We start from the raw sequence: 288,358 nt of genomic DNA on the forward strand, positions 1-288,358 counted from the left end.
TAACTATTGAAGTAATAAATTTTACAATTCTTCATCCAGAAGAATTGTAATGTGTTAATGTGTGTAGATATTAACAAAATCTGAATATGGTCGCATGTTTGTAGGACATTTAATGTTTCTGTGAGCAGTATCTCGCTGCTGCACTGCTACACCATCTCTTACCTCCCAAATCTCTCTTTCAGCCCTGGATAAATCTCTGAATACCACTGAAAAAAAAAAGTGGCCAAAACAGTTTCTGAAAGTTGAACCCTGCACGGCTCATGACTTCAGCACTCACACCAATCATCAGCCTTTTCATCATGCACGCAGTGCCTAGATAAGAAATCCAATTAAGTCGATGCTGCACAGTCTTTTTTCCCATTTCTGCAATTATCTCATACATGTCTATAAACAATAAGCCATTGAGAGTGTAATACATTGTTGTCATAGATATGCAAATGCTCTGTTATTAGGGAATGAACCAGTAACAAGACGAGTGAGTTTTGATCAGCGTTAATCACAGTTGAGGTTCAAGCAGGAAGAAACCCTGGAACCTTTACTCATGCAAACATCACATCTCTTTGGTTTGGTGAGGAAACAAAAGGCCTGTGATGACTCCTGTGTGAATGGTGTGTGCTGTGGCAGATAACCATCAAAAGTAACTTCAGCACAGTGGGGACTGGATACAAACTGTTCAGTTTGAATCAGGGTTGTTGTGAAGCTTCCTGCCTGAGAGTGTGTAGGTTTGGGCTCTGACCGAGTGATTCTCCAGGTGAATGTCTCTGATTACTTCTTCCTGTCTGGTTAAACTTGCAAATCAGTGAAAGCAGCTGCTTCAACATTTGATGGAAAGAATACCTGCAGTGTCTTGACCCTCCGTGGCAGTCGATTTCAAGCCGTGCTCAATCACCGCACCCAGCGGTTACTTAGGGATCTGTAACGTAACAGCTTCTGCAAGCAAAGATTTAAAAATTTTTTTGCTTAACCTTATCAAACATACAGAGTGCATACAGTGTGACACACCTTAAAGACCATGGGAGTGACCGTGCATGTTTAATTCCAAGAATTACCAATCCTGTGAGTGTGTGCTACTTTCCGCTGCTCCCTTGTCACAAGGGGTTGCTGCAGCAGGTAGCTCCACATGTTTTGATTTGGCAGAGAATTTTATGCCACATGCCATTCCTGATGCAACCCCTAAGGGATTCGTGTCTCCAGCTGGAAGTGAACCGGCAAGTTTTTGTTTGTTAGGCACCATGTAACCATACCAAGAACTTCAAGTCAACATGCAGTGAAAAGTTGCAATCCTAAATATGTTTGTCCACCCTCGGAAAGTATTGCAGTAGAACATTGGTCCAATTAGCCATGCAATTATTGATCAGTCCATTTTAACTAAGGTTCCTTCAAGTAGCAACCTGTGCAGCTAAAAAAATGAAGCAAGTGTTAAAGCACAAAAAACTGCAGTTCCTCTGGTGTCCACTTGAGGCTCCAGCGGTGCATCAGTCCCCATAGACTCCCATGTTAAAATGTCCAACTTTACAGCAGAAATAAACGTGTTTACAGCCTGAAACAAAAACCGTTTTGGTCTCTACAAATTTTTTTCATATGTCATCTGTTGCAGTAATGCTGGAGCCTGTTTCTGTCTGTAAAGCTTCTCTTGGTTCTGCTGCTCGTCGTTTTTAGAGCTTTTTTAGTGTTATTTATCCAAAGTGTTTGTGGCTGCAGCTCGTTCACCAAGCTTTCTGGCTTTATCTGATGACTTGTCACACCACTTCACTTCTGGCTCCAACATAGTAATAGGCAAAATGGCAGCACTGAGGTTCCAAGTCCAGATACTAAAGGGTGACACAGTAAGCAACCAAAAACCTGTACTACAAAGCAGGATTTGGGCTTATCCAGGTTAACCCTGAATTAGCATTCAGCATCACTCAGAGAAAGGATGGTTCTAATTTTAGAAATATTGCACAAATGCAAAAAAGCAGTCCTACATATTTGTTTAATATGTGCATTGAAGGACATATCCTGGTCAAAAATGACTCCAAGGTTTCTCACAGTGTAACTGGAGGCCAAAGTAATGCCATCCAGAGTAAGTATCTGGTCTGACACCATGTTTCTAAGATTTGTGGGGCCGAGTACAAACTTCAGTTTGATCTGAATTTAGAAGCAGGAAATTAGAGGTCATCCAGGCCTTAATGTCTTTAAGACATTCCTGCAGTTTAACTAATTGATGTTCGTCATCTGGCTTCATGGATAGAATTCTGTACTGTGATGAATTCTGAAACCTGACTGAAATTTGGCCAGATTTCTAGAAATGAGAGCTGCTCCAACCAAAGTGGGATGGATGCCATCTCTCCTAACAAGACCAGGGGTTACCAGGGAGGGTCACTGACTGGTCTCAGTCAGGCTTGTGCGATTGTGGCCTAAGGGAGTGAGTTTGGAAAAATTCAAAACCCTTTTGCCACATGACCAGTGCCATACCTGTATGCATAGTGTGTGTTTATTTCCTACATTAGAAGAAGAGCCTACATTCAGATGCTCCCCTGTCACAGTGGGTCACCACAGTGGGCAGCTCTGCATATTTGATTTGGCACAGTTTTATCTGGATGCCTTTTCTGACACAACCCCAAAGAGGATTTGTGTCTCGAGCTGGAATTGAACCAGCAACCTTTCACTTGCCAAGCAAATGTGTCATATCAACAATGTCACCCTGCTTCTCTGCTAATGTGTTTAGTTTGTTGGGATCTAGTCATACTACAGCGAATGGCTACATCCATTGTTTCTTTTCAGTCTTTGGTTTTATTCAGTAGTCTTTGATTTTTACAGATGAGGATGGACGACTATCACAGGCACCCAAACAAAACTGCCGTGCATTCTGTCATTTCACTAATCCACTAATTATTTTAGCAAACAGGGACGAACACCCGTCTCTTCAGGGCAATAATCAACAGAACTAAAAGTGTTATTCAGCCTCATTAAAATATGTTTTGAAATGAGGCTGCTGCACACCAGCAATTTGCTGTTTTCAAAGCATTTTGGAGTGAAATTTGCTTTGTCGATAATATTGAATGCCTTTCTCACAGCAAATTGCAAGATGCTACCCTCCCACCACAACACAAAGATGCACACAGCATGAGATTATTTTCATAGTAATCATTTTGTTTGCTTATTCAAAAAAAAAAAGTTAAAATGCAAAACATATCCATATTTTATATGGATATATTTCCATTGTAAAACTGGATAAATTATTCAATTTTGGATGTGAAATAAAAACAGAGTTAAAGTGCCAGTTAATGCACACTTCAAAGCTCCTTGTAGTTTCTCCTTCCACTTAAACACATACAAGATTTAATCAGCATGTCTCACTGTTATCTAATTATTACTTAATTGCATAACTTCACCAAGGTTTGTGTGTCTCGGTTTTTAGGTCCACAGTTGTCTCTCTGTCTTGCTAACGGTTGGAAGTTTATTAATGTTACTTGATTTGTAAACGAGAGTATCGCAGCTTTGTCGGGTGATTTCAGTGGCGTGTCTAAGATTGCCCCAAGCACCTAAAACTCAGGTAAAGCAGATGAATGATGTAACTCATGTAGGTGAGTTAGGGAACATTAAATGCACCTTACTGTACTGTGGTCTCTTTAAGAACAGTATCCAAACAGCCATGAAGATGCAGATCATATAGTTGCACTTACAAGCATTCTACATATACACTGAACTGCAGACCTACAAAGGGCATTAAAAGCACATGCTGTACTATTTACAACTACAGTCCTTACAGCAGCATCATAAATCACTTCAGAACAGCACGATGCATTATTGAAAGCTAAGAATAGCTTTAAGTACACTGTTATCCGTGCACTGCAAAGTGTAGTCATTTGTTCTATCAGTTGTTTTTTTTTAAATCATGTTTTCACACAAGAAAGTCTTCTTCCACATATTAACTCATGCCACGCTGTGTAATTTTACTTCCCATATTAATTAAAAGGAAAGCCCTTCTATGAGGTCAGTCCAGGATGGTGGGTGATCAAAGAGGGAAGTATTTAATTTGGTCTATATCGCATTACTTTGTCTTGTAACAGGGGGATCAGGGTTTTTTAAAATAGCCTTTAACGTGAATCCTGTTAAGCTCCCTCACTCCACTCTTAATTACGCAGGGCAGAACACATTTAATCCCTTCTTGATGAGGAGGAGCATTAGCTGTGGATAGAGGAGACTTCTTAGAGGAAATCAAATGAATTTTCCCATTGAACCAGTTTAATTAATTAGTTCATACTTGCAGAGAAACAGTGGTATCACAAGTAACCCAAATACAACACAATCAGCAGTAAACATACACCTCAGTCTGGCCTGATTACCTACAGGACAGGTTCATTTCTACACTGTTATTATAATATTTGGAAATAACCAGTGCCAAATCTCATGTCCTGAATAACTAGCAGCAAATGAGATACGAGCAAATGTTATATTCATGAAGAGCTTCACACCAAAATAATTCTCCTGTTTATCGTGTTTTTTAACACAACACTGTTTTTTTTCTTATGAAAGATTTGCAAATATTTTTGCCACACAAAAGCAGATTTAATGTGATAAATGTAGCCACACAAACTTTTAAAGAATGCAGTCTGAATTGCAGTACAAAGACAACAGTGTACCAGTGTTAACGCAGTGACAGAAGCTTTCTTTAGTTCAGTTTAACACCAGTGAGCCAATGAAGAGAAGCTAATTTGGGAGAAATTATTTCTCTTTCGAGTCCCTAACAGTACTCTTGCATCATCATTTTTGGATTAGCTGAAGGCTTTTCAGGGAGCTTTTAACAGCCTGATAATAATGAATTACAAGAGTGTAGAAGACTGGAAGGAATAATTGCATTAACTAGTTTTTCAGCATCACTCTGAGACAGGATGTTTCTAATTTTAGATACTGATCGGAAATGACAGCAGTCCTTCATTTGTTCCATTTGTTTAATATGTGCATTGAAGGACGTATCCTGGTCAAAAATAATTCCAAGAAGACGGGCCTGAAAGCTGAAGGCTCTGCCTCCCATTCTCCTCTTAAGTATCCTAGGAACCACAAGTAAGCCAGCAGTCTGAGAGCGAAGTGCTCTATTGGGGTGATATGGGACTATGAGGTCTCTGAGATAAGATGGGGCCTGATTATTCAAGACCTTGTATGTGAGGAGAAGAATTTTAAATTCTATTCTAGATTTAACAGGGAGCCAATGAAGAGAAGCCAATATGGGAGAAATCTGCTCTCTCTTTCTAGTCCCTGTCAGTACTCTAGCTGCAGCATTTTGGATCAGCTGAAGGCTTTTCAGGGAGCTTTTAGGACAGCCTGATAATGATGAATTAGAATAGTCAAGCCTAGAAGTAATAAATGCATTAATTTTAGAAATATTGCGCAAATGCAAAAAAGCAGTTTGACACCATGTTAGATTTGTGGGGCCGAGTACAAGAACTTCAGTTTTATCTGAATTTAGAAGCAGGAAATTAGAGGTCATCCAGGCCTTAATGTCTTTAAGACATTCCTGCAGTTTAACTAATTGATGTGCGTCATCTGGCTTCATGGATAGAAAGCTGGGTATCATCTGCATAACAATGAAAATATATGCAATGCTTTCTAATAATACTGTGTTGGGTCAAAAATTTAGGCCTTTATAGGGCGATAAGCTAGCTTCCCAGGTTTTTTGTTCCAATTAGAATCAACGCTTTGAGGAAAAGATTAACAAAAAACAGAGCAGAATCATTGCCAGTTGTTTTATTGAACGAAGAGTTCAACAAAGCACAAAAAGATAAAGAGGAAAAAGCGAAGCTCTCCCGGGGGTTTCTGCCTTAAGCAGGTCAGCAAGTGATAGTAGCAGGCAGAGGAACAAGCTCTCAGGGCTTCTGAGACAAACAGTATAATCAAAACCAAATTAAATCAATAGTCGATGCAATGCTTTTTAATAATACTGCCTAAGGGAAGCATGTATAATGTAAATAAAATTGGTCCTAGCACAGAACCCTGTGAAACTCCATAATTAACCTTAATGTGCAACAAAAACTCCCCATTTACATGAACAAATTGGAGTCTATGAGATAAATATGATTCAAACCACTGCAGTGCAGTACCTTTAATACCTATAGTATGCTCTGATCTCTGTAATAAAATGTTATGATCAACAGTATCAAAAGCTGCACTGAGGTCCAACAGGACAAGCACAGAGATGAGTCCACTGTCAGAGGCTGTAAGAAGATCATTGGTAACCTTCACTAATGCTGTTTCTGTACTGTGATGAATTCTGAAACCTGACTGAAACTCTTCAAATAAACCGTTCCTCTGCAGATGATCAGTTAGCTGTTTTACAACTACTCTTAATACTGTTAAATGTTCAGTTCATGTGAGAGCAAGATCCAGAGTGTGATTAAAGTCATGGGCAGGTTCATATACTGTCCATGCTTTTACCAAAAATGGTAAAAACACAGACAGTATTCAATTAAATTTTATTTACATAATGCTGAATGACAACAAACAAGCTCCTCAGGGTTCTTTATATTGTAAGGTAAAGACCCTACAATAATTACTGAGAAAACCCAATGAGCAAGCACTTGGTGACAGTGGGAAGGAAAAACTCCAGAAATCTCCAGCACAGCCAGGCTCAGAGAGGGGCAGTCATCATGGGAGGCAGAGCCTTCAGCTTTCAGGCCCCTCTTCTGTGGAACCAGCTCCCAGCTTGGATTCAGGAGACAGACACCCTCTCTATTTTTAAGATTAGGGTTAAACTTTCCTTTTTGATCAAGCTTATAGTTAGGGCTGGATCAGGTGACCCTGAACCATCCCTTAGTTATGCTGCAATAGGCCTAGTCTGCTGGGGGGGTTCCCATGATGCACTGTTTCTTTTTAGTCACCTTTTTTACTCTGTTTATACTTCACTCTGCATTTAATCATTAATTATTATTAATCTCTGGCTCTCTTCCAAAGTGTGTCTTTTGTCCTGTCTCTCTCTCCCCTCAGCCCCCTCACAGCAGATGACCCCCCCCTCCCTGAGCCTGGTTCTGCTGGAGGTTTCTTCCTGTTAAAAGGGGGTTTTTCCTTCCCACTGTCACCTGTTTGTTGTGATTTGGCGATATATAAATAGAATCGAATAGAATCGAATCGAATCGAATCTGCTGAAAAGCAGCCTTTATTTTAGGTGGAGTATCCAGAACAGAAAATAAAAGGCAGAATTCAAAAGTCCACATGGGAGCCTCAGAGCCCATGAGGATGACAACGTGGAAAACAAACAGGTCTGAAAGTCAGGCTTGAGACACAGACAAAGGGGAGATCATAACTACATATGAACAGAAAGTAGTGAGGGGAACAAGGCACAGCTGAACCAAATCGGATGAGACATGTGAAGTAAAATGACTATCAAAATAAGACAGGAAGTAAATCTATAACACCTAACTTAGAGACAAAGACAACATGTCAGGGTCCCTGGGTCTCTGACCCAGGACTGTCGCCTTGTGAGTTATTTGGGAGGGTGCCACCTCTTTTGAGGGATTGAATTAGTTTCCTTGTTCCCTCAGTCTCATTTGTGTGTGTCAGCTCACCTGTTCTCCCCGGCTGTGTCCACTTTCCCCTTATTACCTCTTTTGTATTTAGTGTCTGCATCCTCCTCCCATTCTTTGTTGTGTTCTCCCTCATGCTGTGTCATACCTGTGCAGAGTATCATTTGTCTTTAGCTTATTATGTTTTGAATACACTCCAGCAATAAAGCTGTTGATTGTCCTTGATCTGTTTCTGAGTCCTGCATTGGAGTCCAAACGCTGCCTGCCACACAGCGGAGCCTTGACACAACAAGATACAAGAGGATAATGGGGAATAAACAAAAGACTCAAATATAACTCTTGTTGTGTCTTGTTAGCAATGCCATGTAGATGTATTGAAGAAATCCTTCGCTGACAGTCTTTTTGAATAACATAGATTTATTACAAGAAAGAGCAGTGCCATTGCGAACACTCCGGACGTGCTCGGGAGAGACCGCCAATTGTCTTTTCACTCTCTCTGAAGGTGTCAGCTTATATACCATTCACAACATTTGTTACCAGTTACATATGACATTACTTATAGGAATGTAAGAGCCCTGATATCTTGTGCATTGTTCTTGTCTATATCCAACTGATGTAATAAGAAATGAGGAGACCTCTGACCCTTGATTGGATCATCTCCTTACATATAGATTTTCAATCAACCAGAACATCTGACACCTCACTCTAAACAGAAACTAGAATACAGAACAATTAAGGACTAACCAGAGGTGTTACTAGAGCAACAAAAATTTAGAAAAGAAATTTAACATCAAATCTCAGATGCAAAGTTCGCAGAACTCAAAACTTCAGGTTTCAAAAGCAGGACCATGATGTGACAGGCTGATGCCTGCCTGAGTGCATTTCTGTTAGACGATAATAAAGCTAGCTAATATTAGCTTTCCAGTATTTAGGCTGTAATGACTTATTTTATCAGTTTGCTGTATCCTGCTGTGTGAACATACATTACTGATGTGACCACTGATAGAATTAGCTGCTTATCTAATCCCATCATCTCTAGATTCATGTATTCTAAATGTCATGGTTAGCTAATGTGCATCCTTTCCTTTTTTAATGTTTGCCGTATTTGCCAATAACAGCTTGCGTCTCTTTTGTGTGTTTTTCCACATCTGCAAATGTCCCCAGTACATAATCGAACAACTACATATGTGAGTTTTGCATTTAATATTTGATACAGTAATTTTGCTTTTAAATAGATTTTTCTCACGATTTGTCATAGAAAGAAATCCTTTCTGCAGAGACCGGGAAAACTGTTCCAGCAGTGCTCCACTAATAATATTCATATTACAGCAGTGGGTGGGAAAATGAATTTATTTGCATTTTCTTTTGCCAGCTAAATGAAAACATGTCTAAGATCTGTGCTATAAATGACTGATCTCCAAGTGAGACATCCCAGTGAGCACAGTAGGACTGTGGAAGTGACAAATAGACTGTACACACAATGCAGCAATTTTTATGCTATGCCTTTGCTTCATGAGTTAAAATGTCGAGTGCAAAAATACCGTCCGGATTTTAGTGAGCCTGCCTCTTTGTTCCTTGGACTTTGAATGAATAAAGTGTGACAGGAAGTAAATCCGACTCTGCTAATGATGCGATCAACAGTAAATAATGTGCATGAAGCTGTGGGAGAAAATATTACATTTAACGTGTTCGTCGCTGGCATCCATCTATCATTCAGGACAAAGATGAAAATAATCTCTGGATAGATGGAAATGTTGGCAGAGTCAGAGCAGTATAATGTGTGTGCACTAGTCTCCATTATTTGCTGTCACTGGTACAGCCTGCTCTGTTGTCTTCAGGCACAAGATGTTTATTCAGGCCAGCGTGGCACAAGCAGCACACGCCATGCTGAAGACCTGTCTAACCAGCAAGCTGGCATTGTTGTGCTGTAGATCTGTGGTGCATCTATTAATATATGTTGCTTAGTTAATTGAAATTCAGGTCCTTGCTCACCCACATAGGGGTTTTGAGATACTCAGGCTTATCAGTCTTCTCCTTAGGTTGATGCTGGGTGAAGCAATTATGGGGATTAAGCAAGGTCACAAACTTTATGCAAGGTTGATTAAGGCTGTTCTGCCTTTATAGGTGCATCAAAACTGAGAATATTGAAAGAAATGTCATCGGGCCCACCCTCCTGTCAGAAAGTCAGGGTAATGAGACAAAATAAGTGAAAACACTTTTTTGGGTGGACTTTGGGAATTTGGAGCAACTGTGTGGCTTAAAACAAATGAAAACAGGTTTGTACTGCAAGTCACTGCAATGCATATTAGGGTCACTAAGGTAAATAAATAAATACGGGGCTGTGGTAAAATGCACTGGGCAAGGATAGTAGGATGGTCTGAAGTTTTTTAATAATGTCTGATGGTTTTGTGTCTCCCTGATGAGCATAAAATGACTCATTTTATTGTTCTATTACCATTAATATATGATCATAATAGAGCATCTATTTGTAATTGTGAGTTTTTAAATCAAATTTATCATGCAGTCTAAACCTGTGTTTGAAATCTGTTTTTATTCTTTAATGTGAGTGTTAAACTCCATCGAGGCTGCAGCTGAAAACTAAAACTGTCTGAAACATTAAACATGATGGATTATAATCCATCAGATCCTCCCATGTCTTAATGATAGAGTTGTGATATTGATTAGTCTGCTAACTCACACAGTCGGCTTTTTTGCTGGCTTTCTTTCCATTATTAATATAGCAGCTTTTTTTCCAAAATGTTTAAAGTGCAAACTTTTAATAGTATATTATTCTGCTGTGCTTTTCCTCTCTGACACACACACTCACACTCTGCTGCTTTGTCTGTAGCTTCCATGGTGCTTTTAGCTCGTATCATGAGTTTAATCTCTTTATATTTTTTCCTCATATTAGATATACACTGCTCAAAAACAATTAAAGAAACACTTTGAAAACACATCAGATCTCAGTGGAGAAAAATCATGTTGGATATCTATGATATGGACTGGGTAATGTGTTATGAATGAAAGGATGCCACATTGTTTGATGGAAATGAAAATTATCAGCCTACAGAGGCTGGATTCAGATTCAGATGGTGTCCAGATCTGGACCAGGGCTTCATTGAGCTCCTGGACAGTCTGAGGTGCAAACTTGGGGCGTGAGATGGAACATAATGTCCCAGAGGTGTTCTGTTGAATTCAGGTCAGGTGAGCGTGGGACCCAGTCATTGGTATCAATTCCTTCATCCTCCAGGAACTGCCTGCATACTCTCACCACATGAGGCCGGGCATTGTTGTGAACCAGGAGGAGCCCAGGACCCACTGCACCAGTGTAGGGTCTGACAGTGGGTCCAAGGAGTTCATCCTGATACCTGATGGGGGTCAGGGTGCTGTTGCCTAGCCTGTAGAGGTCTGTGTGTCCCTCCATAGATATGCCTCCCAGACCATCACTGACCCACCATCAAACCGGTCATGCTGAACGACGTTACAGGCAGCATGACGTTCTCCACGGCTTCTACAGACCCTTTCACGTCTGTCACAGGTGCTCAGGGTGAACCTGCTCTCATCTGTGAAAAGCACAGGGCTCCAGTGGTGAACTTGCCAGTTCTGGTATTCTATGGCAAATGGCAATCGGGCTCCACGGTTCCAGGCAGTGAGCACAGCACCCACTAGAGGCCATCGGGCCCTCAGGCCACCCTCATGAAGTCTGTTTTGATTGTTTGGTCAGAGACATTCACAGCAGTGGCTGCTGGAGGTCATTTTGTAGCTCTGCAGTGCTCATCCTGTTCCTCCTTGCACAAAGGAGCAGATGGGGGTCCTGCTGATGGGTTAAGGACCTTCTACGGGCCTGTCCAGCTCTCCTAGAGTAACTGCCTGTCTCCTGGAATCTCCTCCATGCTCTGAGACTGTGCTGGGAGACTCAGAAAACCTTCTGACAATGGCACGTATTGATGCCATCGTGGAGGAGTTGGACTACCTGTGCAGCCTCTGTAGGGTCCAGGTATGACCTCATGCTACCAGCAGTGACAGTGAAAAAAGAGAACTAGAAGGGCACCCAGTAAAGCGCATCTCTCGCCCACCCAAAATTTTCTATGTTCCAAACTGCAGTAGATACCACCTGGTGTGGTCATACATAAATTACTAGATCAGAAAGACTTATTTTAGAAACTTATTTTATTGGTGTTTAAAAATTGTAAGATATGATTTTATATTTTTATTTAAAAATGAGACCCACATGAAAAGACAATTGCATATACAGTCTGGATACATATTCAGTTTATGTTCCCTAATATCATTCTCTGAAAACCAAACTAAATAAAAAAGGTATGAATTGCATATGTTTATATTTTTTTGTGTAGGGTTTGGAGTTCACTTTACATTATTGTGAGTATTTTAATAGAAAAATGAATTATCAACAGTAATTGTTTATACCTGAGAACCAAATTTCATTGCAATAGAAGAAAAATACACAGAACTGAATTTTGACATTTTCCGAATGATGAGATATGGATGTTTTACATTTTTGAAAACTGTTGGTGACCTTGACTTTGAAAATGAAATCCCTAAATTTCATCGATTTTGGTTCAAAACTTTGAGTTAAATTGCAGACACACAGGAGTGAAAAATAACCTCCCTCCACCTGTCAGTGGGTGAGGTGGGGGGGATTCTCATTGTTGCCCCTCTAGTGCACCTGTTGTTAATTTCATTAAAGCCAAAGCAGCTGAAACTGATAAACAACCCTCTCTGCTGCTTACCTGATGACATCACTATCCCAGAGGTTTCAGTGACTTGATGCTAAACTCTGATTAAATCGTGCTCCATTCATTTTTTGGGCAGTGTAGTTTAATCCTCCTCTGTAAAATCAGCCGCTCTGTCTCCAATACATTTATCAATAACTGATTGGTCGGATGCTGCCAGCTCCACTGTTTTCATGTGAATGCGCTAGGGAAACCCTGTGTTAGCGTTGTGCGCTGATAACCAGCTTTGTGTGTCTGCTTATCCTGATTGCTGACGTTAGGGTCAGCGAGTGTGGATAACAGAAAGATACCCCGGGTATGCTGAACACACTTCATACTGTAGGGCTTGTTTTAAATGAGTAAGCCTATAGTTTGTCTTAATTATAGAACTGGAAAAAGCGTGGTTGGTCTAATAACATTTCCTACGGGTGAATTTCTTTTAAATGTAACATTGAGAAATAAGTGATGTAGCTCCTTGGCACTGCCACCTTTTTTTTTTTATGTAAAGTTGCCTTTTTTTCTCTCATATTTTCAGCATTATTCTAAGTGGCCTTAACAGGTACATTTGTTTGTCCATGCAAACCAAGAGAGCCCAGCTGTAGCTCTGTTTTTATAACATGACATAAGATCACTGGCAGGTTAACCGTTTCCTTGCTGACACTCATCATTGCTGGTTAGCAAACGTTAGCAGCACAGCTTCCACTCTATTAACTCCTCCATTAGCTTGTCAGCTTAAAAAAAAAAAAAATGTTCTTCCATGTAAATGGAAGAACATTTTTTTGACACATTTTTGACACATTTTTTTCAGTGTCACTCTAACAAAGTACAGCTGATTAAAACTGAACAGTGCACATCTTCAAAGTGAGGCACACTGGCTCAGGAAGCACTTTTTCCACAATCACAGAAAAAAAAGCAGGTGTAAAACAGTGAACAGGGCTGATATTTTTCTGAGTGCTACAAGCTGCTAAATGTTTCTGTTTATTATCAGAATGTTGTCCATTCAGTCTAGTAACATATAGAAATCCCAGAAGCACCCGATGAATATTTCGTTTTATCTGGTTCGCACAGTCAGGCAGCCCGACTCAGCTGGAGAAGGGCCCAAAAACGCAGGACTGAGGAAACCTCCTGAAACGTTCTCAGTGCAGGCATCAGTGAGCAGCTCTGATAGGAAATGGTCACAATCTTTAAAAGCCATCTCCAACTCTCCTAAACTCAGTCGTGATCCGTCTAATCAAAGGAGCTTTGACATCTGAATGTTGTTCAGGCTAAACTGGAAGTCTCATGGTTACGTGTCACTTCTGAGCATTTTAAACTGAGTACATCATTCCCACTGAGGAAAACTAGGAAAACTGTCCTGAATTCTCTCAGTAGTAATGGTTTTTTTAAAAAATGCCTGCTCATTGTAAAAATCTGTGGATTTCTTGGGGGCTATTGGGTTCAGTGACCACAGTAAATATGCTCCAACTGTCACTGAGAATGACCAAATTGAACAGCAGATAAGTGGCTCACAGAAGAGCTGGATTAGCTCCAGCTATCAGCAGTTATGCAAAACAGCAAAGCAAACAAGACAAAATGTCTCCATGTCTGTCAGGATGCAAGCCACTGCAGCTCTCAGAGTCTAATTGGAAAAATGTCAGACCTCAGTCATTAAATGAAACATTAAATGTTCGTCAGCCCATCAGTGCTGAAGGAAAAGTTGTTTTACATATGGCCTACAAAACTAAATGCTGAAATACAAAGAAACCATGATAGAAGAGATTAAATCTAATCTAAAACCTGAAAGAAAAAAAAAATCAATCTTGCAAAGTCTTTGATATTCTCCATGTTAAGAAAAAAAAATGAGGCTGGTGTTCAGCCTTGTTCTTTGTCTCTGAACTTGACTTTTCTAAACTGCAAAACTTCCTATTAAGTTCCTATTAAGACGGTAAAGTGACAAGAAGGAACCGAAGCTGGAGGTGAGGGAAGTGGCCATTCCTGGGCCTGTATCTGCTCCCTGATAGTATTTAAGAAGCTACACAGAGTGGAGGTAGTGGAGAACTGGAGTAGTGGATTTTTATTGATGAGTGTCCAACAGAAACCACCTTTAGATCTGTGGTATTGAGGATGCAGGTGGAAATAGCAATTAGTCTTTCCAGTTCATTACTAAACTCCATCAGTTTAGAGTCCACTGGGTCCATGTTTTGTTCATGTCCTTCTATCAGGGTTCAGCTTTGTGGCAGACAGAAAAGGACCCAAACGCAGGACTCAGGAAACTCAGGACTTGATTTAACACTCAGCTTTTATTTGCTGGCAAACTTTAAAAAAAAAGCAATTAGTTCAGGAGCTAAACAAACTGGGAACTAAGACTTAACAGGAACAGACAGGCAGAGAGTCACTGCCAAAGACACAACAGGAGCTGAGGAGCACATAAACAATATATACACAAGAGGTAACAAGGGGAGAGTGCAGACAGCTGAGGAGAACAGGTGAACACTAACGAGACAAGGGGAAGCAAAGCTGAACACAATGCAATTAGAACAAGGAACTGGCAAAATAAATCAGGAAGTTAGTAAACAGAGAAAGCGGAACACATGGAGAACTGAGGGGAACGAGGGATCAAATCTGAATAAACAAAAACCAAGAACATAACTCAGGTAACTAAACTAAGAAGGCCTGAAGATACAAATAAAAAAAACAAACAGGAATTACTGCAAAAAGGTACAAAACTAAGAATATAAAATAACAGAATTTGAAAGTCCAAAACAGAAACCGCTGGGTCATACACCCAGGACCGTGATGCTGGGAGCCCAAACTCTTGGAGGGAGTGGTTACACAGTTTCTTTCTCATCATGGGGAATCCCAGCCTGCACAAAGCAAGAAAGGAAAAAGTTATTTGTAATGATCAGCATTTCAGTCAGGATCACTGTAATCCAAAGATTTTTTCTGTCTGCAGTCATCTACATGTGGTGCCCTCTCTCTGTTCTGAGGCTTCCTCATCCGTTCATGTGCTTATGCAGAAAGTTGGAGACACAGAGCAGCAGCAGCAGCAGCAGCAGCAGCAGCAAGCCACGGCAGAAGTGTGTGAAGTCTGATGGGTCTAGCCTGAACAGTATTAATCTGTGGTGTGAATTTGAACATCCTGGGTTGAGATTGTTCTGGACTTTTGGCCAACGTTAAAGTTTTTGTGGAACAGATGATTCCAAGGCTACGACAATACCTCGACTTTTTCTTCCAAACAGCCAAGCTAACACATGAGGAAACTAAGTTTCAGAGTAAAACAGGAAGTAATCATGAAACAGCACTTGGCAGAACTGAGATATGAAGACTAACACTAAATACAAGACAGAAACGGAGGTACACAGAAGGCATGGAAAGAAAACACTACAAATTAAGTAGATATTCAATTCAATTCAATTTTATTTATATAGCACCAAATCACAACAAACAGTCAGCTCAAGGCATATTATACTGTAAAGCAGGAGTCATATTTTTTTTCTCGGCAGACAGTGTGAGGGCCAGATGCTCTCTTAAAGTAAATATATATTATCATTAGATATATCAATTTTCCTTTCAAATTTATACTATTTGTAATTATGTGATGTGCAAGTCTTGCACTTACATGTTCTTTTGATGTGCTCATTATAGATATGATGAGCACGGAAACAATAAAATGTTACATGAGAGCAACGAGGTTTCAGATACTCACACAGTACAACCACACTGGCACAACAATAACAGAACAGCAGATACTAACCCACGGTCTTGCATTCTGATTGGTTCTATGGACATGAAGGCATTTATGGGCAATGGGAAGTGGCGTTTAGAGGCTTTTGATAATTCAGACTAGTCAGAGACAGGTTTTTATGAAATGACATGATTGATTGGCATATGGTACCTGTGGCAGTACTATTCGGGGGGCCGGATGGCAAGCTCTGGTGGGTCAGATGTGGCTCATGGGCCACCAGTTGATGCTCCCTGTTGTAAGGTAAAGACCCTACAATAATTAGAGAGAAAATCCAACAGTCAAAACGACCCCCTATGAGCAGCATTTGGCAACAGTGGGAAGGAAAAACTCCCTTTTAACAGGAAGAAACCTTCTGCAGAACCAGGCTCAGGGAGGGGCAGTCATCTGCTGTGACCGGTTGGGGTGAGGGGAGAGAGACAGGACAAAAGACACACTGTGGAAGAGAGCCAGAGATGATTAAATGCAGAGTGGGTTATAAACAGACTGAAAATAACTCAATGAAAAGAAACACTCAATGCATCATGGGAATCCCCCCAGCAGCCTAGACCTATTGAAGCAAGTATAGGAGGGTTCAAGGTCACCTGATCCAGCCCTAACTATAAGCTTGATCAAAAAGGAAAGTTTTAAGCCTAATCTTAAAAATAGAGAGGGTGTCTGTCTCCTGAATCCAAGCTGGGAGCTCGTCCAAAGAAGAGGGGCCTGAAAGCTGAAGGCTCTGCCTCCAGGTCTACTCTTAAGTATCCTAGGAACCACAAGTAAGCCAGCAGTCTAAAAGCGAAGTGCTCTATTGGGGTGATACAGTACTATGAGGTCTCTAAGATAAGATGGGGTCTGATTTCTGGATTTAACAGGGAGCCAATGAAGAGAAGCCAATATGGGAGAAATATGTCTCTCTTTCTAGTCCCCTGCAGTTAAACTAATTTTGTGTCATCTGGCTTCATAGATAGATAAAGCTGCGTATCATCTTAATAACAATAAAAATGTATGCAATGCTTTCTAATAATACTGCCTAAGGGAAGCATGTATAATGTAAATAAAATTGGTCCTAGCACAGAACCCTGTGGAACTCCATAATTAACCTTAGTGTGTGAAGAAGACTCCCCATTTACATGAACAAATTGGAGTCTATTAGATAAATATGATTCAAACCACTGCAGTGCAGTACCTTTAATACCTATAGTATGCTCTAATCTCTGTAATAAAATGTTATGGTCAACAGTATCAAAGCTGCACTGAGGTCCAACAGGACAAGAACAGAGATGAGTCCACCGTCAGAGGCTGTGAGAAGATCATTGGTAACCTTCACTAATGCTGTTTCTGTACTGTGATGAATTCTGAAACCTGACTGAAACTCTTCAAATAAACCGTTCCTCTGCAGATGATCAGTTAGCTGTTTTACAACTACTCTTTCAAGGATCTTTGAGAGAAAAGAAAGGTTGGAGATTGGCCTATAATTAGCTAAGACAGCTGGGTCAGTGATGGCTTTGTAAGTAATGGTTTAATTACAGCCATCTTAAAAACCTGTGGTACATAGCCAACTAATAAAGACAGATTGATCATATTTAAGATTGAAGTATCAATTATTGGAAGGGCTTCTTTGAGCAGTCGTGTAGGAAATTCTGATCATATTCCCTTCCTCAGTGTTCAATGAGGAAGCAAAGCACAGCCATCAATAATAGAGAAAGTATGAAAATAATCTTTATTTCCTATCACCTTCATGCTCAGAAGGAAATATCACGATTCATCACTGTGGTTAACAAGACCATACACTTTAGAAACACATTTCTCAAGTCAACTATAGAAATTATTCCTGAAAGTATAGTGACAGGGAACAAAACAGGGCCATGACACTAATGAGCTTGCAGGCTCAGAGCCCTCCCTTTGCAATTTTGGGATGTCGTGCAGTGTCAAGCTGCAGAATTTTATAGGGCAGGCAGCAATTTCACAGACTCACTCTGTTTCCAGTGGTACTACAATTAAAGATAGAAAATCACTTTTACAAGATCTATTCACCTACTGGCAACCACAACTTTCTGTAAAGAAAACGAGAGACGTGTTGGGCTTCAGCGCCGCTGTCAAATGTTTTAGTTGTACCATGTGTGATATATTGGAAAGGAAACCAATTTGTCTGTAGGTCAGCCATCATTACTTACTTTTTGACTGTTTACAAATTTTGAAAATGTGTAAAAAAAAAAAAATTCAGTAAGTCAAAATCATCTGTAGCATTTCGTACAGATTTGTACATTAAATACTCATACCTAGTTTCAAAAGAGTCAACCTAGAAATAAGGTCAAGATAAAAAATAAACACCACTGTACAGGATTTCAGGAAAATTCATAAAAATGAAAAAAGTCAAAAATCTGTCTCCCCTGTTTTGGAGAGCCTTACCCAAAGAGTATTTCTGCCAAGTTTAAGAAGAATTCAAACATAAATGACCAAGAACTAGCAAATTTAGCAAAAAGTGGACAGAAGACGGACAGCTCAGTATCAGAGTAGCTCCGCTGACTGTCGTCTGCTGACATGGCCGACGGCAGCTGGACTCATAAGCAGGACGCCAGGTTTAATAAAGCTTATTTACAGAGTTTGGATCAATAGATAATGCAATATCATCGGGAGATCATCAGGAACAGGTGAGTCACCTAGCCTCCAGGTGACTGAGTGCCCAGAGGGCGAAAACCAGAACTGGTCCCAACCCCTGATCCACGAGCAGGAGACAAAAAGAAGAGAGAGAACAAGAACTGTCAGGGCACACACAGGGAGACCAAGGACCATGACAATGGCTGAAAAAGAAAACCAAAAAACATCAAGGTGATCCACCAAGTAAGTCGACACTGAAATAGATCAGGCCGACAATGTCATCCCATGCTGCTACCACAACTAAAACATGTGTGTGTGTGTGTGCGTATGTTTATAATACCTTGTGGGGACAATTTTCCTGACATATACTACGTTGTGGGGACCAATTGCTCCTTGTGGGGACTGGAACCTTGTCCCCACAAGGGGAAACCCTGTTTTTGGGTCAGGGGTCAGAGTTAGGGCTAAGGTATGAATTGAGTTTAGGTTAGGGTTAGGGTTAGGTATGTGATGGTTAGGGTTAGGAAAAGGGTAAAGGTAAGGTTTAGGCTGTAGAAATGAATGGAAGTCAATGGAAATTCCCCACAAAGATAGCAAAACACACTTGTGTGTGTGTGTGTGTGTGTGTGTGTGTGTGTGTGTGTGTGTGTGTGTGTGTGTGTGTGTGTGTGTGTGTGTGTGTGTGTGTGTGTCATGTCTGAAAGTTTAGTGGAGAAGAAAAAAGTAGGTTGAGCCTCCAGCTGTAAACGGCTCTAAATCCTGAAACACATTAAATGCATGCATGTATAATGCTATAGAGCTCTCTGAGAGTGGAAGTGTCTGTAATTAATTAGCTGTGATCCCGAGCACAGTTCTATAAGGGCAACAAAGTGGACAGCACATATTTCCAGTGACTCTAACCAGCTGAGTTGTCCCTCCTCATGTTCCCCTGGAAGTAGAGAGTTTTAATATTGAGCAGCAGTCCTAGAGGAGCTGCATGCTGTACATCGATCTGTGTAGCTAGAGTTTTGCTGGCCTGGAGCCTGACTCATTAAAGGAAAAACAAGAGTCAGTTTTACTCACTCACTGCTGGTAAACAGTGAAAGTAGAGCTGTGAATGTAGCTCGAGAGAATCGGTACAACTAAAGAGGAAACACTGAAGAGCCAGAAACTGTTTCCCACACAGAAACAAGAAGTGCACTCTGTTACCTACTGTACATACCCTTCTCATTATTATTGTTTTGGCTGGTCTCTTTAGGGGTCACCTCAGCATCTTCTTCTATCACACCAACCCTCTGCATGTCCTCCTTCACTACATCCATGACTCTTTCTCCTAACATGCCTCTCCTCTTCAGCCAACACCAGCACAGTGTCCACCAAGACCCTGTTGGACAGCAGCACTGGAGCCCTGGCATGGAAATCTCATTCTTGATCATTCACATGAAGTACAATGTTTTGCGCAGGATTTGGGCTCATACAGGTACCTTCAGGGTCAACCCTGGGTTTACTGTACTAAGAAGGTGGTTCATGTCTTACCACAGTAAATAACCATAGTATGTAAACATAATGCTGTGAATTATCTGTGTGTCAGATTATTAATCAATAGATATGAATTCACCACCTACAGAGCAATCAGTTCTATGGAAAATAGCATTCCCATTCCTGGAAGACTGTGTGCAGAGAGTAGGAGGGTGTAAAGCTTTGCTGCCGTATCTGAAGTCTGATGAGAGTCAGTAATGAATATAGATTCTTAAAAGCAACTTTATTCCTTATTAATATGTTTTTGGCTGCATTTCATTCATTGAACACTGAAGTTCAGGTTGTTGGGCTGTATAATACATACAGATAAAGGGACAAAGTAAGAAGACACTGTTCAGTGCATGTAAGAACATTTACATGATGAATGATTGCAGAAAAAAAAAACAGTTTACATGAGATCACCATTTACACAATCCACTACACAGTATACAATGCTTTGATCACAGTCTGTAGTTTTCTTGTCTCATTGGTTCTTTGCAGTTAAATCGATGCTGCCTGTGTTTTTCTGCTTTTGAGATTTGGAAGCTCAAAAAATAATTAGACACAAACTGTTAAAAATCCCTTTCACTGGATCTTGTGGTTCCTTTAAATATCAACACAGGTTTGGTAAACCACAGGTGAAATATTCGTGATCACTCTTCTAAATGTTTAAACAGGTCACGTGTTTAGTTTTGTTTTTCCGGTCTGACATCAGAGAGCACAGTGTTAAATGCTTACACCAATTATTTTACCCAGTGAAGCCATAGCACCACGTGCACCATAATAGACTGGTGACATTTTTGTTTCAGAAATTTCTTGGACTCAAAGTTTGGTAAAAGCTCACGTAAATCTGGTCCCTGATAGTCTGCACGTTACTCAAAGACACCTTTCCATGCTTTGAAAAATATGGCTGCAATGCTTCATATAATGCCGGTAAACTGATCAGTCAGTCAGGTTACACATCATGTTTCAGTGAGCTCAAACTCTTGGAGGGAGTGGTCACACAGTTTCTTTGGATCTCTGTGCAGCAGTTCCGGGTCACATGTTCCATCCCAGTCCGATGTGGGTGGCCAGCAGGTAGCACATGGCAATCATGCATGTCATTATCATCATGGGGAATCCCAGCCTGTGCAAAGCAAGAAAAGAGCAAGTTAGTTGCATTTCAGTCAGTATCACAGTAATCAAAAGATTTTTTCGGTCTGCAGTCATCTACATGTGGTGGCCTGTCTCTGTTCTGAGGTGTCCTCACTCTGTCATGTGCATGTGCAGAAAGCCAGAGACACAGAGCAGCAGCAGCAGCAGCAAGACCCAGCATCAGTGACAACAGACATGACATTTATTAAGTCAACATTAATGGTGGAGCTGGGATGGAGCTGGGGTGGAGGTGGGTTGTAAAGTGGCTTACAGATGTGCCCTAGATTAAGCCAGTCAGATGAACAGAAGCCTGACTTCATGTCCCACCTGAACTAACTCTCTGCTTGAGTTATTTTCTTCAATTTTCTAAAATTAATGTAAATGTTAAACATTAATGTTAACAAATTTATGTTCTTCCAGCTTAAAAGGTTAGCCACTGAGACCAATCACAGAGCTCAACCTCCACCAGTGTCATTATTTTAAGAAAACTGATCTAGTATGACACCAAAGGCTCCACCTCTCCACCAACTCTCATGTAATTTGGATCTTGCCTTGGAGGAGGAGCTATAGTAAATATTAGCTGAAAGCAGTTGGGAAGATGATTGACAGTGTTTTTGTGTTTTTGTCATTGTTCTCATCATTTTAAAATGTATTCAGTATTTCCCATCAATATGTCTTCTTTCATTATTTAGCCATTGTTGCATAATTTAATAGAAGCTGTTACCATAGCAGAAACGTAAGCTCCAGGATACACAGCATAACAAATCAAGAAAAGTGTTCACTGCTTTTATTATTTTCTACTATAACTCAAGCATGTTTCACATGTCTGACAGAAAAACCATCAAACCTCTCAGCTGTGTCAGAAAAAAGAATTACAGACACGTATCTGCATTTCTCTGGATCCAAGAGTTAAAGCGCCCGCCTGAAGCAACATGCTTAAAAAAGTGTTTAAGGCAGTCACAGCTAAACTTACCCTGCTTCATTCTGTCAAATTTCCTCTTTTTAAAAAATAAAATAAAAAGTATGACCAAAAATGACCAAAAAAAAGTTCTAAGTCCAGGCAATAAAGGTAGGTTTGAAACAATAATAAGACTTTTATCTTATAGGACTTTTTCTTCTCTTTGTTATTGTCTTTGTGGAAGACCTATTTTGACCTTTGGAAGCCACAGACAGTCAAACTCCTCTTACAGAGAAAATCAAATTATTGCAGAACCCAGCCTTATTGATGTGTGACACTTTCCTGAGCTCCACAGGCTAACTCTGTTTTCACTCAGCCTGCAGCACAGGGAGGTCAGAGCTGCAGCCGTTCAGAGATGGTAAAAATTCAGCGTCTTGATCAAGGACACATCCGCCTGCAGGTGAAGGCTTGCCTTCCTGCTCACTAACACTAGCACCTGCTCCAAGACACGCACACTGTTTACAGCAAAACAATCTTCAGCTTGATGCAATTGATGCACATCTCATTAGTCCAAAGTTTTCAACTGCAACAGAAACAGCCTCACATGGTGACATTTTTTAAAGGCCAGCCTTCTTCTGAATGTGATTGAAATGTAGTCATCCACATGTTGCATCAGCAGTGATCGCTGACATGTAAATAGCTGCTTCTCATCACTGAAGTAGTGTCCTTAATTGAAAATGTGTCCTTAGATGACTCTTGAACTGCAGATGGCTTGTGTTTGGATGTCTACCATGTCCTATATGGACACATGGCTGCTCTGAGGGCCAGAGATCTGTTCATCCTCACTCTGTGCCACAGATCACTTTGGAGGACAAAAACAGAAACTGCATGTATATTCAGCGTGCCAGCCATCAGTCTTCAAAGTAGAAGAGGACTAATTAAGACTAAAAAATAAGAACATATCGTTAAAATATCATTAAGAGCAGATGTTGCACTGAGTCTACGACAGAGTGAAGAGAAAAGGCCAAATCAGCCTGGAAATAATCATAAACCTACAGCTGCTATGTTAGCCGTGCTAATCTTTCTATTAGGATTAAAGACAAAATGATGATAATTATTTCAAATGCAATTATGTTGATAAACATTATATTTGGCCTGCGTGTGGTTTTACCAGCAGATGTACTCTGGTGGGAAATGAGCTTTATACTCACGAAGATTTCACACACTCAGGTCAGAAAAGCCTCACAGCTGCTTATATGAAATGGCAAGGTTAACTGTGGAAGTCAGATTTTTAGAGAGACAAAAGGTTACACGTCTCTTTGTGTGTATTTTCTGTTAACCAGAACATGACCTCTTCTTAGAGGATCTCAAGGTCTGAGATGACCATTTGGGTTCAGAATGCGTATCTGATGATTATTTTTCATTTTCTAATGTTTCACTGCCTTTATGTGTCATTACAGAAGTCAGGACTATGGTGTAGGCCAAGACTAAGGTTTATAAAGTTCTCATCAGAGAACTGTTATCTCTATCAGCATCAAGAAAATCAACAAAACAGGCCAAGATGTCCCTGGGATGGCCCCTTCCTGTTCCAACATGACTGTGCAACAGGGCAAAAAGCAGCTCCATAAAGACATGGATGAGCCAGTTTGAAGAACTTGACTGGCCTGCACAGAATCCTGACCCCAACCCGATGGAACACCTTTGGGATGGATTAGAGTGGAGACTGTGAGCCAGGCCTTCTCTCCAACATCAGTGTCTGACCTCACAGATGTGCTTCTGGAAGAATGGTCAGAAATTCCCATAAACACTCCTAAACCTGTGGAAAGCCTTCCCAGAAGAGTTGAAGCTGTTATAGCTGTAAAGGGTGGGCCCACATCATATTAGACACTCTGGATTAAGAATGGGATGACACTCAAGTTCATATGTGTGTGAAGGCAGATGAACAAATGTATGCATGTACAGTATGCATGCATGCATGCATGCATGTGGTATAAAAACAAGCGTCTTGGAGAGGCAGAGGTTTTAAGAAGTAAAGATGAGCAGACCTGTAAAAACTGTGTCTATAAACTGTGGAACAATTTCAGATTAATGTCCCTCAGTGTAAAATTGTGAGAACTTTGAATATTTTATTGTCTACATAATATCATCAGAAGAAAATCTGAAGAAATCTCTGTGTGCAGGTAGGAGGCTGCAAACCTGTGATCTTCAGGCCCTCGGGCAACACTGCAGTAAAAACAGGCCTGATCCTGTCCTGGAAATCACTGCTTAGATTGAGGAAAACTTCCAGAAATCACTGTCTGTGAGCACAGCTCACCACACCATCCACAGATGAAGGTTAAAGTTCCACCATGCAAAGAAAAAGCAATATGTGACCATGATCCAGAAACACTGCCATCTTCTCTGAGCCAAGTTCATTTAAAATGGACTGAAACAAAGTGGAAAGTGTTCTGAGAACAGATGAATATAAATTTGAAATTATTTTTGGAAAACATGGACGCTGCATCCTCCGGACTAAAGAGCAGAGGGACCATCTGACTTTATCTGTCATCAGCACTCAGTTCAAAGCCTGCATCTCTGATGGTATGGGGGTGCATCAGCGGGACTGGCAGCTGGCACATCTGGAAAGGCTCCATCAGCGCTGAAAGGTATATACCGGTGTTAGAACATGTGCTCCCATCCAGATGATGCCTTCTTCAGGGAAGACCTTCATATTTCGGTAGGACGATTCTAAACAGCATACTGCATCTATTCCAGCAGCACGGCTACATAGTAGAAGAGTCCGTGTGCTGAACGGCCTTCCGGCAGTCCAGATCTTTGACCAGCTGAGAACTTTCAGAGCCTTTTATATTTTATCTGTTCTACTGTGAATAAAATCTGGGTCAACAGGATTTACAGATCATTGCATTCTGGTTTTATTTACATTTTACACAGAGAACCAACTTCTTTGGAATTGGGTTTGTATGCGAGTACCTTTGTTATTGTGAATTCTAGTCGGTGTATTAATCTCTGTTGCCAGAACTATTTCAAATGTCAAATGAGTACTTGAACTGAAGAATAGTCATAATAGGTAAGCACTTCAGCACATTTAAATTGGAACACCACCAAAGTTTCTGAGTATTCAGCTGAACTGAGTTACAATGGTCAGAGTGACTATCATCTTTATTTACAGTAGCTGAATTTGGGGAATCGTGAGGAAAACATCCAACAAAAAGTTCAACAAAATAAAAATTTCTACTTATCTGCCTTCTAATATCTACTGTTGAGAACCATTTTCTACTGATAACAAAACCTTCTCTATAAAATGGCTCAGTGAAAATGGATCTACTTTACACTGATTTAGCAATTCCTTATTTAATAGCTGCTCAGTTTCAAAATTAAGTCTGATGTTTGATCATAAAGGCCAAATCAACTAACTTAATTGGGTTCTGCAGAAGCAAAACATCAACCATTAGAATCAGAAAATGGTTGGTTATTATCACCTGACTCACTGATCTTCTATCCAATGGTGTCTCTTACGGTGCCCCCACATGTTCACGTTATCACAGCAAAGAAAGTTCCTCCTTCAAATTCCCACTGCTACACTCCTCAGCATCTCCTGCAGTAGTGATATTGGTATTGCTTCATTAAACATGCAATATGCCTTTACTCTAGCAGGGGTCAATATTTTTGCAACATCAACTAAAAAACAAGTGTGATCAGCAGGTGTTTATATTTAGTTTATCTGAACTTTATTCAATTTCATGGACCTGAGAGGAACTGGTGTTCAGGTCTACCACAGCCTGACACTGCACAGAAGTCATCAACAACCAACCTGCACGAGGATCTGCTTTATAAGCTGCACGATCTCCACAGCAGTGGACTACAAAACAAAGCTTCAGGGCTTCCTTCTGTGGTGTTAGGGAAATACTCCCCATGCATAAAATTCATTTCTTCTTCAGAGAATCTATATTGCTATCAGAAAATGGCTTCAGGAGATGAATCAGTAAAAAGGTGGAACTTCCAGCTGATTCTAAACTGAAACTCTTAACATAACCCACACTGGACCAGGTTATGAGGTCAGTATAGGTTCCGATTGTTTCCTAACCAGGTGAAAAAAACTCAAAACATCTTTAAGCTCAACATCTCTCGCCAACCTGTTAGTCTGGCTTCCTATACACCCAAAGTGGTTTAAAGTGGTTTCTTGCCAAGATCTTCAGCCACTGATGCCGTCACTGTTTAAGTCACTGTCTGCCATACAATTACTGATAGGACATCTGAAAAACAATACAATATATAGCTCAAACTCAATCCCCATAGACACTGTCTGCTCCCTGACTATTAAATAACAAAACAAAAATCAGCAAAAAAGTTCCAAAAGAAAGAACAATAAATGATTTGATAATTGATCAGCATATTGATTGACTGGTTACAGCAGGATGAATATGTTAGTTTAAATGAATCAACACCCTCGACACACACACTAACTGTCAGTATCCTCAAAGCACAGGTTGAGGAGGAGGAGTAGCAGCAATCTTCCACTCCAGCTTATTAATCAACTAACAAACCCAGTTTTAAATGGAGTTTTAATTCATTTGAAAGTCCGACTCTTAGCCTTGTCTGCCCTAATTGGAAAATTCAAAAACTCAGAGTTTCTACCTGATTTCTCAGACTTTTTATCTGATTTAGTGCTCAGTTCAGATAAAATAATTATAGTGGGTGGTTTTAACATCCATTTAGATGCTCCACTGAGTATTTCTTCTTCATTCATCTCTTTTCACTCTGTGTGTACACCACTCTGCAGTTAATCATTAGTTATTATTAATCTCTGTCTCTCTTCCACAGTCTGTCTTTTGTCCTGTCTCTCTCCCCTCACCCCCAACCGGTCACAGCAGATGACTGCCCCTCCCTGAGCCTGGTTCTGCTGGAGGTTAAAAGGGAGTTTTTCTTTCTCACTGTCACCGAGTGCTTGATCACAGTGAGTCATTTTGAATGTTGGGTTTTCTCTGTATTATTGTAGGGTCTTTACCCACAGTATAAAGCACCTTGCAGCAACTGTTGTGATTTGGCTCTATATAAATAAAACAATTGATTAAACTTTGGAATTGAACTGCAGCTGCAGTGAAATCTTTTTAGATGTTTCTATTGAGCAATAGCTAGGGTTAATTTACAAAGTTCTAAAGAATTCCTTTTTTATTATTTTTCATATATTAATTAAGAGTTCCCTAAGTCGTGCCTTCCTTAATGATGGTATGCATGTAAAGGTTTACATTTTTGCACAGGGACACATAGTTTGCAGTTTGCAGTCAAGCTGTGGTAGACCTGCTGCATGAAATACTGGCCTGATTAAACAAAGACAAAAACAGCTCCTTGTTTCCAGCTGCCGACATCGGTGTTAAATTTGTCTAACAAAAAGGCAGCTGTCACAGTTTTTGTGGGTTTTTTTGCAGAACAAACACACAAAGCTTTTAATGTAGCTAAGTGGCTAATGCTACCTATTTTGGGTCAAGTTCAGCACCCTCACATGTTGATGAACCACAGAGAAGGCATGGAACAAAACAGGCTGCAAAGAGGCTGTAAAACATTTCCAGGGTGGACGCCAATGCAGCATTTAGCAGCGTAGATGGAGGATCACTACAGCTCTTTAGTGTTTAGATTGATTTGAAATTTGAGACTATACAGCACTGTTTCTGTTAATCTCATATGCGTTTTAAATTTAAGCTGCACTGTAATCACATATTGTTTATGGGAAATATGAGCCTGTCTTACTGTGATCACTGCCAGACAGCCTGAGGTCACCTCTAAATGATCCCTTTCTGCTGAGCAATACCTATTTCCCCATCACAGGCACAGCATGAGGGGACAAGGGGCAGATGAGAAGTTGCCACAAAACAGCTCAGAGAGGAACAGGGTTCACCTTGTCTAAAAATCCCCATTGACCTCGCAATCTCACACAATGATTTAATTGCATATGATGGGAGCTCTTTGAAAGTCCTGATGCAATCTCAGAGACTCTCTTTAGATAAACCAAAGGGATGCACTTCTCTGACTGTGGAGGGTGTAGGACAGAGGAGAGCAGCACTGCTTCTTGTGATAATGGTTGACCTGTTCCATTCAGCGAACACCATGACTTACAAAAAGCACGTTCGTGCAGTATTTAGGCTGTAAAGAGGTACACAAAAAAATTGTAATAACTCCAAAAATATGTATGTGTGATTTTAGTGAGTGTTTCTTAAAATTAAAGCAGTCTGTCGTGCAGAAGCTTATTGTTTCCTGCAGACAGCTGCATGAAGGCAAGTATTAAATCTGCACTGAAGCAGCTCACATTGTGTAATGTCATTTGTTTTTGTCTTTCTAAACTGTAACAGTTTACTACGTTTATGGGCATCTACAAGTAAAATTTAGCAGTGGGTCTTGTCTACAGTGCAATTCATTACAAGCACAAGCAGCAGGTTCTACTCAGCCGAGCTGGACTACTCACTACATACAGAGCTGTTGCTTTAGTGATGCATCTTGGGTTAATGGTTTGTGGAGAGGAGGATGATAAAGGCCTTGAGGCACGAAGGAAGCAACAGGGACCATGACAACTAACTGCTCAGCTATCGAGGGCCACTCATTTCCCTTTGTGATGGCTTATCAAAAAAGCATTTGTGCCCCTGTGGGCTCATCTGGCCCCTGAATTCATCCGCCTGATACTGCAACAGTCAATCCCAGCTGCCTGGAGTTGCAGACAGACTTCACTCCCTTACCTGTCTCTCTGAACAGCTGTGGCCCTCGCCATAGACAGCCAATTATAGGCAATGCTTCACCCGAGAGCAATGCTTCTGTCCAATAACTGTAAACACAGCTCAGTGGGAGCGAAGCAGAGCTGACAGACTGCAACTGTTTCCATCCATTTCAATGAAACCCTTTGCAGACGGACGTCCCCGAGTCTTTTTAGTGCAGTAACAAGTTTGTCAACATGCTATAACCAAGTGTGACACATTTTCCACCAATTACTTAACTGCCTTTAGTGGCACGTCAGAACCGATTGAGAAGGTAATGAAGACTGAAAGTGTATTGGTGGAATTTTTTCTTAATGCCAAAGGTCACCTGCAGTTATTCTTTTTTCTTCACATCCACAGTCTCATTAACTGTAAATAGCAATATCAGTGAAGCAACCTGCCACCGATATTTTTTATACCTCAGATTGCAGTATTAATATCGTGACAGTAACATATATTGTAGAGAAGACATATAGGAGGAACAATCTTTCTGCAAGTCCCTAAAATTGAGGGTATATTACATCTCAGTCAAAACAACAAATTGATCAGGACGTTAGTTCAGACAGGCCACAAAGTCAAGTTCAGCCACAATCCTGACAGATCAACTGATGGCTCAGCTGATCAGGGTCACAGTGATGCTGTGTGGTGTGTAGAGCTGAAGATGCAAAATGCAGAATGCAGGGTGATTCCAGCATTAATCTTATGTAAAGACTGTAAAGACCAGACAAAGGTCCAAAAACAAGAGAAAATAGATCATATCCAGGAAGGCAAATACAAGGTTCCACAGACTCTAGCAAAAAGGTGAACAGGGTAGCACAAGGAAAAATCCCACTGGAATATACGAGGACAAAGAGGAGGACAGGATTATCTAAAGGCTGAGGGCTGATTGGGAGTGAAGGAAAACAGGTGAAAGGAATTACAAGCAGGATACAAAAAATTACATGCAGGACAATCACACAGCAGAAAGAAAAACCAAGTGAATGAAAGAAACCCAACTTTCACAGTAAAACAGGAAATAACAAGAGAATTAATACAGACAAGCAAGGGCGTAGGAATGAGTTTACGATTGGGGGGGACACGCCCCCCCCCCCCCCCCCCGTCCCCCCTGTTTCCTGCGCCTATGCAGATAAGACATAGAAACTGCTTGTCAGAATAGAGAACATGGAGGAACTAACACATTAACACAGAAATGAGACAGATGGAGGAAGAGACAGGAGACTTGTAGTAGAAAATGCTTTGAGTGCTCAACTGAGCAGAAAGGCATTAGATCCAATCATTTAACATTTTCATAAAAGACCAAAACACAAATTGCATCTGCAAACCTCTCAGCAACCCACCTCTACTTCAGCTGCCCTTTTTAAATCACAGAATTTAATCAGTGACACATCAGTTGGCACTGAAGCCCGCTTTACTCTGTACAGGTTGCTTACTCCTGCTTTCCTCATCTCCAGATATGCACATGGAAGAACTGGGAATGGGAACAGCAACTACAGTTGTCATGGTCCTGGGCCTTTTGCCCAGCCTCTTGTGTTTTTGTTCCCTGAGGTCCTGTTATTGTTACATTTCTTTGCTTTTGGTTTTGATCCTTAGTTTGTTATGGTTATCTGTAATGAGTTCCTGTTTCCCTTTGTCCTTGCAGTTGTCCCTGTGTTCCCATGTTTGTGTGTGTGTGTGTGTGTGTGTGTGTGTGTGTGTGTGTGTGTGTGTGTGTGTGTGTGTGTGTGTGTGTGTGTGTGTGTGTGTGTGTGTGTGTGTGTGTGTGTGTTTGTGTGTGTGTGTGTGTGTTTATCATTTATTCCCTGCCCTTGTGTCAAGTTCATGTGTCCCAGTCTTTGTGTTTGGTTGCTTCCTGTTTTATTTTAGTGTGTCTTGGTCCTTGTGCTTTGGGTTTAGTTTTGCACTTTCGGCTCTTTGATGAAAATCTACAGCCAGCACAGACTCTGCATTGAGACAGTGTCACAAGGTTAATGTTAATCAAGTCTCTGATTCAAATCTGTTACACAAGTCCTCAAAGAAATGCTCTAACTTTGTCTCTTTTCATCATTGCATGCATTGCATTTAGCTGTTCCCTAAATAAAATGGCTAAACTGTTTCAAAGCGATGGCATATCAAGCCTAATCAGACTCACATTCATCCCTCTTTGAACATGACTGACCACTTCCACTGCTCCGACAAGCAAATTGTAAAGTACGTCTGGCTGTTATGTCACCAGGGTGCAAATTATCAGTGAGCAGGTGGCAACTTGATAGGAAGCCTGCTGACCATCCAGCCTGACATATAACCACATTGTTCCACCATTCATTTCATTTTTTTCTTGTAGCCACCACAGAGTTCTGAAATCAGGCTCCGTGAGGCAGTTTCACTCAGTATCAATTCAATCAGTCGCACATATGTTACCCTGTTTATGCCCCATTTATGGCTAGGCGTGACTCAGGGACTTTTATTTCTGCAGACATGAGGGAGTTTGACTTCCTCCACACTCACTGTAGTAAACATTTCTCTGCAGGGTCACTGAAGAGGACACAGACTCGAATCACTGCTTGCACTACATAAACTCGTGTGCTGTGTTGTTTCCTGGAGTTATTTTACTCACAGAATGCTGCACCTGCTGCACAGAGAGAAACTAAATGTGTCCTGTCGTATGATACTCAGTGTGAGACATTTGTTTTTTCTCGACATGTTCTGAGGCTATGCATACACACTGTTGGCAATTTCTAACGCAACATGTGATGAACATAAATGTGTAAGTAGCCCCACAGGCTGAATAGCCTATGGTACAGCACCACCACAAGAGCCAAACTAAGAACAGAGGGACTTCTCAAACGTGCTGTTTATGACCTCTTTGTTCTGTTACGGGAGACACAACTTACTTGAAGAACTCCATGAAGGAAAAGCCATATCCATGTTGCTCAGCAATTCCTGCACATACGACATTGGCTGATGCTCCTATCAATGTGCCATTTCCTAAATAGACAAGAAATCAAAGTCAAAGAAAAGTGTTAAAGTTCTCTTTATTATTTCCCAACAAACATATACTGGTACAGAGGTGGGCTCTCATATTAAATATGGCTAATGTTTCAAATGTGAACTGTTTTGTCTTCTGCTCTTGGATCTGATGGAGGGTCTTTACGGCTACAGAAAAAGTTCTGCTCTGAACACAGCTCGCCCACCTGCTCAGTCTGACTCAGAAATATCACTTTGCTAAAGAGTACTCTGCACAATTTTGGAGGTTGACCAAAAAAGAAAATGCCACCCCCACCCCCGAAAAACTGAATGGGAAATTATGTTCTTTAGTAAGTGTACAGTTTGCTTTCAGAACCTCCACCACTGCAAGAGGAGGAAGCTCTGTGTGTGTGTGTGTGTGTGTGTGTGTGTGTGTGTGTGTGTGTGTGTGTGTGTGTGTGTGTGAGTGTGAGTGAGAGAGAGAGAGAGTATCATATTATGAGCACAAGTTCTTTAAAGTCTTCCACATTTCTGTCCTGTCATAATACTATTTAGCATCATTTTCCAGTGTTGTCTTGGTAATTTCAGACTTCATGTAAAGCATTACTTTAGCAGTCAGTGTGCGTATCCATCCTGCAGTTCAATACTGCCCACATCTCAAAAGGTGTCAGTGTGAGGATGGAGCTGGGCGGGGGCAACATCACACTGCCAGTCGATAAAGGCCTGTCACAGTGCAGTTGATTAAATTGAAACAGTATGACAGCTCTCCCTCTCCATTTGTGTCCTTCCCACCCAAACAGAGCCTCACTCAGTTGAAGGGCTGGCTGCTGGGGTATAGAACGAGCCTGAATGAGGCAATCTGTGAGAGTCCCGAGGCTGCTTCCACAAAGAGCACAGCCTGACCTCCCCAGGGAGCGACACAGCTGTACAAAGTGTGGTTGTCACCTGGAGCATATGTTGTCTTCTTCTGGCAGCCGCCATCAATAAAGATCCACACCTTTCAAACAGGGATAAACTATAAAGTCCCTGATGTCTTTGAGATAGTCTGGAAGGCTGTTGCTGTTCTGTATTTTGCCCAAAACTGACATATAATGGACTGTTTTATAATACAGTGTATGAGGCCAAGAAGCAGTACTTACCACCCAGACAGGCTCCCATGGCCAATGCAAAGATGAGAGGTTTAACTGGCAGGTTCACATCTGCATCCTGACTCAGGTTGATGAGAACTGGAATCTGTACATACAGAGATAGATTTGAAATTGTGAAAATATACACTGTTTTAAATTTGGTGAAATGTTTATTATTATTTTTAGTATAGTTTGATTTGAGTTGGGGGGGGGGGGGGGGGGGGGTGCTATACATTACCAGTCAAAACCTTGGACACACTCACCCGTTCACAAAAATGGGTGTGTGTGTGTCCAAAGTTTTGACTGGTATTGTACATTAATACACACTGCTCAAAAAATTAAAGGGACACTTTGAAACCACATCAGATCTCAGGGGGATGTCTGTGTTGGATATCTATTTTGATATGGACTGTGCAATGTGTTAGGAATGAAACGGTGCCACATTGTTTGATGGAAATGAAAGTTATCAACATACAGAGGCTGAATTCAAAGACACCCTGAAAATCAAAGTGAAAAAATGATGCAGCGGGCTGGAACATTCAGTCCCTGTACAACCACAGCGAGAGCTTGGTCCGTATTGCCGGCAATAAGTCTGACTCGTTTCCTGTGGGTGTTGGACTTCACCAGGGCTGCCCTTTGTCACCGATGGACAGAATTTCTAGGCGTAGCCAAGTGGTGGAAGGCTTCCGCCTTGGTGGCCTCAGGTGGTGGCCTCCAGCTCGCAGTGGAATGGTTCACAGCCAAGTGTGAAGCGGCTGGCATGAGAATCAGCACTTCTAAGTCTGAGGACCACGGCAAAAGGGTGAGGACCAAGAAAAGGGTAGGGTGCTGAAGTGCAGAAGAAGATGGATGGATGGATGGATGAGATTAGATTAGATTAGATTTATTGTTGTTGCATATGTCACAAGTACAGTGCAATGAAATGCAGATTGCATCTAACCAGAAGTGCTCCAATGGGCTCCACGGTGCCGGACAGTGACCACAGGGCCCACTAGAGGACGTTTCTGATTGTTTGGTCAGAGACATTCACAGCAGTGGCTGCTGGAGGTCATTTTTAGCTCTGCAGTGCTCATCCTGTTCCTTCTTGTACAAAGGAGAAGATCCCGGTCCTGCTGATAGGTTAAGGACCTTCTACGGCCCTGTCCAGCTCTCCTAGAGTAACTGTCTGCCTCCTGGATTCTCCTCCATGCTCTGAGACTGTGCTGGGAGACACAGCAAACCTTCTGGCAATGGCATGTATTGATGTGCCATCCTGGAGGAGTTGGACTACCTGTGCAGCCTCTGTAGGGTCCAGGTATGGCCTCATGCTACCTGTAGTGACACTGACCCTAGCCAAATGCAGAACTAGTGAAAAACAGTCAGAAAAGATGAGGAGGGAAGAATATCTGTGTCCTCCACCTGTAAAATCATTCCTGTTTTGGGGGGTTATCTCGTTGTTGCCCCTCTAGTCTAGTGCACTTGTTACCAAAGCCGCTGAAACTGATTAACAACCCTCTCTGATCTCTGGAGCTTGAAAAAGGCGACTGGACTTCTTTTTGTTTCTTGAAGACGTTTCACCTCTCATCCGAAAGGCTTCTTCAGTTCTCAACCAAATGGTGGAGAGACCCAGGTATTTAAACCCCTGTGGGCATAGTCCCCTGGAGGTGGTTATGACCCTCTATTGATCATGTGCGTGAACACATGTGCCCAGGTGTGAAGGGGGCGTGGGTCATATTTAATCAGTGGTTTCAGTTGAAACCAATTTAGGACTCCGCTCCATTGTTTCCTGTGGCCTATTGAGGTCACTGGAACAAAGGTGTGAATGGGGGTTGAGACGTCTGGGAAGGGAGCTCAGGACAGCACTGTAAGCGGGGGAAAGTTGGTGACGTAATCCACCTCCTCTGTTCAATGATGGTTGTTCACAGTGGACATAGATGGCTTCTTTCACTCCTCTTTCAAACCATCTGTTTTCCCTGTCCAAAATGTGAACATTGGCATCCTCAAAAGAGTGCCCTTTTTCCTTCAGATGCAGATGTACTGCTGAATCTTGTCCTGTCGAGGTGGCTCTTCTATGTTGTGCCATTCGTTTGTGAAGAGGCTGTTTGGTTTCACCAATGTAGAGGTCCGAGCACTCTTCACTGCACTGAACAGCATACACTACATCGCTGATCTTGTGTTTGGCGGGTTTGTCCTTGGGATGAACCAGTTTTTGTCTTAGGGTGTGACTTGGTTTGAAGTATACTGGGGTGTCATGCTTGGAGAAAATTCTTCTGAGTTTCTCTGACAAGCCTGACACATATGGGATGACAATGTTGTTCCTCTTGTCCTTCCTATTCTCTGTAGTTTGTGTTTGGCCTTCATTCCTGTGCATCTTAGCTGATTTGAGGAAGGCCCAGTTGGGGTAACCGCATGTTTTGAGGGCTTTCTTAATATGTGTGTGTTCCTTATGCTTCCCTTCTGCCTTAGAGGGAACACTTTCCGCACGGTGTTGTAGGGTCCTGATCACCCCAAGTTTGTGTTCCAGAGGGTGGTGGGAGTCAAAGAGGAGATACTGGTCTGTGTGTGTGGGCTTCCGGTAAACTTCAATGTTGAGGCTTCCATCTTCCTCGATAAGCACCGCACAGTCCAGGAATGGTACCTTGTTATCTCTGGTGTCCTCCCTGGTAAAACGTATGTATTTATCCACTGAGTTAATGTGACGAGTGAAGGCTTCTACTTCTTGGGTTTTGATTTTGACCCAGGTGTCATCTACATATCTGTACCAGTGGCTAGGTGCCATCCCTTTGAAAGAACCAAGAGCTTTACTTTCCACTTCCTCCATGTAAAGGTTGGCTACAATGGGAGACACTGGGGAGCCCATGGCACATCCATGCTTCTGTCTGTAGAATCCATCATTGTATTTAAAATATGTTGTGGTAAGGCAGAGATCTAAAAGTGCACAAATCTGATCTGGGGTGAAGCGGGTTCTGTTCAGTAAGGAATCGTCTTCCTGTAGTCGTCTTCTGACGGTCTCCACTGCCTCAGTTGTGGGTATGCAAGTGAAAAGTGAAACCACATCAAAGGACACCATGGTTTCATCTGGATCCAGTACAAGATTCTGGACCTTGTTAGTAAAATCTGTAGAGTTTTCAATGTGGTGGGGTGTGATGCCAACAAGCGGTGATAAGATGGTGGCGAGGTGTTTGGAAATGTTGTAGGTGACCGAGTTTATACTGCTGATAATGGGTCGAAGTGGGACTCCTTCTTTGTGGATCTTTGGGAGTCCATAAATGCATGGAGTGGCTTCTCCAGGGTACAGGCGGTAGTAAGTGGGGCGGTCAATGGCTTTTTCCTTTTCAAGTTGTTGCAGGCAGCAAACAACTTTTTTCTTGTAGTTGCTTGTGGGATCACGTCTCAAGACCTCATAAGTATTGTTGTCACTGAGGAGTGTAGTAATTTTGTTGTGGTAATCCGATGAATTCAGCACAACCGTGCACCTCCCCTTGTCGGCTGGCAGTATGGTGATGTTTTGATCCTTGCTTAGGGCTGTGATGGCCTTCTTCTCCTGAATGGTGAGGTTGGATGGAGGAAGTCTTGCACTGGAGAGAGTGGCTGAAACTTTCATCCTGATCTGTTCTGCTTCAGGATGAGAAAGTTTGTTATTTCTTATAGCGGTTTCTGTTGCTGTGATGAGGTCTACTATAGGAAGCTGTTGTGGGGCTATGGCAAAGTTGAGTCCTTTGGCTAGCACATTTTCATCTGGTTTGGTGAGGATCCTGTCTGATAGGTTCTTCACCCACTTTCCTTGGTTTCCATTGCTTATCGTGTCGTCCTGTTTGTTAACAGATGAATGGTATGCCTTGGTTTGCAGAGTTTGAAATTTACGTAGTTGTCTTTCCTTGCCTTTGATGTGTTGTGCGAGCTGGGCTTTGTCCACAAATGTAAAAACTTCTTCTGCGATGGTGTGAGGTAAGAGTGATGAGAGTTTCTGCTGAGTCTGGTGGATTTTGTTCTGGAGTGCATCTATGGTGAAATGGACCTGTCTTATCCTTTCACTCAAAAGGTGGTTCTGTGCTCTCCATAGAATTTGGTCAGCTCTATGTCCTTTTACTGTGGACCCAAGGTGCAAACTCTTGGGAACCAGTCTGGACTGTCTGCATCTCAAGTTGAAACGAAGGTGGTTCCTGTAGTCCGCTAGCTTTCTTGAGTCCCTTTCATACTCCCGCACCAATTGAAGGGTGTTCCTCCCAAAGTGCAAGGCAATATGTCTGTGTAGATTCTCAGTCATCCAGGTCATGGTAGTCTCTGGAGCTTGAAAAAGGCGACTGGACTTCTTTTTGTTTCTTGAAGACGTTTCACCTCTCATCCGAAAGGCTTCTTCAGTTCTCAACCATTTGGTTACACAGACAACCCTACACAGACAACCCTCTCTGATACTTACTGACCACATCACTATCCCAGAGATTTAACTGACTTGATGCTAAACTCTGATTAAAAAGTGTTCCTTTCATTTGTTTGAGCAGTATATATGCAGGGGCTCCATAATGAACACAACCACACTGTTTCCCACTATAATAACAGAACAGCATGGATCTAATCACATCCTGACTATTTTCTTTTCTGAACATTGTTGAATTATTTTCTCGGGATATCGGAATTCTTTCTAATAACCAGCAGAGGCAACTCCTCTGGTTAAAAAAATAAATATTTTTATGGAAGCATATGAGAAAACAAACCCATTTCTGTCTTGAATTAGGACCTCAGGAAACATATTCCTGATAGGTTTATGGTCTTAATCGATAGCTACAGTATGATGTTCATTTTTTAATTACGGTTCACTTATATCAACCCAAATGTCTTCTCCTTGTTAGGAAAGTAAACCCTAAATAAGTATTTCCTGGAATGGATATAATAGTAAAAGAAAACAGCATTTGAAATGATTATGACCAAACAGCTGGATATTGAGGTGTACACTGGTTTGACCTTTGTCTCCAGTCTTTTAGCTATCCTAAGCTTATCACTGCTGGCTCAATATTTATTTTTATGTACAGACATAAGAGTATCAATAGTCTCATGTAACTGGCACAGAAAACAAATAAGTATAAATGTAGAACTGCTGCTTTGAAAATGATTCTAAATTGATTCATTCATACATAAATTTCCTAAACACAATCACTGTGGTCTGAAAATGGAAAACAAATCTGCTCTCAGCTTCAGTCTGTTGTGGAAATCAGTACATGCTTTCTTCTTATCAGCAGTGAACTGAATTGAAAAGTGACGCACTTTGAAGTGCTCTTCTTTTCAGGTAGAGCAATTCTTGCATGGGCCTGAAAATAGGGAAAAACTATCAGAGAAAAGGACATTTTCAAAAACCCCATGGACACACTGACGAGTCAAATGTGATGGTTTAATTCTCCGAGGCAGCATCTCATTCTGTCAGTGGGATAACATCTTTCTCTTTTCTCAGTGTCATTTTAATTGAGCACAGAGGCACTCCTCTGAAACACTGATCTCTGCTGAATCTATTAATTTTGGGGAAAACAGACAGCTGAAAACAGAAGTGGTGAGGCAGTAGCTGGCCAGACAGTTTTAACGGAAATAACTGAGATATATCTGCATCTGCATAATCTGATGAAAGCACGTCTACTTTGTACAGAAAGACACAATTTTGTAGACAATACAGTTTTCAGTCACATCCTAACTTTATTTTTATGTTCTGCTCTCATCATTCACTTTGTGAGTTTGTTTTTCTCCTGCATCAGACTAAATAACACATAACAGCTTCAAAAAATAGTCAAAGTTTAAAACTGTATTCAATACCTTACTAATAATTACTGACCTTAACTCTGTTTTAAAAATCAACATTTTAACCTTTAAATTGCTTTAAAAAGCACAGAGAAGGCACTCACATGATAGGAAAAATGTATTTTACCTATTATCATCATAGGAGGTCACTGAGGTCTGGACCTCAATCTTTTTTTTCTCCAAAAGAAAAGAATTGGCACAAATCAACACTCTAGATGGCTTTTACTTTGTAGAATTCCCCTAGAGTCTTTTCAAAGTTATGGCCCACCCTACAGTGCCTCTGATTGGGTTGTGTTTAGGGGGTTAGGTTGACTCATGAGGAACTGCAATTGGTTGGTTCAGGAGTCAGAGGTACAGTAAGGCCAGAGTCAACTTTTTCCCTCGTGCCATTTTACTCTTAAGTAAAACAATAATTCTGTATTTTGTGATTTTGTTTTATGCACACAGCAGTCATCTTCCATATTTCTACATTCGCAGTTGCTGGGATTTGATTGTATTGCTGTTATGGTTCGTTATGGGTTTTTTTTGTTATATTTCTGGTTGGGTTTAGTAGTTTTTCATATAGTTTAGCTTCTGTGTTTGTTGCAGTTTTGTATTCTGTTTTTGGTCTCAGTTACTTGTATTTTGTTCTGTTTCCCTTTGTTCTGGTCTTCCCCGTGTTTGTGTTCCTGTGTCTGTTTTGTGCTCATGTCTTGACCCTTTTCTGTGTTTAGTTTCCCTTCCCAACCTAAACACCACACACACATTGTTTCCTTGTGTGTATGTGGTGTTTAAGCTTCCATTCCCTTAGCTTCAGAGTTTAGTTTTCCCTGTGTCTTTCTTTAGTGTCCCTCCCTTGTAGTGTGGATTCTCTTGTGTCTGTTTTTCTCAGTGTGTGTGTGATTCCTTTTGTGGTGCCCTTCGTGGGTCTAACGCCACTGGTGTCTGAAGGGGTCCATCATCACCTTCTTCGTTCACCTCCACCGCAGATGGCTCCCCGAGTGTCTTCGTCGCCGCAGCTGGTCCCGCGGCCGGCCTCCTGCGTGTGTTTGTCACTGCCTCTGGCATCGTGGACGGCCCCCAGAACTGCTTAGCTTTGGCTGTGGATTTCCTGGCAGACCCCCTGAACTATTCTGGCCTCCTGTGCTGCCTATTCCCTGCAGCTGGCACTGCGTCCGGCCTCCTGAACTGTTTGGCCTCTGTTTTGCTCCATTCCAGCACCCAGTTTCGAACTGTTTTTCCAGCTTTGTGCTGCTGCTTTTTGTTCTGTTCCCTTCGGCTGGGCGACCCCTGGACTACTTTTTTTTTTGGACTCTCTCACTTTTTTGTCCGCGTTTGTATCTTGTTTGGTCACTTCCTGTTTTATTTTGACAGTCTCGTGTTCCCTGTGCTTTGTGTTCGGTTTTGCTTCCTTTGTTATTAGTTTCATTTGGTTTTTGTGCCTCCACCTCATGCTGTGTTTTCCCATCTAGTGCTTTAGTCTTGTTTCCAAGGTTCAGTTTAATAGACTCACGTCCTACCTTGGTTTTGGGTTTTGTTTTGTACTACATAAGAGCCTCCAGGAATAAAGTGGTTTCAGTTAAGCTCCAGTTCCACGCGTCCTGTATTTGGGTCCAACCCTGCTTGCCACACAGCCATACATGACAACTGCAACTGTAGGACCTGGTCTCTTCAGAAGTGGAGCTGCTGATTGGAGCACAGGTGCTACACCTTAAACACTAAGAGAAAAATAACTGGATCTCTAATTTCTAAACCCTGATTACATCTCTGCATTATGTATTCATATTGCACTTGTATTACAATGTGTTGTAGTATCTCAGCTGTTCCTGGGATTTCATTTAATTGTTGCAGCTCTCTCTTCCATGTCACAGAATCTGCATGTGACTTGCTTGTACAAGAGTGAGCCTGTGCTTGTGAGGTATACTGCAGCATGAAATCAGGCTGACACCTCTTACCATCGTGGCAGTGAAGGGAATGTTGTCAATGAGAGAAGAAGCCAAAGCCGAGACCCACATCACCAAGATAATGGCTATAGCCAAGCGCTGGTCTTCTGGCACCGCCTGAGGGGGGAGATAATCAGAATGACAGATAACTGCTACTTTTATTGCCGCTCACACGCACACACCCTCCCTCTTCTGTCACTGATTTTAATCAAACACAACAATTATGTTCAGTCTCTGACACCAAACCTCTCCTCGGGGAGCGACAGCTGAGAGGATGAAGCTGTTTGAATGTGTGACACAACCATAGGTGGTGGCTTTGAGTGTTATCTCAAGAGCTCTGCTGTACACACACACCGAGGCCGGTCCCCTACATGTGGTGTCATTTGAACCCTCTTCATGGCCACAGTAAAGAAAACAGAGTCTCCTCCTTTCATTCATACTGCCCTGCAGCCCTATGAAGAGAGAAAAGCCATGCAGCTCTCACAGCGTGTTGTCCATCGTTCAGGGACTCTGAGTGGGTCACAGACCATGAATAGCACACTACCTGTCATGTGTGATTATTGGGCTTATAGAGGCGCACAGTCTAAACACAAGCTGACGTACCTATTACTGGTGCAATTCTCTAAGAGACACCTCGCTTGCATGATGCACAGAGGCAAGAATACGGGCGAAAATTACTTTAGAACCCTTCAGCCGCCGGCAGGAATCAGATGCAAAGAAAATAATTGAATTCAGAGCCGTGCAGAACAAAAGGATCGATATGCATGAAATGCAATATCGCATCACCTGTGCCCAATTATCAATGATGCCAGTGGCATGGAGACCTGAGAGATGACTGTAAAGGTTCACATTTAAAGGGAAACTTACTTTTATAAGCAGTGCTGTCTGTTCTCCAATATAGTCAATAAGTTGCAGCTGGGCTAAGGCCTGAAAAAAGAAGAAAAAAAGATTAATATGAAAAAAGACATTAGGAGAGAATTACTTAAAGGTGAGACTAAACCAAGAGAAGAAAAGCAATTTGATTTCTATTTAGTAGCTATTAAATAGATAGAGACAAATATATCCGTGTTATCATTCCTGATATTGAATAGTATTCATATGCTGGTGAGTACTTCTTCACTGCCTCGATACTGTGTTGTAGTTTTGCCCACAAAGACTCACAGGACAGAAACAACAAAGCCCTCGCTGTGCTGACAGTACACTTCTCTTTTCATCCTTTCATTGAGGCTCATGGGTGAAAATACAGATAATTACTTTGCACATTGTGAGCTGACTGCCAGCTGTACTGTCAATTGAATCTATGCACTGGTTCTGTTTTTCTTTAGTCTTGTGAAGATGGTTGTCAGAGCAGAGCCAAGCCAAACCTACATTTATCTTAGATCTGGATGCTTCAAGTGGCTCTAATTAAAAGTTGTTGTTTGGCATCAGTTTTTAGTTTTCACTGTTCGGTTTGTAGTCCAAAATCCCTTGGGAAAAAATAGAAATGAGCTTTCTGTTAGATGCCAGAAACACGGCCTGTATGTTAAATACCTCCATCAAAACGAAGAGACCGGCAAAAAACAGCAGCGTGGCCCACTCCACTCTGTGCAAGATGATCTCGAAATCCTGAATGTCAGCCAGAACCAAAAGCCAGAGCGCACCCAAGATAGCGATCCAACCTGAGAGAGAACAAGAAAAATCATCTGACATCTCCCTTTAGAGCAAGAAAACATGTTCATAGACATAAAAACTCTGAGCTTCAAGTCACAGATTTTCACAAATTTATATCAGAAGACTGCTCAAAAATGTTTATTAAAGGTTAAACACTGAGTCTTTACATACAGGTTATTAGTCATCCAAAAACATCTGAAACAAATGTTTTTGTAAAGAAAACTGGCCTGTGAGTTTTTCACAGGACTGCATACAGTCTACGGAAACCTCAGTAGCTTCTAGAACCTCCTTTAGCAGCAATAACTTTAAGTGAATATTTTCTGTGTGACTTTATCAGTCTCTCACATGGTTATGGAGGAATTTTTGGCCCACTCCTCTTTTACAGTGTTGCTTCAGTTTATTGAGGTTTGCAGCATACATTCATGCACAGCTCTCTGAAGGTCCCACCACAGCATTCAGTCGGGTTGACTTTTACTGGGCCGTTGCAGCACCTTCATTCTTTTCTTTTCCAGTCATTATGTTGTAAATTTGCTGCTGTGCTTGAGATCATTATTCTGCTGTAGGATCCAATTTTGGCCAAGCTATTGCACAGCAGACTCATTGACTCCAAGGTAACTCCAAACTGCCTGTGGCTACAAAACAAGCACAGATCCTCAGCCTTCCACCACCGTGCTGACAGCTGGTCTGAGGTGTTTGTGCTGATATGCTGAGTTTGGTTTCCTCCAAATGTGCTGCGGTGCATTATGGACAAACATCTCCACTTTGGTCTTGTTTGTTCCAGAAGTCTTGTGGTTTGATTAGATGCAGCTGTGCTGCCATGTTTGTTTGTTTGTTTTTTATAAAGCCTGTCCAGCAGCTTTTGCAATCAGAATTATGATCTGAATGCACTGTTGTGCCAAACACAGTTGTTTTTCCAAGATGAGCTCTATAAATTCTCCATAGGCTCCTCTTGTTAGTGTTATTCTTTTATTTTACTTATTTATTCATTTGTGTTATTGTTCACAAAAGTGTATATGTATTATGGCAATGGCAGAGCTGACAGGCAGGACAAAAAGCAAGAAAGAAAAAAGAAAAGGGGAGAAAAAAGATATGAATAAGAGGAAAAAGTACAAGTAGTAAAATGCCCCCCCAGAATCCAGAGGCAGAGACCCGGACCGTCCACCTCTAAGGCCACACATTCTGCTGGCAATCGCATGCCCAGCCCAGTAGAAGGAAGAGGGAGGCCCCACAGCCAAAGAGCAAGAACTCAGAGAACCAGGCACCCCCACCCCCCCACACACTCCAAGAACCACTCGCCACCCAGGAGAAGCTCTCCCACGCCAAAGAGGTCCATACCGCCCCAAACCACAACCCCCAAGGGAGCAGGCAGTAGTGACTAGTGGGGAGAAGTAGGGAGGGCCAACCCTTCACACCTTCCTCAATCCTGTCCCACATGGGCCAAAGGCACAACAAGCCCCATTCCCAGGCATACTGTTCAGAGATAAGGATAAAGGCACAAAGATGCACACTCATCCACATCAGCCCATCCTCTGAAGCAGGGGGCTTCAGAGGATGGGCTGGCTGCATCCGTCCCCAGGATGCAGCCAGCCCATCCCAGTTTTCAGCACATGCCCTCAGTATGAACTAACAAAGAGATCATAGAAATGAAGTGGTACCTGCTGAAAACAATGGCTAAAGCATTTGGTCCGTGTGTGTGGGTTTGATGAAGTGTTCATTATCACAGACATTTCATCACATTCCAGTGTGGAGGACGGGAGTTGGCACCAGCCCGCTGATATTTACAATCAGTGTTTCTGAATGAGGGAAGAGAGTGCATCCACTTGGAGAAAATTTGATTAAACAGGTGAGTACCAGTAATTGCCTTGGCCGAGGCCTTTGGGGAAATAATTTCACAACTGAAGGGAATTAGTGAAAAAGGCAGTGCAATGGAAGACAGAAAACAGAGCGCAACAGAGGGAAGATTACATTCAGAAAGTCTGATGAGAAGACCGAAAAACAAACCTAACATAATATTGCACCGTAACAGCATGTTTACATGTTAAGAACCTGCTGAACTGGTGTTTTTAGCAGCCATTTTAGATCTCCAAAATGACTTTACTCCAAAGGCAATAATAAAGAGCAAAAATTCTGTGATGAAAATCATAATAAAGTTAAAAATAGAAAGTGATTGTCAACAGCTGGGCAATGGGAAATGAGGTGGAGAGAGAAACATAAAGAGCAACATTATCCTCTTCACATTTTGTTCAGACTGCACCCGGCTTGCTTGTATAAACTTTACACTGCCTGATTAGCTTGTTTCTTTCACACAGCTCTAACGAGAACTTTTAATTCAAACTTAGGTGCAGAGACAGGATCACCAAAGCCCATTAAGCAAATAGCTCCAAACAGGATAAACACAACAGATCAACAATGAGGAAAAGGCACATCGGGCACTTTGGGAGATACTGATTCAACAAAGATGAGGGGGGGGGGGGGGCAGAGGAGAGAAGAGCAGGAAATTTTCCTTTTTTTATTATAGTGTCTTTACCTTACAATATAAAGCACCTTTAGGTGACTGTTTGTTGTGATTTGGAGCTATTAAAACTGAACTGAAAATGAACACAGGAAGGAAGGACAAACAGCCTCCTGAGGATTTAACCTTCAAAATAAAATAAGAAGTAAACTGAAAGGGGCACCCAAGAATGAACTCTCAGACAAAAACAGTGATAAAGAAAGAAGGAACACAAAATCAAAGGGACAAAACTGAGGACTTTATAATAGAGAAACCAAACATCACAAAGTAAAAAAGATATTTTAGTAAAAATTAGCCAGAAAGGCAGAGAAACGAGCCCTGTGAGTGAGTGACTGCTGTCTTGAGTTGAGGGATTTTTTTCAAGTTGGTCCGAGATGTTTTATGATATTGAAAGATGATACGACCATCAGCCAGAGCTATGCTAGTCTGTAAAGTCACATCCACATGAATGCCAGAACCCACAGTCTCCCATCAGAACACCGGAGATAATCAGTGCTCATCACTTGGTGTTTTAGTGTGACAGCTCATCGGTGTAGTTGCTGTTTGCACGTCCAGCATTCACACAGAAACCTTAAGAATCCTTATTTGTCTTACACTGGATTGTGGTGCAGTTTATCCTGTGTCATTAACTGTGTCATTCTGGGAAATAGTGGGGGAATAATTCAATAACTGAAGAATAAGAAATAGATCAAACACTGCAAAGTACTATGAAAATTTCAAGCAACATAAAAATTTTAAGATATGATTTCATCTCTGCACTAATTTACCTGAAGCTGCTTCCTGTATGGGAGTAAGCAGCAGACAGGCCTAAAGGGCTCTCCAGTCAAGGAGAGCTTTAAGTCAGAGCAGCTGATAGACTGTCAAACATCAGACAGCAGCATCTGAGATGAAGAATATGCTGTAAAAATCTCTCATCGTTGTCTTTAAGGTACACAGACCAAAGTAAATGATCACAAGGCTAAAGCCAAATGATAAAGAGATCTGTGCTCATGCTTCAGGCTTATTTTTCAATCCAATGATTGAAAGCAAATCTTGGAATTTAACCAACATAAACATTTTCAAAAAATGAAAAATAATAATTCTGATTAAAAAAAAAAGAAATCACATATGGACCTTATTACTGACTTCACTGGTGCACTCTCCTGATTTTGGCCCAGGGATCATCCTTACCACAGATGTAACCCACAACACCACAGGCACATTAGAGGGATCAAACGAGCAGGCAATAATCAGACTGAAATTAAATCTTAGCATGTAAAGTTAATGAAGTTTTAATGAGGCTCAATTTTTAAAAGCCATGTAAATGAAAAGCCTGGGACTGCCGCAGAAGATGAATCTGACTCTCACCTGTGTGCATTAATGAGAGCTGTGTTTGGACCTGCTCCTGTCCCTCCGTGGGGACAGAACATGCAGCTGTGGGGTCATTCCCATTTAACAAATGTCACAGCAAGGCAACCTGAGCAGCACCTGTAATTAACCAAGCATGTTTGGTGGCTGAGCGGCCTCAGCAGCGAGACGGGGGGGTGACAGAGAGCGTATGATGACAGCCATCTTCATTTAGGGATAGTGTTAGCATTAATAAGATCATTAAGATTATTTGCTCAGTGCACATTTGAGACATCACAGTCAGAAGTGTCACGCAGAAACAACCACCTCACCTGAACCACTGTGTTTAAGAGACATGGCAGCATTTCATGAAAAACACTGAAGGTGTTTTTGCATCAGATGATTGGCAACATCCATGAGATTCACGCCTGCACGCAGAGTCAACCTTACAGCATAATTTGACATAGGCACAAAAAAGAAATCAGTTTCTTTGCGTTCATGGACACACACTGTCACATTTTTTTCAGTTTTAATTCAGATTAATTTACATAACACCGACAGCAATGCCCTCTCTCGGTGCTTTATATTGCAAGGTAAAGGAAGTGGGACAAGAAGAGACCTCCAACAGAACCAGGACCGGGGAGGTGCAGCTGTCTGCCACGACCAGTTGGCGGATTTGGGGAAAGAGAAGAGAGAAAAAGAGCAGAGAGATGAAGACAAAACTCAAGACAGCAGTTAATGACATACAGCAGCAGCACATAAGAACACGGGGAGTAAAAAGATGTGAGTGGAGATGAAATGCCCAGTGCATCATGGGAAGCCCTCCAGCAGCCTGAGCCTATAGCAGCATAAATAAGGGATGTTTCCACAGGAGAGGGGCCTGAAAGCTGAAGGCTCTGCCTCCCACTCTACTCTTGGAAACTCTGTGAACCAAAAGTAAGCCTGCAGTCTGACAGAAGTGCTCTGTTAGGATAATATGGTACAATGAGGCCTTAAAGATATGACAGGCCCTGATTATTCAGGACTTTGTAAGTGAGGAGAAGAAAGTTTGATTCTGGATCTAACAGGAAGTCAATATGGGAGAAATATGCTCTCTCTTTTCAGGACGTGTTAAAACAGCCTGATAATGATGAATTACCTGGAATAAATACATGAGGTAGTTTATCAGCATCACTCTGAGACAGGGTGTCTCTGATTTCAACAATATTGCACAGTTTGAAATGTATTTTTGAGGAAGCATATTTCATGTCTGCAGCTCTTCCAAGTGGCGGTAAGGGTGTGAAATTTGTGTCCAGGAACAGGAATCAGTAGATTAGAGGAGACCATTTCCCAAACTGCAATAAGATTGTGTTGAACTTGATAACCTGGTGGTGATAATCTCATCTTAACGCTGCATGCTGCAGCAGTTCAGATACTGAGGAACAATTTAGATTTGCCACAAATATCAAAGTTGTGATTTTTTGCAAATAAATTAAAAATGACTTCCTGTGATGTTTTCTTCCCATTTTCTTCTGTGTTCCCCTCCATCTGTCTTCATGTTTAGTGTTAGAGTTCTTTGTCTTTTGCTTTCTTTCTGTTTTACTCTGCAGACGTGTTTCGCGTGTGTCTTGCTGGGACCTTACTTCCTGCCTTTGTTCCTTCCCCTCCTTTGTATAATCAATGACCTGATCGCATTCATTTTACCTGTGTGTGTGTGTGTGTGTGTGTGTGTGTGTGTGTGTGTGTGTGTGTGTGTGTGTGTGTGTGTGTGTGTGTGTGTGTAGATTAGAACTCAACCAACAGCCAGTTTTAAGACTGATACTGAGATTTGGTGATTTAAAAATCTGATGTTTTTTCTCAGGCAGCACTGCAGTAAAAAAAAGGCCCGATTCTGTCCTGGAAATCAGTGCGTGGGCTCAGGAGCACTTCCAGAAATCACTGTCTGTGAACATGATCCAGAAACACCTTCTCTGAGCCAAAGCTCATTAAAAATGGACTGAGACAAAGTGGAAACGGAAGTCAGACGAATCCAAATGTGAAATTCTTTTTGGGAAACACAGATGGCGTGTCCTCCGGACTAAAGAGCAGAGGGACCATCTGACTTGTTATCAGCTCAGTTCAGAGCCTGCATCTCTGATGGGGTATGGGGGTGCATCAGTGGAACTGGCAGCTGGTACATCTGGAAAGGCTCCATCAGTGCTGAAAGGTCTTCTTCAGTGAAGGCCTTCGTATTTCAGCAGGACGATGCTAGACAACAGAATGGGACAACATTCCTCTCCCAAAGTCCAGCAGCTGCCCTCCTCAGTATCCAGATGTTTCTGGACTGTTGTTAAAGCAGACGGGATGCTGCACAGCGGGAAGCACGGCCCTGTAACAGCTTTTAGAGACGCGTTGCTGCCATCACATTCACAATGAGCTCAGATTCTCATTAAAATGTTCTCACTTTAAACATTTGGCATTTTCTGTGTTCGATCGTGAATAAAATCTGGGTTTATGAGATTTACAAATCATTGCATTCTGTTTTTATTTGAAGTTTACACAGAGACCCGACCTTTTTGGAACTGGGTTTGTAATCCTGTCTTCTCCTTTTCTTCTTGTCGGACGGTCCGTTTCCCTCCCGTGCGTTTCCTGTGCTCATTTCCCAGTTTGTGTTTTTAACCTTTTGCAGCTGTTTTCTTGGGCTCTGGTTCATCATTTTGTTTTAGCCTGAAACTGGGCTAATTATTGTTTGACCGTGATCCAAGCATATAATGGGCACGTCAGTTAGTCAAACACAAAGACCGATTATCAGCTTTGAATGAGCTGGTCTGTTTAGAAGCTTTGGAAAAGTGAAAAATCCAACAGGGCAATGAGATGTTCTCCTGTGGCCGTGATTACACAACTGAGATCATTTTAAAAATGCAGAGAATACAAAGGGATCGAGAAAGCCCTAAAAGAAGAGGGGATTTGATTTTCTGCAGCATGCATGAGCATGCGGATCCACTGAGACCCCGGGTTATCCGGCACTGCTCAGGAGGCACGGTGGGAGCTGCAGAGACAGATTTCCACTTGAATGAGGGAGAGAGCACTTCGGCAAGCTGTAGGGGAGGCGGTGTGAGAGCAGGGATGAAAGGCCAAGCCAGAGGGGCTTGCTGGGCAAACAGGATCTACTGGGTGGACTGTGACTGCACCAGTATGAATCTCAGATTTGAAGAAAAAAAACCTCTAAAGTCTTAAACTAATCATGTGAATAGAATAGTAAAATAGTAATTAATAGTGCAATCCGTGCACCATTACTATTACTGTCACACACACTCCAAAGGATGTACAGGTAATTAGGGGGTCAGTATATCACCCCAGACTGTCAGGAGCCAGGACTCAAACCGCTGACCTTTGGATTAACAGATAACCTGCTCTCTTGCTCTCCCCTGAGGCTCATTAGCCACTGACTCATTAGCCCTCTGAAACAGTGGGCTCTCTCCCAGGAAAGGGAGAGGGCCCCCAGCAAGCTCCTCCTGTGTGGGTCTGTGTTTTATTGTGTTGGATTTAAAGGCAACTTACTCAGAATCAGAGAGAGTCAGAGACACTATACTGCCAAAAGTATTCGCTCGTCTGCCTTCACACACATATGAACTTGAGTGACATCCTATTCTTAATCCACAGGGTTTAATATAATGTTGGCCCACCCTTTGCCCAAAACGTAACACAACAGCAACACTTTGGAAATGGGAATGCAAACATTTTTAATTTTTGGTAAAATAAAAGGCTGATCAGGCGTGGGTACACAGGTCTGAATGGAGCATGTTTCTAAATGATGGTTTACAAAATGTAATGGAAGAAATGCATTTTCTGTAAAATTGAACATGGGAATTTGAACAAAATATCAAAATTTAGATCTACATCTAACATACTGAGTAATTCCACTGAATAAAATTTCCAGAGTTAAATTTTGCACTGCCTATTTTTGCACAAAATTTTGGTCCAGTATTTTAAGAGCCTTTTGCAGCTTTCCTGAAATTTTGTTCTTCAATCTGGGCTCAAAAGCACATGGATGGATTGAACATGGTGGGTTTAATTGCAGCTCTGTAGCCGTGTAATTTGTTGGTTTCATTCGCTAGTCAGCCCATTATTTACGCTCTTTTAAATTGCAAGGATACAGGAAGCTGTATCATAATTACATGACAGTGAGGCCAGCAGCAACAGTGCAATAATGAGAGCGTGCCGGGCTTACCGAGATCGAGATGAATTCTGGGAACGAAGGAGTTGAGAAAGAACATGAAGATCACAACGCCAAGGACGGACACGCACTTCACCAGCAGGACCTTGTCAGTTATTCTGTGCTGTGGGGGAGGAAAATGTTTTGGTTTTTATTGTGAAAGGTGGGAAAGGTGATTTTATCACATGAATGACAGGATTTGTCTTAAGTGAACGTTCAAAGACTAGACTTACTTCATTACTGAGATTACATCAGTCACAGTGACCGAGGTGAGGAATCAAAGCCTACCTTCTTCTGCAGTTCTTGGATGTTTTGCTCCCAGTTCTTATCCTCCTGAGAAATTTGTCTGTCATAAACAGCAACATTGAAATCTCGCATTAACTGAATGCACTGGGAATTAATAAACAGAAAGAAAATGGAAAAATATCATCTCGTAGAAACATGGTGCCTCTTTATAACCACATACTGAGTGCTGTGCGGTGTTAAGGATCTATTTCTGCATATCCTGCTCTTCAAAATTTGTATTTATGGGTTTGCTGTAATTGCTATGACGGTCCGGAAAGCAGGCACAGAAAAATAGGAACAGGGAAAAAACAAACTATTTCTGGACTTCAGATGAAACTGAACATGTCATGCTCAGTGCCATGCTGTGTTTTAAATAATTAGAGGGGACCTATCATGCTCTGCTCCTGCTCCATATTTCTAATGTTGGACTGTTGGTCCAATGCTTCGCGTGATTTTCTTCTGATATCCGCTCTCACTGAGATCGTGCTGATCCTGGAGTAGAAACAAACAGTCTGAAGCTGAGTGCTCAGAGAAGCCTGAGGTCTGACGGGGATAACATGCATGCACTGACCTCAGGGAGAGTACTTCTACTTTACGTCTAATTTCAGAAGTAAAAAAACAAACACCTCGGTGCAGTCACAGTGTGACTGTTGCTTGTGGTTCTTGTATCTGACAGCAGCCAGCTAAACACACAGCTGTACTACTGACTGTTTTTGACAAACCGGTATGACCCCATGACCCCACATTTTAAAAGTAGAACCGTGTTTCTAGCCTTTTGTGAGAAATTTCCTCTTTCCTGCCTACCATAGTGACCCCTTGTGGTGAAAGGATGTCTTGTTCGTCCGTTTTCTTCGCAGTCTCAGTGTGTACACTGGCCAGTCGGTGGTGTGTGTCATCATCCCAGGTTTTTTGTTTAGTATTTACTGAGTTTGATTTTTGTGGTATTCGTTTGTGTGTTCTGTGTTTTTCTGTGCTGCCTGTGTGTTAGCGGTTCCCCCGTCTGTTATTATATTAGTGTTAGTCTTCATGTCTTGGTCATTTGCCTTGATAGTTGGTTTTCTTAACTACCTTATGTCTACTTTTACTTCCTGACTTCCGTGACTGTCTTCACCTGGGTCTGATTATTTTCACCTGATCTCATTTCACCTGTTTCTTATCCTCAGTCAACCGCACTGTGTGCACATATATACCATCTTTGTCAGATTGTTGAGCTCCCTGTTTGTTCTCCTGACATTCTGCATCAGACAAATAAAGTTTGGGGGGAGTTTAGCCTCCTCTGTGTTTTGCATTTGGGTCCTCTCTGCACTGCTTTTCCTGTGTGTACCAAGACTAGTGAAGACTGGATAAAATACAGTACCGGTCAAAAGTTTGGACTGAGTTTGTGTCGAAACACTGAGTCAAGATCCAAAATGGCGGGAACATATTTATGACTTTACAGTTATCATTAATAATCAATAATGCATGTTTTAATGAGCCAATTCATGACAAGTGTAATTACAAAAGCAGACACTGCTAATATTTTGTTAAGATCTACATAAGGTAACATGAACAGTACAGACAAGATGTTTCTGAATGTTCTGTGCTTTTTTAACCTTTGGAAGGTTTTCATCATTTTGCGCAGGAGACTTTCCAGGTTGAGGACTTTTTGCATTAAAAGACATTTCACAGCTGTCTCCTCTCGGCTGGCGGGGTTTATGCGCTGAGCCGTTTGCCTCCAGACCAGGATCTCATGCTTGAGTTCTGCAGGGCAAACAGAGCAGGAGAGAACACTACCTGTTAAGTTCATGTTAAACTTACAGACTGCACAGTCACAGTGAGAAAGCTCAGTAGCAGGATGTAGCACATTTATAGTGGAGATTTGTTTGGTAATGTCTTCTACAGCTGAGAGAACATCATGACATTTTCAGTCCATATGCTGTGTGAGTCCCCGCAGAGGGCCTAATGCAGCCAGGCGACGGGGGCGCTGACCAACCGAGGAACCGCCAATGCTCAAACACAGATACAGCCTGAGGGAGGAGGACCCATATGTAGATATCAGTAGTTGCCGTTCTTTTTCAGGAAGGTTGCTAGGTGATCTTAATAAGATCTAAGCAGCACAGAGGGGAAAAACATTTCCTGTAAGCAAATCTGCACAATTACCAGCTGTGGTGGGGGGGAGCTTATCCAGCCACATGCACTCCTAGCAAGGCCAGGCTGGCAGGAGAAGCAGGAACTCCACGGGGCAGGATTTACAGATGGACCAGCAGGCCTGGACTGAACGGTCACCGTGGTGATTGGTAACAGCTTCCTTCAGTTTGCCTGCGGCTCAGTGTGACAGCGCAGCTCCCAACTGTCAGTGTTGTTCACATCTCAAATGTGAGCATTGTGGTGACCCCTGAGCAGTCTCGTGGTCTCTGCTTCAATCATCCCATGCTGGGGTGGGGTCATCTCAGGGGGGCAGTGTGATAGTGTGGGTAAACAATGATAGGAGGTGACTGTGTTTCTGGAAGATTTCAAACAAATATTCCTGGTATTTTGTTTTGTGTACTTATTATCTAAGTCCCCGGGGTCTCACGTGCACAGATCTACAGTAACACAATATGATGGAGGACAGTCATCCTCCCAACACTCTGTGGTGTCTGTGATCTCTTTCTCTGGACAGTGTTCAGTCTTCGGGGATGGCCAAATCATTTTCTTTCCTGTTGCTGGATAATTAAGAAGATACACAAAAAGAACTTTGGTACAGCAGATTAGCTGAATAGCTTTTATAATAGAAAAGAAAGGAGTCTCGTGCTGCTATCAGACTGCTCTCTGGATGAGTGAGTCTGTTCACTGCCAACTAGTCAGAGCCAACAGCTGAACATCAGCGTAAAGGGGTTTTCTCACATGAGCGGTGTGGTGTCTGGGACACTGTGAGTCACCAGACTCTTGAAAGAGGTGAGCTGGTGAAAGAAGGAGATAAAGGCGTTCCACGCCGCTAAACGATGTCCGAGTTAGGTCATCATCATGAATACTTTAACATTTTTAAAGGGCAAAAAGTTTGTTTTATCAAAGTAGTTGTAAACTTAGTCCACTCAGAACTAAGAGGCCTCAAGTTTGGCATCTAGGCTCCAAGCTCATCACTTTGTTCATGTATGTCACAAACCAAACGCAGCATCAGCTCAGACATGCCATGTCAGCTGATGTTTCCACTGATACCCCTCTGAGCCAGGGGTGTCAAACTCCAGGCCTCGAGGGCCGGTGCCCTGCAGGTTTTAGATGTGTCTTTGCTTCAACACACCTGAGTCAAATACAGAAGTCATTAGCAGGACTCTGGAGAACTCGCCTGCAGACTGAGGAGGTAATTCAGCCATTTGATTCAGGTGTGTTGGATCAGGGACACATCTAAAACCTGCAGGACACCGGCCCTCGAGGCCTGGAGTTTGACACCCGTGCTCTAAGCATTCAACTGCCAAACCTCACACAGGTGTGTTATTTGAGTTGTTTTAGCCTGCCTACGTTTGATGCGCATCTCCAAGCCAATTTGCAACCCATCTCAAGGCCGGCCCAATCAATGTCATACCTGTTGGCTGATGCACTCCCCACCTTTATGCTTTCCACATGCACTGTATATATGGAAGGGTGGGAAGGCCCCAAAACAGAGCCTTACCACAAACTTACAAACAAAGTTACCAAAAACTAACTTCACAGTAGCTTATAGAACCTCATTTAGCAGCAATAACTTGAAGTTATTGTTTTCTGTGTGACTTTGTCAGTGTCTCACATTGTTGGGGAGGAAAGTTTGGCCCACTCTTTATAGTGTCGCTTCAGTTCGTTAAAATTTGCAGGCAATGTTTTATTCACAGCTCTCTGAAGGTCCCACCAGAGTATTTCAATCAGATTCAATAGGAGCCAAGATCTGCTGAGCTTCAGCTGTGGGACACATGGCTTCACATTTGGTTTCCTCCAAACGTGCTGCTGTGCATCATGGACAAACATCTCCACTTTGGTCCTGTCTGCCCAAAGGACATCATTCCAGAAGTCTTTCCAAACCTAAGCTGCGCTGCCATGTTCCCTGCAGCCCTTCCAAACAAGCCATACCTGTTCAGTCTGTTTCTTATTGTGCCTTCATGAACTTTAACCTTAACATGCTAGGCCTGTAGAGTTTGAGATGGAGCTCTTTGGTTCTTTGCAGGTTCTCTGAGCATTGCACGGTCTGACCTCTGGGTGAATTTGCTGGGACGTCCTCTCCTGGGAAGATTGTGGCTTTGTGTTAACACACCTGAATGCTTCAGACCAGCAAACTGCAAAAATTTGGCTTTTACAGAGGTGCTCACACCTGCTGCTGATCAGGTAATCAAATGCATTTGATCAGCAGCTCCTGCCTTACCCTCCTAATTCCTACATAAACAGTAAGGGAGTACTTAGTTTTTCACAGCTGTAGTTTGACTGTAGTGGTGCCGACTAAACTAAACGTGGGGAAGACCGAGGTGGTGGAGGGGTTGAAACAGCAGGCAGAGATGGGGGCGCAGCAGCACTGACACTGAGGTGATGGGAAATCAAGATGGCTTATTTTGTATGTGATGTGAAGAGATTGTGGTACATTACACCTGCATGATGGAGGGCAGCTCAATTTAACTTTTGAAGTAGATCACCGTCTTTGTTCCATTTATAAACAGTGATTGTTGTGGAAATCTCTATCACCCCATTCTGAAGACTGTCCTTCAGCAGGATGTATTAATATATTATTATACTGTGTGCGTGTGTGCATATGTGTGTCGGGGGGGGGGGGGGGGGGGGGGGGGGGGGGGTTATAGTCTAAAGAGGAACACTGAGCTTGGTCCTCTGTTCCTAAATTATCGAGCTCCAGCTCTACTGAGCATAACCTTTTCAGACATCTCCAAATAAAGTATTTAAACAAACTATAAATTAAAACACATACACATGCATGCATGCATGCACACACACACACACACACACACACACACACACACAAATGACTGCATCATGCACACAGAGAATCTCTCAGCAGCAATACATAATTCAGAAATGTGATATCTGTGACGACAGACATCTGAAAACTGAAGGCAGCATACATCCCAAGGTGAAATTAGAGGGATGAGGTCATAATGCCAAGTTAATAATGTTATGCATCACCTGAGAAGGTTTACTGGGGAGGTAGTATGTGCACAGATGTTATTGGGGTTAAAGTTCTTAATACTAATCAAATGCATCACAAATAATTGTGATACATTTGTGACAAAACCAGAGACTACACATAAAGGATCACCCACTGTGGGCATCATCGCCCAATGTGAGATCTCTGAGTATTTGTCATCACCAGTTTGATGTTCTGTAACTGTAATGATGCTCAGTCAGAGGATCTGACTGAGGAACACTTCGTACTGTCAGAGTAGCAGCTTGTCAATCCGTGTAGCCCAAAAGTATCCCCAGTTTTATCATCCTTTTTGACTCTAATTATAAAATTAGCATTCAATAAAAACTTAAATTTTATTCAATTTTATTCGGGGTGGCTGTAGCTCAGGAGGTAGAGCAGGTCAGCTACTGATTGGAAAGTTGGCGGTTTGATTCCTGGCTGCTCCTGGCTGCATGCCAAAGTATCCTCGGGCAAGATACTGAACCCCAAGTTGCTCTCCGATGCAAGTGTTGGAGTGTGAATTTGTGTGAATGTTAGACAATAAAAGTACTTAGTTAATCATGGAAGTGCTTGTGTGAATGGGGTAAATGTAAACGTGTTGTATAAGCGCTTTGAGTGCTCAGAGTAGAAAAGCTTTATATAAGAACTCGTCCATTTACCATTCATTAAGACTTCAAACCAGAGACTAAATTCATCAGGAGCGTGCTTACTGAGGCCAGACTTCTAAGCAACCACAGGTGTCACCCTCGGCTGTTTAGGGTTTTAAATCATCACTGCATTGGTTCACGTTTCAGACTACATCCATCTTTTTTATACAGTCTATGGACAAAGCACTGCTACTTACCAACAATTTCAATGGACTCTTTGTTGTAAAGTTTTTTGTTCCAGTAGAGCATCCGCAGGAAAGGAAATGAGGTAAAAAGGACCAGGCATATTCCAAGGAACATGTAGCCTGTGAAACTGGCAAAATCAATCCCCTGTAGGACACATAATGAAAATGTGTTAGACATTCACCGTCTGGCCAAATTTCATTCAGAGGTGACAAACCGAGCCTTCAGTTATTATGAGAAAAAAAAACAATGACTGCATCCAGTGATAGATGTTTATGCAGAGACACAATGTGAAAAAAGTCAGGTGGTTTTCTGAGGAAAGGAAGCTCACGGTTCAGGAAGGCAGCGGCCTGACCTGTCTGCCCACACGAGTGCATTACGATGATGTGAGACTGTTTTCCTTTAGATAGAAAAGGGCCTTAAGAAGGCTGAACTCTTGATAAGGATGAAAGGAGATGCATTCACCCTCCAAACTGTAATCATCAAGCACACATTTGGAAAATAAGTGTATGTGCTACTGTTATGTTGCATTATCTGTGTTAAAGGGCTCCCTGCAGGAATGATTTTGACTATTGCACACAAATGCTCTGTCTTTATTCCTCTCTGTGATTCTTGCTGCTCTATTTTCCTCGTCACTTGACTTTCCCACGCTGTCAAATTCACTTCATTCATCAGCCCCTGTTCCTGGATCTGTCTCCAACCCTCCTCATCCCCATCTCCACTTCACTCAGGGCATTTTATTCAATATCTCCATCAGCCATCTGTTTACGCTGCTCCTCCACCACTGCTCACTATCTTCTGCCATCATTTGGGATTCTGCTCACTGCACTGTTCTGCTTCTCACCGGACTCCAGAAATACTTTCATTTTGATCACATTTTTTGAATTAATTTTCCTCTTTTCTTACAGATGATTTCTCCTAGTTGAAGTGTGCCATGGAGCACATGAGTAAGAAAACTGACAAAAAAAACCCTTCAGAAACAACAAAATGTATAAATCCTTTGGCATTTCTCTTTGTACAACATCTTTATAACATAAAGCTCAGATTTAAAGATGCTGTAGGTAGTTCATGTTGCCTTTATTTCTTATGCTTGCCCAGTATGAAGAATAAAGTTTCAGATATTCAGTGATAAAACTGGTTAACAGTGACCTCTACAGGGAAAAAATATTTTAAAATGAAGAGAAAAGAAGGGGGTGATCCAAGGAAACATGAGTGGAAGTGTCTAAATTATTAGACAATAGATTTAGTCCACATGTTCCTTTTGGATCACAAAGTTAATCTCATCACTTGCACAGCACATCTCTGCCCGCTCTTTTATGCACACCCCCGCGGAGACCTGCTCTCTGTCTGCTGTGACCTGCAGCCTGGTGGATTTGAGAACAGCTGCCTGCACAAACCTGCTGTTAATGAAAAATGTCACAGTTCCTGTCAAAATCTTGTGTTCAGCTATGAAACTAAAAGCAAAAAAAGAGAGAAAGACTTCAAGAATCAAAGTGTGTGTGTTTGTTGATGTGTTTGTATTTCTGTTTGCAGCCATCAGCTGTGACCCTGACGAGTCCATATTTCAGAGCCAATGTCAATGACTCTGATTGGAGCAGATCCACTTGGCAGTTAAATTATAGCAGAGAGTTTATGTGCACAATGGTACTTTGCTGTGTAACAAATCAAAGATAAAGATTGTGATGAGGAGCAGGACCTAAACGCATAGACACTTCACAGATGTGCCTTTCTGTCCACCTCCAGATCACAAAAATCCCCTCGACACAAACGAGCCAGCATGCAAACAAACAAACAGGTAAGCAGACCATGCATGCACACACAAGCTGTGTTTAGCCAGACATGACTGAATGAGTGTGTTGCGTCTGTATCCCTGCAGTTCTGTCACCTGGGAAATGAAGCCAAGACAAACTGGACGGTGGGCTGTGGAAGCCTGGCGCTATAGGAGCTACAGTAACCCGCAGACAACATACTGCTTGCATCAGCAAAGGCCAAAATGTCACACACACTGAACAGATGTCACATCAAGCAGTTGGGAAAATGTCATCTCTTGTATAGATTTAGCATCATGCTCCTCTGAGTATACAAACGGTGAAGGTTATGAGAGGAACCAACAAGTCATTGCCCTTTTCGGCCAGCGACAGCCTGCTCTGATTACCTCGGTAAAATGTTGTCACTGCTGACTCGCATCACTTTGGTCCAAATTTGTGCGACAGCTGACAATTTGTGTCTAAATGGGTTTCCAAAAGGCTGAATGATAAATAATGTTCAATTTTGTGGTAATCTCAGAATTTATCCAAAAGATAGATCATAAAACACAGATGTTTGTTTGGTGTTTGTTTGTTACCTGCAGCGCACAAGAAAGAAGAGAGTGCAGGCAGAGTGGAGTGGGTGGAGATGAGTGTCAGGGGTGATTTGTGACAGAAGGAGAGCAGTAAGAGTGAAGGGGAAGGTTTACTAGATGGTAGTGAGACCTGCTATGGTGGATGGTTTGGAGATGTTGGAACTGACACAAAGACAGGAGGCCGAGCTGGCAGAGCTGAAGATGCTCAGATCTTCATTGGGAGTGACCAGGATGGACAGGCTTACAACTGAGTCCATCCGAGGGACAGCTCAAAGTCAGAGAGGCAAGGCTGAGATGGTTTGGACATGTACAGAGGAGGGATGGTGGAAATACTGGATGCTGAAGATGGAGCTGCCAGGCAGGAAGAAAAGAGGAAGACCACAGAGGACGATTATGGATGTGAAGGAGGGCATTCAGAGGGTTGGTGTGACAGAGGAGGATGCTGGGATAGGGTGAGATGAAGGCAGATGATTTGCTGTGGCGCCCCCTAAAGGGAGCAGCTGAAGAAGCAGAAGAAGAAGGATGCTAGCATTTTGGTAGCAAACTCAGCTTCCTTGTAAGAAAATCTTCAGTTCAGTTTTATTTATATAGCACCAAATCACAACAAAAAGTCACCTCAAAGTGCTTTCCATTGTAAGGTAAAGACCCTACAGTAATACAGAGAAAACCCAACAATCAGACAACCCCCTGTGAGCAAGCACCTGGTGACAGTGAGAAGGAAAAACAAAACAAATTCTCACTGATGCTGATTTGCTGCCATTTTTGTGAAAACTAAAATGCGGGTTTCTTTCTAGAAGCAGGTCTAAATCATTATTTTATCTGTTTTAGTTACATTCACTCTGATTCATCTCATTGCAGATTGTTTTTGGTTCGTTTTGATTAATAGGGACTATTAGACACCCTGTTTAGCCTCTGAGGGTAACAGCCACCTCTGAGGGGTTTCTGGTGCAGCCAGCAGATATCCTGGGGTTCATTCTGAATTTTGACAAATCTACCTGCATGTAACCAAATCCTGCTCAAACAGGATTTAGTTGAGCTCAAACTGCAAAAGAGCCACACACCAGAAAGCTTCTCTGTATTTGCAGAGATTGGTTCATTACAAACACTGTTCTACCATCCACCACTGGAAAAGAACTGGATGTTACATGGTTTCACACATTATTGCATCAGTGGTGGCAGTGTCTATTTCACAAGTTTAACCAGAGACTAATCCCAAAGACGAGGTCACGTCACGTGTAGACGCCTCACCAGCATACTGTAAGCTGCTGCTGCTCTATGTCAGAGGAAGGTGAAGGAATAGAAGGTGTTAGTCTTCACAGCTGTTGCAAATGATTACATGTGAGAATGGGAGAAATAGTCATATTTGTATGTATAAAAAGGTAGGTCCACATGTAAATGCAAACCTCTGACCAAGAACACAAGGAAAAACAGCCCATTACACTGGTCAGCTGCACTGAAATAAGGGCAGGTTACAGCTTCTTTTCTTTTTCTTGACATTTTTAATTCCTGTGATTTATGACACCTGCAGCAAAAATATAAACCGGATTCATTGTCACTACATCTCCATTCATCACCTGCACATCAACGTAAATAAGGGTCACCACTCATGGCTGTATAAATACACAGACAGATTGCGCTGAACAAAGATTGCAGATGTACAACCCAGCAAACACAGATGATTAAATTTGTTCACAGGACAGGAAAAAAGTCTATATGTACAGCATAAATGTGCATGTGCTGTAAATGCAACATCAGGCTGTGAATTCCTCAGTTTATAAGAGGAAATATGAAGGCTTAAAAAAAGCACAGTGCAGTGGACTTTAACCTTAAAGGAAACACCAACTGCACAAAATGTTATTTCATTATGGTCTCTGTAGATGTGCTACATTATTTCACATCTACACTGTTTCAATAAAAGGGAAAATGCATTCAATCTGTCTCTTCATGAACAGAGAATTATTGGATGGGCCAAATTAAGTGTCATGACTGAGTTTAGGAAACATTCTCAAAACCAGCTGTAAAAAAGTTCAATATGCTGTGAAGCACAGCTGTGTTTCTTTGTCCTTGCACAGATTTTACCTGCCGACTGAAATGCTTGCAAGGTCCAGTTTGAAAAACAGATTTACATAAAGCAGCAAAAATATTTGTTCATTAAAGGGAATATTTTTTAAATGTTTTTAAAAGAAAAGTCAACATTATTGTATTATTATTTTTAAAAATCTAACATTTGGGTTTGTACATGTATTACAGCTGTGTTAGTTATGTATTACTTTTGTTCTTGAAACTAGCATGGACACCAAAGTAGCAGCACACACAAACATGAACCTCTAGTTGGAGCCCACCTGCTGAGCACAACCACAGAGAGTCAGTCCCCACAGACTCCCATGTTAAAACTTTCCAGCAGAAATAAACATGTTTACAGCTGATACAGAAACTGCTTTGGTCTCTGTAGATAATTTCCTCCTTCATAACAGCTGTACTGGGGGAAGGATGTTTTTATAACTCACCTCTTAAAATTGGATTGAGGTTAAAAGTTTAAAGTGCATTGTTGGGGGCGTGGCCTATTTGATTGACAGGTGGATGGCAACACAGGTGGCTGTAGCTGCTAACTGTCTGCTAGGCCTCTGGACCATGTTGGTGCTGTTGGAGCCTTTTGGAGCATTTTTTTTATGCAATTATCTGACCAATAATATGGCTGCTGTGCGCTTCATTGGCCTAACAGACCATCCAACGTGGTGGAGCTCCAACACAGAAGTGTGAAATTTAAGTATGTTATTAGCCTGTTACACAGGTTAATTGGCAGGTATACACTATGAGTTTGTATAATGCCTTCATACAGTTCGTGGTTGCAGCTTGCTAACCAAACTAACCAGCTGAGAACACTCTGGTCTCAGTATGGTCCCTTCTGGCTCTATGAAACCAAAAAAAAAAATGCAACATCTGAGAGTTCAGAGTGGGAGTTCACAAGCCAGTGGGTGATGTCAAGTTGGCCATGTTCATTTTTTTATGCAACATGCAAACTTTTACCAAACACCTGCAGGATGTTTAGCCTGAATCCCTTTTCAGCCAGTGAATCTATCATTCAGTACTGTACTGTCAGTAATGTGTTTCCTTTACTAGAAGGTTCATGTGTCAGATTACTGTATATTAGAGCTGTGAAAGTGCCTACTTCTCTGCGCAGGTCCTGATTTGATACTATAATCACGTTGGGTGGATCTCCGACAGCTGTGGCGGCCCCTCCAATGTTGGTGAAGATTACTTCTGCAATCAGGACATGTCTGGGGTCTAGATTAAGCACCTCACACAACCTGCAAAATCAGACAGAGGCAGAAAAGCCCTTTAGTCCTGATTAGATTGCAAAGGGTGGCATAAACAGAAAAATATGCAAAGGATATTGGAAGATAAAGGTATTGATCATTTAACAATGTGTGCAGGACAGTCACACTGCTGTGGGCAGCAGTGTGTGTGTGTGTGTGTGTGTGTGTGTTTGTGTGTGCTCCTGTACTGTACCTAATGGTGACGGGAGTGAAAAGCATCATAGTGGTCACATTGTCCAGAAAAGCAGATAAAATGGCAGCGATGAGACAGAGGATGATGATCATGGGCCACACTCTTCCTCTGGATAAATGGTAAGCCTGCAGAGTGAAGACAGATCATGGAGAGATCAGGTTAGTATGTTAATTACAAGCATTTGTTTGTTTCACAGAAAGGAATTACCATCTAGTACAACTGAGTCAAAAAGAAATAGTTCACCCTGCTGAAGACCAGTTCTGACTCTTCTGAGATGTGTTAAAAGCATTAAGAATGACATAAAAATATCCACAATAAGTAGCACAAGATCTGATATCATCCAGCTGCACATGGATTCCCACTTTAAAGCCCTGCTCTTACCGCAGTGGGTCAGGATGGCCACCTTTCCTAGATAATGTGTGAGAGCTGCTGAGCTCTTCTATAAGAAGGTATTTTAATTTGGAGCGCCAGCTTTTTCACACTTAAAATTCATGAGCTCGCATGATCTCCCTGTTTTCGAGGACTCGTTGTACCTGACGCACAAAGGCGTTCGACCTCATTCAGCAGCCACGGCGCACATTCAGTATTGGAGCGGAGCGCCCTGGAGCTGTTTTCCTGATGGGAGACTCTGACCTTCTTTGAAAAGAGAAGATGGACGTCTTATCTTCGATGGCGGAGTAACAGACTAATTTGAGAATGTGTGTTCCTCTATCATTTGGAGGATAGACAGGACTGTGAAACTTGTAGCACCACAAAAATGTGCTTCATTTTCTGAAAAGGCAGTTAAAAAACATTTCTTTCTAAATTAAAACCCATAAAATCTGCTTGTTTTGAAGACCCAGTTTTCTGAACTTTCCCTCGAAACACAACAAATGTCACTCTTGTCAGCCTGTTATTGCTGTTACTATTTTTTGGGGTCAGGATGTAAAGATAGACATCAAAACTTGATAGGCTGTCTTACATTGCAAAGGTCCTCCTTAAACTTGGTCACATTGGATGAGTCAAAATCAAAACTCCAGGCGTGTCATGTATTGTTGCTAATTTCAGAAATAGCTCAAAGCCTGTCAACTTCGAAGCATCTCACCAGCAGGCAGCTGTTTTCATACACCATCACTCAGTATCCTACAGAGCGCCGTAAATATCATAAGGTGAAACTTTACACACAAGATATTCATCATATGCAAACAAGTTATCATAATTATCTTACATGAACAACCAAAAATAAATAATAACGTTCCCACAAAAGAAAAATGTAAGAGGCTCAGTGGGATCAAAAGAACACTGCATGTGCTGGTAAACGTACCTACACTCAGGGTAAAAAGTTTTCTCAGGACTTTCTGCAGTCCGGTGAAGACCAAAGTCCAGCCCCTGATTCAGCAGCTTGTAGCACCTCCAAGAAGCTGAAGTAATCACTGTGTGTGTGACTTCATCAGTCTGTCACATCACTGTGGAGGAGTTTTGGTCCACTCTTCTTCACAGCGGAGCTTCAGCTCATCGAGGTCTGCAGCATTCATTCATGCACAGCTCTCTGATGGTCCCACCACAGCATTCAGTCAGGCTGAGGTCTGGACTCTGACTGAGCCGCTGCAGCACCGTCATTCTTTTCTTTTTCAGCTGTTCTGCTTGCTGCTGTGCTTGGGATCATCGTCCTGTTGGTGACCCAGTTTAGTCCAAGCTTCAGCTGTGGACCAGACGGCCTCACATGTGACTCTGAATAGTTTGGTATTCACTCAGTGACTGCAAGCAGCCCAAATCCTCAGCCCTCCTCCACCGTGCTGACAGCTGCTCTGAGGTGTTTGTGCTGATGTGCTGAGTTTGGTTTCCTCCAAACGTGCTGCTGTGCATCATGACAAACATCTGCACTCTTTGTGGTTTCTTCAGCTGCAGCTTTGCAAACTTAAGCTGATTAACCTTTCTCCTGCAGCCCTTCCAAACAAGCCATACTTCACTATTTTTCTAATTGTCAGGAACTTTAACTCACTAAAAATGCTCTAAAAATGTAATAAAGTAAAGTAAAGCAAAGTTTAACCTTTAGCATGCCGACTGAGATGGAGCTCTTTGGGGTTTTTTGATGGTTCTCTGAGCGTTGCTCGTTCTAAGCTTGGGATGAATTTGCTGGGAGTCGAGCAAACAGGACTGCAGAGAGTCCTGTGAAAAAGAAAGTTTTCACAGGACTCTCTGCACTGTATTTGTTACTGTATATTATTAATAATAATAAGTCATTCAACTCACCTTCACTGCACAGTAATCAAAGAAGCCAGTCTCTGAGAAAATGGCCACCAGCATCATCTGTGATGTTGAAGAAAAAGAAACATTTTCCATTATGTAAGATTACGTGTTTATTTTTGATATTTCAGGATATGCTTCAATATGTTTCAGGATTCTTTAATATTCTGTTTACAAATGGTATAAAATCACATGGAAACAGTTTAACTTCACTTCTCTGCTAGAATTACACATTTTCTTAGTCATGCAGCAGAGTCACATGCAGGTGAAATTATCATAACGGTTTCTCACTGAAAAAAATCGAAATCATCCCTTTGTTACTGTTCCTGAAAGCTTCTCAAACACGCGCTTCAGTTTCACACCAAACCCGACATATTCAGGACATGTTTGTTTCCATGGAGACAGGATTTTTTATTGTCAGTTTTGTAACATTTGATTGTCAGACATTTGGAAGACTGACAGAAAGGCCACAGAGTGAAGCTGAGAGTCCAGGACTATCAGAGACCTCCATCTGTGCCCTGAGATTTGTTGGGTCAATAACATGTGAGAAGTTACTCGCCATGCCGAACAGAAGAGCCAGAGTCTCATAGTCGATCCACTCCACCACTGTCACCAGACTGGGTCTCTGTGGAGACACAAAGAATGTGAGCACACGGATTTATCAGAGCTGATTTTTCTGGGTCTGAAGGGGAAAACCAAAAGGACGGGGTTAATAAATCTTCATCAGACTCATTAATAGTGTTAAAGTTGTGGGTACAGCTGTGTCTGAGCACTGTAATAACTCCTCGCTGGCCCAGTTCCTGCTGCGTTTGCGGCAGCAGACAAAAGCGCAGGTGGAAGGTGGAACAAGTACCACAAACCACTGCTGCGTCCCGCTGAGGCACAAAGAGCCACTAATCTCAACCTCGGACCAGTGATTTAATTTGGAAATGCAAGGATGCTGATGAATGACAAACTCATGACATTTTAATCAAAGAACCTCAGGAATGAATCCCACTGTTAAAAAAAAAAACCTTCCTGCTCTAATTAACACAGTCATGTTATCAGATGAACTATAATTTGATCATTTACCCAATTTTTTTAATGCATTCACATAAAACTGGCATAAAGACCTGCCATTAAGGGCACAATCATAACCTGCTCACAAATATTGATAAACACTCATTTCCACATGTTTGGTTTTTATTTTATGGTGATTTTTTTTTTTTTTTTTTTTGCTTGTATGACTGAATCATCAGCAGAAAACCTGCTAGGTTTGGGAGGGTTGAACACAAACAGGTGACTCACATGTCAAAACTTTGGTAATGTATTTAGAATGTACCCTTGCATCCATAAAAACAATAATAATAATTAATAAATATGGTTTTAGTATCAGTAAAGGAGAAGAGTCAGAGACTTACGTCACCAATGATAGCCAGAGCAGCCAAGGCTGCCAGGGATCCCAGCATGGCTGCCAGGGTGCGGTGCACAATCTGAAAGGACAAAACATTTTCATCTCTGAATCAAACACATTTCTGTCACTAAACACAATAACTCTGTCCATAAGCTCTTCAGCAGCTCTCACGTCCCTCTTCCTTCCATGCAGTCTCAGTCGTACGTTTATAGAAAACAGATATGGGAGATATTAACAGTAACGTTAAGATAAGATCCTAATTTATTTCTTTTTCTTTATGTTTTGATTGCTCTGTGAAATTTGTATGAAATATTAATCTAGCCATGTGTAATGAACCCTTTAGAAGAGGTTCTTCGAGTAGAACTGTGTTGAAAGGACTCTTCTGGCTAACGTTTGCAGTGCAGTATCCTGATCGTTCTGAGGCACCATTCCTGCAGGAGGTTCTTTAAAGAACTTTTTTATGTAATCGATCTAAAAATGGTTGTTTTATGGTGGGAGCCACATGTGGCCCTTCTGTCTGTTTGCATCCCCCCGTGGCTTTGACAAAAAAAATGAATTTGCCTCCACTTCAGAATTATTCTGCTTTTTGGTATTAAAATGATTTACATGTATAATTTCAGAAAAAATGACAAAGTGGTTTTAGAGTAGCAGCGAGGTCACGATGAGCCGCTAACATCTGAGCCGCTGCAGTAAACGCTGCTCCTCTTTCATACAATCTGCCCGTAGTGGTTTTACTGACAATCTTCACAACTAACCGAGCAGGTGAATCAGCACCATTTAATTTATGTTCAAAGGAGAGACGCTTCTTACTTTGGGAATTAACTGTAAAATTTCTACATATTTATGTAATATGTAGAACTCAGAGCACTTTCACTTGTTGAGAAACTACTGACATATGAATGATTTTCACTGGAGTCTCAAGTCCTCACTTATTTTTTTAAGCTTTATTTTATTTATTTATTTTTTTAACCTTTATTAACCAGGAAAAAAAAAACACATTGAGATTAAAATCTCTTTTTTCAAGTGTGTCCTGGGCATGACAGCAGCTACTTTGCACAGGTTTCATCACAGAGAGGATCACAGAAAGGAGCTCCAGAAATTCCTGAAGCCTTTGCAGGAGAAACTGGGAGTGTCTGAACAAGTTAAAGAAAACTTAAAAGATATTCTGAGCAAATGCACGCCACAGGAACAACAGCGCTGGTGAGGAGTTTAAGCTTTATTTGCAGAAATTACTGTAAACGGAGGACAAAAGTTAACATGCATTTAATTATGCTTGACACATAACATTAAATCAGTTTTATTTGACCAATAAAAACAGGATTCAAATCTTATTTTATTGATAAAAACAAGATTTGCTGTGTGTTGATTCTGCTGTCAGCTGAAACGGTGTGACAGTCACATCGTCTTTAATGCATACTGACCTTTGTGAACCACTCAGCATTAAACTGGGTCTCATCACTCAGGGTGAATAATAGCTCAGAAGCTCTGTAGACATTTATAATCTATTTATCTGAATACATTTGCTGAAATAATGACTAAAGCAGAACAAAAGCATCAGCTTTTATTCAGCCTCAGCCTGTGTCATGAATGACAAAATAAAAATTACACCACAGTTCTTTACTTCAGACCTTTTGGAACATTTCACTGAAGTGCCCATTAAAAAATAAGAAACTGCTGTCCAATTATCAGCAGTGTCAGATTCCTTTGTCTGAGCTCAGCATTCAGAACACTAAATGTGAGAGACCACATATCATTAGGAGGCTTGTGCCAAGTTATCAGACTAAAGACTAAAAGCATAACTGTGGTGGAGTGAAACATGAGCAAATGGAGAGCTGACAGCGCTGAAGTCAGACAGCATCCTGATGTCTGAGCGCTCATGCACTGCATGCTCTTCTGTTTCAGAGACGATCCCTCTGCCTTTGCATCGCAGCTTCTGTCAGTAACACAGACGACACGCTCAAACTGCCCCGTCACCTCTCACGGCCTGTGCTTCACTGTCATGTCACAGCGACCCTGTCAGCACAGTTCAGGGAGCTCACAGACGCTCAGAGTTGAGTCTGTCCGATTTAAGTAAACAATGAAAAAAAAAATCATCTGATAATAAAAGTCAAGTCTTAATTATACATTAATAATGCATATCAGAAAATTATCTGATTGCTGCCTGAAACCTGCATTCTTTTTAGTGTCCAGCAGAGGGCGACTGCTCTGGCTGCAGAAATATTTTTGGTTGTATAGAAGCCTGTAGCTCAGAAGGTAGCGCAGGTCACCTATTGATCGGAAGGTCAGCGGTTCAATTCCTGGCTGCTCCTGGCTGCATGCCAATGTATCCTTGGGCAAGATACTTAACCCCAAGTTGCTCTCTGATGCAAGCGTTGGTGTGTGAATGTTAGATATAAAGTACTTAGTTAATCATGGAAGTGCTTGTGTGAATGGGGTAAATGTAAACATGTTGTATAAGTGCTTTTAGTGCTTGAACAGAGTAGAAAAGCACTATATAAGAACCAGTCCATTTACCATTTTACCAAAATACAAGTCACCCCGCCCCCTGCTGGGCACACTGCAACATCGAGCCATCAGACTTAGCAGTGCAGAGCCCTGGAAACAAATGACCTTTGACCTTGAAGGATTTTGCAGTTCTCCTGGACAGCAGCTCCTGATCATCTTTCAGTGAATTAAGTGAATTCTTATTGTAGAAGACAGCATACAATATGAAGGGAACTCTTTGTCATTTTTGTGGTCATATTGTGTTATTTTGAGGAATTTAATCAGCATTTAATGGACACAGAAGGAACTTTTCAAACTAATAACATGAACACAATAACATAGCTGCCCATTTCTGCCGCTGTCAGGAGGAGTATTAATCTTTAAACGGTTGGGTTTGATTGTGTTTGTAGCCATCATCGTTCACCTCCAGTACTATGTGCCATCACAGAAACACTTCAGCAGCATCAGCTGAGGAAGATGAGGCTGAGCAAAGGTTCAACTGTTCATTGAAACTAATTAACTTAACACAAGTGGGACGGAGCTGTCACTGAGGCACCCACATGCCCACTGGTGGATGGAAAAACCATCCATCCATTTTCTTCTGCTTATCCAATTCACCAGTTAACCTAACCCCACTAACTGCATGTCTGTGGACTGTGGGAGGAAGCCCGAGTACCCCGAGAAAACCCACACAGACAGGGAGAACACGCAAACTCCACACAGAAGGGCCAGATGGTAGATTCAAACCCAGGAGGCAACAGTGCTAACCGCGGCGCCACTGTCCTGCCCAGAACGAGAAGTCTAATCAGGCAAAATAAAAACACCTGTGGCAATGAGCGATCGGCTTGACTTGGCAGCGTAGGAAAAGCACAGGTGCTGCTTATGCTGTTAACGATTGCTCTGCTCTATTTCAAGTGTCCCTGCAGGCCGTAAGAGTGTGACGGTGAGCCAGCGTGAACAATATCAGGAGCCTGGAAGTGGAGCAGCTGAATGGAATTCAGCCATAATCAATTTTATAAATCTCTGTGTGCTTTTTCTTCACTCACATTAAAATGTTTTGAAATCTTGGATTAAAAGAAATGATGTCTGAACTAAACACGAAGCTCAACATTTATCATGTCCCAGTGGTCATTCTGACACAATGAGCGTAACTCTGTTTACTATGTGGTCAGAGGGTAAGAAGTATCACATGTACAGTCCAGTTTTTTATGTGCATCCATTCTTCACAGGCCGCACTGAAACTAGGCCACAGACACTGAAAACAAGCCCGTTCATCATCCATAGAAGAGCATCAGCACCACAGGCTATTTACCTCAAAGATGATGAGAACATAGACCCCAGTCAGGATGATTCCAGCGATGGCCACCTGTGTCTCCACGCTGACGTAAAGCGACTGGTGGGTCATGGATAGCGGCACCACCTCATTATCCTGCAGGAAGGCCTGAATCGTGATAGCGATGGGGTCACTGTGCAGGAAAAGAAACAGATGGGTGGGAATGTTCATCTTTGATTGCTTTTTTTGGACTCACTACAGTCTGTCAGAAATCTATCAGCAAAGACAAAACACCAGAAACAGCTTACATTATATACTGTAAAGTTTCAAAAAAGGGTCATACTCAGCAATGATGTAAAGTTATGTTTTTAAGAAAAACCCTGATATTAAAGACTTTAAGTGAAAGAAAAACTACAACAGGAAAAAAAAAGTTTACAGTCCTGCTTCTGGCTTCAGGATGTTTAATTGATCAGGTGAGAATTACTCGTTTCTATGCTCTCAGTGTGTCGGCTCTTTCGTGGCTGTGGCACTGATCCAACTAGTTTTATTCAACAAAGTGTATGTTTTTCATTTAAATTTTATTTCTATGGCACTTTATAAGTAAGGCAAAGACCCTACAATATTAGAGAGAAAACCTCAACGATTACATGACCACCAAAGAGCAGCACTTAGAGACGGCGGGGAAGAAGAAATCCCTTTTAACAGGAAGAGAGGGGCAGCTAGCTCATCTCAGTGCATCATGGGAAACCCCCAGCAGCCTAGGCCTAATGCAGCATAAAAAAAGGGGGGTTCAGGGTCACCTGATCCAGCCCTAACTATAAGCTTGATCATAAAGGAAAGTTTTAAGCCTAATCTTAAAAATAGAGAGAGTGTCTGTCTCCTGAATCCAAGCTGGAAGCTGGTTCCACAGAAGAGGCGCCTGAAAGCTGAAGGCTCTGCCTCCCATTCTACTCTTAAGTATCCTAGGAACCACAAGTAAGCCAGCAGTCTGAGAGAGAAGTGCTCTGTTGGGGTGATATGGGACTATGACGTCTTTGAGATAAGATGGGGCCTGATTATTCAAGACCTTGTATGTGAGGAGAAGGATTTTAAATTCTATTCTAGATTTAATGTATGTGACAAATAAAGCTTCTTCTTCTTCTTCTTCTTCTTCTTCTTCTTAACAGGGAGCCAATGAAGAGAAGCCAATATGGGAGAAATCTGCTCTCTCTTTCTAGTCCCTGTCAGTACTCTAGCTGCAGCATTTTGGATCAGCTGACGGCTTTTCAGAAGCTGATAGTAATGAATTACAGTAGTTCAGCTTAGAGATACCAAATGCATGCTTATTGTTTCAGCATCACTCTGAGACAGGATGATTCTCATCTTAGTGATATTGATGAGATGAAAGAAGGCCAGTCCACACAGATTTGTTTAATGTGCGAGCCCAGAAAACCTCAGAGGTGAGACACCCAGATAATCAGATGCCCATGCTGGCTCCTTTTAATGTGAAGGAGCAGCAGGTCTACTGCAGACTCTGTTCATCTGATCTTTAAGGCTCAGCCCAGAAACTCTTCTCAGCCATTTGTATCTGCAGAGCTCCTGACCGCAGGCGGGGGCAGGAACGTAGATCGACTCATAAATCATGTCCGATTATTGATTTGAAAACAAAACTGAGCAAAAAGTAAAACACATGAAATGTGATGCAGAACACAAAACTCCCAAATGGGACTCAATCCCAGATTTCCTCATTATTGAACTTCACACCACTGCTGCCCCACCCACCCACCACCACTCCAAAGTATAGCTTTAAAATAACTTTAAAATAAGTTTTTTCTTCCTACTTTTTTGTACACAACCCCAGTGACAACCACATGAGCACTAAAACCAAGCTGTTTGTATCAACATGGCGTCACACAGTATTCTGAGTACCTGCTGAGCATCTCAAACGTCTTTGTTTGCACTATCTGGTCCTTTCGTTCTGCGTGTAGAGGGATGGTCCAATTATGAATCACCTGTTCACAAACAGCAGAATATAAATGAGGCAGCATCTCATTAGCAAAATTATACAGCAAAGAAGATGGAGCTCATGGCTGCTCTTACCTGCTGAGTCCTCCTCCTCCGCTGCCCTGCCTGCTCGGTCTGCTCTACCTGGATGAGGATGAACTCCTGATTTGTCGGGTCCATCATCCCTCCTGCAAAAGGCCCGGCCACCTGGAGCTTCAGTAAAGCGTTGTCCCGAAAATCAGTCACATTCATTGCTGCAAGATGGAGGCAGTCAAGAAAAAAATGTGGCTATGTTGAACGTTTTGTATATTTGAAATGAGACGGGCACTAAATCTTTTACAGTCGAGAATAAAATGAAGGAGAGAGGATCCACACCCAGAGTGTCTGTGCCTGCCCTGATACTCACGCTGAAACAGCACTGCTTCATTTTACAGCCCTCTCCTCTTTGCTGTGATTTGATGAAACCTATCCTGGGCCCTTTGTGATTTCAGAACTAGTAAGACATGCCTACAATAACTCACGGGAAAGGATACAGAAACTCTCTGTGGGAGAGACTGCCAGCATCCTCCAGGGGTTGTCTCGATCTGGATACATGCTGAAGGACAGCTGAAACAGAACAACATCACCAATATATTTTAGAAAGAACAAATTTGAAATATGATGTACTTCACAGATTCAGAGGATACATTTTGTATGGAAGTTGACTTGCTTAATATCAGATGACAGTGGTCTAAAATATGATGTTTTATTTAACTTCATCCCATGACGAGCACACCCACCCACAGCTGAGGTTAGCATTAAGAAAGCAGAGGAAAACAGCTAGCCTGACTTTCACTAAGATTCAGTAACACCCAACAGCTCTTCATTTTTTGTTTGTTTGTTTGTTTAAAAAATGTCAAACTGTTGATTGTTGTGTTGATTATGTTCACAGTCAAGCTTCCAGCAAACCGGCCTACTGGAGGAAATTGTGTCAATGAAAAGGTTATAGCACACAAATCCCTCTGAAAGCACTTTTATTTATTTATCTATTATTTATTTAGTTTGAAGTGGTGAGATTGAGAATCATCACCTCCAACTCTGAGGCCAAGGTTCTCACAGAAAAAGGTGGAGTGCCGAGGACTTGCTGCCCCACGTGGAGGAGTTTAAGCATCCCCGGGTCTTATTCATGAGTGAGGGGAGAATGGAGCGGGAGATTGACAGACGGATTGGTGCAACGTCGGTGTCACCTATGACCACAAGCTGTGGGTACTGACAAAGAATTGGGTGGTAGAAATGAGCTTTCTTTGAATGGTTGGCTCAGCTTTGGAGATAAGGTGAGGAGCTCAGAGTAGAGCTGCTGCTCCTCCACATTAACAGAAACCAGCTGGCATGAGGTGTTTCAGGCCAACTGGGAGGAGGCACCAGGGCAGACCCAGGACATGCTGGAGATGTTGTCTCTCTCAGCCTCGCTGCCCCCCCCCCGCCGACAGAAGAGCTGGAGGAGGCAGCTGAGGAGAGGGAGGGCTGACAGAGCAAAACTGCCAACCTCTGGGAATAAAAACACCAGCACAGAAGTACCTAAAAATGCAGTTTCTCTAACGTCCCTATAGACTTCAATGTTAAATTCCCAACTTTACTATAAGGCAGTGGTTCTCAAATCCAGGCCTCGTGGCCCAGTGTCCTGCAGGTTTTAGATGTGTCTCTGCTTCAACACACCTAAGTCAGATATAGAAGTCATTAGCAGGACTCTGGAGAACTTGAGTGCATACTGAGGAGGCAATTCAGCCATTTGATTCAGGACACTGGGCCACGAGGCCTGGATTTGAGAACCGCTGCTATAGGGGAAAAAAAAACATTTTTACAGGCTGGTACAAAAAATGTTCTAATCCCTGTGGCTCCTTTCCTCCTTTGACAAAGCTGTACAGGGTGTGATGTGTGATTTTCTTCTTACTTACAATTTAAACTGTATTAAAACTTAAAAGTTGTGCATTATTACAGTAGGACCACTGTGGTTGTTGCCACTAGCTGCCTGCGGGTGTCACTGAACTGGACCTCTCCACCATGATGTGATGCTAATTAGCCCTTGCCAGCGAGCCCATGAGAGAAAAAAAAAAAAAAAAAAAGGTGGTTGGTGTGAGCTGACTCCACCTTCTCATCTAAATCTGGTCAATTCTGGCTCCCAAACACCAGGGTGGCAAGAAAAAGACCAAACTCCTGGTTTCACAGGGTAGTCCAGTGTAACCACTGTGGTTAGGACCATCTTTTACATACAGTCTGTGATTTCTCTCTGCTTCAAGTCTTCATGCTAAGCTAAGCTAATCACCTCCCAAATCCAACTTTAAAGCATGGACAGAATATTATCAATCTTATTATTATTTTGCTTTCCCAAAACGCTGAGCAAAAGACAATGTAAATAGGGAAATAAATACATTTTTAGTCTAAATGTAATCATTTGTAAATATTCTACGCAGACGCATCGACTTACACTGCAGAGAACGACAAAAGCAAAGATGGTGGCAGTTTTGGAGACTCTGAAGCAGCATCTGGAAAGACACAAAGTGGATAGTAAATAAAATGGAATGAGCTTAGTGTGATTGGGTACTAACTACCAGTGGGTTTAAACATGTTGGCTCCACCAACACGTTCCAAGTTTAATCTGCAACATTACAATAATGATATTTTTTCACTAACCTTATTTTTTCTTAGGCAGTTTTACCTGTTTTCACCTGAAGGATTAAATAGAGAAAAGAAGTTGGGACTCACTTCACGCTCCTTGTGAGTTTGAAGCTGAGGTTGAGATTGTCCAGAGGGTCGTACTTCTCCGAGGAGCTGGAGCGCGATAGCGACAGGCTGGTGACCTCACTGCCCAGTCGATACCGCCTCTCCACGTCCAGGGAACCGTTGTTCCAGGGCTCTTCCCCGCCAACAAAGCTGGGGTCATGTAGGGTCAAGTAGGTTATACTGGAAAACAAATAATCAGAGTCAGCTGCATCCAGACATCGATCGCTACACCCTCAGTGCAGAAATAAACTCAGCACACAAAGGCAGCAGCTGCAGATCAGAGAAAGCTCAGAAAAACCAAAGTGAACTGAACCATTGTGAGACAGGCTGAACAACAGACTTATGGGATGAGCCATTTCATTGAGTCAAACATGATCTTCCATCATGTCTGTGCCTAACATGAAACATTAACATACATAATCTCTGTTTTTTAAGTGAAAATATTCAGGATTATAAAGCTGCTTCTGTAAAAACCTTGGAGTTTAACAATGACAAGTTCTACATAACATGCCCTCAAAATGCTCCTTATAAATGAGAAATTTGGAAATAAAAGAAAGTATTCATAAATCAAAAGTGAAAGTCATTTAAATGTGTTCTTTATTACTACTACACTGCTCAAAAAAATAAAGGGAACATTTAAATAACATCCTAGATCTGAATGAATGAAATATTCTCATTGAATACAACAAAATCACACAAAAAAAAAAAAAAAAAAAAATCAATGGAAATCAAATTTATTAACCAATGGAGGCCTGGATTTGGAGTCACACACAAAATTAAAGTGTAAAAACACACTACAGGCTGATCCAACTTTGATGTAATGTCCTTAAAACAAGTCAAAATGAGGCTCAGTATTGTGTGTGGCCTCCACGTGCCTGTATGACCTCCCTACAATGCCTGGGCATGCTCCTGATTAGGTGGCAGATGGTCTCCTGAGGGATCTCCTCCCAGACCTGGACTAAAGCATCCGCCAACTCCTGAACAGTCTGTGGATGGAGCGAGACATGATGTCCCAGATGTGCTCAATTGGATTCAGGTCTGGGGAACGGGCGGGCCAGTCCATAGCTTCAATGCCTTCATCTTGCAGGAACTGCTGACACACTCCAGCCACATGAGGTCTAGCATTGTCCTGCATTAGGAGGAACCCAGGGCCAACCGCACCAGCATATGGTCTCACAAGGGGTCTGAGGATCTCATCTCGGTACCTAATGGCAGTCATGCTACCTCTGGCGAGCACATGGAGGGCTGTGCGGGCCTCCAAAGAAATGCCACCCCACACCATTACTGACCCACTGCCAAACCAGTCATGCTGAAGGATGTTGCAGGCAGCAGATCGCTCTCCACGGCGTCTCCAGACTCTGTCACGTCTGTCACATGTGCTCAGTGTGAACCTGCTTTCATCTGTGAAGAGCACAGGGCGCCAGTGGCGAATTTGCCAATCCTGGTGTTCTCTGGCAAATGCCAAGCGTCCTGCACGGTGTTGGGCTGTGAGCACAACCCCCATCTGTGGACGTCATACCATCCTCATGGAGTCAGTTTGTAACGGTTTGTGCAGACACATGCACATTTGTGGCCTGCTGGAGGTCATTCTGCAGGGCTCTGGCAGTGCTCCTCCTGTTCCTCCTTGCACAAAGGCGGAGGTAGCGGTCCTGTTGCTGGGTTGTTGCCCTCCTACGGCCTCCTCCACGTCTCCTGGTGTACTGGCCTGTCTCCTGGTAGCGCTTCCAGCCTCTGGACACTACGCTAACAGACACAGCAAACCTTCTTGCCACAGCTCACATCGATGTGCCATCCTGGATGAGCTGCACTACTTGAGCCACTTGTGTGGGTTGTAGAGTCTGTCTCATGCTACCACGAGTGTGAAAGCACCACCAACATTCAAAAGTGACCAAAACATCAGCCAGAAAGCATAGGTACTGAGAAGTGGTCTGTGGTCCCCACCTGCAGAACCACTCCTTTATTGAGTGTGTCTTGCTAATTGCCAATAATTTCCACCTGTTGTCTATTCCATTTGCACAACAGCATGTGAAATTGATTGTCAATCAGTGTTGCTTCCTTAGTGGACAGTTTGATTTCACAGAAGTTTGATTTACTTAGAGTTATATTGTGTTGTTTAAGCGTTCCCTTTATTTTTTTGAGCAGTGTACATTCCTATTCTTTCAGCTACTCTCTTGAGGGGGCGCCACAGCAGATCACCTGCTTCCATCTCTTCCTATCCCAGCATCCTCCTCTGTCACACCGACCCTCTGTGTGTTCTCCTTCACCACATCCAAGAATCTTCTCTGAGGTCTTCTTCTTTTCCTCCTGCCTGTTAACACCTATCACTATTACACCTGCCTCCCCCTCATTCACACACATCTCATCTGTCAGCCTGTCCATCACCACTGCAAACCAGAAGGGGCTCAGAGCAGAGCCCTGGTGTAATCCCACCCCCACCTTGAACCCATCTGTAACTTCTTTTCTCCAAGACTGTGTTAAACAATCTGTTTAAAAAGTCCACTGCCCTCGATCCTAGACATCTCTATAGACATACACAGGTGTATGTCCACATGTATGTCATATGGAACAGCTGCCTTTCCACTCTTCATCCTCTTCATAGCTGCCCTCATTTCCTCCTTACTAATCCTCTGCACTTCCTGATTCCCTACCTGTCCTCCAGCCGTCCTCTTCTCTTCATTCATCAGCTCCTCGAAGTACTCTTTCCATCTTCTCAATACAGCCTCTTCACTCACTAGTACATTTCCATCTTATTCCTTAATCACCCTAAGCTGCTGCACATCCTTTCCAGTTCAATCTCTGTGCCTAACCAATCAATACAAGTCCTTTACTCCTTCCTTCGTGTCCAGACACACATACAACTCACTATAAGCCTTTTCCTTTGCCTTTTAAAGTTCGTCTTAAAACCCATCTTTTTTCCTTGGCTTTTAACTCCAGCGGGATCTAGTTTTAAACTGTTTTTTTTTTTTTTTTTTTTTTTTAACCTGAAAGAGTTATTAAATTGTTATTTATTTGTGTTTTAATGTACAGCACTTTGTGTCAGCTGTGGTTGTTTTAAAGTGCTTTATAAATAAAGATGGTATGGTATGGTATGGTATTGCCACCTCCCTCTTTGCTGTATGCCTGGCCTCCCAGCACTCCTGTCTACTTTTTCCTTCTTCCTTTCCTGTACTTCCTCATTCCACCACCAAGTCTCCTTGTCCTCTTTCCTCTGTCCAGAGGATGCACCAAACACCCTTTTTGCTAGTTTCCCGCAGCACTACAGCTGTACTTTCCCTCTTATCTGGTAACTCTTCCCTACTACCCAGAGCCTGTCTCAACTCCTCCCCAAACTCTGAGCAACATTCTTGCTTCTTCAACTTCCATCATTTAATCCTCACCTCTGCCTTCACTCACTTCCTTTTCTTCATTTCCAAAGTCAGCCTACACCTTGCAGTCGCCTCTCTCTTTTCAGATTCCACCTTCTGCAAAAGATGCAGTCCACCTGTGTGCACCTAATAATCACCACAGCCATTTCCATCCTTTTAGCAAAATCTCAACCATCTGTCCTTCTGCATTTCTCTCATTCCTTCCTTCTCTTCCTTCCTTCCTTGTCTTTGGGCAACAGTAACACAGTTTCCATCTGCACCTTGCTGGCCATCGGCGTCGGAGGCAGATGTTGTTAACCCAGGTCCCAACCAATCCTGTGTGGAAATCTCATTCTTGAGTACACTGGCTTGTGGGCTCTCTGTGGCTGGGTTATTAAATGGACTGGTTCTTATAAAGCACTTTTCTATTCTACTTGAGTGCTCAAAGTGCTTTACACAATATGCCTCATTCACCCATTCACACGCATTCATACACATCCATACACATCATACAAGCACTTTTTTCTACACCTAAGCACTGTCCGATGAACACAGGTTCAGTGTCCAGCAGGAATCGAACTTCTGACAATCCAAAAACAAAGCAGCATTATCATCAGGAGTCCCAAAACAAACAACTGTAATGAGTGTGTATGATTAACTCAGCTCTGATGAGCTTCGTCACTGACGGACGCAGCCGTGCACCTCAGACAGCTGGCAGGATGTAGGCCCATTTAAATGATGACATAGCATTTAGGAGGATTTTCCTTTTCTTAGTAATATTTGCACTGAAACCTGTAAACCTGTGTTGATTCAGTGACTTTATCTAAGCTGCTTCTTCAAGACAGCTGAGCAGAACATAGCTGATCACTTAGGGCTCCACCCTTTTGTCCAAATGTGGTCACTTCTGGCTCCAAAACGCCAACATGGCAGCAGCTGAAACGCCAAAACGTGGAGTCCAAAACCAGTGGGTGACATCACATGTCAGTTGCTATGTCCATCTTTTATATACAGTTTATGGATTATACTGCAGCAGCTAAAGAACTGGTTGCTAATAGATGCTATGCTGCTAAATTTGGCTAAATTTTATTTAGCTTTTTCATGCAATAATTATCTTTTATTTAATTTTGAGCAGGTTGGGGCTCCATTAAAGAGCAACATGCTAATCAGCTGAGCCTGAGGGAAGACTCACCTGTCGTCCTGAGAGAACCTCAGCAGAGGCGACCTCTCTGTAAGGTTGGCTGAGTTTGTTTTTCCTCTGAGGATGTTAACAGCACTCAGAGTATTCCTGAAACTACAAATGCAACAAAATACAATGAGTTCAAAAACAAACAAACAAACAAACAAACAAACAAACAAAGCATTTCAGAAACATAAAAAATATCAACCAACATTCTATGATAATAACTGTTTAGGTGTATCTGTATTCTGACAGCAGTGTAATCAGATTTATTAATTTTACAAAGAATCTTGAAGATTCAGCATTAAAAAAGTTTGAAAAATGGATTAAAATCTATTTTTCTGTTAACACCTTGTAAATTTATTTTAGAAAAATAGTCTGTATTGGGGCGGTGTTGAAGCAAAAAATGCAAAGGTAAACCAATGGATTTTTTCTGAAATCAATTCCATGTTTTGACAGAAATTTTGGGAAAGTTATTATAAGATAGTTTGGAAATACAAAATGAACACTGAGTGAATGTTCTGATAAAAGAGAACAAATTTTAATCAAATTCCAACTTTGAATTTGAACCAATTTGGTAAAATCACACACATACACACACTCAGCTAATCATATGATCTTCAGGTATTTTAACCTCTTTAGGTGCTTAAATCCAGTCTGTGAGAGAATCAAGCTTTTTCTTTTAAACAACAGCATTTTTTTCCAATATAATTGGGGTTAATTGGTGTATTATTATGAGGATTAATAGGCTAGGCATCAGTTTTGTGACATTTTTATTAAATTTCTGTAGTACTGAGAGATAATCTCCAGTTGTAAAATCTGCCGCCTGTTGTTGTCTGAGCAGGCTTTACTGAACACGTCACAGACACTTTTCGAGAAATGAATGTGGCAAGTTTACTGGATAAAGGAGTAGATTACATGTGGGAAGTCTGCCCCATTAATCCCGTTGATACTTTTATACAACCATAAAGAGATTTACTGCATGTCTACAAATGTTTCCTCCCCTCGTCCTTCCCTGAGCCCCCCTGAGTCTCGTGGATGGCCGGGAGCTTTCACTTCACCGAGGAGTCTTTAAGCAAAAGGAGCTGTACTTGGAAGGAGTTTAGATCCACTCTTTTTGGAATAAATATAATGGACAACTCAATCATATGTTACTGGACTTATTTTTTCCACATCAACTTATTATTTAATTTCCTGCAAAAGCCGTGTCTGGTTATTTCAACTTTAAAAACATTGGCTTAACCACAGATTTACCTTCTGTTTTTTATCAGTTTGAACAGGCATCGTTCTGGTATTCTGGTCAGAGCTGTTTCTGCACACAGCCGGCACCTTTTAGCTAAATCCTAATAGAAACCCACAGGATACTGCCTGCTCACCATTAAACAACACAAAGACAAAGCTACCAGTTAACTAAAGCAAGCAAAAAGAGGAAATATACAGCAGAAACAATGAGACACCAAAAACTGCGGCTGACACAGAAACTGCTTGGGCCTCTGGAGCTAATTTCCTCCTTCATAACAGCTGTACGGGGAGGATGTTTCTATAACTCACCTGTTTACATTGTAATGAGGCCTAAAATGAAGCATTATCGAGATACATTTGATCATTTCAGTTATGCTCAAATCATTTTCCAGAGCAGCAGTCCATCAATCAGATGGGTTATAGCATCATGGTGGCTACAAAGGTAGACTGATATATCCTGCGTGTTAACTACTGCCCATAAGACTGGATTTTCAGTAAGTTTGGCTCTTTATCAAGTATTCAGACACATATCTGACACTTGTTCTCTGAATGAGCATCCCACTAATATTGTGCCAAAGCAGGTCACGGTTTTGGTCAGTTTTGGTCCCTGTTCTGATCTAATTGTGTTCTTTTCTTGTGTTTTTCTTTGATGGTCATATTTTCAGTGTCTGTTCCAGTAGTTCTCTTATCTCTGCACAACTGTTAATATTAAAACTGCAGCTGACCATAGGTGGCTCTGTAACCTTTTCTGCTGAGCGTTTCAGAAACCCCACACAGAGAAAATGATAAAGACCGCCTGTCACTTTTGTCATTTTTCACATTTTTCTCTTGTGTTGCTTATTGAATCCCAAAGTGTGGGCCACGAAGGTGCCACAGGTGGGCTGAGAGAGGCCAACTAAATAAAAAACATTTTTGTTTGTATTATTACTACTGAAAAAAGAAACAGAAGGAATGAAACAAGGCCGTGCGACATAAAAATAAGCAGCTATTCTTCATTTTCTGACCTAACTTTGATCCTGAACTTGTCTCATATCACAAGCGAGAGGGAAAAATAATGCCGGGTGTCAGAAGTAAAGCTGTAAATGAAGAATCTGTTTCAGCACATAAATTATTAGAAAATGGATCAACAAAAACACATTTGGCTCGTGTGATGATCAGAGGTATGACAAAAAGTTTTGTAATTATTAGACAAAACTTTCCCAAAACTTTATTCAAGGTTGAACCTGAGCTGTAGTCCACTTTTTATCATTCACAACTTGAATTTGGCAAATAAAGCAGAAGAATCCCTCAGTTTAATCCCAGTAATGCCACAGCCACAGGTCTGAGATTAACCCCCCCACCACCACCACCACCTCCACCCCCCACGACTATCTGAAATACCCACGACAGAAACACACACATTTATGTCTCTGTCTGTGAGGCTTATGGGAAAATCAGGCCTTTTCCATATATGTTCACATATCCCTGAGTGGTTTTGACCAGCAGAACATGTGTAATATGTTTCTGCTTGTGTGGATTAAATTCTTGTTATGGCTTTACTGCAGAAAATCCAGTAAGAAGAGAGAATGAGTTCTAATCTGACACTCCTAACCTGAGAAGCACAGCCAATGAAAGCGATGAGAGTGGACCACAGCTGGCAAACGTGTGCATCACAACCAAAACAAGGAGCTGAAGGACACTGAAACGCTCAGCTGAGCTGAGGGGAGTCTGCTTGTAGCAGCTATGAACAGGAGGTGGATGGGGCTGCTGTGCTCACAGCTGGAGCTGTGTGTCTGAGATGACCACAACATGGTAAACTTTAGCCATCTTTGACATGAGCATCCAGCATTGTAAGACTGAGAGAACACAAGCTGACAATAAACTGATTCTGCAAACAACTTTTTTCCTGAAAGTGCAGCCAGGCAGGACCACACCTCATTATTCTCCGAGGTCCAAGTACCCCTGACCCTAAAGCCTTATCCTGACGCTAACCGTTTTATTGAATGCCTTCCACTAATCGCCCCTGATTGAACTACACGTATTGTTTTTAATGGACTTATCTCGACCTTCATGTCTGTGTAGGTTCTCACTCATCCGGGTCGTGGTACTCTCTGGAGCCTGAAAAAAGGCGACTGGACTTCTTGAAGTTCTTGACGAGGTTTCAGCTCTCATCCATGAGGCTTGGAGAGGTATTTAAACCCTAGTGGGGGTTGTCCCCTTGGAGGTGGCCATTGACCCACTTTTAATCATGTACATCATCACATGAGCCAAGGTGTTAAAAACAAATAGTGCAGAGACATCAGGGGGTTTTGGATGAAACCACTGTGAGACCTCGGCACACACTGTTGAGGTCTCTTGATATTAGTAAAGTATGAGTGGGGGTTGAGACGCCCGTGAAGGGAGCTCAAGACTGTAGGTGTCATCCCTTATGTAGCAGGTTTGTCAGAGACACTCAGGAAGAAGTCCAGTTGCCTCTTTCAGAGACTACCTCAGCCTTCAATCAGAGAGCCTTGAGCAGCTTTCTTTCACCTCTTCTACCTCACCTGGAACTTGACATCCTGATCCACTCTCCTTCCCCACTGTGGGAGGCCCTGAGTGATGTGCTGCCTGTGGCTCTCCAGCTGTTTTAGTGGCTGGACTGAAGTGGAAGAGTTTTCCAGCTCTAACCCTGTGCTAACAGACTAAACTGTTATTTAGGGTTAATTTTTTTTAAACTGTTCGCACTGAAAATTATTTAATCTATTTTACAAAATCATCTTTTTCTTTTTCTCCAAAGCTTAAGGTTGCTGTTCGTTCTCATCATCAACGATGATTTAAACTTCACCTAAAGAAACTGCAGTGAGATGGTTAGAGCCCCTACTGCATCCTTCCCCTCCACTGATGCTTTTGTGTTGTGAATGATGCCAGCGTGAGAGAGCGGTGGAGTTACCTGTCCTCTTGTCGAATGGGGACGAAGCCCTCACTGTGGATGACGCACTGTCCCGCAGACTGCTGGAGCTTCTGTGTCTCTCTCCTCTCCGAGATGCCCTCCAGCAGGCGCAGTTCCCCGAAGTTCCCTGCGACCCCCTCTGGTGACCTCAGGCTGCCCCTGCCCTGATGGCCTTGGGCCGATGTCTGAGACATCTCAATCTCCAGGTTGCTTTTGTTCTCCAGATACATGTTGAGTGCTGCAGAGGAGAAAGGGGCTGGCTTTAACCTCCTTTAAGACACCTCTTAAGATGCTGAGGCTAACGTGGTTAGCGCACTGATCGCTGTTCACTCACAGACTGTATTTGAAGGGCAACTCCTCTTGTTGTCTCACATCCATTTTTTATTAAAGTATAATGTCACAGTGTTGTGTTTTGAAGCAGAGAACTTACTGTAAGAGCGTGCAGTGTCAGTATCAGGGTGGGGCATCCAATAGTATCTCCTGCTTTATTGGTGTTTTTAGCTCTCATAGGGCCACAATCATACAGAATAAACACCATGTTTTAGTCAGTAAGACTTGGAACCAGTGACTGAGACCATAAACTCAGCAGGAAAGAGTTTACTGAGCTCAGAGGAGCTGAGGGGGGGTATTCCCCCAGAGTCTTTTTCTCCTTCTTGGCCCCAGAGGAGTCGCCCCCTGCTGGACAGTAGAAACAGCACAGCGATGAGCTGTGACGCTTCTGTGATCCAGGCCCTGTTCCTCAGTTTTACAGTAATATGCTACATTTGCAAATAACTCATTCTGAGCAGCCACCCCATCCCACATGCTGATATGACCCTGAGTGTTTACCCAGAATGCACTTTTTCGAAGTTTTCTCCACTGAGTCATCAGATCCAGAGTACCGAGGCTTGTTTGTGTTCCTGCACATCACAGACGTTAGACTGGTGTCATTTACTGAAACCAGGAACTATCCCATCATACTGATGCTCACAGCTGGTTAGACAAAAACAGACTGGAGTGGGTGTGAAACTGATCTGATTCAACAGAGTTTAAAAGTGTTCCTCAGCCCTGAAATTTTCATGTGGATATTTATGAAACTATGAGGGCTCAAAAACACTGTAAAAATATTGTGAATTAAGAAGTGCAAAATTTGGACCCACCTCGATGAACTTTGAGGGCCTGTAATTCTGAAAATGTTCATAGTATGAAGGTAAAGGTTAGCATGGCTTCATTAAATATGCTAAATTTAATGTACATAAAAAAATCAGCTGAATTGATGGGGAGTGGGGGGGGGGGGGGGGGGGGGGGTCATGATCTGCAGCCATGTTTAGAGCCAAGCAAAGCAGCCTGTGCTCTGGGGCTTTGGGGCATGGCTGCCTTGTGATTGACACTCCTGTATGAGTGTGAGGTGGAAGCTCTCAGTCAGGCTGACACTGAGGTCCACTTCCATTTCATTGTATTTACATGATGGCACCAAATCAGCTCAGACCACTTTATTCTGGTTTGGTTCTTAGAAACCAAAACAATGAGTCAAAAATGCTTAAAGGTTTTACAGAGTTAAGAGAGAGAACACAACGGTGTCATCACGACCCAGTTTAATAGGAGTGGTCATGTGATTTTTATTGCCAAAGAGCAGCTTTAAAATCACAGCAGTGACTTCAGTCAAACCTCTAAATTGCTCTTTGTTCAGATGGATCTTCTCCCACTCCTGCTTCACACAGAAAGGAAACTGATTGCACTCAGGTGATGAAGTATTACATCACAGCTTTAACGCAGACCCAGACGCTGGCTGAGCTACATTTCCTCTCCGAGCAGAGATCCTCCTCCCCTCACTGTGTGACTGAAGCTCTTTATGGTGGTTTTCATGCAGCACAGATACTGAGTGAGCCAGCAGACATGGTCCTCATCAGGCTGCATGAACTCAGGGAGATTATTTCTCACATGTGACTGAAGGAGAGACTGCGGTCCTGATGGCGCAACGCTGGAGGAACGAAAAACTGCTCTTTGGTTTCTATTATCTGTGTCATACTGTGTGTTTCCGCTCGGTCAGCCACCCCAAACATTTTATATTTCATACTGAGCCGCAGTGACTGATCGGATCGTGGCATCAACAGGATTTCTAGAACAGAACTTAATATTTTGGATTATGGCCGTTTTTCTGAATGTTAATTTTTAACTTATCATGATGGAAATTAGTTTCAGGCTTAATATAAATATGCTAATTAGAAAAAGTTTATTGTTTAGATACATGTCTCACTCACAGGAGCAGAAATCAACTCTTCAGGTGTCTCAGTCTGAATACAATTAATATGCAAATTCATGATTACGACATTTGAAGGTGATTGTTGTCACGCCTCACATTACGTGTGTTCTGCTTGTCCCATGCTTGTGATGCGCCTCAGAGAGGAGAAAGAGCCTGTCTGTGTGACATCCTGCCTGCAGGCTGTGTGTAAAAGCAAAGACAAACTGCTTTCGTAAATTCTCCACCCTCATTCACAGCAGTTAGAAGTTCAGAGGGAAAAGAAAAGCTGTAGCAGCACGATTATCTGAGTCAGACATTTCTAACCTGTATTTTCCTTTAATTTTTGTTATCAGGTGGAGTCTAAGCAGTGAAATATAAAATAGTATTTTTCATTCATTCAGCAGACATCCATCTAGAACTCAGTGGAATGACTGAGGGGATTTTTCTAAAGCTAAAGCGCTGCTTATAGAGCAGAATTAGGACATAAGGCTTAGAAACAAAGGCCAACACTGTGGTGGAACTGAGGCGCTTTCAGGCATTAAATCACAGCTTTTATTTTGGTGGGAACAGATGAAACATGTCAAACTCACCGCGGTGAATAAAGACAGAAAACTCCTTTTAGATAACGATGAGACTGAACACAGGATGATGATGATGATGATGATGATGATGATGATGGAAGTTGTGATGTTGAGCATAAAAAAGCAGAAGTAATTCAATCTGATAATCCAATAAAGGCTGATGATGAAGATCGATGATGTTTGCAGCTGGTGAAACTTTCTTTTTGCTGTAATTTGATGAGACGAGAGAGGCCGAGATGTTTCCTGCGCTCTGCGGTGCTCTCCCCAGAAAGGAGGGAGATGTTCCTGAGCTGCTGGCTCTGGAGGAGCGGAGGAGGGTGGAGGAGGGTGGAGGGTGAAAACATTCCCATTCAGTCGCTCCTACTCCAGTTTTTTTTTTTTTTTTTTTCTTACAACCAAACTTGTCATGTCTGCCCCCCCCCCCGTTCTCCAAATTCATCCTGGAAGCAACTTTTCATGATTTTATTGAAGTAAATAAAAATATTTACTCTAAACAGAGTTTTTCTGCCACGTTTTGTGTACGTTTAAGTTTTGTAGGATGGGCCAAAAATGTTCATGTGGACATTTTAATGCAGTCACTGTTATTTTGTAGCTGTGTGGTAGATTATTAGAACAGTTGTAGTTTTTTTCTCTGTGGGGGTGCTGTCATGTGGAAACCACTGAGTCTAACTCACCACAACAGGGAGACTCAGACCCCCAGATTTAAGGTGGGGAGGGGTCAGACAGGTCAGAGACAGACAGGATCCAGACAAAAACCAAAAATGCAGATTTTGTTACCATGATTTACGTCTCTGAATGGTTGGTATTTATCGCTGTATAATATATAAAATAAACTTCCTGCTCAGAAATCATGGAGATGCAGCTTCTTTGAGAGACGTTTGTTCCATAAAATAAAAGAAAAAAGCTTTAAAAAGTTTTTGTTTGTTTTTTAAAGGAGGAAATTTTTGTAACTTTTTCTGAAAATTTGTGAAAGTGCAGGAAGGAAAACTGTTTAATTAAATACCATCGAAAATGCACAGTCAGGTTTGTTTGTTTGTTTGTTTGTTTGTTTGTTTGTTTTGAAAACATAAGTGAACTTTAATTATCTTACAAAATGAAAAAAAATCACAAGGTCAAAAACGAAGAGAAAAAAGGAGCCACAGTAAAAGTGTCGATGCATCAGAAGCAGGATTTTCAGCAGCTGAGGTCAGAAACGTGCAGAAGGATTTGATTTAAAAACTATTTTTTATTTCATTGTTTTGTTCCCTTCTTTTTCTTCGAGCTTGACTAGTGTTTGTTTCTCTTTTTCAAATGCAGACAACACATTTTTAAAAACAGAGGACACATTAAAATTCAGGGATTTGTAGGATGCTGCAACAAAAGCAGGGAATGTATTTTTAATTTAATCTCTTAATACATTTGCCTTTGACCCAACACAGCCGAGCAGATTAGGATTTTAACATCCCGCCATCCATGAGCAAAAGCTAGTGAACCAGACTAAGTAATTAGAAAGTCCCACCACTAAAACCTCCAGCCTATGAAAACTATCTGTTCAGTGAACTGAACATAGGCAGTGATAAAAATATATATATTTCTAATAACGCTCCTCTCCAGAGTTCATTCTCAGAAGTCTCTGAAGACAACGTCTCCCATTGAGCAGCCTGAGTCACCTGGTCTGGACTCGGGGCTGCCTGTGAGGATAAAGCTCCACAAAGAAGACGTCCTGGGGGAGGGGGGGCCGCACTCTGGTCTTGTGGGCTGATGTGAGACGTCGTAGCGAGAGCAGAGAAATCACATGAACAGCAGAGGAGAGCAAACCGGGGCTCTGATGGAGGTTTAAGCACCGTGACTGCCGATCAGAGCGAAGGAGGGTTTCACTGCTCGGTGTTGGTCTCAGACAGGACTGAGCGACAGGTCGTACCAACAGTCATGTGACGCAGAAACGAATGTGAACGACCCCCACGGGCGACCCCCAGCTTTAGTTACACACTCGTGTCGTGTCAGTGAGCCCAAGCCACCAAATACCACAGTGATGTTCAGCTGGGACCAATCCAAGTGTCTGAGCGGAGTCATGTATGAACCCTGCTGTATACTTCTATCTAATCCATGAATCCCACAGTTTTTCATAGTGTTTAAAAGTGCTTTTTAAAATTACAAACCATGGCCTAGAGTCGCAAGATTTTCTGCTGTACAAACTTTAAAGCAAATGCTAACCCTGTGACCTTTTCACATATAATGATTGAAAACCATAATTAATGGCACTAAAACATTTTAGAACATCTCACAGGAAAAGGAAATGGTTCTGGGTGTCATGAGGTTTGGAGGATGTGCTGCAACATTCAAATAAGCAAATAATGAACCTACACGTGGCTGAAACACAAAGTTCAAAACATAAAAGTCCAGATATCACAAACAGGAAACCAACAGCGGCATCTGACAAAGGAAGAGACACAAAATCAGAAACAGGAGGGGAGCGAGACAGGTGAATCAGCACAGGTGAGGATGACCACGCAAACGGAAAGATGAGACGGAGGAAGAGAAAAAAACAGGCCCAGAGGTCGTTCCACAAGAAAACCTCAGAAACCCTAAAGGGACAAAACAAGATTCAAAAACACACAAAAACATGACTGGAACGACAATTAAATCAAAACTCAAAAACCCCACAAACCCCGGGACCAGGAATCTGTGCAAAATGAAACATAATAAGACATCTTTTTGAGACTGTCCACTGAACCAGATCTCCACACGTCAGCGGTCGTCTGGGTGGGAATCTGTTCTGTTCTCACAGCAGCTTCATTTTCACATGAAGCTCGTATGAAGCGCTCTCATCCATTCGTACACTTCTCACTACACCCGCTGCCCTCCCATCCACAGTGGGGTACGGAGCGCTCACAGCCTCTCGTCTCTGGAGCTCACTGCCAACACCCGTAAAAGGACACCGACGGTCCATCACTGCAAATCCTGCTGAAAAACTCATTTGTATCCAACTTTACAGGGATTTCACCACACTCTGTTTTACTTTGATTATTTATTCATCGATCAAATGAGCCAATTGCTTTTATTGCTCCCGTGCTGCTGCTTTCTCATTTCACTTATTTCATTGTTCCTACGTTACTGTTTCCTTGCTTCTGTTTATTCTATGATTATTATTGCTTTTACTTTGTAAGGTGACCTTCAGTGTCTTGAAAGGTGCCCACCAATAAAATGTATTATTATTATTATTAAAAAATTGGGGGGATAGTGGTTAATAATAACTGTCTCAGTTTGAGATTTCTTTCTTCTCGAGCTGGCTGTGAGCCAGTCGCGGTTGGCCGCGCCCTTTGTTGCTCTCAGAGTGGTTGGTTAGCTGTCTGCTGAGCCAGAGAAGGTCCTGAGTTGGTGGCACATGATCCTCTTGATCTACAGAGTATGAGGAGAGTAAACACAGCACAGGCTTCCAAACCGGATGTGAAGGCAACATCTGATTGTCCGCACTCTGCTGAGGAGCGTGGTGATGCTGAAGTGAAATATCTGAGGGTCAAAGTTCATTCTTAGCCTGCTGAGAGCATTTAGAAGTTGCTCTGGACTTTTCTGTTGATCTTCAACAGGAACTGTTTTGCAGTTCCTTTTTGTCCCTAAATTGATCTGAACGGCTCTTCTCTTTATTTCCCGTCATGTAGCTGCTGTTCCAGAGGTGGAGCTTCAGATTAAACACCGCCATGTTTCTAATAATGAGGTCAGTGTATATACAGTAATCCCTGTGAGCTGCAGACTGCTCTGAACACTCACTTTATCACAGCTCTTTCCACTCTTGGCTGTGGATGGGTCAGGGAATGATCCTGGAGTTCATTCTCAGAAATCTCTGTGACGGCCAGCCTCACAATCAGAAGCTCATTTCAAACTCCGGATGAACTGAGGGGCTGAACGAGGCCCAGACAAACACCTGAGGGTCAAAATGTTACTCTTGTATAAATATCTTGAGATTTAAAGTATTAGTTGGAGTCAGTTTCTGGATCTGACCCTTTTGTTTGCAACTCCATGTCTTTTTGGTGTGAGGTGTAAAGTTTGGACTGATGTACGCACACAATCCAGCAGCACAGCTCCACACTGAATCAGGATGCTGAACTGGTTTGCAGTCCTTTCTGTCCTCCACTGAAAATATTTGGAGTTTTATGAAGCCAAAAATATGACAAAGGGTGGTCCAAACTGTTTAGAAGCTGAAAACCAGCAACAAGGAAGAGCAAAGTGTTGGAAAGCAGAGGAGAGCAGTGAGTGTCAGAAGAAGAGCTGATGCAGCACGGTGTAAACATCACACTCAAAGACGAGCATTTATTCTTCAGAAAATTATTGACTTATTCTTCAAATTCCTCAGTTTGAGCTTTGATTCCTTGCTGTTTTCAGAGGAACTTGCGTGTTTTGATTTCATCGACACTGACGCGGTTGTATGATTAGTGTTTCGTTTTTCACGTCACTCCCCATCCCACCGCTCTTTCATGTGTTGCCTTTCCAGGAATTTTTGCTGGTTCACTGATCCACATGACTTCAGCCACTGTGAACACGTACGTTACACTGCACTGATCCGCTCTGTTCAGCTCAACAGACTAATTCACATGTTTATATTCTGCCCATGAGACGGCTGTGCTGTTCCTATCTGATCTAAGTGCTCACTGGGAACAGATTTATCTGACTTTACAGATTCCTCATTTATTCACTTACTTGGCTGCTTAAATTCTTTCACCCGTTTGTCGCTGACGTGTTCCTCGCTGCAACACTACGGCACAGAAATGGCCCTCACAGCGTCTTACAATGCGGATTTACAGTGATGAACATGAATGATAGAAACAGAATGAAAGGATTGTTGGAAGTTGGAGACAGCCCATCGTGCTCCTTTGTCTTCCCCCCACATGCAGTCACATGCTGCTGCTATCAGATCCTCCTCCTGTGGAACCAGCTCCCAGTTCAGGAGACAGACACCTTTCTCTACTTTGCATAAAGTTTTTAGCTCCATCTTTTCACCCCCTATGCATTTACATCACCCTATTGCATCCAATAATTTCGTTTCATCTCTCTCCCCGTACCTTTCTGCGGGTAGCTGAGGTTTCCTCCTGTTAAAAGGGAGTTCTCCTTCCCTACAGAGGCTCACTGGGTCTCCCATAATATCATGAGGTCTTGACCTTTCTGTGTAAAGTGCCACGAGATAACATATGTTATGATTTGGTATTAACATTAAACTGCTTAGCATGGTGTTTTGTGGAATGCAGCACACTCTCACATGAACATGGGAACCTTTTTGCTTCATGCTGAAGCCGAATCAGCTCCTCTTAGCTGTAATAATCAGTTCCCTGTAATAAACGGTAAAAAAAAAAAAAAGACTGGATTTTAAGTTGCACGTAACCACTGTGTAAACCTGCAGGTTTACAGCAGATGAGCACTGGCTTCATGGACACTATGTTGACTTATATATAACTGTTAAAGATACAATTTCATGTCTGTCTAAAAACTGCTTCACCTGCTCACGGACCAAAGTAAGTCCAGCTAGGACCATGTTAGTGCACTGATCCCACCAGGGGTGCTCCTATGATTTTAAAGTAGGCGGGCACAGGAGGAACCAAAAAAGAAATGAATACCAAACAAAATCAGTGTAAAACTGTTTTTTAAAAAACAAAAAGCTGATATATGATTTTATTTCTGCCTCTGTACACAAAATAGCAGCTGCAGTGAAGCTTCAGGATCCAGAGGGGGCTGGTGTCACCCCAGGTGCCCCCTTCAGCTGCTCCTCTGGACCATGCCTCTAATTCTAATCCTAATAATCCCTCAGAAAGACTGAAAATTTGATTTATTCTTGTATAACACTAAACAAGTAGTGTTAAAAAGACATTCAGCACAAGGACGCCACTTTTTCCTGACAAGACTCACGTGCACGTGCTGTATTTATATCGAGACACTTTATTCACAACTGAGGCAGAACTCTAAGATGGAATAACCGAAACCAAAGAGGAAACTATAAAAATAACTAAAGATATTACGACTAAACTGCTTTAGCAGAAATATGGCATTTATAAAAAAATTTTAAAAAAGTAATCTACATGAATAAAGGTCATTTAGGAGGAAATATTAACCTCTAATTATGTTGCAGACTATAGGACACAGCTGGAGATGAAGGGTTCGGCCCTACTCCCTCTCCTCTTTAAGCCTGGACTGCAGTGAAAAGCACCTGACTCCCAGCAGCCTACTGTACTCGGTGAAAAAAAGCACTAAGTCTACAAAGAATGCTAATGATTTCTAAGCCAAGCCTTCAAGGCTTCATAAAACAGAGGCCTTTTTTTTTTTTTTTTTTTTTTACCTCTCGTGACTCCACTTAACTGTGCATGATTATACAAGGTGGAAGTCGATGCAGAAGACGTTTAAGAGCGGTTACAGCAGCTAAAGACGCCACGAGGAATGTGTCCTCGCGTCTGCGTGAGTGAGTCGGATCGCCTTTTTCCCAGGACATGAGGGAGGCGCCGCCCCTCTTGATGCTTAAGCACCACAAAATAATCATGGGAGATTTCTGCACCACTCCGCCGCCGTCCGATTCTTCGAGAAGTCAAAGAGAAAATCGGATTCTGGCTAAAGCACCGCTTCACAAAGGAAAAGAGGACAAAACCACCAGAACGACGGTGGTTTCAAGAGGCCGGCCTTTCACTCTTTCCAAACAACATTTATGCAATAACCTTAATCCACAAAACAGTGTTTGACAGAAATAAAACTCTGGGAACTGAATGTCATTTTGATGTGAGCTTGTAGTGATTCGTGTCGCACACGGAAAACATGAGATTAAAAAAGCTAAAGATGTCACTGCTGCAGCAAAACACTGGTTTATAATGCATTTATTAATAGAAATGTAATAACATTTAATATGCAGGAATGAGACCTTCCATGAATACATGGCACAATTGCATTATGCACATTCGTTAAGGAGACGGTGCACAGACACGGGGGGCGTGGGGGGGGTACGGGAGTCTTAAAATAACCCTTCAGCGGGCTCGGACCGAGCCGAGTGAGAAACACTGACTTTAAGTTAAAAACTTTTTTTTCTTTTTAAATTATAAAGAAACATTACCAAGAAACAAAAACACTACTGTTTGTCGCACATCAACTTCTATATACAACCTACAGAGAGGAAACTCACAAATCGGGATTGGGGGGGGGACCTACCACAGTGTTGGCTGGAGCCAGTTTTCTAGTTCAGCTGGAATAATATACGTACATAATTCTGATGTAACACAACAATCAGAAACTAACCCAGAGTGAGCCTGTGTTTGTTCCTCTCTTTAGCTTATAATGCTTTAAAGCTCATTGCACACCCCCACCCCACACACATACACACCCCACACACACACACTCACACACACTTGTGTCTTTGCAGTGTTTCTATGTACGTGTGCATCGACAGGTGAGACTAATGCAGACTCCCTGCCACTCGTCAGTGTCCCGTTAAGTAGTCCTGGGTTGAGTCGGAAGCGAAGGATTCGGCATCCTCGTTGTCGGAGTCTTCGCTGCTGTCGTCGGCTGCGGGCTCGCCGGACAGGGCGATGCGGGCGTAGTCATCCGTGTCGATGGACTTGCAGAAATGAATGGCGTACTTCAGCTTCTCTTCCAGCACCTGTTTGCACGAGTATCTGGGCAGCTTGAGCAGGAAGAAACACGTGTAGGACTCCGGCAGGAAGTGGTCAGGGGGGTTGTACTTATCCAGCACCTGCAGACAAACGCAGCACATCAGGGCGAGATGTTCCTGACTGATTCTGGTATCACTTTATAATAAAGAATACAGAATGTCAGTGTATTTTATTTGAAATTACAGTGCAATTATATTCACCTATAAATACTTAAAGCTAGGTAACCGAGAATAAGGGAGTAAACAAGTCAGGTTTTTACAGTTGTTGGTTTTTGCAACAACAACATTTCTTTCACCAACCCTGTTCAAACACAACTTTCAGGAGTGCATCTCAAAGATGGGCGTGATGAGAATGAACACAGACTCCAACATGTATATATTTACTTTTATTTATCATGATCAAAACCAAAACCGAACACAACAGAAGTAACAAACTGATCTAAATCCCTGCTAAATGCCAACTATGAAGTGCGGGAAACTGAATAACTGAACATCCATCGTGCACATCAACATAATGAATATTAAATAAAGATGTAAAGATTAATCCGGGCCAGGCCTCAAAAAAGTATAGCATACATACGATGTAAGGGGGGGGAATATTGTTTGCTTTTTGCAAAATTACCAAGAAAATATGCAGTACTTAAAATTACTTAAATACCTCAAGTTATGCAATACATAAAATTACTCGGTAATAATGTATTTTTAAAATTGCTTACAACCTTTTAATTCGAGTATAATTATTTCTTTGTTTCCTGTAAAAACCTGGCTTGTTCCTCCCTTATTCTAGTGGACCTGCCTTCAAATATTTGATACTTTGTAATTTCAAATAAAATACATTGAAATTATGTTTAATAGGCCTGTTTTATAAAGTGCTACCAAAACGATCCAAATGTGAAACGATTTCATGGATGAGCTTGAACACAATTCTTCACATGTTCATCTCTCTGTTCTACACCTGACGTCAGCAGTTCACGGTACAACATGAGTTCAGGTACTTGGTGACGCAGAGTGAATCATTTCATGCATGCAGGGCGTGAAAGAATCAGTGGACAGTTTTCAACGTAAGCGGTCAGATTTCTCACCTGCACTACAAAGTCCCGTCCCCGGAAGTCGGCGATGGTGCGGGGCAGACGTGTGCGGCCCCAGACGAACCTCAAGAAGAGCGACCGCTCTGTGTTGGAGAAGGACTCCATCACTTCCCAGAACCACTGGATGAGCGGCGACGTCGGCTCCACGCCTTTATAAGTGGCCACTGACTTCAGCAAGTGCAGCGGGATGTCTGGGCTTCCACACACCTGTGAAGAAAGAAACACTTCCTGTAAAATCTGCACACAGCCAGAGGACAGAGGCGACATCACAGCCTGAAGCTGCTCTCCTCACCATCGTTTCCAGCTCATAGCCGGTGAAAAGCGACAGCAGGGGGACGGGAACCACTCGAGCCATTCCCTCACGTACTGCAGACACCTGCTCATCAAACTCGTGGAGCCTGCAGACAGAGAGGGGGAAACAGTCACAAAGGTAAAGTTGTTTTCACACACTTCTGAACTTCTGTAGAACTTGATGGAATGATGAAACATCAGATGACCTTTAACCTGCCAGCTGCCCAGGTCAAAGTCTGTGTGGTGTCAGATGAGAGATCATATTTTGGTGTGTTAACACCCAGCAAGTGCGCGTCATGTTTCCTGCCTGGTGTGCGCTCTATCCAGAAACCTCCATCACCTAAACCCCACTGTCTATTTCATGTAGAGTGAACACATCTGGAGCAGACTACTTCCTGCTGTGGGCTCAATGTGAGGACAGACAGCTGTGGAAGATTTCCTGAGCTGATTTTCCTGAAGATGGCCAAAGCTCATGTGTCAAAGTGGCTCATTTGTATGCAGTGAGTGTTCTCTCACCTGTAGTTGATGGCCAGGCGGACGTATTCTGCACGGTTCTCCAGGGTGATGTGGGAGTACTTGGAGCTGAGCTGGATGTCCTGGCCACTGGCGTTGGGCACTGTGAAGGGCAGGGTCATGCTCTCGAACTCCACAGCCGTAGCTTCATTGTCCCGAATGTACATCAAGCCGGGAATAAAATCCTTATCAACCTGGAAGGAGCAGAGAAAATGACTGCTGGCCATTTACACTCAACTAGGAGTTGTAATAAACTTACAATTGAGCTGAGCTTCACCCAACGTTTATCAATCTTTATGTATGTGCGCTTGTGCACACGCACACACATTCTCACAACACAGTTCCCGTGAGCACTGCAGTGATCCATTCTTTGGAGTCTTGTGCTCAATTCATTTCCCAGCTAACCTTTCTAATGTCTCAGGGGCAAAACCACAAAACAAGAGCAGCTTTGTGAGGCAGAAGGGCCTTTTTTCCCACTCCACTGTTCTCCCAAAGACGGCTCGGGAGCTCATGATCAGAGTGTGAGGGCAGGAGTCGACTCACACCATCTCTGAGACAAAAGCTGAGGTTATGCCTCAAAACTTCCTTCACTTCAGCAATTAGAGATTTTAACCTTTCTGCAGAACAGCACAGTATGAGCTTCTAGAAGCGTCTGGAGAACTGCTGGAAGGCTTAGGTTTTAATCTGAGGAGGAATGTCTAAGAGTGGGTTTGTCCTCAGGTTATAATAATGCACATCGTGTGGTTTGGAAATGTTGTATGATATCTGACATAACAGTCTTTCACCTTTCCAGCTGCAGGGAGGATGATGGTAACATTTTGAGCCTCTGTTGGAGTGTTATGGGGGTGCAGAGCTTTAAAAGAATCAACATGTTGCTTCAGCGCGCTCTGAACAGGCTTCGTGTGAGAACAGATGTGGCTTTGACTCAGCAACGATTTTTATGTCACAAATTTCCTGCCTCAGACTCATTTATTCCTTTTACAATCATCTGTAAATCAGAAAGACACAAAAGCAAAGAGACGTCTGGAGCACGCAGATGATGTATAACACGCATCAGAGCTGGCATCCTGCAACAAGTAAAAATCTGACTGTTTACCATTTTAAACACCCACTAATGGGTGGCACTAGTTTAGTGCCAAAACGCCAACTGAAAGATTGTTTTTGAATGTTCTGAGTGAACGACCATCTGAGGTTCGCTCTGGTTTTACCTTTGATTTGCCTTTTTTGCTTCCTTCGACACAGAGACTCCTTCCACTCTTCTTCCACTTGTTGCAGCGTTCACCAAACACCACCCCAAAAAGGCTAGCTATCTATGCTGTTTATGTGAGGGTCATTTAATCTGTAATAATGTCACATAACTTACTTTCAACCGTACTTTCCATGTATCTGAAAAATTAGTGACTTAGCATTCAAAATTGTTAGTGCTGCGTTTAAACCTTTTTGTTGAGGGTGAAGAAGCTGTTTGGGACGAATCCCATTTTACATGCTCTTAAATGCATTTTACAGCTCGCATGTGTGAAATACTCATTTTGTCCAGCTCTGAACCTCCAACATCAGCTTCTCGCTGAGAATGGGCTCTTTAATACATTAACCTCATAGACAGGCCAGCAGTCTGTCAATGAGCTTGCCCTGCATAAATTTTACTGACCACCGGATACGTGGAAGCCTGCTGCACTCGCCCTCTGCTTTTTGACTCTTCCAACAACGAGACTCTTTGCACGGTTCTTCCACTTATTGGGCACTCACCATTCCAGCTTATGATCAGGCAAAACAAACGCACCGTCCTCTTCCTGTTGTGGTTTCCACAAATGGAAAGAAAGCAAAAAGAAGAACCACAAACACACCACTGGGGCCGTGCACGTACCTCACTGAGGTCAGCGATGGTCAGGTTCATGCCTGCCAGCTGTTTCCAAACGGGCTCCGCCAGATTGAGGCTAAGAGGGCTTCCAGTCCGGATTGCAATCCCTAGAAGCACTCCTGCAGACGCAGCAAGGCAGAGCACATTACCCACAGATCAAACACGAACACTGAGCTGTGCAAGGATGCGTGAAACAACAAGAATTATGCACTAAAAAAAAATAAAAGAAAAAAATAAAAGAAGAACAGGCCAGGTGTTTTATCAGTGAAAATGCAGATGAAATATTTGCACTTTTTAAAACTAAAAGCATATTTTCAAAGTTTGTTTATCTGGGATTAACACCCCAGACCTGACTGGGAGATTAACTGGATTATACCTAGGAAGCGGAACATGCTCATGTGAAGAGGGGACTTGGCTGCAGGGTTAAGCAGGAAGCAGTCCCTGTTGGCGCCCGACTCGTCGCGGCCGTTTGGGGTGACAATGAGCAGAGGAGTCAGTGCGTTCTGCAGCTCCTCACACATTTCAGCGATGGACTCGCTGTAGCCGCCGCCACAGTCATCAACAGACTCCCCTAAGAGAAAACGAAAAAAGTAGAGTATTTAAAACATAAAGAGTTTGGACAGTTTTCTGACAGTCCAGTGTTTAAAGCAGGGGTGGGCATCACAGGGTGAAGACATACCTACAAACTTGACCTTCCATACGCGATGAGGAAGCAGCAGGCTGTCAGGGCTAAAAGAACTCATTTTGGCACACATCTGACCAAACACAGACTTTGTTCCATCAGGGCCTGCCAGACCTCCTTTGCTACGGGAACGCTTCACCTGCAGGGTGAAGAAGAATGGAAAAAAGAGAGATTACAGTTTGATCTGGTTCTGTTGTGGGCTTAACAGCTTCCTGCTAGATAGAGAGGAAGTCCTGATGTGCATGACCCGCTGGATATGACAGCTCTTCTCACCACAGATACAACTTGAGTTAGATGAAGGGGAAAGGGGTGGAGGAGGAGGAGGAGGAGGAGGAAAGACTCCCTACAGACAAGCTGGAGAGCAGATCTCACACCATGAAACAATCCCCTTATGAAAGACATCACATGTAACGGTCAGGAGCCAGTCTGGAACACAGCCTCATGGGAGGGAGTGGGGGTTACAGTAATCAGGGCCGGGGACTTGGAAAAAGAAGTGAGTGAGTTGTTTGCATGCATTTCTAACAGTACCTGTATCCTGTTCAGCTCCACCACAGGTCCATGCTGTCTGTCCCTCACCATCGTGGCTTGAACAACCTTCCTGAAAGCCGCTTCCTGTTTAAATGAAAAGAAAAAAATAAAAAGATGTTTTAGTGCCGATCACATGATTCCACATCATGGTATGCTTGTCTGTCTGAGTTGCACGCTGTCCCACCTTCCCCTGGGAGATGAGGATTCCCCTGAGTGTGTCAAATCCCACTGAGGGGCCGTGGCCTGTCTGACCGAGCCGGCCCTCCAGGTCAAACATCGGGATGCAAGGGCAAAAAAGCTCGGAGATGTGATGCAGCAGCACCAGCCTGTTCCTCAAGGACATGATGGGGATCTCCTGCAGGTGGTTGTACTCCATGGGAACCTGAAACACACCACACAGCCTCGTCTGGTCTGATCTGGCTTTGATTTTTATTTTTTATATATATAAATTTATACACACTTTTATCTGCAAAACTTTATTGCCATCTACTGGAAGCTGAAAGCTAATTTTCTACTTCAGTTGGATTCAGTCAGTGCAGTACCTGTGCAGGTAGCTTTCCTGCATTAGTGGGCTTGCTGGTGGACCAGGCCAGAGTGTGAGCCGATCCACAGGCCACCCTGTTGATTTTTTTGCCCTGCAGTGCAGCCACCAGCCGCGGCCTCTGGATGGCATTCGTAGTCCCGTCTCCAAGTTGGCCTTCATCGTTGTCGCCCCATGTGTACACTTCTCCTGAACCAAACGCAGCAAAACCCTTTGTGAAGCTACAATCCAACCCGACTAAGCTGATCTGCTCGGACTTAACGGAAAACGGTAAAGAACTTGTACAAAAAGCATGATCACACATAAATATGTCATTCCTACCGTCCTCTGTGCAGCACACACAGTGCAGGGACCCCGTGGCAATGGCGATGACTTTCTTTCCTTGTAGCCCTTGGACCTGCCTGGGCCGTCGAACATGGTCATCAGAGCCGTGCCCCAGCCGATGGTAGTCCCCTTTCCCCCTTTAAAGGACACAGTAGACACACCGCAATGAGCCGTCTCATCACCAACGGCTCCGACAGCTAAAGTTGACAGCTTATCTCTGTACGTACCACGTGTACACTGCTCCAGATTTAGTAAGAGCTACAGAAAACTGTGAACCACACTCCACTTTGATCACTCCAAGGCCAGTGAGAGAGTCAATCTGAAAAACAGAAGGATGGGTTATGTTCAAATTTTCTCAAACAGCAACAAAACACAGCTCATGGTTGTGGCTTCTAAAGCTTCAATTAAGGACCTGCACGTAATCCCTGTAGAGTTTACACTACGGGAAGAAAATGCAGAACGACTTCTTTGTTCTGCCATCACGAGTGAACGAGCTGATCACGCTGAGCAGGTGCCAACACTCAGCTGTTTGGGTTTGTAAAAGAGCACATCAGGCTACAGCGCAGGCCAGGGCCTGAATCTGGTGCTTTGTAAATTTTGAACAAAACTGCAAACTTATTTCGTGATTTTTAAATGGCTTTATTATGTGCATCAGTTTTCTCATGAGAGGGACATAAAAATCATCACATTCCACCTTGCATCCACGTGGGTCTTGTTACAGCACGTTGGTAAGACTTCCTATAACAAGACCCATCACCAGTTGGGATATCATCCAACCATTAATGAAAATATAAAATGTAGAAGTCAGGATAACATTACAGCCCCATTTCATAACAGAAAACCCTTCAGCAGAGGTCTTATTGCCTTCTGCAAAACTATTTTTGCCCTAATTTGGAGGCCTTGCCCTAAACCTTTATGGAAATACCTTTTGGTAACCACATCCTAGAACACTAGAACTTCCATTTACGTACGTGCTGCACTCCTGTATAAGGGTCTAATGTCTTTCTATAACATTAAAGCCAGACATAATGCATTCTTACAAGGTATTCACATCACACTATTAGGGCTGTAACTAAAGAGTATTTTGGTAGTCGAATAATCTGTCAATTATTTTTTTGATTAGTCAACGAGTCAATCTTACCTCACCTGTTCAATCCTGCCCACCTGTTAACATCACCTTGTTGTCTCATCTCACAATTAAAATACTGACCCATAAAAATACGAGTTTCAAACTAATCAAATGTATTTTAACATTGATGTGACCATCACAATAAATATCAAATAAAAACTTCATATTAAAGTAAATGCAGTTTTTATTTTGAAATGAAAATCCATCCATCCATCCATCCATCCATCCATCCATCCATTTTCTTCCGCTTATCCGGGGCCGGGTCGCGGGGGCAGAAGCCTAAGCAGAGAAGCCCAGGCTTCCCTCTCCCCAGCCACCTCCTCCAGCTCATCCAGAAATATAATGTGCAAATAAATAAAAATGGCCTCTGTCCATAAGTTCAAATAAGACTTCAAATTAAATCAAAAATATTTTTCTGCCCAAAACAGCTGAACAGTTTACAGATGATTCAGTTCATGCAGAGGTTTATTATTCAGAATGGACTCTAATATTAAAATAATAGGAGCTAGCATAGCTGCTCCTGTTGTCCTTCACTCGTTAGCTAACATAATTGAAATGGCGACTCTTAGCAACCATCATCCATGAGCTTGTCTCTGACAGGTAAACTAACAGAAACATTACTGTACAAACATTAACAGGTATCTACGACGCACTAACGTACCCATCCAGAGCTGACGTCACAGCTCCAGGGTGCCGGCGTTTTAAACGCTCAGCACTGCAGCGATGCTGCCGTGGAAGGAAAGCTCTGCTCTGCACAGTCTGCATTCAGCTTTGTTTTGTTTTCATGCTCCCACACCTCTGACAGTCTGTCTCGGGCTTCCTTCATTTTCTCTGCCCTCCTCTCTGTTCCACCATCGTTATGTTGTTCACGTTACTTAAGTTATTCTTTGTTAGTATTCTTGTTATTGGCAGACAATGGAGGCAGTACTGCCCCAAATATCTTCCTGTAGTGTATTGCAGCTACAAAATCACAAATGTGGTTTTAGAATATGATACATTGACATTAAAATTACACGTCGACTAATTTTTGTAGTCGACATCAATAGTCGATATCAGTGAATCATTGCTGCCCTACATACGATACTCGTGTGTGTGTGTGCAGGAATATTACTATATAATCTGCTGATATCAAGGTATTATGTATAACATCACTACAATCATAAGGCAACCATGTTGCTTCCATTTGAGCAATATTGCTGAGCAGTAGGTATGGCTTTAATATTGCTCAATGATGAGTCATAGTCTGTACTATTTATAGCCATGAGTCATCCTTGACCAACACGTTAAACAATGCTCAGCCAATCAGAAGTCGGCATCACAGGCTAACCAATCAGACTGCAGCCTTGAACTGATGTTCCTATAAACAGACTGACTCTTTACCTGGAAGTTTCTCACTATCAGCTACAGCCAGCTGTTCAGGGACCGAGGTCAGCTGATAGATATGGGGAATCCACACTTTCTCCATTTCACTCAATAATGCTCAAGTAGGTATAGCCAATCACACAACACAATATGATCACATGATTAGCCTAAGCCAATCAGGCATGAGAAAGAGGCTGCATATCATTAGCATATATTATCATAGCATTAGCAACCGGTAATCCTCCATGTTGTTTACACAGATAAATACAGCCAAAGTGTACAAAGGATACTAAACAGCCAGGAATATGAACATCATGCTGCACATTGTTGAACAGTAAAGAACACATATGCCAGATTTCATGGCTCAACACCTTTTGGAGTCTATAGACCAGAAAGGTAAAAGCTCACAGATGCCCAGGTCGACCAACGGTATGAAGACAACATCCTCCCACTTTATCGGGCAGGAAGATAGAAAGTACTGCTTCAAGTGCAACACTCCTTCCTGGAAGTCTCTTCATGGTCGTGCCCCTCAGCACTTCATCTCTACATGGTTGACTGAAATCTGTGCTCCTCTAACAGGTTCTCAGTTTTTCTCTGATTCCACTGAAGACATCACTCAAAAAACTTTTTTTTTTCCAGACTGGCAAATAATCTCACTCAAAACCCAACGTCTTGTCCTCTTCATTTATCTGTACTGTAAGTACAAAACAATAATTTGATATATCATAATGTGATATTCACCTCACAAACAATATATCATGCCCCAAGCTTAGTAAATGAGCTTAAAAAAACAGAAAGTTCTCCTGTGGAACAGATGGAGTAAAATCTGAAAGGGGAATGCTCCGATGCAATCAAGTATTCCTGTTAAATGATGTCTTAACTCTCTCTGGACCTTGAGGTGGGAACCAGGTGGTGCCAGCATAAACTGTGGTGCACCATGACAGGTGACACCATTCTCTTGCCCTGGCCTTTAAGCCACCTTCAAATGCTACTCTTACCCCAGCAAAGAGCAAATGTTTGGCAGCACAATGCAGCCTTCTGCCTATGCATTTAGAAACATTGCTATTTAACAAAATTGGGCCTGCCTGCCCCCATTTTCACTTCAGTCTACATCTCTCCTCACATGCAATAAATGCAGTTTTACATTATGAAGTCATAATGAACATTTCTTCAAATTCTGTTGGGCACTTTATAAATTTTGCAAGATTTAAAGTCTTTTTAGTCACAAGAATTTACATTAAGTACCTTTCAGTAAAAGTTGTGGGAAATAAGCTTAAAAAGAAACAGAAAGCTCATTAGACGATTCAGACTCTGGTCTCCAATATGAAATAACAGGAGACCTCCTCCAGTACACAGTGCTCTGTAATCCTTCTCACCTTCATCGGGATTTTGCAGCCATCACTGCCTCCCCGGCCCAGTTTGCCATAGTCTCCATCTCCCCAGGACCAGACCATGTCATCATCAGTTAGACAGAGCGTCTGGGCATCCCCGCTGCCACAGGCGACATCAATGACCCTGTGACCCTGCAGCGCGTCCACCTGGATAAAGCACACAGACAGTTACTCTTTTCAAATTGAGCACAATTTATTATTTATTTATTTGAGTTTAGCGACCACAGACCAGCTTGGGTTTAAGCTGGTCCTCGCTGTCTCCGTGGCCCAGTCGCCCATAGCGACCCTTGCCCCACGTGAAGAGCTCTCCGCTGGCAGTGATGCAGGCACTGTGAGCCCCTCCAGCTGCGATATCCACCACTTCCACTCCCCTCAGGGACTCAATTACACGAGGACGGTCACAGGGGCTAAAGTCCAGAGGAGATCCAGTTAGCACAAAAATTTACTGCACTGTCCAAATTTTTTGTGACTTTACTTTTATGGAAATGTGTGCATGTTACGAGCTGTAAACTGAAGGTCAAAGAGTTTTTTTAGTGGATGTAGTCTTAACCTTCTGTTCCCATGGCCGAGTTTTCCATCTTCAGCCTCGCCCCATGAGTACACTTCTCCCTCAGAGGACAGTGCCAAGCAGTGCTTTCCTCCAGAGTTCACAGCCACCTTCCTGATGAACACGTGCTGAATGGACTCCAGCAAAGTTGGGGTTGACACAGACTCAGTGCCACCGATTCCCAGCCTGCCCCCTGCTCCATATCCTGTGGCATAGAGCTGAGGAGCGACAGAAAAAACTAGTGTTAGATTACCAAAAAAAGCTCACAACCCACTTCTGTAAAATTTGGGGACCTGTAACTCTAAAAGGTTAGAGGCACACAGTTTTACGACAGTTAAAAGCAAACACACCTTTCCATCAGCAGTGACAGCAAACAGAGTCTGCTCCCCTCCAATAAGCTGCACTGGCCGCAATGTAGCGAGGGCTTCTGTGGGTGTGGGTACTTTGACCTTTGCCCCCTCTATGCCCCCCAGCTGCCCTCTGTGGTTGTGCCCCCAGCCATAAATGGTGCCGCTCCCCCCAGCAGAAAGCGTCCAGTCATCTGGGCGCCGGTTCATCCACTGCACGAGCTGCTCGTCGTGCTCACGTTTGAACAAGTCGTGACTCTCGTGCAGTGCGTTCATGTTCTCGTGATCTGCCATAAGCTCACAAATTTTTTTTGTAACCTTTAAAAGATGAAGGAAAATCGATTAGAGGGACTTTTAAGGCAAAATGAAAGCTTGCACAGACAACATAGCCGTGCAGACCTACCTCATCCAGGAAGGGTCTTGGTAAAGATGTTCTCTTATCTAGAGCCACTGCCACTCTGGAGGCAGTGCAGTAGCGGCGGAACCAGGCCCACTTATGGGTCTCAGCACAGCAAGGTAAGGTGTCGAGTTCAAGGTCACAGGCAAGAGCAACCAGTACCTGGACAAAGTGTTAAAATTATGCTCTGAAAGGAAAATTATGGTGCCACTGTGTTGACAAGAAAACAACTGTACTGCATTTATACCTTGAAAAACGGACTGTGGAGCAGCTGCTTCCCTCCGCGGACGATCGGGTCTTCGTACTCGTACTGCCTCTGCAGAGCCTCTGGCAGCCCCTTCACCAGAGCAGCCAGAGCGCTGCCAGTGAAGCTCTGAAAGAAAAAAGCATCAGTCAGTAACAGTCACATAATCAGTGATCACATATTAAATTAACACTGAAAAATCTTGTGTGTCTAATATCAAAGTCTACCTAGAAGAGAGCACTTGAACTCTGCTGCAGTGGTAACGATGGACCCTGTCTAAATAAGAGAACTGCCCGGATGGCTCGCTGCACCATCTTGTGGTACAAACTGATATAACAATGAGGTACAGCCAGCCCCCATTTTTAACCTCAGCTGATTTATTCAAGACAGTCCGCAGATCTTTTGAACATGAAGTCATTGCAACTGTTTCTTCTCATTTTGTTGATTGCTTTAATTGATTTCAAATTATTTTTAAAAACCATTTTTAAAACACATTTTTTTAATTAAATAAATGTAATGGGTCAATTACTATGTGAAAACTAATATGCAACAGGAAAAGAGAAGTGCCAGAAATACAGAGTGCCATTAAACATTAAAGCTTCCAGACATCTTACTGGCTGCTTGCCAAATCAAGCAGTAATACAAAAAGTAAAAACTGACTCAACAAAACTATAATCATCATCATCATCTCAGCAGGAACAGTTTGTTTTCCTCATTATAGATAAAAAGGTCCAGCAAAGACATTTCTTCATATTCAGATATTTGCAGCTCTCCTATACAGTCCAATAAATGACCATTAGGCATAATAAATAATCCAACAAAGCTTGGATTATAACAGTGTACTCACCATAGAGCGAGCCTCGCCATCGCTGTCCCCCAGCAGCCTGTTTATGTTGATGGACTGACCGTACTCTGTGGTCAGAAGCTTTCGTAGCCTCTGCAGAGCCCACATCCTGTGACCAGCAGCTACACAAAACAAATTTCCTTCAGTGAAAATTTAGTTTGGACAACGTTAACGATTAATCTGGTGAATTAGAAGCAGAATACTGCACCTAGTGCACTGAGCTGGGCACAAGCAGCAAGAGAAGCGGCTAGACGAGGCACGATGCTCCTGTTGGATGCAAAGTTGAGCCTAAAGTCCAGGAGACACGTAACCAAGTCCATGGAGGGGCAGGACAAGATACATCGATCAGACAGCAAGTCTTTGGGACCTGAGGAAGAAAAATGAAAACGTTTGAGCCAATGCTGAAGGACCAAAAGCTGCAGGTCCTCTAACGTCCACGTGAGGGTGGCCTCAAAAGTGGGTTTACAGCAGTGTTAATTTTGACAGCAAATTTTGATTTACCGTATTTTTCGGACTATAAGCCGCTACTTTTTTCCCACGTTTTGAACCATGCGGCTTATAGCCCGGTGCGGCGTTTCTGTGGATTTTTCTTTAACCACCAGGGGGCTCTTTAGCAGGATATGAATCATGGGACGTCAAAGTTGGAAATCAAAGAAGAAAGCGCCAACAAGTGCTAGCAGCAGGCACAAAAGAGATTTTTTTCAAACTCCCTCATCATGGAAACCACAAAAAGAACTTCCTATGATGCCGCTTTTAAGTTGAGGGCTATCGACCTGGCACTACAGGAGGGAAATAGAGCCGCTGCACGTAAGCTCGGCGTGAACGAATCAATGGTGAATTGACTTGTTATAACTCAAATTTGGGGTTGTCTGTCCCCCTCTGCTGAGTGCCGAGTAATTGTGGAAAACCGAGAGCGGCGGAGATACCAGCGGCTTATAGCCCGGTGCGGCTTATATATGTACGTTTCCAGTTTTTTCCAAAAAATTTGTAGGTGCGGCTTATAGTATGGTGCGCTCTATAGTCCGGAAAATACGGTAGTTTTAGTCATAATTTAGTATCTGAATAGTTTTAGTCTAGTTTTAGTCGAAATTATCGTAAGAATATAGTCGACTAAATCTACAGTCGATTTAGTCGACTAAAATATAAAGGGTGTAAAATGTAAATGCTTTTTCTTCAGTTCCCTTGAATTAGTCATTATACACATTTACACAAAATTAAACATTTATTAAAAGTTATGGAATATTATTAATAATATTAACATTAGCGTTTCACCTGCTTCCCACACACCTGATCATTAACACCACCTTACTGAGATAATACAGCGTTTTACAGCAGGACGCTCTGAAAGGTACAGGGCAGTGTTCAGGACAGATTATAAAGGCTAATCCACCGCGGTGTGGAGATTTTCTCTAAACGCTAAACTGGGAAAAACACTTTACCCTGCATGACATTAAAATGCTGACCTTTGCATGGAGATCTGGGTGACTGGTTTGCAGATGTTTAAGATTTGTCGTGTTTTTACCCGAGATAGTCGCCCCACATGGTTTACACATCGTTTTATTTGTCACGACGTCAAAGGACAAATGTGTCCATACATCGGCTCTTCTTTTTCTCCTGCTGACATTGGTTACATCACTTAGTTCTATCGGAAGGAACGACCAGTCACAGGCTAGTTTGGTCTTCCCGGGTTTAGAGCAAATTTGTGCAACTGTGCGTTTGATTGGATGTTTTCCTAACTTGCCCTGCCCGGTCACAAAATTAAATCAGTTCTGATTGGATGTCGTCCCCGCCAAGCATTTTCTCATTTTCATTCACTGACAAAAGTGTCAATTAATTTCATCATCGTTTTTAATCATTTTAGGTGGTTTTTATTTAGTTATCGTCTCGTTTTCGTCATGAAAAAAAGTCGCTGACGAAAACTATGACGAAAATATTTCGTCAACGAAATTAAGACTGGTTTACAGCCTGCTACAAAAAACACTTTTCGTCTCTACAGCTAATTTCCTCCTTCGTAACAACTGTACGGGGTGGAGGTTGCTTCTCAGTCACAAGCCACGGCGATGTATGTGTGAGGTAGAGCATCAGTACATTAATAACATTAACAATAAACAATTATCAGAAAGATGTGCTATCCATCATGTCTTACCCGCTGCAGGCATGATGGGGTAGACAGTGAAGCGCCAGCCCCACCCATTAACTGACCCATCACTGGTGAACTTCCATTTGAGTTCATCTCCTGGGATCCTTAATTCACTGGACCAGTCAGACCACTCCCGCCCTGAAGCACACGGCTACATTAATTTTTCACTTCTTATATGTTGTTAGAGTAATGTTTCAGCTCTTCCTCTCATCACCTGATCTGACAGAGACAATCCTGTTGGCTCCATCCATGATGGTCAGCGGGTCGTGGCGCCTCTCGGTCGAACACTGTCGGTCAAACTCGATCCTCAGACCCTCGGCACCTGCAGAGCAAAGTAGGACTTGTTGATGTGCAAGAGATTGATTTTACTGGGACCCAGTAAGATTCTGATAATGATCGTGCCTTTTCACGTGCTGGTTTGTTTTGGGGTTTTTTTTTTACCTGGGATCTTTACAGTGCCGCTGGTCGATGTGTCGTCTGTGTAGGGGTGGCTGCTTTCCACGACAACTGGCTGAGAGGACAAACGGCCACTCTGAGAGTCTGTGGCAACGTCCTCCAATTCAGTGACACACAACTCCAGAAGCATGTCAGCAACCTGCACGGACACGCATACAGATGCTGAATGTTAACAACTTTCAGGCCTACACACACACACACACACCTGTCAAAGAGTATAACACGTTACCTGTGGATAAGCTGTGCCCATGCCAGACAGCACCGCAGACAGCACCTCCTTGCCTTTCTCCCCAGAGCGACAGGACACCGCTAGCTTCAGCAGGTCCACCATTACTCGTGTGTCATCAGGCACGAGCAGACTGGTGAACTCATCCAGGTACTGAGGTTCTGGGCCGACCACTTTACTCTGACTCTCAGAGTCCTGAGGAGAAGCAGAAAACAGAGAAACAATGAGAAAACATATGGCTGGGGTTAACGTCTCTGCCTGCTGTCAGACAGACTCACTTCTTTTGTCTTCGTCATGGTCTCAGCTATGATACTGGCTGCGCCGGGGTCATCGGTAACGGGGATGAAAGGACGCGAAGAGGCTCCACAGGCTGAGGGAGTCACTGCTGATGACGGGGTGATGGCATCTTCGGATGAGGGAACCTGTCCATACACACCAAATACAAGTATAAACTTTATTCTTCAGTTTAAATCACATTTAATTTTCAAACTGACAGACTAAAGCATTTAACATCTTTGTTTTACAGTCTTTTGTTAGTTTAAACTACAGTTATTTCAGCCATCAGTGCTAACCTGAATGCATTACAGCCAGTATTTATTCTCAATAGCAGGATATCAAATTATTCAATAAGTCAACATAATTAAACTTCTGCCCACAATAACAATTTTATCAATGTGCTTTTACAGCTGAACAATCAGAACTTTGTAGGTGGGATTTAAGGCACCCCCGTTTACCTGGAGATTCATACATAAGGACCAACGTTAGAAAAAGTACTTCAAGCATTGATGAAATTGATGTGAAGAAACTACAACAATAAAATCATATTTCTTGTCTTACTGATCGCAGCTTCTGTCTCTTGTAGTTATTCCTACCAAATGAGCAGGTACATAAACTGATGCTCACCACATCGAGGTCCTGTCAAATTTAATGGCTGTGCTCAAAAAAACCACACAAACTCCTTCTCCGCAGACACGGCCCCCTGTGGGTTCAAACCCAGTTGTGCTATGCTAACTGTTTCAGCCTGTTTTTATGTGTGTAAATAATTAACAGTGAGGTCATTACATGTCTGAGCTAGCTTAGCGGTTGTGGCTTGTGTGGGATAAAAAAAAAAAAAAAAAGCTAAACTCCCCCTGGTGAGACCCAAGGGGGAAGCGAGGTGGACACAATGCTGTGTGGGTGCCAAAACTGACCAAAAATGTGATTTTTGGTCAGTTTTGGCAGCATAGTGACTGCACCAGTAACCAAAGTGGCTAAACCAAGATGGAGCATTCATGGAGATAACCGTAACAGTCATCTTCAAGAAGACGACCAAGAACGAAAACAGAGAAACTGTTTGCAGAAACTTGAAGCTCTACAAGAACACCAAGACTGGACCCAAATGCAGTTTGCTGATGGCTGCATCCCCACACCTGGTCATCATGGATAAAAATGCACACTGAGTGTTTTTACTGTTTTACAGGAAATCAGCACAAAATACAGCTGACGCAGCCCTTCAAAAAGCCAAACAGCACAAGAACACCGTCACTGACATTTATTAAACCATAAAGTTCTCCAGTGGTAGAATCTATTGTGTTCCTGACCTCTCCTTTTTTGTCTTGCCAGGGATTTGGGCTGACTCGTTCTTCAGCTTCTGACGGGACAGGAGGGCCTTCTTCGTCGCTCACGCTGGACGAGGATGAAGAGTCTGATGGGGGAACAGGTGAAGTGGAAGGACACTCTGCTGGCAGGATCATACTGGCTGGCATGAGCGCACCAACCACTGCATCCCTGAGGGAACACACAACACAGCCTGTCAACGGTAACGCCGACTAATGAAAACTCCCCCTGCCAGCCAGCGATTTAATTTATTCTGGACATATATACCATCACCTCCTCCTGTTTAGAAATGAGTCACCCAGTGTGATCGTGCAACAATTAAACAAACAAGACAGAAGTTGAAGCACTCAGGCCACGAATAGATGCAAAATCTAATCATGTATCTTTTACTGTTCCACATGTAAAATTGAAAGAAAGTAAACTTTTTTTATGTGCATCTTCTAGCACAGCACCTACCTTGCATACATGATTTGGAGGGCTGACAGTACATGAGACAGAGCCTGCTGTTTGGCCAGGTTTCCATCCAGACTGAGGAGAATTTTTGCCAGCGAGGGTCGATTAGGCTTCACGCTGCTCTGCCCACTCAGCTTGTTGCTCACTGATGATGAGTCACTGTCTGACTGGACACCTACAGAGTACAACACCAAAACAATGAGACACGCTGTCATTGATGGGAAGCAGTGTAAACCGGCTCCAGCTTCCACTTCCAGGCCTGTGTTTTCTACCACCTGCAGCTAAGAAAAGTAACCGCTGCAGCAGAAATAACGCAGATGTTGATTTGGCCCCGTCTGGGACCGACACACAGTGGAAAAATATCGACCATATAAACAATGGCCATAGAGAAGCTTCCAGGCCTTAAAAGTAAAGCCAATACAGAAGCAACCTTAACCATGTACTGCTGTGATGACCCCTGTTGCCTGAACGTCACTGGTGGTCCCATTTTTTTTTTCTGTTGTGCAGTTCTTTGTCATGCAGGTGCTGATCTGAGGGTAATTAGCTGAATGAGCCACACCTGGGCCCACTGACAGACTGCAGTTAGCTGAGCACAGACTCTCAGATGGGAGCCCCCCCCCCCCCCCCCATGCAGTTTCTTTCTTTTGATATCCACATACACTGCTGCCCCGCTGATTAGTGCACGGTCATTTAAGTTAATCATGTTTTTGTAAATACATTTCTGCTGAGTTACTATCTTGTGTTGTCTACCATTTCCCGTAACAGCCTTTGAGGTCCGCGTTAGGGCTGCAACGATTCATTGACATAATCGATGACGTCGACTCCAAAAATGAGTCCACGTGGAATTTACTCGGTAACATCCAAATAAAGTCAGAATTTCACTCACCAAAACTGGAGTTCAGACTTCTTTGTTTAACATGTTAAATGTTCACTAATGTCTACTTAAGGCTCACTTTAGTAGCGCTGATTATGGGATGTGCAGAGCTGGGCCCATATTTACAAAACTTAGAAGTGCGCTCAAGAGCACATCTCAGCAGTGAGTTTTGTTAGATTTGTTTTTGAGTAACAGTTTAGTAATATTTATCTTACATGCTGACAAAAGTCTAAAACAACCCCCATGCTATTCATCAGATTTTTTTTTTGTTTTTAATTTTTCTTTAACTCAAGTTAAAAATGTCACTTTGACACAGCAACTGTGAATGAATGACTGCACAGCTCCACCTTGTGGACAACTTGCATGCAAACAGGGAAGCTTACCCAGGTACGACGCTCCGAGGGAGTCCCTGGCTGTCTGGAAAAGAACTGGCTCGTGAACAGAGGGGGTGGTCACATCTACCGTGGTCCAAGCCACGCTGTGGGAGGAGCCACATGCCACTCGAGTGATTTTCTGTCCATCCAGACCCTGAACCAAAGTGGGCTTCCTGTTAACTGTGGTAGTGCCGTTTCCCTGCTGCCCATGGTCATTGTCACCCCAGGCATACACCTGACAGAAGACAAACATTTAATGGATTCCATTTAATTAGATGGGGTTTTTATTATACACCTGTTATCATGCATTTCAAACAAAAGGTTATGAGACACCATCCAAAATTCCTCACCATCTTTATTTTCTGAGGATTTATGAGAGGTGAAGACTCGGTACCAAGTTTTTAATCTCAACAGCCTCTTAAAAAGATCATTGGCTGCCTCTTATCATAGGAAATGTGCTAACATGATTAAATCTGCTCTAAGGAAAAGTATTAAACAAGGGGATGGGAATGGGGGGGGGTGGGGGGGGGCTGTTTAGCAGCAAAAGGTCAGACTGCAGTCTGCAAGTCTCACTGCAGGATGACAAACACATCTGGAGCAGAGCCACAGAAGTAAATGATCAGCCTCTGAAGGATGCACTCTGGTTTCTCACACTGTGTGGAGGTCAGTACAAACCTGTCCTGTGTCTGTGACAGCCAGACAGTGCAGCGCTCCGACAGCGACGTGGACGATCTTTTTGCCTCTCAGTCCCTCCACCATCTGCGGCTTCCGCACATGGACATCAGTGCCGTGGCCCAACCGGAAATAGTCGCCTTTGCCCCTGTTTGGAAGCAGTTAACGGTCAAAAGAAAGCCTGCAGACAGATAAAGAATGATAACCTGAGTGTGTAACTCATCCATCTCACCAGGTCCACACCACTCCAGATTTAGTGAGAGCCAAGGAGAACTGTGCTCCACACTCAATCTGGCAGACGCCCTGCCCATTGAGCCTTTCGATGTTCTGCGGTATGTTGCAGCCTTCGCTGCCTCCACGACCCAGCTTCCCAAAGTCCCCATCGCCCCAGGAGAACACCAACCCTGACAAAAATAAAAACTCATTACTGACTAGAAACTGTAACTGAATCATGTCAAAACAAAGCATCTTTCCTGGAAGTCATTTAAAAAGGTTAAAACTTCACTGTTTATATTCGAGGCTCCTCTCTAAAGTTACACGTATACATAAAGTAATGCTCCTCACTGTGCTGTGCTGATAGACAGTGACGTCTGGTACTGACGATGGTCAGAGTGATTACCAAAAGTTTGCCAATCGAGGCATATTTATCTAATTTTTTAAAATAAAATGAAAATACTGAAAAAAAAAAAAAAAAAAAAAAAAAAAAAAAACACAGCAAATATTTTGTGACAGCCTTTCAATGAAACAATGATTTAAGATGACATTTAAAAGGGCAATAAAGAGCCAGGCAGTTTGGGCGCTGTGACTGCAAAGGCTCAGTAACCTTTGCTACCTGAGAGGTCGGCCAAACCAGACTACACTGATCCATCACAAAACCAGAGAACTGCAGGGGGAAATTTGCCTGTCAGATAGATAAGCTACTTTCTGAACTGAACTTTTTGTTTCAGTCTGTGTTTTTGTCAAGCTAGGGGGCTGCTTTGGTTTTTTCAGGATCACATCAAACCAGAGAAGAGAGAAGACCTGAGTGCTGCAAGTTTTTAGGGGCAACTTTAAGTGCAACAACAGAAATACCTTCATCGGTGAGCGCTAGAGTCTGTGCATCCCTGCTCCCACAAGCCACTTGGATAACACGGTGTCCCAGAAGCACTTTCACCTAGTCGACGAACAGATGAGTAAGACAATCAAATCACGTGTTGCAGTTAGTTAATCCTACGGCTTTAAGCCTGTAATTTCACCATAAACTGAGTTTATCAGCTTTCTTCGGATCAGATGATGACACACAATGGGCAGCCATTTGTGGACCGTAAACAAAAGCTGACGCTTACCAGTTTGGGTCTCAGCTGCGTGGTGTTGTCCCCGTGTCCAAGTCGGCCGTATTCACCCAAACCCCAGCTGTACAGCTCCCCACTGGATGTGATGGCAGCGCTGTGAGAGCTGCCACAGGCAATGTCACGGATACGCTTGGTCTTCAGCGCCTCAATCAGCCGCGGCTTGTCACAGTTCCTAAAGGAAAGTAAATAAATAAAATCAGCCTCTTTTTAAGGATCCTTAATTTCATTAGAAACAGCTGTCCATAACACATTCTGTGAGGATGTAAGGCTGCTTTATTAAAAAAATAATCACCACTATTTAGGTCAATATTATAATCTTGAATATTTAACAATTACTTTTTAACTAAACACCACTTATCTGACATCAAGATGTGTCTTTTTTACAAGAGATTTTGTTTAATTTTAAATATAATTTAAATGAAAGACAAACAGAAAGGAGGCAGAGGGCACAGGTTCATTCAATAGGGCAGTGATTCCCAAAGTGTGGGCCGGGGGGGGATCGCAGTAATGACAGAAATTCATTTTGAAATTACTCACAAGTACACACAGTTACATATTTATATAAATTATTAAATTATATGAAAAGTGAATTAAAACTGGCAATGTTTTTTAAGTGGGCCGCAGCACTCTTGACTTGAGGAATTAGCCTCTAACCATAAAGCCCACCTTGCAAAGACAACCGTTAGTCCCTGTCAGCCTGCCACTACGGCATATCTGTGGGTGCAGACGTGGGTGGCAGAGAGCCCTCGGGGGCAGAGAGACCAGCAACTTACAGCCAGCCATGGCTGACGCAGAAAATGGATCGGGTAAGAGAACCTTAACAATCCGTATACAAAGGTAACGGTTTGTTTTTCTGACCTTTAGTACACGGAGTACACATTGACAACAAACTGGACTGGGCTAAGAACACTGATGCCCTATACAGGAAGGGCCAAAGTCGCCTCTATTTTCTGAGACGCCTGAGGTCCTTCAACATCTGCCGGACTATGCTCAGGATCTTCTATGAGTCTGTGGTGGTGAGTGCCATCCTCTATGCTGTTGCATGCTGGGGCAGCAGACTGAGGGCAGCAGACGCCAACAGACTCAATAAACTGATCCACAAAGCCAGTGATGTGGTGGGAGTGGAGCTGGATTCGCTTATGGCAGTGTCGGAGAGGAGGATGCTGTCTAAGCTGCAGGCCATTATGAACAATGGCTCCCACCCACTCTACAACACAGTGATGGGACACAGGAGCACATTCAGTGCAAGACTCATCCCACCAAAATGCACCACAGAGCGCCACAGGAGGTCATTTCTACCTGTGGCCATCAGACTCTATAACTCCTCCCTTAATAGGTGACATTGTGGTTCATCAGTGTCATTCACTTATCAGTATTCAATTGTACATAAAATTGTTTAAATTTCCATATACATTGTACATACACTATATACATTGTACATTGTACATACACTTATACATTGTACAAAAAAGGACTGTGCATATATATATAATGACACCTATTTAAAAATTTTTGCACTCACAATTTTCATATGTGTATAGATTTAGATGTGTATATAGTCAAAATATCTCTTTAGTCTTTATACTTTTATGCCTTTAGTGTATGTTATTGTGTTTTAGGTTTACTCGTTTAAATGAAACGGTTGCCGCTGTAACAGTAGTAATTTCCCTTTGGGATCAATAAAGTATTCTGACTGACTGACTGACTTTATTTTACCAGGTAAAATGTTTGAGAACCAGCTCTCATGTCCAAACATGACCTGGCAAGAGGCTAATTTATTACAACCAAAATAAAACGGCTTTGTATTTGTACTAACTGTATTGTGCGGTCTTGTTTTCATAATCAGTGGAGGTCAAATTGTAATTTAAATCAAACTGATGATGAAGTTTAAGAATAAATCCCAATGACAGCTAATGATGAGCAAAGTCACAAATTGATATCCAAATATCAAGAGTAAAGAGTAAAGAGTCATACTCCTAAACTTGGAAGACAGCTTGTGAAATCATTGGCTTTATTTACCCTTCAACCTTTGGGGCTGAAGAAGATTCTGTGGATCAAAAAACCTTTTTAAGAACGTTTTATTAAACTGGAGGCAAACGGTGTTCAGACTTTTTAACCTCTGTGATATAGTGTGAATTTTTTTGCTTTGGCGTTTTGCCTGTGGATATTATACACTTCATAGTTCCCTAAAAACACAGTGAGATGATGAAGGGCGTGTAGTGTGTCTGAGGTGTGCACAGAATCCGTGTTCAATGACATACATTCTACTAAAGTGTCCGAGTTTGCCGTCGTCTCCTTCGCCCCAGGAAAACACCTTTCCGTCCACAGTCAGGGCCATAGCGTGGCGTCCTCCTGAATGCACAGCGACCTTCTTCACAACGTAGTTACTGAGTGCAGTGATCTGACGGGGTATTGAGATGGTCCCACTGGAAAGGCCCAGACCCAGCCTACCATTAGTGGCCTCTCCACACGCGTAAATCTTCCCCTCGACGGTCACTGCAACAACAAATCAGTTACATGTTGTACACGACACAGGTGAGACCCTCAAAAGCATTTCTACTCATTTCTCACCCGCAAAGAGGCTTTTGGAGCCACCGGCCACTTGCACCACATTGAGAGCAGACAGGGTGTCGGAGAAGGTCGGCACCTTGATCTGTGAAGAACACAAACCAAAAGAGATTAGAGAGCGCAGCTCGTTCACTCTCACCCCAAGGATGTTTCCTGTCCCTGCTGCTGCACTGCTTACACTGAAGGTCATCAGCGTCTGAGACACGTGCATATTTGAACATTTACAACATTATGAGATTATTCAACATAGAAAATAAAAAATATATAATGACTGAAATCTGGAAGAAAAAAACCTTCAGATGTCAATGTGGGGAAAAGCAAACAAAAACAGAACAAAGCCCCAACCTGCCAGAAGTCTGGGACGAATACAAACAAGCCCTAAACTTTAATTAACTGATTCATTAGGAAACAAACGGCACCTTGGAGCCTTTGAGTCCTCCCAGCTGGTCCTTGTCATTCAGTCCCCAAACAAACACTTTGGTCCTGATGGTGGCTGCTGACTCCAGTCCTGACGGCTTCTTTCGAGCGAGACTGAAAGGTAAAGACAGAGACCGTATATCCACATTTCAATGTTCTTCTTTGTTTTTTACTTAAATAGAAGCTTTAATAACGCATTGCTGTACAGTTGATTTACACCAATCAGCCACTACATTAAAACCACTATCAGTGGGTTTTGAACCCTCATAACCAAAACGGCAGGCTGAAACAGCTGATGATGAAGAAGACGTCTGAAGAAATGATAGAATCACTGCCACCGAGCACTGAAATGGGATGGCCTTTGATTCTAAGCAGCAGTTTTCAAACACATGCCATTTATGCTCATACAGCATCCTGGTAGATGGCATTCTGGCACACTCAGCTGTGCTCAGGTTGATCCACTCAGGCCAAAGAGCTAGCCTCTCTGTGTGCACCTGTGACAGCAGGTCTCTGAGCAGTAGCAAAGGTCATGGTGGGCTGCACAGCAGCTGAAAAATCTCTGCTAGTGCTTCCCTGGCCAGCATGAGACTACAAGGAACATAGAGTGGCCTCTTTCACTCATTCTGGCCAAAACTGGAGGAATGAGGGCCACTGGGAGGCACCTGTGGAGGCCACCTTCCTGGCTGAAACCGTCCCCATAGTCACACCTTGAGCCAGAAAACCAGTGTTGCTCGTGCAAACCAGTGCTAGGGTTTGCTGCATGGTCACCAGTCTCTCTGGGGACAGAAACGTCTTCACCTGGAGGGAGTCGAGACAGAGTGCTATGAAGTTAACGTGTTGAGGTGGTCTCAACACTCTTTTCCACATTTATGTGGAAGCCTAAATTTTTCAGATGTTGTATTAGAGCAGGGGTTGGGAACCTATGGCTCGCGAGCCAGATGTGGCTCTTTTGATGGCTGCATCTGGCTCGCAGACAAATCTTTAATAAAAAAAAAAATAATAACGTTAAAAAATATATAACATTTTCAAGTATTTCAATCCATTCATTTCCTACCGCTCATGTTCATGGTTGCGGGTGGCTGGAGCCAATCACAACTGTCCTCCGGGACCACACCAAATTTTTATTGGATAATGCCTAACGTACGCGGGTCGTTGTGAGGTCAGGGAGTAAACTTCCCTCCTTTTAATCAAGTAGTCAGCTAACTAATTGAGGAAACCTTTTACAAAGAAGATGGCTAAAAGAAAAAAGATGAGTATCGTACTTTTCAGCAGGAATGGACAGATGAATTCGCCTTTGTGGAGAGAGCAGGTTCTGCAGTGTGTCTAATATGCAGTGATAAAATTGCATCGATGAAACGGTCAAATATAAAGCGGCACTTCGACACACGCCATACTACATTTGCATCGAAATACCCAGCGGGGGACAGCAGGAAGAAAGCATGTCAAGAGCTACTGTGCAAAGTGCAAGCTAGTCAGCAGCAACTTCGTGTTTGGACCCAACAAGGTGACTGGAATTCGGCTAGCTTTGCTGGTGCTTTAGCAATTGTGAGAAACGGAAAGCCATTCACAGATGGTGAGTATGCCAAAACATTCATGCTTGATGTCGCCAGTGAACTTTTTGACGACTTTTCGGATAAAGACAAGATAATGAAACGAATAAAAGACATGCCTCTGTCGGCGAGATTTTGAGCTACAAGTTGCTGACCTGAAGGCCTCAGACATGTGGGTGAATAAATTCAAGTCACTAAATGAAGATTTGGAAAGACTTGCACGACAGCAAGCAGAGTTGGCGAGCAAACACAAGTGGGGAGAAATGAAAAAACTTCAACCCGCAGACCAGCTGATTGTCAAAACTTGGAAAGCACTTCCCGTCACATACCACACACTGCAGCGTGTGAGTATTGCTGTACTAACAATGTTTGGCTCTACGTATGCATGTGAGCAGTCTTTCTCACATCTAAAGAACATTAAGACCAACCTACGATCACGTTTAACGGATGGAAGTCTCAACTCCTGCATGAAGCTTAACCTCACCACGTATCAACCAGACTACAAAGCCATCAGCAAAACCTGCAGCACCAGAAGTCGCATTAATGGTAAGAAGTACTTTATTTATCATTGGTTAGCAACAGCATAACATTACTAAATGCAATTGGGCTACTCGAATGTCCTTTTCCCTGCTGCTTCAGTTCATTCATCCAAACACCCGTAGGCTCAGTGAGAGACTAAATGACAGACCACATAATCGTAGGCTTCCCCAGGAAATACCTCTGGTGTGAGGGATATATGGGGAAGTGTCCCTCAGGTCAACTGATGTGAAACAAGCATGCTGACCTCCAGCAGCAGAAAGACTCCAACAGATTTTTTTAAATGCTAAATTTAAGACAAAAAACATCTGCAATCACAGCACATCAGATATGGAGAAAACTGGACATTCAGATATTTATTCTTTGCTCCATCTCACCTCCCAGCTGCTGTTTTTTCGTCATCCTCTTCTTCATTGTCAGAGGCCAGGAAAGGGACTGTAGCCAGGTCTTCATCCTCAGCTCTGATACGCCCCATAATGCTGAGTCCATGAATCTTACAATCGATACCAGAGCTGCGGCACTGCTTGATTGCGATCTCAATGTACCTGTGATACTGGGGGGAGGATATTATGTGCCGTTATTACAACATTTAAGAAAAAAATAAAAGATTAGAGGCTGTCAGTTACTGAAGCAGACAAACCTCAGTGCAGTCGCTGAGGAGGAGGACAGTGGTGTCAGTAGGATTGATGTTAATTGTCTTGAGTTCAATCAAGTTGTTCAAAGAGCTTCCACCTGTATATGAAGAAAACGTCAGAATGATAAAAAAAAAGCCGGAAAACAAAAAAAGCAAACACACTGTTGTGCACCAGAAAGTCTCAAAGTGTAAAATTAAACCATCTCCTCAAAAAGGGGCAATAAAATACCAATATTAGTATCGTTTTACAAAAACAAAAATTAGAAAGTCTGCACTCACCTGATACCACCACTAAGGAGGGCATGTAGCTGCTGTCTGCTGGGTCTACAATCATCTTCAGCCTGTGAACGAGAACGTCTGGGAAAAGCTCGAGACGAATCCAGTGCTGCAAAGAAAACAAAGCACAGCCTGTCAGGTGATGCTTACGTTTTAATAAAGCAAACTGTCATCCGGCTTATTAAACTGTGCAATTCACTCCACCTTCCCCTGTGAGCCAGAGGACTGCCAACATTGATCACTGCAGTCAATGAGGCGCGAGGCCTGGTTAACCGACGATGACACGTTGAGGCTCTTGACGGCTCGAGACCAATCGTCGATCAGCATTCCACGCTGGCTGTTGTGGTGCTTCTTGAGCTGTTTTCCCGAACGGCCGCAGAAAGCTGGAGACTGGCCTGTTTGTGGAAAAGGTGGAGGACAGGTTCACACACACAAACACGCACGCCAGGAAAGGAAGCAGCACAGGTGCTATTTTGGTGAGTGTATGACTAACCGGGCTCGTTGATCCTGCCAAAGGAATGCCTGGTGTTGTGTTTGCGTGTCTTGAAGCAGTTTTCACAGAAGTCAAAGTCATCACAGTTTCTACATTTGAATCTGGGGCCATTAATAGGAAACATCTGGCAGCCATCACACCTGGAGAAAGCACAGGGGTTGCATGTAAAGGTACTGTGGTGCTCCTGGTCCATCTATTTGACTGTGAGCTTCTCAGCTTCGGAGACATCAACTATACAAATGCTTTCTCTTGAAATATAATTGGCTAATTTGACTTTGTTGTGCTCAAACCATTAAAAAAGGGATGTAGTTAAAACTTAAAACAGATAACTAGTCTAAAAAGTGCCATTATAGTAAAGTCAGTGAACAAGTGTGTGAAGTTTGATGGGTCTAGATTGAACAGTATGAATCTATGGTGTGAATTTGAACATCCTAGGTCACACTGTTCAAGTTATGGGCAAGATTAAAGTTTTTGTGGAACAGACGCCACCAACGCCAAGGCTACGACAAACAGCCGAGTTAATAAGAAAACACTGGCCATATAACTACTATGTATGTAGTTAAGAACCTTTTGACTGTTAATCTTTGGTGATCGCTTCCATACATGACGCAGCGTTCTTTCCCTGCAGGTCAACGCCCGTGTAGGACACATTTATGAGTCGCTCCAGTCGAGTGGCGGTCAGTTTACGCTGACCTGCAGCTGTTCTTTTTCCACATCAAAGCACTCCAGCACTACGCTGGTTTATGCAGTCAAGACTGGATTTTCACTTTGTTTACAGCTTCTTATCACAGAGCGAGACCTCCAGCTAGTGGTGGGTGGCGTAATAATGAATACTATAACACATAATTACAGGTCTCAGTAGATCTTAATGGTGCACGTGAACCTCAGTGGCTTTATTCACCTTATCAATTCAAAAGAAGAAATGCTATATCATAATAAATATCATCCACTGAGTTACTGTCTGTGATTGGCATTATTGTGGTAAGAACTAAGTTGTCCACGTAAAGCTGCATCAATTTGAAAATCCTAGGTGACATCGTTATCGAGTTATTGCATTCACAAAGCTGAAAGCTGGTCAGCAACCCAGCAGGGTAACAATGATACCTCATCTGCCTTTTAGCCTGAGGGGCAAAAAAATGTGAATAATTTGTTTAACCAACTAGTATTTCTGCTACTGACTACTGAGGACAGCAATATTTAAACATCTGGCCAAATAAGTCACATCCCTACTCACAACATACTAAAATACAATTTTTTACCTCACTCCAGGATGAACACTGGGCACCAGTTCCATCTCCGACAACAAACCAGTCCAATGGGACTGCTGCGGGAAGTCTACAATCACATCTTTTCCGTTGGCACTAAAAGCTGAAAACAAACCATGCAGCCTCATCAGTGCGATAAACAGAAAATTCAGGTTACAGCAATGGAAGAAAAACAGAAGATGGTCAGTTTAGAGGTTCGAGTGACTCGGCTTACCTTTCACCACCCCCACACTCCTGTGTGTGACCGAGCCCCACTTGTACTTTGGTGTGGTGACTGTGGGCTTCACCCTCACTTTGTCACCAATCTTTATGTGGGAAGGAGAACTTTGTGGTGGGAATCCTGAAACAGCAACATCAGAGATGCTTTTTTCTTAGATCTATTCACCTCCTGTCATCGTCGCCATACCTGGACAGTGTCACGTTAACAATCAGCTTACCAAGCAGCTCGATGTGGATGTAGCGAACCCAGTACGTTCCTCCTTTGTGTTGCCAGTCACACTGAACATTTAAGTCATGAAGGCCATCTCTGTCCAGCTTAATCACTTTCCCGACATCTCCATCATACACTTCCTCGTATGTTCTGCAGCACTTGACCATCATCCCCACCTGCAGGGAAGCCAGTGAGTCATCGCACTAATTCTACACGTCTGTGATGCAGATTCAGAAAACCTTCAAAAGCCAACGTTCTCACCTGAATGTTCTCCCTCACATAAACAGCATAATCATCATTGCTTTGGAAATCAGATCTCTTCTTAAATGTCTGGCTTTCAGTCACCACTGCACCTGCAGGCTAATGGGACAGACATCTATTTTTGTCACATATCAAGGTATTAATAAATCATGAATTTGACAGGCTGAGGGACAGGTGACTGTGTGGGTCACACCAGAAATAAAAGAGAAAGGAACACACCACAGAAAACGCCGGCTCTGCCTCCTCCGGCTCCTCCAGCACCTCCTCATCAGAGTATTCATCAGACACAGTGTCAGCATCTGACAGCTCGGTGACGTGCATGTCTGGATGGTCAATCAGCCAGGTCACCAGAGCCTCAACACCTGACAGATATGCTCAGTTACTCTCCTGAGGTACAGCTCAAAGCATCATGAAGCAAACAGGGATCATTTCCATGAAAAACCAATCAGTGCCTGCTCAGAATCAGCTGTTTTTTTATGCACAATAACTTTAGTATAACTTTGTAACTTCATATAACTTTAGTGACTTTAGTATATGGGTTAGCACTGCTGCCTCACAGTTAGAATAACATCTGAAAGGTCTGGGTTCGATTCCACCTTGGCCCAGGCTTCTCCCTCTCACTGTGTGGAGTTTGCATGTTCTCCCCGTGTCTGCGTGGGTTTCCTCCGGGTACTCCGGTTTCCTCCCACAGTCCAAAGACATGCATTTACTGGGGTTAGGTTAATTGGCTACACTAAATTGCCCATAGGTGTGAATGTGAGTGTGAAAGGTTGTTTGTCTCTCTGTGTTGGCCCTGCGACAGGCTGGCGACCTGTTCAGGGTGTACCCTGCCTCTCGCCCTATGACAGCTGGGATAGGCTCCATCTCCCCCGCGACCCTGAACAGGATGAGTAGAAGCGAATGGATCGATGGATGGAACTTTAGCATATTTAATGAGCCCATTAAATTTTTGGTCTTTATACTATGAATATTTCCTGACCTAAGAGGCCTCTGAAGTAGGTGAGCACATTTCCAGACATGCTTGCATCTAGCCAGCATTCCAGTGTACCAACTCAGTTTCTGTAATGTGTTACGATACCTGGGACACCAGAGGCACTGCCTGTAGTTCCAGACAGAGACTTCAAGGCAAGCTCAATGTTTTTCCGTGGGAAGCCCATCTCCATGATCTGAGCGACTATGGGTAAGGGGGGGACAGGAGAGGTCTTCTGTTTCTTCTGTTTGGGTGGTCTGATATGCTGTGTTGTGATGGGTGTGGTGGCTTCACTGGAGCTGCTCTCCTCAAACAGCGGTGAAGATGGGTGGGCAGATTCCACAGCCAGGTATTGACACACTGCCAGAGCTGCCGCCTACAGACACATAGATAATGCTGAGGTCACACCTAATACATCAGCAACATTACTGCCAACATCAGCTATCTGTAGTGAGCTCTACTGACATACCTCCATCTCTTGCCTGTCAAAAATAGCTTTGATGGGGGAGGGCTGCGTAGCAGCCGAAAGTAGCTGCTGCAGGAGGATCAGTGGAGGCAGAGGTCCCTCAGGAGACAAGTCACCAACATCAGGAGATGATGCCACTGGATCCTCTGCACACAGAGAGACCGACAAGTTTACCTAGATTAAAAACTAGATCAAATTCTACAATTTCACTTAAAAGGTAAATGAAGAATGATCTAAACACTGACCAGCAACTTGCTAAACATCCACCCGGTCCGTTTTTAAGATTAATTAGCGCAACCTTTCATTGGGACGAGGTCTTACCACTGGGGTTGGGTCCTATGTCTACCACTGCTGGCTGGGAGAGGATCTGCCTGAGTTTGTCCTGATGAGACAGCAGGGCCCGAGCTGCCTTCAAAATATACAGCCTCAGTTGCTGGCACCGCAGCAACTGGATGTCCACCTGGTCGGCTGGAAACAACAGCTTTGATTACACCCACCAAACTTTACTTTCAGCATTCAGTCAAAGCAAATTCTTACATGTGGCCAGGACACTTAAAAGATACTGATGTTAAAAAAAAAAAAAAAAAGGCAATGAATGTTTTTAAAGGCTGGTTCGTCAGTTACATGCAAGACCATCAAGTCTCTGCACCTGTTAGCCCTCGACTAAGTGACTTCTTCATGCGCTGTTTTTCCAGTTTGCTTCCAGCCAGGCTGACCAGCTGGGCCCAAACTTCCAGCATGGGCTCAGTGAACGGCAGGTTCTGCACACTGAAGGATATGGCAGGAAGCTAAAAGAAAAAGAAATGAGACAATAAATTGAGCCAGACTGTTGAGTAAAGCCAGCTTTGATGCATCCGTGAACATCTTAACATTATCCCGTACCGTTTTCAGATGACTGAGCAAGCAAACCCTGCAGGTCCTCATCTCATGAAACTGGACAGTGATGCGCCCTTTCGGGGTGATACGTGTGACTGTTCCCTCTCCATACTCCTCATGAACGACCTGGCCGCCAAGCCTGAGGCGCCCATCGATTCCACCAATCACTGCCAGCACTGCCATCAGACTGCCCACTCTGGGACCCTCCAAATCAGGAAAATACTCCTCCAGGAAGCACTGACAGTTATGGACATTTACAATAACCACTTTGTTAGAGCAGACTGGCAGAATGAAAGCACTGTGAGTTAACATTTATCAACACGGTAATTGGACCCATAATGCTGCAATAAATCTTACCGCTTCAGACTGGCAGCCTGCCATAACATCTGCGATGGAGCTCAGCTGGCTGTTGATGTAATCGTTTATCAGGCTGTTCCACTGGCCGAGCGAGTGCAGAGTACGCAGGACAGCCACGATCTCCTCTGCTAGTGTGCTGCTGTGAGTGGCTGTTAGAGATGCCTGTGGGCGGGACTTCCTCCTTCTCAGGGAACCTTCTGTCGGGGGGGGGGGGGTTGAGGGACAACATATTAAAATTACATACGACGATGAACGCATCAGATTTGTTACTTTAAGCCTGAGCCGTGCCAGCACCTCGGAGAAGCGGCAGATCTGACGAGCAGGTGCTCAGCAGGCTTCCCAAGAAACTGAACAACTTCTCCACCAGGAACTTCATGTCCTGAGAGCGCTCCATTTTGTCCCACGAAGGCAGGACCGCCTGCAGAAGACGTAGTGCCAAGATCTGGAAACGCAGGATGGACGAGAGAAGGGATGAGATCTCCACAGAGATTCTGTGACTAATTCACTGATCAATTAAAAATTCTAAATTTAACTGCTAATCAAAACAGGATTAACTAACATCTGGTTAGTTCATGTTTGACTAGTTTCTCTGTATTTTAGGCAATGATGGGCTTTTCCTTTCACTATCCTGTTTAGAACTGCCAATAATTTATTAATATGCTTCTTATAGCCATATTTAACAAGGGAAAACACATTCCTCTACATAACAAGATTTTTATAGTTTTCTAGAACTAGAGAGTGGTATCATTAATAGTAGAGGAAGCAAATCAATCATGATACCCCACCTGTCTCTGCAGGGTTATAGCATTAAAGGACTGGTGTCCCTCAACAATTCGGATGAGCAGTCCAATCCATGCAGACGTGCTGAGGGTGCTGCACATCTGTGGCATGAGAGCGATGCTGCGTATGAAGCCGAGGGTACACCAGCTCCTGTGCTGCTCCTGGGACACCAATCTGTGCGAGTGACAACCTGACAGCACGGGGGGGGGGGGGGGGGGGGGGGGGGGGGGGGGGTTGGAATAAGATGCTACTCAATATAAAGCCTTACCCAAAAAAAAAAAAGGAGAAAGACAAAAAAAAACAAAAAAAAATATGGCAATTCAATTACCAGACTTGTCATTAGCTCCACTTTCCACCAGCATCCTGAGCAACCCACACAGAGTCCGTGTAGCATCTGGCTGAAGCACCTCTGCATGGATCCCAGCTGAAAGTGACAGCGTCTTCAGCAGGTTCACTGTGCTGGTGAGCATCATTGCTGTTGGGTGGCTGCTCTTCTCAATCAGCTCACCCTCTGTATAAAGGAGAGGACATTAAATTAGGTCATAGCTGGAACATCACACTTTGCCCCGAGGCTACACTTTCAACTTACCTGTATCATCCTCTGTGTCTGAGTCCTCAGCGGGGGGCTGGGCTGCTGGTGGTGGCTCCGCAAGTTTAAGGTCGTACTTGCCCTCTTTGCCCATCCTGTAGGAGTTTGTGCTGCCTGTATCCCACTGAACCCGGATCCAACCATCCTCACCCAACTCCCCGATGACCCTGCCAAGGCCTGGTGCTGGACCATCCTGAAGATAGCAAGTACAGGGTTGAATACTCAATAGTCCATAAAATAATCAGCTAGAGTAAAATGGATTCAGGTACCTGATCACCCCATTTCCAATCAACTCCCCTCATGACTCTGGTGCCTATCTTCATCATGGCAGCCAGCTCTGGTCCAGAGGCAGGTAGGGGGGTGGGAGCTGCCTCCTTTCTGGACTCCTCCAGGACTGTGGCTGAGCCTCCATGTGCACATAAACTCAGGTCCTCCTCGCTGCTGTCTGTGCTGGGACCTGGAACAGCACCATCAGAAAAGAGACACTGCTTCAACCCTGTGTAAACAATATGAACACACCCCCTCTGAGTCCATTGTGGGTGGTCTGTGTGTATTTGACTGGACACTACTCACCTATCAGTCTGAGAATACTCTGTGTTAGGGCCAATATGCCTGAATTGAGCAAGAGACTGAGGCTGTTAGACCCGTGTTTCAGAGACAGCATGTGTATCATGGCCAGAAGGAAGCGGGCCTGCGGAATGGTTCCAAGGCTTGGTCCTGCCGGGTTCTCATTTGTGATGGTCTGCAAGGGAACAGGCTGCACACCTGGTCACAAGAACAGGTGGTCATTCAGATAGACTGTCTACAGCAGGTCTAAGATTATACAATAGTGTATTAATTAACCACTTATTTTCAGTGCTCACCTAGCTCTTTGAAGCGAGCGCTTGCTTCAAGCAGGATGTGGCGAATGTTCTGGATGGCCCAGGAATACAACTTTCCAAACGTCACCTCCAAAAGCATGCGGTTGAAGGGAGGAATCAGATCTACATCCTTCAGGCAGTCAGACAGGGGCTCTCTGAGACCAAAACACAAACACCAACATCAGAACAAGAAGCACTCAGAACCTCCATCAAAGCAGCTCCCTCTCTGGGCAGAATGTGCAAACATTTATAAAATGTAATACATTCGTATTTTCTATGTAATCATTTTGTTTTCTTTGTTCTTTTTAAAAGGACTTTAAGTTTGTAGTGCAGCAAAAATGACAGACGTTTACTCTGATTATACAAACATGCAGGAGCAGGTCGTGGATAACAGGTATTTGTAAATAAGTGGACATGAATAAGTTGAGCTTATTATAATATTGCATATATTTCTAACTAACCAGGGCAGATCATTCTCATTCTCTTGACAATACTGTCTTTAAAGATAAAACACATTTTGGGGTCAATTTGAAATAAAGGCCAATGTGAAATATAAAAGTGAGGTCAGAGGTCAAAGATGACATTAAATCTTTACGCTGTACTTTCTATTATTTGATTATATAAACACACCACACTTGTAAGAATCAGTTTCTAAGTTATGAGGCTTTCTGTCCATGTTTAACCAACAAATCATAAAGCTGACCTCGAAGAAGTGGATGTACGCCTAATTTTAATGAATTAACATGACCTCTGACCTCTACAAAGCTTTATCAGAATTCATTAGAAACTTTTCCAGACATCGTGTTTACAGACAGAATGGCACATGCGCTCACGAATGCACTACCAAAAACATAACCTCCTTGGCGGAGGTAATAACTGTACCGCAATAATCTATAATACGAGTCATTCTAGCATAGATTTAAACCTGGTGACCTACCCAATATTGGTCCCTTCCGGTATGACCCTCTGCCAGCCGCAGAGCATTGCATACTGCACAGACGGCAGCAGGAAGCTTTTAGAGGCCAGCTTCAGCATGGTGTCGATGCCTTCCAGCCTGACTTCAGCCCTCTCCAGCTTAAGAAGAAAGAGTTTATCCTTTTCCATCTGTATCATACAACATGCTTTAAAACATTATCACACATTGACCCTCACCTGCTTAAGGAGGCATTTTCTCATTTTCTCCACATCCAGTGGCTCCTCTTTCAGTGCAAACTCCACAATGGTGGCCATGAGGCTGGACTGAGAGAAGGCACCTTGAACACTGTGTTTCAGCCAGCGGTACTTCTGGACACCGGCTACAGTGTTGAGAAGCGGCTGCCACTTGTCTTGCTGCAACAACATTAAATAATACATGGACATCAAGCTTTGCAGACACTCACTCTCTCTGCCATTTTTACTGTGACATTTTAACTGTAATCTGGAGGATGCAAAGTGCAACATAAATAAATTAATCTACAAATTCTGTCTGAGCCAAACTCTTTATCTTTACTCGTGTGTCTCAAGGTGAATTGCTGCTAATTTTCCAGATTTTTTATGAATGGATTTTAAAAGCCACCTTCTTTATGTTTTGGTCCATTTTTTAATCTTATGAGCTCATCCTGTTAAACTACCTTGGGTGTTTTGTCAGTGGGGGATTTCCTGTCAGCAGGAGTTGGGCTGATGTGAACATTAAGTTCCTCTTCATTGGTCCCTTCACTCTCCAGCTTTGGTTCTTCTATATCAGCAGACTCTGACTTCTTGGGCACTAAGAAAAAGAAAACATTTACATTTAAAAACAGCAGATGCACAGGAAAATAAAAAACTGTTACCTGGCAGTAGGTTTCGAATGACCCACCTCTTTTTTTCCTACGGTCCCTGATGAGCTTCTGGGTGATGCTCCTCCAACGCGGCTGAGAGCTCAGCAGCTTCAGTTTGGACACTATAGACAGGTCGTTGCTTACAGCTGGACGCAGCTCATTAAATAAAAAGCGCAGACGTTCGATAACAGGGGCGCACACCTCCTTATAAGACCGGCCTTGTTCCTGATGGGTCTATAATAAGCCACACAAAGCAAACATTGCATCAACATCTCCATTCGTCCTGCTGCTTTCTTTTGTATCACAGGTTAACTGCACATGACGCCTAAATATTTTACAAGGGGAAATCAGACCTTAATTAAAGAACACTTTGCCTGGTAGACCATGCGGCACACGTCAATCACAGATTTAGGGAGGGACCGCTGCTTTCCTTGGTCCACACCCAAGGCACATTGACTGACAAGTGAGAGAGCAACGTGACCTGTGATGGGAAAAGATTTTACTTCAAACTGCTGTTCAAACACATCTCTGCATCTATGTGACAGTATCTGTGTCATAATACAAGTCTTACACAAAAGAAACGTATGAATCTTAGCATAATTAAAAACAAGAAAAAAAAAAACATTTTAGCGAGCCATAATTAGCCTCTAATTCCTCCTCAGGCGACCAGTCTGGATGCAGTTGCTAAGTTACCGAGGTCTTGATGCTTGAGGAGGCAGCAGAGCAGCAGGCGGCCAACTTCCTCCAGAGGGTGCTCCGGGGGGAAGGTGATAGGCGTAATAAGGTGGTACTGCTTACAGCAACGCTCTATTTGGCATAGGAAGTCCTAAAATATCCCAAACAAAAAGCAAAATATGAAATGATTACCCCACAGCCTCCTGCTTACATTGTACCAACCTCTTCTGTTGTTTCTGCCATGTTTGTACCTTCACAGTGTGGTCCTGAGTGTTGTTGTCAGCAATGGCTTGCAGGAAAGGCTGTGCGTGGTCACTGAGGGTTATTCTGCGGGAGTAAAGTTTGGCCTTATCGGAAGTGGTTGTGCCCAGGGAGCTGCAGTGATCTTCATCCTTCTCTTCATTGTAGTTGTAGTGGATCTGACTGGTCTGCAGACCTCCTGAGAATATGGAGGACTGGAGCCATTCTGTGCACAGGGAGAAAAGATTTATGTTTAAATTCATTTCAACTATAAGTTTGAATTTTTAAACCAGGCTGATTTAAAATTATTAAACCCACTGGCACATTCGATCTCCATGGGGGACAGGGGAGTGCTCTTGCCCAGGTAAGAAGCGTGCAGACCCAGCAGCAGCCCCAGGTTCCTCTCAGTGTCAATAAGTGGAGACGATAGGCTGCTGAGGTCTGGAGTGGTGACGGTCTCCTGGTTAGGCTGAAAATGATCAAACGTTCCAATATCAAAGGCTAGAACCACTATAAAAAGGAAAAAAGGTGTGCCTATAACATTTATTAAAAGACAATTGGTACCTCCATATACTGGCCAACACAGAAGGCCTGCATGGACTCTCTAGTGTCTTCAAACTGTAGGGCAGCTTCCAAAGCAACCACAGGGTCCTCTCCTGCAAACTGGGCTGTTAGACCACAAAGAACAAATGGCATGAGCTCTGGCATTAGCCAGCATTAGCTCTCCTATAACTCTTTGAGGAAATCCACTCCAAGTCTTAGAGCTTCAGTTTGGTTATTTTTAGCCCCCTGGTCTGAAATGCATTTTTTCTGTCCTTTCTGATGCAGATCAAGAATTAAAAAAAAAAAACAATTAAATTATGTCACATTTCATTCTAACAACTACTGTTTAGCCTCACCCAGGATACTGTTTCCTGTTAGTGACTGGGACTGAGCCTGAAAGTCTTTGATGTCATAGACTTTTCCATCTATTACGGTCCAGAAGCCGCCATCTTTGTTGTGATTCTCCAGGTCAGCTTTGCGGATGAGTGAAACATCCTCATTGTTCTTGGAGCTTTGTCCTGTAAAGAAAGACCCTGCCAATACAGCAGAAAATCTAGTTACAGTCCAAACACAAATGCACCGAGTAAAATCTAATCTTCACCCTAAAATCTAGCATCTCTGTTGAGTAAGACACAGATGTTGTTTTACCCATAATGCCTGGCCAGGCCAGATCCTCATTATCATCCCTCTCATGTCCTGGAGCCAGGTGGTTGAAACGGTCCAAGTGTTCCAGGAGTCCAGCGAGGAGAGGGATTGAGCCGGTCTCCTGCATCAGACCAGCATCAATAGTGAGGAGAAGGATGATGGACACCACCAGCTCAGGCAGGAGCACTCCTACCAAAGAACAAACAGACCAGCATTCAGTACTGTCACAAGAATCTTCAAAGCACGCATGTAATTCATGCTGCAAATACACTTCTGAGGAAATTTATTTACCCGTTAGATCTCCTTCAATGACACGAGAGACCTCAGCAAAGTGGCGGCGACCAGTAGAAGCGATACTTGTTGCCACTGGAAGGATGTCTCCAATGTGAGTGCACAACAAAGCGATGTACTTTTTTAACAACGAGCCAACACCCAGGAGCTCAGGATCTACAAAAGCACCAGAGAAATCACACACTGACTTTCTGCTGCTGTTTTAACAAAGGCCAGAATGTAGTTTTCCATTTAGTTAATGTTCTTCTGTAACACTTGAAGCTTTTGACTGGTCAGAATTTAGATTTCTGTTTATTATACATGCCTGTGTTATTTATTTAAAAACATATAAGGTTGTATAGCACATTTAAAAGGAACCTTGAAGCTTGACAATGATATAGTGACGTGATGTGTATCATGATGTATATTGATATCAGCTGCTATGGAAAAAAATAAATCTGTGATAATATTTCTTTCCATATTGCCCAGCCCTTTTTAACCTGCATTAATCTGAACACGTAAACCAAAGAGCTGGAAGAGACTTACTGTATCCATTAACATTTTCTGTGCCATTGACTCCCAGGTACAGCTTGCTGACCAGCAGCCTCTGGAAGCGCAGCAGCAGGTCCAGAGATGCCGAGCGCTCCTTACTGACATGCTCCGCCTCCAAATAGTTTGAGATGCGGCGGGCAACATCCTTGAGCCTCGCAATGGTTTGGGAGGCGATGTTCCTGCAGAAGTCAAGACCATGAATAAGCTAGCGGAGAGTGAGGGGTTACGCTGCATCAGTGGAGTAGGTGCAGCACGATTGGTTCAAAGTGCAGATACCTCAAAAGCTGCTGAACGAGCTGCACCAGGGGCAGGCTTTGCTTCCCTGCCGACTCATAGATGCCCGTGTTGATGAGGTCTTTGTCCAGCATGGTGCGACACCGGTGTATGGTGGAGGCATTAGCTTCCTGTTCATCTATCTCCTTCTCTTTCTGAGCCTCCTTCTTGGCTTCAATATCCTATCATGGAAAAAAAAAAAGCCAAATTATTTCATGTGGAGAAAGTACTTCAAAGAATTCACGGACTGTTTTATTCCTTTATTTTTTTAACCCCTGAGACTTTAAGCAATGCTAACTGATGGTACTTTGTAGCGATGGATCAACTGATGCAGTCATCCCATTTCCAGCGGTTGTGGCCCTGACGGGTGACTGGCCGGTGAGCTTCACAGATGTCCAAATGCGAGCTGAAATTTTTGTTAGGCCTATTATTGTTAGTTATTTTGAAGGTGAAAGAATGAGATTGTGGATACAACCTATCCCTTAGAGACAGGGTACAGCCGCTACTCCTCCACACTGAAAGGAGCCAGATGAGGTGGGCGCCTCCTAGGTGAGGTGTTCTGGGTACACCCTACCGGGAGGAGGCCCCCAGGGCAGACCCAGGACACACTGGAGAGATTACATTTCTCAGCTGGCCTGGGAGAGCCTTGGTCCCCTGGTGTAGCTGGAGGAGGTGGCTGGAGAGAGGGAGGTCTGGGTTTCTCTGATTAGGGTGCTGCCCCCATGAACCAGCCCCAAAAGAGGATGGAAGGATGGATGAGTTATTATTTTAGATTTTAACTTTTATTGAGACGGGTGTAATGAACTGTGCATCGTTCAGAATGCACAGTACAATGCACCACACTTTCTTTGGATGCCATTTTGTCATATTTTTGAACATCTTTTGTAGTAAAGCGTTTTTATATGATATTTTTTTCCTTCTTCATTGTCTGTCTTCATAACGTGCAATGTTCATAATGCACGATGCAAGGTGTGACAGTTAAGCCGTATTTAAGGTAGGATTCATTATTGAAGAATGAGATTAATGGTTTCAAATACCTTTGCTTAAAATGCTTTTGACATTTTCCATTAAACAGTCCTCAAATTTCACTTAATTTGAAAGTGTTAGACTAGTTGGTTAGTCTACATTTTTCCCTGTTTTTGCTTGGAGGTGATGCAGCAGGAGCGCAGAACATGGCGGATGGAGAAACCAGCATGGAAAAGGGGACTGTTAAAGCTGGGCTTGTAGCAGGGAAGCTCTGAGCAGGCTGTGCACGTGTGCTGAAATAAAGTGTGAGAAACTGTACGAACATGAACCGCACTGACATTCTGCGCTGGGGTAGAGTCACACCCAGGTATCAGTCCAAAGAGAAATGTATCTGCATCTCAAATACACAGACAAGTGCTGACTCATGCATCCTCCACACTGACCTGTATCTCAGCAGTGATGGCTGCATTGAGCGCAGACTCCAGCCCTCCATCAGCCATTAAGCTGCTGACCAACAGGTCGATCATGAAGCGCCGTCCAGGACTCACACTCATCTCGTTTCCAGATGCTGGAAATAAAAATTAAAACCTCAGCCTCTGCAGAAAGTTCCATCAAAGTGATCAGAGGTAATGGACTATCAAGTGTTCATTACGGTGAATCAGTGCTAGCAGATGCTGTGAGTTGCACTCACCAGCATTAGGCAGGAGTGAGGACAGAGCTCTCGCCCTTTCCTCAGCCGTGGGCAGCAGCACGGACCAGCCGCTCTGGAGGACGGCTTGTGCAGCTGCTTGCACCGTGTTGAGCACGCCAGCATTGCTGGCTAGCACCACCACTGTTTGTTTCAGGTTGTTGAGCAGCACACTTCCAAGGCCCAACCCCAGCTCCTCTGGATCCACCTGGTTACTGATGGCTGCATGGAGCTGAGGAAAGACAGGGAAGGCTTAGGACTGCAAACATTTTTATTTCCTTTGTGTTCTTAGATTTTTCAGTTGATTGATATTTTAATTTCTAAAATGTCAATCAACTGAAGAACCAAAGAGATGAACACAAAATGTCAGAGAAACCAAAGATAGAAGTATAACAAAAAGGAAAGGAAAGCATTTTTGGGGAGTCTAAGAGCAACTTTCCAAGGCTTTGCAAAAGATGAAAACTGCAAACAAGGTGGCATAAATTTGGAGTTTTCACTGGATGATGTCCCTGTGGGCGGATCACGTCATGTGACTCTAAAGTCCTGATGTGTGAGCAGCATTCCACTCTAGAATCATAGTGCATAATCCAGCCGATGAAAACTGAATATCAAATCATTAATCAGCCCCATCAGAAAACAGGGATATGCAGAGGGAAATTTTCCCTCCTGAGAACAATGACAGGATGTTTCCTACCTGTAGCCTGAGCAGGTTGAGTGTGGCGACTACCATACATTCCTTCTCCTGTGGGGGGGGCCAGTCTGAACTGCCGTCCATGCCCTCGCTGACCTGCCGCAGGAGGAGGTCCAGCTGCTCGAACGACATGGGGCAAACATCCACCACAAAGGGCACGCGCTTCCCCACAGACCACTCAGAGCTGGAGGACCAGGCAAAGCTCTGAAAACAAGCAAATGTTAAATGAGTTGTATCTCTTACTTTACTATCATAAGATTAAGAAAGCAGCAGTGCCAGTGCCAGTATCTTACCTGTCCGGGACCACAGGAGATCCCCACTATGTGTTTGGAGTTTAGCCCCGGGAGAGCTTTAGGCTGCTTCTTGTTGGAAAACAGCGTATCAAAGTGCTGTAACTTGTCGTTGCTACCCCAGCTGAGCACCTCTCCATCGTCGGTGAGGGCCAGGCAGTGCGTCGACCCCACAGCAACATCCACGACTTTCTTTCCTGATTGCGAACAACACGCCGAGGTCAGTTTTTTGTAAGCTTCTGGAAAGCACTGCTTAGGTCAAGTTCACTCACCCTGTAGACTGTCGAGCAGCTTTGGGTAGCGGACGTGCTCGTCGGTGCCGTGACCGAGGCGCTGGTTGTCTCCCTTCCCCCAGGTGTAAACCTGTCCATCTTTAGTGAGGGCTACTGAAAACTGGCTCCCGCAGCACACCTTCACTATGTCCAGGTCCTGCAGCTTCTCGACCAGCTTGGGCGTCTTGCAGCCGTCACTGCCTCCTCGGCCCAGTTTCCCATAATCTCCATCTCCCCAGGACCACACCTGCCCTGTGGAAACAGATGGAGAAGGTTAAAAACTGCAGCCTGGGTCATGTGAGTGGCTTCTACCATCAGTGAGAGAGAGCAGTTTTTCCTTCATGCTAGAACGGAGAAATAAACTCCTCACTGTCTCTCTTTGTTCCACACTTTCCAAGAGCAAGAAACACGTGTCAACATCTCCATCATATGTGCTACCAGCTGCTACTGTGAAGTTGCTAATAGATCTGTAGTAGCTGACAACAACACTGAACTTTCCACAAGTTTAACTGTAAGACATTTTAATTTCAGCCTTTTCAAATGACCCGCGGGAAACTTACCATTCTCTGTCACAGCAAGCGTTTGGGCGTCACCACTTCCACATGCTACGTCCACCACCTTCAGTCCTTTTAGCGCTGTCACTAGCATGGGAGTAGTCTGGTCCTCACTGGAGCCTTGAAAACCGGACAAAAGGCAACTTTATTTTAGTGATGGCAAGAGACAAAAATGTCAGGAATATCTACTAGGTGCAGTGCACACAGAGCTCACCGTGGCCGAGCCGACCGTAATTCCCTCTGCCCCACGTATAGAGCTCGCCGTCAGCTGTGATCGCAGCACTGTACGTGCTCCCACAGGCAATGTGTACTACATGCTTTCCAGTCTGTTTCCCATTGAAGGCTGCAATCATTTTAGGTTCTTCTAGGTATCTGAAATAATGTAGAAATGCAAGGCTGAAACCTCTGAGGAAAAGGTGTGATTCATGTTTTAATCATTATTAGGACTTTACTAATAAATAAATGAATTGGAAGGGTTGGGTGATTTCATTCTGCCCTAAGAAGCCTGAGATTCTGTCTCGGCTATACAAGCATAAAACATTAATAGTAATGTCCTAGATTTTAGGAAATAACATACTGTATATTTTCACCATCGGTTTCATCAATAATTCAACTTAAATAGAGCTCCAGAATCTACTTTAATGCCCCAAAAACCTGAACTCTACTCTGTGCTTAGTAGCCACATATTCAAATAATAAAGTGGAAATATAAAATGTGTGTGAGGCTTTAGGTAAACGATCACTGGAAAGGATTTTTCTCTAGCTGCTTACGTAGTGTCTCCATGTCCAAGCCGGCCACCATCCCCGCACCCCCAGGCGAACACCTCTCCATTGGACGACAAGGCCAAGTAGTGCTGCCCATCAGGATGAGCTGCAAGTTTCACAATCTTCCTGGAGCTTAGGACGTGGATGAGCATGGGAGCCTGCAACAAAGCAATTCAGACTCAGTCTGCAGCAGACACGGAGACGAAATGATCGGCCTCACGGGAACTCGCAGAACTGACCAGGGTTGTGCTCTTGTAGTTCTGGCTGTAAACAGCGCCGCTGCTGGACAGGATAAGAAACCCTTTTTCTGAACAGACTATCTGTGTGACCCCGAGGCTCGACAGGGCTTTACAGTGAATGGGTCCATTAACATTGGCGTAAAGTTTCCAACCCAACAGGCCCCAGGCAATCACTTCCTGCAAGGTCCCCTGGGACAAAAAGACAGAGTCAGTTGAAGTTTAAGAATCAGCCACAACATAAAATACACAAACTATATATGAAAGTCGCAGATTCAAATCTGAAGGCGGGGGTCTGGATAATGCTTAAAAAAAAAAGACATTTAGGCACATGTGGATTTAGATAACGCTTAAAATAAAATAAAAAATAACTGAACCAGCAAATAAAAAGAGTGAACACCTTGTGTGACATGGGGGAGTTGCAGTGTGGAGGGCTGCAGGGAGAAGCCAGGCGATCCAGGTGAGCCATGATTACCACAGCGGTCTGACGAAGGTCGATGGCCAGGTCATTATCCTGAGGTAAGGTCAGGTAGCGCAGGAAACTCTCGTTTGGACTCAGAGGGGCTGTGAGGATCTGAAAACCACAGCAATGAAATATGAAATATTAATTAGCTTCATTCTCAACCAGGAATTAGAAAACTTAAGACATGTTCCCAAGAGACACACAAAGCAACAGATTATCACTTGATAGCACTCAGTTTGTTCATCCTGTGCGTTAAACGTGTTAAACAGGGTGACGATCCTACCCCGTTTAAAATATATGTAAAAGATTTGGCTCTCTAAATCAAGGAATCTAATTTAGGTATTTATTTGGATTTCAGGAAAAATGGCTGCAAGATATTTGGTCAAAGTCAAATTTAAGAACCTACATTCAAATCAAGCAAAACTACAGTTGTGAGCTCTGTTACTGCAGACGTGACCGAAGGTCTTTAATAGCACAGTTTGAAGAAGGAAACGTTCCTTCTTCCACTGAAGCCGGAAGATTTAAAAACATTTCCCCCCCAAAAAAATCCTCCTCTCATCATTTGCAAAATTTTTCAGCTCTTGCAATGAAATATGGTACTTGAGTATAAACAATTACTGCTGATAATTCATCGTCTTTTTCAATTAAAATACAATAATGCAACGTGAACTGCAAACTCAGATATACTCACACATATATAATTCATATCTCTACCAATTATTTTTTTTAATAGAGAGCCCTGTAAGGGTCCATAAACTGAATAAAATATATCCAGAATATATTTGCCATCATCTGTTCATGTGGATCTTTTTTTTTTTTTTAAATAAAAATATAAAATCATATTTTACAGTTTTTAGAAGCCAATATAATAGATTTCTAGTCCTAGAGATCTAGTAATTTATGATAAAGTATGACAACATTGTGACAACACTGAGTGGCATCTAACTTTGGGGTGGGTGAGGTTTGCGCTCTGCTGTGTAACTTCTAGTTTAATGATTTTGGTGGTTTTATTTCCGGTGCTTGGGAAAGTTTTCCTGTTACTGGTGTCAAGTTTTATGCATAGCAATAAAATAACAATCTAAATCAATTCCCAGTCAGACCAATTCTTCTTTTCATTAACCAGTTGGGAAAAGAAAATTTCCACCTCAGCTTCCTCGTCAGGAACGGGCTCCTCCTTGCTGCTGTGTATGTTCTGAAAACGCTGCAGGAGGGGCAGCAAAGGAGCGCTGGTTCCCTGCGTGGACCGCTCGTTGTCCATCTCTCTGGTGCCGTTTTCCCACAAACGCAAAAGCAGCAGAACAGCATACAGCAGCTGACTGAAGGACACAACGACAAACAGATGAGCAGTGATGTTGAACACTGGCATAAACAAAGTAACAAGTAATAAGGAGCTCTGCCTACCTGAGTGTCCCCCTCTGAACAGCCAGCTCTAGCAGGATGGCCAAGACTAGGTGCTGGTCCTGAAGAGGAATGTTACATTTGGTGCTGGCACTTCCATGTACATCACTGTTCCCAAAAGAGACAAGACACAAGAATCCCACAGCGTCATTCAATTTATAAGACTTTATTTATCCCAAAAAGGTGGAAAAATCCTACAGAAAAAACACTAAACACAACCAGTTACAGGGCTTTCAAATTGTTTTGGAGTAGCAGGGGGGCATGCCAAAGTAGCAGGCGCCTTATGACCGAGACCGAAGCCATGAGGGCAGCAGACGATATGCATAGTCACATTGCAGTCATGAACCAATCAAATGGCTCAGATTGAAAGAATGTAAATATTGCTACGTGCATCCACATGGCGCTGGAAATGGAGACAGCGGATGGCGCAAAGACATTTTTTTAGGAAGATTAAAAAGTAGACGGAGCAAAGCGGTGGAGTAGGTGGAAAATGCGCCTGCCGCTGGCATAATTTGAAGGCCCTGCAGTTATATTTTCACATTTTCAGGGCAGATTTGCAAAATGTTTGGATCACACTTCAAGCACAACTGATCGAATGACAAACCTGAGGAACTTTGTGGCCCTCTCAACGACCTCCAGCCACACTGATGACACAGTCCCCTCATCAAACAGCGTCGCCTCAGGCAGCGCTCGCAGGGCATCCAACGACTCCTGAAGCAGCTCACTGCAAAGATCTGCATCATCTCCTGCAAAGCAACACATCTTCACTTTTAGAAATTCGCTGCAGAGGAGGTTCACTAAACTGTAAGACAGAGCATTTGTTACATTCTTTTAAAATCCTAACGTTAACTAACGTTAACATCCGTTTGCTTCCCAGTGCTCACAGAATCATGAAATGCTGAAAAACAGGCCGCGTATTAAGAATGATGCAAGTCGGATATTTCAAACCATTTTCTATCCTGCTTCACTTCACTGCTAAAATCCAATTTTAAAACACAAAAGTAACTGCTGACATTAAACAAAGTTTATCTGGAATTATCTGTTATGTTGGCTTTACTCACACATTTAAGGACCACTGAGAGAGAAAGCTGAGGTGTCACCCACCAAAGACCTGTTTCTGTAACCTTTGGTTAACCTGTAACCTATGAGCATTAGTTTGAAGCTCGTGGCAGTTCAAAATGTTACTCCTCAAATAATTTTGAAATGAGTAGTTCTGGGAGTATAGTGGTGATTTTGACTATAAAGCCTGTCTTTCAAGGGCAACCACCAGTCTCTGCCAGCCTGCCTCCACCACAGGATAACTGCGATGTAGTGCGGGTGGAGAGAGCCCCAAGCAGTAGACCCTGAGTGATCTGAAAGTAAAAGGAAGCCATTATTAATCCTTCCACAGGTTCAACTTTGGAAACCTGAGATTTGCTTCCTCTAGAGCAGCCACTCCCTAACTTCAGGCCGCTGAGACCAAGTGAGTTTGAGCTTTTATGGAGGTGCAAAAGGTCACCACAATAAAGAAAAGGCACGCTTGATTTATAAACCATGGAAGAAAAAAAACGTTTTAGTGAAAATTAATGCAAAAAAAATCTGTTTAATACCAATAATCTTGTTTTCATAATCATTGAAAATGAATGCAACAGATTAAAATTTGATTAAAATCCAGCCCTAAAAAACAAAAAAACAAAAGCTGTGTTATACTTTTGTTGTTACTGAAGAGTATTTCCAGGAATAGGGCTAAAATGGGGATAGAAAGCGTGTGTGTGTGTGTGTGTGTGTGTGTGCGTCTCAGTCTCATGTTACAGGAAGGTTACAGAGGAGAGACAGGCGCTTCGTTCCCACCCAGTCCCTGTGGACAGGAAGCTCTCACAACGTTAACAAAAACACAACCTCCACTAGCAAAGCTGGCAATGAAGGCAGTGAATGAAGAACGTGGCCACATTAGGTTTGGATGGATGGAGTAACATCAGATTTCCACTTTAATGAATATAATCAGAATCTGTGACTAATTTACATCAGGATAAAGGTTAATAACTGTATATTATTTGGAACTTTGAATTTACAGCCTGAGGATTATATTATACGCAACTGAGACTAAAGCAAGAATTAATCCTCGACTGATCCTGATTTATCTGCATGTAATGGAGACCCCGCATGAAGACACAGCTACATTTAGTGACATCCAAAACAGCTATCTTGGATTTGTTCTTATCCCAAAGCAGCAGGATTGCCTCCTTGGTCCTATTCTGTCAGTCTGTCGTCTAGCAGCATGGTTAAAAACACAGCATTGTGAAATATGTTGTGTTGTTTACTATGAGCAGCTTCTAACGTGGTGCAACACATTCTTCAGCAGCTGTTAAGCAAAGCTCCAGGACCACGACAGCAGCTATCATCACCAGCACTGAGGGACAAAACATCTTCACTCTCAGCACTTCCTACCTGATCTCCACGCCCTGCGAAGGAAAGCAAAGGCAAAAGAAAGAGCTGCCCTGGAGCCGACTCTGGCCAAACCTTCGACACCTTTACTGGCCGGACGAGGGCTGAAAGAACAGAGACACATACGGATCAACAAAATATCATCAGTTTTAAAATATCACTCACAAACAGTCGGCCTAAGCGCAGATACAGAGTTTATATTCCTTCCCCTGCTGAAGAGCCCATTAAAACAAGCTAATGCATGAGTGGAAAAAAGTTGGAAGTGAAGGGGGACACTGGTCATTTGATAAGGGATTAAGCCAAGACTGGCAGGTGTTTTTGACCATTGGGGACACACACACACACACACACACACACACACACACACACACACACACACACACACACACACACACACACACACACACACACACAACCACATGCTAGTGCTAATAGCTGCGTCTGCTTGCTAACTGTGGGAATAGCAAATGGTTCTGATAGCGAACCGGTGAAATTCTCAGCCTATCATGATGGTACTTCAGCCTATTTTATCACACCCCCCCGATCGTCCGATCCTGAGGCTTTCAATTAGAAATAAAAGCCAAGTCTGCTTCAAATAAAGGCCACCACTTTCTGGATTTGCGGTAAATAAAAGCCCTGCTCACTAAGTTTAGAGTTTGTCCTACTTTTACTATGCATCCAAGAGGCCTATTGGAGCGTACTTAAGAGGCTTACTCAAAGAAAACACCGTGTGCACTCACACAGTGAGCTGGAGGGTTTAACTCCCAGGTACTGGGATGTACACACCACAGTAAAGGCTGTACAGTACTTCACAGTACTGTATACTCTAACTCTACTCCCCCTTCAAAACAAAATGAGAGCTACGAAACAGGTACAAGGTTACAAGGCTGCTAGCATGGGCTGCTAATGCTAACAACATGCACAACCTGTGCTGAATAGCGAGAAGGTGAAAATGAGGTGATTGCTGGGTGTCACACCCAGGTCACATGTGTGACTTCGCTGGTATTGTGTCTCGACCTCTGCACACACTGTGGATATTCAAATATTTCATACTCGGCAGGCAGTGAGGAAGAATGAAACAGAACCAGCATGTTTAAATTAATTTATGCACGTGTGCAGTCAGTTTGACACACTTCCTGTTAGCTCCACAATAATCCACTTTATATAAACTACTCAGGCCTCTTTGCCACCGATGGGTTCCAGTGCCAGTATTTGAACTGTTCAGCGGTTTTTCCACCACGAACGCGCTCGGTGCTCGGCCAAAAAAATGGGTTCAAGTCAGGCCCCACAAACTAGCTGGTCTCGAACCAAGAACACGTGATGAAAGCAGCAAAACTCTGCCATCTCAATGTAAAGTTTTTTACCACTATTTCACTGCATGGTGTGTATTACAGGAGAAAAGTGATGCGATTTTCACGGCTGCTTTGTATCAGTTCATATCACAGATAAAAGGACACAAAGTGCGTACTTGTCTCTTGCTCTAATCGCTGTCTGTGTTTCCCTCTGTGCTGCACACAGATGCTGCAGTAGTTTGGTTTGGACCGTAAAACGTATTTGCAGTACAACAAAGGGGAGCGTGTTCTCCCACATTTGTGACCTTCGGCTTCAGTGTCCAAACGAGGACCCGCCCACGCTCATACGTAAAGGATCAGTTCACAAAGCGCGGTGGAAACGCAGGCCCGTTCTTAAGCGTTTCGCCGGTTCATTGAAACCGACACCAGCGCTGGCACGAGCACCGGCACCTCGGCGGTGGGAACGTAGTATCAGTCAACTCTGGCACGGACACTTACATGAGTTTATAAACTCATGTCTCCTCCAGCCTCCTCCCCACCTTAGCATTAGATAAGGTGGGGAGCATTAGCATTACTAACTCCACAGACCCCGTGGACCCGTTCACCAGTCCGGTGGGATTTCACAGCTAAAAAGATCAAACCTGTCAAATCTGAAATAAACACCCACTTTTATATCTGTATCTCTCCAACTGTGAAAATATTCATAGTATGAAGTGCAAATTTTGCAGGGCTTCATTAAATATACTAAAGTTATTGTACCAGACAGATCAGCTGATTCTGAGGGGGTCAGAGCTTTTCCATGGAATGACCCAGTTTCCAAATATGCTTCTGTTCTCCAGTGTTTTGTGCACAATAAATAAGGAATAATTTTTTTTACCTCTTGTTGTCAGCAGCTGGCAGTGGTGGACTGGGGGGCGTCTTCCAGCGGACCTTGTACTTCTCCTCCATCATGCTGTGGCTGAGAGAAATAAGATAGCGCTCCAGGATGACGAGGCGCTGGCGCAGGCGTTGAGCAGACAGGGTGCTTTTGGCCATCTGAGCCGAGAGCTTCTGCTGGTCCTCAACCAGAACCATCAGGCAGTCCTTCAGCTCGTTCTCATCTAGACACACAGCGAAGGAGCAAAGAATAACATGCTGAAAATAACTGTGGCATGTCTTTTGTTTATAAACAGAAGCACCCAAATTACAAGAGAGCTGCAGGAGCGAAAAACGGCTGCGTTTGAGTTTTAACATCCACATTTCAGCTGTTTAAAACATTGAGTGTGTTTAGAAAGTCTGTAAACAACAGCACAAAGAAATTATTTTAATTTACTTTTTCCATCCATCCACTTCTGTTCAGGGTCGCGGGGGGCTGGAGCCTATCCCAGCTGACATAGGGCGAGAGGCAGGGTACACCCTGTACAGGTCGCCAGCCTGTCGCAGGGCCAACACAGAGAGACAGACAACGTCCACACTCACGTTCACGCTCACATTCACACCTATGGGCAATTTAGAGTTTCCAATTAACCTAACCCCAGTAAGTGCATGTCTTTGGACTGTGGGAGGAAACCCACGCAGACATGGGGAGAACATGCAAACTCCACAGAGAGAGAGAGGGAGGGGCCTGGGCCAAGGTGGGCTCAAACCCAGACCTTCCAGATGGTATTCTAACTGTGAGGCAGCAGTGCTAACCATCGTGCCACCGTGCCGCCCAATTTACTTTTTAACATTGTTTATTCTTCTGTGATTTTACAAGAAGTATTTAGAAACTTTATTTTTAAAAAAATGCATGCATAAAACAGTGAATTTAACCATCCAGGCCAAGACGTTCAGCATAGGAAAAGAAAGTAAGTCAAACTGTCCTTTGTGACCACCTAAATGTTCCCCTAAAACTCTGCGTTATCATTTGTTAACCACTTTACAATTTACAACATGAAGAAAACATCAATAACATGAAAATAATGTTTTTTCCCATCTTATAACATTCAAACCGTTTTTACCATTCATAAAACATACTCCTGCATTTCAACAATTTCAGCTGCTGTCTGGCATTTAAAATGTTAGCAGCTAAAGAGGTCATCGTATACCTCCTGAGTTTCCCTTCTCTTTAGTCCACTATAGAGCTTTTTTTTTTTTTTTTTTTTTAAGGGCTGCAGTGACACAAAATGGAGTTTCTCTGTCCTCTGCTGCTGAACTGCCTAAAAACAGCCTGTCTGTCAGTTATCCACATCACCATGTGGGATCTGTAGTTCCTGCTCGGCAGCTTGCCTGAATGTCGTGAAGGCTGCTGTCATTCGTGACAGCCATTTTTTTAATCATGTTTTATGTGTTTGCATTATTGAATTTATTTAGCTATTTTGCCCCACAGATCTACTTTATTGTAATATATTCAGCTTATTACAGACTTTTTTGTATTTTGGGGGGAATGAGTTGCCACCCCAAGTGAGAGAAGGAGTTTAAGCATCTTAAAGTCTTGTTCACAGTGGGGGGGATCAGACAGATCAGTTCGGCCTATGCAGTGATGCAGATGCTGATCTGTTGTGATGAAGAGGAGGCTGAGTGCGAAAGTGAAGCTGTGAATTTATTCATCGAGCTACGTTCCTGCCCTCACCTATGGTCACAAGCTGGTGCGTGACTAAACTGAGCATCCACTGAAGGGTGTCTGAGCTCAGCCTTAGAGATAGGGTGAGAAGCTTGGTCACTGAGGAAGGACTCCTCCACACTGAAAGGGGACAGTTGAGGTGTTTCAAGCATGCCCTACCAGGAGGAGGCCCCAGGCAGTGCCAGGACACGCTGGGGAGATTACAACTTTCAGCCGTCTCCTGGACGACTCCTAGGTGAGGCCTGGGAATGCCTAGGTGACCCTCTGGAAGAGGGGAGAGAGAGGTCCCTGCCTAGACTGCTGATCCCAAGACTCAGACCCAGATAAGTGATGGATGGATGGATGGATGGATGGATGGATGGATGGATGGATGGATGGATGGATGGATGGATGGATGGATGGATGGATGGATGGATGGATGGATGGATGGATGGATGGATGGATGGATGGATGGATGGATGGATGATGGATGGATGGATGGATGGATGGATGGATGGATGGATATTAAAACTCATTGTCTAATGACTTATGGTTGACAAGTCATCAGACAACGAGCACATCATGATCCTTTCAGACTCTTTGAACATAATTTACAAAACAAACCTGACTTGAAACTAGCAACTGAGACCACAAACTCATTACGACATCACCGCGCTGTGTGTGGGCTCAGCTTTAACAAACTAGGACCCTACTTCCAACCTTTATATACAGTCTGTGCCTAGGCTTTTTACTTGTATGTTTGAGTGCTACTCAAAAAGAAATAAAATACAGTCACACAATCAAACTTTTTGCCTCACTGAGTTTCATCACAGCAGGTCCTTTGTTCTGATCTGGCTCAAAAGAAAACCTTTTTGTGTCTATGCAGCAGCGATGCAGGGAAGACGAGGTGGGCCAAAATAGCAGGTCTGAACTCCACTTAAGCTTTATGTAAGCTAGACTGGCCTGAGGTTGTATGAGCCACACAGCAGTCAGCTGTGCTCAGCTGTCAGAACAGATATGGATCCCAGTCAGCCTCACTGCTCATTCTGCATTCCCCACAGTTAAAGAAATACCAGATTCACGGGAAGTTATCACATCTTCATTAAATACCCAACAAGGGAAAGAGAGGAAAACTGCAAAGCTCTCACATGTCAACATCCTGACTTCAACACAACAGTTCAGGAAGTTACAACCACACAATGGGAAAGCAGGAAGTATGCTGTTTGAACTTTAAGCATCAGTGACAGAGCATCTGTCCATGCAGTGATCCAGTTACATTCACTGTACACACCAGTCCAACTTCCTGACTCTGTCAATAATAATAATAAAAGAAGAAGAAGAAGAAGAAGAAGAAGAGGGAAGCAACCAAGCAGACAGTAGCAAAATCTTCATCCACTGGCCCCCCATCCTGCTGCTTATCTCCTACAACCATGAACCACCCCACCCAGGCCCACCACTAGTAAACACAAACTGGGTGAGAGACAGTATCCCACCCTGAACTGCGATGTAATCCCAACTAAGATTAAACTCTGCAGGGTAAAAATAACCACTCAGACCAGCAGACTTTAGGTTGTCATTTCAGTTTCCACATCTCACGTGCCAGCAAACCAAGCACACATCAGCAGGGCCTGACAGGCCGATAAACAGTGAGGTGAAATGAGATTCATCTAGTCGACATTTAGGTGTTACGAAACCCTCTGCTGTCAGCGTGGTATTAATTACCCTACTTGGAAACAGAAAGTCGTGAAATGACAGAAGTCACAGCGGGACAACGAGGCTGCAGAAGGAATTATTGCAGCTCACAAACTTTTACACTCATTCAGGCAGTTTTCTCACCTGGCTGTCGCCCCCAGTCCCACGTCTCAATGATGGAGTGATGCACAGATGTCACTGTCTCCTCCTCCTCTTTCTTCTCTTTGTCATTGGGCTCATCCTTCTTCTGAGCTCCAAAACAGTCAGTGCAGTCTTCTAAAAAGAGTCAAAAGAGATTAGGACATTCACCTTCATCCTCAGCAGCAAGGTTAAAGCCCCACTGCCTGCTCCAGTTTCACATATCATCCTCAGACAGCGTGGAAAAGGTGCTTAATGTGCTTAATGTCACAGAAATACCTGGGTGAACTGATTCTTCTCCATTGAATGATATCTCCTCATCTTTTACCATCTCATTCCACATCTCACTCAGACCCTCTGCAGAGAAAGCCCGCTGCCAAAAGATGAAGTAAAACACAATCAGTGCAAAACAGATTCAAAAGAGCAACTTTAATGCTGAGTAATTAAAGTGCTTCAGGCGTCTTCCTTCACAAATAAACAAACACGCAGGTAACATATGTATGGAGAAATATTTAGCAGCACCTCGAAGAAGTTTTAACCACAGAAAAAGGAAAAAGCACTGAAATAATTTACCTGAAAATAACAGTTTCTCTTTACCAAACTGCATCAATTTCTGTCCAATCAGATAGCTCAGACTGATTCTGCTTACATGTCTGTAGTCAATTCTGCACAGACATATTTCCATCACATTATCAGCGCACAGCAGCGATTATGGATCCACTGTGATCAAACAAAGAGTTACACACTGAACAATTTTTCACCCATCTAAGACAACGGCACAACCAATTTCCTACTGGATAATCCTTTGCTCTCATATAAAAAACTCAACTGCTGCTAACCATTTAGTGATGGCCCTTCCTGTCTTGTGCTTCACTGCAGCTGATGATGGGAGCCCTGGTTCTATTCTGGATCTTATGGTTCATGTGTCTCCACAACAAGCAGAACCAAGACTATCAAACTGCAGCTGAGGCTGGAGTAACCCCAGTCTGTCCATGAGATGAGAAACTCAGAGAAGAGACAGCTGCCGTTTGCTCCATTATTTACTGTCACAGAGTACAGATTGTGTTTTTTATTACAGTATTTAATACTGGCCCCCCACCCAAGCGTCAGCTTTTGTTGATCTTTGGAGGTTTGTTTAGTTTTCTTTTTAGGATCTTTTTAGGCTGGATCGAGACGGTTCGAGCCGTATTTTACCCTTTTTTTTTTTTTTTTTTTTAAATAATCAGGTCATTCTACGTCATTGTCTGCATTTTTTTCCTCGGTAGATGTTCAAACTTCAGAGCGTACACGGATCCCTTCATCATGACGGGTGGCTGAAACTCCTCTGTACGGCCTTCATAACTCACGAGTACAAGAATAGCTGTTTTATCTCTGAGCATCAACTGATTCAAGAATACAACTGCTGAAAAAACACATCTGTGTGTCATCCTCTTAGTGCTACAACACACACATGACACCGTTTTGCTCAGAGAGACTCACAAGCTGACAGCCAAATGTTGCTTTGATGTGAACGACGTGAGCTCACAGACTGAGCAGACCTGCAATACTGCACTCCCTTCAGTGCTGGAGAAAGTTTTAATGATGGAAAACATGATATCCTGCTTTAAATCAAGCTCTGATTGGACAGCATGAGTTAATTTCAAAGTCCAGAGTCGACACCGCAGCCTGTTAGGTTCATCCTGTTTTCACTGAAAGAACTCAATTACTATCAACAAGGGTCTGTTTGCACAACACAGACATTTTTAAAGAAATAGCTTTTCTGTTGATGGACTTTATTATAGGCTGAAGAAGAAAAACAATGACATCTGATGCAGCTTTCAGGCCAAAGACTGCAGATCTGTAATCAGGGCCTCATGTGGATGCCTAAAACCTCCCTGTTTAACCAGTCCACACCTAAATTATTAGAATGAACTAAACTGAGTGTAAAAAAGCATTTAGATAATTCAAATCCTAATATAAACAATATTTTAGTTACATAACTTAAATATTAAAGCTGCAAGCAGCGACGACGGGGACCCACGCACCTTTGTGCACCTTGCTGCAGATGTTTGCAGGCTGAGATTCTTATCAAAAGTCAAGTTTGAGGCAGATGAGACAATGAACACTTCCTTTTTAAATAATAATACTAACATAGCAATTCCACTATTCGATGCTCAAGCCCTAAAAAATAAAAGTGTAAAGCAAACATTTTTCGTTTTAGTCACAACCGACCTCAGGAGGCTCTGCTGCAGATGTTTACTGTCTGTATTACTGTCATGACTCTTTTACTGTTTTGAACCTCTGAAAATTGCCCAGACAAACACCAAGAAAGAAAAACTGAAACTAACAATGAACATTTTTTTAAGAATAAAAACTAAACTGAAATGACTCTGGAAATGAAGTGAAATCAAACTGAACTGAAAACCAAAGATTTCAAAAGATAAAACTATCATATTCTATTCATATTATTACCACCTCCTCGTGTACATACCTGCAGGTCTATCTTCAGCCATTTGTCATGAAATCTCAGCTGAGCGTCGAGGGTAAAAGACGGAGAAGGCATCTTCCCCTCTCCTCTTTGGGCTGCAAACGCAGCCAACCTGCAAGAAAAGCACATGACAAGCTGTGTTATAATAAAATAAAGTCTCTGCGAGCTGGAATCTGCTAATAATGACGATTTAAGTGTATCAAGGGCTGAGCCTTATGACCATCAACTAAAACACTTCCCAGGTTTGTTTCAAGTTTCCCTTCACATGCTAAGTGGCAGCTACCCAACCTGCTTTTTTACTTATTTTTTTTTTTTATTTACACCAGCTGATGGTGCTGGCAGTTCTACTGTCTGGAGCATCTGCAGAGGAGATGAGGAGGTTTCAGAGCTGGAGCTCAGTGGAGAGCTAAAAGGTGACAAATATAACCCATCTCTTCCAGTGATCGTCATTTTTAATGTGAGGTCTTAGGACGATTAGATGGACGAGCTCAGCAAGCTGATGAAAACCCAGAAGGAACACAGTGAGAGCAGTTTAATGTCCTTCAAGGAGATCTTCCTAGACCGTACTGAGGTACTGGCGAGGTTCACTGCTATCAAGCGAGCGCGGCTATTAGCACTAGCAAGCAGTTGTCTGATATCCAGGGGGGACAACCCCCCACCCTCCGGTCGTCCCCTGTGAATTCCGTCTACTTCCCTGCACCCCCATCCTCACTGCACCACAGTGGGAATCTCTTAGGTATCAAACTGATTTTAATTTTAAATAATTACTTTTAAAGCCTGCTTACAGATTTAGTCAGACTGTATGAACCTCAGGTCAGGCCCTCCGAACTGCTACTAAAGCTCGCCTCATTACAAAAATTAAATCACTGTTTTCTGTTAGCAGAGTTACTGAGGTAAGCAAAGTCGAGATCTACTTTAAATCACTACCATCACACAAAGGCTTTTTGGAATAAAACTGTTTATTCTTCTTTCAGTTGCTCCCTTTAAGGGTCACCATATCGGATCATCTGCCTCCATCTCTCCCTATCCCAGCATCCTCCTCCGTCAAACCAACCCTCTGCATGTCCTCCATCACTACATCCATGAACCTTCTCTGAGGTCTTCCTCTTTTCCTCCTGCCTGGCAGCTCCATCTTCATCATCCTTTGTCCAGTATATCCACTATCCCTCCTCTGCACATGTCCAAATTATCTCAGCCTCGCCTCTCTGACTCTGAGCTGTCCCTCTGATGCACTCATTTCTACTCTTGTCCATCCTGGTCACTCCCAATGAAGAGCTTAACATCCTCACCTCAGCCTCCTGTCTTTTTGTAAGTGCCACTCTCTCCAAACCACACGTCATAGCAGGGTCATATACTACAAAGCGAGTTCAACATACTGAGGGTATCGTTCTGTGTTACCCTAACACTGGCAATCAGGATAAAGGTAACACAAAGCTGGTTATCAACTAAGTTAACCCAGGGTTTCCCCCACGCATTCAGACGAAAGGGGTGGTGTTGGTGGCATCTAACCAATCTGAAAGGGGAGTTTCACAGGTCACATGACTTTTCTTCCACAGAAAATGATCCCTATGAGTGCCACCTACTACTGAGACATAATCAAATGGTTATCAAATAAAAATCTAAAGAACATAAAAATACATAAGTAAATGCAACACTGTTGTAAAAAAAAAAAAAAAAAGGCCAATGGATTAATACCAGAGCAAATCAATCTGTCATTTAGTGCACAGAGCAGTAAAATAAACAAATTAATTCTAGTTAAATTATTTTATTGCTGAGCGCAGTCAGTGCAGCTGGTTATTTATAAGGTGATGGCTGCATATGAGAGCTCTGAATCTTTAAACTGGATGCACTGAAACATTAAAGCTTACCGTCCCACAGCCTGATAAAAAGGAGACATGGAAATCACTTCAGTTTCTCAGCAGAGTGAAACTGACTTCATTGCACAGGTATTCTTGGTGTGCGTTCTGTGTTCTCGTAGCTGCGATTCCAGTACCGTAACAGAGAAGAAATGAACCACCTCTGTAGTACAGAAACCCAGGGTTAACCATGAAGTTACCTGGCTAAGCCAAAATCCTGCTTCGTAGTTTAGGGTCCTGCTTTCACCACCATCTTGATTTCTGTCACAAATCACCCAACTCGCATCTCCACCAACTCCACCCTGCCTGCACTCTCATCTTCACCTATTTTGTGCGCTGTCCTTTGTTTATTGAGTTATATGTTTAATGTTGTTTTATTTAGTTTAAGGTCACATTAGTAAAACTGTTCAGATTTCATGCAGGTGTGTTTCTGTGTTTACTTCGCTTCTTGATTCTGATCTATGTTAATGTGCTCTGTAAAGCAAAGTAAACATATGTTTGGAAAAGCACTATGTAAATAAGGTTTTACCATTATTATTATTATTATTGAGGCTCCATACTGTAGTGGTTTATATATTTGCCAAACAAGGCCCCTGGACGATGTCAGGAAGGGCATCCAGCATAAAAACCTGCCAAATCAAACATGCAGAGCGACCTGCTGTGAATAAGGAAGCAGCTTCATCATTACCATCAATAAGCTCTGTACTGTGGTATATTTAGGTATATTTCTTCACTTATTTTCTATTTATTTTTGCATGCTGCCTTTATTCTGCTGTCATTGAGCTCTGCTGTTACAGGCTGGGTTTTGGCTGCTATGACACAGAAAGGTTCACATCCCAACCAGTATGCTGGTTTACTATTTTAATATCCCAAATTTGGAGATAAGAAAACTTAAACCCAGTGAGGGAAAATCTTCATTACCAACTGAAATGAACACACATGAAAACAAACGGGAAACATGAACCGGAATAATTAATGGCAGATGATGCATAAACATGAAATTAGGTAGTGGGTGAAGCTTTACGACATGACTGCGCCTCCGCTGTAACAGAGACAGTTACATATGTAACTCCGAGCACAAAAATAAGGCGGTTATGACCGGAATGAGGTTAAATAACACAAAGATGATTATGATTTGGGGCCAGAGATGTTTCAGCTGCTGGGAGGAAACCCTCAGATTGTAGCATTGCCAGCTAGCAGAGGCACTGATAACCTTGATGATTGGTGCCTGCTTCCCACCCATGATACCGGACAGCAGCGCGATACCAACCCGCACTGACACAGCATCACTACGATCACAAATCCTAACAGCCCCTGCCTTAGCTCTGCGCTAAAGCTAGTCGCCTAGCCTACTAGCTTGCTAAAGCTAGTCCGTGCTAAGAAGCTCACATCCCGCAGGCGCCGAGAAACGAGCCGCTGTGAGCTGACACCGAACCGAGCAACCCACGGCGGGTCACGGAGCTCAGTAACACAGGGAGGAACATGTCAGCTTCCAGTACAAATGCTGTAAATTACCTGCGGTTTCTTCTCGCACTGCTCTCGACCTCAGCTGCTCTGCTGCATTACCGAGACCTTTCTAATGGGCTTGATTGACAGGTCGCGGACTGGGGCACGAGGCATGGAAACAAATTACGCAGGTTTCACTGCCAGCCTCAATTCGATTAATTTGCATCACCACAGCCTGCCCGAGGGCGGGGTTTATGGCACGAGGCAGCATTGGTGAATAAAGATTTCAGTGCGGCCGCCCGCGCAGGCTTGATGGTGTTATAAAATGAACGCTACTTTCATACTCGAGGCGGGACATAGGAGGGGCGGGGTAGGCCTGGCGTGAAGGCCAAATGTCCGCTGGGTGTCGCTGTGGCTCAGGGAAACGGGAAGTAAATGGAACGGCAGTAATGGCTTCTGGTTCGGGATTTCCGCCAGTTTATCTGGGAATAGCCATAGCCGTAATATCAAGCTTCATTAATGGGTCCACATTTGTCCTGCAGAAAAAGGGGATACTACGCTCCCGCCACAAAGGTAAAGCACAGAAAGGGTGAAAAGTGTCTGTTTGTGGAAGAAAGAGGCTGACTGAATGTTGATGTGCTCCGACAGGAAGAGCGTACCTGACGGACGCGGTGTGGTGGAGCGGCACGCTGTGCAGTGAGTATGTTTGTAGGCTCACTGTGTTATTGGGAGAGTCACACTCCTCACACGCCTGTCTGTGACTCTCTGCAGTGATTGTGGGTCAGGTTGGGAATTTCCTGGCATATAATGCGGCCCCTGCGGTGGTAGTCGCTCCTCTGGGAGCCCTGGGAGTGCTGTTTGGGTGAGTTCAGTCTAGTTTCTTCAGCAGTCAACTTGACAGGGAAATCATTTCCGCTCATCATGGGCATGGATGTCAGGCTAATTTGGGGCATTTGATGGTTTTTTGATTTAGTCTGGGTTTGCCTGTACCTGCTGCCAAAAGAGATACAGTACCTGTATCCTCAACGTCATTTTAAAAATACATTTTTTTCTTTAAATTTAACCAGGTGCTTAAAGCATGGCCCTTTTTTTTTTTCTTTTTTTTTTTTTAATTTGAGCCCCAGATGCTGTTAAACTTGCTGCAGTCAGTCTTATCTGGATTTAGTGAAAGTTAGAGTCCAATCAGGACCTTTTGAATGACCAGTAATCAGATTTTAAGTTTGTCTATTGTAAGAGCCCAAACTGTACTGCTGAATATACACTGCTCGAAAAAATAAAGGGAACACTCAAATAACACATCCTAGATCTGAATGAATGAAATATTCTCATTGAATACTTTGTTCTGTACAACAAAATCACACAAAAATCATCAGTGGAAATCAAATTTATTAACCAATGGAGGCCTGGATTTGGAGTCACACACAAAATTAAAGTGGAAAAACACACTACAGGCTGATCCAACTTTGATGTAATGTCCTTAAAACAAGTCAAAATTAGGCTCAATATTGTGTGTGGCCTCCACGTGCCTGTATGACCTCTCTACAACACCTGGGCATGCTCCTGATGAGGTGGTGGATGGTCTCCTGAGGGATCTCCTCCCAGACCTGGACTAAAGCAGCTGCCAACTCTTGGACAGTCTGTGGTGCAATGTGACGTTGGTGGATGGAGTGGGACGTGATGTCCCAGATGTGCTCAATCGGATTCAGGTCTGGGGAACGGGCGGGCCAGTCCATAGCTTCAATGCCTTCATCTTGCAGGAACTGCTGACACACTCCAGCCACATGAGGTCTAGCATTGTCCTGCATTAGGAGGAACCCAGGGCCAACCGCACCAGCATATGGTCTCACAAGGGGTCTGAGGATCTCATCTCGGTACCTAATGGCAGTCATGCTACCTCTGGCAAGCACATGGAGGGCTGTGCGGGCCTCCAAAGAAATGCCACCCCACACGATTACTGACCCACTGCCAAACCGGTCATGCTGAAGGATGTTGCAGGCAGCAGATCGCTCTCCACGGCGTCTCCAGACTCTGTCACATGTGCTCAGTGTGAACCTGCTTTCATCTGTGAAGAGCACAGGGCGCCAGTGGTGAATTTGCCAATCCTGGTGTTCCCTGGCAAATGCCAAGCGTCCTGCACGGTGTTGGGCTGTGAGCACAACCCCCATCTGTGGACGTCATACCATCCTCATGGAGTCGGTTTGTAACCGTTTGTGCAGACACATGCACGTGTGTGGCCTGCTGGAAGTCATTTTGCAGGGCTCTGGGAGGTAGCGGTCCTGCTGCTGGGTTGTTGCCCTCCTACGGCCTCCTCCACGTCTCCTGGTGTACTGGCCTCTCTCCTGGTTGTGCCTCCAGTCTCTGGACACTACGCTGACAGACACAGCAAACCTTCTTGCCACAGCTCGCATCGATGTGCCATCCTGGATGAGCTGCACTACCTGAGCCACTTGTGTGGGTTGTAGAGTCTGTCTCATGCTACCATGAGTGTGAAAGCTAGTAATGCTCCCTCTGACACCGAGGCTTCGAAACACGCTTCGAACTCCATAGGTCAGGTCTTGTGAAGCAGTGGGCCGGAGCTTGTTTCAGTTGACGTCACTGATGACGTCCGAACCACTTCACTGCTTCATTCAGACTGAATCAGCTGACTGGTTTGATTTCACAGGAGGAGCTTTGAAACTTTGGCACAATACTCAGAGTATTTAAGACGCCGTTTCACGCCCTGTACCAAACCTGCTGTGCGTCAGTGATGTCTGGTTTGTGTGAATTTCAGACTTTCAATAAGAGAGCCATCTCATTTTTCCTAAGTATGGGAATATTTTGATTTGGTGCCACCGAACAAGGTAAAATCATTTCAGCGTGTCCATCCATCCATTTCTTTCCAATTATATTGGAAACTTGTGCAGGTAGGACGAGCATGAAAAAGAAAAATGTTGATGCTTAAACCACATCAATAGCCCAAAAATATAATGAGGTTACAGCCAATTAATCTCTCCGATCTCTGTCGCCAGGCAAAGAAATCTGGCGTTGACATCGGAGCATTCCGGTTATTAATAAACTACTTTATGATCAACAAGACACGATGACACTAAGTCATAATTTAAAACATAAAATTATGCATCCACCTTTAAATTGGTGACCAAATGTGCGACTAGCGGCCAGCGACGTTACACTTGTCGAAAAAGCAAACAGGTGAGCTCGAACAACGTCACTGGCTGAAGATGCAGTGATCACAACACACCTATTCAGTGGTTATTCAAATATAATACTCATAGTGCCACATCATTCAAGAGGTGCTTTTCTTTCTCCCTTTCTTGCTTCCTGGTCACACCAGCTTCTTCTGTTCCGTGTGAAAGGATGTTCTCAAAGGCTGGGAAGCTGTCCCTGAAAAGAGAAACCAGTGAAGCCCATCTACTGTGGAAAAATTATTCCTGAGTAATAAACAGGCGCATAAGCACACATTTCCTGCACAGCAAGCACAATAACAAAGGAAATAACTGTACACCAAAAAAAGAGGGGGAATCATATCAACTCATTATTATTGAACATCTTCCCAGTATGTAATTTAGAATCAATGACAAACCAAACCATTTTCCAAATGTATTTATTATATTTTTTTTATCATTTCATAGATGGAATTACTCAGGCAGATGATTTTTACATATGGGATACAAAGAACAAACACATAAAACACAGTTGGATTGCAGGTCATTTGAGGAACTGAAACATGAAAGGTGCGTCACACCTGCAGGGCTTCGTTTGGCTGTGCAACAACCATTGTGGCCAGCAGATGTCACCCAAGAGCCTTCGAGTAGCGAACCAATTTTTGGCACAATGGTTCAAAAAGGTTCAGAGCTTCAGAAAGCCTCGTTTTGCCATCACTAGTGAAAGCACCACCAACATTCAAAAGTGACCAAAACATCAGCCAGAAAGCATAGGTACTGAGAAGGGGTCTGTGGCCCCCACCTGCAGAACCACTCCTTTATTGAGTGTGTCTTGCTAATTGCCAATAATTTCCACCTGTTGTCTATTCCATTTGCACAACAGCATGTGAAATTGATTGTCAATCAGTGTTGCTTCCTTAGTGGACAGTTTGATTTCACAGAGGTTTGATTTACTTGGAGTTATATCATGTTGTTTAAGTGTTCCCTTTATTTTTTTGAGCAGTGTACATCTGTATCATCAGAATAGTAATGAATAAAGCAGTTACTGAGTGAGTACAAAGTGAACAGGATGGGGCCGAGTAGCAAGCCCTGTGGATCCCCTTCTGTGGCATTAATGACTGTCCACGACTTTTGTTGGAGTTTAATTTATTAGCTGTGTATAGTTATCATCAACAAGAAAAGTAAGAATTTTTTGCTTGTTTGTTTTGGGGAAAATGTAAATAGTTTTTGAAGTATGTCAGTTATCATCCGTATTTATTTTTGTCCAGTGATTTTTCTGGACTTAGGAAAACAAATCTTAAAAGAGAGAAATCCTGTATTCTGATAGCAGTGTTAGTGCTACTTAGACCTGAGGAGGTTAAACACTTCCTCGTGTTGTCTGTTCCACTGTTTCTGTTGTACTTTAATGTGAAAAAGAGAGAAATCCTTATCTCTGGTACACCTGCCCATCTGACAGGTGTGTTCCCTGAAGCTGTAAATCTTGCTTAATTGTTGATCTTTTTATTTTTAAATGAAAATCACACCTGTCAGCCAGTGCCAGTGTATTTAAATCATAGAAACTTATGAAGCTGGATTACAGATGTAAGTGCATAAAGCTGATGGGATGCTGATGGGAGTCAACATTATGATTCTGGTTTATGGCCGTAGTCTCAGTGAAGTGGTTTAACTTGACTGTGCTGCTGCGTCATTTAAACTCCAATAAGCACAAGAGATGAAATCATTTAAATACTATAATGTCTTGAACACGTGATAGCATGTGCTTGTGTGCTGCAGGGCTGTGCTGGCTTCTTGGATCTTAAACGAGCATTTAAATATTCTGGGGAAGCTCGGCTCTGTTTTATGCTGCTGTGGCTCCGTGGTGCTCATCATCCACGCCCCGAAAGCAGAGGCAACGTCGAGGCTTGAGTTGGAGAAGAGGCTCCTCGACCCAGGTGAGCTTTTTATTTGCCATTTCCTTCACACAGATATGCATTATGCACTTATTCAGTCTTTGCATTTTAAACCAGCAGTACATATAAAGTCCACAAAGCAGTGACTGAACAGGTTCAGTGTACCCAGACTGCATTTGTCTCCCCACCAAAAGGAAGGGAAAAAAATCAGCAAACTCCTTCACACCTATAACCCTCAGAAAGATGCTTGTTTTTTATGTATATGTCAGCATTATCTCACAATTAACTCTTCTTTTATTCCGTCTTTTAGCAAGCTTACACTCCTTTACAAAGTAAAAAGAACCACAGTCAGTGTGCAATCAGCTTCTCCTGATTTAACACTTTTTCTCTGCTTTAATCTCTCCTCTAAAATAAGAAGAACTCACTCGGCATTTCCCTTCTTGTCCTGCAGTGTTTGTCACCTACGCCCTCACGGTGGTCCTGCTGCTGCTCGTTCTCATCGTGTGGGTCGCTCCGGCTCGTGGCACATCAAACATCATGGTGTACGTCGCCATATGTTCCCTGCTGGGAAGCTTCACAGTCCCGAGCAGCAAAGGCCTCGGTTTGGTGGTCCCTGACGCGTTCGGCGAGGGGCCGTCGAGCGGCAGAGCCCGGGTGCTCTTCCTGGGCTTGCTGGGCACGCTGGCCATCAGCATCCTCACACAGTTCTTCTTCATCAACAAGGCACTGGAGCGTTTCAGCTCCAACATATTTGAAGCGATTTACTACGTGACATTCACGTCCACCGTGATTTTTGCTTCTGCTCTTCTCTTTAAGGAGTGGACCACGCTGACTGTAACAGACAGCCTCGCCATGCTCTGTGGTTTAACCACGGTGTGTGTCGGCGTCATTTTACTCCGCATTTCCCAGGAGGCGTTAATTATGTGGAAGAAGAAAGAGGGAAAGTCGGAGTGATTCAGATGCCTTTTAGTCCTTCACATGATTGTGTGCCAAACTCAGCTTCCTGTAACAGATTTGACTTGATTTATAAAGTCCTATCTGCAGTTTGAAGGACCAAAACTAAATAATATTTATGAGTTTATCCTAAGAGAATTAAATTTTTTTTTTTTAATGGTTTTCTCTGTGTTTCTGATACCTGTACTGTTTCCTTTATCTGTGACTAAATGACTTTGAACTAACTCTGACCAGACATCTGGTTTGGAGATGTGGATGATGATGATGATGATGATGATGATGATGATAATAATAATAATGAAGGTCTTGTGCAGAAACACTGAAAATGCAGGTCCCTGCAGCAGGAAGTCTTTCTGCTCTCAGTCCATTGATTGTGATTCACTCTAAAATATCAGCACACCTGCAGACCAATCTGTGTTTAAAAAAACAAACAGAAGTTGGAGGAGAAATAGACAAAATCATGGCAAGAAACATTTTCACGATTAAAAATCTCACAAGAACACTACTTGAAGGTTATCGTGGATCTCATTTCAAAGTCAAACATGAGTTCATTTGTCACTGTTGTGTAAATAACTGCTTCATTTCCTCCGGAGTCCCGGCCACGAGGCTTTTAAAAGCCGTCTCGGTTTTTAGATGTTCAGGGTGCCTGTAAATTATTCAGAGTAACTCCAGAAGCTGGCTCTTCAGCTGTGTGGAGGATTTGTATCATCAGTGGCTCTCTGCAGAGGAGAGATTTGTAAGGCTGATACCAAATGTACTGCTGCTCTCCTGTGGCCACTTGCTGTTTACATGAATAAATTAAAACTTGAATAAATGAATTAATGTTCTGCTTTCATGCCTGGTTATTTATATGAGTCATTCCCCCTGGGATTACTGACTCACTGACTCACAAACCAAACATACCAGCATAAGTTATTTTTCTCCTTCAGAAACTTGCTATGAGTGTGTAATTAATATTAGTTGGACTATAGAGTCGTCATTATAAAGCCATCTGTTGTTGAGACATGAGCGCTATGTTTGGTTCTGAGATTAATACTTTTAAATCAAGCAAGTTCAGCTAAATTCAGCTTTTCACAGTTTTCTCTTAGAGGTAAGAAAGCTCCCGTCCAGATCTCCTAAAATAAGCTGAGTAGGAAATGACGGGCTCCCTGATATCTCACAGGATGTAAAGTATCAGTCAAAGGTTTGGGCACACCTGCTCCTCTGAAGCAAGTTTAAAACTATGAGCCACAAATGCACACAATGAAACACAGTGAACACAAAGTCAGTACGCTAAATTCTTTATAAATCAAAATATTCATTTCTTAACAAGTAAAATTCATCACAGAGCATCAGTAATGTTAGGACATTTTAAAGGGACGTAGTCCTGATCGCTCTGTGTCCTTAAAGGTGTGTTTGTGGTTTAATTTTGCTCTCGCTGAGCTGTTGATGATTTACCTCCATAGCTTAGTAAGCCAGGACTAAAATACAGTTTCCTGGTTCAGAATAGTGAAAACAGCTCAGATTACTGCAGGTTAATGGAGAGTTAGCTGATGTTTTGTGGAATATGAAATAATGAATAATGAGTTCCCTGCTGCCATGAGGCGAGAGGCCGGGTACATCCTGGATAGGTGGGCAGCTCGTTACAGGCCAACACAGAGAGACAGACAAGCAGTCACATTCACAGCCAGTTAACCTAACCGCACTAACTGCATGTCTTTGCACTGTGGGAGGAAACCAGAGAACCCACACAGACTCAGGGAGAACATGCAAACCCCACACAGTGACCCACAGTGATTTGGTTGTTATTCTAGTGACTACACTGTGATGTTCTGCAGTGTTCTGCAGCAGGAAGTGGTTCACACATTTCCTGCTGCAGAAACCTCAGACTTCAGCCTTTCTGCACAAAGTACACAAAGTCCTTGAAATCTTCAGCATCTCCAAACCAGATGTTTGAAACTGAAGCACCGAAGTATTAAAGTATGAGAAACGGTGCGACTGTGAGGACTTCACTGCCATCGGTCATGGCTGGAAGTATCAGAGTCAGCAGGTCATCTAGATTTTGGTGTTAAAATTATACCAGCATACACTCAAACATGTAGTGCTTAACAAATTTATTGGACCACCTATCATGAAAGCAAGAAAACAAATATTTTAGAAATCTGTCAAAAAAAATGTGTTTAAAACTAAAAATTATATTGTTATATGAGACAAATAAATTAAATTCACATTTTTAATGCTCAAATGTGAGCCGGCAGGCAGGACATCTCTGGGAAGTCAGAAATTAATCAAGATAACATTCAACCACTAAAATACAAGTAAATTACTGTAATTTGAATAAAAAATAACAATCTGCCTTATTGTTTTGTTGTGTTTTTTTTTTTTAATAAAACATTAAACATTATACATTCACAGATAACAAGAATTAGATTTTAGCATTAAAAATATCATTTTGATTAGAGCTTACAGCAGAAACATAAAAATGATTTTGGTAGTTACCAATACGGTGTTAAATTAGTGCAGCTGTGGCACAAACCCATGTACAGGTATGAGAATCAAAAACAGGCCAAATCAAAATAGAATTGCTCTGGACCCTGAACGCTGCAGTTTTCATGGAATGACTCTAAAACTATGTAATCAAATGAATGGGGAAATATATTTATAATTTAGATCAATTATTTTGGAAAATTAGACCAAAATACTTTTGAGTGAGACCTGTCACTCAGGTCAAACGGGTTTGCACAAAAGAATTCAGTTAGTAACCACTGGCTTTGTATTCAATGATACAGCACTGAGCAGTTCTCTGATAGATCTGTGATGGAGTTTTCAGTGAGCCGGGGGTGCTTTGTGCAGGTGATGCTGGGTTAAGGTGGTGCTGTGCTCAGGTGGTGCTGCGTCCATGTGGTGCTTTGTGCAGGTGATGCTGGGTTCAGGTGGTGCTGTGCTCAGGTGGTGCTGCGTCCATGTGGTGCTTTGTGCAGGTGATGCTGGGTTCAGGTGATGCTCTGTGCAGGTGGTACTGGGTTCAGGTGGTGCTTTGTGCAGGTGGTGCTGGGTCCATGTGGTTCTGTGTGCAGGTGGTACTGGGTTCAGGTGGTGCTTTGTGCAGGTGGTGCTGGGTCCATGTGGTTCTGTGTGCAGGTGATGCTGGTGGGTCCCGCCTGCGGTGCTGGGTCCCGCCTGCGGAGGGCACACCGCTCCGGCCGCGTCTCCCTTGCGAAGCGGAAGAAGCGGCGCGCAGTGCGGCAGCAGCGTTCGGAGGGTCGGCGTGTGCGCGCTGGTTGAACGCAGTGGGAGCAGTATGTGATGCGCAGCCACGGAGCCAGAAAGCAGGCTATTTATCAGCGAGCACCTGGTTGTGTTTGGAGGGGGCAGCCCGCAGAGAGCAGGTAATAACACGGGCCGGGGCTTGTGGAAGGCGGCAGAAAGAGACCCAGGCTTCAGTCACTCCGTGTTAGCCAACCAGCCGTTTAGCCTTCGCGCTAATGAAGCTAACGCGGCTAACGGCGGCTAGCAGCATTTAAACACTTTATGTCTGGCTGAGCCGCCGCTGCCGGGCAGGTAAAGCCCGGGGTAGGGTCCTGACAGGAAACACTGAGCTAAACACCAAACCAGCCTCGCGAGAAAACCGACTAATTGAGCCTAGCTCGGTAACAAGCTGCACCTATCGTGGCCAGGTGAGCCTCCGTTTCGTGTCACTTCCTGAATTCCTGACTGTTGAAGTAAGTTGATTTACATAGCAGGTGCCTGAGTTTCACAATGCCTTTTCTTTTGTTATGTCGGCACTACACCCAGAAAGCTTCTGGTTTCACTGAGAGTCAGTCAGACGTGTGTGAATGGGAGCAGACTGTAGACAGGTCAGCAGTTAGATGAGACTCCTAAATGGATTCCTCCAACTCCTCAGGTGGCGCTTTTCCAGGTTGTAGAATAGACTGTGGTCACGGTAGGTGTCTGTGGTGGTGCTGACGTCAACCGCTGGTCTGTGCGGGTCTCTCACTGTAGCCGGTGGTCTGTGTCTTGTTCTCAGGTGTCGGGGCTGGACAGACCTGCACCGTGCTGGGTCAACACCTGCACTGTCTGCTGGTAAATGTGACAGACCGCACCAACGCATCCAGCCTCACTATGGGTCAGGACAGGGGCAAGTATGACTTCTACATCGGCCTGGCGCTGGCCGTCAGCTCCAGCATCTTCATCGGAGGCAGCTTTATCCTCAAGAAGAAAGGACTTCTGAGGCTGGCCAGGAAGGGGTCTACGCGGGCAGGTAGGGGGCGTTTTTCTGAACTGATTCAGTTTAATTCAATTTCACATCAGCTCAAACTTTTAAGGGACCCACAGTTCAGCCTTCCCTCATCTGAAAAGGCACTCCCTTCCAAACATGTTTACTCACCATGAAATTTCAGGCTCGTCAGGTTCTGGTCACTTGTGCAGGGTGTGTTTCACCCTAGAACACTAACCTGCAGGTTTACAAGACTATGACTAACAGTGGGTATGTTTTACCTGATGTAGTATACCCAATAAAACAGACTTCCAAACAAAATATATTAATGTACAACAATACATGGGAAATTGAAATGCTTCTTTATTTCCCACTCATACAATGATAAGGTATCATAGGGGACCCTGTAAAAGGCTCTAAAATGAGTGAAAATTTGGGAACTATTAGGGAACAAAAAATAAATAATGGAAGTGGGAACTTGTTCTTCGGTCCACCCATGAGTCTCGTCCATGACGGCACCGTCTCCCTGCATCACTGACAGCTGGGGGTGAGATCAAAAATGGCTTCTTTTTTTTTTTTTATGAGAGGGGGAAAAATGAGCAGCTGACTAAAAATCTTTTTGACCATCTTCATGCAACACAATGAAAATCGTGCGACTACAATCACGTGGGTGAAAATCAGCCAGCGTTATTATTCTAGGGTAAAGTGTGTGTCTGTGTGTTATTTGTGTGTGTGTGTCATGAGCACTCTTAAATCTGCAGTGCTCCACACCCCCTTTAGCTCAGATCCATCACCTGACCCGCAGTCAAAGCAGCTGCATAATTGAGGTTTTTCTTACATGCAAGTGACAGTGAAATGAGAGGAATCACGTGTGCAAATGAAAACATGTTTTGCTTTTCAGGGCAGGGGGGTCATGCATATCTGAAAGAGTGGCTGTGGTGGGCAGGTTTACTATCAAGTAAGTGATAACACACAAAATAAAATGGGACTCTTTCGATGCACATGTCACACACATTCTCCTCAGAGCTGGTGGAAAACATGTTTGCATGTGTTGAGGTTACAGGACCTGATGCTTGGCTTGGTCTCTGAAATAGTGTTTAAAGGAGACCTGCTGGGTCCTGTTTTGTCTTTACTCGACCTTTTCTCGCTCCCTAAGAGCTCAGATTCAGTCTCTGGCAGGCTTACTTCAGGTCACATTTCTTCTTTCTTACTTATTTATTTTATCTTGAATTACAATGAATATTCAAGGAAATGTTTTCAGTTTTAGACATTCTGAGTTCTCCAAAGTCCAAAGTGGTGGATGTTCATATTAAAATGAGAAAAACTTCTAATAATGAACTCTGAAGTATATTTACAGTAATCCCTGTGAGCCCAAAGCTCACCAGACTGCTCTAAACACTCCGTTTGTTACAGTTTTTTTACTCTGGGATTAGAAGGCGTCCTTACAGGGGCTGAAATGACTTATTTCAGACAGTTGAAGTCTGACTCCACCAAGGCCCAGTGTGAGATAAATAAGCATCATTCTGAACTGTGAATCGTGCAAAGCTACTCTGGGAGAGTCCAAGTATCAAAACAAGGAACTCTTCATCTAAAGATAAACTGAATCGTTTGTCTCTGCTGTTTCTAAATGTCACGTTTGTTACTACTTGATATCAGACAGTCTGTTGGTGCATCCCTGTGTTTCACCGTTACAGACTTTTCATCCAGCTTAGTTTGAACTCTCTGGCTTTGACATGCCTTCTGACTGATCCACTGCCAAACCCTTTCTTACACGGGACACATCTATGTACTAACTCTGTTGCAACATGTCCTAAACCTATTACAGTGTTAACATGTGTTGCAGCACAGTTCTTTTCATGTGTGGCAATAACTGTGTTAACATTTTGCAGTGGGGGCTGGGGAAGCAGCCAACTTTGCAGCGTACGCCTTTGCTCCTGCGACGCTGGTCACCCCGCTGGGAGCCCTCAGCGTGCTCGTCAGGTACCGATGAGTCCCTGCGGGAATCAGTCCGTCTCATTTGTGTTGTTTTGATTCTGAATGCGTATGCGTGACCTCAAGCGTTTGTTTGTTGCAGCGCTGTGCTGTCGTCGTACTTCCTGACGGAGCGGTTAAACCTGCACGGGAAGCTCGGCTGCCTGCTCAGCATCCTGGGCTCCACCACCATGGTCATTCACGCTCCACAGGAGGAGGAAATCAACAGCCTTGAGGAGATGTCTGCCAAGCTGGTTGACCCAGGTAGAGGAGAAATTCCACCCCAGAGATTCTGTCTACAGATATTTCCTATAAATATTCCTCTTAGCTTCACTCAAGGACTGGAACTAAAAATCTTCTTGCCTTACATGCAAAAGATCTCACGTTTGATTCCTGGAGGAGGCACAGGCCCAGCCTCAGCTCCCAGTGCCCGTCCTGAGCCCCAAAAAATGTGAGGGCATGTGCCCACTGTGGCCACCCCTCAGGACAACTGGGAGCTGCTGAGAGTACCTGTGTGTGTCAGTATTTTCTGCAGAGGCTCATAGGTATATTCAGGAAAACTCACTGATCAATATGATATGCAAAAACTGTGTTTTCAGTGGCCGTATTGAAACAATGCTGGTTGCAACCCATTTTGCAGCTTTCATCCTGCTCTTATTCCACCGTTTCACTGGCCTGGCTTCAGGGGGATGGAACAAGGTTTAGTTTGTTACCTGCAGCAGGTTGCAGTGGGCCCCACCCTCTGAGCGCTAAACTCGTGTTTTACATATGTAAGAGAGGGTTCAGTCGATGCCATATTTAGAACATTTTTATTTCCGTCAGACAGGAAGGGAAACTGGAATTTTACCAGTGAAAACTCTGGAACGTTTCTCTGCTGCTGCCTCGACTGATGCTTCAGTTTCTGTTGTAACAGATCTGAGTTCAGATCTGAAGCAGGGTCACTGCGGTTTCCTCTTTCTTTTTGTTCACCGCAGTTCAGTTTCCAGAGCAGATTTGCGCCTCTCAGTTTTGTGTTTTAGTGTTAGCTTTACTCTTATTCATTCAGCAGCAACATCCATGAAGTTTAGAATGAGGATTATAATTCAAACCTAATGTGTCATACAGGAAGTTGACTCAGTCATGTGGGCATCCAGAGTCTCAATGAACAGATGCACCAAAACCTTTTCAGGCTGACAGATTTAACTGAAAAAGACTCGAGCTTCCAAGTTCAGTGTTCTTTTTTTATTCTTTTCAAAAGTCTATTTTTAATCTATTTCAGCTAGTTGATTTTTTTCCCCCACACTTTTAGTTCACTATAACCCTGATCTGAACTAATGTGTTAATATGCAAAAGTTGCAAAATGTGAGCAGAAAATCCAGATATGAATAAAAAAAAAGCTCCACCTCTCCCTGAGACTCCGTCTGCTTCAGGCCATTAGCTTGTTTTCATTCAGAAGTGTTAAAGCACAAAACTCAAAGTAAATCAGCAAAAGTAAAAAATACTTTTAACAGACTTCTTTGTGTCAGACCTTTAACCTTTGAACTGTGTGTTGGTGGAGCAGTGCTGTGTCTCCATCCAGGCTGCAGGAGAAGATCTGCTTGTTTTCCCTGAAATGATCTCCGTCCATTCACAAACCTTTCCTCCTTGTCCTTTCGCAGGGTTTGTCATCTTTGCCACCCTTGTCATCATCGTGGCGCTCATCTTCATATTCGTTGTGGGTCCCCGCCACGGTCAAACCAACATCCTGGTCTACATCACCATCTGCTCGGTAATCGGGGCACTCTCCGTGTCCTGCGTCAAAGGACTGGGCATCGCCATCAAGGAAGCGATCGCCGGGGTGAACGTGGTGAAAAACCCGCTGGCCTGGATCCTGCTCTTGGGTCTGGTGGCCTGTGTGAGCACGCAGATCAACTACCTGAACAAAGCTCTGGACATTTTCAACACCTCTTTGGTGACTCCAATCTACTATGTGTTCTTCACCACGTCTGTGCTCACCTGCTCCGCCATCCTCTTCAAAGAGTGGGAGCACATGGGTGCGGATGACATCATCGGCACCCTCAGTGGCTTCCTCACAATCATTGTGGGCATCTTCCTGCTCCACGCCTTTAAAGACATTAGCGTGAGCCTGGCCACGCTCGCCGTCTCCATGAGGAAGGAAGAACGAGCCTTTCCTGCAGCCAACGGCGCGGCCTCTCACAGCACCTACGAACTGCTGGACGAGTCGGCCGAAGACATGGAGGACCGAGACGTGGCCTCGCCTTTCGATAGCGTCTCCAGAAGGAACGGAGCGATGACGTCCTGTCTGGATCACTGAGGACCTCCTTACTCCAGATGACTCAGGCGTGGCTGTGACGTAGACGTGAAAACAATGAGACAATCAGCGGCCCGGGGTTCGCGGCGTGGACAGACCAGTGGATTGTAGTCAACATTTTAATTTGCCTTACTTTCCTCTGAATATGACGCGCTCATATTCACTTTTAGTTAAACTGAATTTCATTCCTCTGTAGCGGTGTAAAGAAATTTTATAAAAAGATTTTATGGACATGCACTGACTTCCTTTCTATGAATCAGATGAAATTTTAATATATTCTCTATGAAGACGTGCTGACTGACTACATTTGTAGGACGTTCACTCTGATTTGAGTTCTCGTGATACTTGAACGTAACAGATTTATGTTGGAAGTTCTTCTGAACTTTTTCTTTGCAGTTTTTACATTAAAAGCTCAACACAAACAACATTTGTTACATATTTATTGAATTAAAAGGATTAAAACATAAGGCACAGAGAATAAATGCTGAACATGATTATGAGCTCTGTTACTTCAGTTCCACTTAAAATGTTTAGCATGCAAGTTGAACAGTGTAGAAAATATAAATTTCCCATCACCCACACATAAAATAGATTAATGCTCACCCTTAAACACCCAACCACCGCAAACCCTTAAATACTTCAGATAAAACCAACTTCCCCTCCCTGATCTGTCTGTCTGCATGTATACAACAAAGAATATCCCAAAAGGGGAAATGTTCTTTCCTCATAAGGCACGAGTGAATACAAAAAAAAAAAAAAAAGTGGCCCAACTTTGACATGTAATGGTCCTCTGCTACAACAGACCCAAAGGGTGATATTCATGGTGATGCTGACAGTGTTTGAAACTTCACGCTGGTCCACGGTATCAACGGCTGCCTCAGCTGCTGGCGAGCGACTGGTGTATGGGAGGCTGGAAGCATCGCACGTGCTCGACCGGCATGTTCTCACCGTCGCCAGACTTTAGGTACTTGTTCAGGATGGCGAAGATCTCGTCGTTGAGGACTTGGAATTTGCGGATTCTGTCTACCATCTTCTTCAGGGGCTAAACGGGAGACAAACAGAAGCACACTGAGAGCCCATTTAATCATATTACTGCTTTTATATCATATCTGCTCTTCCAGTGGTGGACGTTCATATTAAACAGGAGCAGAACAGCTGGATGAAGTCATAAGCAAACATCTTAGAGGCTGCTCGCTGTCCTCAGGTTTGTACGCTTTCTGTGTGTTAACCAGCTTATTATGTATCTTATGAGTTCCTGTTAAATATGAGGACTGATGTGAGCCAGGCTCAGTTCACCTGCCAGCAGTGCTAAAATTAATTCATCTGTTTAATCCACACAAACACTGAAGACTAATGTTATGGAGGACTATGTGCAGTGACTGATGTCTCATCCCTCTCAGAGCCGTGTTATCTGCCTTCACGCTGAGCTGCGCTGATTCGCTTCAGCAACAACGAAACAAACAGCTTTTCTTTCATATTCATTCAGACCTGTGGGTTTGGTTCTCACTGACATATTTACTCGCCAGCATGCTCAGAAATGTTGCCAGGTCAGCGTTGCTAGCACGATAGAGGGCAAAAAATGCGAGTTCATAAAGAATCACTGAAAACAAAACAGCAGGAAAAATCCTCCAGAGCCAGTTTAACTCCGAGCCAAAGGAAACGTCACACCCAGCGCTCGCTCATCGCACTGCACTTCATTTAGAACCATCCAGGACTCTGAAGGGATTCATTCATTAACTGAATTCAATGTAAATTATTGGGTATATTTTTAAACATATTGTCTCACTGCTGCCTCCACGAGGCCCAAACCCGGAGCTCCAGTGATTCCTTTACGACTGCCCGTGTGATAGCTGACACGCGTGTCCTCATGAAGCAGAGCGATGGACGTCTGCAGCTGCACGTCGAGCTGTATTTAGCTCAGCTCTTACCATGGCGGTTTTACAGAGGTTTAAAAAAAAAGCCAATCAAATGTTTATCAGTGACGGTGTTCCTGCTGCAGAGACGATCCAGTGCAACTCGCCCTTTATTCACACTGTGACTGAAGCAGATTCATTGGTGATCATCCTAAAGGCTGCGAAACAGACAGAACTCATGCAAACTAGTCAGAGTGACCCTAAACTCACGGCTAAGTTTCTTTTTTTGTTTGTTTTTTTTAGATAAATCTACATCATGGAGGCGCCAGCAGCAGATTTTATTACCTAATGTTCAGAGTTCAGCTGTGAGTTTAACAGCCGATTGTTGAAGGTTCAAATCATATCAGCAGGTTATGGCATGAAGCAGATATTTCCCTGATCTGTGTCACCTCTTTACTGATGATGGGTTGCTTCCAGCTGTGGGACAGAGCCATCCTCCCTTCATTAATCCTCCAGTTTACAAACCTTACAGTTGCCATCACACTCAGGCTCAGTTATTTGGGCAAACACACATTTCCCCACCTGTTTACCCTGCAACTTCATCCTCTTCACAAAAAATTAATACCACGCAAACCTGATGATGCTACAGTAGAGGGAACCTCAATTTTTTCAATCAACATTGAAATTTAAGGTTATTAAACATGAATTTTCTTTAGCTTTGAGAGCAGATTTTGTGTTTTTAACGGTGAACTTTGTTGAAATTGAAGGAAAACTGAAGAAACACCAAACAAAACTGAGGTGGAGATCAAGGTTTTCATAGTCAAGTAAAACTAAACTACAACTAGGTGTAGAAAACATTTCAGTTAATGGAAATAAAAATAAGAAATGATAGAAAAACTAGCTGCACCTGGAGAAACACACAGCAAATGTCTTTGCTTCCAGTTTCTACGTTTGCTGTCTGAATAAGCAGCAAACTTTTGGATCGTACTCTTTATTTTAGACAGAGTAACTGGTGGAGATGGTCGGTGTCGTGGGGGCGTGCAGTATTTTTGTGTGTTAAATCAGCACTGTAGGTGCGGTGCAACCACAAACCTGTGATATTTAAAGTCGGTGCTTGTGTCGCTCAAACTCACCACGCTCTTGATGAGCTCATCCTTGCCGTCGTGCTTCTGCACCTTGAGGAGGTGATAGCTGAAATCGAGGATGTCGAAGCGTCTCTGCTGTCCCAGCAGGGTGATGATCATGCAGCCCGCCCAGTGGAGGCCGTCTCCAAAGCACTGCCTGGAAGACAGAGACAGTGTCAGTGAATGTTTGGTGAGAAGAAGCAGGATGGGCGTGTGTTCGGCTGCACTCACTCCACTGTGAACTCATGGGCTCCCACGGGGATGCAGTACACAAACTGCATGGCACTCCACAGGCGGTGGAACTCCACACACTCGTCCACGTGCATCACGCCATTGCTGGGCAACGGCCCGCGCCAGACAGGGTCATCCAGGAAGCCTCGCACGCGTGCGAGGATGACCTCAAACATGGACAGACCGCAGCACAGCCGCTCTTTGGTCAGCAGGTCGCCCTCACGGGCGATGGCTATTTGCTGAAAGAGAAGTGAGAATATTCAGAAGATCAGCACGTCGACGGATCGGCCGCCGTCACCTGACCACACCGACCTGAAATCAGGGCAACAACGGCAGCTTCACTGTGCGTTTGATGGTGTGTTCAGAGTGACACATTTTTATGAAGCAAAAGACAAAAAAAAGTTGTTTCATAAAGTAAAAAAAAAAAACAAAAAGCTAAATGTGCTTAATTATTCATTCAATTCGGATTATATAAAATATATGTAATGATGATGATGATGATGATGATATTGTAAATGAGACAATAAAAGTGTGTTTGTCTAATGATGTGTTTCAGAATCACAGAACGTTCCGGTGAGTTATGGCAGGAGCAGAATAACGGTTTCTGGCAGAACTTCCCGGTGAGGATGTTCTGGAAGCTCCAGGAGCACCTGTGGTTTCACAGCTTTATTGCTTGACTGATGCACTGAGGTCATCCTCACAATGAAGTTCACAAGCTGAAACGCATCAGCCAAGCAACAAATTTGTTCACATGAAGTCCTGCTGGAGTTCTGATCTCGGTCTGAAAATATTTCAATGATTCCGGTTATCGTTCTCTCATTGGTCGTTAAAGGATTACACAAGTAACTGAACACAGCACCCGACAGCTCCTACCTGCGGTGTGCCGAGGCGTTCTATCAGTGGAACCATGTGCAGCGCCGTGTATTTGGCCTCCAAGCGCTTCATCTTGGCGTCGAGGCGTTCCCCCTCTATACAGCCAGAAACAGAAATGCATTAGTGTGCTTCAACAATCTCCAGGTGTCCAGGTCAGGTGGGAGGCACAGATGAATTTTTTCTGTTAATAACAGAATCAAAAACACAGTATAATGGCTACAGCACCCTCTTCTGTGGTTTATAAAATTATTATTAAAAAAAAATCCCATAAAATTATAAATATTTTTCTCTGAGCCAGAACGGGATGTAACCTCTGCATGACTGAGCACTACTGTCATCCTGAAACCTGTGAAGATACATCACAGAGTGACACACACACACACACACACACACACCATCCTACTGCAGCTTTACTGGAACGACCAACCGTGTGTACAAGCAGCTGAAAACAGTACCCAACAAACGCTGAACTAATGTTTGCTAGAAACCACGACGCCCAGCTGTTTTCAAAATTATTAAGCCTTTCCTAAAAAAGAAAAAAAATGCTTTAATGATGTGAAACAGCTGGGTGCTGCATCTCAGCATCTCGTTCTTGAGTGAGGGTTAAAGCTGAGCAGGAAATTTACATGCACAGACTTCAGTTAATGAGTCTCATTGTTTGTGAACTCTGGGACCCAAAAATGAAATAATGACCACAAGCAGCTGAAACGAGCCTCTCTGGGGGTGAGGGGGGGTACACCGGGTCCAGACTCAAACAAAGCTGGGTGATGTTTTGCGTCAAGAACAAAAATGGGATCGTGCGCGAAAGCTGATTTCGTACAGAGTCCGACGCTTCATCTGGGAAGCTTCATGATGTTCCGACACAAGGACACGCATGCTACATTTATTTATTTGGGTCTTCTGAGTCTTCAGCACACCGCTGAGAATTTTCTGTCTAACCCAACGCTGCAAAACAAAAGAGGAATGATGGCGCCAGACAGGCCTGAGCTGAGAAATGGTGAAGACAGCCAGGATGATGCACGCTGTTTATTACCACTGACTGTGTAATTCATTTGTCAGGAAAATGACTCTGAGCCTCAGACTTCCAGAACGAGCTCGATGCAGCTGCTGTTCCTGTAGTCAAGCAGACAGACACTGAGCTGATAGAGGTATCTGATCAGGAGCCCTCCTGATCAGTTTTTGGGTCTTCCACCATAAGACCACCACAGTCTCACGATGGAAGACCCCCCAAACATGCACAAGAGATTAAAAATCTCATGTAGCCAGAGAACACTTCAGGATCCTCCAGGACAAGTTAAAAAAAAGGAGGCACATGTGGACAAATGTGCTTAGCCTGCTGCCAGAGCGATCTGAGCCGAGCGGTAAGCAGCAGAACATGGACGGACAGATGGATTAAAGGATCAACACGACCAAGTCTTTGTGACCTTTTTTAGATTACTTAAGTAGGAAGCAATGGGCTTAAGGTTGTAGGAAAGGAAATTAAAAAGTTTTGTGATTTTTATGTCTAAAGTGGCTCCGAGTCACTCTGGTACCACATTATTTTAGATCAGCTGTTTATCCAACAGTGAGCAGTGATTTCCATCATCTTTGTGTTTTCCTGGGCTGAAGGAAACTTTTTATAGACTCTGCTGTGTGAACTGTGCTCAGCAACGAGTAAAAGTTATATAATAGGAAACCTTCTGCCTGCTGGCCGCACCTAGAAATTTGGCCCATAAAGTTATGAACAAAATGGCGATGAATGGCAGCTCTGCATGAGTCCAGCGCTCATCAGGAACCAGTCTGACTTTCTGCCAAAGCAGATCCAAGCTCATGGTGCTGTACAATACTCCACACTCCCAATGCACCCTCCGCCTATTAAAGACTGCCAAACACTACGTGTTCTCATTCATGCTGTTCGTTTATGTGGATCTTGTGTTCTGGAAATCGGGGATGTTAATCCGTGTGTCTGAACTGGAAAGCACTTTGAGTCACTCCTGGTGGTTTAACTGTGCTGTGTGATGACCTTTTCCCCTCTGTGTTTACCTTTGACATGGACTCTGGGAAGAATGTTCTGGAAAGGTGCAGCATGCAGCAAATCGCAAACTTCTTCCTGTGACTGGAGGGAAAACAAACCTTCAGAACAGGAGGCGAGTGCATAAAAACTGTCATGAAAACACATCTGTGGAGCATCTTTATGTCGCCACATGCTCCTGACGACCCGTACCAGGCTCTGCTCACTCAGCAGACAGAACAGCATGGCGTTGCCCACCTCCCTCAGGTTCTGGAAACACACCGTCTTGAGCTCAGCGTACTCAACGATGTCCTTCAGCTGGTGGTGAAAGAACTCCAGGATACCTGAAAGGAATTACACCGCAGTTATCTTATCACACATCGGCCACAGAAACTTACTGCTCCCTGATAAGCACGCGAAGGGCGGCGACACGTTGTGGCTGTGTTCTGTCACCGGGAGAAGTGTCAGGAATATGTGGAACAGCGGGTTATGTGGGCTTGTGGTTGTTCTGTTGTTGCTCCCTCAGCGGAGAACACAGAAGGCAGGACAGACAGAAAAAGGTCTCTGCAGACAGTCTGACAGTGAAAGGTGTCCGCTGCAGCTTTTTGAGCTTTGATTATTTTTGGGCTTTGTCGTCTCTGCAGCTTGAAAACGATGACTGGATTTCTTTAAGTTTTGTGAACAGTATCAGCTGAGCTTTTGACTCTCTGCATCGGCCCCAGAAATCAATCTGGCTGCACTTTCACTTACCCGGGGAACCGTACTCGTAGCGCGGAAGTCTGCAGATCTTGGGCATCACCTCCATCAGGGTCTTCACGTACTGCATTATGGTACCCTGAAGCTATAAAAGAAACAGAGTTTACCTTCACTTTAAGGGAAGTGAGCACCCAAAACTGAAGCTCACTCATTCATAACGCCTCACAGTGACATCATTACACGCTCACCAGGCTTTTGACGACCTTCAGCAGCTCCTCCATCACCACAGCGATGCCCTGGTAGCCCAGCAGTCTGCACATGACCTTAATGTGTGGGGGGCCCAGAAAGTTTCTGTAGGAGCCGAAAATGCTGCTGTAGGCCAGGTTCAGGGTCTACATGCAGAGAAAGGCAGGTGATAAAATCAGACTGGTTAGTAGGGAGTTCTTTATCCCCACAGTCACCAAGTGCTGCACAGAGAAACTCATCTGCTTATTACACAGCACTGCATTATAAAGTATTATGAGATAGCTCTTTTTCTGTACTGGCACTTTTAGGACCAAAAAAAAAAAAAAGGCTGCAGATTTAGACGTCACAGTATGACACAGTTTTCCATCACAGAGGGTCACGATAATCAGCCAGACTAACCTGCAGTATCTTGAGGTGACTGCTGTTAACCTGTCCTGGGGCAATGAAGCCTATACTGAATTTCATGGAAAATTTAAAATCACTATAATGGGAACATCCATCCTTCCACTTATTCAGTTGAGGGTTGCAGGGAGCCTGGAGCCTACCCCAGCTGCTGCAGGGCGAGAGGCAGGGTGCAGGTCGCCCGCCTGTCGCAGGACTAAAATGGGAACATTTTCCACATATGCAGTGGTGAAAATGCAACTGTCAGTGCAACATTAGGATCATCCTCTGGGGACCGTGAACAAGATATAACAATCTGGCCGCCAGCTGTTCAGAGACTTTGCTGCAGCGGGCAGATGGACTGACCAACTGAAGCTCCAGTGCTAAATATTAACCATATTCTGACATGGACCAAAGCGCTAGCTAAGGGAAAGAAATGACCAATAACACTATAATGCCTCCACATTAACTAGCTGGGACAAAAATCAGATGTCATACGGTGGCAAATTTGGCTGCTCTGATTTTTAGTCTTACAGCTGATTTGGCTGCGCTGCACTTTTCCCTCACATCCACCACAGATTTCAGCTCGCACTCTCTCTCCCGCCACAAGTGAGTGGAAGCTGCTGCTGCTCTAATCCAGCAGCAGCGGCGGCGGCGATGAGGACACACAGATCTCTGCCTCAGTGCTGAGGTTCGAAACCTCCGCAGCAGCAGCAGCAGCATCAGAGCGCAACAGAAGAAAAGATCTTCAAAATCAGTGACGAGCACCAGACCAGGATCACCTGAGGAAACACTGCTGTTTCCAGGTAAGTCTCCCTTTTATGCTCTGAATGGTATGAGAGTCACACCTGTTACAGGTTACAGCTGATGTTATGAAAAAAAAAGACAGATGCTGACAGAGAAAAAACAAACAAAAAAAAAAAAAACAGCACTTTACAACTGTAAAATGAACTTATTTTAATGAACTTATTTTAAACCTGTGAGATTATTTTAATGAGAAAGAATGTTGATGCTTTAAAATGAGTTTCCAGTGGGCACCCCCCCCTAATTATCTTTACATTTGAGTGTCATTTTATTCCCTGCAAGTAAAAAAATGATTCAGTACTGATGATGAAATTTGGATTTTAAAAACAAACCACTCTCTCTCTTTAAACAGTCGTTAAATATGCCAGCCAGTTTATTTTGTTTTATTTCTGATTATATAAAAGAAGTTTCAGGATTTATTAAAAATAATGAAATAAAATCAAAGCTTGTAAGCTGGACAGCTCAGAAAAATAATTTAGCATTATGTAATTTGCATCATCTGTGCATAAGCTCAGCTCCCTCCCTTACTGACTCTGCTCTGTGTACGATGCTTATTATCCTCTGACATCACTTTGTTTTTCCCTCGTTATGTTTTATATGGCGAGCGTGAGGATCAGCTGGGCGGTGATGACATTTTTCCTTCATTAAGCTCTGTGCACTGTGAGCAGGATTTAAAGGCAGGAAGTAATTACAGGTTTTACTCAAACTGTAAAGTGGCGAGTCGGGACTCGGATGTGCTTTTAGCCATTTACACCAGAAAGGTCCTGAAATGGAATATCGCTTTTCCATCGGCTTTTTAGAGCCTCTTCCGTGCATTTCTATTAGAAAAATCCAAAACACCGGTAGGAGCACCCCCCCAAAACTGCTGGGTCCACACCTGGAGCCACTGACGCTGGTAACCACGTTTTAAGCTTTTTGTGGAGTGAAGGTTAGAGGAATATCTGGATTAAGAGTCTGAGAATCGGTTCTCAAATCTGGTGAAATGTGGTTGGGTTGAGCACCGGGTCAGCAGGAAAGTGAGAAACGCATTCAAAAAGGTAAAAAATTTATCATCATGACTGCGATAAAATATTTTCTTTTACTTTACTCATTATTGTTTATGAAACGACGTGAAGACTTTATGCAAAATCACTTGGATGCTGATTTATCACACTGGCATGAACCGTAACCCCCGAATGGCTCACTCAGAAACCCTGATACAGTAATTATTACTGATGGTGGCTCCTTATATAGCAGCTTCTAGTTGGGAAGAAGCACAAAAATGCTTCAGCATCACATCATCTGAATTTACTCCTTTCAGTGTCTCACTGTTTCCATCATCCTTCTTTTCCAGTTCAGTTTTACATCGCGAGCCTCAAACAGCTGCAATAACCGAGGATGTGCTTCACTTCTGCCGACGCCGTCTTCTCATAATGGTGATTGCGATCTACAACATCTCCTCCACCTCAGCCAGGGTGAGCTGGCCGTCCTCCCCCACCTGCCTGGACACCTTCTACAGCGTCATGTACGACCCCAACTGGAACAGCCTGCTCATGGGCTACAAGCGCAAAAACTTCATGTATGAGGAGCGCATCCCTGTCAGTCAGACCAGCACACACCTGGCCAATCTCCTCCCCCAGACCGCCTATTTCTTGTGTGTGACGTGTCAGGCGGCCAATCCGGTGCGGGAACAGTGCCAAGTGTTCAGCACTCTGAGCGACAGCAGCGAAGGTCACGACAGGGCCGGCTGGGAGCTGGCCATGGCCGTCTGGCTCATCTGCTGCATCTTACTCCTGATCATCGCCGGCATCCTGTTGTGGGGGTGTCTTAACACCATCTGCAACCCGCCCGGCGGGGCTGCGGCCGGCCACCCGGTGGTGACCAACTCAGCCTGCCAAGACATGTCCGCATCTGGAGCCCTCTACACTCCGAGAAGCAGCAGCCAGGACAGCATCAAACTCTCCAATGTCATGCACCCGCCCCTCCTCTCAGCGCAGCCCACAGGTCGCATAATTACCCAGGACCACGAGCTGAGAACACTCGCTAAGCTGTCCGGCAGCGAGCCAACGTGAATCAACTGGATTAAGGTCACCACAGCATTGTTCTGCCCACATTCAACTGTCACTGAGTATTTTCCTTTGTTTTTTCCCTCAGAGGAAACATCTCAAAACACACAAAATTACTGCTCCGCTTCAGTGTGTGTGTTTCTGTGTGCATGTGTGTGTGTGCGTGTAAATGCCATGTGTCTAATTAAAGCTCCGCTATCCCCCAAACATAAAAGAAAAAATCTTTTCATGCTTCTAAGACTCAGAAGTGTCTCTGTAGGTCTTTTATATTTATTTCAGTGCTGTTCCATAATTTAACCCCCCCAAAATATCTTCTTTTATTCAGTTTTTAGCTTTTCCTGCAGTGACATTACAAAAACCTCTTGAGCCATATTTGTTCTCCTGGAGTGAAAAAAAAAATTGGACAGTCTGGGAGTAACTTTGATTTATCAAAATTTCATTTGCATTATTTTAGTATTTAGAGACACCCCCACCCCCACCCACTCTTCACGGTGGAGTGAAGCTCTTCAGATTTTGGAGCGTGTCTGCAAGTTCAATAAAACTTTTTTTTTTTTTTTTTTAAATAAACGCAAAAAGACTTCATTAGCCAATGAGAGCGCAGCCTGCCTCAGTTTCACAGTCAGAGCCGCACTTCTCTCATCACATCTGACTTCACACAGTGACGGCAGAAACGTTCAGCACGACGCTTCATAACGGGACTTCTGACCAATGAGGACGCCACGGTGGCTGTGTCCATCTTTTACATACAGTCTGTGGTCTCATCTTCAGACTTTATCATTTCAAACACGACACAGACATCAACATCATAAACATGAGGTCCAACACCACCACACATACACCACTCAGCATGTCGGCTCACATAACAAAACCCAACAGAAAAATGTGCTGACCTTTGACCCGTACAGGTACTGAGGCTGAGCGTTGGGTGGCTTATCCCTCTGGAACTCCTGAGAGAAGGGCAGGATGGTGCGCACAAACCTGGAAGCACAGTTGGAGATTATTCCCACATCTTCACTAAATCAACAACACCAGGACACAAAATAAGGAACAGCAGGAGCTGAAAACACCCACACCCTTACTCCCTTTACCCAGAAAACCTTTGAGCAGCACTGTGCTGTACCATTTCACATACAAGTGTAAAAATAATATGAGAATAAAGCAGACTCTTCACATTAAAGATCTGTGGCTTATTTTAAACGTTTGAGGCGTTTCTGCTGACGGGGAAGCAGCCGTTAACATTTACAGCACAATAATCTGCAGCATCCAGCGACGTTTTACTGAAAGCTTTAAAAAATACAGCACAGATAATAGAGTGGTTCATTAGTACGCAAGCAAAACTTTATTTATACAGTGTATTTCATTACGCACGAAGTCATAATGTGCTGCACGGAGCGGGAGACGCTACAGAGCACAACATAAAAACTAAATCAGCAGAGAGCTGATTTCGTTTTAGACAGGCGAAGTGTGAGTCCTAACAGGTGTTGGACTGATGTGACCAAAACTAACTGACCTGTTGGTCGACCCGTTGTAGCAATAGTTGGGTAAGAAGTCGTAGTTGAGCTCCCAGAAGACGTGCAGCGTTATCCTGCCGTAAGGGGCCGAGACATTGTGGTTGGCCTCTCGAAACATGGCGTCGAAGCTGTCCAGAGTCAAGAACTTACTCAGGAGCTTGTGCGTCATGCGGTTGATCTCCAGAAGGCCTTCCAGCTCCTTTAAACCAGTCACACACCACCAACATGCGTTTTTACTCAGTCAAAGGTTAAACCTCAGGACTCATCAGCTAAATTAAATTAGAACTACGTACCATGATGGAGGTGAGATCTTCACTCTCGAAGCGACTGATGGCCAGCTCCAGAGATTTGTAAAGAGCAGCAGAAACCCTCTGAGTGATGAGTCTGTTCAGATCAATGGAGCGGCCTAGGAGCTGAGGTTCACAACCAGTTAGTAAAGAGACAATACGAAGCTGGGAGAACAGAGAGGTGGAAAGCAGGACAGGTGCGGTGCGTACCTGGACGTGGCGTTGCTTCAGCAGAGTCTCGTAGCGGTTAGAGGACGGCCAGGGAATGTTGGCTCCTTGGTTCTTGCAGTCGGCTCTCAGACGTTTATCAAGCAGAAGACTGAACGAGTCGGAGAAACACAGACGGGTTTTAAAAATCACACCTGTATGGCTTCTCCTTATGTCTATTCTTGCATCGTCATATTAAACATGACCAAAGGTCCTAATAATAAGGTCAGTGTACGTACAGGCGTACAGACTGCTCTAAACACTCAGTTTACCACAGTTGTTTCACTTTGCTCATGAGGGGCAGCCAATCAGAAGAAAGTCGGCTTCAAGAGGGAGAAACTAAAACGGTTTGTTTCAGAGGAAGAACTGAGGGGCTGGCCGGATTATTCTGAACTGTGAATCATGCAAAGCTACTGTAATAGAATAAAAACATTCAGAAGTGAACTGAACAGACCCACTCCACACCATTTCCTTTGGTACATAAAAAAACTGGTTCCGATGCAGCCCCACAATCCTACAACTTTTCTTCATACAGAGACAATCAATAAAATTGCAGAAGTACAAAATACAAATGAATATGGAAATACTTGATACCTGAGCACACCTGTTACAGCAGATATGATCATGCATTTTTTTTCCTTTATACCTCCTACTACATCTGCACTATAACCCCAACTAAACAACAAAGACCCCGCCTGTCCTCAAGGCCTCCACAGAGTAAAAACAGAAGATACAGTCAGTTCACTTTTTTACACTTTAAATAAAAATACTACTAACATGCATCTAAATGTTTATTTTTCCAAGACTTATTGAGCTACTCGTGTGGCGCGTACTCCTTGTTGGGAATCGCTGCATTAAAACAGACAGCCCCATCACATCCTCGGTTATGAGACTTATGAAGGTGAGAGAGGACGGCGTACCTTCCAGCTAGAATCTTGTAGTATCCAAATATCTGATCAGCAAGCTTGTAGACAAACTGATCAAAGCACAAGTTAACCTGAAATCACAACAGGAAATCACAGGTTTGAGTAACAGTTTGAACACGAGACCCCCCCCCCCCCCACACACACACACACACACACACACACCTCAAACTGTTTAACTCCAGTTTACATGCACATTAGCAAAGCTCTGTAAACAGTTACATAACAAATGGAAATCCAGATACTCAACAGCTCAAAATGAGAAAATTATTTATGCAGAACCTGAGTGCCAAGCAGCAACAAGGCAAAGAGAATACTGAGAAAAGCCGTGGAGGAGCTACTCCACCACACACACGAGATCACGATCCATTACCTCAGCCTCTATTTCATCGTAGAGGAACTGCTTCTTGAATTTGGTCAGGGCGTAGTGCGCACTGTCGTTGTACAAATCCAGAGGATACAGCACATACCTGCAGGAGATTAAAGTGTTATTCTAAAGTAATCTAATTTGGATTAAAACACACCATGAAGTGAACACAAACGGAGAAAAGGAAAAAAGACGATTCATTTAGACCTCAACATGAAGCAGTTAGTTAAAAAACCAACATTACGTCAAACTAATCATCAGTCAGATGCTCTGCACAGTTTCTTGCACAAATGCAAAAGCATCAGTTTCCACACACCACATAACAGTTACTCTCCATAATAAGTATCTGAGTAAAACGTGGGGTTTTTCCTCTTTTGGAAATTTGAGGTAATCATTTGAAGAATTACAGCACGTATGCTTCCTGCCAGCTGATGTGCTTAATGGCTTATGTAAAACCTGCCTCGTATCAACATAATCCCGCAGCAAAGATTTAAAACCAACATGAAAACATTCACGGCTAATCCTAATTTTGGGGATTTCATCCGGGGTCCTATTTGAAAACGGAAGATAAGAAGAAAAGAGCGCTGAAGTTGACAGAACGCATCTGTCCAGTCACAACAGCAACAATCCCAAAGAGCCGGACTGTGTTTGTGCCACCGTGAATTTTGGTTTTAGAGAAGGACAAACAGAGTCCTCCGTTTCTGTACTTCCACCATGGAGAACACCTATTTCCACTGCTGTGAAAAGAACACCAAAGACTGCAGTGGAAATAAATGTTCTTGGCCACAAAAAAAACCAAAAAAAGAATAAAGATACTTACTCCATCATGGAAGCCTCCTTGGTCTCCAGGATGTGATCGGTGAGGATCCACGGCATGGACATCTCGATGGGGAACTGGATCCTGCGACCCATGGTGAGCTCCAGGAAGAACTCTCTGAACCAGAGCTGGGAGAGGTCACAGCACTGCTGCAAGGTCTCTGCAGGAAGAGAGATGAGGTTTCATCAGAGAGCCTCCTTCCAGCTGCTGTCACAAAACTGATGATTATCATCTGAAGAACAAAAAACTCATTTGGGCTTTGGATAGTGACTCTTTGAGTGAGCGACTGATTTGGTTGCAGTTTTCAACAGAGCTTAAATGTGTTTTCTGCACTTATGAAGTTACGAAGGCTCCAAAACGCTGGAAGAAGAATTAAAAAGCACCAAATTTCAGCCCTCCCCTCTGGCTTAAAGAAGGTAAAAATTTTCATGGCTTCAGTAAATATACTGAAGTTACTGTAGAAAGAAACCCAGCAGATTCTGAGAGACAGAGCTGATTTTATCTGGGATGCCCTCTTACCACTGAAGTTCAGCAGGTGAGTGTAAAAGAAGGACTCGCGGTGAAACCTCTCGATGTCCAGGATGGTGGGACCCTCCAGACTGCTGCGCAGAGTCTTCTTTGAGCCACTTTTGTCAGCAATAAGAGACTCCAGCATGGTCCTCACCATGTAGAGCTGCATCAATAAAGAGAATCATGGGAAGAAAAACCTTATTAGTGTTTATTCACAGCTCCTGCAAACACTGATCCCATTGCAGGTGATTTGAAAACTCTGTTGCTTTCAACATTTTAATCTCCATCATTTACAACTGGATACAGTGCAGCTGATATATGTAAATTCAGGGCAGATAATCACAGAAGGTGCCCGTGTAGCTGCCTTAACAGTCATCCATCCAAGGGTGTAGCACTGTCAGAGCACACCGGAGCAACACTGCACCGTGTTCATTTTTCCTCTCCAGCTGAGGAATGAAACATTTCAGCAGCTCATGTTTCCCGTCTCAAAAGTCCTTTTTTTTTCTTTTTTTTTTTTTTCATTTCAGTGTGCAGACATGCTTTGTTTCTTAGCAAGGCTTTTATTTTGAAGAAACACGCTGGGAAAAACTAAGAGATATGTTGCACGTGAATACCTGCGGTGCCATCCTCTGACACTAATTCCCATGTTAACTGAAGAATAACCGAGGACAAGACGCGAGAGAGCAGCAGGGATGAAATCTCTTCAGTGTCAGTAAAAATAGGACAGTGTGCTCAGTTATTGTTGGCTGTCTGTGCAGACTGGCCTCAGCAGGAAGTGGAATTGCATAATCTTGGAAACAAATCAAACGCTGACTGTGCACATACGCGCTGGTACGAAAACAAGTAGCACCACACACCTGCACTCACCTGCAAAACAGATTAGTTCTTGGAAATGACCCCTGAGCTGATAAATCTGCGTGCAGTATAGAACACAACAGGCACTAATGCTAATACTGAGAAACAGTAGGCCAGTTATAAAACATAACTGAGATCCAGCACTGTAAAAAAGAACGGATTTAAAAAGAACCCAACAACAAGGCCGTCAGCAAGGACAGGCTGACGGTACCTGAACTGGAACCGAACACAGGAGAGCTAGAACGCTTCTGCCTGAGGTCTGCTTCCATTGAATGGGATTCACCTGGCCACGCTAGACCAGGTGAATCACTTAGTGTCTTCCAAACTGTTCACCTGGAACAAGAAAACACACTTGAAAGGCAGAAGTGTGTAGCGGTTGGTGGTGAATGCCGGGCTGCCAGAGTCACAAATTATTACCAGTAAGCTCTGCAAAGCAACGGCTCATAGCCAAATCCCATAACCGGTTTTTACACATAAAGGTCCACAATTCACAAAAAAAGCAGCAAGAAACACACAAAACCTGAAACTGCAGTGTGTTAACAGCAGTGACTGTGCAGAATATCAAGAACAGACCCCTTTAACCTGCTTTAACCTGACTCCACCTTTCCAGTGGAGCTGGATATCTCAGTACCAAAGTTCTCAATGAAATGAGATTTGTGAGGTAAACTCGGGTCATGTTTGGTCCTTTGAATTTACTCTGCAGTGACCTCTCTCAATAAAAGAGGATCTTTGAAGCAGTTCCAGCCGAGCGTCACCTGCACATTCAGAGCTGGGGGGTGTGCACTGCCACAGCGGCTGTATGTATTTCTGTAGTTTTGCTGCTGTTTGCAAGCAAGCTGTCAGTGTGTTCATACATGCAGGCCGGAGTGTGACACGGTGGAAACTGAAATCGTCTCTACACGTTTTCTTTTGACACGTTCTTTCACCTTTTTGGGCTTCATCAAAGAACACCACCTACAGACCGGGGGCAGCGGGTGTGTTGTTTTCAGCCGCGTGCTTCCTTTGACTTTTGAGGTTTTTGTGCTACCTGCATTTCCTCACCAGGCTTTACCACACACACCTTTTTTTCTTTTTACAAAAATGTGTTATTAATAACCTACCTGGCTGAGTTACCACACCACCATGTGGCACAAACTGGTACTACAAAGTGCTGAAAGTGAAGCCCAGCCATAATGAACCTGAAGGCACAGCGGCTTTGTCTTCACATTCAGCTGATAGCTTTAGTGGCTTCTGGAAGATTTTAAACTATTTTCAAACACAAGAATGAACAAAGTGTAACGTCACAGACCCCTGAAACATAACCTCACTTCCAAAGATGACAAATCCTTGACTTTGATGCGGGATACATGAATCCAGAGGCTGCAGTGCTCCATGATTTTAAACAATAAATTACACATACATAAAAGTCAGGCCTGATGTTACACAAAGCAAGCCTGACTACAGGATGGCAAGAAGAAAGGTTAAAGGTGAGTTATGGTAAAGAGCGGTAGTGAGGTGAGACCTGTGTGCTGGACGGCCCCACGGCACGGCGAGGAACCTTAATGTCAAAGCCACCCTTTGGATCTTTTTCTCCACGGAGGGCGGGGTCGTTGTGAGGCTCCCTGCCGGTCTCCCAGTCGCACACCGTCTTCCGGATGGCCTGGAGGACGCTGCAGGAAGAGGGAAAAATGAAAATGAAATATTTTAGTGTAGAATTACAAATACTATACATATACTATGACATACACATCTTAATAACACAGTATAAATAAATCAGTATTAAGCAGGAAATGATTCTGGCAAACAGATTTTACTTGGGCAAGATGCCCAGATATATCAAGTAATAGTTTGCCAATTTATTTTAGCATTTTTAATTGTTAATTTTTTTTTATATCTCAGAGAACAAAGCAGCTCACAATCAAATTACTAGCGGACTGTCCCCTCACTCTGCCCCGTGTTTTCCTAAAGGCTGGCCGGGTCATTACTGAGGCGGTCTTTGTTATCATTTAACCGCCTCTACAGAGAGTTTTGTGTCCTGTGGCTGCAAAAACTCCAACTCCACCATCACGAACTAAAAGCCTCGTTCTGCTCTGGAGACCTCGAAGTACAGTGGAGATAAAGTCCAGCCACAGGACAGGAGACTGCTGACTGCTTCGACCTGTTTTGTATGTGTCACAAACTACCAGACAATTAAAACATTTGCAGGAGGGGATCAGAACTTTTTAGCAGACCGCCACTCCAACCACCAATCAGACCTAAATCTGTGGGTGTTACTGGAATCACTGAGTGAGGTGTGACTCAAACCTCTGGATGACATTTTTCTTCTTCTTGATGGCGAGTCGCAGCGGATCACGCAGAGTGACCTGAGCAAAGTCCTGCAGAGCCGAGTAGATGGTGTGACGGATGGCGTGGTTGAACACACTCTCCATGCGTCCCATCAGCACTTGCAGTCCCTTTATCATAGCCATCACCTGCCCAAAGCACAAGAGCCAGTCAGCGACAATTTTAATCAGTGCCTCAAATCAATATTACACCCACTCCAACAGTCACAGTCTCAATCCAAAAAACTCCTTTTTTATTTGGGACCCTGAATGTTTGATCAGGTTTCTGATAATTTACTAGAGAAAGCTTCAAAAAGTGCATTCTGACTGAACTCCATGTGGGACAGGTGGCTGCTCAGAACAGCTTAGAGCAGTGGGTCCCAAAGTCAGGAGTGCTGCAGCCGGTCTTCACCCTCATCAAAATACGTGATGAAAGTCATGGATTTCCTTGAAAATTTGATTCAAAAAAACAACACAGGCTGTTGGCTATAAATTGTTAATACTACCCAGCCATATTAAAAGTGCTAATGTCAATATGTGACCCAGTGGAACACAAATTTACTACAAGAGCAGTAAATCTAGCTCAGAGTAATGAGCACTATCACAAACTAACCACCTCCTATTACCAGCTTAATTCACTTTTTATATAAATGTGTAACTGAAATTAATCACAAGTATGCAGAAACTGAATTTCTGTTATTGTGGTTGTGAAGTTTGGCGAGATCACATCTGTCAAACTTTGAAGGCCCTGAATCACAGAAGGTACATGAATAATGAGCCGATTGTGTGTGTGTGTGTGTGTGTGTGTGTGTGTGTGTGTGTGTGTGTGTGTGTGTGTGTGTGTTCTGGTTTGACTGATTTCGTGTGGAATGACCCCTTCCATGTGTGCAATGTCATAACAGACCTCTACGAGGGCAAACTTCTCCTCGCTGGTGTAGTTGTATCTGGTGGCTCTCTCGTACTCCTCGGCGTTGTCGGGGCACTCCTTGTTGGAGTACTTGTCTGTCGGATGAACCAGTTTCCAGGAGTACTGCAGGAAGAGTCGGGGGGGTTGTTATTGTTTCCTCTGCATATACAAACATCTCGACAGAAATCAGTCGTCACGTGTTCTCTCCTCACCACTTCCATAACGTGAGCGCTCCACTGTGAGAGCAGCTGCATGCCCTGCAGGGCCAAGTCAAACAGCTTCCTGTACTCCGTGTCAGTCTTCTGAGCTTCCTGACGCCCCGACCCGGTCACCACCTACATGGACACACAAACAAACTTCACTGAAGACCCAACCCAAACAATCCTGACTTTCTCATGATACAGATCAGTGCAAAAATATAATAAGAATAATAAATCAGCAAAAACCAGAGTACTCAGAAGTAGAACTGCCCCCCTTAAAAACTTAGCGTTTCTGTATTCAGTGTTTTTCTGACCCACAAGGCAGCCGGTTAATTTTACATCTGAGCCGCACTGAACAAATACCCTTGAAAATCCACCGGGGCAAGACATCTGCTGGAAAGCTTGTTACATCACCGCTGGGAATTTAAATATCCCCCGAACATAAGAAAGGAGCTTTAAAAGCTTATGTGTGGAGATGATTGTCTGTTCAGAGTGATGTCGCATCGAGTATTTGTTAGTTTTTCCCACTGGGCTCCACTCTTCAGCAGCTTATTATCACAATAAACCTGCACCACAATCAATCCAATACCTCGCTGATGACCTTTAACCTCAGAGGGAATCCCACACTAACCTCACTGTTGCTGTAACGAGCGAGCTCAGAGATGAAGCGCATGTGATCGTCCCGGATCTGAATCATCTGCTCACAGATGTTGTACTGAGGGCTGCTGGATATGGACGTGCAAGTCCACCTGAAGAGGAGGAGAGGGTAAGAAAGAGGAGAGGCTCAGAGCGAGGGATTAGGGATAAATTAGTAGTGCCAAAGAAAAGACACGTCAGGATCTAAACAAATAAAACACTAATACTGTGGCATTAAATCAGCACATTTAAGCGCTGCTGTGAAGCTATAACAGAGGAGAACCACCTTCAGCTTTCAGGGCCATCTGCTGAGATTATGCATAAAAACTAGTGAGCCAGATTTCATGAAGCTCGATGAAGACGTGGTTCATGGATGGAGACCACTGAAACTCTGCTGCAGCGTTTTTTTTAAATGCGGCTCACTCCTCCCTCAGCACTGACCTTTTCTCCTCAGCTGCTTTTTGCACTTAATAAACAAACTGCAAAAAGCAGCTGAGGAGAAAAGGTCGGTGACCTCCAGAGGAGTCCTGCTCTGGTTTTGTTAGTGTTTCCTAGTAACATCAGGGCTGAAGCCTGTGGTTGGGCCAAAGCCTCTTTTTCCTTATTTCACTGTCTTAGAATATTAAGAGAAAATTTTTATTACTACACAGGATGCAGCTAAAGCTGACAGGGCTCTCATTTGATGTGCACAAATAACAAAAAAAAAAAATATGAAGTTAACATTTTAATATGATGGTGAAATGACAAGACTGGAACACAAAGAGCCACGCTGCTCACAGGTATTACACAGCCTTTAATACCAAAAACAAATGCTAAAAATGACAAACAAAACAAAAACAAGTCATTGTTGGCTTTGTTTTGTTTTTGTCAATTTGTTGACAGTATTTTTTTTAATGTGTACATATATTTATTTTCTGTTACACCCACACCTCAGTCGACTCAGATCCACGTGCAGCCCTGCGTTACATAGTGAGAGACAGCCGTGCGGGTGCCCTCTGCTCTCACCTGGATTTGTTCTCATCAAAGTGAGCGCTGGTCTTGATGTAGCGGGACAACTCGATCTGCATGTCTCCAAACAGAGGGACCACCTGGAGTTGCTGTGAACACCAAAGACACAAAAAATCATATGCAAACCAACTGAAACGAGCCCCCCCACCACACACACACACACACACACACACCCCCCACAGTCAGACCCCCCCAGCAAGATGGCAGCATCAGATATGCATCCTACAAGCCCAGACGCTGCCTGCACATGCAGACATCTCTCTTTTCTTCTGCCCTATTTCATGGTTTCATGTACCACCCATCATCACTTCTTTATTTTCATTTGAAGTTTTAGGACGAATCAAGAAGGGACGCTGCTGTGAAGTGTTGGTGGCGTTAGTCTTCATATTGTCTGTCCCTCCGTACCTTGAAAAACTTGTCGATCTTGTTCAGGTTTATTCTCTTCTTGGCATCCAGTTTGTAGATGTTGCTGCTGTTTCCATCCATGAGGTACAAGCCGAAGCCCATCACCTGGAGAGGAGGAAAGGTGGCGGTTATTCTGCGCCCACGGCTCCGGTACTTGGTCTCAACTGAGCATCACTCACTTTGAGCAGCATGTGTTTCTCACTGGGAGTGAGGTACAGCTTGTTCTCGTAGTAATCGACGCACAGGTTCACGATGTCCGCTAGCAGTTCTTCATAACCATGAATCACCTCCAGCTGCTGCTGCAATGACTGGCAGAGGGTACACGACACATGAGTTTATTATAAAGTATTAAAAAATATGTTTAAAAAATGTAAATATTAAAAAAAATGTATCTGTCAAATCATTATCAAAGAATTTGGAGAACTAACTGCTATAAAATGATTTGGGGTTATGGATATCACACAGAACGTTCTGCACGTCAGACCCACCTGAGTGATTTTGTTGTGGTTCGCCAGGAACATGGACAAGTTCTGAGACTCCTGAATGGACGAAGGCTCCGACATCTTTCTGAGAAACTGAGCCGCTCTGAGCACAGGAGAGAAATGGTGCTTCGGTTTTAAAAGCCACAGGGAGAGCCGTGAACACGGCGTCCACCAGCTACACTTACACGTCCCAGAGACGACTTTTTCTTTGACATCAAGAACAGACAGACATCATAAATCTGACAAAATTTCCCACCCGAACCCCTCAGAATCTTTTTTTTTTTATCTGATCCAGGCCCTTCAAGGATTTAGTAAAACTTCATCAGGGCCTAAAGTTGCTTGATCAGTGTGATCAGTTCTAATCAACATGTGAACACCAGTGGTGTTTCCTCCATTTCACAGCCATAAGCTGCATTCAGTGTTAGAAAGTTACTACTTTGGTGTTAATTATGAACACTTTCTGACATCACACTAAAGCTCTGCACGCCTCATCGTACTCTCAGACACTCTGCTGCTGAGCTCTGACATTTTGCACCAGAACCTGACCCTGCTCGCAGCTTCCAGGAGATGTTCCCAGCTGTGCTGACTGATCCTGCCATCTAGTGTTTGTGGTGGGAACCGGCTTTTGTGCGTGCACACAGGAATGTGAATGTTGTGCGAGTACCGTTTGTAAGCCGAGTGGTCATTTTTGACGCTGCATTTCATGTTCTTCAGCTCGTCCAGCACAGCGAACATGTTGATGAACTTTCCGAGGGTCAGCAGGTACGCCTCGGAGACGAAGTCCTTCCTGCGCTCGGTGTGACACAGACGGCGGACCTCGCCGCAGAAACGATCGATCGCTGTGCGCTGCGGGAAAATAAAGCAGCTTTAGAGAATTCAGTCATATCTGCAGAGCAGCTGCTGATCAATGGTGTGACGTTACCTGGAAGTACATGAAGTTCATCAGTTTGGTGACTTCAGGCTCCAGGACCTCGACCGTCTTCTCGTAGATCTCCACTCTGTTGGGCTGCTCGTTGCACTTCACCTGAGAATAAAGAGCAAAGTTTTTCTTACAACTCAAATAAAAAATATAATTATAAGACTAACAATACTTTTGTTTGGTGAACACGAGCTTTAGAGAAAGACAGAAACAGAGTTTAATATCAAGAGGGAAAAATATGAAGACACAAAATAAAACTTTTTTTAAAAAAAAGGCTCAATAACATCAGTGATGTTTCTTCAACATGAGATCTTTAATCTAAAAAGCCAAACTTTATTCTGTCCTCTGTCCACCTGTTCCCAGGAAGCACTGAGACGGCTGCAGGAGGTGGTTCAGGCTTATTGCAGTGCAGGGGGGGGGCAGACAGTAGAGCAGGAAGGGGAAGAAGGTGAAAGGTCAGGAGGACATACCAGCTTTTAAGGAGTCTGAGTGTGGATGTGGTGACGGCACCCACCGTCCATTATGGATAAGAAGCAACTGTGTAACCACACACAAAACTTTCATTAATTAATTAGATTTCTTAAACTATTTATTCTTTTAATTTATATAATTAATAAACTGTACTTCTTAGTTCTTTATCAATTCAATTTCAACCCTCTGAGATTGAACTGAAACAGGACAACGCTGCCCACCACCAGCCCTCTGATTACCAGGGTTTGTGAAAAAAAATGTCAGACCACACAAACCAGAGGGGGCTGCTCATCTCTGAAGTCAGCCTTAAAACTGAAAACACATGTTCATGTATGACCCAGAGACCCTCAGGTCTGAATATACTGGCCCTAGTTATCAATCGAGACTGATTCTTCAAGAACAGGCGGTCCATCAAGTAACAAGTGATCTTGATGTCTCTGATAAGGGAAAATAATAATGCTTTATGGAAGGTGGGAGTTCTCATAAACAGAGCTTCCTGAGACTATGGAAGGCCTGTGCAGATGGGCAGATCTGGTGTTCTGTACAGAAAACCAAATCCCTGAGCTTCAGAGCACTAACGTACGCTGAGCTTTTATCCATAATGGACTTTGAGTCTCATCTCTGCCCCCATTTCTCCTCACTGAGACTTGTTGCCCTTCCTGCTCTACCATCTGGCCCTCCTCCACCTCATCTACTGATCTCCTTCCACAAGTCTGAGTCAGATCCTTCCCGTGTCCCTCTGCCCTGTCATATCACGACCCAACACTCAGCTTCAGGAGACTGCAGTTTAACATGATGTTTGACTGTTTCCATCTTCTAACTGCTTTAATGCTCATGAAATAAAAAACTTCACCAGAAATCCACAAAAAACAAACATGACATCGTTCTGTGATCAGGCTGACGTCCACTACAAGAGACAGAAGAAATAAATAAATATTTTGGAGAAAAAAAATTGCTGTAACGTGTTTCTTTCAACCGCACAACTGAAGTCACCTAAAAATAAAATAAATAATCAGCCTCGTTTTTCCTGAGTCTCAGGAGGACATACATCAAAATTAATCCTGGCCATTAATTCGTTATTAAATGTGTCATAGATCAATATCCCAGCTTTAAATTGCATTTATTTATTTCTTTTTTAAAAATACTCTTAAAATAAGAAAAGCATTAAATAAACAATGAAAAAAGGAACATGGGTAGAACGTAATCAAAAACTACAGATAAACACATACAGGCACAAACGTTGGGGTATATATGTCCGTTGCATTGGTGTTGTTGTATAGTGTCCATTTCCGTCAGCACCGTTCAGAGGTGTTCATTTTGAGTCGCAGCAGGAATGTCAGTTTCTCCATTTTATAAATTTCTTCCATTATTTCCATCCAGTGTTTTACTTTTGGTGGCTCTTTTTTCATCCAGTTCTCTGTAATGACTTTTTTCACAGCCATTATCATTATTTTAAAGATATAGACGTCCTCTTTTTGGATCAGACCTTCTAGGATCAGACCAAGGCATAAAACCCGTGGGTCTCTTGGAACTTTATACTTGAGGACTCCGTCTATTATCCTCACCACCTCCAACCAGAACGGTTGTAATTTCTCACATGACAAAAAGACATGTAGGTGGTTGGGATTTACGTGACCACATTCTCTCCAGCAAGGTTGGTTTACTTTAATTTGTTTGCTTTTAATATATGATGTAATAAAATATCTTAAGTTCTTCCATCCAGTTTCTGGAGCTGGTGGAGCTGAGTTGTGTTTTACACATCAAGTGCCAATCACCCTCTGAGATATCCAATTGCATTTCTTTTTCCCATTTAATTTTTACATAATATGAATTATTTCCATTGCATTTTTGAAGACATGTATAAAGTTTTGAAACAGTCTTGGAGGGCATCTGTTTAATTGAGTTCAGCATCATTTCCAATAGCCCATTACGGTTGACTAAAATTTGCGATTTCACCTGAGTGTCATAGAAGTGTCTTAGCTGCAAATATCGAAATAGATCTTTATTTTCTATTTTGAAGTCTTTTTTAACTTTTTCAAATGATTTAAAGGTATTTCCCTCAGTCAAATACCTATTGCTGTTATGCCTCTTTCCGTCCACCTGTTGAAAGTCTGGTCAGTGCTCCCTGGTCTGAAGGTGCTGGTGTATGAAGGCCACAGCAGTAATCGGCAGTCTCCCTCCAGCTTATATCTCTTTACTATCTCTGCCCATACTGCTAGTGTTTCTCTTACAGTGATGTTGTCATCCTCCTGGTATCTGAGCCGTTTCTCTCCCAGTCTGGCCTGAGGTTGGACTCTGCTTTGGGTCAGTTCTACCTGTTTCCATTTAGCAGTATAGTCTGAAGAGCACCAACATACAATATCTCTCATTTGGGCAGAGTAAAAATATTCTCTTAGATTTGGTAGAGAAAGTCCTCCCTGTTCTTTCCCTAACTGCAATGTCTTGAATTTGATCCTCGGCCTCTTGCTGATCGCCGCTATTGAGGGCAAGTAACAGGCGCTTCAGCAGCGATCGCCCGGCGTTAAAGGGCTACTCACTTCGATTCTTGAGCTAAAATCCATAGGGATGGATGACCATTGTGATAGATCTCTATTTAGATTGCCGTTGATGTTTATATAATCTGCCATGAAAAGTTTATTCAAGTCTTTTACAATTTTTACTCCTAAATATTTTATCGCTTCCAAGTCCCATTTTAGTTTGTACTTTTTTTTTTTTTTAAGTAATCTACTTGGAGTGTAGTTGATACAAAGTACCTGTGTTTTCGTAATATAAGTTTATAACCAGATTTATGTCCAAATTCATTAAGGATTGTAAAGAGGTTAGGAAGGGATGAGTCTGGATTTTGGATATATGTGATGATATTGTCGGCAAATAATCCTGTTTTATGTTCTTGTTGTGCTATCATTATTCCTTTAATATCTAGCTGCCGGTTCCTTGTAGAGGGCTTGTATATTCCTTATGAATTGGCTACTGAAGCCCATCCTCTCCATAACTGCAAACAGAAAGAGCCAGCTCACTCCATCAAAAGCCTTTTCAGCATCGAGGCTGACCGAGACGGTACCTATTTTTTGCTTCTTGACTGTGTCAATAATTTGAATTGTCCTGAGTCTGACATTTTTTTATAAATCCTGTCTGGTCGTTTATCAAATAAGATAGTTGCGTTTCCATCCCCTTGGCTAATATTCATGTAAATTGTATTTATTTTTGCTTTATATTAATTCCTCTATTTATTTTTAAATATTTCCTCTTTTGTTGCGACAGCAATAAAAACAGTGGTGATGGGAAAAAAAACTAACCAATAACGGTGAGAACATGCATTAAAATAGATGAAATGCAAATGATTATTAAATTAATGATGGATTCTAGTATAGTAAACATTATATTTGTTATTAAAATTCATAAGTTGAAATTGGGGAAATGTGTGCGCACACATGCTTAAAGACCGCCCGCTTGTCCTTAACTCCATGACGAGCCCTGCAGTCTTACCTGTGGTATTGCACGTGAGCAGCTCCTCCAGGTGTACAGCATGACAGCATACTCCTGCCCCTCCTCCAACATGTCGTTCTAAATAAACAAAAGCGATCAGTCACGTCGGTGATTAAAGACGTTTCCATGATTATTCACAACAAAGCACGCAGCTTTGAAACCCGCCCTGCTTGTGCACAGAGGCCCCGAGCCATCATCCCTCACTAATGACACACAAAGCCTCGCTGTTCCTGACAGGAGACGGTCCGATGTGTCCCTCTGTGCCGGGTCATTCGCTTCTGGATTTGGATCCTGTTAGTTGCCTGCGAGATCAAATGGTGGGAGCCTTCCCAGACCCAGTTTCCAGCCGGCCTTTGACCCCATTGTGACGGATTTATTTTCCCCAGCAAGTCAGCAGACAAAAGAGAGCAATCTGAATGTGTGAAGGATGTACTGTACCATGCTGGAGTGGATGGTGGCCTGCTCGATGTAGGTGGCGATGCCAGTGACGAAGGCATTCCTGTCTTCAAAATTGGTGTTGAAGTTTGGCTGTGTTTGAAAGATGGAAAATTAAATATGAGGCTTTAATAACAATGTTCACATAGATAATGCTGAACCACATCATTTTAGATTCCTTCCCCTCTAAACTTCATGTGGAACAGTTCACAGCTGGTCACAGTAAACCATCATTAGAAGGCTTGCTTGGATAAATTATACTTCATGGGGCAATATTACTGTATTTTGGAAACTGTTGCCCTTGCTGATGCATTTACAGCTCCAGCATTGTGTGCTGTTATCACAGAGGTTAAATGTGCTTCACTGAGGGGCCACAGTCTATCTTTCTCAGTTTTTGGGTGTCAGATCGTTCTTGTGTGGAGCAGTGAAGATGTGACACTTTTTAAACGTGTATATGGTTCTAAATGTGTGCATAGCGGATGCACATACACTGCATATGTCTGCGGGTGTATGCTTATGTCTGCTGTGACTTGACATTATTCAGATTATTTACTTTCTCATTTTCTTTGCAGAAGTTGAAAAACATGATTAAAAAAAACTTGAAAGGTGGTGAAAAACACGACACAGTTGTAACAGCAGAAGAAGCACGCCTCGGCAGGCACCGAGTCCTGACCTGGTACATGACGGAGGAGGGGAGGGGCTCGATGCATGGCTGCTGGTCCGGGAGGGGCAGCTCCTCCAGCAGGTCCACGTTGGAGAGAGCGTCCTCTAAAGTCACTGCAGACGTCATGCTGCTAAAAAGCACAAAAAGAATCAAATTTATAACTTTTGTCCAAACTATACACAAGCTTTTCAGCTGAATCAGGACAGGATACTTTCTGCAGTTTAATTCTCACAGCAGGAAGTATTACCTTTCTTCGCACTGCTGGGAATACTTCAAACCAGAGATGCTGTATTTTAATATTAACATATTCACACTCACATTCACACCTACAGCCACTGGAACAGAACCCACACGGAGAACATGCAGATTCCACACAGAAAGAACCGAGTCACCCGATGGGTTCAAACCATGTAAAGTGACAGTACTAACCGCTGCACCACGGTGCCACCTGACATTTTCTGTTGACTGTCTCTTCAGCCTGATAAAGTGTGCAGGAAGCAGCTGACACGACTCCTGTCCAGCTGATCCGGACATTTGTTCTGCGTGTCTGCGGATAAGCGCACCGTTAGAACAGCTAAAGTAAATCCACAGATTAAAGAACCTTTATACGGTTCTATGTTTCTGTGCAACCCCATCACACCCAGAACTCTATCAGAATCACGCTCTGCCCTTCACCCATTTTCTGTTATAATAAATGCTTCTACTGTTTTATGCTGGTTGCACATATTTGCACCCACCTGTAGCCCATCCCACTATGAATACAGCTAAGCAGAGTCCGAATACAAAAGTAAAGCTGAGGCTGATGTGACTCAGTTTCAGGTGTTTAGTCGACCAAACTGTTAACAGGAACAAGAGGAGCCCCTCCTGAATGGCCGCACTCCTCACCTTATCTCTAAGGGAGAGGCCAGCCACCCTTTGGAGGAAGCTCCTTTCTGCTGCTTGTATTCACGATCTCGTTCTTTCGGTCACTACCCAAAGATCATGACCATAGGTGAGGGTAGGGACATAGATTGACCAGTAAATCAACAGCTTTGCTTTCACGCTCAGCTCCCTCTTCACCACGACAGACCGGTGCAGCTTCCGCATCACTGCAGACGCAGCCCCAATACGTCTGTCAATCTCCCGCTCCCTTCTCCCATCACTCGTGAACAAGACCCCGAGATACTTGATACTCCACCTGGGGCAGCAACTCATCCCTGAGCCAGAGTGGGCACTCCACCCTTTTCTGGCTGAGGACCATGGCCTCAGACTTAGAGGTGCTGATTCTCATACCAGAAACTTCACACTTTGCCGCAAATCGTTATACTGCGAGCTGGAGGCCGCTACCTGATAAAGCCAACAGGACCCCATCATCCACTGAAAGCAGACGTGAAATTCTGAGGCCACCAAGGCGGAAGACTTCCTCCACTTGGCTATGACTAAAAATTCAGTCCATAAAAATTATGAACAGAACCGGTGGCAAAGGGCAGACCTGGCAGAGTCCAACACCCACAGGAACTGAGCCCAACTTACTGCCGGCACTACAGACTTAGCTCTCACTGCGGTTGTACAGGGACGGATTGGCCGTGGTCGAATGCCTTCTCCAAGTCCACAAAACACATGTAGACTGGATGGGCAAACCCCCATGCACACCCTGGTTGTTTGACCATGCACCGCCCAGGTCTACACACAACATTGCAGAGGTGTGTCAACCAAGGCAAGTTTACAACATCCAGATCCTTCAGGAACTCAGGGTGAATCCTGTCCACCCCTGGGGCCCTGCCACCAAAGAGTTGTTAACCACCTCAGTGACCTCACCTCCAGTGATGAGTGAGTCGTTGCCAGAATTGATTCGGGGTTGTCTGAAAGTCTTTTTCCATGGCCTCACTGAACTCCTCCCACACCTCAGTTTTTGCTTTGGCCACAGCCCATCGCCTGAGTCACATTCGGCTTGGCCCGCTGGTACCCACAAGCTGCCTCCGGAGTCCCACAGGCTAACCAAGCCCAATAGGACTACTCCTTCAGCTTGATGGTTCCCTTCACCTCTGGTGACCACCACCTGGTTCAGGGATTACCACCACAACAGGCACCAACCACCTTGCAGTTACAGCTTTGAGCAGTAGCCTCAACAACGGAGGTGCGGAACATGGTCCATTTAGACTCAGTGTCCTCAGCCTCCCTCGCAATGCTGTCAAAGTTCTGCCGGAGGTGGGAGCTGAAGGTCTCGTGGACCGGGGCCTCTGCCAGGTGTTCCCGTGAGGATACTATTACAAAACTGATCATTGACCTGTGACCTAGGGTGTCCTGGTGCCACGTGCACTTGTGGACATCCTTATATGCAAGAGGAGTTATTACTCCTTATTAATTTGTCCTGAGAGGACATGAATGTGCACCAAATGCAAATGCCAGACATTTCACTCCAGATTACAAATGTCAACTTCATCAGATCACCAGTAACCTCCAACATCCACCAGGTGATTGGTGACCTGTCTAGGTAGAGATTTTACTTGCAGGAGGCAGCTCAGGTGTCAGGTATAAACCTGTCGCTGCATCCAGACAGAGCTGCAGACAGAGCACTTTCAGTTCTTATTCCTCTAAAAGGAACTTCACAGCATGTTTAGGTTCCCCTTCATGCAACAGTCATCCACAGCCATTCATGACCTCAGCACTGCTGAAAACAAGGCATCATCCATCAAATCAGGCTGTGCAATTACTCAAACTTTAATTTCAATCACAATTTTGGCTTCCAATTATTAAAGCTTCCAAATGTGAAAACAAAATAATTGAGATAAAACTCTAATTGTGCCACATTCACTTCTTCAGTGATTCTCTCATATTAGTAATTCATTGATTTATTTACTTTATTCTGTTGGATCATAATTAAAATGTTTAAGAAAATCTCATTAAATAAAAATACTTTTTTTTTTTTTTTAAGTTTAATGAGTCTGTTATTCTTTCAAAGTCTGTAATCCTGTTAAATAATTATCTCAGCATTAACCAAAACACATTTTTACAAAGAGCAGCCCTAATATCTGACACCTGTTTATTATTTACCTGCAGATCTCGGCACATTAAAATTTTTATAATTGTGTGTAAGTTGCATTTTTGTAAAGGACTTCAGAAGGCTAGTTTTGCTAAGTACTAGACTAAAAAACTTTATTTTATGTGATTATTTTAAAAGAAAGTCATGCATCCGCTGCCCTAGCCTGTCCATGCTGCATGTGGTCAACAGATTTAGGGTAAAAGTGAACAGATGAGTGCTGTATTAGGAGGTGTGTGGTATGCTCTGCTTTGCTTTGCATTTTCAGTGCTGCTGACTGTCCAACGTCACCGATACCCAACAATCAAAAGACCTTTTGCAATCAGAACTGACAGCGAGTCCAACAATTCACGGCAACTGACCGCCAGAACAAAAGCGCGGCGGTCCCTGCATGTGCGGGATCACTGAGGGGGTCACCGAGCTCCTGATCAGCAGATGGAAACAGGAGAGAGCCATGAAATCAAAACTGACCCCCTGAAAATCAGCAGATTCTTTATGCATGATAACTTCAGTATATTTAATGATGCCATGCAAACATTTACCTTCATATGATTGTTTCCCAGGTTATTCCTCGTACCCTGGATGTTTGATCTGTTTCAGTGGAGGAAACTTGTTCTAGTGTAACATCAGTTTTTTCAGATTTGATTGATTACCTCACCCACTGATAGGTGGAGGATGGTTATGTTTTCACTCCTGTTTGTCTATTAACAATCTGAACTAAAACTGATGAAACTTTGTGGAAATATTCCATAGGGGCCCAAGAACATATGATTTAATTTTAAAGGTCAAGCTCCCAAATCCCTCTCATCATTGGTGAACTTTTATAATTCATAACGCAGTTAATTTTTCATCATTTCATTAATTTAAAATCAAAGGCTAAAATTAATCACCAGGATTTATGAATGTTTATGTTTGGGTGCTGATGTGGGAAATAAATATCAGTGGGGGTGGTTCTTCAAGTCTGGACACTGTTTTGGAGCTGTGGTCCCACCCGTCTGACTCATGGGAGAGGCTGTGGTTGATACTAAGAAAAGAAAGCCACTTAATCTCAGTTCCAGTGCTGTAAACCAGTGAAACAGAGCAGAGTAATGGAAGCTCATTAATCTTAATACAGACAGAAGTGGAAATAATAAAAGAATAATTTCAGAAGATGCAGCTTCCCTTTTTTAAAAGATGAATACATACACGCACTCATTATGAATTGCACAGCAAAGGCCTCGATGGTGTAACACACGACTCCATAAAGATCTCTACAGAGCATGTGCAGCTGCTACTTTGAGACTCAAAGTGTTGGCTGGCACCTTTAAGACTTCCTCAGATTAATGAGATTGCATAAAAAGTTTCATAACAGGACAACAAGCTGTTCTGTCTTTGTGAAAGCATTTCAGATCTCTGAGTAGTTTTAGAATTAAAATGGAGTTTGACTTCACATTTCATTTCCAGCTCCACTTTTCTTTAAAATTGTTGAGCTCTAAAGTAGCTTTGCGCGATTCACAGTTTAAAATGATCAATCGTTATCTCACACCGAGCCCCGTGTCTGAAACAAGCCAGTACCGGACCATCACCGGGTCGGACTCGGCCCTCTGGGTGGCTTTGCAAAGTGTGAAGTCATTTATTACTGAATTTTTAATGTTTTAAATAAAATGCATCACTATTCCTGGTGTACCAGAGAAAACCCATGCAAACACAGGGAGAACGTGCCAACTCCACACAGAAAGCCCCCCCCAATCCCTCCCTTTAAACCACAAAAAGGTCTGTGCAGCAGGTAGGTGGAGCTTCTGATCCTCAGATGACCATATTAGGGATATCCCTTCTCTGTGACATCATGCAGAGCCAACTGTAGAAAAAGCTGTGATAAACTGGGTGTTCAGGGCAGTCTGCAGCTCACAGGGACTCCTGTACATACTCATTATTAGAAACTGTTTAATGTGAACATCCACCACAGGAACAGGAGATAACTGACAGGAAATAAGGAGATGAGATAGATACAAAGTTTGGATGGTGACACATTTTCTTTGCTAAATTAATCTGAAATGATACACTGGTTGAGGTTTGTGAAATTATTCCAGTTTTTATTAAAAAATAACATTTTGGGCAAAAACAATTAGTGCACTGCGTTTCGCTTTTGCTTTACTTCAGACCCTCCATAAAGGTTCAGATTGACTGACCTGCTGCAGCAGCTTCAGATCTAAAAACAGAAGAAGTCTGTGTTTTTAAGTTTAATTAATCCACTGCTGAATGACCAAAATAACTGTGATTCTGACTGCTGTCATTATCCATTATCCACTATCCATGCTCTCTGACAGTGCTAACACTCACATCTGAACAGGGTGAAAGGATTAGGATTAGAGCTGTATTGATACAGGCAGTAAACTCACCGCTCAGGTGATAGAAATGTGACCCCTCCCCCACAAATTAAAGCCTCAAACCTCAAAGTCTGCTCAATATCAGATCCAACAAAAGTAAACTTATTACTTCAGCTCCACTCTGGAAGCACGAGCAGGTGAACATTTTTCACACTTTTCCTTCAGCCAGGAGTAAAAATGGGTTTGATCAGTTGCAAAACACAGTTCTGCAAAAAAAGAGAAGGAAGTCGGCCGGGAATAGATACATAAAGCTGATGATTTATAATTTAACCAAAAAGAAAAAAAAAAAAATACACAGTTTCACAGACTGCAGATTAGTCATCAAAACCTGGCAAAACAGGGAAGTATAAACCATCGACACTGAACATGTGACGCACGGTTGACTTCAGCGCTGAGGAAGAACTCATCAGTCACCCTTCTGTCCACTAAAACCGAAAGTTACCAATAAAAAAAGACATGCAAAGTTCAACAGAAATCTTTTTATGCTCACAGAGTAAAAAAATAATCCAAGCATAAAGAAGAACGGCTGCTGGTCAGCTTTAGCTCAGCAGGGAAGCAATGTCCAGTATTTAAAAAAGGAACCTTGCGGACTTTTGCTTCTGTGCACAGTTCCTGTTAAGTGTCTAGAGTTGTGTCCTCATACAAGTGCTAATTTAGCCTGTTAGTTCGTAAGCTGTTGCACACACTGCTGAAGTTGCACACCACATGTCTGCAGGGCTCTCTGGTAAGAACACACTAAGGAGCTTAAACCAGCCTCGAGAAGGCGGCCGAGGTGTGCCAAACAGACACAAACACGAGCTGAACACCGGCCGACAGACCGCAGCAGGTTCAGCATTTATCTTAAACAAGAAACACAAATATGAAAACTGCCTGCAGTGAAGTCTCAGGTTCGTTTCACTTCAATTTTATTCATATAGCACCAAATCACAACAAGCAAGTCGTCCCAAGGTGCTTTGTATTGTAAAGACCCTACAATAATTACAGAGAAACCAAACCAGTCAAAAATGACCCCCTATGAGCAAACGCCGGGTGAGAGTGGGAAGGAAAAACTTCCTTTTAACAGGAAGAAACCTCCAGGATATCCAGGCTCAGGGAGGGGCAGTCATCTGCTGTGACCGGCTGGGGGTGGGGGGGTGGGGGTCAGCTTTGCCCAAACAGTAACAGAGAAGAACAAATAATGTGAGATGGCTAATGGCAGCTCCATGTTCATGTGGATGACCCAGAAAAACATGTGAAACAAACATAAGAAATTGGCATTTCACTGAAATTCAACTTGGATCCTTTTTATTGTTAACGACTGATTAAAAATTGAATGTCTGTGAAATTTTTTTTTGGCTTTTAAAGCAGCTAATATCACCGCGTTAGCACAAAGAAGAGGGCTGCAGGCCCCTGACGACGAGCAGAGACACCCGGCATCACCCGGCAGGAAGAAGACGCCGAAAATGGAGTAAAGTTCAGCCCAGAGAACGTGAGATGATCCATCCACAGCACGATGGATCATCTCAGATCATCCCGGGGACGTGTGGGGCTGAGGTTGTGCAGAGTCGCTTCCGGGGTGAACCTTGGTGCGTTTTGGCTGCCGCTACCCTGGATGTTTGTTTGTTTATTTGTTTGTGTTTTATTGTTTATCTTGTAAGGTGACCTTGGTGTCCCGAAAGGCGCCCAGAGACAAAATGTATTATTATATTTATTATTATTACCCCACAACAAGCTTGTTTCACTCACAGGAGGAAATGAATTGAGACAGAGGAGGACTGTTTCAAACTGAATCAGCCAAAGCTACTCGAGGAGAGCCCAGAATAAAAATATGGAGCTGGAAACGGCGGACGAGTGGTTAAATCAGACATAAATAAATTACAAAAAAAAAAAAGAACTGAAAACATAAAAGTGACAGATATATTTGTCAATGCTAACTGCGAGACAATAAAATAGCAAATATACCAAAAAGTAAATGATAAACTTTTGAAACATAATTCAGGAAGAGGTTTAAGAGTCAGCTAAAGGCAAAAAGCGAAAGGATGTGTCTTTCTGTAAGGTGAACTTTTAAGATTATTTTCTGCAAACTTTTTTTTTTCTTTAAAGGAAACCGTTTGTGTGAGTGTGCGCCTGGCACGGTTAGACTGTAATTGTTGCGCCTGGAGTAAAAGATGAAAAGATTACACTTTTGACACAAAGAGCAGCGGATCACACTCTCAGAGGATTTTCACATCAGCACACAGGGAGGAAGTCACATGCACTTCATATTCCTGTCAAGTAAAAACAGATGCAGCAGCAACAATCTCAACTCTGCACAACGTCAGCCTCACACGGCCCCAAACATGGCAACCAGGCAACACAACACAGCTGCGATCGGACGCCGCTCCACTCCTGCGATTCGTCAGCTGGGTGCATGAAACGGTACCAGCCTGAAGGAAGTCAGAGTTGTTTTTCATGACAGAGGTGTGAAAACAGTTCAACACTCTTTGCAGGTTAGCACACTGAGCTGCTGGTTATCAGTGCAGAATCAGTCCAGCAGATTCATCAGTCAGAGCAGGAGGTGTGATGTTTCCTCACATCCTGACCCAAATCCTCGCGTCTCTGCGGGCCGGACCGGCTCTGCCTTCTGATCTCCTGATAACCTAGCTCATGACCCCTGAGACTGAGTTTGTGGCTAAGAGGCTAACACTAATGTGTGCATTTATGATAACTGTTCAATACTTCAGTATAACTTAAACAGGAGCGTTACTGAGCTCCAGCTGGAGTGTTGTTCAGTGTTGTCATCGCCATGAGATGAACTGGTTTCTGCAAATGACGATCTAATCCGATCATCATTTTTAAACTGACAACTGTAGTCTGGATCAACAGTTTCAGGCTCTCTGAAGGTCTTTCGGTTTTTGGCTGAAGCACTAAAAGTCAGTGGCAACAGGTCGAGGGAGTGATGAACCAAAGGGTTCGAATCATCATCAATATGTATGGAGGAGGTCAGGAGAGAGGTCTGCAGCCATCTGTGAAACATGGAGGAGGCTCTGTCGTGGCTTGGTGCTGCATTTCAGCCAATGGCGTTTGAGATCTCGTCAAAATTGATACAATTCTGCAGAAAAGTACCATCAGATTTTGATGCAACATGCAACAACATCTGAGAGAGCAGAAGAAAAGGCAGGAACATCCAAAGAAGAGCTCTGAATGTCCCTCAAGAAGCCTGGAGACCTGTTCCTGCAGACTGCTTAAAGAGAGGACAGAGAGCTGCCTCACTGGTGCTCACACAAACACCGACTGTACAAACTCTGTTTCTGCCGCATGTGCTGCATTTCCACGTTTCAGTAAATCACTGCACAACTTTTCCTCAAACTGCAGACCCCACTGACTCATCTACCTTCACAAGCCAAACTGTTTTCATTATAATTCAAGCTGATTCGTTCTTAAGAGCTCCAACAGATCCACGTCCTCTAAAGTTAAGCTAATAAATCCACAAACCTCTCAGTTTCAGTGGCTTCCTGTTGTGTTACGGTGTGCACACTTCACTGTAATCTATTACTTTAGGTGTGTTATATAAAGGCATACAGGACCACAGAAATAAAACACAAATTTTCACCAAAACAGCAACAGATGTGGTTTAACCCACGCTATCTTCATGCCTCATCACCCTCTCACCCTCCTTCCTTCCTTGGTTTCAATCATACGCTAATATGTAAATAACTGAATCAAGAGCAGCGTCAGCGCTGTGACAAACAGGGGGTCTGATTCTACTTACTTTTCCTAAGAACGCCCCTTCCTGGGCAAAAGGGGGAAGATTAATGGAAAAACATAGATTTCTTATTTTCTTAATTCAGCTAAAGTTTGTGTCCTTGTTTAATGTAAGTGCTGCGTTAGCGTGAATGCCGTGGCTTCCCCGAGTCAAAGGCAGCACGCAAACAGAAACTAAAGCACATCAATCAGTTCTTACTGAGATGCAGCGCTGCAAACATTACCTCATACTAAACTAGCTTTAATATTCCCAGAAAGCCCCTGTAATGGCTTTAGAAAGCTGCACTTCTATACAAAGTTCATCTAAACCACCATCCTTTAAACCACCAGCTCAAAGAAGGAGTCACTGCATCATAAACCGGCACCAACAAACAGACCTGAGCTGCACAATTCAGTAAGTCCAATAAAATCACTAAAGTCTGGGTGGAACCATATGAAATAACTGTGACTGACACCCTATTACAATGGCAGGTTTTTGGGATGCAAAAAAAAAAAAAAAACTGAGGCCAAGAGAAATCACTTCGGGACTTTTTCCACCTCTAATGTGACCTTTAACCTGCACAACTCAACTGAAAAACACCTCGAGATCATTTAGGCAGAAATTTTGGGTACGAGTCTGTCAGTGAGGGCGTCTCCTGTGCACCGCCCTCTTCAGGTCCCCCTACAGACCTCCAGCTGGACTCAGGTCTGGGCTGTGGGTCTTTCCAAACCTTTAATCTGAGCTTTGGGTCGCGGCTGTGCTGAAAGGTGAAACCCCGCCTCATCTTCCTAACAGATGCCTGAAGGTTGTGCGCTAAAAATGACCTGCATTTCAAACTGTAACTCCCTCCACTTCACTAAAGCTCCGGCTCCACCTGAAGAAAAACAGCCCCAAAACATGATGCTGCCACCCCTGTGCTTCACCACAGGGGTGAAGTTCAACCTTGGTCTCATCAGACCAGAACACATTTTCCCAATGCGTTTATCTCCACTGTGTCCCACAGTTTATCTAATGCCTTTCAAATTATTTAATGTGCTTCTCCTGACCAACTCTGCAGACTTCTGCTATAAGCTGCTATATAAACTACTATTCAGCATGAATTTGAATGGGATTGGCAGGAAGTGACAGCATGGCAGTGTTGCCAACTTAGCGACTTTGTCACTAGATTAAGCGGCTTTTCAGACCCACCCAGCGATTTCTTTCCCCAAAAAGTCTACATTTTTTACATTTTAATAGCACAGCTGTGAGTCTTTTGTTATGGAGGGAAAAAAAGCATTGACTTATTTGAGGAGCTTTATTATTTAAATATGCCAATAGTTTATTTTTGAGCAATTTCTCATGTACATCTACGTGCCCATGTGATATTTGGGACATGCAGCTTTGACTCAGAGGTGCCTTTTTGTTTATACCTTTTGGGAAGAAAAAAATAGAGATATATATCGTATATTGCCAATTCAGCTAAAAACATATCGAGATATTCTTTTTGGTCCATATCGCCCAGCCCTACTGTGCACCATCTCTGGATCCAGGAGATGATTTCTTTTTGAGCATATGAACACAGTTGATTTTATTCTCAAAATGCCAAATTAAAACAAACATACTTCACTAAAATATGTTCTGTTAATGTGGCCCTGACACTCCTTCAATGGCTGACGAGCTGGGATTTACTGGACCCTGAATGCAGCATCAGGACACGGGATAATACAGATGGTTCCTGAACACATCTCTCCCGTCTGTAATTCCCAAAGGGACAAACAAAAAGAAAAAGTCGAGAAAAAAAATAGCGATTAAGTTTCCCGTTTTAAACTGGGCTGTTTTTCAGTTTCAAAGCGACAAACTTTGACTTTTTTAACCTCTGACCGCGGCTCTCACACCCCGCGGGCTCATTCTGAAGTCCAGGCTTTAGTTTAACATAAAAATCTGCAAGTTAAAGAAGCGACGACTCAAAGCGTGATTAAAGTGGGAGTGAGTGGGACTCCCACGCAGTCCTACCTCCAACACGACTCTGCGGTTAAAACGGCCCTCCGTGCCGTGGCCTGAGATTAGTCACAGCTCGGGCCTGCGAGCAGGAAAACGGCTCTGCAACAAGCCGTTCCCCTCCCAGAGCGGCTTATCCTCGGATCCGTGCGGGTTTAGAGCCGTTTTTACCGCACAGAGCCGAAGTACGGAGAAAACACCCAAACCAAAGCAGCACAACTTTTTCTTTTCCCAACCGTGGGCGACTTAGCTGGAACCCAACTCCGCGATCAATCATTTCTACTCACCCGGTGTTGTTGGTTCGCAGGGAAAACTTGCGCCTTTATAACCGACTACAGCGCCATAAAGCCGGGAAGTTATCCCTCCCACGATCCTAGAAGTCTCGACTTTAGACGCCTTTAATCCAAGAATCCTGTCCTGTGCTCGGTCCGTGTTATTATCATGGGCGGGGGAGAGAAGCAGAGCAGGGAGTTCCTGTCCCTGAAACAGGGAAACTCAACAGGAAACCGAGAGAGCTGCCGTGCTGGACTCCTCCGCTAGGGCCGAAACTCCGAGGATAAAAGGTACCGCCGGAGGAATGCGCTGTAAGAGCCGTCAGCTATGGAGATCAGTTAGTGCCAACAAGAACCTGCTCAAAGTATGGAGGGCCGTTAGTGCCACAAGGCACAGCCAGCAAGAGCTAGAAGAATAGAGAGTGATTGGTGCCAAAAGGTGCTGCTGGAGGAATGTGCTGTAAGAGCCTGTCCGGCTGTGGAGGGCGGTTAGTGTCGCAAGGCACAGCCAACAAGGCCCTGCCTGTTGTATGGAGAGCAGTTAGTGCCACAAGACACAATCTACATAAACCTCCCCAAAGTATGGATGATGATTTCTGCTATAAGGTGCAGCCAGAAGAATGCAGTATAAGAGCCTTTATATATGGAGGGTGGTAAGTGCCACAAAGTACTGCCAGCAAGAACTACCCTAAACTATGCAAAGCACATATGGATATGGAAGGTGGTTAGTGCACAAAGGTGCCACAGACAAGACCCTGTTCTAAGAGTAGAAGGTGGTTAATGCCTAAAGGTATCACCAGGAAAATGCAAGGTGCAGTCAAATGAATGCACTGTAAAAAAAAAAAAAAAAAAAAAAAAACCTGCTTAAGTATGGAGGGTGATTATTGTCACGAGGAGCTATCAGGGGAATGGGCTAGTGATGGGAAGTTTGGCTCTTTTCAGAGAGCCAGCTCTTTAGACTCAGCTCCCAAAGATGAGCCAGCTCTTTGGGCTCCAAAAACAGCTCTTGTTATCATTTGTAGCCTCATATTATAGCCTACATGAGCAAATATTAATGGTTTATGTGCTGAGAAGCCTTTTTGTCTTTAGTCTTTTTATGCTAAATTTTATAACTTTTTTTTTTGTGAATTTGTCCTGTTCATTCTTACATTTGTTTAACAAATAAACTTTTAATGAAGCAGGACAAACAAACACACACTGTAAACAAATCTACGATATCAAGAGAAGAACCAAACTTTTAATCTTGAAACTAGGGATGTTCCTGGCAACTAATTTTTTAGTGGACTAAACAAGGAAAAACAATTAGACTAACTGACTAGTTTGAAACTAAGAAACATTTGGATATCAAGTTAAATTTTAGGATTGTTTAAAGGACAATGACAAAAACTGTCTAAACAAAAGCATCTGAAACCATTAACCACATTGTTCAATGAATTAATCAAACTTTAAATGCTGCTTAACTGTGTGGCACCACATGTCGTGCATTAGGAACACTGCATTATACTCCAGACATTGAAGAACTTATAAATTGATGTTAAATGTATAAAAACGTGTTACTGCCAATGATGTTTATGTGTCATTAAAGTATGAGAAAATAACATCCAAAAAATGAATAAATTGCGACTTAAAAGTGTGTAAAATTATGAATGATGCTTGTTGTTCTACAATTCATGACACGCCACAAAACAATACAATACAAACTACGGGCATCACTCATATTCACGTCTTTTCGCTGTCTGCACCTGAACTACGCACGTGCACTGTCATGTGGAGCTGTGGCATAGAAAACACTCAGAAACATGGGAAATCACTGTGTGGCAGAACACTGGGACACGTGCAGATGTCCATAAGCTGTGGTGAAGAAGAGCGAGCATAAAGGGAGCCTTAGGTCATTTCAAATGTACCTTTTCTATCAGCAAACACACAAAGTGTTTGTGTGCGGTTTGTCATACAGTGTATCTGCGAGCTGAAGGATGAGGGAGAAGTTCCCTCAGAGGTGGAGAAAGATGGAGGGAGGAGGACTGGAGAGGAAGCAGAGGTTAGATTTAAAGGGAAGGACTGCTCAGGGAAGTTTAAAGAAACCTCATGTTTGAATCAGATACTGGATCTGTATATGACTCAACGTGTTTTTTTAATACTGTGAAATGTCCCACAAAACAAACTGAGGTGACTCCTACTTTAAACCCTGACTGAGGCAAAGTAAAAATAAAGTGTGTATTCTCTTTATTATTATTGCTTTATTATTATATTAATATAGCAAGAGGTCCACTTAGTTTTGTGCAAAAACAGCTGGTAGAAATGTCTTCCAAAAAGATACTTTTTACTTTCTTCCTTTGAGTGCATTTCAGAGCCTGCGTACTTTTACTTTAGTAAAGAAGTTGAAGCAGTGCTTCAGCTTTTACTGGAGTATTTTTTAGCACAAGCATCTGGACTTCTACTTAAGTAAAGCGTGTGTGTGCTGTTGTGACCTCTGATGACAGGCTAGCTAACATCATAACGTCACTATAGTTATGGTTGCATTCAACATTTAAAAAAAAAAAGACGCATGAATTATAGAAATACAGAAAATATAGAAATAAATCTAATCTGAATATGTAACCTGAAGAAAAAAAAGAGTGAGTCTGCAGTGTCACTGGCAGCTCTCTGACGCCTCATTGCGCTTCGGCTGAGCTGTGAGCAGCATCCACAGATTCTCCCGTCACCATTTGGTTTCCCATGTTTAGACCTTGGAGCACCTTTAATTTCTATTTGGACCAGCATCACTGACAGCCCAGCACATTAATTAGACAATTATCTATACATATGATGTGTATATGGTGTTGCTTCTTTCAACAGGAACTTGAGGTGTAACTACGCTGATATATCTGATATCTTTTAAAGATGCTGTCAGAAACCAGCTGAGAAGTTTTGTGGTGATATTTTGGTGTCTATGTTTTGCTTTCTCAGCTGCTTGAGATGCGTGTTTGAGATGAATCAGTAACAACTCCAGATCTTGATTCCAACCACTTAAGAGGGCATTGACTTAATTTTGAATCTGACTCATTTCCAGCAGAGGGGATCAAACCCGTGGCCTCAGTGCCGAGTGACTATGGACATCTTTATGGAGGATTTCTGGTCACTGAGGCCTTTGTGGTCCCTGCTGCTTACTGGAATGATATGTGAGCAATCAAACATCATGTAAATCAATTTCTGATTGCTTTACAGTAGTTACATATATGCTATATATTCAGAGTAGCATAAAAACTTTGAGTTTTTGGGACTTTCAGGCTTTGTTGATTCTTGGTTTGTTTAATGTTTATATTTTCTTCAGTGTGTTTCATTTTGTTCCTGCTGGCTTCAGGTGTAATTTGGCCTCAGTGTTCTCTCCTCTTGAGTTGAGTTGCTTCATGTGTCTGTTTTCCCCTTTAGTTTTTACACTTCCTGCCTTATTTTGTGAGTTAATTGATGGTTGTGCTTCGCTTTTAGTTTTGCTTCCTCGACTGAGTTCAGTTGTCTCGTTGTCCCGGCTGTGCCCACTTCCCCCTAATCACCCTCCTGTGTATTTATAGCTGCTGTCTCCTCCACCCCAGTGTTTCCCAGCTCTAGTGAGTTTTTGAAGTTTTAGGTTGCAGGAAGTTTATAGTTTTCATTTTCCCTTTCTTGAGCTTTATGTTTGGCCTTTTGCACTGCCTGCTAATGGCCTGATAAAATGGCTAATACATCTATATTTAGGTTTGTGATACTGATTGTATTATTGCATTATTTAACTCAATTCCTGCACACATGTATCTGCACAAGTTTGACTTATTTATTTCTGTCCCCAACATCTATACAGACATATGAGAAGTCCTTCCATGGATGAAAGACATAAAAGTGTGACAGAATATAACTGACTTCATTGTGGACGGATCACAAGCTCAAAGGAACTCTGAAACTCTGCTGCCCTCTGCTGGATATATTCAAGAATGAACCAAAAGCAGCAGTTGAGCTGTAAAAACACAGAAGAAGATTTGATGGTATGTAGATATGGTTAATGTATAATATGGAGTCTGTGTGGGGGTAGAGAAACTTCTAAATTAAGTTCCTGTTTTTTTAAACTCGTTAAATATGAATGCTGTACAAATCACTGTCATCAGATCAGGGTGAAGTTAATTTTATTGATTGTATATTTAATTTTGGTGATAAATAGCCAACAAATGTAACTGATCATGTTTGTTACCTGTGCTCTGTTAGCTGCAATTCCAGCAATTAAAAACAAACAAACACTTGGTTGCAGATTAGGACAAACAAAACTGAATAATAAAGTCATATTATTCACCAACAGATGAGTTCTGAATGTGAACCCAGATGTGGAGTGACCACAGAAGTGATGGAGCTGTTTGTGCACGCGTTAGAAACTACAGCAGCAGCTTATCTTGAGTCTGTGGCTTCTGTGTAGCATCGAATTTGCTGCAGAACTCAAAGATAATGTCTCTTAGTCTCACATCTTCCTTCTTTACTTATTAGTGAAATTAAACTAAAACTCGTTTAATATGTCCAAAAAGCTGAGAATAAATAACTCCCGAAATGAAATGGGCAAAAAATAAAAAGACAGGAGTGAGAAGGAACATTTTCTACTGTAATCTGGTGCTTATTAAACACTACACACTGTTTAAGCTGCTGTACATCCAGCTGTACCGTCATTTGATTCATTGCTTTACTGTTCACTTGCATCTCTTAGTCCTGATCCCAGTTCCCAGGTGCTTTAATTAATCCCTCAGTGTCCCATCCTCCTGTTTCATTTGTGTGAGTGCTCTGCTTCCTTTGTCTCGTCTGCTGTGATTTAGCTGTCTTGTTCTCCCCATCGTTTGTGTGCGCGTGCGTCCTTTAGCATCAGCCCACAGTTAAACTCAGCCTACATTTGGGTCCTGACTCCTCACACTCAACTCATAACACTGACAGCGAGCTGAAACTCCATCATCGAGTGAATGATCAGACTCACTATGAGGCACCTCGTACCTGCGTTCTTTTTCATTATTAATACTGTTAATGGCTTCTTTAGCTATTAATAAGTTATAATGAAGTTTGTTGTTTTTAAGTGATGGATTGCAGCATAAAGATTTTTTATCTGCACTGATATGTTTGTTTAATCTGTCTGATTTTAAAAGAACTGCACACTGCAATTGACTTTGAATGAGGACTGCTTGCTCACACACTGTTTTACAGGCTTTGACTGCTTCATGCTGTTTTTACATTGTTTGAGCGAACAAGACCTCTGCAGTCGAGATTAAATATATGAAACCACAGAACAGCTATATTTGAATGTTTCATGCTAAACTCACAAATGTCTGTAACTGAAACTGCTATATGAGACGTTCCATGTAAAATCAACCAGTGTCTCCTACCTGACTGCTGCAGAAACTGCTGATATTTTGGCTACAACAACTTTGGTTATTTCACAAACTTCATATTATGATTTTTTTTTTTTGTTTGCCAGAGTTACAGACCCTGGAAGTACTTGTTGAGTGTTCTCCAGCATTTTTGTGCATGGAGCACATGGAGATATGGAGAAAACAAACACCACTGTTTGTATTCTTCATTTCACAGCCATGAGCTGCAAATCTTAAAATAGGATTATATAAAATAAATAAATAAACTGGAGAATGCATTTCCTGAAGAAACTGCTGTGTGAATGCTGAAAGCTGAATGATTTGAGTGGAATTGTTTAAATTGTTGAAATGTTCAGCCACAGGATGATTGTTTAGTTTGTCAAACCTATCAGGCAAACACTACCATATCAGATAAAAGAAAATCAGTCTATTATTCTATAGTTTGGGGAATTTTATTAATTCCACTGTAATCATGCGGAATAGAATGAATGGATAACACCGTAGTCACTGCTTTTATTGTGATTTTTTTTTTATTGATAGCAATTATTACAGCAGTCTAATTTTACAAAGGCCGATATCCACAGCTCTCAACAATTCACAACAACAGGTATAAAGACCTTGCATTATACCTGCTGCTGTGAATATGAGAGAGAAACCCCAACAATTATACGACCCCCTGCGATCAAGCACTCGGCAACAGTGGGGAGGAAAAACTCCCTTTTTAACGGGAAGAAACCTCCAGCAGAACCAGGATCAGGCAGGGGCAGCCATCTGCTGTGTTACCCGACCAGATCGCGGCTCCCAACCGTGGTAAGGAGACCCCTGGCGTATTCTTCACTCGGCTCGTAGTGGGTAACAAGCCTGCTTCTTCACAGCGGGTCAGCTTCCGCCAGGCGTAGAAAGACAGCAACTGCCACGATTTCAGCAACAAAACTTTATTTCTTTTCATCTGTCCCGAACACACTTTTCCTTTCCCTCTCCTGCGCTAGCCTGCAACATACCACACAGGGCGGCGCAGAGGACAACTAACACATGGGCGGTCCCTCCAAGCCTACAACATGGCACCTCCCACTTGGAATACATCCCCCACAAGGCTGCAATCCTAAAGGGGAAGGCTCTGCCTGTAACACTACCCCCACTCTGGATGATGATTAAACCCTTAACATCACTCCAGCATGTTATAACATTAATAAGTAAAACAAAAGAGATCCTGAAAAGAAAACACTCTCCTCCCCACAGTCCATAAACAAGCAATTCTTTGGTGGAGGATAGTCCAGGTTGAAGATGAAGGCACTGAACTTCCCACACGAGTGTAAACATCCTCCACTCTGGAAAGGGATGCAATTAAATGTCCATAACATATCATGTTTTACACACAAAACAAACTAAACATAGACAATCCCATTCACCCAACCGGGCAGCCTAACGACAATGGGACTCACACTGGGCATGGAACCGCCCTAGGGCTGCATAACCTGAACTCTTGTCCCTCCCTTGAGGGTATGAACATATTGTTAAACCAATATTACTGTTATTATTCTCTCCTTTTTTTTTCCTTGGTTCGCTAAGGCATTACATAGTATCAGTTTACAAATTTTTTTTTTTTTTTTTTTTTTTTTTTTTTTTGACTGAGCAGGGCAGCGATCCGCCTACACCCTGACTCAGTTTTAGGCTACATTAGCCTTGGTCCATTAACCAGTCACCAAACCGGTCAGGTGCCCTCCGTCTCCGCTGCGGCCTGCAACGGGGTGTGATGCTTGGAGGGGGGTGACGGTCTGGTCTCGCAGTTGGGCACAGCCCACCAGCCACATCCACTTCGGGCTGGAGGGATCCATGCGGAGACTGCAGGGCAGGTAGTGGGGAAACAGCTCCCGAGGAAACTCCTGCATCAGGACCATCGGCTGTTGGCTGAGTGTCCCACAGGTTGAGGGGGCCGAGGTCGGTGTCGGGGTCATCCTCGTCGGGCGTTGGAGGAGGTACCTCAGCCGCTGCTGTCAGATCGGGTTCTTGGAAGACCCAGCCATTGTCCAGCAGAGTCCTGGAGTGATAAGGCTTAAGCCTATCATGATGAACCACTTTAGCCTTTGTTCTTGGTCCCTTTTAATGCGGTAGACCAGATCATCCAACCGGCCTATTACAAAGTAAGGTCCCTCGTAGGAAGGTAGGAACTTGCGGACTTTGTGTCTCACTCTCTTGGTCCCTTTAACCAGATACCACACTGCAGCACCAACTGGGTACTGCACCTGGCAGATGTTCTTGTCATACTGTCTCTTAGCACGCTCACTAGATTTCCCAAGGGCCTCCCGTGCCAGCTGATGAGAAAGTTCCAACCTTTCCCTGAGCTGCACCACATAATGTGGGAGAGTGTTGTTGTGCATATCGTCGGGTGGCAGACCAGCAACCAAGTCAAGGGGCTCGGTTACCTCTCGTCCGAATAGCATCATGTTAGGGGTCAGCCCTGTGGAACTGTGTTTGGTTGCCCGATAAGCCATGACAGCATACGGGATCATTATATCCCAGTCCCAGTGGCAGCGCTCTGCAGTGGCGGCTAATGCTTTCTGGAGGGTAGCATTGAAACGTTCCACCTGGCCGTCAGACTGTGGATGGAACGGGGTAGTGTGTGTCTTTTCGATCCCCAGCAGTGCACACATCCCCTGGAAAACAGCCGAATCAAAGTTGGTGCCCTGGTCGCTGTGCAATGACTGGGGGGCCCCATACCTACACACCCACTCTGAAACAATCTTTTCTGCCACCGTGGATGCTTGTTTGTTAGGGACTGCATAGGCCTCCACCCACTTGCTGAAATAGTCCTGCACCACTAGTATGAAACGGTTATGCCTCTCTGTCTCATTTAGTGGCCCCATTAGGTCAACTGCAATTCTCTCCATGGGGGCGCCAACGCGCACTGTGCCCATCGCTGCATGTGGGGTTTTCAGTGGCCGTGCCTTTGCGGCACAGTTTGTACAAGTGCGGCACCATAGTGTCACATCATCCCTCATGTTATACCAGTAGTATCTGTTTTTCAGACGCGCCAGAGTCCTCTCTGCCCCAAAATGACCACCCACTGGGCCATCGTGCATCTGCTGCATCACTGAGCGGCGAAAAGGGTGAGGCAGTAAGATCTGGGGGTAGAACACTTTGCCTTCAGTGCAATGGAACTTCCTTGCCAGCACACCATCTTTTAGATACAGTCTTTTCCACTGTGCCCAGTAGGCTTTAGTGGCGGGTCCACAAGCAGCTATGTCAGCCCAGGGTGGCCGACCCCCCCCTTTTTCCATCCATTCCACCACAGGGGCTATGTCTGCGTCAGCCCTTTGGGCAGCCGCAAGCTGCTCTGGGGTCCACCCACTGAATGGTTTTGAGTGGGGCAACTCACTCAACCGGTGGATGCTTGGGTGACCTACAGAACCATCGCTACTGCCGACCTGAGGCTCCACTACCCCCACTCGAAGGTGCCCTGGGGGGTTAATGACGGTAGGGGGGTCCATTAGGTTGCACTGCGCACCTTTATGCTGGAACTGGCTGTAATGTTCTTGTCTTATTTATAATAAAAGAGCTTGAAGAACATTGGGCTAGCTTCAGCTAGCCATTTATTAAAAGACTCAGACTTGACATGTAACATGAACTGCCATCTTAACTCTTTGTCTTCTTCTCCACACCTCCTACGTGGGCTCTCGTACAACACTGACACCTGCTGGTGACACCTTAGTTAACACTTATCATTACATCCCCCTTTTTTTTTTCAGCTGCTTAAAAGATTACCTCAGTGTCACAGCAGTTATTCCTCATTCACATAGTCTTCACTAGCACTTACATATTAAACAGAATGCAACAACATACATGTTTCAGTAATGAACTTTCCTTATGTCTTGTAACTCAATGTATGCATATGGCTCAAAAGAAATATATTCAAGCTTGGTATTTTCAACACATTTCAACAAACAAACTAGCATTGGTCTTTAAAATTACACTATGACTCTTTCACTTCCTGTAACTGTAACCATTAGGAACACATTTTAACACATTAAAGTCAGCAACGCTTTACCACTTTCTTTACACAGTTAACCCGTTACTTCATTCATATTTGTTCTATGAGCCTCTCAGGTGGTTTCTTAGGTCGAGTGGACCTTCTGAGTGTTACAGTCACTGGCAATGATGAAGAAGATTCACTGTGTTGCACTTCTGTCGCAACATTCTCTTGTTCCCATCCTGTCTCTTTCTCTTGACTCTCACCATTCTGAATCTTTAACAGACTCCTCCTGTTTCTCCTTAAAACTTGACCATTCTCTGTCTCGACAACAAACGATCTGGGTCCTACCTCTTGCAGTACAGTTGCTTTTCTGTCCCACAGCTCAGGACCATCAATCCTCACAACATCCTTTTCCTGCAGAGGCACCAGATTCCTTGCTGTTTTATCATAGTTCCTCTTCTGTCTTTGCTTGAGCTTCATTCTTTTGTCAGCCCACTTGTTGTCACTCCTGTAGCCATCCTTCCTTGGCATGTGAGGAAGTGTGGTGCGCAGTTTGCGACCCATGAGCAACTCAGCAGGAGATGCTCCACATTCCAGGGCAGTGGCTCTGTAACTCAATAAAGCCAGGTAAGGGTCAGCATTACATTCTCTCGCTTTTTTAAACAATCGTTTCACAACCTGGACCCCTTTCTCTGCCTGTCCATTAGCCTGCTGATACAAAGGGCTAGAGGTGACATGTTCAAATCCGTACTGAACTGCAAAATCACGAAACTCACTGCAGTCAAATTGTGGACCATTGTCACTCACCACACAATGGGGAATCCCATGTCTTGAGAAAAAACTTTTCATGTGTGTGATGACAGACTGTGCTGATGTACTGGAAAGCTGCGCTACTTCAGGATAATTAGAGTAGTAGTCAACCACTAGAAGATGGTCCTTTCCATGTAGATGAAACAAATCAGTACCTACTTTTTGCCATGGTGCAGTGGGAAGATCTGCAATCAGCATCGGCTCTTTCTGTTGCTTGTACCGATGTTTAAGACATGTTTCACACTTTTGAACCATCTCCTCTATATCTCTGTTGATTCCTGGCCAGTACACAGCTTCTCGCGCTCTCCTTTTGCATTTCTCCACTCCTAAGTGTCCCTCATGAATGCGTTGTAGCATGTCTCGATGCATAGACTGTGGAATGAGAATCCTGTTTTGTCTCAGAAGCAGACCATTAGCCACACACAAATCTGCACGCACAGGATACCAACCCGGACAAACACCTCGTGACCATCCATTCTGGCTCAGGTGAATTACCTTTTGCAGTTGCGGGTCTTTCGCCGTCTCCTGCGCAATTTGCTGTAGCATTACATCTGATGCCGGGAGAGAAGCAGTCACCATGTTTATGTGCATTTCAACATCAACAGACACAGGGCTACACTGTGTGTCATCACTTGGAGCTGGTGCTCGTGACAGTGCATCCGCCAGAACAATGTATTTGCCTGGTGTATAAATCAGTTCAAAGTCATACCTTTGTAGAAACATCATCAGGCGTTGAATCCTGGGTGACATGTCATTGAGGTTCTTTTTTCTGATTGCTATGAGCGGTTTGTGGTCAGTTTCTACTGCAAACGTTGGCAAGCCATAGACATAACTGTGAAATTTTCCACAACCAAACACTAAGCCCAAAGTCTCTTTTTCAATCTGAGCATAACGTTGTTCAGTCTCTGTCATTGACCTTGATGCATACGCTACCGGCTGCCAACTGTCCTCTTGCATCTGTAGCAAGACAGCTCCTAAGCCATCTTTTGAGGCATCAGTGGAAATTTTCGTTGGCCTTGTTGGATCAAAGAACGTGAGCACTGGCTCAACAGCAACAGTCTGCTTTAATCTCTGCCATTCGTCCTCATGTCGCCTTGTCCATTCAAACACCGTGTCGTGACGTAGCAACTCTCTAAGGCATGTAGTCTTGACAGCTAGGTTAGGAATGAACTTACCTAGGAAATTAATCATTCCCATGGCTCGCAGTACACCTTTCTTATCAGTAGGGGCTGGCATGTCAAGTACAGCTTGCACTTTTGACTGATCAGGTTCCACCCCTGCACTTGTGATCTTGTCACCCAAAAAGGTCATTTGCGTGACCCCAAAAAGGCATTTGTCCCTGTTCAGTTTGAGTCCATTCTTTTTGACCCTCCCCAAGAGTTTTTTCAACCTTTCATCATGCTGCTGCCTTGTTGTTCCCCAAACGACCAAGTCATCAATATAGACTCTGGTACCTTCAAGACCCTCAATTACAGATTCCATAGCTCTGTGAAAGATCTCTGGAGCAGATTTGATGCCAAATGGAAGCCTCAGAAAACAGTAACGCCCAAATGGTGTGTTAAAGGTGGTATATTTGCTGCTTTCTGGGTCCAGTCTCAGTTGCCAGAATCCATGTGAGGCATCAAGTTTACTGAAGAACTTAGCTCCAGCCATCTCACTCATGATTTCTTCTCGTTTTGGAATCTGATAATGTTCTCTTTTGATGTTTTCATTGAGATCTTTAGGGTCAAGGCACACTCTAATGTCACCTGTATTTTTTTTTGACACATGTGATAGAGTTGACCCAGTCTGTAGGCTCTTCCACACGCTCAATGACACCCATTTGCATCATTCTTTCCAGTTCTTTTTTTAAAGCTGGTCTAAGTGGCGCTGGTACTCTCCTTGGAGCATGCACTACAGGCTTGGCATTTTCTTTCAGCTGAATTTTGTAAGTTTGGGGCAATGTTCCATGTCCTTGAAACACAGAGGTAAACTTTTCCACTATAGCAGAAGTCCCTTCACAGTGCTGCGGTGTACCACTTTTATTTTGTTCAGCTATCTCCAGGCTGTCTGTGTTTATCTGGTAAATCCTTTTAACCAGACCTAAGTCTTCTGATGCTTTGTCTCCTAGCAGCGATTCATGTCCAGCAGGCACAATGGTGAACAGCAGGTTGTGCTGTTTGCCTTTAGCTGTCACCTTTAGTTTACATCCCCCTTTTGTTTGAATCGGCTGATTATTATAAGCTTTCAAAGGAGCGATTTTTTCTGCAAACCTTTTAGGCTTCTCTTTCAATGTCTGGAAATCCGTTTCACTAATCAAGTTAGCTTTGGCTCCAGTATCAATTTTGAATGTCACCACCGTCCCATTAACTAGCAAAGGAAACAGTCCATTTATCATTAGCTGCTACATTAACCATTTGGCTTACATCAGCTAAGGACTGCACAGTCACATTTTCACCATGTGACACCGTCTTTATGAAAAAGGTTTCACTCAAGTTATCACTGTCATCAATGTCTTCCTGGACTGTATGCACGCTTTGTTCCTTCCCCTTTGAGAAACACATTTTGGTGAAGTGATTCAGTCCCTTGCACTTCATGCACCGTTTACCAAAGGCAGGACACCTTCTAGCTTCATGTTTTTCACCACATCGCTTGCAAGCGAACATCCCTTTATTATTCATTTTATTCCTGTCGGCACTGTCATTAAACTTGCTCCGCTGCGTCCTTTTTGGCGCCACAGCGTTCACTACGCCATTTTGTTGGTGCTTTTCTCCTAGCACAGGGCCTTGAAATGTCTGCATCTGGCATCGTGCTAACTCAGCGGCTTGACATATTTTAACAGCCTCGGCCAATGTGAGGTCTGACTCCCTCAATAATCTCTCTCGGAGCTTCTTTTCATTAGTCCCAAAAACTATTTGATCTCTTATCATGGAGTCTTTCAGATCGCCAAAGTTACATGACTGAGCTTTAATCTTGAGGTCTGTGAGAAAATTATCAAATGACTCACCCTGTTGCTGTAGGCGTGAGCGAAACACGTATCTTTCACACGTTTCATTTTTTTTTGTCAGGCAGTGTTCATCAAACTTCTTTACGACCTCGTCAAACTTGTCTTTGTCGGCAGGTTCAGCAAACACAAAAGTGTTGAAGACTTCTATCGCTTCTGGGCCGGCAACTGTGAGGAGCACGGCGATTTTTCTTTCCTCTGCTCGTCGATCTATTCCGACTGCCGCCATGTACAGCTGCAAATGCTGTTTGAAAGCTCTCCAACTTGCATCCACATTTCCAGTCAGCTTCAGCGGACCCGGCGGTTTTACTGCATCCATCTTGTTGTGTTGCTTCCTTTACTCGACCCCGATCCTGGTACCATGTAATGTTCTTGTCTTATTTATAATAAAAGAGCTTGAAGAACATTGGGCTAGCTTCAGCTAGCCATTTATTAAAAGACTCAGACTTGACATGTAACATGAACTGCCATCTTAACTCTTTGTCTTCTTCTCCACACCTCCTACGTGGGCTCTCGTACAACACTGACACCTGCTGGTGACACCTTAGTTAACACTTATCATTACACTGGCTACTGTTGAATTTGGGATCTGGAGCCATGCAGGGGCACGACGTACGGCATGGCCTCCTGGAAAGTGCATCGGCATTTTGGTGGCTTTTTCCAGGCCGATGCAACACTTTGAAGTCGTACTCTGCCAGCTTCTCTAACCAGCGGGCGAGCTGGCCCTCTGGCTCCCTCAGTCTAGTTAACCAGCGGAGGCTGCTATGATCAGTGCGAACCGTGAAGGGCCTGCCCAACAAATACTGTCTGAAATGGGACGTGAACTCTACAACCGCCAGGAGCTCTCGTCTGGTCGTGCAGTAGTTTTGTTCGGTGGCTGACAGCCGCCTGCTCCCATAAGCCAGGACCCTCTCCTCGCCTCCCTGTACTTGGGAGAGGACTGCGCCGATCCCACAGTCGCTGGCATCCGTATCGAGGAGAAACTCGCCCTGGTCCAGGGGGTAGCCCAAAATGGGTGCTACTGTAAGACGCCTTTTTAATTCCTCAAACGCTTCCTGGCACTCAGCAGTCCATTTGAAGCGTGCATACTTCTTAGTGAGTTCATGGAGTGGCTTGGCTATTGTGGCGAAGTCCTCCACAAAGCGGCGGTAGTAGGAAGCCAATCCAACAAACTGTCGCATCTCTGTGACATTCCGAGGTGCAGGCCATTCGATCACTTGCTGAACCTTCTGGGGGTCAGTAGCAATGCCCCCGGCCGAGATGATGTGCCCCAAGTAGGCGACTTGCTCTCGGAAAAGGCAGCACTTTGAAGGTTTCAGCTTTAGGTTGGCTTTGCGTAGCCTAGCAAAGACCTGTTCAAGCCGCTCCAACATCTGGTTGCTATCCTGCCCCAAGACAATAATGTCATCGAGGTATACCAAGCACGTTTCCCACTGCAGCCCAACCAGGACTCGATCCATTAACCTCTGGAACGTGGCCGGCGCATTGCATAGCCCAAAGGGCATCACGTTCCACTCGAATAGCCCCTTTCGAGTACAAAAGGCAGCTGCTTTGCGGGCTCTAGGGGTCAGTTCTACTTGCCAGTACCCGGATGTCAGGTCCAGTGTACTGAAGTACTTGGCTGTGGACAGCGTATCCAGGGTGTCCTGGATGCGTGGCAGGGGGTAAGCATCTTTGATGGTGCGCTCATTTAGGGGCCGATAATCCACACACAGCCGTGGACTCTGGTCCTTCTTTTCACCATCACAATTGGTGCAGCCCAACTGCTGTTGCTAGGCTGAGCTAACCCAGTATCCAGACTCTGCTGTACCTGCTGGTCAGCTGCTGTCTGTTTGTCCCCTGCCATCCTGCGTGGTGGATGTTTCACCGGTGGCCCCGGTGTGATCAGGATGTCGTGCTGAACAACGTTGGTGCGGCCAAGGTCATTTGGGCCGGTTGAGAAGACGTCCCCGTAGGACTGCAGAAGGCCAGCCAACTTGTGGCAGGCATCCCGCGTCAAGCTGGAGCAGCTCTCGGCATACAGGGCCTGCAGATGGCCCGGCACGGAAGCAGGGTTAGGGCTGCTGCACTTAGAGGCTGCTGGAGGACTGAGCAGATGAGGCTCCATCCCTTCCAAGACCCGTGCCGGCTGGAGGACCCCAGCCACAGCACCCCTTCTTAAGGTAACAGGTGCAGCCCCAGGGTTGAAGACTTGGATAGGGATGCTGGAGGGTTTCCGAGGCTGCACAACTGCGTGGGCCACAAGTACCTGGTGCTTCTCTACGAAGCCTTTAGTGGGGCTCAACATCAGGTCCCCATGAGTGATGCCACGGGAGAACCCTGGGACTACGTATTCGCAGCCAGGCGCCAACACTGTGGTGCGTGCCACTCTAACAACATGTACTTGGGGTCGGTAGTATGATTTAAAGAGGGGTACCTTTTCGTCGAAAAGGGTTACCTCACTGCGGCCATAGTCTAGACAAGTGCCTGCTTCTTGCAGGAAAGGGTGCCCCAGAATAACTTCGGTGCTCTCAGCCATGTCAGCCAGGATGAAGTTCACGTCCGTGACCCTGCTACCGACATGCACCGGCAGGACAACCTCTCCAAGGACAGCCAAACCCTCTGGGTTGATGCCCTGTAGGACCTGAGCAGTGGATGGCTGTGTCTGGGGCCTGGAGTCTATAGGAATGGTGTCAAAATGGTGGAGGGGCAACACATTCCTCCGTGCACCAGAGTCCAGCAAACCACATAGTTCCAGCCCATGCACCAGTATCTCAACACACATCACATCTCTGCGATTTTTGTTGCAAATGACCACAGCACCTGGGTCAGAGGTCTGGTCCCTGCTGGCCCTTAGTGGCTTTTGTGCACGAGGACGAGGGGAGGGACAGTTCCTCCATAGGTGTCCTATGCCCGAGCAGTTGTGACAGACAGCTTCTCTCCTGTTCAATTTGTCATGCATGCTTGGATTCTGCTGCCCATGCTGCTGAGGTCTGTGTGCTCTCTCTGATGGTTTATATTTTAGCATGTGCACATTCTCCCGTACCATAGCCGCCCGAACCGCTTGTGTTGCTGAGCCCCTGGTGCCTGGCTGCATTAGCTGCGTGACTGCCCTGGCAGCCCTCCTGGTTGTCTCGAATTGGTGGGCAATTCCATATGCTTTGGCCAGGGTGCGTGGCTGTTCCTCCAGTAATTTCTGGATCGTTTCAGCGTCTGCCACAGCATTGATAAAAATTTCTACACCAATGCGATCTTGCTCCCTCTCGGATCGATCGGCATACACAATAGAAGCTTTTCGTAAATGTCATCTCTGAGGGTGTGCAAGGCTTCACCCGGGTTTCCTGAGTCTCTGTCTTAACTCAATGCCGATGGCTGCTGCATGTTCTGAACATGGCCCATAGGCAACCTCTACCTCCTCCACAATCCTCCCATAGCTCCAACGAGCAGATTTGGGGTTTTGTGGATTATGGTGCCAGCCGCGCCCCTCAAGCTGAATCTGAGTTGGACAGCCATAGTCCTCTCTGTCCAGCGGTTAGCCTTTGCACAATTCTCAAACTGATAAAGAAAATCTTTCCATGAGCCTGATCCATCAAAGTGACCTGGCTGCAGTACAGGAATTTTTTCTTTGCCTCTGTAATGTTCATCGTCACTACTGTCTACAGAGTCACTATCATGCGCCGCGCTAGAGTGACAGTACGTGGCACTGGCCTGACTTGTTTTGCGCTATGTTGGCCATGCTTATAGAATCCAAGCTCCCCAGCTGGCGCTGCTGCTACGTGAGGCGTGGAGGAGCAGCAATCCTGAGCCAGCATTTTAGGGCTGAGTTGTACAGGCTGGGGTGTGCATGGCACGATACACGGATCAGCAGGCTCAGTAAACTGGGCTTTTACAGGAGCGCAATGGTTACGGTTCATAGCCGTGAGCGAAATGGCTGGCTGGTCACATACAGTGGGTGTAACGAACTCAGTAGGATGCTGATCTGTGCCACAGGGTGCAGCTTTAACTGGTGTGGATGCCATGTTTATAGAGCTGTCACAGTTTGGATAGTGACGGTAATTGAAATCGCCACAAACTGCCTTCTGTGACGCCTCTGGTGTTAAGAAGGGGTTGGTGTGCGTGGAGGGTGGCGGGGTGAGATTGCCATGCAGCCTCACTCGGTACATATCAGCGGCTTCTTCCTTAGCGGCTAGTGTTAGCTCCATGCCTGTGACGAAAGGGTTGCTACTATATCGTTTAGCATACACTTTATCGGGCGAGTCCATATTAACTTTAGCAGTCTCCGTGTGCTCTGGCAAAAATGGGTTAGCGCTCCTGCTAAGGTGCATTACCTTGGTGTTGCGCTCGGCATCCTCGCGTGCTGCCATTTTCTCTCTCGTTCGGAGCGCTCTCTCTCTCGCCGTCCTTTGCGGAGCTTAATCCCGGACAAAGCCCCCAGTGTTACCCCGACCAGATCGCGGCTCCCAACCGTGGTAGGAGACCCCTGGCGTATTCTTCACTCGGCTCGTGTGGGTAACAAGCCTGCTTCTTCACAGCGGGTCAGCTTCCGCCAGGCGTAGAAAGACAGCAACTGCCACGATTTCAGCAACAAAACTTTATTTCTTTTCAGCTGTCCCGAACACACTTTTCCTTTCCCTCTCCTGCGCTAGCCCGCAACATACCACACAGGGCGGCGCAGAGGACAACTAACACATGGGCGGTCCCTCCAAGCCTACAACATGGCACCTCCCACTTGGAATCCATCCCCCACAAGGCTGCAATCCTAAAGGGGAAGGCTCTGCCTGTAACAGCTGTGACCGGGTTGGGGGTCAAATTTACACACATGTATATATGTAAATATTACATATGGATATCCAGCATCTGTTGTAAGTCCATCCTTCAAAACAAGCGAGGTGCATAGGGTGAACAAGAACGTAATTCTTTTTGTTAACTGATGGGATGCCTGTTCCCTTAGGCACCTTTTTGTTGCCACAAATGGGAGGACGGTTGGGGTCTTGTGTCCCAGTCTGACGAGGTGGTGGAGGAGAAGGTGTTTTTGCGAGCAGACTTTCACTTTTAGAGCGCTGTTCCGTCCTGCTGCCACACGGTTGACTGAGGCATATTCAGCATATGTCTGTCGTCTTTTTACTTCACTGTGGCAGTCTCGGATGGTTTCAACTGCTTTTGTTTTTCAGGCTGAATACGTTCATTGTGTTTGCATTTCGCCTTCTTGTTTTGTCCATCCATTTTTCCAAGTTCTTTCCGCTCGGGTTTGATGAAGCCTTGCTTCCTCCACAATCTTCCAATCTTTTTAACTTGATTTTCAGAGAACTCTTCAACTGAGTTCTCTTCCCTCATTGCTAGGTTAGCAGCTTTCTCTTGTCGTGCTGCTGCTTCACCATTGCTTGATGCAGTTTTTAGATGTCCTTTTCCTTCTTCATAGTCTTTGTATTGCGTTTGTATTGCTGCTAATAAAACAAAACAGTTCTCTTTTCTCTCCAGAGGTTCGACTGAGGTTTGTTTGCTCTGTTGGGTTTGTTAGTACCTGCATGTTTTATAAATCATTAAATAATGACACTTCTAAAGAGCTTTGATCTTGAACATTGTAACCACTTTTGATGTATTCCTAGATCCGCCCCCTGTTTGCATAGTAACCGTTGCCTAGTAACAGTAAACACATGCTGTGTCCAGGTTTTAGAATAGAATAGAATAGAATAGAATGCCTTTGTCGTTATAATGTACAATGAGACAGTGTTGCCAAATTAGTGACTTTGTCCGCTAGATTTAGTGGTTTTTCAGACCCCCCCCCCCAGGGAGTTTTTTTTTCCAAAAAGCGACTAGCGACAAATTTGGAGACTTTTGGAGAGTTTTTTGTTAACATGTAACGCTCCGCTATCGGCGTGTTTTGTGTGCACACAGCCTTCGTAATGCGTCCGTTCAGACGGTTTGGCATCGCCCGGACCCCCGAGAGTACCTGGCTGTTGGTATGCCACCGTAAGTCACGTGACCTTAATAGGCGGAAGTGGGTCTGTTCGCGTCCTCGCGATGCAGCCGGTGGAATACCAGTCCGCATTGAGCCGGTGGGCCCGTTATTATGATACGTCAGCGTGTACGTCAGTGGATTTACTGTTATCTTACACAGGAGGAAGCACTGTGGTGAAGTCTACCTCACTGCAGACTGGCTTTTTAAAGAATCAGTCCAGCCTTTTGCTGTTTTTGCTCTGAATCTTTTCTGTTTACATTTTAAGAGCACAGCTGCAAGTCTTTGTTATGAAGGAAAAAGCATTAATTTATTTGAGGAGCATTATTAATTAAATATGCCGGTGGTTTGTTTTTGAGCAATTTCTCCTGTACATCTACAAATGTTAATAAAAGTGTCTGTGTGACATTTGGGACATGTAGCTTTGACTCAGAAGTCCCTTTTTTGTTTATACCTTTGGGAAGAAAAAATATCAAGATATAGTTCGTATATCGCCATTCGGGTAAAAAATGTTGAGATATTTTGGTCCATATTCCCCAGCCCTAGTAGTTCTATATTTAGGGTGTTTTTCCTCACTTTTTGTCTCTCCAAAGATGTTATTCCTCTCTCTTACAGCCTCGATTGCAACTACATGCAAATAACCAATTATGCAAATTAGGTGATGATGTCAAACAGCGACTCCTAGCGACTTTTAGGACAGCCAATAGCTACTTTCCTTGCTGAGAATTTGGCAGGCCTCTCTGTTTAATGCCATGTATGTAGTAGAAAGTCACACTTCTTTCTTTCTTTTTTTTTTTTAATTAGGAAGAAATCAAAGACATAAAAATATACAATATTCAAGACACATGTCTGTACAAGCTTCTTCAGGTGTTTTACATTTTCTCTTTCTTCCTCTCTTTTTTAAAGCACACACACACCCACACACACCCATAGTTTAAAAAAAATACAAAAAATAATATGAAAAGAAAAACAAGATGACTGCTGAACAATGATAATACTCAACAATCAGAAATCCTGGTGATTCACGTTTTATAAAGGGAATGTAATTAACATACAATAAGACAAAATAAAATAAAACAAAACAAAAAAATAAGGGAAGGAATATGTTGTGGTGGTGGTGGTAGTTGGGGGGGGGCTAAGGGACTGGCTTCAAGCTGATGCAAAAAAGTCCAAAAAAACCTTGCCATTTACCATTAAGTCAGATTGGTGAACCACATCTTGACTATCTGATTTTCTCTATTTTCAGAAATGACATAACTTCGTTAATCCAATGTGTAGTGGAGGGCAGCTGGGGCGCCTTCCAGTGCAAAAGCAAGAACATATGTGTAAGGTGACAGGGAGAGGCACGAGTCACAAATATCGACAGAGCCTGGAAATATCCTTCATAAGTTAGCCTTAGAATAATGGCATCTAAAAAAAACTTGGTCTTGTGCCTAGTGCTTATGGCCAAATCCCACCAGTCATCAGCCAAAGTCACACCCGCCTCTTGTTCCCAGGTGTCTTTAATCCTTGTAGTGTGATGAGCATCATAAGATAAAATAATATTATAAATTTTAGAGACAAGTGATCGCTGTTTGGGGTCTAGTTTGAGAAGATCATCCAGATTTGATTCATTAAGTTGAGGGAAATATAAAATAGAACTTCTAAAAATATACATAAAATTTATAAAATATATAATTGTAAAGAATAAAATAAGTATATAATACAATAATGAAGATCGGTGAGTATTGCACCAGTGGATGAATATTGGATATTGAACATTATTGGCGTGATAGATATTATTTAGTATGAGTGATATAATATTGCACATAATGTGGGTATTGCACAGAGTGTGTGTGTGTGGTGTGTGTGTGTGCGTGTTTGAGTTCAGGGTTGCCAGGTGTTGCCAATTTAGTGACTTTTAATGTCCCCCTCCCTCCCTCCCGGCCTCCCCCCCCCCCCCCCCCCCCCCCCCCCCCCCCCCCCCCCACCCCCCCCCCCCCCCCCCCCCCCCCCCCCCCCCCCCCCCCCCCCCCCCCCCCCCCCCCCCCCCCCCCCCCCCCCCCCCCCCCCCCCCCCCCAAAAAGCGACTAGTGACATATGTAGTGACTATTTCAAAAATAGAGTGATGAGCAGACAGTGGGTAAACAGACGGTCTGGAAGATCGTTCAATCTTTATTTGTATGGCACCAAATCACAATAAAGAGATAAAGGACACTTTGGCTGCGTTCACACTGCAGCCTGAAGTGACCCAAATCCGATTTTTTTGCCCTTATGTGACCTGTATCTGATCTTTTCATGACAGTCTGAACAACACAGATCCAAATTTTTTCAAATGCGACCCAGGCCACTTGGATATGTGGTCCTGAATCCGATACGTAGCTGATCTTTTCAAATGTGACCTGTGTCTGTACGGCCAGGTCGCATTCATCCGACCTGCACGTCATTGAAGCTCGTCAAACGTCACTCTTCTGCTACATGTAAGTGGGAAGAAAAACCAACTTATTTCCGCAAACACTGAGCACGCTCACTACGTGTGATGTTATTGCGTCCTCTACTGCGCGTGCGGGACACTTTTAGGCTCATTCGCAGTTCACACACAGATCACATACAAGTTGCATATATTTGGAAATGTGAACGACCATGCAAAATAAAAATCGGATTTCACAAAAAATCAGAATTGGGTCACTTCAGGCTGCAGTGTGAACAAAGCCTTTGTCAGCTTTTCCTGATGCTGACTGGTACATAAAACACTCACCTGATCACCTTTATTGTGCCCTCAGGAGGAATCATCAGCCCTCCTTTGTTTTTTAGTGTGATCAAATGACGCAGGTACAGCATCAGTAACCAAACTACCACGACATGACACGCATGGCTTCTCAAAACCTGGCAAACAACAAACCCAAAGATGTAAACGAGCATTCTCCACAAGGCTGCCAAAGTGGGTTGGTGGGTAGCTACGGTCACACACAGCTGCAGGAATGTTATCAAAAATGAACGGGTGGGAGCTCTTTAGTTTCCTCTGCAGCTGGAGAAAGAGAAACCTCAGGGAAATGGTCTCATCCTCTGCTGCCACATTACCCGATGTGCTTGAAACACACATGGCCACATGTGTGTTTCAACAAAGAAAGGAACAGTTGTCAGAACTGAGGGGATTGCAGAAATTGAAGACAGCTACAAGTACCTTGGAATCCCACAGGCACATGGGAACCATGAAGAGGCCACTAGGAAAGGTGCAACCTCCAAATACCTGCAGAGAAGTAAGGCAAGTCCTAAGGAGTCATCTGAATGGGAAAAACAAGATCTGGGCTATCAACACCTACGCCCTGCCAGTTGTCAGATACCCTGATGGGATAATAATCTGGCCAAAGGAGGAAATAGAAGCCAGTGATGTCAAGACAAGAAAGCTCCTTAGCATGCATAGAGGGTTTCACCCCAAATTCAGCACCCTGAGACTGTACGCTAAGTGGATGGAAGGTGGCCGGGGACTAGTGGGTGTCTGAACTATTATCCAAGATCAAACAGCGAACATCCATAAATACATCAGGAAGATGGCCACAAAGGATCATGTGCTTAGTGAGTATCTCAGGCAGCAGAAACCCAAGAACGAAGAGGAGGAAGAACAGGAACCATCATGGAAGGACAGGCCTCTGCACAGCATGTACCACTGGCAGATCGAAGAAGTGGCTGACATAGAAGAATCCTACCAATGGCTGGACAAAGCTGGACTAACAGACAGCACAAAGGCACTAATCAAGATGGATAGAGGCTGGGGTCTACCACACCAGGCAAGACCCCAGGTGTAGGCTGTGCAGAGATGCCCCTGAGACAATCCAGCACATAACAGCAGGCTACAAGATGCTAGCAGGCAGGGCACATATGGAACGCCATAACCAAGTGGGCGGCATAGTATACAGGAACATCTGTGCTGAGTAAGACCTGCAAGTCCCGAGGTCAAAATGGGATACACCCCCAAGGGTGGCTGAGAACAACAGAGATAAGATCCTTTGGGACCTCTGGATACAGACAGACAAACTTGTGATGGCTAACCAACGGGACATTGTAGTGGTGGAAAAGCAAAGGAAGAAGGCAGAGGTGGCAAAAGTACTGACATTCTGTACTTAAGTAGAAGTACAAGTACTTATGTTAAAAAATACTTTAGTAAAAGTCAAAGTACTGGTTCAACTTCTCTACTTAAGTAAAAGTAAAAAAGTACAGGCTCTGAAATGTACTCAAAGTAAGAAAGTAAAAGTAGTTCTTGGAGGATGTTTCTACTGCTTATTTTTGTGTTAAAACTAACCGAACCTCATTATATATTATTGTAATAATATAAAATAATATTACATGAGAATACAAACGTTACTCCAATCTAAATTTTAATCCTAATGAATGCACTCAGCTTGAATCTGTTATAGGACACAAACTGTGAAAGGGAATTTAAGCACAGCTCTGTTCTCTGTGTCCTCCATAGTAGAGGGTGACTGTGCCTCCACCTAAACACCAACATGAGGATACTCAGGGGTTACAGTGGGATTCAGAAGGTGGAGGAACCCTAAGATCAGCCGTAGTGGCTCTGCATGGGGAGAAGAATCACAAATTTCTATTGTGAGCTCCAGTAAATGATGTTGGTGTGCAGGCTGTGATCAGCTGACCTGCTGCTGCTGCTCTGAGGTTTACTGCTCTGTGTGGATGAACTGAATTCACAAAGATGTAACCCAGTATTTCACAGCTCTCTGAGCTGATCTCCATCCCCTACACTGACAGCATACAGGCTGCATAAATGTTGGATTCAGTGAATGAATCTCAGCATCAGCAGCTTTGATTCAAACTCATCTCTGCTGCACTGATGTAACCTGTAACTCTGACCATGAACACAAACACTGTGCTCCAGTCCAACACAGAGCTTTACTGTAAATACAGTACAACAAGCTAACCTAAACTGCAGTATTTTCATAGAATCTTTGAATAACACAAAGTCAGCATCTTCTGTTTATTTTCCAGTCCTTACCTTTAATTCTAGCCTCTCTTCTTCCTCTCCTGTCCTCTTTCTCCATCTCTGAGTGAACTTCTCTCTCTTTGCTCTCCCTGAAATGCAGCAGCTCTTCTTTTAGCTCGCAGACACACTGTGTGACAAACTGCACACACTTTGTGTGCTGATATTTGTTGAGCATTTAGAAACGTTGCATTTACCTGCCACACGTTACTCCCTTCATGCTCGCTCCTCTTCAGTAGCGCTAGCTAAGCTGTTTATGTGCCGCAGCGCAACTTACGGACTCGGTCCGGCCCGCTGTAACCCCTGATTATAGCGCTATAAATGAGACGTTAATTATATGGGTTTGCGTATTTAATCCCTTTGTACGAGATAAGCCCCGATGATGGAGGATACGCCAGTACGATTGTCTCTAATGTGTTATTATTCCTCCGTTTAGGCTCAGATCGTTTGATGTTTGACGGCGCACTGACCGGAAATGCAAACTTCTCTCTGACGTGTTAAAAAGTAACGAGTCTGTTTGAAAATGTAAGAAGTAGAAAGTACAGATACTTGTGTAAAAATGTAGGGAGTAAAAGTAAAAAGTAGTCAGAAAAATAACTACTTAAGTAAAGTACAGATACCTGAAAAATCTACTTAAGTACAGTAACGAAGTATTTGTACTTTGTTACTTCCCACCTCTGGAAGAAGGTCGTAGTGATAGACATTGCAATACTGAGTGATGGCAACATCAAGAAGGAGGAACACGAGAAGCTTGATAAATACCAAGGGCTCAGCGAGGAGCTGGAAGGGATGAAGAAGGTGAAGGCCACAGTGGTCCCAACGGTAATCGGAACAGTCAGGGCAGTGACCCCCAGACTGGGAGAGCAGCTCCAATGGAATGGAATGAAATCAGAGATCTCTGTCCAGAAGAGCACAATCCTGGGAACAGCTAAGATACTGCATAGGACCCTCAAGCTCCCAGGCCTCTGGTAGAGGAGGGAAAAAAAGACAGCCTGTAGGGGCGAGCTGGGATATATTACCAAAAAAAAATCATATATATGAGTAATATGATTAAAGTTACTTATCCAAGTCACTGTGCATTATTATTTTTGTCATTTTCATTAGTAAAAAGATATATTTTTGCTTTCTTCTTGCATCTTGGGGAGTAGCATCTGGCCACACCTGTCAAGTCTCTCGTTGTTTTGGCCGGGAAACTCCCGTATTTTACCCCTCTGTCCCGCTGTCTTCCCATATTATTATTTTCCCATATTTTAATATAAAAATTTTTAAAAAGCATTCCTGTGCCGTTCCAAACTGAATTCTGTCACTAGCCTCTCAAGAACTGCCACCCAGGCTACTGCAGGTGGCAGTTCTCGCGAGGTTAGTGCCGACAGCCAGAACAAACCTGGAAAAAGAATTGGACCTCGGTTGGGCTCAGTGTTGCCAGCTTAGCGGGGATTTTTTTTCCAAAAAGCAACTAGCAACAGCGAAATCCTCCTGTCACCATTTTTTTGTACTTAAACCTTCTTACTGCGTCCCTTTGTAGGCTTTGGCATCGCCCACACCTCGCTTCGACTTCACCCTCCAACCCCCGAACCTCACTTAAACACCGCCTGCCTACCCGCTCCCTCCGCTCCCATCCCCGTCCCTCGCTTCAGCCTTTATCAACCGTTGAGACAGGCGACAGCGAGTTTCTTACACAAGTTGGCAACGTGGCCCAGATAAAGGAGGGTTGAATGTAGGTAGCAGTTTCACCCCAGTGTTTTTGTTAAATTTGATATTTCTAACATTAAACAATATGGGACAACACTGATCTATGTAATGTTGGTCTAGGCAAAGCATTAAGTTATTAAGTTATTTAATAAAGTTCATTTGTAGTTCTAAACATATTTAGGGTGTTTTTTTTCTTCACTTTTTGTCTCTCCAAAGATGTTTTTCCTCTCCCACATCCTTGATTGCAACTACATACAAATGAACAATTATACAAATTAGGCAATGACGTCATATAGCAATTTCTATTTTCAGCGGCGGAAAATTTCCCGTATTTTTAAATACAAAACTTGACAGGTATGCGCCTGGTCGATGCGACAATTAAGTTACATGTTCAGCATGAGGACAATAATAACACACAGTGACACAAACATAAACAATGGAGGGAGGGGTGATGATTTGGGCTTGTTTTGCAGCCACAGGATCTGGGCATCTTGCAGTCATTGCATTGAACATGAACTCTTCTGTATACCAAGTATTCTGAGTCAAATATGAGGCCATCTGTCTGACAGCTAAAGCTTGGCTGAAACTGGGTCATGCAACAGGACAGTGATCACAGGGACAGCAGCAAAAAAGAAAAGAATCAAGGTGCTGCAATGGTTCAAAGTTTAGACTTCAACCTGATTGAAGTGCTGCGTGAGCTACTAATGTTGGCAAACTTCAGTAAAAAAGTGTGGGTCAAAATACATCCACAGTGAGGTGAGCCTGATAAAGTCATACAGAAAATGATTACTTCTACTTATTGCTGCTAAATGTGGTTCTACAAGCTAAAATTTTTTTTACATGAGTGCCAGTTTCTAAACGTGAAAGTTTGGAATGAATTCTCATAAAATTCTGTAGTGGTGTACAGTGTGGTCATGTTGACAATCCATTAAAATCTGGGTTACATCCATCAAGGTCTTCAAGGTCAACTTAATGATTTATTAGTCAAAAATTGACAAAAACCCTTATAACTTAGAAACTATGATTCTTACATGTGTGGTGTGTGTTGTCAGCATATAAAAAGTATTAATTTAAAATGTCACATCACATTTGGCCTCTGACCTCTCCTTCAAGGTCAATAGATTGATCTGAAGGTCAAAGTGATGATAATGCTACTTCCAGTTATATAGGTCTATTTAGGTGTTCAGGTTCAGTGATATTCTGGTCCAGATCTGGGAGGAGATCCCCCAGGACACCATCAGCTGTCTCATTAGTAGTATGTCCCGACATTGTCAGGCATGCTTACAAGTACGTGGGGGCCATTCAAGCTGTAATGAGTACCATTTTGAGTTACTGCAATGAAATTTCAACAAAATGAAGTAGCCTTTTTCATTTTCACGTTTTTTTTTTTTTCACTCTGATTTTTGGGGTGTCTTTGAATTCCGCCTTCTGTAGGATGATCTTTTTGATTTCCATCAAATGATGTGGCATCCTTTTGTTCCTAATACATTATCCAGTCCATATCAGTATAGATATGAGATCTGATGGGTTTTCAAAGTGTCCTTTAATTTTGTGAGCAGTGTATGTCTACAGGTTCTTAGAGGTCGATTGCTTCTTAGTGATGACTTGTCTCATAGGAAGAAGTAAGGGTTTGCACATTAACTTTGTCAGCATGGTAAAGTTAGTTTGTAACTCTTGACAACTGTGCTCTTATTTGGGATGCTCTTTTTTATTTTGTAATTTCTCTTACATGTATGGGATAATATTGTTTAACAAAGTGTGAAACACTTCATTGAGTGAAATGAAGTCTAAAGTGCAGAAACTCTCAAATGTCATGTCCACTAATGTGAACACAAGATAATTTGTTTTCACTTAAAAGCTCATTGCTGCTTTCAGGGAGAATGTGTCCTCCTACCTCAGGGTAGGGAACTCCAGGCCTCGAGAGCCGGTGTCCTGCAGGTTTTAGATGTGTGCCTGATCCAGCACACCTGACTCAAATGACTGAATTACCTCCTCAGTCTGCAGTCAAGTTCTCCAGAATCCTGCTAATGACTTCTATATGTGATTCAGGTGTGCTGGATCAGGGACACATCTAAAACTGCAGGACACCAGCTCTCGAGGCCTGGAGTTCCCTACCCCTGTCCTACCTGTTATTTCTCGCTTATGGGACTGGTTCCGTGAGAAAAGGGGCAGACAGGACTGCAGAAACAGAGGGGCAAATCTTGTCATAATAAACAGTGTTACTGAACAGGTGCTGTATGTACAGTAAGTGCTGGATCTTCCTGAATGTTTCATGTACATACTTGTGGAATTTCATCTAAAACTTCTAAACAAATAGTGTTGTAGAAGTCTGGAGCTATATATGTCTGTGACTATTCTTAAGCCAAATGCTAACATGCCAGAGAGATGATTATGTGGCATAACATTTGCTATGTTAGCTATGTTGGTTTTAGCATATTTGGATGTAAGCCTTTGCTTATCACACAAAGTGCTTTAGCCATGATTTAGTATCTGAGGTAATGGTTTGACTGACAGAATGGAGTGATGGAGCCAAACTGTCTGAAACATAAAGGAAAACTGTGTTTGAATAAAAATACAATTATAAAGCCGCAAGTGGCGATGATCGGGCCCGTGCAACCAGCACACGTCAACCCGTGGCACGCATGAGCCATGCCACCCTTGGAGGTTTTTTGATTGTGATGGTGTACAGAATGTCTGTAACCAATTTCTCATACATTTCTGCAAAACTAAATTTTTGCTCTCCATATAACCCAAAGCAGTATTTAGGGTATGGTCATGGCTGTGGCGTGCAAAATAGAGCATGGGTCTCATTGATTTTTTGATCAGGATGATGTCAGGAATGTTGAAACAAATGTTTTATGCATTTCAGAGAAACTAAATTCAGAGAAACTAATTCTGTAAGACCGTCATACAAATTTCATTTGCTTCTGTAGGGGGGGCACTATTGCACCTATAGCCTTGAAAGCCATAGTTATGGGTTCAGCCTGATTTTTTTACACAAGTGATTACATTTTTAGGGCTGATCGGGCAAAGCATGTGCGAACGAGTGCACAAACAATTTGTGGCAAGGGAGAAAAATGAAAGCCCAATTCAACGGCTTGGTGTAACTGGTCGCTACTTTGTCTAGATGATCTGGAGCCATTTTGGTCTCACTGGGTGAAATAGCCTAGGACGAGATGATTTAAATAGCAGGCCTGAAAATGGCAAAAAAATGACACCTTCAATTGAAAATGGCTGACTTCCTGTAGGGTTTCAGGTATGGGTCCGAGAGACTTTTTTGTATGTCCTTAGGATGTTACATCAACCTGCACAATTTCAGTTATGTAGATAAATGTAGCTCCAGAGCTACGCAAAAAACATGGTATTTCATGATATTTCCAGGTCCCACTAGGTGGCACTCTAACGTTTAGGGATTTTGTACATAAATTGTGTTCAGGGCAGGAGGCTTATCAAACCACTAAAGTTTGATGCAGATTGGGCAATGTGGCTTTGGGTTACTGCCATTTTTGTCTTTATGGCAAAGCATCGAACTTTGACATCCTGCCAGGGTCACAGCCTTTGGCGAAAAACTCACAGTTTTGAATCAATGTAACTCCTTAAGGCTTTCCAGGGGGAAATTTGAGATGGTTCTGCTCAACCACCTTGGAGCTGTACCTCAAAGTGTAAAACATGACATTTCCTGTACCCACTAGGTGGCGCTATGACTGTCAGTAATTATGAGTTCAGGGGCACAGACTGTCATCCTACTGAAGAAGTTTGATGCAGATTGGATAATGTAGCTTTGAATGAGAGAGGCAATGAAAATTTCCTGGCAAATGATTGAAATTCACTGCAGTGTCACGGCCACACCCCTCTGGTGAAAACTTACCATTTTTTAAATGTAGATTCCCCTTGGTGTGTAGATAAGAGAAAACAAATATGAAGTTGATAAGATCCAAAACCTATGAGTTATTAGAGAAAAGTATGAGGGCAGGAAATCGCTAAAATCACCCCATTTAATTCAAAATGGCGACTTCCCTGTTGGGTTTGTGCCATTGGACCCTGGGTTCATCTGGACGTGTTACATATGTGTACCAAATTTCATACATATACATGAAACACAGCAGTAGGAATTGAACTAAAGGTGGCGCTGTAGAGCCATTTTGAAAGGGCCATGCCTGAAACCATTAGAATTCTTACATTTTCACCAGACCTGACATGTGTGCAAAAATTTTCATGAGTTTTTGAGTATGTTTAGGCCCTCAAAAAAGCAATTATATTTGCCCCAAATGTCCAAAGCAATTACAATAGAGCCTTCACACAGGTTGTGCTCAGGCCCTAATAAAGTGATGTAAAAATAAGTCTCAAATGTGCAAACTGGCTTAGAATAAAGGATTCAGTTCAATTTTATTTTATTTTATGGCGCCAAATCACAACAGTCACCTCAAGGCGCTTTAAAAAGGAGGTGGTTAGAAGTCAGAATAAGTCATACTTACCTTCAAAGCAAACCGCTTTATAAAAGGCTCTCCCCAACAAAGACAGGTCAGCCATGCGGCTGGCATCGTGCACGGTCTGCAGAGACTTCTGCTCATCCATCTTCTGACATGCCTCAGGCAGCTTGGTAAGACCTAAGACTTAGGCCTGACACTGTGATGTCACTAATGCCATGCACTATGGGAGGTGTTTCACACAGTTGATAGTTGATATGGAATATGCAGAAATAGATGCTGCTTTGGGGTTTGAAAGTTATCATCAGAATGGTGTGCTTCTCTGTGTGTGTGTGTGTGTGTGTGTGTGTGTGTGTGTGTGTGTGTGGTGTGTGTGTGTGTGGTGTGTGTGTGTGTGTGTGCGTATGTTTATAATACCTTGTGGGGACAATTTTCCTGACATATACTACGTTGTGGGGACCAATTGCTCCTTGTGGGGACTGGAACCTTGTCCCCACAAGGGGAAACCCTGTTTTTGGGTCAGGGGTCAGAGTTAGGGCTAAGGTATGAATTGAGTTTAGGTTAGGGTTAGGGTTAGGTATGTGATGGTTAGGGTTAGGAAAAGGGTAAAGGTAAGGTTTAGGCTGTAGAAATGAATGGAAGTCAATGGAAATTCCCCACAAAGATAGCAAAACACACTGTGTGTGTGTGTGTGTGTGTGTGTGTGTGTGTGTGCACCTCTCTCTGCCATACGCCGAGCCTCCCAGTGCTCCCGTCTACTTTCTTCATCTCCCTGACCATCCCACTTCCTCATTCCACCACCGAGTCTCATTGCCCTCTTTCCTCTGTCTACAGGATGCACCAAACACCTTCCCGGCACTTTCCCTCAGCATTACAGCTGTATTTTCCCAGTCATCTAGTAACTCTTCCACATCAACTCCAACTCCTGTCTCAAATCCTCCCTGAACTCTGAGCAACATTCTTCCTTCTTCAACTTCCACCATTCAGTCCTCACCTCTGCCTTCACACACACTTCCTCTTATTCATTTCCAAAGTTATCCTACTGACTACCATCCTATGATTCCTAGTTGCCACACTTGCAGTCTTCTCTCTCTTTTTCAGATGTAGTCCACCTGTGTGGGCCTTCCTCCACTCTAATACATCACTCTGTTCCTACTTCTTCTTGAGGCCATTTGGCAAAATCCACCCCCATCCATCCTTCTGAATTTCTCTCCTTACCTAGCCAGCACCTCCTTATCAGCTCTCTTCCCTTCACCTACATGTCCACTGAATTCCAAATCACCACTCTCTGCCCCCTGGGGACACTTTCTACTACTTCATCCATGTTACTCCCCCTGGCTATTGGATGGCCGCTTGCTAACTGTGGTAATGGCAAACAAATACAATCGCAAACCAGTGAGAATCTCAGCCCGGCACTGGGGGATCACCCGCTGGCTAGAACCCTGCAATGCTCTGAGGCTTGCTTCCCTTCCACCTGGTCTTCATACAGTGTATCTACCTGCCTTCTCTCCATCATACCAGCCAGCTCTCTCCCTCCAGAAGGCGTTGTCTCTGCACATTCCTGTCTTTTCTTCTCTTGTGCCTGCCAACACACCTTATAAATTATAAGTATCCAGTTGAAGTGCATTTTATTTTTGTCAGTTTGGTTTTTGTTGTAGTTTTAAATTGGAACATTATTATGATCTTGAAATATTAAAATAAAATCATTTAATTAATTGATTTATTTATTTTAGTTTCTCAATATATGCGTCACTCGTGTCACTTTCCGAATTACAGGTTTCCGACCCCTGCCCTGACGATCCAGTATGGAAATCATACTGAGGATCTGCATGTGTGAGTTGGCCAAGATCTAGGACAGATGCCCTTCCTGATGCAACTCTCCCATTTTATCCATTTATCCAGACTTGGGACTGGCACTAGGAGTACACTGGCTTGCTCTGAAAAGGCATCCCTTGTGTGTGTACAGGTTATGAACCAAGTTATAAATACCATTATGTTATTACTATTGGCATAAATACTCTCTCTCTCTCTCTCTCTCTCTCTCTCTCTCTCTATATATATATATATATATATATATATATATAATAAATAAATAGACGAAAGTCATTCAACAAAAGTTGATTAATTTGTAATACAGAAAGTATTGAATGAACCTGATCAGGAGGCTGACAGTGTCTTAAACTGGAAAAGTCAAACTAAAAGCGAATGACAAAGGGTGTTAAAGTAAGAAATGAATAATGTGAGAAACTAGAAACTCGTAATCACAACACAACTAAGTGTTTCTGACTGATAAGGCCGTGTGATTATGGGGAATGAGATACTGTGAAGATAACACAATAGGCAAACAGGATGTGGTTACAAGTCAAATGCAATGGATGGTAATCATACTTGACACAGCAAACAGCCATAAAAAAGCTCAAGTTGACATTCCTACAAAGACACGTTGACCATTTCGCTGGCATCATGCACGGAGTGCAAACACTTCTGCTCCTCCACGCTCTTACGTGCCTCGGACAACTTGGTAAGAACTGCAGACCTTTGTTGTTGTTCTCTGACTGTTTAATGAAGCATTAACTTCATTTTGTTTGCTTTATTTTTCCAATCTCATTGTAAAGACAATAAAGGCATTCTATTCTATTCTGTTCTTTATTTTTTTACTTTTTTTCAGCTCGTGGGAGTGACATCATAAATGGGTACGTAGCCCCCAAGAACTCCATGCTATATATGGCCTCGGTGCAGGACAGCCATGGTCATGTATGTGGAAGGATTTCTCATCCGTAAGGACTTTGTGGTCACTGCTGCACACTGTGATGACTTGTGAGTAATCAGACGTCTTCTGCTGCAGTCTCCGGTTCATGTCATTTTAAAACCAGTTTGAAACATGCTGTCAATGATTATTCCTTCAGGAAGCCAAGGCATGTTGTTCTCGGGACCCACAATCTTACTAGCCATCATCAAAAAATATCTATTGCTGCAAAGTTCAAGCCTGAATCTTATGAAAAGGTCGGACTGGGTGATGAACATCATGCTGATTAAAGTAAGTACATATTTGTAGTCACAACAGTCTCACTGATATATTTTGGTCTAATAATTCAAATACATTACCAAACAAGAGCTACAGTATGAAAGCAGGCATTTTCTTTATTCTTTCTTTTTTTGCTTTATGTTGTGTCTTCAGTTGTCTACAGAAGTTCAAACAGATGACAAAATACAAAAAATTCCACTTCCACCTGCTGAAGGAAACCTGAAAGACAAGGAAGTGTGCCAGGTGGCAGGATGGGGATTAACGAAACTGGCGCTCCAGCCAGTGAGCTGAGAGTGGTGAATGTGTCTGTCATCAACCCACGAGTGTGTCAGAGGCAGTGGCCTGGCCTTCCTGCCAGTGTTATCTGTGAGGTGGATATGAAACAGACAAAGGATTCTGTCAGGTGTGTTTCCTGTGCTTTTCCATGAAAAATGTCTTTTTTTGTTGTTAACAAACGAATGAACCACTGAATACGAAACTGATGTTAAAATCCTTCCTCCTCACAGGGGGATTCCGGCGGTCCTCTGGTGTGCAGCGGGTTTGCTGTTGGGGTTGTTCTTTCAACAAAACAGTAACTGTAAATACCCAGATGTACCCAACGTCTACACGGATGTCTCGAAACACTTCAGTGGATCAAGAAGATTGTGGGTTCAAAGGTTAACTGAAATCATTACTAAATGTTTTGAAATGGGAGCATTTCTGATGTCTGTGCAACCGAAAAATAAAAATATGCCCCACATTCAACTTCGTTATTATCTCAGTTATTATCTCCAAATATGCATTCGGTCAAATTCAGTTCACGTCTCATAACTCAGATTCAGTTTTTGATCTTTAAGATCACTGAGACTCGTATCGAGGTAACCGAAGAAGTGGTTCACCGCAGCTCTTCGGGCAGGAAGCAGCAGCCCCGTAAAAAGACGACTGCGTCAGTTACCATGGGTACATCTCAGTCACTTGCATGAAACTGTTGCCTCACGTGCTTCCAGCACCAAATGAGACGCAAGTTTCTGCTTTCATGTCATTAAATTTGTCCTTTTACTTGTTTATTACTACATGAATGAGGAACAAGAACGCATGAATGGAACAAAAGTAAAGTCATTAACGTGCCAGTTTCTGGGAATGAGCTAATATGAAGATTTAGTTATTACCGTTGGCTCTGATGTGTGCTGGGTGCAGGTGCTGTTTGTGTTTTTTGGTGTGTCATGTATTATGGAATACTGCTCCAGCTCCACATAAGTCACCGCCCGATGTTCGAGGGACAGTCACTGGTGAAATAGACGTAAGATTTGAGGGATGCTGGGAGAATTTCTTGGCTTGGATTTTGATGCTGCGCAATCCAAACCTGTCCTGACAGATTTTATCAAACAGCTTAATGAACTATTGAAATATGTGTTGAATAACAGAGACCGGATATGTTGACATCAATGCTGCATGACACTAAAGAAAGCTAATGATGAAGTGCTCTGAGCATGCACGGTTGTTGTAACTATAGTAATTGTTGCCTAACTGTGACTGAAGAACGTCAGAGCTCAAATCTTAATCTGGAAAATGTGGTTCTGCAGCTGCAGCTGTGTCATGAGTTTCCACAGCAAAACAGTGTGGGTTTTGTGATTTCATCACTTGTTGAATAAATGTGATAAAACTCTTTTGCATAAAGATTAGATATGTTTAAACACGTCTAAACAGTATGTAGCCCGGTGAAAAGAAAGCGTACAATTTTCCCAAACTGTTATATTCAGTGTTCAGTATTATATTTGTGTGGGGAAGGGTAAAAAGAAAAAAAGAGAGGTTATTCGATTTAATACACATTTCCGATTTTATTTTGAAAAGTTCTACTTCCCTAGTTACATGAGATTTCTAAAATCCTATTGGAGGAGAAAATGTGCCCTGCCCTCCCCTCACCGAGCAGGCACGGTGCAGCTAGAGCGGACACCCCAAGTGATGTGAGCGAGACGAGAGCGAAGTTTTCAGAAAGGAACGAAGTGAAGAGGATGTGCTTTTCCCATTTCTCTGAGTGGTTGTGGGAGAAAGTAAGGCCGATTGAAACGGCGAGCGACAAGTTAATACCCGTTGACCCGTTCGCTAGTCGTCTTGGCTGGGTTTTTTTCCCGTGGATCCCTTTTGACAGCTGAACCTGGACTCAGGATTTCCTCCGTGACGCGGAGGTGGCGAGCTAACCCAAGGACCCGTTGGTTTTGGATGTCGATAGAGAACTTCACTCATTCCTCCCCTGGTACAAGTGAACCTGTCGCCTGTGGTAGGATTGATATAAACACACACAGTCATTGACTATTGCACACCAACTGTGCTGGGTGAGTGCAAGAGGAGATTCCAGACTTAACTCACTATTCTTCGGATTGGAGACGGAAGTGGATCACGTGACTGTTATCGCTCACTGCGTGGGTGCCTGATCACGTGACTGGGGAATCGTGACTGAATTTGATGAGACTCAGGTCCACAGTGAGCCTATAAGGAAAGACTTGTTGTTATTGATATCGTTTCATTTCTCACACTGGATGTGAAGACATGCCTACATGGTTGTGACTTCTTTGTTTTCTTTTCTTATCCTTGGATTATGATGTTTTTTATGAACACTGTTTTGAGACCCCGGGTAGAGTGTAATTGAAATTTACCACTGTGGTAAAATCCTTTAAGTATTTTATTTTATTCTATTTGTAGTTGCCTGTTAATTGTGTGTTTTCCAACCAAAGTTATCAAACCCTCTCAAATCTCCAGCTGTTTCCTTGAGAGTCCCGCATTTTCTGGTTCTCCCTTCCCGAACTTAGTCACTGGTCCAGTCTCCGCGTCGCAGGCCGTGGGCTACAAGTACATGTATAGACCTGTGCAAACCTCCAAATTCAATCCACCAACAGTATTAGAATGAAATGGGAGGATGCACTGGTCCTGATGGTGTCTGAAGTTCACCCTGAGCTGATAGTTATATTTATGTCTGGCTAAAGATGCCAGACAATAAAAAGAAAAAAAAAAATCCACAGCAGAATGGCTGAAAAAGGAAAGAAACCATGAAAGTCCGACTTCAGCTGGGAGAAGAACTGTGGTGAGACCTTCAGGTGGATCAGTGGAACTGGCTGCTGGAACATCTGGAAAGGCTCCATCAGTGCTGAAAGATATATACAGGTATATAGACGTGTGCTCCCATCCACATGATGCCGGTCTTCAGGGAAGGCCTTCATATTTCAGCAGGATGATACAAAATTGCATACTGCATCTGCTCCAGCAGCACAGCAGAGAGCCAGAGATTAATAATAACTAATGATTAAATGCAGAGTGGGGAATTAACAGAGTTAAAAAGAGGTGAATGAAGAAGCACTCTGTGCATCATGGGAACCCCCAGCAGCCTTTTGACAGCCTAACTAAGGGAGGGTTCAGGATCATGAGAAAACACAATTATGATGAACAAGATAATGCAAAAATAACACAAGTGCAAAGGATGTGGTGAGAACTCACAAGTACAACAGATGATAATCAGGCTTACCAACTGAAACAGCTGCACACGGTCAAGCTCACTACAAATTGGTTTTTTATTGGTTTTGCTGCCGTCATGCACAGTCTGCAAAAATGTCTGCTAGTGCAATGTAGTGACATGTTTTGGATGAATTGCTAAGAATTCCAAGTCTGCATGGTCTGCAAATAGAAGTGACAGAACCAAGTGGAGTTAGCATTATACTGCTAACATGTTAAACACAGGGAGTGATGAGCAGCCAGGCTGCAGCATCGCACACTCCATTCTACCTGTTCATGCTTCTGCAGCAGAGTCAGTGTGGCGCTCACTCTGAAGACTCTTTCGCCTCTTTCCCACCAACAGGGTTCTGGTGCCGGTGCCTTAATTTGAACCGTTAGGCGGGTTTTCCACCGCAGAACCACTCAGTGCTCGACCGAAAAACGGGTTCAACTCCGGCCCCGCAAACTAGCTGGTCCTCGAATCAAGAACGCGTGATGAAAGCGGCAGAAGGCGTGACTCTGCCATCTCAACATCAAGTTTTCTACCATATTACATGTGTATTACATGAGAAAAGCGATGCGATTTTCATGGCTGTGAATTAGGTTGGGCTTTAAGGCTGAACTTGCTGCTTTGTACAGTTCATATCACAGATAAAAGGACACAAAGTGTGTACTTGTCGTCTTGCTCTAATCGCTGTCTTGTTTACCTCTGTGCTGCACACAGATGCTGCAGTAGTTTGGTTTGGGACCGTAAAACGTATTTGCAGCAACAAGAAAGGGGAGTGTGTATGGCAGGCCGTTTTAAACATAAAATCTGATTCATCACCACAATTACTTCCAGATATTTGAAACTGATTTATGACTAAACATATTAGTAAAATTAGATAGCTCTAATTATATTTTGACTAGTCAAAATACATATTGAGATATCTCTCATTACATTCTACTAGTCGAAATGACGTCAGATTTACCTTTGAGTTGAATGGAGGCTATCTTGAAAACCTATTTCAGATATCTACAACTGAATGTATGACTAGTCAGAAAGCTAATTTGAAATATCTTGTTTTTATTTTGACTAGTCATAATTCTAATTAAAGATATCTTAAATGACACCATAATTAAAGATATCTTAAATGTATTTTTAGATAGGCGATAAATAGTTTTGACTTGTGCAAATTAAATTCTAGATATCTTGAAAGCAAATAATGACTAGGCAAATCTAAATTAGAGATATCTGGAACTGTAATTTTGACTAGTCAAAATGCCTTTTAAGATATCTCCAAATGAATTACAGATATCTTGAATTAGACGACTTTTCTATTTAAGATATCTTATATTAACATTCTGACTAGTCATAATTATGTTTTAGATATCTTAAATTGCAATTACGGATGTGTGACCCGTCAAATGATGACGTCATTTGAGATATCTTGAAAGGAATTTTGACTCGTCAAAATGTAATTGAAGATATCTTGAATTATTATTCTTACTAGTCAGAAAGTAATTGCAGATATCTTAAATTACCATTCTCAATAGTCAAAATGCAGTTTTAGATATCTGAAATGCAATTACGGATAGTCAGACAAACGGATTTTGTGTTAAAACGGCCTGCCATAGAGCGTGTTCTCCCACGTTTGTGTGCTTCGGCTTCCATCTCCAGACGAGGACCCACCCACACTCAGACGTAAAGGAGCAGTTCACAGAAACGCGGTGGGAACAGGGGCCCGTTCTTAAGTTTCGCTGGTTCATTGGGAACAGCACGAGCACTGGCCCGTGAACCAGCTCCTCGGCGGTGGGAAAGTAGCATTTGTGCTGTTTCCATCTTTGTGCGGTCGGCAGGGCTGGACTGGTAATCGGGTGTACTGGGCATTTGCCCGGTGGGCTGACAGTCCTCGGGGGCCGATGCGGTTGGATTTTTTTTCTTCCCTTTTTTTTTTCTAAGAGACTGGCCCACAATTTAGAGGGGGGCCCATTGGCCCATCTTCAATATAGACAGTGGATAGAACCAATCAGGATATAGGATAAAAGCGGCCCCACCCTTTCTCTGCGTGGTGCCCTGTAACTCCTGCTAGTAGTGTCAGGTGCCGTTTACATGAGACCGTTTTCATTTTGAAACGGTGTCATTTTGATGCGTTTCGCCCTTCTGTTTACACGACAACGGAGTGAAAACGATGTGTTTCGGAAACGGGGTCCAGAGTGGAGCGTTTCAGAAACGCACCGGCTTGCGTTCTCGTGTAAACACTTGAAACCGGGGTGATTTGAAAACGCTCGACTATGCGCACTATGGTTGCGATGGCCACAGTTTTTCGCGCACGCGCAAATTAGTAAACGGTACTCGCGGATTCACGAGTGCTTCTTATGCTTTTCTTGTGTTTTTACCGTTTTGTAATTCAGCGTTGTGTGCACCAGCAATCCAACCTCATTGTCAGTCCACACAAAACCTCTCACATTAGCCGTTTTGTAAGTAATGAACAATTTGCCGCACTACCTACTGTGTCACTCCACGCATGCACGTCTTGCATAAACAAACTTTGCAAAGAGAAAACCAACGCCAACTTGTGGTCTGGCATGGGAACTACATGTTTTCATCGTTTCACATGTCATCGTGTAAACGCGGATCGTTTCTGAAACGCTACCATGTAAACGAAAGGCTGAAACGCATCAAAACAACACCGTTTCCAGTGAAACCGGCTTGTAAATGGGGCCTCAGTGTTGAGCGCGTGTTAAAGGAGAGACAACATGGAGAAACCGAAGCGGCAGAAAGGGGGTGACGAGAAGTTACGAGCAAAGAAATTGAAGAGTGTCACTGTAGATGCTACAAAATGTGTAAAGATCACAGACATGTTCACTGCTGTAGCCTCCACGTCCTCTGTAACAGAATGCTCCAGCAACAGCAGGCTGTAGGCAGAGCCGGCCAGAGGCATAGGCGATATATGCGACTGACCACCAGGGGGCCCCCAAGCTCATCCACATTTGTCATGAAACTTTTTTGGTTTGTGTCAATTTTTTTACAAATGCAAATTTCCTAAAAGAAAGAAGAGACTATTCTAACTGTCCAGATTTGTACACTTGTAACAACACTAATTTAACGAGTAGGCTACACTAATATTTCTGTCTCAGGCTGATGCTGAAATCTAATTCATGCATTTATTACTTCTAGGCTGGACTATTGTAATTCATTATTATCAGGCTGTCCTAAAAGCTCCCTGAAAAGCCTTCAGCTGATCCAAAATGCTGCAGCTAGAGTACTGACAGGGACTAGAAAGAGAGAGCAGATTTCTCCCATATTGGCTCCTCTTCATTGGCTCATAGTCCCGTATCACCCCAACAGAGCACTTCTCTCTCAGACTGCTGGCTTACTTGTGGTTCCTAGGATACTTAAGAGTAGAATGGGAGGCAGAGCCTTCAGCTTTCAGGCCCCTCTTCTGTGGAACCAGCTCCCAGCTTGGATTCAGGACACAGACACCCTCTCTATTTTTAAGATTAGGATGACTGTTGGGTTTTCTCTGTAATTATTGTGGGGTCTTTACCTTACAGTATAAAGTGCCTTGAGGCACCTGTTTGTTGTGAGTTGGTGCTGTATAAATAAAATTGAATTGAAAAATTGAATTGAAAAGGCCGAAACAATAATGCATCCTAAAAATATTAATTATCAACTTTAACCCTCCAGCATTAATAACAATTAAGTTCAGGGGACAATGAAATGGTATTAAGGGGGCCCCAAATCAAATCTTGCTTAGGGCCCCTTCAAGGCTTGGGCCGGCTCTGCTGTAGGTGAAGACAGCAGCAGCAGAGAGGAGCAGCCAGAGATGCAGGCTTTGGAAACCGAGGGACAGAGTGAGCGGGAAAGTGTAGTACATAAGCAGGTAGTTAGGTTAGGATAATACAGGGACTTTGAGGTGATGGAGGTAACGTTAGCTCTGTTACATGAGAATGATGAGCAATGGCGATTTATTAGTTTAATATTTATTGGTATTTGCATACTTCCCAAAATCTGGCAGCCACCGCACCTTAATCTGATAAAATAGCAAACGGTCAAGGCTGAGAAGTGTTGGATGAGCAGCAAGTGTCAATTTTAGGCTCCATCACAGCATTTTAGATAATTAGATTAAAGGTGTGCTGAAAGACTGAACAGTAGTTTGAATTTGTAGCCTCTATGCTGGTTAAACATGTTTTAAAAAAGCACTCAAACAGATGAAATAACAGATTTTAAAATTGCTAAATGATACATAAAAGCTCTGCAATTAAAACATTACTAAAGTAAGTGTAAAAAAGTATAAAAGTATTATTAGCAAAAGGTATGCCCACTTGAACAAGAGTAAGAGTGTCAAATGCTTTAAGACATAGCTGCGGGCCAGTCTAAGCCAAAAATGCCAGGGGCCGATTTTTGTCCCAGTCCAGCCCTGGCGGTCGGTTTGTGTTCTCATTAGGATAGGGGTTTGTGTTGATGTGTGGAACCAGTAATTGTTTTATCATTTTTTGGAGTAACACTAAAGTAATGTAATGAGTAGGTACCAGATTACTTTCTTCAGCAAGTAATTAAGTAACAGAGTGCATTCAGTACTTTAACTCTTAGGAGGTATTGGGGACATTTTGCGTTTTGAACATAACTCAAATTTGCCAGAGGGTAATCATTTTCAACAAATTTTAGAACTGTCAAATCAGTTTTTAAAATTAGCCTAAATTAGATTAGCAATTCCACCAGGCGGCGCTACTTTTTTACCATTCAATGCATGCATCAAAATTTCACACTTCTGACTGTTTTCGGCAAGGTTTTCTTGCTACTGAAATAATAAGTGTGTGTCACTATTGATGTTGGATCATCGTGTATGTGTGTGCACGTGTGTGTGTGTGCATGTGTGTGATGTCCAACTTCAAGTCTTTTCTCGTTGAAGGCCAGATTCTGCATTATAAACCTAATTCAAAAATAATAAACAATGAGGGACCTTTCAGTGCTTCAATGAGGCCTCAGCAGCAAGAACCAAAACAAAATTGGACTTTGTTCTGGTTCTCACTCAGGTAGATTATGCACCTGCATTGCAGCCATGGCTATAAGCATGAACAGTAGTGCAGGATTAGCCCTTTTGGAGATGACAAGATTTTACAGCACATGGCATGGTGTTTACAGGTCAAAAAATGAATCAGAATTTCTTAACCTCTGTACCCCAAAATTGTTATCAAAATTATATAAATTATTAATAAAACTGATGATTCAGTTTTCCCTCCCAATTACAAAATGGGAGCGTGATCTTCTGTCAACCTGGATCAAAATTTATGGACAGAAATATGTTTAAATATCTTCAAAATGACTAAAGACCCCAAATACAACTTGTACAATATAGATTCTCCATAGAACATACTACACTGGACAAAGGATGTTCCAAATGGGCCTTACACACTCAAACATATGCACCCACTGTACAAGCAATTCAGAGGATAATCATCTACACGCTCTGTGTCTTGTGTACCAGTTCAGAGATTTTGGCAGAGGATTTGTGAAGATCTATCCACATGGTTTAGCTGTCATATCCCAACTTCCCCAGACTATGCATCTTAGGTGATGTCAGTGAATTAATTATGGAGTTAAATATATCACACATAGTTCTTACTGCCTTGTGCATCGCTAAGAAGATGATCCTCATGAACTGGAAGACAAAAATAAACTATGTATTACTCAGTACAGAAATTTATTAGTAGATCATGTTAGTTTAGAGAGAATGTCTGCTTCTTCTAAAAACAAATTGGAGGAATTTGACTCTCTTTGGTTCCCACTGCTCAGCTCCATTACTTAGTGGGGGGTGGTGGGCTGCGGGCTCTGCTCCTGATGTGCTTTGTGGGGGGGGGTGGGGGGGGGACTCCGGGGGCCTGGTAGCTGGTAGCCTCCTGGGCTGGGGTCCTGGGGCGACCTTCTGGTGATGTCTGTGTGCCTGTCCTGGTTGATGGTGGTGGGGGCTTGGATGGTGCTGCCTTCGGTCCTGGGGTGTGGGCGGGGTGCTTGGGGGGGTGGTGCCGCCTCGGTCGGTTGGCTGGTCTTCCCTGTATGGCTTGGGGGCTGGGGTCTGGGGCCCCGCACTGGGGCCGCGCCGGCTCCCGGTGGGCCCCCCCTGGCGCGGGGGGGGCCTCTGCTGTCCCGGCCGCGCCGCCGGGTGGGGTGGGTTGGCCTGACGTCGGGATGTCCGGTCTACGCTTTTGGGGCCCTGGGGTGCCTGCATTGCGGGGGGGTGGGGTGGGGGATGGGGCCGCGGTGGGGTGGTTGGGGGGGGCTGGGCACTGCATTTCCATGCCCAGGCCAGTATGTCCTGTCGCCTGTTTGTGTCTATTGTTGAGTGAATGGGCATCTAGGAGGAGCGGGCCGCCCTCTGCGGTGGGGGCGAGGGCGCCAGCCTCGGGTGCTGCAGTGCTCCGGGATGCTGTCACCGCGGCCCCGGGCTCACCTCCCCCTGCCCTGTGCTGGGGTGTGGGAGGTCGGGGTGCCTATTGAGCCAGCGGACAGCTGGCTCTCTTCTTCCAGGATTCTTCCTGGTCATATGCCCCCCCCCCCCCCCCCCCCCTCCCCCTCCCCATACACAAACACACACACACACACACACACACACAGAATACACATCACTCACAGATGTAGGATGGAGAGGCCACGTGGAGAGCTGCACCACCACTTGCCTCTCCGTTTTAATTGCACTTTAGTCATTATAACTCACAACACATACACTGTTAGAAAGCCCACACTGTTAGTTTGGTTGATATGTAGCATTGTGTTTGGTTTATCGTGAGTTTGGAATTTCCTATGTTATTGAACTCATTGTAGCTTTACATGAGTCCTTTGAATGCACCACAGGTGCGATGCGGAGCAGACATTTTCTGCCGTTGCTCTTCTCCCTCGGTGCAGTAACGTGGAGAATGGGTTCACTTGTATTCCTTAGTTTTATCGTGTGTAAATGCCAGAAGGTGAGTTTGATAACTTTATTAAGTAGTTTGAGTCCTTCTGAACGTATTTACTTGTATGCATTGATGTTTTCCTTTAATAGAGCGATGTATGATTCAGTGTGCTCATTAGCGCTGATTGAGAGCTGCACATACAAGGTTATGTGACTTTGGGGATATTCTGTTAACTGAAGACGGTTCTTTATTTGTAGTTGCTGTTGTCATTCAGTTATGGGTTATAATGATTATTGTACTGATGATTATTTGTTTATTATATTTTCAGACCACAATCCACAATCCAAATTCACAATTGACAGTTTATAACAATGCATATGTATTCGAACTGGATGGAAAGGAACTGTGAACCTTAATAAACGATTCAAACTGGAATCTGCATCCGCCGTTCTTTAACTTGACCGCACCCCCCATATCTTGCCGCTCTAAACCAGAAACATTAGGAGACAACGCAACCCTCTCCTTTTTATGGTCCTTTGAGCCGGATTAGAGGACCATCAGATATGGAACCGACAGATGTCCAGACTGAATCTGCACCCCAGCGTGTTTCGCAGAGAGAGAGACGGCCTCCAGCCTACTTAACCGACTATGTGGTTGCAACTCTCCCTCCAGAGGGACAAACCCGACCCATACCAGAAGCCCCTCCTCTCGACATTCACGTAGCAGTGGAACACACTCATCCCGGAGAAGCTCCAAATCCAGATCGACATGGATATCACGCTATTCCACCAGCATATTTCCTTCTAAAGTTTTATCAGAACTGGAAACAGCCCAGTTAGAAGAACAGGTAAGGCAGATGGAGCTTGAGGAACTGCAGCAAGGCATGGAAGAGGAACAACAAGTCGAATTGGAATATCAGCGACTACAAGCTCAAGCCAGAGAGGCCCAACGGCTACAAGATGAAGCCATCAGAACCCAAGAGTTGTTGACAAAACAATTGGAAAGACAGCGGAAGTTGAAAAGGACGACTAACGAGCTGAAAATAGCTAAAATGGTCACTTCTCTTCTCAAAGAGAAAACACCAAAACCTGATAGGTCTAAAACCTCTCTGGGCTCATCAGAGGACAGCAAAGTGAGCAACCACACGACATTGCCTCCTGTGATTCCACCTTCAAGACCTCCTTCAGTCCCTCCTTCAGCTATCCCAGCAGTGCCTAGTGCAGGATTCTCTGCAGTTCCACCCCCGCCGCCGGCGCTGCTCACAGCTTCACCTCACGTACCTCCTACGGCTTTAGCGCTAGAGACAGGGACCCAACAACCAGGTTCTTCTGTAGTTTTACCTTCAGCTCTACATGCAGCTCTGCCTCAAGTGAATCAGGCTCTGCACAAGATGCCACCACGACCTCCATCTCAAGACCCACAATCGGTTCTTACTCCAGCACCTCAGTGTGCTGGTCCAACACACTTTAATGATCCTCCCGCTCCTATAATACATCCCCTTCCATCACAGTCCTATTCATCCACTGCGGCTTGGACTCAATCGGATCCACCTCAACCGCAGCCAACTGAAGTGTATCCATCCTTTGCAGCATCTTACAGCATTCCTAAACCCCTAATTCCATTCTTCGAGTCAGGCAAAGAAAGTGACTTTGCTTTATTGAAGATGGCCCTGGACAATACGCTGAACAGCCATCCACACCTGAATGAGCAGTATAAATATCAAGTGCTTCTCGGACATCTGAAATTATTTAGTGCGCTCCAGTTAGCTAAAGCCTACATGCACGACCAGAAGCCATACACCATGGCCATGCACGCCCTACAGGACAAATATGGTCAACCCCGACAGCTGGTTCAGAGTGAATTGGGTGCCATACTAAATGCTCCAGCCATCAAGTTTGGAGACGCTGAAGCATTTGATGCATTTGCCTTGTCCATTCAATCCCTAGTAGGCATGCTTCGGACACTGGAAGGACAGAATGGGTTCGAACTACGATGCGGATCGCACGTCGACCGACTACTGAGTAAGATGCCGCCAAGTTACCGCGATGGATTCGTGGAACATTGCTTGAACCAAGGGATTCTTCGTACAGGTACAGACCAGACCTATACCTTACCAGATCTGAGTTCTTGGTTACAGATGAAGTCTCAAGCAAAGCGTATAGCTGGTCGAGCTGCCTCACTTTATGGTCAAGAAGCTTCTAAGCCAACAACGAAAGAGCCACGTGCTTCCAACAGACCAAAGGAGAAATCGACAGCATTTTTCTTTACTGCCAGCAATGATCGAAGTTCAAGAGAGAGCTCAGCCAGACCGAAGTCCTCATTAAAGCCTAGACCATATTGCCCTCATTGCAATAATACAGAGCATTTCCTGAATGCCTGCACAGATCTCAAGAAACTAAGCACGGGACAGATTGTGCAGTGGTTATCTGATGGACAACGGTGCTGGAAATGTGGCAGATCTCACAAGCCAGAGGTTTGTACCCTCAAACGACCCTGTAATACCTGTAAAGAGCAGCATCTGACAGTATTGCATGATGCAGTCCAGCAAATCCAGAAGAGTGTACTTATGGTGGCTGCTCCGAGCACAAAGGTGTATTTGGACAGACCTAACAGATCTCCTAAAGTGATGCTGAAGGTTGTAAAGGTCTTACTTCACAACAAAGACAGAGTACTGGAGACTTATGCAGTGCTAGATGACGGCTCAGAGCGAAGCATCATTTTACCACAAGCCGTGCAACGCCTTCAACTTGCCCCGGAGGATGAGGTGCTCACCCTTCGAACTGTTCACCATGAGGTAGTACAGCTTCACGGTGCTTCAGTTGCCTTACACGTGTCTTCCCCACACAAGCCTCAGAAGAAGCATTTCATTTAGCAGGCCTTCACCTCAGACAATCTGAGTCTCTCAGAGCATTCATACCCAGTGAAGACTCTTCAACGGAGACACAGACACCTCAGCAACGTACCGTTGACTCCTGTAGACCGCATTCAACCCCTGCTGCTTATAGGATCAGACATGCCTCATCTCTTGGCACCCATAGAGCCAGTTCGTATGGGCCCACCAGGAGGACCCATTGCAGTCCACACTGAGCTTGGCTGGTCGCTTCAAGGTCCTATCAGCACCGACCAAATCCCTCACTCAGAGCAGCAGTGTCTATTCACAGCAACAGTCGCACCGGACTATGAGCTCTTCAGGAATGTGGAGCGACTTTGGCAGATGGATACATTGCCTTATGTAAGTAAGCAGGTGACCAGATCAAAACAAGATCAGCAGGCTTTCAACCTCCTTCAGGCCTCAACCATCAGAGTTACAGTAGACGAGATAAAGCGATATGCTACCCCGCTGCTTCGCAGAGTCAACTCCACCACTCTTCAGGCTCCGATGGAAGCAGTATTACCTGGCCTTCGCAGCACTGAGAGGAGGCTAGCAAAAGATCCACAACGTGCTGAGGTATACTGTCAGGAAATTAAGAAGCTGGAGGAGATGGGCTATGTATCCGTAGTGGCACCTGAGGAGGCTAAATCAACATCCGAATCCTGGTTCATACCCCATCATATGGTACGGCACAACAACAAAGACAGGATTGTCTTCAACTGTTCTTTCCAGTATGAAGGGAAGTCTCTCAATGATCTTCTCCTCCCTGGACCTGCCCTAGGTCCCTCTTTACTAGGGGTTCTCATTCGGTTCCGGCAGTACCCGGTTGCAGTGAGCGGGGACATCAAGAGTATGTTTCACCAGATACGTCTGTTGCCTGCCGACAAACCAATCCTGCGCTTCATCTGGCGGGACATGAAGAGGAATGAAGAGCCAAAGATCTACGAGTGGCAAGTTCTTCCATTCGGCACTACATGCAGCCCCTGCTGTGCCATCTACGCTTTACAGCGACACGTTCAAGACAACAGTGAGTCTAACCAGACCTTGTAGATTGTGTAGAGCAGTCATTCTATGTGGATAACTGTCTCCGCAGCACACATTCGAAGGAAGAAGCTAAAGAACTAGTTGATGGTCTACGCCAGCTGCTCCACACTGGAGGTTTCGAGATACGCCAGTGGGCCAGCAACGTTCCAGATGTGATTGAACATCTCCATCCGATATCCGGTCTGAGAGCAGTGATTTATGGCTTTCTCAACACAGCGCAAGTCTTCAAGAATCAACCCTTGGACTGTCTTGGGATTGTCTACGTGACTCCCTGAAGTACAAACATCGGCCTGTAGAGCAAATTGAACCCACAATGAGGAACGTCTACAAAGTGCTTGCCTGCCAATACGATCCACTCGGATATATTGTACCCTTCACCACGAGGGCCAAGATTTTGGTACAGGATCTCTGGAAGGAACAGCTCGGGTGGGATGAGCCGATCCAGCCACAGAGCCTTCATGACCGATGGATTGCTTGGATGCAAGAAATTCCTGATCTTCTTCAGATGGAGATTCCAAGATGTTACGCACCAGAATCAGCTGATTCATCTACCTCAAGTAGAGACATTCACATTTTCTGCGATGCCTCAGAGAGAGCATATGGATCTGTTGCCTATTTGCGAACAGAAGACGCTCAAGGGGAAGTTTATACATCCTTTGTCCTGGCCAGATCACGGGTAGCTCCCAAGAAGCAATTGTCCATGCCACGGCTAGAGTTAAGTGCTGCTCTTACTGGTGCACAATTAGCTAATGTCCTTCAAAGTGAGCTTACCTTACCCATCAGAAGTGTTGTTCTCTGGTCAGACTCCACTACAGTTCTCCATTGGATCAAGTCAGAATCTTGCCACTACAAGGTTTTCGTGGGGACACGAGTGGCAGAGATTCAGAGCCTCACTGATGTGAGCAACTGGAGATATGTGGACAGTGGCAATAAGCCCGCTGACGACATAACGAGGGGTAAGACATTGAAAGAGCTGTCTCGACCACATCGTTGGCATCAAGGTCCTGATTTCCTACGACTTAAAGAGGAACATTGGCCTACCAGCCCAACTTCCTGTCCAGAACTTGAGGACGGTGAGTTGAGGAAATCTTCCTTCTGTGGACATGTGACATTAAACTCCCACTCTCAGCTACCAGATGTCAGCATGTTCTCCACGTGGAAGGACCTCATACAGGCAACAACCAGGACCCTTCATGGGGCGGCTGAGCAGGACTCCAGCTCATCCTATGAAGCACCCGACTACATTCAAGCTGAGAACCTCCTCCTAAAGCAGGCACAGTTGGAGTCATTCCCAGAGGAGGTCCGGACCCTCATGTCTGACAGACCTTTACCCACCAGCAGCTGTTTGAGTTCTTTATCCCCTGAATATGATAAAGGAACAGGACTTCTCAGAGTTGGAGGGAGATTAAGGAGAGCAGAGCAGCTAGAGTGGGACACCATTCATCCTATCATATTGGATCCTAAACACCCCCTGACGAAGCTCCTCATCCAAGACTTTGATGAGACCCTTCTCCATCCTGGACCTGAACGGGTGTTGGCTGAACTGCGACGCCGCTTCTGGATTCTGCGGGGGAGAGAAGCAGTCAAAAGATATCAGAGCCACTGTATGAAGTGTCAAGCATGGCGCGCCAACCCTTCTGTCCCCAAGATGGCGGATTTGCCACCAGCTCGACTGCGCCTGTATAAGCCGCCATTTTATTCAACTGGTGTTGATTGTTTCGGTCCCTTTACCGTGAAGATAGGACGGAGAATGGAGAAACGTTGGGGCATAATCTTCAAATGTATGACCACCCGCTGTATACATTTAGACCTCCTGGAGAATCTTGATGCAGATGCATTCCTGATGGCCCTAAGGCGCTTTGTCGCCAGAAGAGGTAAACCTAAGGAGCTTCTGTGCGACAATGGCACCAACTTTGTTGGAGGAGCTCGAGAGCTGCATGAGGCCTTCGAGACCTTAGCTCCTCAGTTAAAGGAACAGTTGGCAGAACAGCAGATTGCATTCTGTTTCAATCCCCCCAGCGCTCCACATTTCGGCGGAGCATGGGAGAGAGAAGTGAGGTCAGTTAAGACTGCTCTTAAAGTTGTGCTTAAGGAGCAGACTCTCCCAGAAACTGTGTTTCGCACAGTTCTAGTAGAAGTGGAGGGCATTTTGAATGCCAAGCCTCTAGGCTATGTATCCACGGCTGTAGCAGATCCAGATCCTATTACACCCAGTATCCTGCTGATGGGACGTTATGATGCATCACTCCCTCAAGTCATGTATGATCAAAGTGACCTGCTCGGCAAGCGACGATGGAGGCATAGCCAAGTTCTTGTCGACCATTTTTGGTCCCGATTCATCAGTCACTATTTACCCAGCCTGCAGGAGAGACAGAAGTGGCTGAGAGATGGGAAATGCCTCACTCCAAACCAAGTAGTTCTCATTGTCGATCCCCAGCTTCCGAGAGCTTCGTGGCCTGTTGGGAAGGTGACGACTACTTATCCTGGAGCCGATGGACGCATCCGGACTGCTGCCGTTAAGGTCAAGGATCGGACTTATATTAGGCCGGTTGCTCGTCTAGTGGCGCTCCCTAAGTTCGAAGATGAAGAGGATGACTTAACGGGCTGAGTGACCTTCCTAACTGGATTCGACTGTCTGTGTCGACAGTCGGGGGCGGCTGTGTTAGAAAGCCCACACTGTTAGTTTGGTTGATATGTAGCATTGTGTTTGGTTTATCGTGAGTTTGGAATTTCCTATGTTATTGAACTCATTGTAGCTTTACATGAGTCCTTTGAATGCACCACAGGTGCGATGCGGAGCAGACATTTTCTGCCGTTGCTCTTCTCCCTCGGTGCAGTAACGTGGAGAATGGGTTCACTTGTATTCCTTAGTTTTATCGTGTGTAAATGCCAGAAGGTGAGTTTGATAACTTTATTAAGTAGTTTGAGTCCTTCTGAACGTATTTACTTGTATGCATTGATGTTTTCCTTTAATAGAGCGATGTATGATTCAGTGTGCTCATTAGCGCTGATTGAGAGCTGCACATACAAGGTTATGTGACTTTTGGGGATATTCTGTTAACTGAAGACGGTTCTTTATTTGTAGTTGCTGTTGTCATTCAGTTATGGGTTATAATGATTATTGTACTGATGATTATTTGTTTATTATATTTTCAGACCACAATCCACAATCCAAATTCACAATTGACAGTTTATAACAATGCATATGTATTCGAACTGGATGGAAAGGAACTGTGAACCTTAATAAACGATTCAAACTGGAATCTGCATCCGCCGTTCTTTAACTTGAACGCACCCCCCATATCTTGCTGCTCTAAACCAGAAACATTAGGAGACAACGCAACCCTCTCCTTTTTATACACACTTACAACCTGATACACATAGGACCTTTGGGGCAGGCATGTTACTCAGAGGTTGATGAGATGGGCCGCTGAGGTGGCCCCACTCGGATCCTCGTCACTGTCTGTCTCCAAATTTTATTTGCACTTTAGACATGGAGGGTTTTGGGGGGGCAGTGTGGGCAAGCACTTACGACCAACAGTTGGCACTTGTGGCATAACTGTCCCCTCAATTTTAACTGCACCCTATACACCTCATTCACTCACAAACATTAACACATAGACCTACAAGTTGGGGAGGAGGAGGGGGGGATGGGTCATCTTACACCCCGATTTCTTGCGTCTCGCCGGGGGTAGGGGGCGGGTGGGTCCTTGGGGACCGGGCTGGTGGCGTCCTGGGGTCGCTGTTGGCCCTGGGGTGGTTTCCACTTGCCCCGCCTTCAGAGGGTGGGTAGCTATTGATGAATGTGTGTCTTTGTGTATTTGTCACCGTCTCCGTGAGTATGGGTGGGTGAGTGAATGTGTATGTATGGCATATCTGTGTGTGGGTAAGTATGTATAGGCATGTATGAGTATCTGTGTATAAATGTGTACACGGGTGTCTGGGTGTGTTTGTATGTATGGCTGGACCTGGGTCTGGGCCTTGTGCCTTGCCTCCTGGCCGCTCCTTGCTGGTTGCCTCCTCCCCCCTACCCCCCTGGGATGGGGGTGCCTCGGGGTTCCTGGGTGGGGCTGGGTGTTCTGGCGTGGGTGCTGGCCTGCCCCCCTTGGGGGTGCGGTGCGGGGCTGCGTTGGCTTCTTCGGCGTGGGGGGGGGCTCTGTGGAGGGTCGGGCGGTCCTTGGGTGCCGTGGGCCCGGGAGCCCTGCCGCCGGCCAGTGCAGGGGGCTGGCCGCTGGGGGGGGGGCTGGCTTATCATCGCCTTGGGTTCCCTGGAGCCCTCGCTCCTCGACTGGGGGGGCTCCGTCTGAGACCACCCTCTCCCGTCTGCTGGGGTAGGTGTGCGGTTGTCTTTGGACTGAGTGGCCGGGGGTCTTCCTGGCTCTTGGTGGGCTGCTGGTGGCCTGGGGTTCCGGGGGCTTTCCGTACCTGCCTCTGGCTTCTGATGGGTGGAGCTGCAGCGTTTTGCCCTCATTGGTAAGTACGTTCCATGACACAGACACAAACATGACACAGACACAAACGCCCACTCAATCACAACTCAACAAAATTGTTGGTGTGCGTAACATGCTTTGTTAGTTTTGTTTTTCACACACAAATTTATTTTTGCAAGTATTGATAGTATTTTTTATATGTTAAAGTGATGAAGTATCTGATTAATAGACTTGTGCTCTTTCCCCCTTTTTTTTTGCTCCCTTTCTCTCTCCCTTTTTCTTCTCTTTATTTTCCTCTTCTTCAGCCTGTCAGCTCTGGCTGTTACATAGTATGTGGAAAAATAACTCAGATAAATAAAATAAAGGGTTAAAACATCAACAAGAAGAGCCTATTGAGAACCTATAGAGCTCATCTTGAAATAGCAAATATGTTTGGCACAACAACGCATTCAGATCACAGTTCTGCTTGCAAGATCTACCAGACATGACAGGCTTAAAAAAAAAAAAAAAAAAAATGAATCAACTCAAATCTACAAGGTGCTGCTGCAGTAAATGTAGAAGTAAGAAGCAGTGTGAATTTTACATGCAAATATGGGAATTTTACTTGCAAAGACCACCACAGTCTGTCCATTTGCAGTCTCCACTTTACCTTAGCTGGACTCTCAGCTGGAGTCCCTTAAGAGAACCCACACAGACATGTGGATAACATGAAAACTGCACCCAGTAAGGCCCCAGGCAGAAGGTGGATTTGAACCCAGGACCTTCTTATGTTCTTCGTGTGTGCCAACAGTGCTAACATTTGCACCGCCATGTTCCTCTCCTCTGTAAAATGTATTTTTTATGTAAATTATTGTAGTTGTTTGGATGTTTGATAAAAACAAACAAACAGCGCCTCGGGTTCTCTGAGCCCTTGCTCCTCTGCTGTGCGGGGGGCTCCATCTGGGACCTCTCTCTCCCGTCTGCTGGGGTGGGTGTGCGGTTCTCTTTGGAATGAGTGGTCTCGGGTCTTCGTAGGTCTTGATGGGCTGCTGGTGGCCTGGGCTTCCTGGGGCTCTCTTTGCCCGCCTCTAGCTTCTGATGGGCAGAGCTGTGGCATTCTGCCCTCATTGGTAAGTACATTTCATGACACAAACACAAACACCCACATAATAATAACACAAACTGGTTAGTTTGTGTAACAATGCTTCTTCTTTTATTTTGCTTTCCCCACACAATTTTTAATTTTGCAAATATTGTCAGTATCTTATGTTTAACAAGTGATGAACTATTTGGTTTACTCACTTGCACTCTTTCCTGTTTCTTTTCTCTCTCTTCTTTCCCTTTCTCTTTTCTCTTTTCTTTTTCCTAAGCCTGTCAGCTCCAGCATAATTTGTCACATAGCATGTTAAAAATAATTCAAATAAAATAAAGGGTCACAGACTAACAAGAGGAGCCTATAGAGAACCTATAGAGCTCATCTTGAAATACAAATATGTTTGGCACAACAATGCATTCAGATCACAGTTCTGTTTGCAAGATCTGCCAGAAATGACAGGCTAAAAAAAAAAAAAAAGAAACAGATTTAAAAAGTGTACCCATGATTTCTGCTTCCTCACACACGTTCTGCTCGGCACCTGCGGTCTCAAGAAGCGCCATCGTGATAAAATAAGGATTAATAAAAAAATTCTAGCCCGTCTTTTATCAAAATGCTTCGCGGGGTGATGTATGAAGAAAATGTATCTCATTTGTAACAATATCATCAGAAACTAACAAAATAACAAGAAACTCAAACTCCAGAGAAATGTTTTGTCTCATGTGAAGAACAGGTCAGCTAAAGTAGTATCAGAGTCATCACCATTATCACTTCAACAGTTTCCACAAGAACAAAGTGACCAGAATTTAGTGCCAGTGACCACAGTCAGTGTTTCCACAGTACTTTTACTACGTCCACATGACTGTGAGTTTTTTGCAATTGTGTTTGCATATATACTTCCTGATCTGATAGCTAAGCTCAGCTGGAACAATAATTTTTTTTCAGTGTGTGATTTTAAATACATCTGCTCATAAAAATATTTGCATAATCCACTAATATCAATTTGTTATGTGGTATTATGAACCTAACATTTTTAAGTAATGTTCAGGGTCATGGGGTGGAGCCTGTCAGAGCTGTCATAGGCCAGATGGTGGATTCAAACCCAGGACCTTCTTGCTGTGAGGATCACTAATTATACAGTACACCATGTTCACTTAACCTGCTGTACCACCAGATCTACAGTCAGCTGTTACAGTGCACATTGCTTAAGGATGCATAAACATGAAAGAAAGCAAAAAATATTATAAAGTATGTCTATATGCTCAAACCTTAAAAAAAATGAAATGATGCATTTCATTTGATGCTGTTAGGTAAGCAGGTTTTTTGTGAAGGAAGACACCTGAAACACTTTAGTTAAAAAAGTAAAACATTTATTGTATTAAAGAATCAGAAAAAATACACACATGGCCATGTGGGGACTCAGAGTAAGAGTGTGCTCTCTCTCTCTCTCTGAGTCGTGTTCCTGTCTAACCAAAACATTTTTATACTGTCAGCCTCCTGATATCTATAACATAAACAATCTCTGGGCACTATGGGATGACCTTCGTCACAAGCTGGTTTTCATGACTCATGATTCCTCAGCTGTGGAGTCATGAAGCACATCATCTTCCTGATGTTTTAGTTATGTGTCCTTGTGGCCGTTTCTCAAGATAAGGTGCACTGAAACAGAGAAGTTAGTCTAGTACTTTCTGATCAGTTGCTCTCTGTCTAATGTATTATTTAATTGTTTATTATTTGGTTGATCCACTGTTAATTTACTGGAGTTTACCTTTAAACATTTGTCCTTTATTCACTGAGTAAAAAATAATCCCTAACAACTCCCTCCTTTTTCACACCAGGTGTGAAAATTTAACACCCCTATGGTTAATAACATATTGATTAAAACTAAAAACATCATGAAAACAAACTACATGACATATTTTAAAGCACAATAAGTCACTACAAGCCAGAGTTGCTCTCAAATGATATTTCTGTGAGCCGCTGAGTTCTGTAATCAGTGTTTACACTAACCAAGGTCACACACACACACACACACACACACACACACACACACACACACACACACACACACACACACACACACACACACACACACACACACACACACATTTGTTAGAGACAGAGGAGAGAGCAGCTCTCTTTTTCAGTAAAGAATGGAAAAGCATATGAAAAGCATTCTAAAGCATAATTATTTTAATAATTATTATTATTATAAAGCATAACCCAATCTAAGTTTGGTTTAATTTTGACCCAAAGGCATACAGTGACACAAACTCTGCTGCTGTACCTTAAAATTGTTAAGAACCCCACGAGGACCTCTTAAAGCATAAAGAAGCCTTTCAGGTTGATTGTTTTATTACAACCTGGACTAATTCAGACACCATCCCATTTTCCCCAGACTCCCATCCTCCACACGTCAGTCCTCTGTTTGGCAAACCAGGGATTTTTAGTGCCATTTATACTCAGATAACAGGCCGTCACACTGAGATGTTCCCATCCACAGTGTGACGGACAGGTGTTCTAGTCCGAGGCAAAACATTCCCTGTAAAAGGCACATTTCCTTATCAGGACATAGCGGGGAGCAGTTACTGGTACCTATGAAAACTAGTCCAGTTGTATTAAGTTGTACTGATTTTCCTACTGTCTTCAGTTTGAAAAATTGAGTCTGAGCTGCAGGCCTTTGGGGTCACTATCTAAATTTGAAAAGAACCTGTGGTCTGATCTATTCAACGTGATTTTATTTTTTAATTTTTCCCACTAAATATAACACCCTGACTCAAAGACTATCAAATTAAAATCTACACACTACAATTTGCCAAGAGACATATTTAACAGCAGAAGTGTGTGTTTGAAAGATCTATTATTCAGTGTCTTCATGTTAAAGATCTCTTGATTAGTTTAACCCTGTCTAAATTTCTCTGTTCTAGAAATGATTCAATCTATTCAGATAAAAAATAAAAAGGAATTAATGCTCTGAAATCAACACTTAACACAGATTTAGGTCAGTAACCAGGAAAAATAAAAATATATGCCAAAGCTCACACAGTCTATGATTAGTCATCCTAGAATCCTACAGTTTCAATTTGCACATGGGTGCATGTGTTATACCTGTGGAATAAAATGAAAACAAAAACACTAAAGACTAAAGGTAGAAGCAAACATAAAAACAAACATATATAAAATTGTGATACCAAGTTCCAACAATATATTGCCTATAGCAGTTCAACAGGGAGTTTTTGGAAAGGAGCCAGATTTGGATCTGTTCTTTACTTTTTCACTTAATTAATAAAATTATAAAGTTTTAGAGTAGTTCCCTCATTTTGGCCTCCAGAAACACCCAGTCAGCCAAGTTTAAGACTTTACTGGCCAATTCTGGGCCCCAAACCTTATATTTGACATTTCTGAATTCAGCCATTTATTTTCTCTTTTTGTTTGTTAAAATTTTGGGGCCCTTGCTTTTTTCACTTTATCTGCTTCCACTGGGATCCATTCTTAGAAAACATGGAATCGCCTTTCACTGCTACGCTGATGATAGCCAAATCTATGTGCCATTAAAGAAGAAGGATGGATTCCAAATTAAATCTCTTCTTGCATGTCTTGATGACATTAAAGCTTGGATGGCCCTAAATTTTCTACATTTTAATGAAAAAAAGACTGAAGTGTTGGTGCTTAGACCCAGTAGCTCTTGTGAGCCTCCGCCCCAGGTTGACTTGGGCCCTTTGGCCTCATATGTTAAGCCCATAATTACAAATCTGGGCTTTATAATGGACAGTGATTTTAAATTGGACAGACAAATCAGCGCAGTAGTGAAGTCTAGCTTCTTTCACTTAAGGCAATTGACGAAGGTAAAACCCGTCCTTTCTAGGCAGCATCTAGAAACAGTGATACACGCCTTTATTACATCTCGGCTTGATTACTGTAACGCACTTTATGTTGGAGTCAGCCAGTCTTCTCTTTCACGTCTCCAGTTGGTTCAAAATGCCGCTGCACGTCTCCTGACTGGAACACGTAAAAGAAAATCACACCTGTCCTGGCTTCACTCCACTGGCTGCCTGTGCACTTTAGAATCCATTTTAAGGTCCTTTTATTTGTTTTTAAATCCTTAAATGGCCTTGCTCCTCCTTACCTTTCTGAACTGCTTTGCTCCTATACTCCTGTCCGAGATCTTAGGTCATCTGATCAGATGCTGTTATGCATACAGAGATCTAAGCGGAAGCTCAGAGGGGACCGAGCCTTTTCCATTATTGCCCCTAAGTTGTGGAATGAATTGCCTTTGCAAGTTAGACAATCGCCTTCACTGTCTATTTTTAAAACTCATCTTAAAACTTATTTATACTCTCTGGCCTTCAACCCAGCATGTGACATTGATCTTATCTATTTTAATGTTTTACTTTATTATTTAATTATTTATTTTTAATTGTTTTTCTTCTTTTAATATATATATATATATATATATATATATATATATATATATATATATATATATATATATATTTTTTTTTTTTTTTTTTATTATTTGGTGTACAGCACTTTGTATTTGCTGTGGCTTTTTAAAAAAAACTAATGTTTGACTATGGCTTTCTGAATACAACTATCGACTATTTTAGGAATCGAGTATTGTATCGATTATTCCATCAATTAATCAAGTAATCGGATAAGAAATAATTTTTCGTACTAACAATTCATCTGCCCATTTTAACTTCCATACTGCTGTTTTTCTCTATGTCACATGTGTCAGACTCAAGGTCTGCGGGCCACTTCCGGCCCACGATCTAATTTTATACGGCCAGCAAGATGATTTCATATAGTTATTATTAATAACCCGTGGTTAAATGTGCTCCCACCACTTATACTACAAATTCCACGCACTGCAACAGCTGCTTGCAGGCCAAGAACTGTGTGCTAACCCGTTTTCTGTATTGCCGATTGATCAGTGATCAGCGGATAAAACATCGGTCAGCACTTTTTACAGTGACATTTAAGCTGCCTGACACCCCAAAAATGACCCAACGAAAAGTGGAAAACAGGGATTTTCCAAACAGGTGGGAGGCAAAAGATCTGAACGCTGACATCGGAGGTAAACCAGCTGTGTCTTTTCCTCACTTGCGCTGCGGGGAATAGAGCGGATTGGTGGGACAGATACGGGAAAAGATGAAGAGGGAGACCTGCACAGGTGAGCTGACAGTGCATCACTGCGTCACACAGCAGGAAACACTGCAGCAAAGTCCTGAAGACAGAACGCGTCATAAACACCGTAATACAGACAGGTAACTTTATAAGAGGCAAAGGTTTAAATCCCGGCAGTTTCAGTCTTTTCTGGAGTAAATAGTTTCTGAATGTGGTGACGTGCCTTATTACACAGGTGCGATGAGCTGCCTGAGGAAATCTGTCAGTTCATAGAAAGTGAAGGAAAAGCCTCAGCAGGGCTCCAGGATGAAAGGTGGCTTTTCTCCTGAAGCATCATAATGCGTCCCTGCAGCTTTGGGGACTGGACCGAGTGATTACAAGTCTCCACCGCTGTGCTTGCAGCTGCGCTATTTGCTGTGGACACACTGCGAAGTTTATGCAGCGTTTTTCCGACTGTGAAGTGCAGAAATTCACATTACAGTTTTTAACCTGAAAAATTTGCAACTTTTCATCAGTTTGAAATATATTCATTTTTCCTGATGTGATTTTTGAAGAATAATATAATTTTATATTTTATTTAATTTGTTGAGGAAAAAGCTGCTGTATTCTGGCCATTCAAATTTATTTTACTGATTTAAATAATTATTTTTAATCCTGTTCGGCCCGCGACTCAGAATGTGTCTTCAATTTTGGCCCGTCCTGTGATTGACACCCCTGCTCTGTGCGGTGGATGGAGCAGCTACAAAGTTCTCTGTTCTTCATGTTGCTGATCGGGTGGTTGAAGAAGAACCTCCAGCTGTTTCCCAATAAAGGTTTTAAGGTGGTTACAGGAGTAAGCGCTGCTGCTTTGGTCTGAGCTGTCTCAGTAACGGCTCCGACAGACTGCACTAAAACAGCTGCTGCAGTGTTTTTGTTGAAAAACTGGGGGCTGCATGAGAGTAGGTCCATTTGCTGTGGGTCCATTTTTAATTGCTAATCAGGGATTAAAGCATAAAAATATTCTGACGGGGACACTTGATACTGTGGGGGAGGCGGGGGGGGGCACCAAACAATAGCACAAACCAAACCACAATAGTGTGATTACCACCAGATTGTGATTATAGTGATCGTTCTGGTGGCTACAGCAGATGTAAGAAAAAAATAACAGCTGACATTCTCTGCACAGCCAGTAAAACCACACAGACTATGGAGGCGTGGAAAAAACTTGTCAGTGATGATCATGCCTGAAATTATCATTTGATCTTCGTTTTTCTTCTTACTTCGTCTCATTCATGCTGGTTGTCATTTGATTTCTGCAGCCGTGAAATCAAGTGCGCGCATGACCTTAGTGTCATATTCCAAGTTGTGTTGTGTGTTGGTTGAAAACTGCACCACCGAGTGGACAAAACAAGTGGTAAGGGGCTCGACGGACAAGTCGTAGAACAGACGCATGTATGTGAGTGCTGCTGTCAGTAATAAAGTCGACGTTATGTTATTAAGCCGGTTGTCTTCTTATGGTCACCAGAAACACTACATTGGCGACGAGGAGTAAATTTGGATGCATAGCGTGTCAGCGCCGACGTTCAAGAAAAGGGTAGGAAGCTATAACCTCCCAGAAGCTAAGCTACGCTAACAGCAATAGCAACAGACCTCTACGCACCAGGCAAGCATGGCGCACATGACTGCTCTCCCGTCCTTCGACACAGAAACGGATCCTGGCTCTGTTGGACCTCGCTGGAATAAATGGCTGCAAAGGTTTGAAAATTATACCACTGCCATGAACATATCAGGAGATGCAAGACTCAAAGCACTGCTATTACATCTTGCTGGAGAGCGGGTGCATGATATCTACGACACAGTAGCAGCAGCAGATGACAAATATGCTGACACAAAAAGGAAGTTAACCACGTACTTTTCGCCGAAGAAAAACGTCCAGTATCAGATCTACATGTTTAGAAAAGCAACACAAGAACCTGGTGAAAATGTGGACAGTTATCACACCAGACTGAGAATGCTGGCAAAGAATTGTGACTTTGCAGATGTGGAAACTGAAATTAAAACGCAAATCATACACAGCTGTGCATCATCTAAACTGCACAGGAAAGCACTGATGGAGGAAAAACTAAGTTTGCAGGAGCTTCTTAACTTTGGGAGAACACTTGAATTGGCAGAAATGCAAGCTAGCGACATAGAAAAAGGTGCCGCAGCCACAGTTAACAAGGTGGATCAGAAGGCTTCTGAGATGCATCAAAGGAATCACAAATGGTCAGCTAAACGGCGTTCTACCAATCAGTGCAGGAACTGTGGAGGCAACTACCCCCATGCTGGTGAGTGCCCTGCTAATAAGAAACAGTGTAGAGCATGTGGCAAATTCAATCACTTTGCAAGACAATGCAGATCAACACCAAGAAACAGTAACAGAAAAGACCCCCGACTTGGTGGTAATGCACATTTCAAGAACGTTCATCATGTCAAAAAGATTGCCCCAGATGAAACAGAAAACACCTCTTCTAGCAGTGATGATGCTTATGTTTTTGTGGTTGATGCAGATAAAGTTTCTGAGCTACCACAGACTCTGATCAAAATAAATGGCACCATTTCGTCAGTTCTGATAGACACAGGAGCCTCAGCCAACTGTCTAAGTGACACAAGCTTCGAAAAGCTAACACCACGTCCACAATTGTATTCAACTGAAACAAAGATTTATCCTTTTCGCTCTACTTCTCCACTCCCAGTGAGAGGGACTTTCAAGTGTTGTGTGGAAAAAGGACACAAGAAGGCAATGTGCACGTTCTTTGTAATTAAAGGTGATGGCTTCAACATTCTGAGCTACAAAACTTCAACAGCACTGGGATTAATCAACGTGGTCACAGCAGTGTCAGCTAAAGCACAGTGTCGTACCGTTGCTGATGAGCTGGTGGAAAGTCATCCAGACTTGTTCCAAGGGGTTGGAAAATTGAAAGATTTTCAGGTGAAGCTTCACATAAATCCTGATGTTAAACCTTCATGCCAGCCACATCGACGTGTGCCCTTCCACATACGCCAAAAAGTGGAGGATGAACTTAAGAAACTACAGGAGGACGACATCATTGAAGATGTGACTGGTCCCACACCTTGGGTTTCACCGATCGTCGCACCGCCTAAACCCAAAGATCCCGAAAAAGTGAGGATCTGTGTTGATATGCGTCAGGCTAACACGGCCATTGAGAGAGAGCGCCACATTACCCCGACCATGGATGATGTGGTACATGAGTTAAATGGTGCAACAGTATTTTCAAAGCTGGATTTAAGAGCTGGGTATCATCAGCTGGAGCTACATCCGGACAGCAGATATATTACCACATTCACCACTCATCTTGGATTGAAACGCTACAAAAGACTGAGTTTCGGCATTTCGTCTGCCGCTGAAGTTTTCCAGAATGCCATCTGTCAGACCTTGCAAGGTCTCACTGGAGTGAAAAATCTCAGCGATGACATCATTGTCTACGGTGCACCCCAGAGTGATCATGATAACAACCTCAGAGCTCTGTTTCAACGACTGAAGGAAAGCGGTCTCACACTCAATCGTGAAAAGTGTGAATTCAATAAGTCCAGATTGGAGTTTTTTGGTTTCATTTTCTCTGCAGAAGGGGTTTCCGCGGATCCGAAGAAAGTTGCCGCTGTTCATCAGGCTCCCGACCCTACGACTCCAACTGAAATTAAAAGCCTGCTTGGCATGGCCAACTACTGCTCCAGATTCATCCAAGACTTCTCTTCCATCTCTGAACCTCTGCGACAGCTCACCAGAAAAGATGTTTCTTGGGTGTGGGGTCCAGATCAGCAGACAGCTCTTCAAACATTAAAAGACAGCCTCACTATTGACACCGTTATGTTCTACTTCTACCCAGGCCGTGATACAGAGTTGCTTGTGGATGCCAGTCCCGTTGGACTGGGTGCCATCCTATGTCAAAAAGATGAAAAAGGGGTGAAACACATAATAGCATATGCCAGTCGTTCTCTCAGTGACGTTGAGAGGAGATACTCCCAGACTGAAAAAGAGGCACTTGCTATTGTCTGGAGCTGTGAACATTTTCACCTATACATATACGGACATCCCTTCACACTAGTGACAGATCATAAAGCACTGGAAATCATATGGAACAATCCCCGATCAAAACCGCCAGCCAGGATTGAAAGATGGGGTTTGAGGCTTCAGCCCTACAACTTCAAGGTAGAATTCAGAAAGGGAGCCAACAACCCAGCTGATTACATATCTCGTCACCCGATTCCATCGCCAACAATTGAGAGTACACGTGCTGCGAAAGTGGCGGAAGAATATGTGAGCTTCATTGCAACTCATGCCACACCAAAAGCCATGACACTTGCAGAGATCAAAGCAGAGACACTCAAAGACTCCATTCTTCAGGAAGTCAGTACTCACATTAGAGACAACACGTGGCATAAAATTGAAAAATCACAGCATGTGAACATCATGAAACATTTCCGTTGTGTCAGTAGTGAACTGACAACATCACCAGCATCTGACTTCATTCTGCGTGGGACAAGGATAGTTATTCCCACCACTCTGCAGGAAAGAGTTGTCCAGCTCGCCCATGAAGGACATCAGGGGATCGTCAAAACAAAAGCACTGCTCAGGTCCAAAGTTTGGTTTCCAGGCATTGACTGCAAAGCAGAAGCAGCAGTACGTGGATGCCTTGCATGCCAGGCTGCCACCCCCTCCATCCAGAAAGAGCCATTAAAAATGACACCACTGCCTGAAACACCATGGCACTGTGTGAGTGCGGATTTCTATGGACCTCTTCCAACTGGAGAATATCTGCTGGTCATCATAGATGAGTACACACGCTTCCCTGTAGTTGAAACTGTGAGGTCAACATCAGCTCACACAGTCATTCCCATTTTTGACAAAGTTTTCGCTATGTTTGGGATTCCCAGAGTTGTTAAGACTGATAATGGTCCCCCATTTAACAGTGGGCAATTCTCCCAGTTTGCCAACTATTTAGGTTTCCATCACCACAGGATAACACCACTATGGCCACAAGCTACAGCTGAAAGATTCATGTGCACCCTAGGCAAAGCGCTACGGGTGGCAGACACACAAGGAATTCCTTGGAAACAGCAGTTGAACATTTTCCTACGAGAGTATCGTTCCACACCCCACAGCGCAACAGAGAGATCACCTGCTGAACTCCTATTTCGACGTGCAATGAATACAAAGATTCCATTGTTCAATAGCACACCAAAAGGATGTTCAGATTCGGCTGTGAGAGCAAGAGATGCCAAGGCCAAAGCCAAAATGAAGTCTCACGCCGACAGGAGCCTCCATGTCACTCCACACACTCTGGCTCTTGGTGATACAGTGTTACATCGACAACCCAAGCGCAATAAGCTCACCACACCATATGATGTCAGACCATATACAGTGACAAAAATCAAGGGTTCCATGATCACAGCTTCCAGAAATGGACAATCCATCACAAGGAACTCTTCATTCTTCAAAAGCATTGTGCCACAGGTGGGTGCTCCATCAGGCCACGATGATGTCTGCAGTCAGCCTGACAACGCTGCAATGAGGAGTACTCCATCGAGGTATCCCAATAGGAGCAACAGACGCCCACCTGCATATTTGAAGGACTTGATATGTGCATATTGATGTTATGTGGATGATGTTCTAAACACTAAATTTCAGTGCAGGTAAAGAGACGTGACACTGAATCCGTGAATCTTCCTGTTGATTCTCATGTTAGTGTGGCCGAGTGTTCTGATGTTTTTTTCTGTTCTTGGAGCGTGTTAATATATGTGACATTATGTTGACATAATGTCACATACCCTAACATAACCCTGACTACTAATTCTGTTTGTGGAGATTGTCAAATTTATTCTTATGTTGAATAATCTGAATTTTAGCAGGACTGGAGTTGCTGGTTAAGTAAATGTTCTTTTTTTTGTTTAAAGCAAGCAGAGTTGTTTATGTATTATCGGAGATAACAACTGAAAAAAGGGGGTAATGTCATATTACAAGTTGTGTTGTGTGTTGGTTGAAAACTGCACCACCGAGTGGACAAAACAAGTGGTAAGGGGCTCGACGGACAAGTCGTAGAACAGACGTATGTATGTGAGTGCTGCGGTCAGTAATAAAGTCGACGTTATGTTATTAACCCCTTAACTGGCAGCAAAAAAATCACCTGACAAAAACTACATAACACCCTCTGGTTATTATTGGCTCTGAACAACCCATTTCATAGCCTATTAACTGGCTGCGTCTGGTCCGCGGGCCGAATGAAGTGCATTTATATGGCAGGCTAGACCCGCCCATTTTGACTGACACCTCATTCGGCCAATCATGTTAAGAAATGGGTTTCCCAGAGCCAATAATACTCAGAGGGCGTCACGTAGCTTTGTCAGGTGATTTGGTGCAGCCAGTTACATGATTGGCCGAATGACGTGTCAATAAAAATGGGAGGGTCTAGCCTGCCATATAAAAGGGACTACAAACGGCCCGTCACCGGGCCCTTGCCAGTTAAGGGGTTAAGCCGGTTGTCTTCTTATGGTCACCAGAAACACTACACTTAGGGATATCAAATGTGCACACTGTGAACTTTCCCTGCGCTGTGGTAGATTGTAAATTGCAGTGAAATAATACAGGCGCAAGTAGCGATAAAAGCAGCGATCTATCCGGTGCGGAGTCCGCGGGGCTCCTGTTTGCTAAATGCAGTGACAGCAGAGCTCCGAAAGGGAAGCGTCTCAGCCCGGCGCGGCGCCTTGCGATCAACCGCTAGCTAGAACACTACACACACGCACAAAACGCACCATCCGCATCCTCTCAACATTTACTGTGTTCATGTGTGCAGATCACTTATTCATGGACTTATAAAATACAAGACTTCTATGACATAACTTACTGACTGTCTTTAAATGGGACAGGAGGAGGGGAGGTGAAGGAGCGCAGGGGCGCCTAATCAGCGCAGCGCCTCTGTTATTGATCATGTCATATGCACAGCTGTTAAATACAGAAAATGCAACTACAGAAATATTTTCCCACATCGTTTTGGCGCCCCCCTCGTGTGCGGCGCCCCTATGCATTGCATATAGTGCATACCCCCTTTTTGCGCCACTGTGACAGCATTAGTATTTGAGTTCTCATTAAGCATGTTATTAAATGATATTGTACTGGAAAAATTTGACTTAATTCTGCCTTACATCATACACAAGCAGTCTGCTTTCTGTTTAAGAGTGTGTTAGTGTAGGTTTATCTTTAATTTTTCTTTTTTCTTTTTTTGTTCCTCTTCTTTCTTTCTATCCAATGGACAAAGTTGCAATCAAGTGATTATTTCAATGGTGAATCAACTCAAAGGGGGGATTCACACCTTTCAGGTGTGAACCGGGGACTTGTTTTTACTCTGTTTTTAATCTTCTCACTTAATAAAGATTACAATCTTGCAAAGTGAAATCATTCAAATTATTTATTACCTCCGCCAAGGAGGTTATGTTTTCAGTCACGTTGGTTTGTTTGTTTGTTTGTCTGTTTGTTTGTTTGTCAGCAGGATTACTCCAAAAGTTATGAACGGATTTCAATGAAATTTTGTGGAGTGGTTGGAAATGACAAGAGGAAGAAGTGATTAAATTTTGGCGATGATCCGGATCACGATCTGGATCCAGGAATTTTTTAAGGATTCTTCACTATTGCGGGATAGGGGGTTATTGTTGTCTGGGAAGGATGAAAGATTATTTCACAGTATTTAGATACACATATTACAGCGTCAGTGACCCTATGTCATTGGCGGAGGTTTGCGCTCTCTGAGTGCTTATAGTTATGTAGTAAATCAATCAGTTGATCACTTTAAAAAAACTGAATCAAGCGAATGATTAAATTAAATGCAATTAGTAGCAAATAATAATTCAGCAGCTGACTCAAAACTCTCAAGGGCAGAGGGGCATTAAAAACCATTACCTGACCCAAACAACGACTGAACCAAATAAGTAAGTAGTGTCTGAAGCAGAGGGCCAAAATAATTCAAATAAATTAGATAGAGACATAGGGAGCAGATAAAATGTGAAACCAGAGGTCAGAGTGTTCTCACAGCTACAAAAAATGCATCAATCCTGGCGATCAGCCATGAAAATATGTCCTGTACAAGAACGTTGATAAGTCTAGACCTCAATGATGTAATAATCTTGTTGCTCAGCTGTCATGACTTTTGGAAACATCTTTGGTACGTAATTCCCTGATAATGTTAGTGAGAGAAACCTTGATTATTTATTTGACAGGGGTGGTTGTAGCTCAGGAGGTAGAGCAGGTCACCCACTGATCACAAGGTCTGCGGTTCAATTCCAGACTGCATGCCAATGTATCCTTGGGCAAGATACTTAACCCCAAGTTGCTCTCTGACGCAAGCATTGGAGTGTTAATGTGTATGAATGTTAGATAATAAAAAGCACTTAGCTTAGATAAACCTGGAAGTGCTTGTATGAATGGGTGTGAATGTAAAAGTGTTGTATAAGCACTTTGAGTGCTCAAAACAGAGTAGAAAAGCGCTATATAAGAACTAGTCCATTTACCATTTTACTTTCATAACTTTATTCATTTATTTATTTTGTATTTTGTGAAATATGTGTATCTTTATTGGTCTTCCTCTGAATATAACACCATGTAGCGCAGTCAGTCAAAAATAGAGTCAGTGAGTCTGAAATGTGGTACTTCTCGAGTCAGAGGTCATACTCACACTTCCCTCCTTTGTTGTCTTTTTACACAGAGCTCACAGCAAAATAGTTTTCTGTGATGATCTAACTGAAATCAGGACATGTCCCTCCTTAGACCTCATGTCAAGAAAAAAAAATAATTAGTGTTACAAGAAACAAAGCAGATTATATTCCTGTGGCCTTCCAATGATAAATTATCCAAACAGATTATGAGTCAGATTACTGAGGATGTTCAGACTGGAATTGAAACATTGCAGTCAGTTGTTATTTTTCCTGCAGTTCTTTGACCTTTGACCACTAATGTGTTTTCTTTCTTCACTGAAACCTGTGACTGAGCGTGCTTAAGGCCTAACACTCCCCACGCCGAAGAGATCTCCTGTTGATGACTCTCCTCCTGGTCTCAGACTTTACACAGAGGTCAAGGGTCAAGAAAGTTACAGTTCACCTGTTCGTCTGAAGTTGGGCCTTCTTATTGAGGGTCATGTGGAACCAGGAGCCTTTTTCCTGAGTCTTTAGTCTGTTCAGAAGAGCTTGGTATGATCTTTAACACCTCGATAAGTTGAATCTACTTAAAAAAACCAAGGTAACTCGTTGCCTTAAATTTTTTAAGTACTGAAACAGTTCATTTAACTCAGCCTGTTAAGTAAGCACTACTCCATTTCCAATTGAACTAAATTGTATGTTCTAATTGACCAAACTTATCTTTTATAGTTCATGAAAAAATAAAATGTCTTTTGATCAACCAATTGCCCCTATACTTTTCATGGTTGTGTGGGGGGTGGTGGGGGCTGGAGCCTATCCCAGCTGACAAGGCAGTAAGATGCAGGGTACACCTGTGGGCAATTTAGAAAGACCAATTAACCTAACCCCAGTAACTGCATGTCTTCAGATTGTGGGAGGAAACCCACACAGACAGGGAGAACACACAAACTCCACACAGGAAGAGTCCTGGGCTAAGGTGGAATTGAACCCAGACTATCAGATAGCTATTCTAGCTGTGAGGCAGCAGTGCTAACCACCACACCACCATGCTGCCCAGTAATACAGATATTTTTTACAGTGTTGAACTATGCCTGTTTAAATTTGGTAAACAAACATGATAAAACTCAGCCCTGCTGAATGCTGGTATATTAACATTTACAAATAACATTTGTCCATGAAACAATAAAAAAAACTATGAGAGAGCGTTGTGAACAAAAACACCGAGTGTCTACTATTCCAAACAGTGAGAGGCCCGGGCCAAGCCGGAATTGAACCAAGACCTTCTAGATGGCATTCTACCTGTGAGGTAGCACTGCTAACCATCATGCCACCATGCAGCTGTGCATTAGTCCAGTCTGTTAAAACTGGTATAAACTAGATCTTTAGCAGCTGCAAAACTTGATGATATTAAGTTGTTTGAACTCAAACACATGATTACAATAAGATAGACCATCAAAAAGTACAGTCTACTCAGCATTAATAAGTAATGTTCACATTCTAGGTCATTTTAAGTAATACGAACTCAATATTTTTAAGTGGAATCAAAATCTGGGTTTACAGTGTAGACACACACATATCCCCACCCCAAATTTTCCCGAGATGTTCAGGATTATTTATCAAACCACTCTGTTAAGAGTGTGCAAAAATAAATAAATAAAAAGAAAAGAAATGGGGATGAAATAAAACATTTTGCTCCCTGGGGGAACAAAAGAACTAAGCAAAGTCCCAGACAACCCAAAAATCAAGAGAGAAAAAGGAATAAAAAATAAAAATAAAACTGAAAATGCAACAAAAATAAAGTATATGATATTCTCTAAAACCAATGTACTCCTGACTGTCCCTTCTCCTTTTAAAAAAAAAATCCTTCAGTGGTAGGCAATACTCACTTTGTATCAGGGATAAACCTTATCCCTGAGAGCTCTTGACCCCCGCTCCCTAACTCTACCATCCATACCAAAAACAAATAAATAAAGAAAGGAAAAAGACAAAAAACAAAACAACAACTTATAGCACTCATAACTCATTTGTTTCTCACTCAACCCCACACAGGCCGTGTCTCTCTGACACACACACAAACTTAGATTCACACACACACACACACAGCAACGCTGTAAGTGACACACACATATACTGCACACATACCGCACTGCTCAGAGAGACGCTCTCACACACACACACACACACACACACACACACACACACACACACACACACACACTCCAGTTGTTTACTTTCTCTGCAAGACGCACACACATTGACTCAGACACACACAGACAGATAGTAACAGAGACATGTTTCCTTTTCCTATGTGATTCAGCTTTAGAGTTTTTCCCACATTCCTGACCTTTTGTTTTCAGGTGCACAACTTAGAACAAAAAATGTAACCAAGCTTTTGCTTTATCTATCAGCTGACCGAGGGACGTCTCCCTCCATAATTGTTTACATTTACTGCAACCTTGGTATTTGTCATCTGGACTTTATTCACCCTTAATTTTGTTTTACCAGTTTCTTTAGTATTTCATCCCTTTTTTTTTTTTTTTTCACTGCAGTATCAGCCCACTTGTTTCCCCATATAGAGATACACACATGCACACACACATAGAGGCCTCTTCATTCACACTTTTAGTTGCAACTTTCACTAACAATTTCATGCCAATTTATTAGTCTCTATTTACTCACACAACACTTTTGTTACAATTTTCTCTGCCAACGTATACCATGAAAGATCGCCCGAAATATTGGTTATATTCAATTTATCTAAAACAGCCATGAGTCTATTCTACAAGCAAGTTATTATTTGAGTCTTTTGCCAATTACAACGCCACCAGCCAGGCTCGACCAAAACATAAGCTTGTTATTGTCTGTTGGCAGTTACACATACGCCACTGCCCCGGGCGCGACCAAAATAGACAATAGTCTCTAGACTTTACTGCGCACACGTCACTGCTCGTCACCTTTCATGGTATAGAAGCCAATTCTCACACACCATACTTCATGCTGCGGATTACAGGAGTTATTTCTATTCAGTAAAAAATTTTCCAACCACAGACACTTCTTGTTTTTAATAAATAAATAAACTTGATCAGTAGCCTATTGCTATAGGGCAGTTTTACGATTCCAGTATCTCTCACAATCTTTTTCTCACTCATTTCAACTCTTATCACTTCACTTATTTTGTTTCTTTTACCCATTATCTATTTATTCATTTTTTTAATGTCAACCCCTTTTTGTTTTTCTGACACTTTAATATTTTCAAGCTTTAAACAATTTAACAGATCCTCTAAGATTTGTTCTCTCGAGACCTTACCTCCTCCTCACTCACAAAAAATTTCAGCATCCAATTCTGCAGAATTCAGTTATTTAAAAACAACAGGTTTCTGCTTACCTTTTTCATGAGGCCTCCTGTGAGTGTTTTGAGGAGTAAAAGTCCCAAGGTGAGTTCTGGAGAAAATATTCCCCTTTGTCCTCTTTTGCCAATCATCCTCCTTCACATATCACCTGTCATTACCTGTTATCAGTCCTTGATCATGTCAGGGTCACCATCTGTTAGGTAAGCAGGTTTTTTGAAGGAAGACACCTGAAACACTTTAATTAAAAAAGTAAAACATTTATTGTATTAAAGAATCAGAAAAAATACACACATGGCCATGTGGGGACTCAGAGTAAGAGTGTGCTCTCTCTCTCTCTCTGAGTCGTGTTCCTGTCTAACCAAAACATTTTTATACTGTCAGCCTCCTGATATCTATAACATAAACAATCTCTGGGCACTATGGGATGACCTTCGTCACAAGCTGGTTTTCATGACTCATGATTCCTCAGCTGTGGAGTCATGAAGCACATCATCTTCCTGATGTTTTAGTTATGTGTCCTTGTGGCCGTTTCTCAAGATAAGATGCACTGAAACAGAGAAGTTAGTCTAGTACTTTCTGATCTGTTGCTCTCTGTCTAATGTATTATTTAATTGTTTATTATTTGGTTGATCTACTGTTAATTTACTGGAGTTTACCTTTAAACATTTGTCCTTTATTCACTGAGTAAAAAATAATCCCTAACAATGCATTAAAAGGTTTCTTGATACAGTGAAAATGACACGTTGAGTTTCCTGCTGACTCGTCTGAGAGGAACCAATCAGACAAAGCCAAATATAACTGACTTGTCTTAAGGCTACAAATGGGACTTTAACGTTCTTCCTGCTAGCCTGTGAAATCTAACTTTCTTTCAGTTTCTTGAATTTTTTCTTCAAAATTTTTTTCTTAGTTTTCTTAAAGTCAGTTTAAGTGGCTAAACTTTAGAAATGACTTTAAGGAAAGTGTGCCTCCTGCCTGATACATTCAAGAGAAGTATTTAAAAGAGTTTATTAGCTGCTTTAGCTGAAAATAATAGCATCATAATTGGATTTAATCTTCTAACAAGCTCTAAAATCTTGAGTATTTTAAGAGGAGAAAAGACACTTTTTAAATGCTGTGCAAAATAATTTATCATTTTTAGACTGAGTGAAATCATGTTGAATTTATACATTTACTCATCCAAATCAAATGCATGCTGTCTTCTGGCTAATTACATATTTGCCAGCAGTAATGATTTTTCTTGCTGCTGTCAAAACTGAAAGCTTTACACAGAGTACTGGTTTCTTAACTTTAAGATTACAGAGCCTGAAGCAGGAAACTGGTTTCTGTGGTTCATCACAGAATTCAAAATGTTTGCGTTAGCTGCTTTACCCACAGCCAAAGCAACCAAACAGTGACAGCTGGAAATCATCAGTACTTCATTAGTACTTCATTCAATGATCAGTGAAATTTACACCAAAGTTTTACTTAACGTTACAAACAGGTCCTGAACACCCCAAAGGGACCTAATTACTAATTTGACCAAATTAGGAGGCTGAAGGTGCCTAAAATTACAAAAGTCAAATTGCTTGATATGATATGGACCAATTCCTGAGTCAGTTTGAGATAAAATGTTTCTAACCTTAGAGACATCCAGCAGTTAATGTGATCAGTGCAGCTCATTAGTTTGTGAACAGGGGCTATATTAGAGAAGAATAATAAGAACAATTTTGTATTATGTGCATAAGAATAATAAGATATACTATGATTCATTATGGCAGTACCAAATAGGGGCATGTAAAGATTAAAGAGTAATGGCCCAAAGACGGACCCCTGAGGAACTCCTGACTGAATTTTGTATTTGTGCGAATCTGAAACTACTTAAAGAAACATAAAAACCTGCCCTTTAGGTATGATGAAAATTTGTGGTAACAGATACCATAACATGCAAGATTAAATAAGATAATAAAAATAACTTCCATGGAAGGAAGTCGAGATGGTGACGTTGAATCTATTAAATGATCTCCTTGGCACAGAGAGGATGACAGAGTGAGTTTCTTGCTGGCGTGATGCACTGCAGGCGCAAGTTTCTTCTGTGTGTGCTGACATGTCTCGGAGGCATTGGTGAGACTGCCACATATACCTGACCGAACTTTGGCTTTCAAATGAGACATTAACTCAGTCACTTTTTTGTTTGCATTTTATCAGAGCTCACAGCTGGAATTAGTAATGGGCAAAAAGCCCCAAAGGAGTCACTGCCATATATGGTCTCAGTGCAGGATAACAACGGTCATGTATGTGGAGGATTTCTCATCAGCGAAGACTTTGTGGCAACTTCGGCACATTGTGATGACTCGTGAGTAATCCAACGTCTTCTGCTGCAGTCTCTGATTCATGTCATTAACAGTTTGAACAGTTGCTTTTTATTTTCAGGAAGTATAAAATAAAATGACAACATTATATAAACTAACTTTTCCAAGTTTTTGTTGTCAGTGTAACATGGATAATAATCAATTAAGGATTCATTAATAAGCAGCCTAATTTATTCTTGACATAATCTGAAAGGGAAAAACAGGTTTAACTCAGCTTTTATAGACAATCTTGGGGTGGATGATGACATCATGCTCTCTAAGCTCAGAACAGCATTCATTTTAAGTTCAAATAACTCAAATTTTTTATTTGTTGTTTTTTTTTAATGCACAGCTCAGTAAAGCAGCTCAATATGTTTTTTTTTAGGGAGAATAAGAAAATGAGAACACTGATTACAGCAATGCCAGCAGTCACTCCTTCATTAACTGCAGCTTCAAATTGTTTGAACATAAACTTTCAGCTTTATGAAATGTACTGACCACCTCTCAATAATTACTGCTACAGGAAACTTACACATGTTGTTCTTGGCAGCCAAAATCTCAAGAAGGGATATGATGAAATAATAACCATCGAAAAGAAATTTAAGCACCCAAATTATGAAAACGTTGTGTGGGGTAGTGACATCATGCTCCTTAAAGTAAGTATGTATTTATACGAGCAGTTTTAGGTGGATAGTTCTGTGGTATAATTATTAACATTGTCACACATGTTTCATACTGTAACATGATTCCTAATCATTTGATATGTTAATACTGGACAGTTTTCATTTTTCTCATGTTGTGTCTTCAGTTGTCTAGCAAAGATCAGACAGGCTTCAAAGTACAAGTAATTCCACTTCCACCTGCTGAAATAAAACTCAAAGATAATCAGGTGTGCCAGGTGGCAGGATGGGGATTAGACGATGAGCTGAGAATGACGGACGTGCCCGTCATTAACCCACAAGTATGTCAGAGCCAGTGGTGTCCCTCTCTTCTTCCTCCCAACATTATCTGCGCAGGTGGATATGGCACAAACAAAGGACTCTGTCACGTATGTTTTCTGTTATTTAAAGTATCAGCTGGTTTTTGTAAACAAATATTAACGACCTAAATTAAATATCAAGCAGACAAATTAAAATCCTTCCTCCTCACAGGGTGACGGTGGCGGTCCTCTGGTGTGCAGCGGGATAGCTGTTGGTGTTGTGTCTTTTAGCAAAAATTCTGACTGTAAATACCCACATTCACCCGATGTCTATACAGACATCTCAAAGCACCTTCAGTGGATCAACAAGATTTTGAAACAAGATTTAGAAGTGTTCAAGTTTTGTGTCAGAAAACGTTTAATGTAAATAACAAGATTAATATTTTTCTGTAACAATTGGTTTAACCTGTGAATGTCATTAAACTGCATCAAGGAACCAGAAGCCCATAAAGATCATAAAATGTAGCATTTTATCCACAGCCTGCATCAGCTATTAAATCATGTGACTGCGTGTGATGTGCTCACAGAGCGATCCTTACAGGAAAATTGTTTTTTAGCTCCACGCAGCACCAGAAAGGCCAAACTGATTGGTTCAAAATTCATAACAAAAATAGGCTCTGATGAATGGCTGTGGCTCTTCTGCATTCTTACACATCTTCAATAAAATATAGATTAAGAAGATATCATATGGAAATTATCTAATGCACCTGACACAAAAATACACACATGTATTAAAAAATGGTCAAACAAATCCACAAGATGCAAATTTTAGAATAAGTGATGTCAGCCATGTTTGGATTGTGATCTGGGGTTTTATTGATTCACACAAAAATTATTATTATTGTTGTTGTTGTTATTATTTTCCACCTTTATTGTTGTTTATTTTTGTCTAACGTTGCTGTGTTTTGCTGTTGTTTAGGTTCGGTTCAGTTTCTCTGAAGAAATAATATTTTGTATCATACGCTCAGATTGCATGAAAGCAACGTTTGGTTTTCTTTTATTGTGCTGCAGACTTCAATAAAAATTACGCTCAGAATGGCATATCTGATTTCACTGTGGGTGTGTAGTACTGCAGTAGCATGGCAAATTTCACATACATATATATATATATATATAAATGAACTAGTAGAAAAAACACTGTAGACATTCTTCTCTGAGCAGGACAGCACTGGTTTCCTGGACTGTACAGCTTACAGAGTGAACATGAACTGCTGAGGGACTAGCATTTTACTGAGTCTGTGTGTGTGTGAAAACTGCTTAATAAGTATTAATTATTCAGCCCCAGAATATAATTACAGGGTTACACATTAAACAGATAGAATATCCTCCCACAGCTCTAATAGAGTGTTGAGAAGATGGAAGGAGTACTTTGAGGAAGTGATGAATGAAGAAAAATGAAAATGAGGACCTTGAACTAAGATATCACAAGCTGCTACTCACACTGGAGAAAGGATGTGGTCATAGAGATCAAGATCAAAATAAATATGGCAGTGAGAGATCAAGGAAGAGACTGAGTGTCTTGCAGATGCTGACATGTCCATGATGCAGTGGTGAGATTGCCAAAGATGGTAATTATCTAAAATCTGTGAGTGTTCTGCAAACATAGACTGAAGCCTCAAACCTGCAGCACTGAACAGGGGTAATGGCTAAGACAATGGATGGATGGGTCTCAAATCCTTTCCTCAGCCTCAGCCTCAGGACTGGAGTGTTAGATTGAAGTAGTAGTGACACCATTAAGCTAATTTAAACAGCAGCTGTAAAAGACTCTAAATAAACCTGAACATCCTTATTTATTGCTGCATATCAGACATGTCAGCAGTTTTCTGGTAATCTTTGAATAATGACACACCTGTATCAATCATATTACTGACATAAAGAGATACAGAGAGATCACGTTAGGAAGATTCAATGAGCAGCTCAGTTTGTGACTTCACATAATGGACAGTTGCCTCCCTCCGATGGTTAAACAGCAGGACAACTTCATACAGTCTGTCTCTGTAACAGTGAAGCTGTGATTTATCTGCTCTTTTAGGTTTTATGTATGACTTAGTCTCAGTTATTGTAGCCACATCAGCGTTTGCTCCTTAAAGGTTCTTGTGATCAGATTAATAAAAAAATATATACCATTATGGGGCGGTGTTTTATCAGAAACCTTCAGTATAGTTTCCCGTCTAGTACGAAACAAGGAAATGCAGTGGTCTGAGATCACAGGGGTGCAGTGGTTAGAACTATTTCCTTACTGCTGCCCCCCACCCCGCCCGTAACCCTGTGTAGGATGCAATGAACTGGTTGAGCATAACTGCCACACTGAGAATATTGTGCATTCACAGTCACTGACCCTGACTCCATTAATCCACTTCTGCACCGTAAGAAAATGTCTCTCCTGTTCTGTGCCATCCAAGACAGATATTTTTGCACTTTTACAACTTTGGGCATTTCGCTGTGTGTGGATGGTTGCATTCATGCATAAAGGTTTATGATGTAACTTGAAGTAAGTTAAAAGTTGTTTATCCTTAAATTTGTTTTGTGTCCTGCAAAGGTGGCTGAGTGTATGGGTTATTACATTATTATAACCTCTGTTTTGTGGCCATAGTGCAAGTACAAGTGCTACTGTGCACAAAGGTGACTAAATACATTTCCGCTTGGTTTTTGCCCCCTTTTAAACTTTTGAACTGCCTGTGCAGTTCATAAGCCTGATTGTATTACACACCTTCATCCAAAGCAACAGGAAGACAGTTTTCACATAATTTATGCAGCCCTGCCTGACTGTGTGAAGAACAAACTCACATGTGTCAATACACATTTGCATTGGCACAAATAGGACAGTGAAATTAGGAAATATCCACTGAACTGTCATTTCTCATTACACAGCTTCAACAGCTGTAATGTCTCTCTGTGTGTTTGCCAACTGTGCTGCAGCCTGTTAGAATCCGTCATGCAGCTTTGAGATGGAACAAAATACTGCTTTTAATATTGTTCTATGAGCTAGCTGTTTATTATACTTATTTTTGTCAGGGATCGTGTAAAAAAGTACTTCATGTGATTGCATGAAGTTGTGACAGTGAAGCTGTAAACTGTGGTTTCAGTGAGTCACAGGGTCTGTGTGAAGCCAAAGTGTGAAGTTTCACTGTGCTAGAAAAAAACAGAATAAAATAAAACCTGGCTTGTATTGATATGCTTTTGAAATGTGTTCAATAAAAGTTCAGTTAGCAATGAGACGTCCAAACAGAAAAGTTAAAATGGGAAAATAGAGCAAAACGGACATAAAAGCCATTTAAATGTGCAGTAAAGATAAATGTAAAACAAACTTTGAGAGGACAGGCAGATAGGAAGCGTTGCTGAGAGCACAAAGTGGTCGACTGCCCTCCAAAAGACGACATTTAGTCGGCGTCCGTGCATCATGCGTGCTCTGCAAGGGTTTCTCCTCTTCCAAGCTCTGACTTGTCTGGGACAAAATGGTAAGATTTGAACACCCGTTTCTTACAAATAATGCTAAAATGCATAGACTTGAATTTTTCCTCATTTTCTTTCAGCACTGGGGAGTGAAATCATAAAAGGTAGAAAGGCTGAGGAAAAGGAAATGCTGTATACGGCATCAGTGCAAGACGACAGTGGACACATGTGTGGTGGATTCCTTGTCAGTGAATACTTTGTAATGACTGCGGCGCACTGTGGTGAGAAGTGAGTAACCACAGATACTCTTCAAGCAATCGCTCATTCATCTAAATACAAATAATTCTGTTGGTCTCTCAATTAATGCAGGAATCCTACAAGCGTTGTTCTGGGCACCCACAATCTCAAGGAGGTCGAGGACAAAATGAGATACAGTGTGCAGATGTGCAAACACCATTCTTATAAACACCATTCTTATAAAAGCATGATGTCTGGAAATGACATCATGCTTCTCAAAGTAAGTAGATAACTACTGAACCTCACAGTCCCCAAAATACTGGGCAAGTTTGTGAACAAGTACTAGAACGTCCCACCAGGCAGCTTCATGAACTATTTGCACATTGCAGTACTGTGAGTACTGTGCAAAAGTCTTGAGCCACTCTTCGTCTCTTTATATTTTGTGGAGAAAATAGGAAATAGGTGCAGCGATTAACTGAAACACATGGAAATACAGTATATGAAGCAAAAACAAAGTCTACCAAGCTTGAAATTCAATATTTTGTATGACCACCTTTATTCTTCTTTATTCTTTCTGTTGCCCATTAACAGCTGTATTAATGCATCCAAACATGTTTGTGATGACTGTGTACTGTAGTGTAAATTAGTTATTCAACTCATTATCTACACCTGTGCACACACTATTATGGTTTGAGCAGTGTGCAGTGCTAAATACTGGAAAACATCACGTACATGGACATTTTGTATTTAAACCCATTAATACTTGAGGAAGGCAAATGTATTTCTTATTTTCTGTCTCCAGCTGTCCAGGAAAGCTCGCCTGGACGGAAACAAGCTGATTAAGCCGATTAGACTTCCACGTCGAAACGTTAACCTGAAGGAAAACAAAACCTGCAGCGTAGCCGGATGGGGGGCCGTGAACAGCCGGGAGGAAAATACCAATGAGCTGCAAGTGGCGGATATCCCCATCATCAACATCAAGAGGTGTCAGAATCTGTGGCGTGATATACTTCCTGCTAATGTTGTGCAGGTGGATATTTTCAAAAGCAAGGAATATGTCAGGTAATGTTTTTAACCTTTTCCTATAACATATGTTATAAATATCATAATTATATTTATTATATCTTTATAATTATATCATTACTCTTTTCCTCCTCACAGGGTGATTCTGGCGGCCCTCTGGTGTCTATCCAAATGTTCCCAACATCTACACGGAAATATCAAAATTCCTTTCATGGATCAAACCCATTCTTAAGAAAAAGAAATGCTAAGAATAACAAATATATTTGAATTGTATTGTGCTGAAAACTTGACCTGTAATCCTCAATATCAAAAATTAAAAGCCTGTTAAAAACAAATTTTTCCATTTCATTCTAATAGTGTGACTCACATCCCTTACATCAAAAATAAAAATAAAGATGTACGGTTTTATTGGGGAACTGAAGATTGTATCCCAGTGGCAAGTGGGTCACATATTAGCATCAGCACTTTACATATGACTGGGTATTATTAGCAGAACTGCTGTGGGAAAAGACTTAAAAATATCAGTTCAATGGGAATTCAAAAATACAGACCTGTGCTGACAGCTTTATCAGACATGTCAGTGAGCTCAAGAGCATCTTCTCACAGTTGAGCAGCAGACACCTTCTCCACAAGTTAATTATTATGTGTATACCTGCTGTATAAAGCACACTTACTGCAGCTAAAGATTTGATAGGAAAAAATACTGAATAAAAAAGTCAGATTACCGGTGCAAACACTAAATGAGTATTTAGGCCTGTGTATGTACTTGTTGTTCTATTACAGCAACAGCTTATCTTGATGCTGCGGTTTGCTGCAGAACTCAAAAAAAACAAAAACTCGTCTATCTGTGTCAAGTCTAACATCTGCTTTTACTTGTGAATATAATTAAATAAAAGATGTTTTAATATATGTGAAAATCAGAGAAGGTCCAAGAAGCTTGGCCCAAACAAATCACAAGCTACATGGGCAAAAATAAAAATAAAGAAATGAAAGACAAAGGTTAAGGACTTTTTCAATGTGATATTTATTTATTATACAGTACATAATATTTGCTTAACATGTTGTGTTTAGGTTGCACATTGCCTAAGGATGAATACAACATGGAAGAAAGCACACACAGTATGACTACATTAGAATAAAACTCCTAATTCAAAACTCTATTTTGTATTTTGCTTGGCAGTTCATAAGAAACAACCCAGAGAGAGGGTGGACATGGCTGTATGAACCTGTTCCTACCATTGGTCTCCAGTGGTGGCCCTGCCAATTCTGGTATTCCATGGCAAATGCCAGTCGGGCTCCACAGTGTTAGGTCAGTGAGCACAGCGCCCACTAGAGGACGTCCGGCCCTCCTGCCACACGCATGAAGTCTGTTTCTGATTGTTTGGTCAGAGACATTCACAGCAGTGGCTGCTGGAGGTCATTTTATAGCTCTGCAGTGCTCATCCTGTTCCTCCTTCCACAAAGGAGCAGATGGGGGTCCTGCTGATGGGTTAAGGACCTTCTCCGGCCCTGTCCAGCTCTCCTAGAGGAACTGCCTGTCTCCTGGAATCTCCTCCATGCTCTGAGACTGTGCTGGGAGACACAGAGAACCTTCTGGCAATGGCACGTATTGATGTGCCATCCTGGAGGAGTTGGACTACCTGTGCAGCCTCTGTAGGGTCCAGGTATGGCGACATGCTACTAGTAGTGACACTGACCCTAGCCAAATAAAAACTAGTAAAAACAGTCTGAAACAATGAGGGGAGGTGAATGTGAGTGTCCTCCACCTGTAAAACTACTCCTGTTTTGGGGGTTGTCTCATTGTTGCCCCTCTAGTGCCCCTGTTGTTAATTTCATGAACATCAAATCAGCTGAAACTGATTAACACCCCCCTCTGATACTTACTGACCACATTGATATCCGAGAAGTTTAACTGACTTGATGCTGAACTCTGATTAAAAAGTGTTCCTTTCATTTTTGAGCAGTATATTTTATTAAATACTCAATGTAAATATAAACACAAATATGTGTCAATTTTAGCAATAGTAAGGCTAAATTTAGCTGCAAGCGACAATAATAGGCTCGGCCGCCCAGTGCTGGTGCCGGACCTTGCTGCCCAAATTTTCCAGTTGGTGCTCTTTTACATTCTCTTCAAAAAATGCTGCAGTTCCTCTTTTTCTTGCATTTTGCAGAATGCCCATGGGAATAAAATCGTGCATTTAGCTCATCGGAAATAATGGAAATAAGTCAATATGGGTGTCATTGGCTTTTTTGAACAGTAAGCTGATCAAAAAATTTTTCCCAAATTTCATGCATTTCTGAAAACTATTTTTTTTTCTCACTATATAAATTTTTGTAGGGGACACTATTGCATCTACTACCATGTACCCTTAAATGTAAATTCAGGCTGGTTCAGTACATAAGTGAGTGAAATTTCAGGTACAATATGGCAAAATATTTTTGACAATTGTGTGGTTTCACTATAGGGAGATAATTTTGCGCTTGGGTGTGGCCACAGCAGCAGTGTGCAAAATGAGTCATGGGTCTGATTGACTTTTTTGATCAGGGTGACATACTGAATGCTTGTTCCAAATTTCATACTTTTCAGAGAAACTAAATTTGCTGTGACTTTTGACCTACTGGGCGTGGCTTGCTCTTTCTCCAGCCTTAGGTGCCACCTCTTTTGTAGAGCTGACTCAACTCAGCAATTAAACTGCTCAACTTAAGGCCAGAGAGAGGAGAGCTCCGGTGCCAGAGATTGCCAGAGAGCGTTTGTGATGTAGCTTGTGGGCTTGGTGTGTTGCGGTTGCTTACTCCTGCTCTGTGGCAAGGAGGGTATTTTGATGTTTGGGGCCTTTTGACTTACTATTGATTTGGTGACTAACTCTTTAGGGGAACATAACAAATGGGGGCTCGTCCGTGATGTAACATAAGGTCTGACATTAGTATTGTTTGGCTTTTGATTATATTTTGGTGTTACCTGCAGAAGGCACGACTTCCCAGTTAAAGGCCTTGACACACACACATAAATTTCATGCGAATGTTTCGTGCCTTAAACATATTTTTCGGACTCACCTATTTTTAATGCAGCCATTCACACTGACCGCGTCATTTCACAGGACGATTTTGTGTCATTTACTTTTTTGGATCAAATTTGATTTTTCTGATTTTTGCAAGTGAATAAACAGATCTTACCCATCAGTGCGCTGCATTAAGCAACATGTGAGCTCGAACGTGCACCGATACGCTGAATATACAGTGCTGTGGGAGCAGTAAAATCATATCATTTTACCTCAGACACACAGCTACAAGCTGCTCTGGGTCACTCGGCTCTCTGAAATCATTCTCTGCCTCCTCACATGTGATCCCAACTCTGCCAACAGGAGCTCAAACTTCCCACTGATATCCTAAAATATGCACGACTGCGGTCGTGATCAATGAAACTCTCCCTGCTGCTGCTTTCTGATGAGTTGGATGAACCCAGAATCTGTTTCTTCCTTCTCTTGTTTAGAAACATCACAACCTCATTACATCATCGCTTGATGTTGACTGCATTTTTTTTTTCACAGTGTGTTTTATGAGGACGATTTATTCACAAAAACACAACGCGTCTGGTGTTTAAGTAGGTTACCCAACAAGTTCACATCCGAAAGATTCAGAATTTCATGTCATTTTTACGCAAAGCATCTGGTGTGAAATGGCCTTAAGTCAGGTGAGTGTTCAGCCGAGCTTTTCAAGGGAACATTCAATTCAATTCAATTTTATTCATATAGCGCCAAACAAACAACAACAAACAGTTGCCTCAAGGCACTTTGTATTGTGGGTAAAGACCCTACAATAATACAGAGAAAACCCAACAGTCAAAACGACCCCCTATGAGCAGCACTTGGTGACAGTGGGAAGGAAAAACTCCCTTTGAACAGGAAGAAACCTCCAGCAGAACCAGGCTCAGGGAGGGGCAGTCATCTGCCGTGACCGGTTGGGCTGAGGGGAGAGAAAGACATGCTGTGGAAGAGAGCCAGAGATTAATATCAATTAATGATTAAATGCAGATTGGAGTATAAACAAAGTAAATAAGGTGAATGAAAAGAAACAGTGCATTATGTGAACCCCCCAGCAGACTAGGCCTATTAGCCTAGTGATAAACGACCAAAAAGTGCTGTAGTTTTCGAGATACCCCTACCAGAGGTAGAACTAAACCCAACCACATTTTTCCTCATCTCTAAGGTCTCCCCTATATGAAATGGATTCTTGGCCAAAAACATTTTACTGCCAAGATGGTTAAATTGATAGATATTGTTATATACCCCAAAACTAAAAAAGAGCCCAAATACAGTCTGTCCGCATGGGGGTTAACCCACAAAAACTGATGTATATTAATAACACAAGGCATGTATGCAGTCAGGATTTTTGCTTTACCCAGTGTAAAAAACTGGATGTCAATATCTTAAAGTATGGGGTAGATAGAGACCTTGGAACACATACCTGAAATAGGCGAACGTGGAAAAAAAAAAATCTTTGCAAAATGTTTTCATTCACTTTGCAATTGCTTTGCCAAGGATTGTCACAGAAACACATATGATGGCTTGTTGGAAAGGTGAGGTTGTGCTGAATCCATCAATACCAAATATGTAAATGTGACCTGCATAATCAGGGTGTTAAGTCACTTAATGTATGAAGTGCCCCAACTGAAAAGTATTG

The 288,358-nt window shown here is 43.2% G+C and overlaps 8 protein-coding genes, 1 non-coding gene and 2 pseudogenes across 17 annotated transcripts; 7 read left to right on the forward strand and 4 right to left on the reverse strand.

Moving 5' to 3' along the window:
- Positions 1 to 17,574: 17,574 nt before the first annotated feature.
- On the reverse strand, positions 17,575 to 17,782 carry LOC115779665 (small nucleolar RNA U3). The gene has a single exon (XR_004019916.1). It is a non-coding gene; the product is annotated as a small nucleolar RNA U3 (small nucleolar RNA).
- Positions 17,783 to 20,286: 2,504 nt separating this feature from the next.
- Positions 20,287 to 86,143, reverse strand: oca2 (oculocutaneous albinism II). Its single transcript, XM_030727616.1, has 24 exons — positions 85,900 to 86,143; positions 83,089 to 83,326; positions 78,951 to 79,052; positions 74,400 to 74,597; positions 74,122 to 74,179; positions 72,191 to 72,263; positions 71,754 to 71,911; positions 71,583 to 71,665; positions 69,714 to 69,867; positions 65,925 to 65,996; positions 65,084 to 65,149; positions 64,531 to 64,587; positions 62,299 to 62,423; positions 61,958 to 62,096; positions 56,462 to 56,594; positions 52,094 to 52,241; positions 50,505 to 50,562; positions 50,232 to 50,340; positions 42,085 to 42,212; positions 41,422 to 41,481; positions 40,567 to 40,671; positions 32,882 to 32,975; positions 31,670 to 31,763; positions 20,287 to 21,153 (listed from the first exon to the last, which is right to left on the reverse strand). The coding sequence occupies exons 2-24, from the start codon at positions 83,316 to 83,318 to the stop codon at positions 21,066 to 21,068; spliced, it is 2,532 nt and encodes an 843-aa protein (XP_030583476.1). The 5' UTR covers positions 83,319 to 83,326; positions 85,900 to 86,143; the 3' UTR covers positions 20,287 to 21,065.
- Positions 86,144 to 92,701: 6,558 nt separating this feature from the next.
- Positions 92,702 to 152,386, reverse strand: herc2 (HECT and RLD domain containing E3 ubiquitin protein ligase 2). 4 transcript variants are annotated; one of them, XM_030728428.1, is made up of 91 exons: positions 152,303 to 152,386; positions 148,935 to 149,043; positions 146,744 to 146,837; positions 146,471 to 146,599; positions 142,952 to 143,174; positions 140,786 to 140,886; positions 138,963 to 139,104; positions 138,362 to 138,466; positions 138,105 to 138,276; positions 136,898 to 137,071; positions 136,501 to 136,689; positions 136,268 to 136,419; positions 135,712 to 135,869; positions 135,504 to 135,617; positions 134,944 to 135,195; positions 134,675 to 134,868; positions 134,385 to 134,585; positions 133,694 to 133,922; positions 133,446 to 133,570; positions 132,040 to 132,218; positions 131,758 to 131,942; positions 131,233 to 131,388; positions 130,945 to 131,130; positions 130,653 to 130,829; positions 130,318 to 130,421; positions 130,072 to 130,222; positions 129,765 to 129,979; positions 129,532 to 129,664; positions 129,192 to 129,319; positions 128,877 to 129,072; positions 128,653 to 128,786; positions 128,195 to 128,371; positions 127,980 to 128,116; positions 127,046 to 127,197; positions 126,756 to 126,947; positions 126,452 to 126,639; positions 126,183 to 126,375; positions 125,922 to 126,104; positions 125,599 to 125,783; positions 125,108 to 125,255; positions 124,814 to 125,010; positions 124,463 to 124,693; positions 124,230 to 124,368; positions 123,902 to 124,048; positions 123,584 to 123,726; positions 123,223 to 123,490; positions 122,364 to 122,506; positions 122,145 to 122,243; positions 121,891 to 122,059; positions 121,668 to 121,793; positions 121,448 to 121,556; positions 120,189 to 120,328; positions 119,900 to 120,090; positions 119,699 to 119,804; positions 119,426 to 119,517; positions 119,163 to 119,338; positions 116,701 to 116,812; positions 116,285 to 116,366; positions 115,975 to 116,209; positions 113,708 to 113,885; positions 113,454 to 113,535; positions 112,615 to 112,786; positions 112,386 to 112,530; positions 111,720 to 111,945; positions 110,466 to 110,637; positions 109,994 to 110,180; positions 108,692 to 108,835; positions 108,417 to 108,608; positions 108,173 to 108,326; positions 107,946 to 108,053; positions 107,738 to 107,869; positions 105,800 to 105,958; positions 105,595 to 105,713; positions 104,751 to 104,876; positions 104,510 to 104,665; positions 104,110 to 104,424; positions 103,763 to 103,977; positions 103,442 to 103,619; positions 103,198 to 103,359; positions 99,558 to 99,649; positions 99,328 to 99,467; positions 99,008 to 99,195; positions 98,650 to 98,847; positions 98,466 to 98,549; positions 97,935 to 98,076; positions 97,632 to 97,826; positions 97,262 to 97,374; positions 95,401 to 95,591; positions 94,886 to 94,991; positions 94,588 to 94,800; positions 93,314 to 93,586 (listed from the first exon to the last, which is right to left on the reverse strand). In XM_030728428.1, exons 2-91 carry the CDS (start codon positions 149,004 to 149,006, stop codon positions 93,314 to 93,316), a joined length of 14,487 nt encoding a protein of 4,828 aa, XP_030584288.1. In that variant the 5' UTR covers positions 149,007 to 149,043; positions 152,303 to 152,386. The 4 variants fall into 4 exon arrangements, with proteins under 4 accessions (XP_030584287.1, XP_030584288.1, XP_030584289.1 ...); XM_030728429.1 differs by having other exon boundaries at positions 130,653 to 130,814; positions 146,471 to 146,602; XM_030728426.1 differs by having other exon boundaries at positions 146,471 to 146,602.
- A 239-nt stretch (positions 152,387 to 152,625) lies between these two features.
- nipa1 (NIPA magnesium transporter 1) lies at positions 152,626 to 159,030 on the forward strand. Its single transcript, XM_030727675.1, has 5 exons — positions 152,626 to 152,806; positions 152,882 to 152,929; positions 153,005 to 153,095; positions 157,168 to 157,325; positions 157,735 to 159,030. Exons 1-5 carry the CDS (start codon positions 152,626 to 152,628, stop codon positions 158,235 to 158,237), a joined length of 981 nt encoding a protein of 326 aa, XP_030583535.1. The 3' UTR covers positions 158,238 to 159,030.
- Positions 159,031 to 161,448: 2,418 nt separating this feature from the next.
- nipa2 (NIPA magnesium transporter 2) lies at positions 161,449 to 166,701 on the forward strand. 5 transcript variants are annotated; one of them, XM_030728303.1, is made up of 7 exons: positions 161,449 to 161,893; positions 162,012 to 162,159; positions 162,244 to 162,477; positions 163,334 to 163,390; positions 164,322 to 164,412; positions 164,507 to 164,667; positions 166,041 to 166,701. In XM_030728303.1, exons 2-7 carry the CDS (start codon positions 162,099 to 162,101, stop codon positions 166,694 to 166,696), a joined length of 1,260 nt encoding a protein of 419 aa, XP_030584163.1. In that variant the 5' UTR covers positions 161,449 to 161,893; positions 162,012 to 162,098; the 3' UTR covers positions 166,697 to 166,701. The 5 variants fall into 5 exon arrangements, with proteins under 5 accessions (XP_030584163.1, XP_030584166.1, XP_030584165.1 ...); XM_030728306.1 differs by lacking the exon at positions 162,012 to 162,159; XM_030728305.1 differs by lacking the exon at positions 162,012 to 162,159 and having other exon boundaries at positions 161,450 to 161,605.
- Positions 166,702 to 167,117: 416 nt separating this feature from the next.
- cyfip1 (cytoplasmic FMR1 interacting protein 1) lies at positions 167,118 to 205,944 on the reverse strand. 2 transcript variants are annotated; one of them, XM_030728300.1, is made up of 31 exons: positions 205,679 to 205,944; positions 194,336 to 194,456; positions 193,666 to 193,755; positions 193,228 to 193,305; positions 189,274 to 189,375; positions 189,016 to 189,197; positions 188,358 to 188,454; positions 188,049 to 188,177; positions 187,870 to 187,974; positions 187,462 to 187,553; positions 186,452 to 186,569; positions 185,833 to 185,955; positions 185,618 to 185,743; positions 184,697 to 184,863; positions 183,915 to 184,062; positions 181,568 to 181,721; positions 181,052 to 181,208; positions 180,238 to 180,334; positions 179,862 to 179,938; positions 178,945 to 179,053; positions 178,741 to 178,860; positions 178,447 to 178,646; positions 177,827 to 177,914; positions 173,709 to 173,852; positions 173,515 to 173,605; positions 172,978 to 173,108; positions 172,797 to 172,869; positions 170,775 to 170,869; positions 169,902 to 170,140; positions 169,680 to 169,827; positions 167,118 to 167,735 (listed from the first exon to the last, which is right to left on the reverse strand). In XM_030728300.1, the coding sequence occupies exons 2-31, from the start codon at positions 194,450 to 194,452 to the stop codon at positions 167,571 to 167,573; spliced, it is 3,762 nt and encodes a 1,253-aa protein (XP_030584160.1). In that variant the 5' UTR covers positions 194,453 to 194,456; positions 205,679 to 205,944; the 3' UTR covers positions 167,118 to 167,570. The 2 variants fall into 2 exon arrangements, with proteins under 2 accessions (XP_030584160.1, XP_030584161.1); XM_030728301.1 differs by having other exon boundaries at positions 167,571 to 167,735; positions 194,336 to 194,453.
- Positions 174,676 to 178,102, forward strand: fndc9 (fibronectin type III domain containing 9). The gene is made up of 2 exons (XM_030728308.1): positions 174,676 to 174,893; positions 176,225 to 178,102. The coding sequence occupies exon 2, from the start codon at positions 176,304 to 176,306 to the stop codon at positions 176,940 to 176,942; it is 639 nt and encodes a 212-aa protein (XP_030584168.1). The 5' UTR covers positions 174,676 to 174,893; positions 176,225 to 176,303; the 3' UTR covers positions 176,943 to 178,102.
- Positions 205,945 to 238,263: 32,319 nt separating the features above from the next.
- Positions 238,264 to 239,787, forward strand: LOC115779630 (duodenase-1-like; annotated as a pseudogene).
- A 14,903-nt stretch (positions 239,788 to 254,690) lies between these two features.
- LOC115779573 (uncharacterized) lies at positions 254,691 to 256,319 on the forward strand. The gene is made up of 2 exons (XM_030728320.1): positions 254,691 to 255,975; positions 256,236 to 256,319. Exon 1 carries the CDS (start codon positions 254,728 to 254,730, stop codon positions 255,685 to 255,687), a length of 960 nt encoding a protein of 319 aa, XP_030584180.1. The 5' UTR covers positions 254,691 to 254,727; the 3' UTR covers positions 255,688 to 255,975; positions 256,236 to 256,319.
- A 21,435-nt stretch (positions 256,320 to 277,754) lies between these two features.
- LOC115779575 (granzyme B-like) lies at positions 277,755 to 279,413 on the forward strand. Its single transcript, XM_030728321.1, has 5 exons — positions 277,755 to 277,819; positions 277,904 to 278,051; positions 278,570 to 278,702; positions 278,855 to 279,094; positions 279,198 to 279,413. The coding sequence occupies exons 1-5, from the start codon at positions 277,765 to 277,767 to the stop codon at positions 279,390 to 279,392; spliced, it is 771 nt and encodes a 256-aa protein (XP_030584181.1). The 5' UTR covers positions 277,755 to 277,764; the 3' UTR covers positions 279,393 to 279,413.
- A 3,012-nt stretch (positions 279,414 to 282,425) lies between these two features.
- On the forward strand, positions 282,426 to 283,926 carry LOC115779391 (granzyme B-like; annotated as a pseudogene).
- The last annotated feature ends 4,432 nt before the right edge of the window (positions 283,927 to 288,358 follow it).

This window comes from Archocentrus centrarchus, chromosome 4, assembly GCF_007364275.1.
Source record: "Archocentrus centrarchus isolate MPI-CPG fArcCen1 chromosome 4, fArcCen1, whole genome shotgun sequence".
Classification (NCBI taxonomy): domain Eukaryota; kingdom Metazoa; phylum Chordata; class Actinopteri; order Cichliformes; family Cichlidae; genus Archocentrus; species Archocentrus centrarchus.

Coding starts and splice junctions, on each gene's coding strand:
- oca2 (XM_030727616.1), bottom strand. CDS start 83,318: ATGTATCTGGAGAACAAAAGCAACCTGGAGATTGAGATGTCTCAGACA. Junction 72,264..74,121: donor CTTTTGTCGTTCTCTGCAGT/GTAAGTCGATGC, acceptor GTTCTGTTTCAG/CTGTCCTTCAGCATGTATCC. Junction 69,868..71,582: donor ACGTTTGAGATGCTCAGCAG/GTACTCAGAATA, acceptor TTTCCTGCACAG/TGACCCCATCGCTATCACGA.
- herc2 (XM_030728427.1), bottom strand. CDS start 149,006: ATGCCTTCTCCGTCTTTTACCCTCGACGCTCAGCTGAGATTTCATGAC. Junction 122,060..122,144: donor ATGTGAGGGAGAACATTCAG/GTGAGAACGTTG, acceptor GCTTCCCTGCAG/GTGGGGATGATGGTCAAGTG. Junction 94,801..94,885: donor GCTATGAGCTGGAAACGATG/GTGAGGAGAGCA, acceptor CTTTCTTCACAG/GTGTGTGGAAGCCCAGACAT.
- nipa1 (XM_030727675.1), top strand. CDS start 152,626: ATGTCCGCTGGGTGTCGCTGTGGCTCAGGGAAACGGGAAGTAAATGGA. Junction 153,096..157,167: donor GCCCTGGGAGTGCTGTTTGG/GTGAGTTCAGTC, acceptor TGTGTGCTGCAG/GGCTGTGCTGGCTTCTTGGA. Junction 157,326..157,734: donor GAAGAGGCTCCTCGACCCAG/GTGAGCTTTTTA, acceptor CTTGTCCTGCAG/TGTTTGTCACCTACGCCCTC.
- nipa2 (XM_030728303.1), top strand. CDS start 162,099: ATGGATTCCTCCAACTCCTCAGGTGGCGCTTTTCCAGGTTGTAGAATA. Junction 162,160..162,243: donor TAGAATAGACTGTGGTCACG/GTAGGTGTCTGT, acceptor TCTTGTTCTCAG/GTGTCGGGGCTGGACAGACC. Junction 163,391..164,321: donor GTGGGCAGGTTTACTATCAA/GTAAGTGATAAC, acceptor AACATTTTGCAG/TGGGGGCTGGGGAAGCAGCC.
- fndc9 (XM_030728308.1), top strand. CDS start 176,304: ATGGTGATTGCGATCTACAACATCTCCTCCACCTCAGCCAGGGTGAGC.
- cyfip1 (XM_030728300.1), bottom strand. CDS start 194,452: ATGACGTCTGCAGTGACTTTAGAGGACGCTCTCTCCAACGTGGACCTG. Junction 193,306..193,665: donor CCACCATCCACTCCAGCATG/GTACAGTACATC, acceptor TTGTTTATTTAG/AACGACATGTTGGAGGAGGG. Junction 188,178..188,357: donor ACCACAACAAAATCACTCAG/GTGGGTCTGACG, acceptor ACCCTCTGCCAG/TCATTGCAGCAGCAGCTGGA.
- LOC115779573 (XM_030728320.1), top strand. CDS start 254,728: ATGGCGGATTTGCCACCAGCTCGACTGCGCCTGTATAAGCCGCCATTT.
- LOC115779575 (XM_030728321.1), top strand. CDS start 277,765: ATGCACTGCAGGCGCAAGTTTCTTCTGTGTGTGCTGACATGTCTCGGA. Junction 278,703..278,854: donor GTGACATCATGCTCCTTAAA/GTAAGTATGTAT, acceptor TTGTGTCTTCAG/TTGTCTAGCAAAGATCAGAC. Junction 279,095..279,197: donor CAAACAAAGGACTCTGTCAC/GTATGTTTTCTG, acceptor TCCTCCTCACAG/GGTGACGGTGGCGGTCCTCT.